General features: G+C 45.5%; 1 protein-coding gene across 2 annotated transcripts; it reads left to right on the top strand.

Moving 5' to 3' along the window:
* The first annotated feature begins 116,897 nt into the window (after positions 1-116,897).
* On the top strand, positions 116,898-243,407 carry ZNRF2 (zinc and ring finger 2). Of its 2 annotated transcripts, none has more exons than XM_044293181.1 (5): positions 116,898-117,742; positions 196,019-196,114; positions 227,069-227,174; positions 228,335-228,415; positions 239,648-243,407. In XM_044293181.1, exons 1-4 carry the CDS (start codon positions 117,316-117,318, stop codon positions 228,390-228,392), a joined length of 687 nt encoding a protein of 228 aa, XP_044149116.1. In that variant the 5' UTR covers positions 116,898-117,315; the 3' UTR covers positions 228,393-228,415; positions 239,648-243,407. The 2 variants fall into 2 exon arrangements, with proteins under 2 accessions (XP_044149116.1, XP_044149115.1); XM_044293180.1 differs by having other exon boundaries at positions 116,899-117,742; positions 239,645-243,407.
* Positions 243,408-288,358: the final 44,951 nt, after the last annotated feature.

Here is a 288,358-nt window from a genome sequence, read left to right as displayed (position 1 = left end):
TATACAGTATATACACCAGTCCATTCTCTAGCAGTATACAGTATATACACCGGTCCATTCTCTAGCAGTATACAGTATATACACCGGTCCATTCTCTAGCAGTATATACACCAGTCCATTCTCCAGCAGTATACAGTATATACACCAGTCCATTCTCCAGCAGTATACAGTATATACACCAGTCCATTCTCTAGCTGTATACAATATATACACACCAATCCATTCTCCAGCAGTATACAGTATATACACTGGTCCATTTTCTAGCAGTATACAGTATAGACACCAGTCCATTTTATAGCAGTATATTGTATATACCAAGTCCATTCTTTAGCAGTATACAGTATATACACTAGTCCATTCTCTAGCAGTATATTCTATATACTAAGTACATTCTCTACCAGTATACAGTATATGCACCAGTCCATTCTCTAGCAGTATACAGTATATGCACTAGTCCATTCTCTAGCAGTATACAGTATATGCACCAGTCCATTCTCTAGAAGTATACAGTATATACACCAGTCCATTCTCTAGCAGTATAAAGTATATACACCGGTCCATTCTCTAGTGGTATACAATATATACACCAGTCCATTTTCTAGCAGTATACAGTATATGCACCAGTCCATTCTCTAGCAGTATACAGTATATGCACCAGTCCATTCTCTAGCAGTATACAGTATATGCACCAGTCCATTCTCTAGAAGTATACAGTATATACACCAGTCCATTCTCTAGCAGTATAAAGTATATACACCGGTCCATTCTCTAGTGGTATACAATATATACACCAGTCCATTCTCTAGCAGTATACAGTATATGCACCAGTCCATTCTCTAGCAGTATACAGTATATGCACCAGTCCATTCTCTAGCAGTATACAGTATATGCACCAGTCCATTCTCTAGAAGTATACAGTATATACACCAGTCCATTCTCTAGCAGTATAAAGTATATACACCGGTCCATTCTCTAGTGGTATACAATATATACACCAGTCCATTTTCTAACAGTATATTGTATATATACATGTCTATTCTCTAGTGGTAGACACTATGGTATATAAACTGTAGATTGCTAGAGAATGGTCTGGTGTATTATACTGGCGCTGGCACACAGAGGCGCTGCTCTGATCATCTGTAAGCCCTTTCATAATGATATGAACCCAGCCTTATATCCACAGAGTATGGATTAGTTCTCAGAGTCAGTATCACACCTGAGAGAGTTAGATATACATCTCAGCAGACAGTATCACACGTGAGAGGCTTAGATACACAGCCCTGCCAACAGTATCACTCATGGGAGGCTTAGGGCTCTTTCACACGGGCGTCCCGGATTTGCTCCAGATGCGTCGCATGTGCATTGCGGGAAACCCGCGCGAGTAGGCATGCAATTGCAGTCAGTTTTGACTGCGATTGCGTTCCGTTGTTCATTTTTTTCCACGCGAGTGCTATGCGTTTTGCACACACGTGAGAAAAAACTGAATGTGGTACCCAGACCCGAACCCGTACTTCTTTACTGAAGTTTGGGTTTGGGTTAGGTGTTCTATTCATTTTATTATTTTCCCTTATAACGTGGTTATAAGGGAAAATAATAGCATTCTCAATACAGAATGCTTACTAAAATGTCAATTGAGGGGTTACATTTTTTTTTTTTATTAACTCACCTTATCCACTTGTTCGCGCTGCCGGCATCGTCTTCTTTCTTCTTCTCTCAGGACCTGCAAAAGGACCCTTGATGATGTAATCACGCTCACCACATGGTCCTTCTATCTTCCTTCAGCAGGACCTGCGCTGACATCACCGCACTCACTACGTGCATGAAAATCGCAGCATGTTCTATATTCTGCGTTTTTCACGCAACGATTATGTCATCAAAGGCCCTTTTGCAGGTCCTGAAAGAAGAAGAAAGAAGATGATGCCTGCTGGGCGAACAACAGGATGAGGTGAGTTAATTATAATTTTTTTTAACCCCTCAATCTACATTTTACTATGCATTCTGTATTCAGAATGCTATTATTTTCCTTTATAACCATGTTATAAGGGAAAATAATACAGTAAATTGACTTTTATCAATTTACTTACCTCATCTCCTAGCAACCATGCGTGAAAATCGCACCGCATCCGCACTTGCTTGCGGATGCTTGCGATTTTCATGCAGCCCCATTCACTTCTATGGGGCCTGTGTTGCGTGAAAAACGCATAATATAGAACATGCTGCAATTTTCACGCAACGCACAAGTGATGCGTGAAAATCACTGCTCATTTGAACAGCCCTATTGAAGTGAATGGGTCGGGATTCAGTGCGGGTGCAATGCGTTCAACTCATGCATTGCACCTGCGCGGAATACTCGCCCGTGTGAAAGGGGCCTTAGATACACAGTTCAGAGAACAGTATCATGCATGAGAGGATTAGATGCACAGCTCAGCAGACAGCTTCATGCATGAGGGGCTTAGATACAACACACAGTTGGCTCAGCAGACAATATGACATCTTAGGCTTAGATACAGCAGAAATTATGTACCATTCTATAACGATATATGCACTTCTCACAAGGGCAGGAGGTCAGTGGGCACTGGCAGGTAGGTGGCAGCAGCGGGCAGAGTCAGGGGGGCGCTGCTGCTCCGTGGCACTCCTGCTTCCTTCTTGGCTGGCAGTGACCGCAGTCAGCAGTGGTCAGAGCAAGACGGGTGGTCAGAGCGGGGCAGGCGGGCAGCCAGTTAGACTGAGTCACATGCTCAGGGTCCAGGGTGCTCCGTCTCTCCTTGACTTTGTGTGGCAGAGAAGGGGAGGAGAATAGCTCTCCTCCTCTCCCTTAGGGCTCATGCACTTGAACGTATTTTGTTTCCGCGTTCCGTGTTCTTTTCAGGCACGTATGTGGAACCATTCACATCAATGGGTCCACAAAAAAAACATAAATGACTCTGTGTGCATTCCATTTCTGTATGTCTGCATGACCATTCCACAAAAAAGATAGAACATGTCCTATTCTTGTCCATTTTGCGGACAAGGATAGCCATTGTCACAATGGATCCACACAAAACAACAGATGCAATATGGATGTCATACGGACATCATATTTTTTTTAGCAGTTCCGTGTTTTGCGGACCGCAAAATACATACGGTCGTGTACATGAGCCCTTATGTGTAGACTGCCTTTGAGCTTCGCAGCTGATATCACGCTGTCTCTGCAGCCTGCAGCCCTGTGCATCAAACCCCTTAGCAAATCCCCTCCCCTGCGACCTGGTTACCTGGGGGGGGGGGGGGGGATGTGAAGAAAAAATGTAAAAAAAAAACTGCCTCTCAGGTACTTCCCCCTGATGGGCAGCGCCCTAGGCATGTGCCCACAAATGCCTGATTAGAAATACGGCCCTGGGTGGTGCCATCTTGGTCTGAATTTTCCATTTAAATGACATACTGCCACTTTGACGTATTTAGGGGTAGACATAACTAGGGATCCCACTAAGCTTTATTGCCACAACCTAAATCTATGTGTTGCATGTTTGGAACGTACTTTGCAGAACTGGAAATGTTTTTCCCTCTTCTTTGTGGAGTTTCCCCGATTGCTTTATCTCCTTTAGTCACTTTCAGTTTTAATTCACCCCAAAGACCACAAATATTTTTACAAACTGTATATGTCCTATGTTTGGGAAGGGGAGGTGGACCATGTATTCTATACTATATTTTAGAAAGACCAAAATTAATTGGGGTTTCCCTAATGTGCAGATCTATAATTTAGTGTCCCTGACAAGGTTACCACTGATTTGTCCGGTCTACTTCCTTTTATACCAATACTATATAGATCAACATTTTCTTCCAAAGACATCCCTAATGAATGTCCTTCGGGATTTAAATTAAATCACCTTTTGATTACCTCATGGACAACATGGCAGAGAACCTATGTCCTTAGGTGCTTTACTGGAGAGAAGTACACTGCACCGATGCTACAATTTAGACGGCTAGCAGGTAAACACTGAAGTGGCCCCTTCCAGCTGATCGTTGTGGATGCTGGGAGTTGGACCCTCATCGATATGATATTGATAGTCTAATGAAACTGGACAACCCCTTCAATTACCGGGAGAGTGGAAAAGCTGGCTTCATGGAATCCTGGCTGTGGGTGGGTAGACCATCCTGTGGCATGAAGGATGAGGCGACAGGACCAGTTTTTGGGCCAGTTCACATGACTGATTTTGTTTCTTTAAAAAATCAGCGCAGAATACACATTTTTTTTCAGCAAGAAAAAAGTGTTCACTTCAATACAAAGCTGAATTTTCAGCTTGAGGTTTTTGAAGCAGATTTGAAGCAGATCTGCGCAAAATCACATGGAAAATGCACAAAAAAACGCATGGACTTTCAAGGAGCTGTTTTTTTCTACTTCCTATTTATTTTAATGGGAGATTCAGCTCTGATTCTACCCCAAGATAGAGCAAGACGTGTAGAAGCAAGTGCTACTTCCCATTGAAATGAATAGGAGGCTGTTTTCAGGCATTTTTGGAGCAGATTTTGAGGCAGAAACGCTCCAAAATCAGTGCCAAAAACTCTGTGTGAACTGACCCTTTATTTTTGTTTTAATGTTTATTTTATTTTAAAACAAAAAGATACATTCATAATACACATATGAGTAAACAGTGTTATGTTATACATGGTTTTCTTCTCCAAGTCTTCTGGTAGCTTGGCTATGATGAATAGGTCCGGGTGCAAAAGTGTGCTGGTATCTCCTCCATTATTTGGGGGCTCTGGCATGGCTCCTTCTGGCAGAGATTTTGACCACTAGAGGGTTTTATTTCAGTTTACTGTATTATATTCCTGCTCCACTTCTATCAGTTTTTAGAGGTGATCTTATTCATAGGTGCTATTTGACTTCTTTGAATAGATCTAATATGCCTATACATTTTCTGTGAACTCTAACAGAAATTGGATTTTTTATTTTTGTTTGTACTGTACTTTGTTATATGTATTGTTGAAAAATAAATTCTCAAAATATTTAATAAACACAAGAGAAGCTGAGCTAAAACATATTATTCTAGGAGACCTGCATGATGTTTGCCAGTATCACCACTTGGGGGAGCATGAGCGTGCAATCTCTTTATGTTTCCTTACCAACAGATTTTCTTTCCTTAATAAATGTTAATACCTCTTTGCATATAAATACAAAAAGTGATAGAGCTGCATGCTGTGTGCGCAATCAGAATACATTGATTTGTAAAATCATAGCCTGAGAACCCAACCTGATATACAGTAAGCTGAATATCATGGTCAGTTCATGCACAAATCACAAAACAAGATCGCCACATATTTTTATTTATTAAGCCATCAAATGCTTTGATATACAGTATATACAGTACAGACCAAAAGTTTGGTCACACCTTTTCATTCAAAGAGTTTTCTTTATTTTCATGACTATGAAAATTGTAGATTCACACTGAAGGCATCAAAACTATGAATTAACACATGTGGAATTATATACATAACAAAAAAGTGTGAAACAACTGAAAATATGTCATATTCTAGGTTCTTCAAAGTAGCCACCTTTTGCTTTGATTACTGCTTTGCACACTCTTGGCATTCTCTTGTTGGGCTTCAAGAGGTAGTCACCTGAAATGGTTTTCACTTCACAGGTGTGCCCTGTCAGGTTTAATAGGTGGGATTTCTTGCCTTATAAATGGGGTTGGGACCATCAGTTTCCTTGTGGAGAAGTCAGGTGGATACACAGCTGATAGTCCTACTGAATAGACTGTTAGAATATGTATTATGGCAAGAAAAAAGCAGCTAAGTAAAGAAAAACGAGTGGCCATCATTACTTTAAGAAATGAAGGTCAGTCAGTCAGAAAAATTGGAAAAACTTTAAAGGTGTCCCCAAGTGCAGTCACAAAAACCATCAAGCGCTACAAAGAAACTGGCTCACATGCGGACCGCCCCAGAAAAGGAAGACCAAGAGTCACCTCTGCTGCGGAGGATAAGTTCATCCGAGTCACCAGCCTCAGAAATCGCAGGTTAACAGCAGCTCAGATTAGAGACCAGGTCAATGCCATACAGAGTTCAATGCCATACAGAGTTCTAGCAGCAGACACATCTCTAGAACAACTGTTAAGAGGAGACTGTGTCAATCAGGCCTTCATGGTAGAATATCTGCTAGGAAACCACTGCTAAGGACAGGCAACAAGCAGAAGAGACTTGTTTGGGCTAAAGAACACAAGGAATGGACATTAGACCAGTGGAGATCTTTGGTTCCAACCACCGTGTCTTTGTGCGACGCAGAAAAGGTGAACGGATGGACTCTACATGCCTGGTTCCCATCGTGAAGCATGGAGGAGGAGATGTGATGGTGTGGGGGTGCTTTGCTGGTGACACTGTTGGGTATTTATTCAAAATTGAAGGCATACTGAACCAGCATGGCTACAACAGCATCTTGCAGCGGCATGCTATTCCATCCGGTTTGCGTTTAGTTGGACAATGACCCCAAACACACCTCCAGGCTGTGTAAGGGCCATTTGACCATTAAGGAGAGTGATGGGGTGCTGCGCCAGATAACCTGGCCTCCACAATCACCGGACCTGAACCCAATCGAGATGGTTTGGGGTGAGCTGGACCGCAGAGTGAAGGCAAAAGGGCCAACAAGTGATAAGCATCTCTGGGAACTCCTATATAATTCCACATGTGTTAATTCATAGTTTTGATGCCTTCAGTGTGACTCTACAATTTTCATAGTCATGAAAATAAAGAAAACTCTTTGAATGAGGTGTGTCCAAACTTTTGGTCTGTACTATATATATATATATATATATATATATATGTATATATAATTATTTATAGTGTGTATATATAACTATCTATATACTGTATAAAATATATATATATATATATATATATATATATGATTAGCTTCAAGAGGGTCACCTGAAATGGTCTTCCAACAGTCTTGAAGGAGTTCCCAGAGATGCTTAGCACTTGTTGGCCCTTTTGCCTTCATTTTGCGGTCCAGCTCACCCCAAACCATCTCGATTGGGTTCAGGTCCGGTGACTGTGGAGGCCAGGTCATCTGGCGCAGCACACCATCACTCTCCTTCATGGTCAAATAGCCCTTACACAGCCTGGAGGTGTGTTTGGGGTCATTGTCCTGTTGAAAAATAAATGATGGTCCAACTAAACGCAAACCGGATGGAATAGCATGCCGCTGCAAGATGCTGTGGTAGCCATGCTGGTTCAGTATGCCTTCAATTTTGAATAAATACCCAACAGTGTCACCAGCAAAACACCCCCACACCATCACACCTCCTCCTCCATGCTTCACGGTGAGAACCAGGCATGTAGAGTCCATCCGTTCACCTTTCAAAGTTTTCCCAATTTTTCGGACTGACTGACCTTCCTTTCTTAAAGTAATGATGGCCTCTCGTTTTTCTTTACTTAGCTGCTTTTTTCTTGCCATAATACAAACTCTAACAGTCTATTCAGTAGGACTATCAGCTGTGTATCCACCTGACTTCTCCACAACGCAACTGATGGTCCCAACCCCATTTATAAGGCAAGAAATCCCACTTATTAAACCTGACAGGGCATACCTGTGAAGTGAAAACCATTTCAGGTGACTACCTCTTCAAGCTCATCAAGAGAGTGCCAAGAGTGTGCAAAGCAGTAATCAAAGCAAACGGTGGCTACTTTAAAGAACCTATAATATGACATATTTTCAGTTGTTTCACACTTTTTTGTTCTGTATATAATTCCACATGTGTTAGTTCATAGTTTTGATGCCTTCAATGGGAATCTACAATTTTCATAGTCATGAAAATAAAGAAAACGCTTTGAATGAGAAGGTGTGTCTAAACTTTTGGTCTGTACTGTATATATTGTAAGGCATCGCTCTCTCACAGGGGTCACAATCACAGACTTCTCCTCTGACAACGGGGTTCAAGTCCAAATGGTGCTTTATTTTGGCACTTCAGCACCAACATAAACATAAACCAAAATAAACACCTGCCCATCTAGGCACTAGCTAATACAGAAGTCATCTCTACCTCACCTATAGAGCGCAGTTGACACACGAAATTAGATCCGGCTTTCCTCAGCCAAGCGGTCCAGGAGCCTCCAGACTGTGACCACACCAGTACCTTTGGGGGATTATAGTCCAGAAGTCCTCCCGACTCTGACCATGCGACCCTCTTTCTGCAGGTGTTGCTGGGCCCCCCAAAACTCAGGCTTTACACAGCCTAATGGCCCCTCAGCCCTCCTGGCTCAGACCACACAGAGCCTCTGCATGCCTCTTTTCCAAAATCTTTTCTCTCTCAGTCATAAGCCTCATTCACACGTCAGTGTTTCACGGACAACACACGTCCCCATTTATTTTAATATGTGTATTCAGACATCATTGTTTTAGCACTGTCCATGGATCAGTGTTTTTAGCAGGGATGCATGCTCTATTTTGTCCATGTTCACATCCATTATAGTCTATGGGTTAATGAAAACCACGGATGCCATTCGTGTTGCACGGATCATTAATAAGAGATGCTTCGAAAATTATTTTTCAGCTGTTCAGTGTCAGTGAAACACGGATCCTTCACGGACAGCTTCACAGATGCATCACTGACCACCTACTCACGGATTTGAGCATGGACACGGACGTGTGAATGAGGCTATACACAGAGGGTTGTTTTATCCCTCCGTGATTACAACAGCAGGCCTCACCTGAGATCTCCTCAGCTAAAGGCAATACATGTAGTGCAAGGGTGTGGACTGGCAGATCCCACTACACCATCCCAAATATATATCCCACAGTTCACTTTTCCTCTATCAATACTTATGATTTGCCTTCCTGTAAACCACTCTGAACAAATGTTTTTTTATGAATGTGTCATATTTTATCATCCTCCATTTTCTTCATCACAATATCATGGAGGAGGAAAGTTTTGAGTAGAGAAAATGTTGGACATGGTATACAGTATACAGAAAATACCAGGAGTGAAAAGATTCAGTATTACTGCCTGTGAATGGATAGATAGCTAGATTTTACACAAGGAAGACACACTTGTTGGCCAAGGAAATATACCTAGAGCAGAGAATGTCAGGTGAAATGTTGATAAATCAATGGGAGGACATTTTATGGTTAGTTAAAAGTAATTTAACTAGGGACAAATTGCAAGAGGTAAATAACACAGGGGGGCACTGTAAGATAGATTAGTACTTGAGATGGACAGCAGTGTTCGTATACAAGTTCTAGACCCTCGGTTTTTCCATTCATTCCTATGAGATTGACATCAAGGTTCCTATAGGAATGAATAGAGAAACTGACTTCCTGTCCACACATAAGACATTGTACAAGTTGGAGAGGCACGGTCTCTGTCACATGACACATGAGGACCAGAAGGGACAGATATACTCACAACTACAGCAAAAAGATTACCTTGACTTCACTACATTTTACATCCGGTACCTTTCTAATAGACAGAGAATACATATTTTTTGTTGGAGGGCTTCTTTAACTGCAGATGGTTCTCCAGGTTTGGGTATTAAACCCAGATACCATAATGTAATTTACATTTTTTCCTGTTATTTAAGAGAGTTTTCCTAACAAAATAAAATCACTCCCTATGCTTTTCACTGTTCGTCCAATATGGCTGCCGTGGTATGTTAGAGCTTGTTGACATTATCATGTGGCTCTGTATGTACAGACTCATGTGGACAGCATACCATATGTCATACAATATGCCTGGGGTCTTTGAATTGCAGCGAACCAAAGCGGAATTGTAAATAGATTTCTCAAAGCTTATGCACGTCAGTGCGGAGTCCGTAGACCTCCTTGAAGATTGCATTATATATTCCTTCATACACACAGGTAATGTAATCTACTCAAAACCATCAATTCCAATAATATTGTCAAAGAAAATAAATACTTTACTACTAGTGCTTTAGAAACCTCTGCCATTAACAGTAACAGGAATGGTTTGTGTTTCATATGCCTCTGTAAAGCCATCGATCAATCTAAATACATCATTACGGTCTTCTGTTCCTTATTATTTTTAGACGTTCTCACATGTTCGCTCTCGACATACCAGCTAACGTTCTTGTCTCATGAACTGCCAACAAAAACAGACAATACAGCTCTTTGTTTACATGGAGGAGGAAGGTGACAAAGAAGATAGTCATGTCTGTGTGGTGTATGGATGCAGATGATATTATCCAGGCGTCCATCCTCATGCTGCTTGTGTGACTAGGTACTAACAACAACTTCATCATGAATGTCCTAACATTAAAAACCTCTTTATGCTGGGTGGAAAGATTTTTTTAACCTTCTCAAAATTCATGCCCGGAAAATAATGCTTTCCGACTAATTAGAAGAGTATTACCAGAAATGTTATATACAAGGCCCTTGTCTGAGTTCCAGGTTTTTGGGGAAAAATTCAGGTAGACAGTTTTAATAATAAAAAAAAATCTTAAAGGGGATGTTTTGGCCCCGAAACACCCCCTAAACTAGAGTAAGCAATGTATAATGTAACGCTGAGTCCAGTTGTGTCATTTTTATCTTCATACTCACTTACAATCCGACGCTGTGCTCTCACAAACCAGTAAAAACAGGTGTCCTCTTTGAGTCCTCTCCATTATGTGCATGAGCACAGGAGTCCTCTATGTATTTTACTGCTGCTTTGTGGGAGCACAGTGTGAAGTGAGTTGTCACAACCAGACATCTGAGAAGCTCTGACAGATGCCTTTCAGAACCTCCTCCTTGAGCTTTCTTTGTTTTGGTTTTCAGTTCCTCAGTAAGTGTTGTACATTCATTTGTGATCTTATGTTTGCTGGATCCCAGGTGACCCTGACTCCCTCCCTGTCTAGTGTAGGGAGCCGGTGGTCGTGTCCCCTCACTATTATAGGGTGTTCAGGTGTTATACAGTCGAGGTACGAGGATATGCGATCATCTACCATTGGGATGTTCGCATAGGCTGAGCAGTAAGGGAGAGAGCCAGGTCTTATGCAGGGGTCTCCCTTTTTGTTCCTTAGTTTTGGATCCAGTGAGTCATATATTCATTTTGTATTGTCTTGTTTCCTGTACACCTTCCGTGACATGAGTATGAAGATAAAGCTTAGATTACTAGACTCTGCATCACTTACACTATACATCGCTTACTCTAGTTTGTTGGGTTTGTTTCGAAGCTGACAAATTCTCTTTAAATTCACTTTCCAGATCCCCCTTTGATCCAAGGTCACCTTTTCTTGACATCCCATCTACTGATTTCACCACTGCAGCCATAGCATTACTTCATGGCTGTAGCCCAGAAGAGAAGAGAGAGTGGAGGCATTAGCTTGCAGAGGGCTTCAGAAGGTGAGTTTCAGTTGTTTTATTATTTCAACTGTTTCCCTGGATTTTGCTCCCAAAAACTGGAACTGTGACAACTACTTAAAATCCATAAAACATGGCAAAATTGTTATATTAACCACTTCAGCCCCGCTAGGTGAAACCCCCTTCATGACCAGAGCACTTTTTACACTTCGGCACTACACTACTTTCACCGTTTATCGCTAGGTCATGCAACTTACCACCCAAATGAATTTTACCTCCTTTTCTTCTCACTAATAGAGCTTTCATTTGGTGGTATTTCATTGCTGCTGGCATTTTTACTTTTTTTGTTATTAATCAAAATGTAACGATTTTTTTGCAAAAAAATGACATTTTTCACTTTCAGCTGTAAAATTTTGCAAAAAAAAACGACATCCATATATAAATTTTTCACCAAATTTATTGTTCTACATGTCTTTGATAAAAAAAAAATGTTTGGGCAAAAAAAAAATGGTTTGGGTAAAAGTTATAGCATTTACAAACTATGGTACAAAAATGTGAATTTCCGCTTTTTGAAGCAGCTCTGACTTTCTGAGCACCTGCCATGTTTCCTGAGGTTCTACAATGCCCAAACAGTAGAAAAACCCCACAAATGACCCCATTTCGGAAAGTAGACACCCTAAGGTATTCGCTGATGGGCATAGTGAGTTCATAGAACTTTTTATTTTTTGTCACAAGTTAGCGGAAAATGATGATGATTTTTTATTTTTATTTTTTTCTTACAAAGTCTCATATTCCACTAACTTGCGACAAAAAATAAAAAATTCTAGGAACTCACCATGCCCCTCACAGAATACCTTGGGGTGTCTTCTTTCCAAAATGGGGTCACTTGTGGGGTAGTTATACTGGGGTAGTTATACTGTTATACTGCGACAAAAAATAAAAAATTCTAGGAACTCGCCATGCCCCTCACGGAATACCTTGGGGTGTCTTCTTTCCAAAATGGGGTCACTTGTGGGGTAGTTATACTGCCCTGGCAATTTAGGGGCCCAAATGTGTGAGAAGAACTTTGCAATCAAAATGTGTAAAAAATGCCCTGCAAAATCCGAAAGGTGCACTTTGGAATATGTGCCCCTTTGCCCACCTTGGCATCAAAAAAGTGTCACACATCTGGTATCGCCGTACTCAGGAGAAGTTGGGGAATGTGATTTGGGGTGTCATTTTACATATACCCATGCTGGGTGAGAGAAATATCTTGGCAAAAGACAACTTTTCCCATTTTTTTTATACAAAGTTGGCATTTGACCAAGATATTTTTCTCACCCAGCATGGGTATATGTAAAATGACACCCCAAAACACATCCGCATGGTTATGAAAACAGCGTCTAATATACCTGTTAGGGGTTAAAAAATTCGGATCTCCAGCCTGCCAGCGAGCGATCGCCGCTGGCAGGCTGGAGATCCACTCACTTACCTTCCGTTCCTGTGAGCGCGCGCGCCTGTGCGCGCGCGTTCACAGGAAATCTCGCGTCTCGCGAGAAGACGCGTATATGCGTCCAGGAGGAATAAAGCAACCACCTCCCGGACGCATATACGCGTACAGCGGTCGGGAGGTGGTTAATTTACTTCTTTACTAGGTTACCAGTACGTGAAGTTAACGTTTAATGTGTGCATCTGCTGTACTAACATGCTCCCATTTTAATACTTCCTGTGCTGTCTCCTTAAAGAGTACTTATCACCATGTAATGCAGTGCAATCGCAGGCAGCATCTTTTAGAGCAGGAGGAGCTGAGCAGATTAATATATAGTTTTGTCGGAAAAGATTCAGTAAAACTTTTAATGTATATGTTTATATGTTTACTTTTTCTGAACTTCCCAGTGTGTAGTGTAAGGGATTGCTCTCTCTCAGGGGGTCGTCGTCACAAAGTTCCTCTCAGGCAACGGATTCCATGTCCAAACATTGCTTTTTTTTCTTCACATCATATATCCGAGTTTTGACATCACTAGGCACTTTGAAGTCGCAGCTTCAACTCACACTGTGTTACAGCAACACAACACAATAAACACTCGCCCAGCTAGGCACTCACTAAACAGAGGTTTCCCTAACTCACCTCTAAGACGCAATTCACATTGTACGGTATTCACTTTTGTCCGACAGCCTCCCTGCTGTCAACCAATGCAAACCACCAGTCCTCGTGGTGGAAGCAGTGAAATACCTTGGGAAGCTTGGGTCCAGCAGTCCTCCTGACTCTGACCTTGCGACCTTTCTTCCTTAGGCATCACGGGCGTCCCCCCCCCCCCTCCCCCCCAAACTCAGGCTTCCTCTGCCTTGCTGGAGCTACACAGAGACTCTGCAGGTCTCTGTTCCAAAAATCCCCTCTCTCTCACTCTGAGGTTCGTTTTATCCCCATGTGATGATCACACCTGGTCTTACCTCAGACCTGGTGATTGTGGGGAAAGCCCTGAAAATCCTGACATACATCTCCTCTCATAGCTGTGAGGCCTGTCACTGCTTCACAGTAGCTATTAGTGACTGACTGCTATTTCTGTATACACAGAAAATGTTATCAATCACTGATAAAGATGGCCCCCATGTACGACTGAAGTCAGAAAAAGCAAAGATATAAATGTATAAATTACTGATCTTTTCCCATAACACTATATATATGATTCTGCTCAGCTCCTCCTGCTCTTTAAGATGCTGCCTGCAGATGGCACTACATTTTGTGGTGACAGGTCCTCCTTAAAGGCTTAAGCCTTTCGCTAACAGCGCCATGTACGGCACTGGAGCGATGGGTAAACATGGCGCCCACTCGCACGTGCACCAGGCGCTGTGGCTGGCAGGTCTCCACTGTTTCAAACAGCAGAGACCCGTGTCTAATGACTGTGACTGGCAGTAATGTTGTAACGGTCACGTCCACATACACACACAGGGGGGAGGATAGTGACCACTGTGCTCCACCCTCACCCCTGGCCCTGCCTACTTTCCACACGAGTCCTGATGACAGGGGACAACTGGACGTCAGTCCCTAACTTAGGATACGTGCGGGAAGGACAAACAAGAGAAATAACGGATAGTGAACGGACTGGGACAAAACCAAGAGAGCAACGCAGTACAGAGGTATAAGCAAAGAATGGTCAGGAGAAGCCGGGGTCAAATACCAAGAGAGAAGAGAAGCACAACAGGAGTCCGCAAAGAATAGTCAGGTGGAAGCCGAGGTCAAAATACCAGGAGAGATGCGCAGTACAGGAGGAGCAGGCAAAGGATCGTCAGGGAACAGGATCAAGTAAGTATGCAGGTAACCAACAAATCGCCAGGAACCTAAATAAACAGGCAACCTGTGGCCAGCAGTCTGCCTGTTAAATACTAGTTAGCTAGGGTCATGTGACGTGGCCAGCATCACATGACCCGCCGCAGGAAGTACAGCTGAGCACCGAGTGCCCAGCTCGGTGCTCAGACCTCGTCTGGTTGCTGGGGGAACTGGGGACGCCGGCCGCGCGGAGGAGACATGCGCGGCCGGTCCATCCCGCCCCCTATCACCAAGGAGACGAGGACGCTGTGCGCGTCCTCGCTCCTGAACAGAAACGGGACGCCGGAGGAGAGCGAGCACACCGGCGTCTCGTGACAAATGTGAAGTGTGATTACGACATCTAAAAGCTCAAAAAAAACAGAAGCTCGCAGTAATTGGTTTCAATACGCTGGGTCTCTCTGAAGAGACCCAGTGTATTGAAGCTGCAAGTCTTATTTTGGCCAGCAGGTGACAGGCCAACATAAGAAATGAGTAGTTCTGCTCTCATCATGGATCTGTAAGAAACATGATGATTTAAAAAAAAAATGCATTTTGTAGCCTCAAACATGAGCTACAATACCATTAAAAAAGTAAAAAGAAACAGTCAAAAATATATTAAAAAAATAATAATTGAAATCACCCTCCTTTCCGTAGAATGAAAAAATAAATACATGAATAACAAAAAATATAAACATCATGAGCATCACCACTTCCAGAAATGCCCATACTAATATTTTTCCAATACGGTGAATGGCGTAACAGAAAAAAGGGTCAAAATGGACGATTTGCCAATTTTTCATCACTTGTCTTACCCAAAAAAATGTTTTAATTAAATGTGATAAGTCACACACACACACTCCAAAATGGTATCAATAAAAACTATAGATTGTCCCACAAAAAATGAGCAGCCACACAGCTCAGTAGATATAAGTATAAAAAAGTTATGGGGGTCAGAATATGGTGATGTAAAAAACCTATACATATATGGTATCGTAATCATACTGACCCAGAGAATGAAGGCCACTGGTCAGTTTTGCTGCAGAGGGAACGCCATAGGAACAAAACCCGTAAAATGGTGGAGGAATTGAGTTTTTTTTTCCAATTCCCTTTACATTGTATGCAGTATTAAATGGTGGCATTAGAAAGTACAACTTGTCAGGCAAAAAAAAGGCCCTCATATGGACATGTGAATGGAAAAATAAAGTTATGGCTCAAGGAAGACAGGGAAGAAAAATGAAAACGCAAAAAGGAAAAACCACCGGTATCCTAAGGCTTAAAGAGGCTCTGTCATCAGGATCTACCCTATTAAACCATACATACTGCCTGGTAGGGATCATCATGCTGAATAAAACTATACCTTTCTTTTATCTGTATGTTCAACAGCTATAGAGAAATCAGTGATTTTATTCATATACAAATTAGCAATTGGAGCACCAAGAGGCAAGGCTGAAACATCTGAGCACTGCTTTCAAGGGCTTAGCTATAGGGGAAGCAGGGGAAGTGGCTGCTTTGGGGCTCTGACCCAGAAGGGGCCCATTCAGGAGGAGGAGGACTAAAAGATTTTGTCAGGGCCCCCTCAACAGTATTACACAATGAAATTATATACAGTGACATTATAGACAGTGTAGAAAACGGATGGAACAGCTGCAGGGTCTGGTCTGAGAGCAATCTTTACTAGCCACAGGAATGGGGGCAGCATGAAAGGAAGGGGTTGCGAAAAAATTGCTGGGGGAGGGGGGCCCCATTCAAAAATTTGCTGTGGGGCCCAGTAATTTCTAGCTACGCCACTGACTGCTATGTAGCACCCCCTGTGCTCTGCACACTACCCCCTTCCCTCAGGGCAGAGCTGTGTCCTGGCTTATACATATCTACTGTATATATGTGTATTGTACACTCTCTGTACTATAACTTCACCACACTGAGATCTGCTCGAAAAGCTAATCTACATATTACTGCTTTATTCACAGGCTCAATATATGATTATGAAGACACCAGTAATATGTGAGCTTGTAAGCATAGAAAAATCATGCATCTCTATGTGGTAATGCTATAGGTTGGTGGTATAGTGATCTACCCTGTATGTAGGCATCCCTGTTTTACCTACCAGGGGAGACATATGTTTTCTTTCTATTATTTTTTCTTTAAAGCTATATTAAAAGGCAATACTATAATAAATAATATACAGTATAATCATATAATAATAATAATAATGATAAGGCTTTTCTATATTGAGAATAGTGTTCTTTCTTCTTTTTTTTTTTTTTTTGCTAAAACCTATTACCTGTTTATTCACAGACACAATATATGATTATAAAGAAACCAATAATATTTATTAGCTTTCTAAAAAACATTTTTCTCAATATGATAAGGACATAGACTTTTCTTATGGGATAAATGTGGAAGAAAAAAAACTTCAAAGTCTCTCCTAAGATTCAAACCAGGGTTCTCTACATGCAAAACCAATAGCAGGGACACTGACAGGCCGAATAAGCATAATTAGCTGTATATATTTATGCACAGGTCTTCTATTGTGTAATAAAAACATATACGGTAAGTCTAACCCCTGTCCACCTTATGAATACTGTAAAATGATGTTTTATAGCCTGATAGAAATGCTCGTCTTTCTGCCCAAGGGGCGGCGTTTCAGCTTTACTTCTGCCCAGGCAGCCTCCCCCCAACCGCCGTTCTGAAGCGCCGCCCAGCTCATCAATATTCACTTCGCTGGGCGGCTTCTGCGCTGCTGAGAAAAGAACGCAGAGGCTGAAGCGGCCTCAAAGCAGAGGGGACGCAGGCGCGATGTGATCCTGGCCAGTGAGGGTGGCAGGCGCATGCATCGGATCTCGGAACGTCGGTGACAGCAGAAGCCGCCCAGCGAAGTGAATATTGATGAGCTGGGCGGCGCTTCAGAACGGCGGTTGGGGGGAGGCTGCCTGGGCAGAAGTAAAGCTGAAACACCGCCCCCTGGGGCAGAAAGACGAGCAATTCTATCAGGTTATAAAACATCATTTTACAGTATTCATAAGGTGGACAGGGGTTAGACTTATAGACTTTAACCTCCAAGCTATAGCATTACCACATAGAAATGTATGGTTTTTCCATACTTATAAACTGTAGTGAGGCTATAGTGTATATAATATTTACATGCTAGCACACAACTCTAGGACACAGCTCTGCCCAGGGGTGCACCAAGCCTTTCTGCTGCCTGAGGCGAAAACTGAAACAGCGCCCCACCCCCTCAATGCCAATTTCTTAGGGTACTTTCACACTAGCGTTTTCTTTTCCGGCACTGAGTTCCGTCAAAAGGGCTCAATGCCGGAAAAGAACTGATCAGGCATATCCCCATGCATTCTGAATGGAGAGTAATCCGTTCAGGATGTCTTCTGTTCAGTCATTTTGACTGATCACGCAAAAGAGAAAACCGTAGCATGCTATGGTTTTATTTCCGGCGAAAAAAACTGAAGACTTGCCTTAATGCGCATACGCAGACCGAAAAAAAGGTGAAAAAAATAAATGCTGGATCCGTTTTTCCGGATGACACCAGAAAGACGGATCCGGCATTTCAATGCATTTTTTTGACTGATCAGGCATTTTTAAGACTGATCAGGATCCTGATCAGTCTTACTAATGCCATCAGTTGGCATCCGGCAACGGAACTGCTTGCCAGATCACTCTGCCGCAAGTGTGAAAGTAGCATTAGCCTAACCCCTTCCCTTCAGTCCATAGCCCTTCGGCTTCCCCCCCTTTTGTCCCTACCTGGTGCAGTCGAGCCTCACCTGGCCTCATTGGTGGTGCAACCCTGCTCTTCCCACAGCATGTCTATCGCTTTCAATCAAGTTGAGGAGGGGGGGTGCAGAGCACATGTAGGTGTTACAAAGAGGTGCTCAGACGATTCAGCCCCACCTCTTGGTGCTCGAATTGCTTATTTGCATATGAATAAAAACGCAGATGTCTATGTACCTTTTTATCATACAGACAAAAGAAAGGAATAGTTTTAATCAGCATGATGAGCCCTACCAGGCAGTATGTCTGGTTTAATAGGGTTGATCCTGGTGACAGAGCCTCTTTAAAAGGGTTTTGCCATCTCAGACAATGGGGGCATATCGCTAGAACAGAGCGGGGAAATTAACGGAGGGCGCATTGCGCATGCGCAGTCGCCCTCCATCCAGTTCTATGGGGTCACCGAAAACAGCTGATCGCTGGCTCGGCTCATTCCGTCTGCCCCCAGGGGTCCTCCCCCACAGCTCTCCCTGGTCCGTTCTCCTTGTAGGTGCGGGTCCCACCTTTATCAGACAATGGGGCATATCCTAGCGATATATCACCATTGTTTGTGATGGGAATACCCCTTTAACCTTTGCCATACACATTCAAAAGTGTTCGGCCAAACATGTATGTATCTTCAGTGGTGAGAGATGAGAAAGCAGCTGCCAGACACTTCTAGCTGCAGCTTATCTCCGGGGAGAACAAAAGGATTAAGCAAAAATATTCACTTCGCCCGATCCTTCTCTACGGGGGGAGAGTCGTGAGCTCGCCACACACATTAGACTGTCAGCTGAACACAGCGTTATTGGTAGGTTTGGTGTCAACACACTGTGTTTGTCCCTTTATCACAGGGATATAATTTTCTATATAATATTCTCTGTCAAAAAATAAAATTTACATTAGAGGGGTTGTCTGGTTTTGTCCCAAAAAAGCCTTTGGGATCAACCTGGAATAAAGAACTGATAATTACTAGAGACAAGCGAATTTCCGCTTATGAAATTCGTTCACACTTCCTTTGTTGGTAAAAGGTGAATTGCGTTATGGATTCCGTTACCACGGACCATAACGCAATTCTATGACGGAATGCATAACGGAATGCCTTTAAAGGCATTCTGTTCTTCATTCCGTCATAATGGAAGTCTATGGGCTGCAAAACGGATCCGTGCCGTTTCTGTTATGCAGGGGACTGTTTTGTGGGGCAATCTGTATTTTTTATTGAAACGCCGGATCCGGAAAAACACAAGTGTACTGAAAGCATTTGAAGACGGATCCGTCTTCAAAATGCGTTCAGTGTTACTATGGCAGCCAGGACGCTATTAAAGTCCTGGTTGCCATAGTAGGAGCGGGGGAGCGGTATACTTACAGTCCGTGCGGTTCCTGGAGCGCTCCAGAATGACGTCAGAGCGCCCTATGCGCATGGATGACGTACCATGCGATCACGTCATCCATGCGCCTGGGGCGCCCTGACGTCACTCTGGAGCGCCCCGGGAGCCGCACGGACGGTAAGTATGCTGCTCCCCCGCTCCCCACTACACTTTACCATGGCTGCCAGGACTTTAGCGTCCCGGCAGCCATGGTAACCATTCAGAAAAAGCTAAACGTCAGATCCGGCAATGCACCGAAACGACGTTTAGCTTAAGGCCGGATCCGGATCACTGCCTTTCAATGGGCATTAATTCCGGATCCGGCCTTGCAGCAAGTCTTCAGGATTTTTGGCCGGAGCAAAAAGCGCAGCATGCTGCGGTATTTTCTCCTGCCAAAAAACGTTCCGGTCCAGAACTGAAGACATCCTGATGCATCCTGAACGGATTTCACTCCATTCAGAATGCATTAGGATAAAACTGATCAGGATTCTTCCGGCATAGAGCCCCGACAACAGAACTCTATGCCGGAAGAAAAGAACGCAGTTGTGAAAGAGCCCTAAGGGTACAATGCTGTGATGGCATCATGATGCCTGCAGTGGACCACTGAGAGCAGAAGATATTGGTGGGAATATCACTGCATCATGACTCCTGTTCCCTCTGTCCAGCTTTGACCAGTCTTAGGTCTCTGCTTGGGAACAGGGTTATGCAAGCTTTTTTATTACATTTAAGTTACGAGGAGCAAAAAAGGTGGCATATATTCTGTGGGCTTAAATGAGGTATTATTGCTGTTTGGGGCACTATTAGTTTTCAGGCCTAAATGGGGCACTATTACTGTGTTGGACCTATAATGTTGGACTATTGAGTCATGGCATGGCATAGCATTGCTACCATAACTTGTACTGGAAAACAGAAAAAAAACATCTTTGTTAGGTGAAATTGAAAACAAGAAACAATTCCGCCATGGTATTTTGGGTTTTGTTTTTACAGTGTTGACATGATGACCTTAGTCTGAGGGCCAGTGTAATGACCAAATGTATATAGCTTTATTTTTACTGCTTTTTTTAAATTAGAATCCTTTAAAAAATATATTATTTCCATACATTTCCATATTATGACACCCTTAACTTTTTTTTAAATTTCATTTACAGAGTTGCATGAGGGCTTGTTTTTTTTTAAGGATGAGCTGTAGTTTTTAGTGGCACTATACCATTGGGTTAAATAGGAATTATTGATAATTTTTTATTACATTTTTGGGCAGTGAAGTGGATGAAAAATAGTAAATCGGCTTTTTTTTATTTTTTTTCCATTACAGCGTTCACTGTGCATAATAAATATTTTTATATTTTATTAGCTCTATTTTAATACCAATAAATTAATTTTATTTTTTTTACATGTAAAAAATATTTGTAATACATTTTTTTACTGTAAATTTTTTGTCCCCATCATTTTGACAGGCTTTATGTTAAGCCATGCTGCAGGCAGGGCTTAATAGGAATCCTACTATGGCAGGCCTGGGAGCCTTGCAATTTTGCCGCATCAGAGGACAGAATAAGCCCCTCCATCTATCTAACCCCTCATATGCCACAGTCGCTATTGCCAGTGGGTGTCAGCTGGATTACACAGCTGGCACCTGCCACGCATGGAGAGGGCTCAGCTTGTGGGCCTGCTCAATACATTTGTTACATGCAGCTAACGTACTGTTACATGATAGTGTTACCGGGTGAAGAAAAAAAACATTTGGAATTGATCCAGAAAGTATATGTAAAAAAACAAAACAAAACAAAAACAAACAAACAAACAAACAAAAAAATATATATATACCATATTTTTCACCCTATAAGATGCACTTTCCCCCCCCAAAAAAAGTGGGAGGAAAATGGCAGTGCGTTTTATGGGGCGAATGCTGACGTTTACACTGATACACCGCTGACCGCATGCTACACAGCCTGACCGGCGTGTGTATCAGCGAGGAGGGGCGGGGGGCGGCATCTAGTTTTGTAATGGCAGCGGGGCCCGGTGCAGTCACTGTATTCTATTGTATCGGGCCCCACTCACTGCACTAATCGTATCTACGGTAACTGCAGGCAATGTTTAACTATTGAATATGTTCGATCCAGCAGCCTGTACTTATGACCGCAGGAGGCAGGAGGCTGGGCTGGCGGGCACTGGCAGCATAACTTCCTACATTACATGCCTGCTCCGCCCACTTTATGAATGAAGCAGGCAGCGCGGGCACGTGATGTAGTGAGTTACGCTGCCAGTGTCTGCCCACCTGCCCAGCCTCCTGCCTGCCATGGTCGTAAGTACAGGCTGCTGGATCAAACATATTCTATAGTTAAACATTGCCCTCAGTTACCATAGATACGATTAGTACAGTGAGCGGGCCCAGTGCAATGGCATGCAATGACTGCACTGGGCCCCCGCTGCCAGCCCCCACCAGCCCTGTATTGGGGGTTATTCACAGTGGCTGACACTGTTATGGGGTGGATCTGTAGATGACAAAAAGCATAAGATGCTATTTATCTGTCAACCACAGATCCCCCCATAGCAGTGTCATGCCATCCACAACATCCATGTGCAAGATCTATATTTCTTGTAGCAGAAGCTATAGATATCACTGGCTTTCTCACTCTACATAGTGACTCTTGTGTATTACAACTGTCTCAGAAAAAAGGTGTCCATGTTGTTTCATTCATGTCAAATAGTAGCATCACTTTCTCTTTAAGAATAAAATGCTCCTACAAAATATTTTTATTAGGTAAAGAGAGTATATCAGTGTCTTCTACATTAGAAACAATCCTAAGAGTTATTGATCCAATGATCATTATATGTATTTATAGTAACATTACAAATGACTGAAATAGAGAAGCTCTGTGGTTTTGTAAAAGACTTCAGGGAAAATTCCAATCAGATGACAGAATAATACAATCGACCATATTAGCTAAGCTTATTCTTTTTCTCAGCTTTTATCACTTACATTAAAACTAGAGATGAGCGAATCGAAGTTGACGAAGTGGAATTCGGTCCGAATTTCCTGACGCTTCGTGGTAACGAATCCCATTTTTCATAAAATGGCTGCTGCACATAGGACATGGAGCAAACAACTCTGGGAACGAGGGATCACTGTCACGCCCTGCCCTGTGGGTGTTCTGAGATGATCTGTCAGAGTTGCTGCACGTGACTCGATCTGACAGTTTGTTTTGTTTTGGGTTTGAACAGAATCCCACCTCCTATCAGTTGTAATTCGTTTGGTCATTGGGGAGGCTATTTATTTATTTATTCCTCCCTCTCCCTATAGCCTTTGCGGGTTATAGTTCTTCCTTGTTTGTGTGCTGGAAGTTTTGGTGGATTGTCTGCTCCAACTCATCTAAAGATAAGTCCTTTTCCCTTCTGTGTCTGTTTTAACTAGAGTGGCGCTAGCTCCTTCGGTGGTTGAAGGAGCTGGTAGTCTCTTTCCCTTTTCCCTACTGCTGAGGGTTTGGTCCAGTGTGTTTCAGCTTAGGTATGTGGGCATGTGCATATCTACTTGAAAGGAAAAAAATCCAGCACCTCGATTTTTTGTGCTTAACGATGTTTTATTCCACAAAACCAAATATACAGCGGTGAAAAATCCTCAAGGTGCAAGCCCCAATATGGTCTACGTGTTTCGAACCAGATGGTTCTTAATCATGACCTACCATCGAGATATGCACATGGGCATAGTAGCGTAAGGAAAGTCTTTTAGGGATTGCTAGGAGGTGACCTCTTTGTTCCATAGCTTTTGGGGCCTAGTCAGTCGTTTTGTTCGCTTTGCCGTTTCATGTTTCCTTCCCTTATCTTACCTACCGTGACATTTTTTTTGCAAAATGTAGACTATTGATGCTTTGGTTGAAGTGATAACTTTGTCCAGTTCAGGGAGTCCTGTAAATTGTATTTTCGTCTGCGTCCGGTTTCATCTGGAGACGAAAACCAGAGAGTTGGGATTATTATTTCTCTGTTAAAAGGTGACGCTCAGTCCTGAGCTTTTTCTCTGCCGACTGGTTCTGTCACGGCGCTGTGACGGTGGACGAGCACTCAGACACACAGATAAACCAACAACCAGGCTCTAGGCGAGAAACAGGGGAAGGGTCACCTCCTAGCTAATCCCTGACTTCTCTCCCTGCACTGCTCAGCCCACATTCAGACCTTGGTGGTATGAATGGTGTGTCCCCGTGCCTGGGCTAAAACACGCTAGATTCCCTGAGATGGTGAAAGGGGGAAATAGGAGCAGCCTGCTCGCACAGAATCTGGATGGGAGAGATTACATAAACACAACCTAGACAGCAAAAAACAAAAACTGAAACCACACTTATCTTTTCTGAGCTGGAACAGACAACCCTCCTTCCTTGCTTCCAAGGCCAGACTGATTTCTATAACCCGCCCATAGAACTGGAATTGAGAGCTATTTAAACTAATGACCCCACCCAGTGCACCTGATGGGAGGCGGAACCAGCACGACTCCAAAACAAAACACTAAACACGTGCTGCTATTCTGGCCGACCTCCGCACATAGTCAGAGCAGGGCATGACAGTACTGTGACGAACTGCGACCGCCGCGGCCACAATACGTCACGAAACCGTCACAGCGCCCCTAGTGGTCAATCCGCAAACAGGCCCCCCCAGCCACTTCCAGCACACCGACAGTCTAACTTGAGTCCGTACAGTCGATAGGCTGAAAGCGCAGGGAGTGGACCTCCGATTGACCGCAAGTAAGCGTGCGACGAACTGCGACCGGAACTACACACAGGGTAGTTTAACTGCCACCACCTTGCAATTTATGGGAGCAAGGACCCCACTATCTAGATAACACAACCGAGTAGCTTTCCCTTCGGAGAGGCTAGGGTAAGTTTTTGCAGTGTTTGAAAACAGGCATATGGCTAGAGAAATGACTTGGAGGTCATTTATTATATATCTATATACAATACAAATTATCACGATGCACAGTAATTATTAACACAATAATCAAGGAGAGTATAGTCCAATAAACAAAAAGAGAGAAAAGAAAGAAAATACTTAGTTTCCGCAGAAAAGATGTCCGTTGGGGAAATAGTCCGTTGCAGGGGTCAAGTCCAAGAAGCCTTTGTCCAGTGTAATATGCCTACAGCCCACAGGTTCTCTGGCTGAGGCCCTCTTTAGGTGTTGTTAAAAGTGGAGAACTCCTTTAGCAGATTCTAGATGTGTTATAAAGGGTCTCAGAATCAAGGCGGGGAATTGAGAGTCCGCCTGCTGGGGCCGGCTGTATTCCTGAGGTGAATGTCAGTTCTGAAATATGGCATGTGCCATATCGTGGGATGTCTCCGCTGTACACAAGTAACAAGCACATATTCACATTCCCTACAAAATATGGAGTTCAGGGATACCAAATATTACTATTATAACTGGTTCTATGATGGGGTAACACCATAACTTTACCTGGGCACATCTTAGAGTTATGTTTGTCCTATGTAAACGTCCAGTGAATTCTGAGTGACACGATGATGTAATTTTTACGTCCGTAAGATGCATGGTCTCTCTTGAAAAGGTAAAAATCATATCTCAGATTCATGTTGCAGTCTGGGAAACCTTGGTGCCGGCTTGTCTGCAGCAAGCCAGCTTACAGACCCTGATAGCAGCGACACCAATCGGCTCCCCCCAGGTGCCGTCTTCACACCTAGCTGTGATATCTCTTCAGGAAGAGAAGTTCTTTTGTCAACCATAGGAAGCCAGCTGTAATTGCGTTATCTGCTAGGCATCTATTGACTGACTTGAACAAAAGAACTATGTTGTTCTCTGGGTACAACAGAAGAAGACGCTCTGAATAATCAAATTGTAGGTTCTGGGGCCTAGGGAAATAATTACTGTTTAATAAGGCAGAGTAATATTGATAATATTGGGAGGACAGTTCAATATTCTCGCGGCTCATCCGTGACACCTCCCCCCCGCGTCTGTGGCTAGACATCCGTCCGCAAGACGGGTGGCGTCGCCGCTAACCTGCGCTGATCGGTCTGGATCGCCGTTGCACCGGGATAAGCCATCCGCATTTTGATGTCTGCTGCCTGCCCTGTGCTGGATGGTAAAATCGTACTGCTGCAGCGACAAGCTCCAACGTAGGAGTTTCCCGTTGGACCCCGCAGTACGGTTCAGCCAACTGAGAGGATTATGGTCCGTAATGATTGTGAAGGAGCGGCCGTACAGATAGGATTGAAGCTTCTGCAGGGCCCACACAATCGCCAGACACTCCTTTTCTGTAGTTGAGTAGGAGACTTCTCGGGGAAGAAGTTTCCGGCTCAGGTACAGAAGAGGATGCTCGTCCCCTTTTCCATCCACCTGGCTTAAGACAGCGCCGAGACCATAATCTGATGCGTCGGTTTGCACTACGAACCGACGGCTGAAATCTGGGGCTTGAAGCACAGGGGCTCTAGCTAACGCCTGCTTCAAGGCCCGGAAGGCGTTCTCACACTCAGGGGTCCACGTAACCACTTTCGGGTGCTTCTTACCAGTGGCATCCGTCAGGGGCTTCGCGATGGCACTATAGGCCGGTACAAACTTCCTATAGTAGCCCGCGGTCCCCAGGAATGCCTGAACCTGTCGCTTGGTGATAGGCCGAGGCCACGCTAAGATGGCGTGTTCCCTCCCACTCGGTGCCCTAAATACTGGACTTCCGTCATGCCGATCTGACACTTACTTGGCCTAACTGTCAAATTGGCTGCAGCCAGCCGTTGCAGTACCTGGGACAGATGTTTGAGGTGTTCTTCCCAGGTGGGGCTAAACACCGCAATATCGTCCAAATATGCTGCAGCGAACGGCTGCATTTCCTCCAGCAGGTCGTTCATAGCCCGCTGGAACGTGGCAGGCGCATTTTTCATTCCAAAGGGCATCGTCGTAAATTCGAAGAGCCCGAAGGGAGTGATAAAGGCCGACTTCTGCCGCGCGTCCAGGGCAAGAGGGATCTGCCAGTACCCCCGGCTCAGATCCATGATTGATAGATAGCTGGCAGCCGCCAGCTTATCTAGCATCTCATCCATGCGAGGCATGGGGTAGGCGTCCGTAGTGGTTACAGCGTTCAACTTCCGGTAGTCCACGCAGAACCGCGTTGTCTTGTCTTTCTTGGGTACCAAGACGACGGGTGCCGCCCATGGACTACAGGACCGCTGAACGACCCCCAGTTCCAGCATTTCCCCCACCTCACGCTGCATGTCCGCCTGCACCTCCGGAGAGACGCGATAGGCGGATTGCTTGATGGGGGGATGTGCTCCGGTATCTAACCGGTGAGCGACCAGATTGGTCCGTCCCGGGATACCTGAGAAGGTCCGGTGGTACCGACCTAACACCTCCTGTAACTGCTCTCTCTGGGACGGGGAGAGCTGCGGGTTGACATTTATGTCTCCGTCCGTCTCCCGGGTGTCAGCCAGCAGATCTACCAGAGGGTCTGTCTCGCCCTGTTCTAACCGGCTGCACACTGGGAGTACATACTGGGTTCTATCGTGGTGAGCCTTCAGCATGTTAATGTGAAAGGCCTTCTGTTTTCTACCCCCCATGTTCACCAAGTATGTCAGGGGGTTTAAACGCTTCTCTATGGTGTATGGCCCCTCCCATGCCGCCTGTAACTTATTGTGCCGTATGGGAAGAAGGGCATAGACCTTGTCTCCTGTTTCAAATGCCCGGTCTCCTGCGGTGCGGTCGTACCATAGTTTCTGTTTGGCCTGGGCCTGGGCCAGATTCTCCGTTACCATGGCAGAGAGTGACTCCATTTTGTCTCTGAACTTCAGGACGTAATCCACTACAGAGACATCCGTGGGATCACCTTTGCCTTCCCACGTCTCTCGCATCAGCTGTAGTGGCCCTCGGACGTTCCTGCCATACAGGAGTTCAAACGGGGAGAACCCGGTGGACTCTTGCGGTACTTCCCTGTAGGCAAACAGCAGATGAGGCAGGTACCGTTCCCAGTCCCCACCCTGCGACTCAATGAATGTGGCCAGCATCTGCTTTAATGACGCGTTAAAGCGCTCGCAGAGGCCGTTGGTTTGCGGGTGGTATGGACTGGAGACGAGGTGCGTCATCTGGATCCTTGCCGCCAGGGCGTTCATCAGTTCAGACATAAACTGGGGTCCCTGATCTGTGAGCATCTCCGCAGGGAACCCTACACGGGAAAATATGGAAATTAGCGCGTCTGCTACCTTGTCTGCCCTCAGGGAGGAGAGGGCGACCGCATCTGGGTAGCGAGTCGCGTAATCCACCAGCGTCAAGATGTACCTCTTGCCGCTGTGGCTGGGAATGGGCAGAGGTCCAATTATGTCGACTGCCACTCGGTGAAATGGCTCACTTATGATTGGCAGTGGACACAGGGGAGCCTTGCGCGGATTCCCAGCTCGTTTAACCTTCTGACAAACCGTACAGGAGCGACAATAATTGATGACATCTATCCTCATTCTAGGCCAGTAGAAATGCCCCTGAATACGGTCAAGTGTCCTGCGAATTCCTAGGTGCCCTGCCAAGGGGATGTCATGGGCGGATTTCAGCACATGCCCCCGGAAGGCACTAGGTACCACAAGCGACTTGGTACTCACGGTCATTTCGCCTTCGGTGGGTTGTATCGCCTCACTATACAACTTCCCACCTTCCCAGTACACTTTGAACCCGGCCCCATCCGCGAGGGGCTCAGCAGCCTGTCTTCTGAGACCCTCGAGGCTAGGATCGGTTTGAAGTGCGTGCTCGAAGGCCGCCTGATCCGTTTCAGCCAGCTGGCCCGTGGCGTACGAGGCCTGTGGCTGACAGTCACCCTCCCTGGGGTCAGAGGAGTGGGAGGAGACCGGAGCCTCTTCCCCCTGTTCTGAGTTCAAGTTTTGGGTGGCCCGACTCCGAGTCACAGCTAAGACCGGTATGACTTCGGAGCAAGGCAGATTAGCATTTTCAATATCACCTGTAGAAATCACATTAGCAGGTACGTCATGCATATCATCAACATTAATATTGGATACATTCAACCCCCCTCCCCCAGACTTTTGCCCCCGGGTGCCAAGCACCTGGGTGGGGGCAGAGGGCGGACCCCCTTCCTGGGATCCCGAGGGGTTCGTGGCGGGTTCATAATAGGATACCAGCTTGCCTAGATCGGACCCCCAACAAAACAGGAACTGGTAGCTGGTCTAGGATACCAACTACCTTTTCTTGAACACCCACCCCCCAGTCGATGGAAACTCGGGCTTGGGGAATGTGAGAAAGAGTGCCCCCCACCCCAGTGAGGGTGAGGTACTTGTCTGGGATGATGTCCTTTGTGGGCACAAGGTGCGGACGCACCAGGGTGACATCGGCTCCCGTGTCCCGGAAACCGGTGACTAGCTGGTCATTCACTGTAACAAGCTGGTGATTGCTGGTGATGGGGTGAATCTCCTCCCCACCGGCGAACAAAACAGTTGAAGATGGTTCACGCTGGGATGCGCTGGCTGGCTGTGTCTGTCGTGGGCGAGGTACAGGTGGTTCAGATGCTGGCTGTGGCTGTCGTGGGCGAGGTACAGGTGGTTCAGATGCTGGCTGTGGCTGTCTCCGCTCAGGACAGTTGAATTTCATATGTCCAGGCTTGCGGCAGTAGTGACAGGTGATTCCATTAGGTGCCCCAGGTCTGGAAGCAGTAGCTGCACTTGGTGGTCTCTGTAGTGGACGGCCCACAGAGGCAGGGGGGTCTGCCCTGACATTGGGCAGACCTCCTCTCCAGTGAGATGGTGCAGATTTACGCAGCTCGGGCACTCTGGTTGTTACAAAAGTCTCAGCTAAGTCTGCAGCAGCGGTTGCTGACGCAGGCTTCCGTTCTAGCACGAATTGTCTCACATCCGCAGGGCAAATACAAAGAAGCTGGTCTAGCACCATCAAGTCCTCTAGGATGTCATAAGACCCTTTTGTTAGGCCTAAAGTCCACTGCCGGAATGTAGTGCGTAAGCTGCTGACCACATCCGGATAAGAGTCCGTACGATCCTTTTGTAAGGACCTAAACCTTTTCCGATAGACTTCAGGGGTCAGCTGGTATTTAGCAATGATAGCGTCTTTTATGGCGGAATAATCTTCATCCTGCTCCATGGATAACTCCGCAAACGCGTCCAGCGCTTTGTAGCGCAACAGGGGGGTCAGGTGTCTGGCCCACTGCTCTTGGGGCAGACGATACTGACGGCAGGCTTTCTCAAAGGATCGCAAAAACAAGTCTATGTCAGTGTCCTTTTCAATGGGAGCAAATTTAAATTTTGCACTCACGTGTGATGCTGCTCCTTCTGCAGGAAAGTTGGGTGATGAGCTTCGGCTGGGTTGATGTATTCTGGCCATGCTCAGTTCATGCCGACGTTGGCTTTCTACAGCAGCGGCCTCCCTCTCAGCTCGGCGTTCTTCGCGCTCCGCCATGTACTGCAGGTACTTTACCGGGTCAGTGTCCATTAGTTTTTGGAGGGCCTGCTGCATCATAGGGTCTGTACAAATAGATAGTCTGGTACTGGCCGGTTCCGGGCGAGTACTTAAAGAAAAATTAGGATCCGTGCTGAAATACTGCGCTGGGGGGCCAACAGGGCCCGCAGGATGTTCCCCCTCCGAGTAGTCAGGATTCTCAGTCTCCGGTTCCTCAGGACTTGAGTCAGATGGGCCGGTGTCTCCCGCAGTAGACACATCCAACAGCCGCAGTTGTTGGTTATCCCATTGGAACAAGTCTTTTATCAGGTCGGTCTTCGTCTTGCGACCGACTTCAATGCCCCGTTCTTGGCACAGATTTTCCAGATCTGCCAAAGCCATTTTCTTGTATTCCCCGGACATTTTCACGCCAAATAAAAGATAGATAAAGAAAACAAGATTTCGGGGAGGGTACTGGACTACACAGTCTCTCTGTACACACAGATAAATGTATTGCACTCAGCCACACCACCACCAAATTGGTTTGGTTCTGACAGAGGTAAATTAGTTAATCTCTGTTCAGATGTTCTAAACACATGCAAAAAGGAATCCCAGTAGCTGCCTACCAATATGTGACGAACTGCGACCGCCGCGGCCACAATACGTCACGAAACCGTCACAGCGCCCCTAGTGGTCAATCCGCAAACAGGCCCCCCCAGCCACTTCCAGCACACCGACAGTCTAACTTGAGTCCGTACAGTCGATAGGCTGAAAGCGCAGGGAGTGGACCTCCGATTGACCGCAAGTAAGCGTGCGACGAACTGCGACCGGAACTACACACAGGGTAGTTTAACTGCCACCACCTTGCAATTTATGGGAGCAAGGACCCCACTATCTAGATAACACAACCGAGTAGCTTTCCCTTCGGAGAGGCTAGGGTAAGTTTTTGCAGTGTTTGAAAACAGGCATATGGCTAGAGAAATGACTTGGAGGTCATTTATTATATATCTATATACAATACAAATTATCACGATGCACAGTAATTATTAACACAATAATCAAGGAGAGTATAGTCCAATAAACAAAAAGAGAGAAAAGAAAGAAAATACTTAGTTTCCGCAGAAAAGATGTCCGTTGGGGAAATAGTCCGTTGCAGGGGTCAAGTCCAAGAAGCCTTTGTCCAGTGTAATATGCCTACAGCCCACAGGTTCTCTGGCTGAGGCCCTCTTTAGGTGTTGTTAAAAGTGGAGAACTCCTTTAGCAGATTCTAGATGTGTTATAAAGGGTCTCAGAATCAAGGCGGGGAATTGAGAGTCCGCCTGCTGGGGCCGGCTGTATTCCTGAGGTGAATGTCAGTTCTGAAATATGGCATGTGCCATATCGTGGGATGTCTCCGCTGTACACAAGTAACAAGCACATATTCACATTCCCTACAAAATATGGAGTTCAGGGATACCAAATATTACTATTATAACTGGTTCTATGATGGGGTAACACCATAACTTTACCTGGGCACATCTTAGAGTTATGTTTGTCCTATGTAAACGTCCAGTGAATTCTGAGTGACACGATGATGTAATTTTTACGTCCGTAAGATGCATGGTCTCTCTTGAAAAGGTAAAAATCATATCTCAGATTCATGTTGCAGTCTGGGAAACCTTGGTGCCGGCTTGTCTGCAGCAAGCCAGCTTACAGACCCTGATAGCAGCGACACCAATCGGCTCCCCCCAGGTGCCGTCTTCACACCTAGCTGTGATATCTCTTCAGGAAGAGAAGTTCTTTTGTCAACCATAGGAAGCCAGCTGTAATTGCGTTATCTGCTAGGCATCTATTGACTGACTTGAACAAAAGAACTATGTTGTTCTCTGGGTACAACAGAAGAAGACGCTCTGAATAATCAAATTGTAGGTTCTGGGGCCTAGGGAAATAATTACTGTTTAATAAGGCAGAGTAATATTGATAATATTGGGAGGACAGTTCAATATTCTCGCGGCTCATCCGTGACAAGTACCCCCCCCCCCCTTCTACGGGTGACCTCCGGACACCCTGGACTAACCTTATCCGGATGGGATCTATGAAACGCCCTCACCAGACGGCTGGCACTGACATCCAGCGGCGGAACCCACATTCTCTCCTCAGGGCCGTATCCCCTCCAGTGTACCAGATACTGAAGGGAACCCCGAAGAACTCTAGAGTCGAGAACCCTGGAGATCTCGAACTCCAAATTTCCATCTACCAGAACAGGAGGAGGAGGAGGCAATGGCGATGGTTTCACATATTTTTTCAGTAAAGACCTGTGGAACACATCATGGATCCTCCAAGTTTGCGGAAGATCCAGCCAAAACGCTACAGGATTGATCACCGCAGATATTTTGTAGGGACCGATAAATCTTGGACCCAGTTTCCAAGATGGCACTCTCAACTTAATATTTTTAGTGGACAACCATACCAGATCACCCACACACAGGTCCAGACCAGTCACACATCTCTTGTCAGCCATTCGCTTATACCTCTCACCCATCTTCTCCAAATTCCCTTGGATCCTCCGCCAGATGGAAGACAAGGCAGAAGAAAATCTCTCCTCCTCTGGCATCCCCCAGGAACCAGTCCCAGAAAAGGTACCAAACTGAGGATGAAAGCCGTACGCACCAAAAAACGGCGACTTACCCGTGGACTCCTGCCTACGGTTATTCAAAGCGAATTCTGCTAGAGACAAGAATGAGGACCAGTCCTCCTGATTCTCAGCCACAAAGCACCTCAAGTAGGTCTCCAGGTTTTGATTAGTACGCTCTGTCTGTCCATTCGACTGTGGATGAAAAGCCAAAGAGAACGAAAGTTGAATGCCCAGCCGAGAACAGAACGCCCTCCAAAACCTGGAGACAAACTGCGTGCCTCTATCAGAAACCACATCCGAAGGAATACCATGCAATTTCACAATGTTATCCGCAAAAATCTGCGCAAGAGTCTTGGCGTTAGGCAGACTAGTTAAAGATATAAAGTGAGCCATTTTACTGAAACGGTCAACTACCACCAAAATTACTGTTCTCCCGGAGGAACTCGGCAGATCCGTAATAAAGTTCATAGACAAGTGCGTCCAGGGACGAGACGAAATAGGCAATGGAAGAAGTGAACCAGCCGGTCGAGTATGACCAACCTTTGACCAAGCACAGGTTTCACAAGCTGCCACGTAATCCTCAATGCTCTTACGTATCCCTGGCCACCAGAACCTCCGGGACACCAGATCACAGGTGGACTTACCACCAGGATGTCCAGTAAGGACAGTATTGTGATGTTCCTTGAATACCTTGTATCGCAGGCCCTCAGGAACAAACAACTTCCCTGGGGGACAAGAACCAGGAGCCCCCCCCCCCCTGGGCTCCCAACACCTCCATCTCCAATTTGGGGTACAGAACGGAGACCACCACCCCATCAGCCAAAATCGGAGCAGGATCTTCTGAATCACCTCCTCCAGGAAAGCTGCGAGACAAGGCTTCTGCCTTGACGCTCTTAACCCCTGGGCGAAACGGAACCACAAAATTGAACCTGGTAAAAAACAGTGACCATCTGGCCTGTCTAGGGTTCAGACGCTTGGCAGATTGTAAGTAAGCCAAATTCTTATGGTCTGTATATACCGTAACGGGGTGAGACGCCCCCTCCAACCAGTGACGCCATTCCTCAAAGGCCAACTTGATAGCCAGCAACTCTCTATCTCCAACATCATAATTTCTCTCGGCGACCGAGAGCTACTTGGAGAAAAAAGCACACGGGACCCATTTGCCAAAAGATGAACCCTGCGACAGCACCGCTCCAAACCCCACTTCAGTTGCATCAACCTCCACAATGAATGGCTGAGACACATCGGGCTGCACCAGAATGGGAGCAGACGCAAAAGGCTCCTTAATAGCCGAAAAGGCCTGCAATGCCTCATCCGACCAGACAGAGACGTCAGCGCCCTTCTTAGTCATATCAGTGAGAGGTCTTACAATGGTGGAATAGTTTGAAATACATTTCCTATAATAATAAGTAAACCCCAAGAACCGCATCAAAGCTTTCTGATTCTCTGGTCGGTCCCATTCCAGAACCGCCCGGACCTTTTCGGGGTCCATACGAAAACCAGAGTCAGAAAGCAGATATCCCAAGAACGGAAGCTCCTGCACTGAAAACAAACATTTCTCCAATTTAGCATATAATTTATTCTCCCGAAGGATCGTCAAAACCTGTCTCACATGATCCTGATGGGTCTTCAGATCAGGAGAGTAAATTAAAATGTCATCCAAATAAACCACCACGAACCTCCCCACCAAACTATGAAAAATGTAATTGACGAATCGCTGAAATACTGCTGGCGCGTTCGTCAACCCAAAAGGCATAACCAGATTCTCAAAATGACCCTTGTGCGTATTGAAGGCCGTTTTCCACTCATCCCCCTCCTTGATTCTGATCAGGTTGTAGGCCCCTCTCAAATCCAACTTGGAGAACACCTTGGCTCCAACAATCTGATCAAAAAGGTCAGAAATCAAAGGCAGGGGACATGGATCCCGGACCGTAATACGGTTCAATTCCTGGAAATCCAAACACGGTCTCAGCGATCCATCCTTTTTTTTTACAAAGAACAAGCCTAATGCCACTGGAGACTTAGATGGCCTAATATGACCTTTTGCCAAACTCTCGGCGATATACTTTCGCATGACCTCTCTTTCAGGTTAAGAAAGGTTGTAAAGCTGAGATTTTGGCAATTTAGCCCCTGGGATGAGATTAACTGGACAATCATAGTCTCGATGAGGCGGCAATTCCTGAGCCCCACCCTCCAAAAAGACATCCGCAAAATCTGAGAGATACTAGGTAAAGCCGTAGTGGACACACCAGAGATAGATGTGCCAAGACAATTATCCGAACAAAACTCACTCCAACCAATGATTTGTCTCGTTTGCCAATCTATAATTGGGTTATGTTTAGTCAACCATGGCAGCCCCAAAACTATAGAGCTGGCAAATCCTTCATGACAAAACAAGAAATAATCTCAACATGTGAATCACCCACCCCTAAGTGAATACCATAAACAATGTGAGTAAGACTCCATTGAGAAAGAGGGGAAGAATCAATTGCAAAAACTCGAATCTCATTCTCCAAAGTGCAAGTACTTAGTCCCAGATTTTGAAGAAAAAGAAAGTCAATTAGGTTTACCCCAGCACCACAATCAAGGAATACTTCAACAAAAAATTCTTGACTCTAGCGCCACCACAGCTGGAAGGAGAAAACGGGAACTGCAGGGAGCTTGCATACCTGCATGCTCCACCACACCATTCACGCTACCAAGTGTCAGGGAAGTTTTTTTTTTTTTTTTTTCTCTTCCACCTGCGGTTTAACAAAAGGACAAGCAAAAATAAAATGACCACTCTTCCCACAGTACTAACACTGTGCAATTTCCTATAGTCTCTACTATTAGAATGGCAAGAAACCTGACCCAGCTGCATGGGTTCCTCCGCTACCCCAGAGTTACCTGTAACATCACCCGGGGAGGCAGTAGAGCCAAAACCACTAACAGAAGGGATCCCTTGCGCGGAGGGAGCCCTACACCTTTCTCTGATACGTATATCTAACCGTACTGCTAAAGACATGGCATTCTCCAAAGAGTCTGGGTATTCATGAAAAGCAAGGGCATCCTTCAATCTCTCAGATAACTCCTGACAAAACTGACTACGTAACGCGGGATCATTCCACTCTGATTCAGTAGCCCATCTTCTAAACTCAACACAGTAAGCCTCTGCAGTATGTTCACCCTGAAATAAATTACGTAATCTCGACTCCGCCATCGAGACTCGATCTGGGTAATCGTAGATTACTCCCAGAGCCTTAAAAAATTCCTCCACCGACCCGAGGGCCCGAGAACCGGGCGGCAGAGAAAAGGCCCAGGATTGCGCGTCCCCTTTAAGCAGAGAAATGATTATACCTATCCTCTGACTCTCATCACCTGACGACGATGGACGCAGCCGAAAATACAATTTGCAAGACTCTCTAAAATGGATAAAGTCATCCGTACCCCCTGCAAATCGATCAGGAAGAGCCACTTTAGGCTCCACACAAATTTGACCTGCACCTAATGCCAGGGCATTCTGACACCGTGTGACCCAACCACATAGCTCCGCAACCTCTAGGGATAGTCCCTGCATGCGGTCAACTAATGCATCAACTGAGGCCATCACAAAACCGCTGAGCAATGACAGTCAAAGTTTGGCGGGTTATAATGTCACGGCGGACGAGCACTCAGACACACAGATAAGCCAACAACCAGGCTCTAGGCGAGAAACAGGGGAAGGGTCACCTCCTAGCTAATCCCTGACTTCTCTCCCTGCACTGCTCAGCCCACATTCAGACCTTGGTGGTAGGAATGATGTGTCCCCGCGCCTGGGCTAAAACACCCTAGATTTCCTGAGATGGTGAAAAGGGGAAATAGGAGCAGCCTGCTCGCACAGAACCTGGATGGGAGAGATGACACAAACACAACCTAGACAGCAAACAACAAAAACTGAAACCACACTTATCTTTTCTGAGCTGGAACAGACAACCCTCCTTCCTTGCTTCCAAGGCCAGACTGATTTCTATAACCCGCCCAGAGCACTGGAATTGAGAGCTATTTAAACTAATGACCCCACCCAGTGCACCTGTTCGGAGGCGGAACCAGCACGACTCCAAAACAAAACACTAAACACCTGCTGCTATTCTGGCCGACCTCCGCACATAGTCAGAGCAGGGCATGACAGGTTCTCAGTCCCTCCGGTCAGTGGATGAACTTTTCGGACCCTGGGTCTGATTTATGATGACCCTGAACGGGTCTCCATGGCTGAATCTAATTTGCGCAGCTTGTGCCAGGGAGAACGTACTGCTGAGTCGTATTGTGCTGAATTTAGAAGATGGGCGACTGAATCGGAGTGGAATGATCCTGCACTCCGTTGTCAGTTTTGTCAGGGGATACCTGGTGTATTGGAGGGGATACGGTCCCGAGGAAAGAATGTGGATTTTCGGCTACCGATGTTAACGCTAGCCGCCTTGTTAATGCCTTTCACAGGGCACACCCAGATAAAGTTGGGCCTGGGTGTCCGGAGGTCACCCGTAGAGGGGGTGTACTGTCACGCCCTGCCCTGTGGGTGTTCTGAGACGATCTGTCATAGTTGCTGCACGTAACTCGATCTGACAGTTAGTTTTTATTTGGGTTTGAACAGAATCCCACCTCCTATCAGGTGTGGTCATTGGGGAGGCTATTTATTCCTCCCTCTCCCTATAGCCTTTGCGGGTTATAGTTCTTCCTTGTTTGTGTGCTGGAAGTTTTGGTGGATTGTCTGCTCCAACTCATCTAAAGATAAGTCCTTTTCCCTTTTCCCTTCTGCGTCTGTTTTTACTAGGCCCCTAGAGTGATGCTAGCTCCCTCAGTGGTTGAAGGAGCTGGTAGTCTCTTTCCCTTTTCCCTACTGCTGAGGGTTTGGTCCAGTGTGTTTCAGCTTAGGTATGTGGGCATGTGCATATCTACCATCAAGATATGCACATGGGCATAGCAGCGTAGGGAAAATCTTTTAGGGATTGCTAAGAGGTGACCCCTTTGTTCCCTAGCTTTTGGGGCCTAGTCAGGTGTTTTGTTTGCTTTGCCGTTTCCTTCCCTTATCTTACCTACCGTGACAATCACTCACAATGCCATACATGCAGCTAATAAGCAGCCAGCCCTGTGATGTCACAGCCCAATATATAACCTCAGCCATCTTGGATTCAGACATTTTCCAGTGTGCTTAGCACAGGGAGAGATGTCAGCAGGCGCTAGGGAAAGTGCTAGGAAAGACTTGTAAACTTTTATTTTGCTGAATAGAAACATAGTAACATAATATATAAGGCCGAAAAAAGACATTTGTCCATCCAGTTCGGCCTGTTATCCTGCAAGTTGATCCAGACTTTCTTTCCTCCAGACGCAGAGGGTGTCCCCTCGGCACAGTCACAGTCCTGGGGATAAATAGATGATGGGAGAGATCTCTGTACTGTCCCCTGATATATTTATACATAGTAATTAGATCTCCCCTCTTTTTTCTAAAGTGAATAATCCTAATGTTGATAATCTTTCAAGGTATTGTAGTTGCCCCATTCCAGTTATTACTTTAGTTGCCCTCCTCTGAACCCTCTCCAGCTCTGCTATGTCTGCCTTGTTCACAGGAGCCCAGAACTATACACAGTACTCCATGTGTGGTCTGACTAGTGATTTGTAAAGTGGTAGGATTATGTTCTCATCAAGGGTATCTTTGCCCCTTTTGATGAAACCCATTATCTTATTAGCCTTGGCAGCAGCTGCCTGACACTGGTTTTACTGCTTAGTTTGCTGTTTATTAAAATCCCTAAGCCCTTTTCCATGTCAGTGTTAACGAGTGTTTTACCATTTACTATGTACGGGTGATTTGCATTATTCTTTCCCATGTGCATAACCTTACATTTGTCAGTGTTAAACCTCATCTGCCACTTATCTGCCCAAGCCTCTAATCTATCCAGATCCATCTGTAGCAGTTTACTGTCCTCTTCAATGTTAATTACTTTACACAGTTTAGTGTCATCTGCAAATATTGATATTTTACTGTGCAAGCCTTCTACAAGATCATTAATAAATATATTGAAGAGAATAGGGCCCAATACTGACCACTGAGGTACTCCGCTGGTGACAGTGACCCAATCTGAGTGTGTACCAATAATAACCACCCTCTGTTTTCTATCATTGAGCCAGTTACTTATCCACATACAGACGTTTTCTCCCAGTCTGAGCATTCTCATTTTATATACTAACCTTTTATGTGGTACAGTGTCAAATGCTTTGGAGAAGTCCAGATATACGACATCCATTGATTCACTACTGTCAAGTCTAGAACTTACCTCCTCATAGAAACTGATTAAATTAGTTTGACATGACTGATCCCTAATGAAGCCATGCTGATATGATGTTATTTGCTTGTTTTTAATTGAGATCCTCCAAGATAGCATCTCTTAGAAAACATTCAAACAGTTTACCCACAACAGATGTTAAACTTACCGGCCTATAATTTCCGGGGTCTGTTTTTGCACCCTTTTTGAATATTGGCACCACATTTGCTATGCACCAATCCTGTGGAACACTCCCTGTCATTATAGAGTCTGTAAATATCAGAAATAAGGGTCTGGCTATGACATTACTTAATTGTCTTAGGATACAGGGGTGTATGCCATCTGGCCCTGGTGATTTCTCTATTTTAATCTGTTTAAGTCGCTGTTGCCATCTATAGTAGGAAGAAGCATTCCGCAACCCTAAAAAAAAATTGTAACTGAAAGCATACAGCATAGAACACACAGGGCACAGGGGCTAAATATCAATAATTACAAGAATGGGGAAAAGCTCAAACCTTCATTTAGTCCGTAGGGGGTGACCGTATTAAAGGGCTTCTGTCACCCCACTAAACTCCTTTTTTTGGGGGGTACTTATAATCCCTATCCTGCGATATAGCTATACATTATGTTATTAATCATTTTCGTTGATTGTTGATTCGGCGCAGGCGCTCTGAGATAAGGAGGCTCGCCTCCTCAGCATTCCCTCAGTGCGCCTGCACCGATGACGTCACCGAAAGAGAAGACGTCATCGGCGCAGGCGCACTGAGGGAGTGCTGAGGAAACGAGCCTCCTTATCTCAGAGCGCCTGCGCCGAATCAACACAGGCGCGCGATTTTTAAAATGCTGACAGGGCCAGCCGGAGGAAGAGATCGCGGCTGGCCCTGTCAATCAACAGGAGGAGGGGGCGGTTTTTTGCGGCTGCTACCAGCAAGTTGACGCCCTGCTTGCTGGTAGACAGGTAATTAGCATATTATAAAAGTATGTTTTTTGACATATCTACAGAACGAAAATGAATAATAACATAATGTATAGCTATATCGCAGGATAGGGATTATAAGTACCCAAAAAAATAATAATATGAATTTAGTGGGGTGACAGAAGCCCTTTAAGTTCAAAAATCCATTTCACCTCTCGTTGTGCTAGTAGGCGCTTCCAGTTGCCACCCCTACTGCCAATAAATACTATATCCATGCCTCTTACCTTTAGAAGAGAGCCGTCGCATGTGTGATGAATCTTGAAATGGCGAGGGATGTTGTTAAGTTGAGTGATATCCTTTTCTTCCTTGGCCGCATTGATACCTAGGACATGTTCCCTGGTACAACGTTTCAACTCCCGTGATGACATACCCACATAGAGAAGTTTGCATGGGCAACTAGCCACATAAATCACTCCCACCGTATTGCAGGAAATAGTGTGTGTAATTTGGTACGTTTTACGACCCGTTCCATCTGTAAAGAATGTAGTTTTTAAGATGTTAGAACAGGCAACACAAAAACCCAATTTTGGACCTTTAGAGCGGAACAGTTTGTTGGGGTTTGTACCTTCATGATGGCTGTGCACCAATATGTCTCGTAGATTCTTCTCTCGTCTATAAGTCATGGAGAGGTTGGGAGGTAGGTATTCCCTGAGGGTGTGATCCATAAGCAAGATGTTCAAATATCTCTTTAAAATCAACAACACCTCAGTATGACCAGAATTATAGGAGGTGATGAATCTCACCACATTTCTTTGTGGATACCTCGATGTAGGCCGGTTATGTAACAAAGCATCCCTCTTAGAGTATTTAGAATGCAAATAACCTCTTCTCAGGTGTACCTTCTCAATTTGGCTGACTGGCTCAGTCAAGAAGATCATTCTTTCCCACAGCCCCAGGAACAAATTTGCATAGGCGGGCGCACAAGCCGCTCCCATAGCAGTCCCTTGGAGCTGTAGGTAGTAGGATCCCTTGAATGTAAAGAAATTGTGCCATAAGGCGAAGTCCAAAATTTCCAATATGAAATCCCCATACTCACCATCCACATTGGACATTGACAATTAATAGGTAACCACTTGCATTCCATCCTCATGACGGATTGATGTATAAAGTGATTCCACATCGCAACTTACAATCATCATATCCTCCTCCAGTTGTAAACCATTCACTTTGCGTAAAATGTCACCAGTATCCTTAAGATAGGTGGGGAGATTTTCAACCAATGGTTAAATGTCAATTTTTTATAATATTTAGAGTCACGCAGTTGTCAAAACGCTTCTCTTTCGCAAAGATTTAATAGCCAGATAACAACATGAACTCCTTTTGCTCTGTTGTTTAACCGCAATCCGTTGTTGCTTATTCAGATTGTCCTTTGATACGTTGGTCGAGATCCCCTTCAGGTCTTCTGTTACTAGCTGGACAAAAATGTCAATATTAGGGTAAAGTGATGTGGGCGGAAACTTCTTAGATTTTGGTAATAATGACTTAGGTAACCTACTCACCGAGGCAGGGTAGTCTTGTTCGTCCAATAGATCACATAGAGTTTGTATAGCTCTTTGTTTCTCCTCAGTGAAAATTTCCGCACCATCACCCTCCTTGTGATAAAGTTTTTTAAAAATCAAATTCCGTGCAAATAAATTAAGGTCCTTTACCGCTGTAAAGAGATCAAATTTAGTTACAGGGATAAAATTCTAACCCAAACTTAACACCTCCAGCTGTGCCTCTGTCAATACTTCATCCGATAAATTGATTACTTGTAATTTCGGATGGCCAGATTCTCCTGTGCGATGTCTTTTATTAGAAAAACTCTTTTTGGCCTCCTCCTTCCGTTTCCCCCCATATCTTGTCGAGTATGATTTAAATTTACCATCCTGACTGGCCCCTTCTACATCTGTGGAAATATGGGATGAGACTGACACACTCCTACTTCGTTGTTCACATCTATTCTGTTTCCATTTGTAAACACGGTTCTGCTCAAAATCCTGCCGATCCCTCAAAAATGTATTTGCTTTGCATTCTTTAATTTGTTTTTCCCATATCTTGCGTGCTTTCTCAATCTCCATCTTAAAAAGCAGCAGCTACTGCCCAGCCAAGATCTGGAGGAGAAATCCGCCGCTTCCTCCGGTAGGCGGTCAAGTAGTGATGAGGAGAGTGGCGTGGGAGCTGCTGTTGCAAGCGGTCAGGCCCTGGCTCGAAGACAGTTAAGGAGAACAGTGACGTGCAGACAGTACTCGATGATGATGTAGCCGATCGCAATTGGGAGCCGGGTGACGAAGGGGCTTCATCATCATCGGGATAAGAGGGTGGTAGCTTGCGTGTGAGGCAGCAGCGGATCCAGCAAGTCGGTAGCGTGGCCGGGAGTCAGCAGAGTAGCAGCAGTGGGAGGTCGGGAGCCAAACATGCCCAGGGTAGACCACCCGCTTCACAGGAGCCTATTTTCCCGGAAAGTAGTGATGCAGGGGTTCATGAAGGCAGCGGTGGTAGCAGTCAGTTAGTCCGGAGTGCTGGGGGTAAAATCACCTGCTCGGCGGTGTGGCAGTTTTTTGTTAAGCCGCCAGAGGAGGTGAACATGGCCATTTGCCAAATCTGTGGGCAGAAGGTGAAGCATGGCCAGGAAGCTAATGTTGGCACCACGGCCCTCGTCAACATATGCAGCATCACTATGAAGTGGCCTGGGAGAACCGTGGCTCCAATGTGGTGGTCCAGCCTGTTGCAGCAACTGCTGCATCACCCAATGGCACGCATCCGATTTCAGGCAGTCAAGGCTCCACCACATCAGCCGAAGGGAGCTGTCTGTCCTTCCCATCATCTACTGGTCCTGATGCTCCTGCCTAACGCCCTCCTACTCCTCGTCAGTCATTCTGTCAGCAATCGATCACCGAAGTGATTTCCAAGAGACAACAGTATGTGTGCACTCATCCAATGGCGCAGAAGCTTAACGTGCTGCAGTCCCTCCCTTTCCAAGTGGTGGACTCTGCACCTTTCAGAGACCTGATGGCTTCAAGCCGAGGTGGAGAGTCCCAAGCCGTCATTTCTTTGCCAAAAAAGCAATACCAGCCCTGCACAAATATGTTGAACAGAAGGTGGGCTAGTCCTTGAGCCTGTCAGTGTCTGCCAAAGTGCATGGCAGCGCAGACGTGTGGAGCTGTAGCTATGATGAAGGACAATATATGTCATTTACAGCCCACTGGGTCCTGCCCAGCCAAACCAGCAACTTAACCAGGTGTTATATCCAACTTAACCAGGTGACACCGATTCCGCCTCCACGTTCTCACACCGTTGGTCCTGCGACAATGTTCGCCTCTGCCTCCTCATCCTCCACCGTGTCCTCAGCCTCCACTGCAGGGACAATTCACAATGCCCCACCAGCATACCACATGTGCAGGGCACGGCGGTGTCACGCTGTTCTTTACCTAGTTTGCCTGGGCGAACGGAGTCACACAGGGAAAGAACTGCTCTGCGTCCTTCATCAAAAAATCGAATCCTGGCTTTCTCCACGACAACTCAAAATAGGAACCCTGTTGACAGACAACGGAAGATCATGGTGTCGGCGCTGCGTCAAGGAGGGATGAGCCATGCGCCCTGCATGGCGCACGTGTTCAATCTGGTTGTCAAGCATTTCCTGAAGTCTTCCACCCATCTGCAAGACATCCTGAAAATGGCCAGGAAACTTTGCATGCACTTCTGCCACTCATACACCGCAAAGCACACCCTCCTTGAGCTGCAGCGGCAGAATGGCATCCCCCAACATCGGCTGATATGCAAAGTTTCCACGCATTGTAATTCCACCCTCCATATGTTGGACCGACTGTACGAACAGAGAAAGGCCATAAACGATTTCTTGATGATACAGGCGGACAGAGGTACTCCCCTGTGTAACTTCGATATTAGCCAAATGATTGGCAGCTATTGCGTGACACCTGCCGTTTGCTCGTGTCCTTTGAGGAGGCCACTTTATTTGTCAGTCGCCAGGACTATGGGATGAACAACATCATTCCACTGATTTATGTCCCGGAAAAGATGCTGGTAAATCTGGTTGGTCAGGGGACTGGAGACGTGGAGCCTACATCTTACAGCCGTATGATCCCTGTAGGGGCTAAACTGGAGGTGGCGGAGGAGAAGGAGAAGCGAAATCTGTGTTTTTTCTAAGCAGGTTGACAGGAGAGGAGGAGCAAGAGAGAAATGAGGAAGAGGAGGCAGAGGACCCAGACACACCGTGGCAGTATGCAGTGGAGTTTGAGGCAGAGAGTCCCTTCGAGTTACTTGCGCAAATGGCCCGATGCATGCTCAGTTGCTTGTGTAGTGACAGCCAAATTGTCACCATTTGGCAGAGGGATCACTTCTGGCTCTCCAACATGTTAGACCCTCCCTACCGGTCCAAAATGGGGGCCTTTTTTACACCCGCTGAGGGAGGACAAACTGAACTACTATTGAGACATCCTATGTAGTCAGTTGGCCGCTGACTGTCTGCGCCATGGTCCATCCTCTCGCAGGTCTGACCGGGGGAACCCTCTGCGCTCATGTTCCACTGCCATGGCTGCTGTGGCGGGGTGGGGGGTGGGGGTAGGATCAGTACCAGCTCTATCAGCAGCAACTTGAGTGTAGAGTCGCTAATAAGCAGCTTTCTTCACCAGCCTACTGAAGAAACTACTCACTAGCAGCAGCAGCTAGACCTGGAGCAGAACCTGAACCAGCAGGTGGTGGCATACTTGGACAGCACCCTGCCATCCGACATTGAAGATCCGCTGGACTACTGGGCAGTCAAACTGGATTTTTGGCCGCAACTGGCCAAGTTTGCCCTGGAAAAGCTGTTCTGCCCGGCCAGTAGTGTGGCGTCAGAGCTGGTGTTTAGTGTGGCGGAGGCCATAGTTACCCCAAGGAGAACTCACCTGTTCACCCAAAATGTGGAGAGACTGACCTTTGTCAAGATGAATCAGGCGTGGATCAGCCAGGATTTTTACCCACCAATGCCTGATGCATCAGATTAGAATATCCATGCTGCCTTACTCCAATTTTGATAAAAGAGACCGGTTTCTTCTGGCTACCTGCCTCAGCTAATATTCTGATGCTGCCACCTGCCTGATGCCACACATCTGATGCCAAATGCTCCTTCTTACACCCATCATCGTCACCGGGTACTGCCATTGCCACCCACCTCCCCACTCTGTCACCGGGTCACTCTGTGGTCTCCAGATACTGCTGCTACCTCACCACTCAGGTCTCCTCATGCTAATGCTACCACCGCCACACTCTGTCATTGTGCCACTCTGTGGCCTCCTCATGCTGCTGCTGCGGCCACCTTCACATTATGTCACTGTCACGGAAGGTGTACAGGAAACAAGACAAATGCAAAATGAATATATGACTCACTGGATCCAAAACTAAGGAACAAAAGGGAGACTCCTGCATAAGACCTGGCACTCTCCCTAACTGCTCAGCCTATGCGAACACCCCAATGGTGGATGATCGCATATCCTCGTACCTCGACTATATAACACCTGAACACCCTACAATAGTGAGGGGACACGACCACCGGCTCCCTACTCTAGACGCGGAGGGAGTCAGGGTCACCTGGGATCCAGCAAACAGAAAATCACAAATGAATGTACAACACTTATCTTGTAGAAGACTGGGAAATATGATCAGCATGCACACACACTCCAGGAAGTTGTATAAACCGCACACTAATGCATTATGGGGAGGAATTTAAAGGGATGCAATCAGTCTAACTACAAGACATCTGAGAGAGGCTAACAAGATGAGGAACTGAAAACCAAAACAAAGAAAGCTCAAGGAGGAGGTTCTGAAAGGCATCTGTCAGAGCTTCTCAGATGTCTGGTTGTGACAGTCACCTTGCCAGTCTGTGGCCTCCTAATGTTGCTGCTGCTGCCACCTCCACACTATGTCACCTTGCCAGTCTGTGGCCTCCTCATGCTGCTGCTAACTCAACACTATGTCACTGGGCCACTCTGTGGCCTCCTTATTCTGCTGCTGCTGCCACCTCCACACTATGTCAACTTGCCACTCTGTGATCTTCTTATGCTGCTGCTAAATCAGCACTATGTCACTGGGCCACTCTGTGGCCTCCTCATGCTGCTACTGCTGCCACCTCCACACTATGTCACTTTGCCACTCTGTGGTCTCCTCATGCTGCTGCTAAATCAAGGCTATGTCACTGGGTGACTCTGTGGCCTCCTCATGCTGCTGCTAACTCAACACTATGTCACTGGGCCACTCTGTGGCCTCCTCATGCTGCTGCTAACTCAACACTATGTCACTGGGACACTCTGTGGCCTCCTCATGCTGCTGCTAACTTAGCATTATGTCACTGGCCCACTCTGTGGCCTCCTCATGCTGCTGCAGCCACCTTAACACTATGTCACCTTGCCACTCTGTGGTCTCCTCATGTCACGGACGGTGTACAGGAAACAAGGCAAAGCAACATGTATAAATGACTCGCTGGATCCAAAAGCTAAGGAACCAAGGGAGACCCCTGCAGAAGACCTGGCACTTTCCCTGGCTGCTCAGCCTATGCAAAGATCCTAATGGTGGAGGTTTGCATATCCACAAACCTTGACTATAAAGCCCTGAGCACCCTACAATAGTGAGGGGACACGACCACCGGCTCCCTACACAAGATACGGAGGGAGTCAGGGTCATCTGGGATCCAGCAAACAGAAAATAACAGATAAAGGTAACACTTAGCTTTGTAGCAGACAGGAGAACAAGGTCAGCATGCACACACACTCCAGGAAGAAGTATAAGCCACCCAGAAAAGCATTCTGAGGAGGAATTTAAAGGGAAGCAATTAGTCCAACACATGACAGCTGAGAGAGGCTAACGAGAGGAGGAACTGAATACCACAACACAGAAACTCAAGGAGGAGGTACTGAAAAGCCTCTGTCAGAGCTTCTCAGCTGTCTGGTTGTGACACCTCATGCTGCTGCTAACTCAACACTATGTCACTGGGCCACTCTGTGGCCTCCTCATGCTGCTGCTGCTGCCACCTCTACACTATGTCACCTTGCCACTCTCTGGTCTCCTCATGCTGCTGCTAACTCAACACTGTCACTGGGCCACTCTGTGGCTTCCTCATGCTGCTGCAACCTCAACACTATGTCACTGGGCCACTCTGTGGCCTCCTCATGCTGCTGCTGCCATCTCCCCACTATGTCACTGGGCCACTCTGTGGTCTCCTCAATCTGCTGGTACCTCAACACTATGTCATTGGGTCACTCTGTGGACTTCTCAAGCTGTTCTCCCACCCTCCCCACTCCATGACTGGGCCACTATTTTGCCTTTTTGGCTTGGTTGACATCATCATTTATTTGACCCTTCTGATCTGTCAGAAAGAAGGAAAAATCTGACACACAACGGATCCTGTCTGTGTAGCAGCTGTAAGGCCTGTATGGTCCCATCAGAATTGGCTTATGCCTTGGTAGCCAAATGCAAATATTCCATTTACATGTCATCTCTGTTTTGGATCCACTCCAGTTTTTTTTGGCCTTAGCAAAACTGATAGGTTACTAACCAAATGCTGACCAAGTGAAGGCGGATGCTCAACAGACAGGACGGCGGTGTAAAAGAAGTGCACTCTTTCACGCTACAGTAGGATCTTGGGCCTCTGCACGGTTCTTTATACCTGGCGCTAACATCGACCTGTAAGGCTGAGTTCACACTTTAGTTATTTGGTCAGTTTTGGCCCCGTAACTGCCCAATTAAGTGAAGTGTGCAGTGATTCTAAGAGCAACACCTGTCATGTACGTGTGATACTGACTCACAGTATTGTTTCACTACCACAGCAGACTCCCTATGTGTGTTACTGCAAGGCTTGTTGTTCTACACCACTATACAGGCTCTCTGCAGCCAGGAAATAGCAATTTTTTTATGCAATTCGCTGCAAATAAATTTGGATCAAATCAAATCTTTTTGGAAAATTCTGCGAACCGGCCGAATCGAATTTTTGAGAAATTCACTCATCTCTAATTAAGACCCATCAAAACCACAACACATTTTCCATGTTTTCTCAGTACAAAGACTGTGCCAATGTAAAAATCATGTGCAGCATCCTGAAATGGTGTGGAATAATGCTCTCAGATATTAGGCGCTGCTTACTCGTGATGGGAAATGGGCAAGTGGAGGGTTAAAATTAAAATTTGACAACACCTACCATCTTAATTTCCATTTTTTGGGTTGCCATGCTACCTAGTGGCAGCTTCCTAAGGAGTCAACTAATCTTCTTTCAGGTGACCTCTATAGTATTTTGACCCGCTGACATTACTTCCCATATCTACCTATGCCTATAAGCACAGTTTGGCCCAAAAAAGATCTGTTGTGACTTTCTTTCTTTTTTGTTATTTAGGCAAATAAATGTACAAAACAGTGGTATAATGGATACATGAAGTAAATTACAGTATTGTATACATGTTCAGGGTGCTAACAGAGCCTAGCTCCTCAAACTGAGCAAACGGAACCCCCCCCCCTCCCCATAACCTTGTATGTCTCTCCGTACAACAGATTGTCATAGCAAGTGAACCTCAATCTACTAGTAGTCTCCCCAGGGTCCCTGCAATTTTTCTCTTTAAATACCATTCCGAAGATAGAAAAGGTTTCATTAGGTCTCTCAGTTCTGCGTCTGAATGTACTACTTGTATAAATCCTTCCCACCTCCTGAAAAACAAATTAATGCGTTTGCCCCTATGGGTATCCGCTTCTACTTTTTCCATGTCAAAGCATTTTTTTATGTGTTGAAATACCTCAGTTGCTGAGGGCACATGTGGTTGGAGCCAGTTATTAAATAGGCTTTGCTTGGCCGCCAGGATGAATATGTGCACAATTGGATGCATGTGTCTATGTTCCGGGGGAAGGGGGCATAAAATAGAATAAGTTCAGGAGTTAGAGGAATGGACATTTTTAAGTACCTTTTAGTTTGGCTTCTGATTAGTTTCCAGAATTTCGTTGTTTCCGGGCAGGACCATACGCCATGAACCATGTCAGATCTATCAAGATGGCATTTCGAGCAGCCGGTCATTCTGTTTTGATTTTGGGCCTGAGTGGAGAATTGGAAACCGTATATTGCCTTATGAATCATTCGGACTTGCGTTTGTCTCCAAACCTCATCCTCTCCCAACCCTGCAATATTGTTTGTTGCACCTCGATACTAGGAAAGTCCCTTTTCCAATGGGAGAAAAGAGTTTCCGCAAAAGGTTTTTGTTTAGCTTCTCTGATCTCCTGATAGAGCTCAGATAATTATTTTTTTGGTGTTACCTTGACCTAGCAAGTGGTCAAATCTGTTTAAAGATAATGTCGCTTTTGGGTCCAGGATTGTATTATACAGGAAACTTCTGAGCTGAAAGTAGGCGAGTATGTGATGTGAGTGCGTTAAGTGATATTTTTCCTGTAGTTCAGTATAGGAGTAGTAACGGTGCTCTTGAGTGTTCCATAGATCTAGAACATTTGTAATGCCAGCCGTCTTCCATGAGTTGAAGTGTTTGAGTTCTACCCCTGCTGGAAATTCCGGATGTCCCCATAAGGGCATGTGTTTGGATAATATAAAGGGAAGGTTGAATATTTTACGGGATTCTTTCAGTAGGCTCGATTTCATCAAGGGGGGTTGGGCTGAATATTTGGTATATAGGAGGGCTTTTAGACTCCAAGGGTACACTAATTGTGATTCCAGGGCTCCGTAAGTGTAAAAATTGGTGTTAAATAACCAATCAATACAGTGTCTCATAAGACTTGCTAGATTGTATAAGCGGAGATTCGGTATTGATAGACCTCTTTTAAGTTTGGGGAGTTGGAGTTAGTGCTATTCTGGATCTTCTCTCTGCCCATAGAAACTATTTGAATGCCATTTTTAGTGTCTTGACATCTGAGTGTTTGAGGAGGAGTGGAATCGTTTGCATGGGGTACAGAAGTTTCGGGATGGCGATTATTTTTAAAAGTTGGCCTCTTCCCCCTAAGGAAAGGGGAAGGTTCATTCAGTTCTCAATATCTGAGAGGATTTTTTTAATAAGATGCGGATAATTTAGTTGATACAGCGATTCTGGTCGTCTTCCAATGTGTATGCCCAAATATTTTATGGAGTTAGGGGCTATTTAGATAGGCACATTGAGTCGGTGAGGATTATGCATGAGTGAATTATTTCTTAGGAATAGGATTTCTGACTTAGTAGCATTTACTTTGTAGCCCGACACTGTGCCAAAGTCCTCTAACAGTTGGAAAACATTAGTCAAGTCTCTCTCTGGGTTTTCTAGGAAGATTAACAGGTCATCCGTGAAGAGTGCGTGTTTAAGGGAGATTTTGCCTCTTTTAATACCTTCAACGTGACCACTGATGGTTAGTTTACGCGATAATGGTTTTCTATCGCCAGGTTAAACAATAGTGGGGAAAGCGGGCACCCCTATCTGGTCCCTTTATAAAGACTGAATGGTGATGAGAGATATCCTGGAGTATAGATCTTAGCCTGTGGGTTTGTATATAAGGTTGTGATATATTTGCGAAAAGGGCTGACGAAGCTCATGTGATCTAATACGGCTCCCAGCCACCCCCAGCTCACATTATCAAACGCTTTTTCAGCATCTATAGTTATCATGGCTGGGGATCGGTGAGCCATGGGATGTAATTTCACCTCATCTAAAATTGTCAATACCCTTCGCAAATTGGTCACCGCAGCTCTCCCCTGCACAAACCCCACTTGAGCCGAAGATATCAATGAAGGTAGAATAAGCGCTAATCTGTCAGCTAGGATTTCCGAGGCAATCTTTAAGTCCACATTAATTAGTGATATCGGGCGGTATGACGTTGCTCATGTGAGGTCTCTACTTGGTTTCGGTAAAACTTTTATGTGAGCTGTATTCGTTTGTGATGGGATATCTGAGCACCTCATGTAGCCAGTAAATATTTGAGAGCGCGTTGGAGCAATGTCCTGAGACAAAATTTGGAAAAATTCCCCTGTGAACCCGTCTGGGCCAGGAGCCTTCCCAAGCGATAGGTTTTTAATGGTGTGAGTGACCTCTTCTGTTGTTATTGGTGCATAAAGTGTTTCTCTGTCTAGGTCCGTTAGGGTGGGCAGAGGGACTTCTTTTAACCATTCTTCCATTTTAATATCCTGGCGTCTAGGATCTTTATATAATGCCGAGTAAAAGTCTCTCAGAATGGTATTAACACCTTGAGGGTTGGAACAAAGTTTCCCTGTATCATCCCTGAGGGTACGCATATTGGTCACAGGTCTACGACCCTTCGCCAAGGTAGCTAGAAGCTTGCCAGCTTTGTTGCCATATCTAAATAGATGTGCCTCCCATTTGTATTGGGCTATAGTTTCCCATTTTCTGAGTGTAGTTTCATAGTCTAACTTGGCTGTCTGTCATTTCTTCAGTAGGGCCGGGGATGAGGTGACCTTAAACGCTGTATATGATGTTCTCAGGTTATCACTCAGTTGGCTAAGTTCTTTTTTTATAGTAGCTTTCTTATTATACATATATGCCATGATTCGACCTCTGAGGACTGCTTTCCCTGCATTACAGAGAAATTGGGGGCTAATAAACTCTTCATTTTCTAATTTATATTCAAGCCACCATCCCCTGAGGAGGTCTCTAAAATTTTTATCTTGTATTAAGGATGAGGGGAATCTAATGTGACTACCACTGAGGAAGGGCAGGTACCCCGAAAACGCGTATGGTCGGAGTGGCCCAGCAAGCACTTTATTAATATGGACTCAACCACATGTGGTTCACTATAAGCCAAATTGAATCTTTCCATCTGCAATTGAATCTTTCCATCTGCAATCCAGGAGCAAACAGAGGTCCTGTATACAGACTTTAATTGGAACGCAGAGCCCAACATCTAACTCCCCCCAGCGTACCTTACGCTGATCACCTGGACACATCCAAAGTCACGTCAGATACCACCAGGTCACGTGGGACGCCCCGCTACGACTGCGAGACCACACAGGACGCTGTAGTGAATCTGGGCGGAGGGGAAGGAAGATACCCGGCAAGTGTCTACAAGTCCAGTGGTAATGTATGACACCTATAGCATTGCTACTATTGATATCATATGATTGGAGGCATTTATGCTAGGCATATAGGATATGGACATATCTTCTTAACAACAGATCCACTCCTACATGGGACATCTGAACAGGTGACACGTAATGTCTCTAGTGGACATTATTTTCTCAACTGCAGATCTACCCCTACAAGGGACATTCGTTATCAGCGTCCCTCTAACAGGTGGCACGAATTGCTGTATTTTTAGTGGACATTAGTCTGCTCCATTGGGACATTTCAGCCATTCATTGTGGTTACTATAGAGGTGCAATACAAGTCAGTTAACATCTTCCTAAGCACTCCTATATGGATTCTGAATGAAGTTTTAACATCTGTGCAATTTTGCTATTTAGCTTCTCATATGTACATTTTATCTTGATTTTTATTTTGATATATGTTTTTAGTGGTGTTCATTAAACATTGAATAATAGACAGATACTGTTGTCCGCGGCTCCCAGATATTTGAGTGCCTATCTATAATTCTTTCTTCCCTATTTTTGCTCCTTGGATTTGGGTGATGCTAGAGGAGTGCACCGAGTCCATAGGGGTCTCCCAGGTGAGGCGCCGTCTATTTGAGGTTTATTGTATACTTATCATATACGGAGCTCTGACATAGGAGTTTGAGCCCGAATCAGCAATAGGGAGCGAGGAAGAATCCCTGTCAGAGGGATGAGGCGATCTGGAGGATCTTGGGCGTAGATCGGGTCTTCTGCGTTGCGGTAGTGCGTGGCGTGATTGATCCAGTACCTCCATGAAAGTGAGTGCTGGTAGCCGCGTGGGTCTTTGGTAGGAGATCTTTAGGTCTCTAGATGCTGTCTCCGGGTCTGTGTATGTTGTGGTGGATCCGTTGGGGTTAAAGACCTTCAGGACAGCCGGGAACAGCAGTGAAAAGCGCACACTTTGTTTAACTAGTGCTGAGCATATGGGAGTAAAAGCGCGTCTGCGCCTAGATACTTCGGCAGAGAAATCTCCAAAGATCAAGATGCGCTGGTTCCTCACCGTGACCTGACCACCATTTTGTTTATAGGCCCCTAAAATAGCAGCCTTGTCGGAGTCGTCCAGATATTTCATGACCTATGACCTGTCGCGGCCTGGTATTTCTGGGCGATGGTAGTGCGGCAGTGGTCATTTGTCTGGATTCAAGTGCAGGGGGCATGCCCGCGCCAACCCTATGGGCTCTTTCAACCTTGCAGTGAGATGGTATGCCAAGGGCCTCAGGTAGCTCTATCTCAGAGATTTCAGGCTGGAATGGTCTCTGGCTGGAATGGATTCGGTAAGTGTCATGGAACCATGAACCAGACGTACAACAAGAGATAAGTGGAAATAAGAAGGCTTTATTGAAAATCAAGCTGTGAGGCAAAAGTCCAAACGGATGGCTAAACCGAAGCAGGGTCTTGCGAAGCCAGAGGTCAGGAACCAGAAGGGTAGTCAGACGAAGCCTGGATCGGGAACCAGCAGGGTAGTCAGATGAAGCCTGGATCAGGAACCAGCAGGGTAGTCAGACGAAGCCAGGATCAGGAACCAGAAGCAGCAGCAGTCTTAGAAGCATGTGAACACAGGAGGACCAAGCAAGGAACTGAAGCCACAGATCTCCTATATATATGAGCTAGGCATCCAGCTCCTCCCAGTGGGAAGGAGAAGCCGCAGGGTGGGAGGCTACAAGAAACCCAGAAACCAAGATGGCCGCCAGCACATGTCAAACGAAGGAGAACAGCAAGAAGGTAAGACCATGACAGTACCTCCCCCTCAAGGGCCCCTCCTCCGCGGAGTAAAGAACGGTTTCTGAGGGAAGCGTGCGTGGAAGGCTCGGAGCAAGGCAGGAGCATGGACATCTGCGGAGGGAACCCAGGAACGCTCCTCTGGACCATAACCACGCCAATGAACCAAAAACTGCACCCGACCGCGGACCAGGCGTGAGTCCAGGATATTGCTCACCTCATACTCCTCACGATTGCCCACTTGGACCGGACGAGGCCGAGGAACCGAGGAAGTGAAACGATTACACACCAGTGGCTTCAACAGGGAGACATGAAACACGTTGGAGATCCGCATGCCAGGAGGAAGCGCAAGGGCATAGGCTACCGGGTTTACCCTGCGAAGCACTCGGAAGGGACCAACAAAGCGAGGTGCCAGCTTGGGAGTGGGCACTCGAAGGTTGAGGTTGCGGGTGGACAACCATACGCGGTCACCGACCTGGTAGGAAGGAGCGGGCGCTCGTCTGCGATCAGCCTGGAGTCTCTGGCGCTGCGCAGAGACCTCAAGGGACCTCTGGATCTGTACCCAAGAAGCACGTAGGACGGAAAGGTGATCCTCCACAGCCGGAATATCCTGGGGAGAGAATACCTCCGGTAACACGGCAGGTTGGAACCCATAATTGGCCATGAAGGGAGACGTCCCAGAGGAAGAGTTCACCGCCGTGTTCCTGGCAAACTCAGCCCAAGGCAGGAGGTCAACCCAATTGTCTTGGTGATCGGAGACATAGCAACGAAGGAATTGCTCCAAGGCCTGATTGGATCGTTCTGCGGCCCCATTGGACTGAGGGTGGTAGGCTGAGGAGAAAGAGAGATGAATCCCCAACTGGGAGCAAAAGGCGCGCCAGAACCTGGACACAAACTGACTCCCCCGATCCGACACAATCTCCTTGGGCAAACCGTGCAACCGGAAGACCTCCCTGGCAAAAATCGTGGCCAACTCTTGTGCAGAGGGTAACTTCTTGAGAGGAACACAGTGGCACATTTTGGAAAACCGATCCACAATCATGAGAATGACCGTATGGCCTCGGGATGCAGGGAGGTCCACAATGAAATCCATCCCCAGGTGTGACCATGGACGCTCCCTGGTGGCTATGGGTTGCAAAAGGCCCAACGGAAGGTGCCGAGGGGACTTACTCTGGGCACAAACGGAGCATGCCGCTACATATGCGGCGATGTCGGAATGTAGAGAAGGCCACCAGAACAGACGTGAAACAGCCAAGGACAGCTGATTCTTTCCAGGATGCCCCGCGGCCTTGGAGTTATGGTAGGTTCGCAACAACCGAGTGCGCAACTCCTCAGGCACAAAACATCTGCCGTTGGGTCTCCCAGAGGGAGCACCAGATTGAGCCGCCAAAATCTGCTCACCCAGGGGAGAGGTCAGGCTGGTGCGAATGGCGGCCAGGATCTGATTCGGAGGTATGACCGAAGTCGGAATCGACTCCTCCCCGGACAGCTCGGAGTACTGCCGTGATAAGGCATCCGCTCTGATGTTCTTGGAACCGGGTAGGTAGGAGACCACGTAATTAAAACGTGACAAGAACAGAGCCCATCTGGCCTGACGTGGTGTCAATCTCTTGGCCTCAGAGAGGTAGGTCAGATTCTTGTGGTCCGTCAGGATGAGAACCGGAACCACCGAGCCCTCGAGCAAGTGCCTCCATTCTTTAAGGGCCTGCACGATGGCCAATAACTCCCTGTCACCAATCTGATAGTTGCACTCCGCGGAAGACAGTTTCCGGGAGTAAAACCCACAAGGAAGCAGAGGACCCTCTGGTGTTCTACGCTGAGACAGAAGGGCGCCTACTCCCGTCTCAGACGCGTCCACCTCGAGGACAAAAGGCAACCCAGGGTTGGGATGCGACAGAATCGGAGCCGACACAAAGGCGGACTTTAGAGCCTCAAAAGCTCGGATGGCCTCGAGCGGCCAGACCTGGGGATTACTGCCCTTCCTGGTCAGATCCGTGAGAGGCTTGGCTAGCATGGAAAAGTCCCTGATGAACTTCCGATAATAATTGGCGAAGCCCAAAAAGCGCTGCAGGGCACGAAGACCACTGGGCTGGGGCCACTGTAAGACAGCCGAAACCTTCTCAGGATCCATGGAGAACCCCTCAGCGGAAATGATGTAACCTAAGAAGGTTACCTGGGATCGGTGAAATTCGCATTTCTCAAGCTTACCGAACAGCTTGTTCTCTCGTAACCGTTGCAACACTCGTCTGACATCCAGAATGTGGGCCTCCATGGATTCAGAATATACCAAGATGTCATCCAAATAGACCACCACACACTGCTGCAACAGGTCACGGAAAACATCGTTGATGAATTCCTGGAAGACTGCGGGCGCATTGCACAACCCAAAGGGCATAACCAAGGATTCATAATGACCGGTCCTGGTGTTAAACACGGTCTTCCACTCATCGCCCGCCTTGATCCTTACCAGGTTATATGCCGCCCTCAGGTCGAGTTTGGTAAAGACCGTGGCCCCTTTGAGGCGATCGAACAGTTCGGAAATCAAGGGTATCGGGTAAGCGTTCTTGATCGTGATGCGATTGAGACCCCTGTAATCGATGCAAGGCCTCAACTCACCGCCCTTCTTTTTCACAAAGAAAAATCCAGCCCCTGCCGGGGACGAGGATTTGCGAATGTGTCCGCGTGAAAGCGCCTCCCTCACGTACTCCTCCATGGCCTCATACTCCGCTACCGACAGTGGATAGACTTTGCCACGAGGAGGAACGGCACCAGGTTGTAACTCTATGGCACAATCGTATGGGCGGTGCGGAGGTAGGGCAACCGCACGCACCTTATCGAATACATCCCGGTACTCCTCGTATTCAGGAGGCAACAGAGAGTCCGAGGAAGTACACAGCAACTTGACAGGCCCATGGATGCAACAAGCCCCACACTGCGGTGACCAAGAGAGGATCTCGGCCGATCTCCAATCGAAAGTCGGATTATGCTTCTGGAGCCAGGGGTACCCCAAGACCACCGAGTAGTGTGGAGACTAAATAACCTGGAGACAGACCGACTCTCTGTGAACGGCACCAATGGTCATCCCCACTGGAAGGGTCTCCTGAGTCACGTGTGGCGGCAGAAGGGGTCTGCCGTCTATCGCCTCAAGAGCCAGTGGGGAACCTCGAGGCTGCAGAGGAATGGAATTGGCGGCAGCGAACACACTATCAATGAACAAACCACCAGCACCAGAGTCCACCAACGCCTGGGTCGTCACCGAGCCCCCGACCCAGGAGAGGACAACAGTAATCAGTGGTTTGTCAACACGGGAAACCGGGGACGAGGAGACTCCACCCAAGATCTGCCCCCGACAGGATCTCAGGTGCGAGCGTTTCCCGGACGGTTCGGGCATGCCAACCGAAAATGCCCACCGAGACCACAGTACATGCATCGGCCCTCGCGTCTCCGGAGTACCCTCTCCCCCTCGGACAGGCGAGCAAACCCCAGCTGCATGGGTTCACCCCCAGACAAGTCATCCCCAGGAGGCGTGGGAGGAGAGGGAGGCACGGGTGGGACAGCAAACGTAGGCGCCAATCTGTTAGAAGACCTCCGCAGGCTCTCCTTAAAGGAAGGTCTCTCCCTGAGTCTGGTGTCAATGAAAATCAGGAAAGAAATAAGGGACTCGAGCTCCACTGGTAGGTCCTTAGCTGCAACCTCATCCTTCAAGGCATCCGAGAGACCATGAGAGAAAGCAGCGACCAGAGCCTCATTATTCCAGCCCACCTCTGCTGCCAGGGTACGAAACTCAATGGCGTATTCAGCTACGGATCGTGAACCCTGTCTGATGGACATAAGGAGCTTCGCAGCAGAGGCAGCACGAGCCGGCACATCGAATACCTTCCGAAGAGAAGCAACAAAACCGGAAAACTCGGCAACCACCGGATTGTTGTTCTCCCATAAAGGGCTGGCCCAGGCCAAGGCCTTGTCCGAGAGCAGCGAGATCAAGAAGCCCATCTTTGATCTCTCAGTAGGAAAGGCATGTGGCAGCAACTCGAAATAAATGCCCACCTGGTTAAGGAAACCTCGGCACTGAGTTGGCTCTCCCCCAAAGCGCTGTGGAAGGGGGGCAGAACCGGTCATACCCCGAAACACCGCAGGCGCAGCAACAGGTGTCGGGGTAGACTCTGGCGCAACAACCGGAGCGGCAGTAGGAGCGGGCCCAGGAGCGACAACCGACCCATCGGCAACGGAAGCTAAATGAGCCGTGCGTTCAAGCAGGGTTTGCAACGCCACAGCGAACCGACCCAACAGGTGATCCTGCTGATCAAGTCTGGCAACCAGCGTAGGTAGCGAGGATGGCCCTGTACCGTCAGAATTCATGGCTTGGTCCTAATGTCATGGAACCATGAACCAGACGTACAACAAGAGATAAGTGGAAATAAGAAGGCTTTATTGAAAATCAAGCTGTGAGGCAAAAGTCCAAACGGATGGCTAAACCGAAGCAGGGTCTTGCGAAGCCAGAGGTCAGGAACCAGAAGGGTAGTCAGACGAAGCCTGGATCGGGAACCAGCAGGGTAGTCAGATGAAGCCTGATCAGGAACCAGCAGGGTAGTCAGACGAAGCCAGGATCAGGAACCAGAAGCAGCAGCAGTCTTAGAAGCATGTGAACACAGGAGGACCAAGCAAGGAACTGAAGCCACAGATCTCCTATATATATGAGCTAGGCATCCAGCTCCTCCCAGTGGGAAGGAGAAGCCACAGGGTGGGAGGCTACAAGAAACCCAGAAACCAAGATGGCCGCCAGCACATGTCAAACGAAGGAGAACAGCAAGAAGGTAAGACCATGACAGTAAGTCCAACAATTCGCAAGTTGCTGTGTCTCGAGCAATTCTCGAGATTGTCAAGTTTGTCCCATAGCTTGTTATTTTCAGCTAGAACTTTATGTAGCTGATACTGAAGTGTGTCAGTGTGCGCTTCTACGCCTTGCATTTTCGTCTCTAGCTCTTCAGGTTTAGAGGACTGGAGAGTAACTTCAGCCTGCAGGGCTGCAAAAGATTGAGCAATGGTAAATGACAAGGCCTCCTGAAGATCTGGAAGGAGACGTGCGGCCACTTCGACCGCTAGATGCTTGTAGTCCAGGTCCCCCTTGTCGAGCTCTGGGTCTATGCTGTGAACGCTCGGTTCCCCACATGGTGGGGTGATAGGATCTTGTATCTCCACCTGCACTGCCGCCATTTTGCCGTCCGCTGGTGCCGTAGTAGGTTTGGCAGGAGTTTTCTTGGATCTGTTTCCTATGGGTACGAGAAAGCGGTCCATATACTGGTGGTCACTCACACTGAGTGGTTGTCCTGGCCATCAGTGGCGAGCAGACAGCCAGTCTGACAGGGATTCTGTGTCCGCAATGCCTCAGGGAGCAGAGCTCCTAACGCATGCTGCCTCTCTCATTGGCGCCGGAACCGGAAGTCCCTCCTGTTGTGACTTTCTGATCCAGTTCTACATTTTGGACCACTTTCTATGGGAAGATGGTATTGTACAAGAAATTGATTATTAAACACAGTGGGTTAGATTTATCAAAATTTATGTAAAGGAAAACTGACTTAGTTGCTCATATCAACCAATCAGATTCCACCTTTCATCTCAAGTGGAATTCTTTACACCAGGTTTGATAAATCTCCCCCAGTATATATATAGCAGAAATGGCAGGATTATATATCCATTCTGATTAAGTCTCCTTATCCCCCCTATCGCTTAATCTAAAAATCAATATCTCTATTTTATGCTCAAACCTGGTTCATGAATGTTATATGCTTGTTGAAGAGGTGTTTGTAATAATTGCAGTTCAAAGCGCTTGTCTACTTATCACCTGTCCCCCGCCATTTCCAGAACTGCACTTCCAGTTTGTATTCACAGGGTGTAGCTGTGGCCGTATACCCCACATCATTGTTGCCACCAGTTACTGGTCTTAGCAGTATATGGCACAAGACCACCAAGACCAGTGTATGGCTACATCACTGCTGCAGCCATGCAAACCCAGAGCACTTGTGAGGACTAGCGACGAGCGGCAAGGGCAATATTCGAATTCGCAATATTTTGCTAATATTTCGTAGAATATTTGTCATATATTCGCAAATTCGAGAATTCGCTATTATTTTCTAGATTGCGAAAATCAGCAATCTAGAATGTAAATTCGCGTAAAGCGCGCGCAATACAGGCGTGGGTCACTTTTGCTACATTTTCCAAGCTGCTAGAAGTTTCCTGAGACTGGAGAGAATGGTGGGCACGGCAGAACATAAAAATGGCATTATATGCAATATATTTGCGATTGCGCTAATCGGCAATTAATGATGATATTTTGGCACAATACATGAAACTTCACATTTTAGCAGGTCTGACTACATATTACTGATTGGTGCACTAATTATTGTTGTGACATCACAGCACTATGTCTATAGCATGTATGTATGGACAGCAGAACCTATCACACTACCTAACACCCTGCACTGCAACAGCTACACTATATCAGGATATAACCTACACTGACTATCTCCCACTAACTATATGTAATATATATATATATATATATATATATATATATATATGCTAACTAACTATCTAATGTAATTAATGAGTAAAGCGCAGAGTATAACACTGCTGTCTCTCTCAGAACTCTATAAAACTACAGAAAATGGCTGCTGGGGAGGTTCTTATATACATTAGGCAAATGAGTATTTTGACCACATCATCCTCTTTATGCATGTTGTCTTACTCCAAGCTGTATAGGCTCGAAAGCCTACTACCAATTAAGCATATTAGGTGATGTGCATCTCTGTAATGAGAAGGGGTGTGGTCTAATGACATCAACACCCTATATCAGGTGTGCATAATTATTAGGCAACTTCCTTTCCTTTGGCAAAAAGGGTCAAAAGAAGGACTTGACAGGCTCAGAAAAGTCAAAAATAGTGAGATATCTTGCAGAGGGATGCAGCACTCTTAAAATTGCAAAGCTTCTGAAGCGTGATCATCGAACAATCAAGCGTTTCATTCAAAATAGTCAACAGGGTCGCAAGAAGCGTGTGGAAAAACCAAGGCGCAAAATAACTGCCCATGAACTGAGAAAAGTCAAGCGTGCAGCTGCCAAGATGCCACTTGCCACCAGTTTGGCCATATTTCAGAGCTGCAACATCACTGGAGTGCCCAAAAGCACAAGGTGTGCAATACTCAGAGACATGGCCAAGGTAAGAAAGGCTGAAAGACGACCACCACTGAACAAGACACACAAGCTGAAGCGTCAAGACTGGGCCAAGAAATATCTCAAGACTGATTTTTCTAAGGTTTTATGGACTGATGAAATGAGAGTGAGTCTTGATGGGCCAGATGGATGGGCCCGTGGCTGGATTGGTAAAGGGCAGAGAGCTCCAGTCCGACTCAGACGCCAGCAAGGTGGAGGTGGAGTACTGGTTTGGGCTGGTATCATCAAAGATGAGCTTGTGGGGCCTTTTCGGGTTGAGGATGGAGTCAAGCTCAACTCCCAGTCCTACTGCCAGTTTCTGGAAGACACCTTCTTCAAGCAGTGGTACAGGAAGAAGTCTGCATCCTTCAAGAAAAACATGATTTTCATGCAGGACAATGCTCCATCACACGCGTCCAAGTACTCCACAGCGTGGCTGGCAAGAAAGGGTATAAAAGAAGAAAAACTAATGACATGGCCTCCTTGTTCACCTGATCTGAACCCCATTGAGAACCTGTGGTCCATCATCAAATGTGAGATTTACAAGGAGGGAAAACAGTACACCTCTCTGAACAGTGTCTGGGAGGCTGTGGTTGCTGCTGCACGCAATGTTGATGGTGAACAGATCAAAACACTGACAGAATCCATGGGTGGCAGGCTTTTGAGTGTCCTTGCAAAGAAAGGTGGCTATATTGGTCACTGATTTGTTTTTGTTTTGTTTTTGAATGTCAGAAATGTATATTTGTGAATGTTGAGATGTTATATTGGTTTCACTGGTAAAAATAAATAATTGAAATGGGTATATATTTGTTTTTTGTTAAGTTGCCTAATAATTATGCACAGTAATAGTCACCTGCACACACAGATATCCCCCTAAAATAGCTAAAACTAAAAAACAAACTAAAAACTACTTCCAAAAATATTCAGCTTTGATATTAATGAGTTTTTTGGGTTCATTGAGAACATGGTTGTTGTTCAATAATAAAATTAATCCTCAAAAATAAAACTTGCCTAATAATTCTGCACTCCCTGTAGTAAGGGGTAGGCAGCTTTTCTATTGGTTGCTAGGAATGTCGCTAAGCTCAGACAAAGACATTGCAGGCTTCTCATTGGCCCACAAGCAAGAAGCAGGGAGGGATCATGGGTTCAGATGAAAAAAATTCTAGAATATTAAAAAATACGAATAGATATCACTATATTCTAAATATTCGCGAATTCTCGAAGTGCCGATATTCGCAATTAATATATTCTATTCGAATATTCGCACCCAACACTAGTGAGGACCGGAGCACCATCAAAACGGCAAGTGTTGAGCATAAAATCTTTTGCTACATACAAATACAGGGGCTTTGGGGAGCATTTGAAAAAAGTCGGACAACCCTTGTAATGCGAAAAATACATGATGCATATTGTTATGTCAGTGAACTGCTGTATGGACGGAAATACATAATCACATCCCAGGTGAACGTCTTCTCTCTAGGATTAGATTATACAATGACATAATGTCTATAGATAGATACAAAATGTTGCCTAGCAAACAAGCTGATTTATTGAGTAAAAGGAGTAGCAGATGCCTCTGCCTGAAGTGTTTTTAGACTTCTCCATTATATATACTTGAGGTGTATTTGCATCATGAAGTGCTCTTTATTTCTCTAAGTGTAACACCCCAGAGGGGCATTACCACTTTTGCACCCTTCTACTGTCTCCTATGGTTAACCTAATGTCATTCTATGTATTTATTTCCAGGTCCTGTACAATGTGCATTCATAATCTTGTTATGTAACTGTTTTCATGTAATGTGCCTGGTTCACCAGCAGATGGTGGCAAGCATGACAGAGCTACAGGTACCTAGAGTGGAACCTTCCTTTCCATTCTAAGGGTACTTTCTCATTCAAGAATTTATTGAGTTTTTCAAATAAGCATATGAAAATGCGAGGTAACATTTTGTGATGACATGCAATGCCAGATACATTAAAGAGTAATCTCCAGACAAAGGAGGTTAGAAGGTACAGCTTTCCACACGTAAAGGCAGCAAAAACATATGGCAACATATGAGTAAGAGGAATACAGTGTTTACATAAAGCAAAAAAGGCTATAAGAATCTAAGCCTAGCAAAACATGTACATAGGAAAAATAGAAATAGAGAGACAGACAAAGGGGGGGGGGGGACATAACAGCAGATCACGGACAAAGAGGAGGGGTACAGGGGAAGGGGAGGATAGGGGAGTACAGGACTATAGACGGGCATTACGAAACTCATCTGATCCACGGAAAGTTTCCCAAGGGCCCCAGGTTTGGACAAATCGAGAGGTGTCCTGAGGAGAAACGCAGATGAGATCCTCCATCCGCTGATGTAGGGCAATTTCTTCAAACCATTCCTCCGGGGAGGGAGGCGTAGGTGATTTCCAGTGGCGAGGGACGACCGTTTTTGCGGCCTGTAACATATACTTAAGGAGCGAAACCTTGAAAGCAGGGATAGTTAGATCAAAAATAAACAGCAAGAGTGCTTCAGGAGCGTTGGGAATGGGTATTCCCGTCACTGCCCGCACAATGCGATGCACAAAATTCCAGTAAGGCCGCAGGACGGTGCAATGCCACCAAACGTGTAACAGGGTGCCTTCGTCAGTACCGCACCTCCAGCAACGGTCCGAAACCGATGGAAACCATCTGTGGAGCACAGACGGCACTCTATACCACCTAGAGAGGACTTTATAGTTCGTCTCCTGCGCCTTAGTGGAAATTACCGCTTTATGGGAAAGAAGAAAAGCCCGTTTCCATTGAGATGGGGTGAGGTCACTCCCCAGGTCACGATTCCAGGCATGGCAGAAGGAGGGAAGCTGGTCAGAGGTCTGGAGAGCAAGCAAGTTGTATATTGTGGAAATATCTCTGAAAACAGCTGAGGGGGCAAGACACATTTGTTCAAACACCGTAAGGCTCCTGCGTAAGGTGTGAGTGGCACGTATAGAGGAGTAAAAATGTTGGAGTTGGTCTAAGGGTACTTTCACACTTGCATCAAAGTTTTCCGGTAATGAGTTCTGTCCTAGGGGATCAATACCGGAAAAAAAAGATCAGTTTTATCCTAATGCATTCTGAATTAAAAGCAATCCGTTCAGGAAGCATCAGGATGTCTTCAGTTCAGTCCTTTCACGGTATTTGGATGGGAAAAAAAACGCAGCATGCTGCATTTTTCTCTCCGGCCAAAAATCCTGAAAATTTGCCGGAATGGCAGATCCGGCATTGCCTGCCGGAATCCAGCAACGCAAGTGTGAAAGTACCCTAAACCCCCCTCTGTGGTGTGGTGAGCGTTTCCCCACTTGCTGCAGAAAGGGTAGAGTTCTAGTGAGATTCAGTCTAGCTTACCCCCTGCTCGGAAAAGGTCTAGTTTACCGCCTGATAGGGAAAGGCAGCAGGTGCACGTCCCTGTTGGACGAGCCCTGTATAGGCCAGCTGGAGCACCTTCAGCTCAGCTGGACCTGGAGGCCAAAGCCAAGAGCCTCAGAAACCAGGAGTAAAGTTTCCCTGGACAAAGTTAGAGACCGATCAGATTACAAAGTGAAGTACAGCATAAAGAGAAAGCTGAGTTCTATAGCCAGCCTGTTAGCACAGCAGAACCAGAGAGCAACTGACGTAGCAGAGAGGAGTTTGCCTGCCATAGTTAATGCCAACGCCTGCTGGAACCAAGACATAGCCTGTAAAGCATTTTGGAGAAACATTTATTGAAAATAAAGCTGTTATCAACTTCATCACAAGGTCTGGACTCAATTTATTTCCCCATCCCCTTCATCAACAAACCCCCTTTTAATTGCTGCTGAGCCAATGCCTAGGGTGCCGTGACACGTGCACCAACATTAAGGGACATTTGGGCCACACTAAACCACTCTGGCATTCCTACACCTGGGTACCATCCACAGTAGCACTAAAAGGGGCCCTGTGCCCTTGTTGCTTCACTGCAACTGGCGTTTCGAAAACAAATACTTTTTTCCTCCTAAAGAGCACTGGGGGGAGGCGCCCACCACATAGGGATGTGTTCTCTCAGACTGTGGACCATTTGTACACCACTAACCTTTTTAGATACACCAGGAACATTGAGTTTGAGGCTACTTTTAATTAAAGGAGATGTCCCACGAAAAATATTGTACAGTTTTCAAACCAGCATCTGGATCTGAATTCATTTGTAATTGCATGTAATAAAATTTGCATAGCCACTGAGTTATTCAATAACATGTACTTGTATAGCGCCACCTGCTGTTTATTCTTTAACTTAGTCTTTGTCCGGCTCACTGAGATGGCCGTACATGCTCAGTTTCATCCTTCAACTGGCTCCTTCAGCCCACCAATGACATGCTGTTTGGGGGACACGTCCCCATTGTGGTCAGTCATTGGCTACAGTGGTGCATGCAACACCAATTAATTGCTGAAGCTTACATTTGGGTACTGAAGCACAGCTAAGAGAGCAGTGGACTGAAGGAACCAGAACCAAGAATCAGGTAAAGAATGCTTAACTCCACAAGTCTTGCAGGGAGAGAGGGAGAATTCAAAAACTTAGTGTCACGGCGGACAGGAACTCAGATACACAGACAACCAAATACACAAGTGTCTAGGCTAGATGCTGGGGACAGGTCACCTCCTAGCACATCCCTAACTTCTCTCCCTATGCTGCTAAGCCCACAATCAGACCTTGATGGTAGGTATGAAGTGTCCTCGTGCCTGGACGGCAAACACCCTAGAATCCCTGAGATGGTGAAAGGGGAGAAGGGGCAGAAGACACACAAATAGCCTAGACCGCAAACAACACAAACAGAAACGAAACTTATCTGAGCTGGAACAAACAATCCTTCCTTCCTGAATCCAAGGCCAGAATGAATTCTATAACCCGCACGGCCCTCTGGGATTGAAGGCAATTTAAGCCAATGACCCCACCCAGAGCACCTGAAGGAAGACGGATCCAGCATGATTCCAAAACAAACAAAAGGTTAGACACGTGCTGCCAATCTGACAGACCTCCGCACACCGTCCGAGCAGGGCATGACAGTACCCCCCCTTCTACGGGTGACCTCCGGGCACCCCGGACCAACCTTATCCGGATGGGCCCTGTGAAAAGCCCTAACCAGTCGGCTGGCGTTGACCTCCAGTGTCGGAACCCACATCCTCTCCTCGGGGCCATATCCCCTCCAGTGTACCGGGTACTGAAGGGAACCCCGAAGAACTCTAGAATCAAGAATCCTGGGGATCTCGAACTCCAAATTCCCATCGACCAGAACAGGAGGAGGGGGCAATGGTGATGGTTCCACTGGTCTCACATATTTTTTCAATAAAGATCTATGGAACACATCATGGATCCTCCAAGTCTGCGGAAGATCCAGTCGAAACGCTACTGGATTGATCAGCGCAGATATTTTGTACGGGCCGATAAATCTTGGACCCAGTTTCCAAGATGGCACTCTCAATTTAATGTTTTTAGTGGAAAACCACACCAGATCACCCACACACAGGTCCGGACCAGTCACACGTCTCCTGTCAGCCATTCGCTTATATCTCTCACCCATCGTCTCCAAATTCACTTGCATCCTCCGCCAGATAGAGGATAAGATAGAAGAAAACCTTTCCTCCTCTGGCATCCCAGAGGAACTAGTCCCAGAAAAGGTACCAAACTGAGGATGAAAACCATATGCGCCAAAAAATGGCGACTTACCCGTGGATTCCTGTCTACGGTTATTCAAAACAAACTCCGCTAAGGGCAGGAATGAGGACCAGTCCTCCTGATTCTCCGCCACAAAGCACCTCAAGTAGGTCTTCAGGTTCTGATTAGTACACTCCGTCTGTCCATTCGACTGCGGATGGAAAGCCGAAGAGAACGAAAGTTGAATGCGAAGCCGAGAGCAGAACGCCCTCCAGAACCTGGAGATTAACTGCGTGCCCCTATCAGAAACCACATCCGAAGGAATACCATGCAATCTCACGATATTGTCAACAAAATTTGCGCAAGAGTCTTGGCATTAGGAAGACTAGTTAACGATATAAAATGAGTCATCTTGCTAAAACGATCAACTACCAGCAAAATTACTGTTTTCCCTGAGGAACTCGGAAGATCCGTAATAAAGTCCATGGACAAGTGCATCCAAGGACGAGACAGAATAGATAAAGGAATGAGTGAACCAGCCAGTCGAGTATGAGCAACCTTAGATCGTGCACAGGTCTCACACGCTGCCACGTAATCCTCAATGCTCCTAAGTAACCCGGGCCACCAGAACCTCCGAGACACAAGGTCACAGGTGGACTTACCACCAGGATGTCCGGCAAGGACGGTATGTTCCTTGAAAACCTTGTATCGCAGTTCTTCGGGAACAAACAACCTCCCTGGGGGACAGGAACCAGGAGCCCCCTCCTGGGCTCCCAACACCTCCATCTCCAATTCAGGATACAGAGCGGAAACCACAACCCCGTCAGCCAAAATCGGAGCAGGATCCTCTGAATCACCTCCCCCAGGAAAACTGCGAGACAACGCATCTGCCTTGATGTTTTTGACCCCCGGACGAAAAGTAACAACAAAATTCAACCTGGTAAAAAACAGTGACCATCTGGCCTGTCTATGGTTCAGACGCTTGGCAGATTGCAGGTAAGCCAAATTCTTATGATCCGTATAAACAGTAATGGGGTGAGAAGCCCCCTCCAACCAGTGACGCCATTCCTCAAAGGCCAACTTTATAGCCAGCAACTCTCTATCTCCAACATCATAATTTCTCTCGGAGATAGGTGCCTTACTACACCAGGAGGTCTGCTATGCTATTATCAGAGCTTTGCCCACTATTATCAGTTGGGCATCTATCTATTGAAACCTGCAAGAATTTACCAACTATCCTGAGTCCCCTGATAAACCAGCCCTAACTACGTCTGGGGAAACGCGTCGGGACATATTGCCAAAGAAGGGACGAACATCATTGATCCGTTTAGGCAGGGTATCAATAGGCGACAGTGAGGGTTTAGCCACCGAGAGGTGGGGTCGCCCCTTTCGGGGCGGGTGCTCCGCCTGTAGGCAGGGGTACATTGAGGGTTGTATTAGGGATATTGTTCCCTTCCCCTTATCCACCACCACCCTTCCTATCGTTTGGCCAGGTCCACAGTCATCTAACTGTAAGTTGCCGCAAATTTTTCTATACATCGGACTACATTATCCTGATACGTCCAAGTAAGGCCTTGTCTAATTATTTGACGTAGCCTAATATATATACTAAGAAGGGGTATTATTTTAACTAACAACAGTAAAAGTTATGTTTTATATGAAAAGTCATTTTTCTCTGTGATGTCTATATTGAAACTTTTCGTAACCCTATAAATTCCACTGTGATTTGTTCACAGTAGTAACATAGTTTATGTAATCTCCTAAAGTTTTTCTTATCAGAACGAAAATATATCTGACCCAACAGCATGGGTTCCTCCCCTACCCCAGAGTTATAAGTAATATCACCCTGGGCAGCAGGTGAGACGAAACCACACGCAGAAGGAATCCCTTGCGCGGAGGGACCCTTACACCTCTCTCTGATACGTCTATCCAACCGTATAGCCAAAGACATGGCATTCTCTAGAGTATCCGGGTACTCATGAAAAGCCTGGGCATCTTTCAACCTCTCAGATTACCCCTGACAAAACTGACTACGTAACGCAGGGTCGTTCCAACCTGACTCAGTACCCCATCTCCTAAACTCTACGCAGTAAACCTCTGCAGTATGTTCACCCTGTAATAAGTTACGCAACTTAGATTCTGCCATCGAGACCCAATCTGGGTCATCGTAAATCAATCCCAGGGCTTTGAAAAATTCCTCCACCGACCGGAGGGCCAGAGAACCAGGCGGCAGAGAAAAAGCCCAGGATTGCGCGTCCCCTTTTAGCAGAGACATGATTATACCAACCCTCTGACTTTCATCACCTGACGAAAATGGACGCAGTCGAAAATACAGTTTGCATGACTCTTTAAAGCGGATAAAATCATCTGCACCCCCTGTAAATTTCTCGGGAAGAGCGACTTTAGGCTCCCCACCAATTTGACCTGTACCTGACGCCAGAACACTCTGACACTGTGTGACCGAACTACGCAGATCCGCAACCTCTAGGGATAATCCCTGCATGCGGTCAACCAGTGCATTAATTGACGCCATCACAAAACCGCTGAGTAATGGCAGTCACAGTATGGCGGGTTATAATGTCACGGCGGACAGGAACTCTGATACACAGACAACCAAATACACAAGTGTCTAGGCTAGATGCTGGGGACAGGTCACCTTCTAGCACATCCCTAACTTCTCTCCCTATGCTGCTAAGCCCACAATCAGACCTTGATGATAGGTATGAAGTGTCCTCGTGCCTGGACTGCAAATACTCTAGAATTCCTGAGATGGTGAAAGGGGAGAAGGGGCAGAAGACACACAAATAGCCTAGACCGCAAACAACACAAACAGAAACAAAACTTATCTGAGCTGGAACAGACAATCCTTCCTTCCTAAATCCAAGGCCAGAATGAATTCTATAACCCTCACGGCCCTCTGGGATTGAAGGCAATTTAAGCCAATGACCCCACCCAGAGCACCTGAAGGAAGGTGGATCCAGCATGATTCCAAAACAAACAAAAGGTTTGACACGTGCTGCCAATCTGCACACCGTCCGAGCAGGGCATGACACTTAGAACAAGCTGGTTAGGGTTCTAGAATGATAAGGAACCAACTATTAAATCTAAGTTATATCTTCTTAATAGTGACCAAAGAAATAAAAATATGTTTCAAGTGGAAATTCTGTGTTAAGGTAGGTAGTTTAAATATAAGTTTAAAATATATTAAACTAATTAAGTGTTCTTGCATGGCAAGACCACTTACTGTTATCTCACATATATATTCTTATTATTATAGCCAAATTTACCACCCTAACTCCTCCCACAGTTTTTGCACTACATAGACATTAATACGCCGAAACGTGCGGATTGTTCCCGATTGGTGTGTTATTACTTTGTAGAACGTTTCGCCGAATGGTTCACGAAATATCAGCGTTTTTATAGCGAAATTTGTCCAATAGGAATGAATGGCGGAATGTTCAAAACTAGAGTGGGAGCTGACAAAAGCTAGAGTGTCAGCTGAAAAATCAGGACATGATTTCTAAACTGCCAACACTCCCTCATTTTCAATCCCACCTACACAAATCTTGCATCAAAACGTTCAGCTATCCCAGTTACTCCAGCCACTCCAACCATGCAACAGTTACTCAAGCCACTCCACCCAGTTACTCCGCCCACTCCAATTGTAGACTACTGGTGGAAGCAAGGACATTTCACACAATTTCCCCAGAAATTGTAGCTTTTCTAGTTTAGCTTTTTTTTCCAAATGGATCGAAAGCTGTTTTTGGCATTAAAAAAACTGAACAAAGCTGAGAAATGCTCCTATGATCAAGCCATGAAAATTACAAAAATACATGCATTACAACAATCTTAGTTAAATCAAATATAGTGTATTAAAGTGGTTACTCGGGTTCAGAGCTGAACCGGGTCATATCCCCATGTTCCCCCTCTGGCCCCCCGGATATGAGCATCAGAGCATTTGCCCTTCGCTGAATTCTGGAGCTCCGGTGATGTACCGGGCTCTCCATAGGGACTGCTAGGTGGAGGTTTCCGCCTAGCAGTGTTTCCGGTGATGTCACCGGCACTAATGGGTGGGTTTAGCGCTGCCTAGCCTTTAAAACGGCTCGGGAAGCACTAAAGCCCGCCCATCAGAACCAGTGATGTCAAGCAGTGTGCCAATGTAAACAAAAAAGCTCTTGCCCTGTAGAAAACAAGGAGAGAGTCGGAGCATCAAATGCTCTGATGCTTATATCAGGTGGGCCGGAGGGGTGAAGATAGGAATATGTCCGGGTTCAGCTCTGAACCCCAACAACTCCTTTAATACGTGTATTAATATGCATGAGACTTTCCCTGCACTTGAGATGTGCTGCAATACTGCTGGTGTCCAACACAATCAAAACAAAGCTCCTTACTCGTAGCCAATGGAAGGCTGCAAGTGAGAAGCTTTGTTACTAGTAATAAGGCTGCAGCCAGTAGTAAATTTGTCAGTTTAGGTGATCTGCTGAACCAGAGGACATCCACACCAATCTGAGACTGTTGTGGAGGTGGACGAATCAGTGGCAGGGCTACACTACTTGATGTTAGGCTGGGTGCCTGTATCAGGTTAAGACACTAGGTGGCAGTAGCTTGGGTTTAATAAGCCCCTGGGTGGGATGAATGCACTGCAGACAGTTATAGCCAAGTGATATAGTATAAAGACAGATAAAAATATTGTACTGTGCCACACCATCATTTGCATCTAACGGTGCTGGCGTCACGAACAAACAGGGACCCTGCCACCAAAGCACCCTAAGCACCTATACCACCAACGGCATCTGAACTACCATCTGGCTGGTGATCCCTGTACTAGAGAGTGCCCCAGAAGATTTAGTGCTGTCTTCCCCATCACTGCACGCCGACCCTGGGAGGCTCTGAACTGTGATTACAAACTACTACTACCCCCATCGGCCCACTGCGCCTAACGTGTTGCCCCTGCTGTCCGGTTCCCTGCAGTTCTGCTTCAGGCAGAGTGGCAGATTAGCCATCCTATATCTGTGTAACTTGTGTTCTTGTCCAATGGGGTGCCAAGTCCATGGACCTTTCAGGTCCCTATTTAAATCCCCTGCTGTAGTACTTACTTGTCAGTGATAGTTTTAGACTCCCTAGCTGTGCTCCTGGTTCTGGTTCTGTGTGCATTGGATTGCTATTATTGGTATTGACCTCAGCTTGCCTTTGACCACTTTCTGTCTCGTGTTTTGGTTCTGTGTTTCCCAATTGGTTCTGACTTTTGCTTGGCTTTGTGACTACCCTCTGCGATTTTGTACTAATTTGTTTTGCTTCTGACCCATTCCCGTACAACACCATCTCTGTGTTGTTCTGTCTCTGTGTGTGTCTGTCTTCCACTGTTGTAGAGTAGGGAATGTTGACCAATTGTGGACTTGCCGCCAGGGCTTGCACTGCAAGTAATGAGGAAAAATGGGTGGGACTCCAGTCAGGGTTCTGTAATGGCGCTTGCTGACCGCAAATGTTCCCCTATTCACCACCGCGGTCCTGGGCTCCATGTTTGGGTGAGCAATGTCTCTCCTGGCTGCCTCCGTCATTGTCTGTAACCAGCTTTATTACAGGACAGGTAGCTGCGGTAATATATTGCTGGTGTCTTCTCATTCACTGCCACTGTCCTGGGTTCTGTTCTTGCAGGCATCATCCTTCCTGGAATCCGCTACATGGTTTCCTTGCCTGTTCCCTGTATGACCTCGTTAAGGGTCATCATTCATCACTTCCTGTTCTTTAACGATTTTGCAAATGTGACCTGTGTGACTAATCCCAGCCATCATGCACCTATATACATGTAAGTGGTCCAGCCCCCTTCCCAGGTGCCTGAGCATCAAAGGTCCTTGTGTGCTGCAAAGGTAGAACTTGTCTGTGCTTAAGTTTCTGTGTTACCAACCCGTGCTTGTCTTCTCATTCTTGCCTGGTACGTCTCGCTTCTCCTGTTGCTGACCCAGATTGCCTGACCTGTATCTGTGCCACCTGCCCTGACCCATTGCTTGTATGACTACGCCTTTGCCTCATCCTTGGTCCAGCACTGTCGCTCATGGTTACGACTCAGCCTGTTAACTACATCCATACTTCTGGTACCTTGCTCTGGTACCTCCTGGTACGCCTGGACCAGTTGCTTCGGAATCGTGTGACAATCCTCCTCAAGAGGTAGCGACCTGCTGTTCCTCTGAGGAAAGGCTATCCCCACCATCTGGGGTACTGTGAAGAATGAGGTTCATGACAGGTTCACTGTCCGTGTCTTCCTGCCTACTCTGGTTACACATACATTTTCCAGTATATAATTTATGCCAGTGTAGCTTGCAGAATATACAAAAAAGGATCCATGCACAAAGTGCTACTGTTGGACCCCATAACCAGCTCCAGTAATACAATTTAAATTGTGCAGATCTTTATTTTCTTGTGTGTCATTGCAGACATTAGTCATGTGTAACACAGCAGGTGTGGACTTACTGTGTTGCTGAACAGATTTCATGGCTACTCCTAAGGGTGTTATCTAAGTCCTCCCCCTGGTCTTCACCCTTTTACCTCCATACAGAAGTTAGGCCTCTGGTGCAGGAGAACCACTAGGCGACTACCTCTTGGAGTAGTCTCCGTTCAGTGACAGCTGACCCAGGTGGGTTATGAGACAATGATACGTGGGACCATAAGGGGCAGGCATAGTCGTAGTCAAGGGACAAGCCAAGGTCAGAGCAGGTAGAGTTCGATAAACAGTCAGAGATCAGGGCAGACAGAACAGGTGCAAACCAGTAAACGAGCAGAAGTCAGGCTTCCTCACTGCGCCTGCGCGACTACATCACAGTGAGGAAGCCGGCACCAGGAGCGCGGCCTTCACTCACTGTGCCTGCGCCGAATACAGAAGTGAACGGCGCAGGCGCAGGATTTCCTCAACGATGCATGGAACATGGACATCAATCAAGAGGAGCAGGGCGGGCAGAACGGAGGACCTGGACGGGATAAAGGGTGTGTAGACCGAGCCTCTAGGTACTGAATCTATGCCCACATAGCACCTAGAGGCTCATTAGCATATTTTAAATGTGTGTATTGTAGCAAAACGGCTGCAGGGACAAATGTAAAAAACACACTGTTATGTAGTGCTGACATTAGCACAACAACAGCTACATAACAGTAATTCTGATGGTAGAAACACTTTAAGTATATTGCTATTGTAGATAAGGAAGGGGGCTCTGTTTGCATCATTGTGAATGGCAATGCTAACCCTGTTAAAAGGTGTTGCCTGGTACAGTAATGGATCTCTGTCAGTGGTTTTAGCCACGCTAAACTGTAAGCAGCTCTAGGTAGGGCATGGAGAGAACAGTATATACTGTACCCTGTGTGGAGCTTTTCTCATCAGAACTAGTATGAATATGAAGTTTTATTCTGCCATAGTTTGCTCCTGCAAGTGTCAAGGACAATGCTTTGCCCTGTGTGACAGCTGTATCATCCAACCAGGAGACCATTACAGCTGTCTTTTAGAGCAGAGGGAATCAGCTTAATGCGGATAGAAAAGTATGCTTCACAATTAAGAACCCCCTATACACACACACGTATGGATGTACGGTATGCTTGTACTGCTCTCCCCAGTCCCTAACTCAGGCATCCTCAAACTGCGGCCCTCCAGCTGTTGCAAAACTACAACTCCCAGCATTCCCGAACAGCCTACAGGTATCAGCCTACAGAGGGGCATTATGGGAGTTGTAGTTTTACAACAGCTGGAGGGCCACAGTTTGAGGATGCCTGCCCTAACTAGTCATGTCAGTAGTTTAGCATTGTCAAAAGTGCTGACAGACTCCCTATAATACTGATAGCCTATGATAGGGATAGGTCATCAGATTGGTAGGGGTTTCATTCTTGGCATCCACTGCCAATTAAGTGCCTGAAGGGGCTGCAGTGCTTGGGCAATGGCCTCTTAATTGCTAGGCACAGTGTCCAGTATCTTGCATTCTGTACTGGATGTTCATGTTCTCCCTATACACAAATACGAAGAGACCTGTCACTTCTCCCTGCTCCCATTTTTTTATTTATTATATTTTGTCTAAAGGTCTAAGAGTTTAACCCCTTCCCGCCCAGCGCCGTGATAGTACGACGCAGCGGGACGTGACTTGCCGCCCAGCGCAGTACTATCACGGTGCGCTGATCGGGCGGGTGCAGGAGCTGCGCCCGCCCAATCAGCTGCAGGGGACCGGCTGTTCCCATTAGCCGGACCCCTGGTGCATGCGCCAGCATCGGTGAAAACCCTTGCCGGTGCATTAACCTTTGCACTGCCGCGATCAGCACTGACTGCGGCACGTGCGGGATCCGGACGGGTGCGGGGTGGCCATCGGGTCCCCCGCGCTGCTGTGACAGGGACCCGATGGCAGGGAAGGCAGCCCGATGCCTTTCTTAGGCATCGTGGCTGCCTTCTGGGAGATCTGGGAGATCCAGCCCCCTGGATCTCACAGGAAGCAGGCTGTAGATGTATTACAGTGAGTAATACACTTACAGCCAATGCATTACAATACAGAAGTATTTTATCAGACCCCCAAAAGTTTCAAGTAAAAAACAAGCGTCCTTTTCCAAAAATAAAGTAAAATAAAAAATTGTTAAAAATAGGGAAAAAAAATTAAGTAGACATATTAGGTATCGCCGTGTCCGTATCGACTGGCTATATAAAAATATAACATGACCTAACCCCTCAGGTGAACACCGTAAAAATAAAATAAAATAAAATGTGCAAAAATAACTTATATCACTAAAAGTGCAACACCAAGCGATCAAAAAGGCATATGCCCCCCAAAATAGTACCAATCTAACCATCACCTCATCCCGCATAAAATGAGCCCCTACCTAAGACAATCTCCCAAAAAATAAAAAAAATATAGCTCTCAGACTATGAAGACACTAAAACATGATTTTAGTTTTTCAAAAATGATTTCATTATGTTAAATGTAAAAAAATAAATAAAAAGTATACATATTAGGTATCTCCGCGTCCGTAACAACCTGCTCTATAAAAATACCACATGACCTAAACGGTGTACCAAAACGGTGTACAAAAAGCAATTTTTTTGTCACCTTACTTCACAAAAAATGTAATAGCAAGCGATCAAAAAGTCATATGCACCCCAAAATAGTGCCAATAAAACCGCCATCTCATCTCGCAAAAAATGAGACCTAACTTAGACAATCGCCCACAAACATAAAGCAAACTATGGCTGTTTAAAAAATTATATAATTGTGCAAAACTTAAATAAATAAATAAAGTATACATATTAGGTATTGCCACATCCGTAACGACCTGCTCTATAAAAATATTACATGACCTAACCCCTCAGGTGAACAACATAAAATATTTTTTTTTTAAACGGTGTCCCCAAAATTTTTTGGGGGGTAACTTACATCACAATAAGTGTAATACCAAGCAATCAAAAAGTCAAACACACCCCAAAATCGTACCAATCAAACCGTCATCCCATCTCACAAAAAATGAGACATAAGACAATCGCCCAAAAAATTAAAAAAACTATGGCTCTCAGAATATGGAGACACTAAAACATGATTTTTTTTGTTCTAAAAATGCTGTTATTGTGCAAAACTTAACTATATTAAAAAAGTATACATATTAGGTATCGCCGCATCCGAAAAAACTGCTGTATAAAAATATCACATGACCTAACCCCTCAGGTGAACACCGTAAAAAATTAAAAATAAAAAGTGTGTCAAGAAAGCCATTTTTTGTCACTTTACATCACAAAAAGTGCAATACTAAGCAATCAAAAAGTTATATGCACACACTGTCAGATGAATATTGTAAATAACAAAAAAGTAAAAAAGGTGCCAAAACTGCTATTTTTTGTTACCTTGCCTCACGAAAAGTGTAATATAGAACAACCAAAAATCATATCTACCCTAAAATAGTACCAACAAAACTGCCACCTTATCCCGTAGTTTCCAAAATGGGGTCATTTTATTGGAGTTTCCACTCTAGAGGTGCATCAGGGGGTCTTCAAATGTGACATGGCAACTTAAAATTATCCCAGTGAAATCTGCCCTCCAAAAACCATATGGCGTTACTTTCCTTCTGCACCCTGCCATGTGCCCGTACAGCAGTTTACAGAAACACTCCATATGTGGTCGTAAACTACAGAATCAAGGCACTCATTGAGTTTTGTTTGGTTGTTAACCCTTGCTTTGTTACTGGAAAAAATGGATTGAAATCTGCCAAAAATGTGAAATTCTGAAATTCCATCTACATGTTCCTTTAATTCTTGTGGAACACCTAAAGGGTTAACAAAATTTGCAAAATCAGTTTTGAATACCATGAGGGGTGTAGTTTCTAAATGGGGTCATTTTTGTGTGGTTTCTTTTATGTAAGCCTCACAAAGTGAATTCAGACCTAAACTGGTCCTTAAAAAGTGGGTTTAGGAAATTTTCAGAAAAATTTTAAGATTTACTCCTAAACTTTTAAGCCTTCTAACGTCCCCAAAAAATAAAATGTAAATTTTAAAATGATCCAAACATAAAGTAGACATGTGGGAAATGTACAGTAATAACCATTTCTGGAGGTATCGCTATTTATTATAAAAGTAGAGAAATTTTTAATTTTTTTGGTAAATTGGGTAAATTTTCAATTTTTTTTGTAAATTTGGTATTTTTATAAATAAAAATGAAATATTTTGACCGAATTTTACCACCGTCATGAAGTACAATATGTTACGAGAAAACAGTCTCAGAATGGCATGGATAAGACATGTTAGATTTGCCAAAAATGGCCTGGGCAGGAAGGTGAAAGCTGGCCTGGGATTGAAAGGGTTAAGATTAAAATGTATGCCTTTATAATGTAGACGCTTGTTTGTATTTCATGCTACCCCTTGATAAGGCAGCATGAATCTACTGACAGGTTCCCTTTAACTGTTTATATTCATTTCCGTTTGTAAGTTCAGCTTTATGTCTTTCAGTTCTTGATATCTTTGATCTGAATTTGTGAAAGAGGAATGAGTTCACAATCCAGCCAGCTACTTCATTTAAAGATGCTAAATTTTACACACTAGACAGCTACAAGACAATAGCAGCTTCTTGATATTTGTATTTAGTACAGTAGTTTTGTTGTGCATTTTGGTTCTTCAAGCTTTTTTGATAAATTGATTGAAAGCCATGTAAGTAAATCACAGTATGTGGCCTCACTGTAAATGTGTGAAGGTTTTTCCTTTTAGAGATGACTATGGGAACCAATGATGGCAAGCTGTCCTGATGCAGCAAAACAGGCCCAAACTATGATACCACCACCACCATGTTTCACAGACTGGAAAGGTTTTTATGCTGGAATACATTGATTTCCTTTCTCCAAACATAATGCTTCTCATTAAACCAGAAAGTTCGATTTGGTCTCATCCGTCCACAAAATATTGTTCCAATAGCCCTCTGGCTTGCTCATATTCTTTTTGGAAAGTAGTGGCTCTCTCCTTTCAATCCTGCTATACTGTTGTTCAGTGTCCTCCTTATGGTGGGCAATAACATTAGCTAATATGAGAAAGCCCTTTAGTTGCTTGAGGTTCCCTTGGGTTTCTTTGTAACCTGATGGACTATTACACGCCTTGCACTTGGTGTGATCTTTGTTGGTCAACCACTCATGAGGAGGGTTATAATGGTCTTGAATTTCTTCCTTCGGTACACAGTCTGTCTGACTGTGGATTGGTAGTGCCCAAACTCTTTAGAGATGTTTTTTTTATCCTGATAAGGATCAACAACTTTTCTTCTGAGGTCCTCAGAAATCTCATTTGTTCATGCCATAATACACTTTCACAAACGTGCTGTGAAGATCAAACTTTGATAGATGCCTGTTATTTAAAAAACAGGTTGGTCACTCAGACCTGATTGTCATCCCATTGATTGAAAACACCTGACTGTAATTTCACCTTCAATTTACGGGATGTAGTAGAGTTAACACTCATGATTTATGAGACGTGTTATCTAAACTAAATGAGTTAAGCAAAAACCTTCAATTGCTTTTCAATGGCTTTTGTCTCAAGATAACGCGATAAGTTAAGCAATTTGAGTTAAGAGCTTGAGTACTAACCCTGCTACATCTGTATCAGCTAATCCTAAAGGTTTGACATGTGATATTGGAACAAGTCTATTAGACCCCTTTGAATCCAGAAGGGAAAAAAAGCAGGCTGTTTTAAGAGCTCCATTTATACAAGCAGGCAAATAACACGCGTTGTGAGCATTTGTGTGTCTCATTTTTAAAGGGAACCTGTCACCATAAAAACGGATACTAAACTGTTAATAGTACCTTATAGTGCTGCAGAGTAGTTTCCTAATGCACTCTTTGATTGTTTAGCCACATCTAGCCTCCTGGAGAAATCAATGTTTTTTTCAGCCGCTGCCCCCTGCTTCAAGTCAGGTTTGAAGTCAAGGGGGCAGCGGCCTAGGCGTCTCGAATCCTGCTCTACCCGCCGCCTTTATTGACACGCCGGATCTCAGTGCCGGGACCGCGCTCCCAGCCCGCATGCGCAGTAAAGGGCTGCTGTAGCGCGATCCCGGCTCATACACTCAGCCGGCTTCAGTTTCGCTACTGCGCATGCGCCCGGCAGCCTTACATACTAGCGCAGTTACAAAAGATGCCGGGTGCATGCGCAGTAGCGAAACTGAAGCCGGCTGAGTGTACGAGCTACATGCGGGCTGGGAGCGCGGTCCCGGCACTGAGATCCGGCGTGTCAATAAAGGCGGCGGGGAGAGCAGGATTCGAGACGCCTAGGCCGCTGCCCCCTTGACTTCAAACCTGACTTGAAGCAGGGGGCAGCGGCTGAATAAAAAACATTGATTTCTCCAGGAGGCTAGATGCAGCTAAACTATAAAAAAGTGCATTAGGAAACTACTCTGCAGCACTATAAGGTACTATTAACAGTTTAGTAACAGTTTTTTTGGTGACAGGTTCCCTTTAAGTGTGTGTTTGTATTAAGTGTGTGACTTTAGTCTAAGTGACTTCAGATTCAGGGACTTTAGTGGGGGACTGCAGTAAATCAGTTTCTTATCACTGCATTATATTGTATTTGTCTCTTCTCTTGCGTAATCCCCACTTAGTATGTGTTCCATTATTGACAGTGCAGTCCAGTGCACATCTTGTCTAATGTATGCAGTCCTGGAACAGCCGTTTGAGGGTGCATATCTTTGTTCAAAATATGAGCAAATTGCCTGTTTGGAATCGCACATCGAATATCTAAACGGGTGAGTTTCAACACTGAGAGGCATTGACAATTTGGAAAAGAGTTTGCTGCTCACTGAGCAAGCACTCCTTGGGGTAGATGTGGGGGAGGGTGGTAGCGAGGAGGCTGAGGAAAACGAGGTAGCTAGCTGGATAACAGTTAGAAAGAAGGGTAGTGGGAAGAGTGCCAGGGAGGCTATACCTGATCTAACACACCCCAACAAGTTTGCTTGGTTGGCAGATGAGGGGATGTCAGTTCAGAGAGAGCACTGCTGCAGCCAGACACTTCCTCTGCCCGTCAGGGGAATGTCAGCTCCAGTAAGCAGGGGACCAGGAGAGCAGGGCAGGCCAGACAGGTGCTGATAGTAGGAGACTCAATTATTAGGGGTACAGATAGGGCGATCTGTCACAAAGACTGGGATCGTCGAACGGTGTGTTGTCTTCCTGGCGTTCGAGTTCGACACATCACAGATCGGGTTGACAGATTACTGGGAGGGGCTGGAGAAGATCCAGCGGTCATGGTCCATATCGGAACCAATGACAAAGTTAGAAGTAGGTGGAGCGTCCTTAAAAATTATTTTAGGGATTTAGGTCAAAAGCTTAGGGCAAGGACCTCAAAGGTAGTATTTTCCGAAATACTGCCTGTACCATGAGCCACACAAGAAAGGCAGCGGGAGATTAGGGAGGTTAACAAGTTGCTCAAGAACTGGTGTAGGAAGGAGTGGTTTGGGTTCCTGGAGAACTGGGCCGACTTCTCTTTCGGCTACAGGCTGTATCGTAGGGATGGGGTGCACTTCAATGGGGAAGGGGCAGCTGTGTTGGGGGAGAAGATAGGTAGAAGGTTGGTGGAGTGTTTAAACTAGGGACTAGGGAGGAGGGTAATTACGTTATAGGAGGGAAAGATAATGCAGATAGAGACCAGGGGCAAGGCAGTGGCACTGGAGAAGGAATGGAAGTAGGGACTAGAACAGTTCAGAAGGAAAGGTGTAGGGTAAAAAATATACATAAACCTCTTAAATGTATGTATACTAATGCCAGAAGCCTGACTAATAAAACTGGGGAACTGGAACTAGTGATGTGTGAGGAGAACTATGACATAGTGGGAATAACTGAGACATGGCTGGATGATAGCTATGACTGGGCAGTTAATATAAAAGGTTAGAGTCTGTTTAGAAAGGATCGCCAAAACCGGAGAGGGGGAGGGGTCTGCCTTTATGTGAAGTCCTGTCTAAAGCCCACAGTCCGGGAAGATATAAGTGAGAGACATGAACATGTGGAGTCACTGTGGGTAGAAATACATGGAGCTAAAAACAACAATAAAGCACTAATAGGAGTTTACTATAAACCACCTAATATACCAGAGTCCACAGAAAATCTACTACTAAATGAGACAGACGAGGTGGCAAATCATAATGAGGTGGTTATTATGGGGAACTTCAACTACCCAGATATAGACTGAGACTGAAACCTGAAACCTGTACATCTCATAAAGGAAACAGATTCTTGGCAATAACCAAAGACAATTACCTTACCCAACTGGTTCAGGACCCTACTAGAGGGATGGACATACTAGACTTAGGCTACTTTCACACTCATGGACTGATCTGTTCAGATAATACAACCGTCTGCATCTGTTCAGAACGGATCCATTTGTATTATCTTTAACACAGCCAAGACGGATCCGTCTTGAACACCATTGAAAGTCAATGGAGAATGGATAAGTTTTCTATTGTGCCAGATTATGTCAGTGAAAATGGATCAGTCCCCATTGACTTACATTGTGTGCCAGGACGGATTCGTTTGGCTCAGTTTCATCAGACGGACACCAAAACGCTGCAAGCAGCATTTTTGTGTCCGTCTCCAAAGCGGAATGGAGACGGAACTCATGTAAACTGATGCATTCTGAGCGGATCCTTTTCCATTCAAAATGCATTAGAATGCAAACAAACGGAACTCACAAACAGAAAGCCAAAACGCGAGTGTGAAAGTAGACTTAGTATTAACCAATAGACCTGACAGAACAACAGATGTGCAGGTTGGGGAACACCTGGGAAATAGTGATTATAAAGTAATAACCTTCCAATTATCATTCAAAATAGTGTTTCTTCAGGGAGGAACAAAAATACCAAACTACAAAAAAGCTAAATTTAGCCAACTAAGAGAGGCCTCAAAAGTCCTCAAAAATAAAAATACAGCCACAAAATGGGATATTTTTAAAAGCATCCTAAAATCTAATTGTGAGAGGTACATACCTTATGGGAATAAAATGTTAAGGAACAAGAAGAAACCAATGTGGATAAATAGAACTGTAAAGAAAGCAATAAATGACAAAAAGAAAGCATTTAAATCACTAAAACAGGAGGGTAGTGAGGAAGCACTGAAAAACTATAAGGCAAAAAATAGAATATGTAAAAAACAAATCAAAGCAGCCAAACTAGAGACCGAGAGATTAATTGCCAAAGAGAGCAAAACTAACTCTAAAATGTTCTTCAATTATATAACTGGTAAAAAGTATAAATCTGAAGGTGTATGCCCTTTACAGAGTGATGAGGGGGGAGTTGCAGAGAGCGATGAGGAGGAAGCAAAGCTATTAAATATTTTTTCTCCACTGTATTCACTGGAGAAAATAAACTGTCAGTTGAAATGCAGAATGTAAAAGTAAATTCCCCATTAAAAGCGCCCTGTCTGACCCAGGAAGAAGTACAGCGGCGTCTTAGATAGATTAAAATAGACAAATCGCCAGGACCAGATGGCATAGACCCCCTTATCCTAAGAGAATTAAGTAATGTCATAGCCAGACCCTTATTTCTGATATTTAAGGACTCTATACTGACAGGGAGTGTTCCACAGGATTGGCGCATAGCAAATGTGGTGCCAATATTCAAAAAGGGTCCAAAAACAGAGCCCGGAAACTATAGGCCGGTAAGGTTAACATCCGTCGTGGGTAAACTGTTTGAAGGTTTTCTAAGAGATGCTATCTTAGAACACCTCAATGAAAATAATCAAATAACCCCATATCAACATGGCTTCATGAGGGATCAATCATGTCAAACTAATTTAGAACATGATTTTTGAGCGGAGACTAAAGTCCAGCATGCAGGACTTTCGTCTCCGCTCAAAAATCATATTCTGAGCGGACACCGAACGGACCCCATTATAGTCTATGGGGTCTTTAGGCTCCATTACGCTCAGTTAGGTCTCAGTTATCTGCAGAATCCGTCCTTTCCATTCTCCTGCTCCTCAACGGAGCCGGAGAACGGAAAAGAGAAACGGTGATGTGAAAGGAGCCTTACAGAGAAGATACTAGTTAGCAGGACTAAAGAATTTGATATTTTCTTCTGGATATTTTATGTGGATTTGCCACTGATGGAGTTGCCAGTAGAAAATACCGGTACATACACTATATAATAGCTACTTAGCACACAGTAATCTACATGTTTAGATTTTGCTGCTCATTTCTGACATATTGTTTGTTCTCTAAACAGCTCTTCATATCTGAGTTATTACCAGTATTACTGGCTGTAAGGCTCCCGTTTATTTTTGCTCATATATCTTACTTACAGCAGCATAATTGAATATCCCTGTGCTTGCCTGGAAACCTGCCCAGTTCACAAGTACCACCAGGATATAATTCTAGATAAATAACATTAATTAATGTTCTGAAAAAGCACATGTTTATTTCCTCCCTGTCAAATAAGATATGGTCAGATATGTGATAAAATACAGTGTAATCCTTAACTCCTCATACTAAGTCAGCAAATCTTGGCAAATATAAGCATTCTTTAGTAGAAATTTGGATGATTATCAGCGGCTTTCAGGGATGTTGATATTCATTTCCAAGAATAATAGAAATCTTTACTCCTGTTATTCTCATCTGAACTGGAGTTTAATGAGGATTTATTCTCTGTTTTGACTAAATGTTCCTTACAATGTCTAAGACACTGATTTCTCTCTTAACGGGCATCTGTCAGCAGATTTGTAGCTATAAAACTGGCTGACCTTTTGTATGTGCTCTTGGAAACTGAAGGCATCTGTGTTGATCCCATGTTCATATGTGCCCATATTGGAAAGAAAAATTAAGTTCTAATATATGCAAATGAGCCTCTAGGAGCAACGGGGACGTTGCTGTTACTCCTAGAGCAGGGACGTTGCTAAGTTAAAACATTCAGGGCCTGGGCCCCTGATGTTTTGTCCTAGGCCCCGAATGTCCTGCCTGCCTGCTAGATACAATAAGGGCAATACAATTGAATCTAATGCACTGGAAGAGCTGAAGCACCTGTGATGACATCACAGGTCATGTGACCAGTAAAAAAGGCAGTGGTTGAGAAGGACCTGCGATAATGTCACCATCATGTGACCAGTGCAGGAGACTGTGGTGATGTCAGGCAGAGGAATGCTGGGAGTTGTAGTTATTTAACTGGGACTGTATGTTAGGACTGAAGGGAGGGATGTTATTTACATGGGACTGTATGGTGGAGGGGTCATTTCTCTAAACCCCGAAACGCGTTTGGTATTACCCCTTATCTTAAAATAAAGAAAAAACGCACATCGACCGGCCGAGGAGGCGTGGAATCTATTACTGAAAATATCGAACCGCTCAGACAACTTTCACTACACGGAGGAAACCCTGACTCATTGCGGGGTCACGTGTACTTCAAAGGTTGGCGCGGAATTTGAACACAAGTATTAGCCCTTGAGACCGGAACTCCGATTTTCATAGGAGGCTTACCATGTCAAGGGCAACGAAGTCCACTGAAGTCCTCCCGGTAAGATTGTGACAGTTTGTTCAAATAAGCGATCGCATCCTGTGGATTATAGAGCGGGACGCCGCTGTTTGTGTCAAGTGAGCGGGACGCCGCTCTGCATGTTATCAGCGCTTGCCTGCTCTTGAGACTAACCACTATCTGGTATACTGCTTTGGCCCTTGGAAGATTTTTTGGGTTACCATTGTATTGCGAACATTTTATACCATCAGAGGTCTGGTTGACTGTTATTTTTCCAGAGATTGAGATGTCCTGATGAATTGGTGTATTGGATATTTTTTAACAGTATTGTGAACACATATATATATATTTATCTTTTATTATTGCTGTCAATCAATTTTAGCATTAAGTATTTTTCTTATTGACCTATCTATACCATTAATTGTATCATTTATAATCCGAATTTTATCCAACATATACTATAGGGAGTGCCCCACTATTATTTATTTACTTATTGTTTCACTTGTCAGACTGGGTGTTGTCTGTCAGTGGGAGCACCTCTAAGTGATTCCCCATCACCCGTGTGTGACATATTCCCGATTTTATATATCCCTATTTACACTGAGACAAATGAGCTGCCCATTGTGCAGAATGGTCTCCAGGCCTGTGTTCCATGACACACGGACCAAAGTTGTGCCCTAAGTTTCTCTGCATCTACCCTCGGTCTGAGTGGAAAAACAGAGGTTTGAATAGTTCTGTTTTCTTCTATAGGGTCTAGAGATGAGTGAATCGAATCCAATGAAGTGGAATTTGATCCGAATTTCAAGATAAATTCCATTCGCCGCGAAGCCAAATTTCCTCTTGCTTCGTAGCGAATCGATTTAACTTGATGTAGAGGGAAGTGTATTAAATATTCATAAATAGGTGTGAGTCGTCTATTGATAACTCTGCCTATTTATACTATAAATACAACTACTTGTTGCTACCTTTTTCCTGTGCGATGGATTATTACGGCGGCGACCAAAAGGACTATGAACTGTGTTTTAAACAACAAAGGAATTTACACACACACGTTATAGCACAGCACCCTCCCAAACCTAACTATAAGCTGTCCTTACAGGGCAGAAAAGATTAAATCCAATCAGGGACAATTACAGGGACCGGGTAATGCAGGGCAGGGGTAATATTACAGGGGAGTATTGCAGGGGTCAATGAATATTGCAATGTAATATTGCAGGTTTTAATGCAGGGGTACAGGGGTTAATGATACACCAGCCAACGTTCATATTCTCTGTTTTAGGAGGGGCTGCTCATCTCATTTCAGGTCCACTCTTCCATTTGTGTCCTTCCTCTGTTTGTGGTAATGAGCCCCCCAGTCCCAAATGCTGCACTATTTATCTATCATAAGTAGGGGGAAGGTGTTTGGCCATGGGACAGAGGTGTGGATAACCCATGCTATAAAAAACAGGTTTAGCATGTCACCAATAGCTTGTTTGGGGTCTGACTGATCAGCTTATATAAGCCTTAACAATGCAAGCCATGGCCTACAGGCTATCAACACCGGTGTTTATGGAAACATGGGCCTGTATCAACCAGTGGGATGAAGAGTTGATAAGAGCAGGCATGGGATTCAGCTATTTCCCTCCGGTTCTCCAGATCCGGTTGTTACAATTACAGCCGGATCGGACAACCGTGTTGCTGGCTTAATCCCGATCCGGAGCCTGGCAGCGGCGGCAGCAGGTCAGGGGGAGATGGGCGATACAGATTAATGTTGCAGCAGAGCAAGGGAGAGGTGTCTCCCTTTCCTGCTCCTCCGATAGGCTGCAAGCATTAGGCTTGCAGCCTATCAGAGGCTGGCGCAGGCGGAGTGATAACATCATCGCATCCGCTTGAGCTGAGATTTGTACTGCGCGGGACACAGGCCGGAAGAGGCCTGCATCGCTGCCAGGATGGAGGTAAGTATTAGTGTTTTTATTTCTTTTATATGACGCCGCTATGGGGGCATCAACTGGGGGAATTAATGCCACATGATGGGGAAGACTATGGGGGCTTTACTGGCACATGATGGGGGGACAATATGGGGGCATCTCTTGCACATGATGGGGGACACTATGGGGGGCATTACTGGCACATGAGGGGAATTAACTGGGGGAATTACTGGCACATGATGGGGGACACTATGGGGGCATGATGGGGGACACTATGAGGGCATTACTGGCACATGATAGGGGACAATATAGGGGAATTTTTGGCACATGATGGGGGACACTATGGGGGGCATTACTGGCACATGATGAAAGGGGCTGCAACTGGGGAATTACTGGCACATGATGGGTGACAGTTTTTGGGGGCATTACTGGCACATGATGAGGGGGGCATCAACTGGGGTAATTACTGGCACATGATGAGGGACACTATGGGGGCACTATTGGCACATGATGGGGACAATATGGGGGGCATTACTGGCACATGATGAGGGATACTATAGGAGCATTACTGGCACATGATGAGGACACTATGGGGGCATTACTGGCACATGATGAGGCATACTATAGGAGCATTACTGGCACATGATGGGGACACTATGGGGGCATTGCTGGCACATGATGGGGGCATTACCGCCACATGATGGGGGATACTATGGGGGAATTAGTGACACATGATGGGTTATACTATGGGGGCATTACTGGCACATGATCGGGGATACTATGGGACAATTACTGGCACATGATGGGGGAACTCTATGGGGAATTACTGGTACATGATGGGGGACACTATGGGGGCATTACTGGCACATCATGGGAGACACTATGGGGGCATCTACTGGCACATCATGGGGGACACTATGGGGCATCTACTAGGGGCATTACTGGCACATCATGGAAGACACTATAGGGGCATTACTGGCACATAATGGGGGGACACTATGGGGGCATCTACTGGGGGAATTACTGGCACATCATTGGGGTCACTATGGGGGCATTTACTGGCACATCATGGGGGACACTATGGGGGCATCTACTGGCACATCAGAGGGGACACTGTGGGGGCATCTACTGGGGGCATTACTGGCACATCATGGGGGACACTGTGGGGGCATATACTGGGGGCACTACTGGCACATCATGGGGGACCTTATGAGGGCATCGACTGGCACATCAAGGGGGACACCATAGGGGCATTACTGGCACATCATGGGGGACACTATGGGGGAATCTACTGGCACATCATAATGGAAACTATGGGGGCATCTACTGGGTGCATTACTGTCACATCATGGGGGATTATGAGGGCATTTTTACTGGCACATCTATGGAGGCATCTTATACTGGCACAATATGGGGGCACTCCGGTGTTGGAGGGGGTAAGAACACTATGGAGGCATATTATATAGGCACATTATGGGGGCACTATGAAGGGGCATTCATACTGGTGCATTATGGGGGACACTATGGGGGAATCTTATTCTGGCACATTATAGGGGCACTATGGAGTTAGGGAGGAGAACACTATGGGGGGCATATTATATGGGCACATTATGGGGGCACTATGGCAAAGGGGAAGGAGCGCTATGGGGGCATTTTATACTGGCACATTATGGGGGACACATTGGGGAAGGGGAGAGTACCACTTGGAACCGAACCCGAGAAAGGTTTTTTACAGTACAAATTAATTTATGGAGCCAATACATTCTAATACTGTACAGAGCTCCTGCTCCGTACAGTGTTAGAACAAAGTTTTATGCGAATCGACTTCGGATGTTTCATCCGTAGTCGATTCGCTCATCCCTAGACATAATGTTTACACTATTAGTGTCAGGGGCACTATTTGCTGGGTGCAGTTATTTTAGGGCAGTGTGTGCCAATAATTATTGAAGGGGCACTATCTTTGTGCTACTAGTGTTATCATGGGGATTATCTTTTTCTGTAGTATAGTATTGGAGGAACAGCGGGCACAGTATTGGGGGCACTATCTGTGTGGTACTAGTATTATCAGGTGGATTATCTGTTTCTGTATTATAGTATTGGGGAGCACAGCGGGCACAGTATTGGAGGTGGCAGGATGAGTTGTTCAGAAGGTAGGAGAAGGATGGAAAAGTAGGAGCCTAAGATGTCTTTTTGTCAAACTACAGAGACAAGAGATGGGTGAAAAATCATCATGGGAGTCTGGTCTGAAAGGAGAAGATGAGGAAACATAACATCTACATCAGAGGCGACGTCACTGGATGTAAAAGGTATGTGGCGCTGTATTCTGGATAGCACTGAATATATTGTGTATGCAAATATGTATTTAGTGCTAGGCACTGTCACGGACGTACCAAGACATATGGCTGTCCCGGCGACAGTGAGTGGCAGGAGATCTGTAAGACTGGCAATACGTGGTTTGAGCTGACAGGTTTTCTGATGATATCATTGCGACCTTCCACATCGGGATAAGGCCACAGGCTGTAAGAGGTTGTATGATACTGTTATTTCTTCAGTATAGTATTTGGGGATATTGGGGAGCACAGTGGGCACAGTATTGGTGGTAGTAGCAGGATAACAATGTTGGGGCACCAGTAGGGGGAAAGATTTCTGTGTGGTAAATCCTGCAGAGACGAGATGCAGCTAAAAGATGTAATCATGGCAATCTGCTTCCAATAGAGAAGAGGAGGAAAGAGAACATCTACATAAGAGGAGACTTTACTGGATAAAAGAGGTATTGCCATGCTCGTGTGTGGGAGGAAAACACCACACCGAGCATAGGAGGGAAAGGGAATACCGGAATAAGGCAAGGAAACTATGGAAGGAAGATGGACACCTCCTAGAGAAAACTCTAACTCCAGTCCTGACAGACTACCAGTATCAACTGGCCCCAAAAGATTGGCAAGTTCATACACCGTCTCACCCTATAGGACCCTGGAACTAATGTCAGGACTGAATCTACCTGTTCCTACAAAGGGAAGGACAAATGGGAGTCTTCCTCAGGCCTAATGACAAACAAAAGGCAACACACACATACACTCACCTAAAGAATTATTAGGAACACCTGTTCTATTTCTCATTAATGCGATTATCTAGTCAGCAGAATTCGAACATGTATCCATCATGCCTTGTTACCACTGTGCAGGCTGGTGGTGGTGGTGTAATGGTGTGGGGAATGTTTTCTGGGCACACTTTAGGCCCCTTAGTGCCAATTGGCCATCGTTTAAATGCCACGGGCTACCTGAGCATTGTTTCTGACCATGTCCATCCCTTCATGACCACCATGTACCCATCCTCTGATGGCTACTTCCAGCTGGATAATGCACCATGTCACAAAGCTCGAATCATTTCAAATTGGTTTCTTGAACATGATAATGATTTCACTGTACTAAAATGGCCCCCACAGTCACCAGATCTTAACCCAATAGAGCATCTTTGGGATGTGGTGGAATGGAAGCTTCGTGCCCTGGATGTGCATCCCTCAAATCTCCATCAACTGCAAGATGCTATCCTATCAATATGGGCCAACATTTCTAAAGAATGCTATCAGCACCTTGTTGAATCAATGCCACGTAGAATTAAGGCAGTTCTGAAGGCAAAAGTGGGTCCAACACCGTATTAGTATGGTGTTCCTAATAATTCTTTAGGTGAGTGTATATATATAAAAAATACAAAAAGAGAAAATAAACACTTATCTTCAATGAAGCTTTGGTAGCATCAGTAACTCAGCCAAGAACCAAACACAAGCTAACCACAAGTCCAACAGAAGCTATAAACCGCATAGAATAGTGGGAGAAACAACAATAAATAGAGAAAGTTAAATGACCAATAGCCACACCTGGGGAAAGAAGGTGTGGCAAGCATCAGAAACAACACAGACATCATTTGATCCAAAAGGAAAACATGTCAGACCAAACCACATGTTGCCAGTTTCACAGATCTTCTGCCACCTGTCGCAGGAATGTCCGTATGTCTCGGTATGTCCGTGATAGTACCCCCCCTTCTACGGGTGACCTCCCGCCACCCAGGAACAATCTTATCCGGATGAGACCTGTGAAAGGCTTTCATCAAACGACTGGCATTCACGTTAGATGGCAGTACCCACATCCTCTCCTCTGGTCCATAACTCCTCCAGTAAACAAGATACTGAAGAGATCTACGGAGAACTCGAGAGTCAATAATTTTGGCGATCTGGAATTCCAAACTGCCATCCACCATGACAGGAGCGGGTGGCAAGGGGGACGACTCCAAAGGTTCAACATATCTCTTCAACAAAGACTTGTGAAACACATTATGAATTTTCAGAGCCTGAGAAAGTTCAAGATGAAAAGCTACAGGATTGAAGGGTTTCTACCACCACTTTTAGACCTAATTAGCTGTCAGACACTAGCGATCTGCTAGTGTCTGCTGTACCTAACCATGCTATTGTAATCCCTTTCTCTGCAGCGGTTACCCTAAAAATGACTTTTATTGCTATGCAAATGAGCCTCTAGGTGCTATGGGGGCGTCTTTTCAGCACCTAGAGGCTTGTCTGTTCCTGGGAGCACTCTAACATCATCGGCGCAGGCGCAGTGGAGATGCCGGTGCAGTGAGCGGTCCGACAGTCTCTGCACCTCCGTCGACTACAGATGCACACGGCGCAGGCGCGAGAATTCAGCTGTGATGGAGGCTGTCAATCTAGAGATGGGCGGGCTGGAGGGACGAGCTGGGCGGCAGACATGGTGAGTAGACGGAGGCTTATTTGCATAGCAATAAAAGTTCGTTTTTTAGGGTAACCGCTGCGGAGAAAGGGATTACAATAGCATGGTTAGGTACAGCAGACACTAGCAGATCGCTAGTGTCTGACAGCTAATTAGGTCAAAATGTGGTGGTACAAACCCTTTAATAATGGCAGTGATCTTATATGGACCAATAAACCATGGACCCAACTTCCAAGAAGGAACCTTGAACTTAATATTTCTTGTGGACAGCCACACAAAATCACCCACACTTAGGTCCGGACAATTTATACGTTTCCTGTCAGCCACACATTTTTACTTGTTGCCCATATTCATCAAGTTATTTAAAATTTTCCGCCAAATAGAAGACAATGATGATGAAAAACTTTCCTCCTCAGGGATACCGGAAGTATCCAAACAAGAGAATGTGCCAAATTGCGGGTGAAACCCATATGCCCCAAAAAATGGCAACCTACCAGTGGACTCCTGTCTACGATTGTTTATGGCAAACTCTGCCAAAGACAAAACGAGGACCATTCCTTCTGGTTCTACGAGACTAAACATCTTAAATAAGTCTCCAGACTCTGATTAGTGCGCTCCGTCTCTCCATTCGTCTGAGGATGAAAAGCAGAAGAAAAATACAGTTGTACCCCCACCCGAGTACAGAACGCCTTCCAGAATCTGGACACAATCTGTACCCCCACGATCCGAGACCACGTCAGAGGGAATGCCATGAAGTTTCACAATGTTGTCAACAAACACCTGCGCAAGTGTTTTAGCATTAGGTGGGCCAGGCAATGCTATAAAGTGCACCATTTTACTAAAACGATCAACTACCAACAGAATAACTGTCTTTCCAGACGAATTAGGCAGATCAGTAATAAAATCCTTAAACAAGTGAGTACATGATCTGGACGGTATGGACAACGGAATTAGAGATTTAGAAGATCGAGTATGTGTCACCTTAGCACGTCCACAGATACTACAGGCCGATACATAGTCCTCGACACACTTACAAAACCCCGGCCACCAGAATCTATGAGAGATGAGGTCGGCAGTGGATCTACTCCCAAGGTGTCCTGTAAGAACCGTACAGTGATGTTCCTCAAACACCAAATGATGCAATTCTGATGGAACAAACAATTTCCCAGAGGGCAAGACTCGAGTGCGTCTCCCTGAGCATCTAACACCTTCACCTCTAGGTCAGGGTATAGAGTGAATATCACTACCCCCTCCGACAGTATCGGACTTGGATTTTCAGTATCACCACCTCCAGAAAAACTACGTGACAAGGCATCTGCCTTGACGTTCTTAACCCCAGGACGATAAGTCACAATGAAATTTAATCTAGTGAAAAACAAAGACCGTCTGGCCTGCCTCGAGTTCAGTCGTTTAGCCGACTCCAGGCAAGCCAGATTTTTGTGATCTGTTAACACCGTGATCGGATGACTCAACCTTTCAAACCAATGACGCCTCTCTTAAAAAGCCAACTTAATGTCCAGCAACTCTCTGTTACCTACATCGTAATTTCTCTTTGCTTCAGAAAGTTTTTTTTAGAAAAAAATGCACAATGATGTCTTTTACCAGGTGACGGGCCCTGCGATAAAACTGCTCCTACACCCACCTCGGACGGGTCAACTTCCACAATGAAAGGTTGTGATAGATTCGGCTGCACCAATATAGGGGCAGAAGACAAGCACTTATTAACTGCAAAAAAGGCTTGCAACACCAAATCAGACCACACTGAGACATCCGCCCCTTTCTTAGTCATGTCAGTAAAGGGTTTCACCACTGTCGAATAGTTCTGAATACATTTTCGGTAATAGTTAATGAACCCCAAAAACAGCATAAGAGCCTTCAGGTTTTTGGGTCGATCCCAGTCCAATACAGCACGGACTTTCTCTGGATCCATTTGAAAACCTGAAGATGACAGCGGGTAGCCCAAGAATTGCACCTCGTGTACAGCAAAAACACACTTTTTGTGTACAATTTATTATCTCTTAGGATCTGTAACACCTGTCTAACGTGATCCTGATGAGTCTCTACATCTGGAGAATAAATTAGTATGTCATCTAAATACACAACAACAAACCTCCACACCAGGTGATTAAAAATGTCATTCACAAAATGCTGGAAAACCGCAGGAGCATTGGTCAACCCAAAAGGCATGACCAGGTTCTCAAAGTGACCCTCTGGGGTATTAAAAGCCATCTTCCATTCAACCCCTTCCTTGATCCTGACCAGTTTATATGCCCCCTTAAGTCCAAGTTGGAGAACACCTTGGCATCAACAATTTGGTTAAACAAATCAGTAATCCGATTGAGCTCACAGAAATCCAGACATGGCCTAAGAGTTCCGTCCTTTTTTTTAACAAAGAAAAACGCTGCTGCCACTGGAGATTTAGAAGGTCTTATGTGTCCTTTAGCCAAACTCTCGGTAATATGCTCTCTCAATATACTCTTTCATGGCCGTTCTTTCTGGTGCAGAAAGGTTATACAACCTAGATTTGGGCAACTTAACCCCGGGAATAAGGTTGATAGGACAATAATATTCCCGATGCGGAGGTAAATCCTGGCATCCACATTCAGAAAATACATCGGCAAAATCAGATATAAAAGAGGGTAATGTTTTAATGGTTAAAGCAGAAAAAGATGTACTCAGACAATTGTCAAAGCAATAATCACCCCAATCCAGAATTTGTCTAGCTTGCCAATCGATGGTTGGATTGTGCCTGCTTAACAACAGTAAACCCAGAACCAACAGAGCAGGGAGACCCTCCAACACAAAACACGAGATGAATTCCTGATGAAAGTCACCCACTCTTAGGCCTCTTTCACACTTGCGTTGTCCGGATCCGGTGTGTACTCCACTTGCCGGAATTACACGCCGGATCCGGAAAAATGCAAGTGTACTGAAAGCATTTGAAGACGGATCCGTCTTCAAAATGCTTTCAGTGTTACTATGGCACCCAGGATGCTATTAAAGTCCTGGTTGCCATAGTAGGAGCGGGGAGCGGGGGAGCGGTATACTTACAGTCCGCGCGGCTCCCGTGGCGCTCCAGAGTGACGTCAGAGCGCCCCATGCGCATGGATGACGTGCCATGCGATCACGTCATCCATGTGCATGGGGCGCCCTGATGACACTCTGGAGCGCCCCGGAAGCCGCACGGACGGTAAGTATGCTGCTCCCCCGCTCCCCGCTACACTTTACCATGGCTGCCAGGACTTTAGCGTCCCGGCAGCCATGGTAACCATTCAGAAAAAGCTAAACGTCGGATCCGGCAATGCGCCGAAACGACTGTATTTTCTCCGGCCAAAAAACGTTCCATTCCGGAACTGAAGACATCCTGATGCATCCTGAACAGATTTCACTCCATTCAGAATGCATTAGGATAAAACTGATCAGGATTCTTCCGGCATAGAGCCCCAACGACGGAACTCTTTGCCGGAAGAAAAGAACGCAGGTGTGAAAGAGCTCTTAATCAGATGTCACGCACCATCTGAGATAAACACTTCTGAGTTAGAGGTGCAGAATGAATAGCAAAAATGGAAATGTTTTTCTCTAAAGCACTTGGAGACAACCCGTGCATATGGACGAACTGAGCATCAATCAGGTTCACCCCTGCCCCACTGTTGATAAACACCTTAATCCCCACAGTCTTGGACTCTAGCGCCACCTCAGCAGTTAGGAGAAACGGGTACTGCCTCCAAGAGTCAGATGGGAATTAAAAATCCCCTTATTTTTTTCTTTTTGAGGCTGAATGCATGGACCTACATCGATAAAATGTCCTTTCTGTCTGCAGAAAAAACACACTCCCTTCCTACAGAATGCTCAAAAGTGGATCCGGGAGTAGCTCCCCCTAACTGCATGGGTTCGTCCCCAGACATAAACCCAGGAGCATCCACACCCAAAATGTCAGAGGAAGACGATACGTTATGTGATAGTACGTCCTGAGAGTGGGGGTACCTAGATCTCTCAGGCGTGTATCAATGCGTACTGCAATAGACATAGCGGCTTCCAGAGACTCAGGATTTTCATGAAAGGCCGAAGCATCCTTCAGCCACTCTGATAATCTCTGACAAAACTGACTACGGAGAGCCGGATCGTTCTACTCAGTATCAGTAGCCCATGTCCTAAACTCAGAGCAATAGATCTCAGCAGAACTTTCTCCCTGACGAAGGCCATGTAGCTTGGTTTCACAGGGAGGTCTGATCTGGGTCATCATAGATGAGACCTAGAGCTTTGAAAAATTCATCCACCGACCGATCCGGTCGGCAGAGAAAAAGCCCATAACTGAGCATCCCCCTTAAGCAACGAAATAACCACACCAACTCTCTGATTCTCATCCCCAGATGAGTGTGGACGTAGCCTAAAATACAATTTGCATGCCTCCCTAAACAAAATTAAATTATCACTTCCTCCAGAGAATCTGTCCGGGAGGGCAACTTAGGCTCGAGACAGGCCTGGTAACTACCACCACTACTAGGACCAGCAGCCTGTGGTCTCTGGATCTGCGAGACAGTCGTACGAAGGTCAGCTACCTCCAAAGACAGCTCTGCAGCTGACTGGCCAGTGCAGCAATAGGATCCATGGCTATACTGAAACAAGCAAAAATGACGGTTTATGACGGTTTAGGAGGTTTATAATGTCACGCTTGTGTGTGGGAGTAAAACACCACACTGAGCATAGGAGGGAAAGGGGATACCGGAATAAGGCCTGGAAACTAGGGAAGGAAGATGGACATGCAGTGAGCTGGACCGGGGTATGCACTCTGACGCCAAATTATGCAATGGCTGGGTCAGGTGTAGGTGATAGTCTATAGTTTTGTTTGTGACGCCAATTGCAGCGTGCGCAGGGTACTGTCACAGGGCCCTTTAAGATGTTATAACGAACGCCCCAGGTTAGGAATACCAGAGTGGTGTAATGTCTCTGTATTGTAGTGGTAATGGTGTAAATGATGTCTCCAACCTGGGTACGGCTGGACTCCTGGATCCTGGCTCACTTGCAATAAATTGAGTGTAGTGATAGTAGGAGTAATAGAGGAATTTTCTGCAGAAATTGAGATCCAGGCCTTTGGTGAAGTTCAAACTTGTCTTTACTGATTGTAACTGTCATCCAAGCAAGGTACAGCTTTAGGTATTGGCAATGGTTGGCAGGAATTTATCTTCTGCTCTCTTGTGTACCTGGAGCTTGCAGGAAAGGACGTCTGCTTGTTAGCTCTATACTGTGGCAGGAATTTGGCTTCTGCACTTTCTATCTTCTGCTGTATGGGGACTGACTAGCTGAGGAGGAATATGGCTTCTCCTGGGTTTTTGGACTTTACTCACAGTTATCTTCACAGGGTATGATTTCTTACTGTAACTGGAGTTGTCTGCTTGCTTCATCCAGCCGAGGCTGCAGGGCTCAGGCTGGGGATGGGGATTAATGTCTCAGCTGAGACAAGATCCTGGCTTGGTTCCCTATGCAGGGGGACTCCTGAAGACTAACATACAGCCTTCCCCAACAGGGGTGACTGGCACACTGCCTCTAACTTCCTTCACCACCCATGAGGCAGGATGTGGGCACAGCCCAATCTGCTCACAGAGGGGGGAGCCAAGCTGGAATGAACTATTCCAGCTCAGATGTACTAAGCTGAACTTAAGTCCTTGCTAACACATTGCTGCCACCTGCTGGTGAACATGGAAATTGCAACAATATACATTTAACATGGTTTATAATGCACAGCTGTGAGGATATAATGTAAAATTACATCAGATGACAAAGTTAATGCTCTAAGGAGATTGTAGCGGGGTAAAAGAGTTTAGTAACACAACTCTGGGGTGTTACAGACACCTCCTAGAGAAAACCCTAACTCCAGTCCTGACAGACTACCACTATCAACAGGCCCCAAAGGTAGGCAAGTTCATACACTGGTACCTAGAATCCTATCTCACCCTATAGGACCCTGGAACTAATGTCAGGACTGAATCTACCTGTTCCTCCAAAGGGAAGAAAGAACAGGAGTCTCCATCAGGCCTAATGACAAACAAAAGGCAACACAAACACATATATATGTATATATATATACAAAATACAAAAGGGAAAGGAAACACTTATCTTCAATGAAGTTTTGGTAGCACCACGAACTCAGCCGAGAACCAAACACAAGCTAACCACAAGTCCAACAAAAGCTATAAACCGCATAGCATAGTGGGAGAAACAACAATAAATAGAGAAGGTTAAATGACTACAATAGCCACACCTGGGGAAAGAAGGTGTGGTAAGCACCAGAAACAACACAGACGTCATTTGATCCAAAAGGAAAACATGTCAAATCAAACCACGTGTTGCCAGTCTCACAGGTGGCTGACCCTGCTCTGTGCACTATGGAAGCAGAGAGCCTCTGTGCACTTGGCTGCACTGTTTGCCTTTAGGCTAGTTTCATATGGCCGTATTACAAGCCACATTTTATTAACCTTATTTTGATGTAAATTTGATTCAGTAGAACCAGAAGTCTGGGTGCTGTGGCCATAATATGGATACTAAAATGTGGACATGTTTTGGACATGTGAAACCAGCATTATGCTTCATTATATATATAACTGCTCTCTTACCACTATGACTGAAATAAAGAAATGCTATAACAAACCAATGATGACTGAAGTAATTGACAGCTTACATACTTTACTTGCACCTTAAAGGGGTTGTGCACCTTTGAGGGAGTTCTGGAAAAACCCTGCTCTTCGTCAGACCTTTGAAGGGAAGCATACTTACCTGCTTCCTGGCTCCCCACTCCTTCCCTCCCAGGCCTTGGCCGTTCCTCTGCGCTCCCAAGATGTAAATTTGCCATGACCAAAACCTTTAAAAGCCAAGATTATTGTTCATTGAAACAAGAATTACGGATTTGAAACCAACGCAAAAGTTGAAAAATAAGGAATAAGGAAAGGAAAGGTTCTCAGCGTGAGTTTCTTTAAAACTTAATGTAAGCTTGGATAATTGTGTAAGATTAACGAGAAACAATCACATACAGGTGTGATCTAAATATAGGTATATGTACCAGATGGAAGCAGTTTGTGGTACAGGATACCGGTGGCATAAAACCTGATGTGTCAATAGCTGCTTGTCATTTACTGAAATCAACAATCTGATTTAATATCCTAAACTGCTGCAAACCATTATGTCTACTGTATTTTTCATGGTATACACACATTTTATTGAGTAAGTGGAGTGTGAGGCAGTTTTTAAAGGGCATTTCCATTTAATCATAATTACAAATACATGCAATCAATATAGAGCACATGAAAATGCATTTCTTTTTCTTTGGCAAAACAAACTACAGTATTATGTCTTGAGCATATTGCTCTTTCTAACTAACCTTTGTGCCGCCATCTGTGCCTGAGATATGCCTAATATAATTATTTTTCAGTATAATAAATGACCCCCCTATATGTTGCCATGGAACCCTGGCCTAAAAAGATGCTTGAACATAAGCAGGACATTTTCCCAGGGGTGGAAGGGTGGGGACTTAAAGCGGCCCTGGAAAAAAAAATGTAAAAGTGGCTCCAAGTTGTAAGCGGGTCCAAATTGACAGAAGGTCATCAATACTATAGCATACAATACTGTTCCAGCAGAACCATATACCACAGTGCAGCACAATATATTGCCCCAAAAGCTGTCCTTCTGGTGGCCGTAGCTGCCATCTCGGTCCTTGTTCTCCAGTTGTCTCTGGCGTGTGATATGGAGCAGAGGACAGGAGGTGAGATGTGGGACACAGCAGTTGAATTCAGGAAGGCATGTGTGGGCGATGGCTGGGCACATGAATATCTGATTATTACAGCATTAATAACTGCTGAGAGCTCATTATGTACCCAGCCGGCGGCAGAGAGAAGGGCTTGGGTGGCACCCTGGGCATGGAAAATTTCCCTGTGAGGTTAATGGCCAGGCCGCCCCTGCATGCTATTGTCTGTTCAGGAAGGTGAAATAAGGCTATGCGCACACTGCCATGAGTGTGTTTGGCAAATGCATTGGGAAATGTTCCTGGCACAGACTGTATGCCAAACATGTCCATAGATCCCCTACAGGTCCAACAGAACCGAAAAGAGTGTCCTTTTGGTATGTGCCGGTCTGGTGTATTCTGGGATACCTTTTTAATACTTTTTTAATGGAAGCATAAAAAGTTGACAATTAAAATCAATACAATTATCAAAATTCTCCACCCTACCTATCCTACCACTAGGACAGCTGGAGATAATAAATAAATAAATAAATAAAAAGAACATCAACCGATAACCCTTCAAATTTCACTTCTGCCACGGTTTGCCCCTGGGCCCCACTGTATGTAGCTGTAACCCTGCACCTTATTGGCAATCGCCTAAGCTTTTTCTGCCTACAAATTACTTATCTGTGTTTTTAAATGGAGTCTGTCACCAAAAAATCACTAATCCAGGCACAATGCTCGTCTGAATGTAAGGATACCTTTCGCTTAGAGATCTGTTGATTCCTTCTGGAGACGTACTTTTAATCCATATGTAAATGAGCTGTTTGGTACAGGCACAAGCCACTCCGTGCACCCTTGCTGCTTCCTCTGCCAGCCCCTTCCTCTCTTTGACTGAAGGGACTAGGTGAGATGATTTTGCAAGAACCTTACCCTGTCAGTCAAGAAGGAGAGGAAGGGGCACGGAGTGTCTTAATTTTTTCTGGAAAAAAATTAACATCCATATAGGGCCGAATGCACACATTACTGTAGTGCAGCGGCAGCATGAAGCGCACGGCGTCATAGCAACCAATGACGCCGCGCGCTCCTGCTCTCAGCAGGATGCCAGGCCGGGATACCACGGACTGCTCACGGCTATGGAACACTGTGTGCATTCGGCCTAAGTCTGTGAAGAGAGGGAAGGAGGTAAACTTTTTTTAACTTAATAAAATAAATAAAAATTAAAGATTCAAATAAGGCTAAGGCTACTGCGTTTAGGTGCGGATGCGTCTGGTATCTGCACAGACAGATCCACACCTATAATGCAAACGCTTAGATCCGTTCAAAACGGATCCGTTTGCATTACCATGAACAAACAAAAAAAAAATGTGTTCATGATAATGCAAACAGATCCGTTTTGACTTTACATTGAAAGTCAATGGGGGACGGATCTGTTTGAAAATTGAGCCATATTGTATCAACTTCAAACGGATCCGTCCCCATTGACTTACATTGTAAGTCTGGACGGATCTGTTTGCCTCCGCACGGCCAGGCGGACACCCGAACGCTGCAAGCAGCGTTCAGGTGTCAGCCTGCTGAGCGGAGCGGAGGACAGACGGAGCCAGACTGATCCACTCAGAATGCATTAGGGCTGGACGGATCCGTTTGGGGATGCTTGTGAGAGCCTTCAAACGGAACTCACAAGCGGAACTCCGAACGCAAATGTGAAAGTAGCCTAACCCCCTTCCCAATTTTACATATAAAAATAAACAATAAAAAAATAAACATAATAGCTATCAACATACAGTCCTGATCAAAAGTTTAAGACAATTAATTTAATGCTCAAAAAATGCTTTGTCTCACTCCTATTTCTTCTTGTTGCATGTTGAAGCTCTACAACCTTGTTAAGATCCAACAATGTAAAATATGATTTTTTGCCATTTTTCAAGTGGTCTTAAACTTTTGATCAGGACTGTATAAAAATATTTCTCCTGCATAGTGAATGCCATAACGGAAAAAATGGTCGATTTGCCATTTTTGTCACCCTGTCCCCACAAAAAAAGTGATAAAAAAATCATATATACCCCAAAATGGTATGAATAAAAACTACAGTTTGTCCTGCAAAAAACAAGCCCTCACACAGCTCTGTGGATGGAAACATAAGAACATATTATAGGTGTTATGGTGGGTACGGTATCCCATAGGCTGCAGCTGTTTGCCGGGGAAACCCATTACATCATTGCTGATGTCATGTGCATTGCCTATGACAGAGGGATGCACTAGAGGGCATGTGGGGAACTTAATATATTATTATGGTTATCAGCGACCTGTACATAAGGACACACAGGGAACACACAATATGCTGAGACCTGATACGGTAAATAAATACAGCAGAACAAAATAACTAAATGAAAAAATGCACACATCTCCAAAATTATACATGCTTAGGTATCAGGTGCTTAGGCAATAATGAAATCCAAATTGTCATCTGGCACTGGTAGATTTAAAAAATCCATCAAAAAGCATATGTACAAAGCAGCAGCCCAGATATCATCCCTACTCACAGCATAAGTATTGATAATATGCTACATCCGAAACGCGTAAGTATCTTTTTGGGCTGCAGCCACTTTTTAGCGGATTCACAATACAGAATTCATTTTTACTCTACGAATTCCGGAAGACAATTTGGATTTGTACTTCATATTTCGACTGAGCAGATTCAGCCATCCTGCATTCTTCTCCAGAGCAGCTGTGGCGAGCATCATACACTCATTATTTGTGTTGCTGGGCTCAGGTAATAATGCATGAATATCATAAAGTACGTTACCTCAAACATAGTAAAATGATGCATGTCTATTGTACTGGTCCTGGTTGCTTTTATGCGCTCAATAACATTTTTCTGTTCCTGAAAGATAGTAAGTGTAAACTGTAAAGGGAGGAGGATTTTTTTTGTTCCTGTTTCAGCCCATCTTTTCTATTTTTACCTTACAAACTAAAAAGGTATTAGCTCCCATTTAAGTCAATAGAAACATACTCCCCCCCCCCCCAAACCTCCGCCCCGCCCCCATTATAGTGAATGGGGCCGGAGCGGACTTATGGCGGCACGGTGCGCTAGCGGCAGCACGGATGTCAGGGAAGGCTGCCGCTAGTGTGAAAGTTGCCTTACTTTGACACGACCGATCCCTCATAAAGCTGTGTTGACACAAAGTTATTCACTTATTATCATTGAGGTACTCCAGGATAGTATCGCTTAGAAAACCTTCAAGTGATTTACGGTACACACAATAGAGGTTAATCCACAGGCTTATAGTTTCTGGGCTCACTTTTTTTTTTTTTTTTTTTTTTTTTACCCCTTTTTTAAATATTGACTATTAATATGCTCATGTTCAATACATTTTTTATTCTTTTTGTACAGTTGCTGAGCCATACTCTCCCTCATTTTGGGCTTGCACTGCAGCAGCGTCTTTGAGATTTCCTTGTTTTCTTTAATTGTTTTGAATCATTCCTTTTTGATGTGCTGCTCATTTTGGGAGATAGAAATCTGTTGTTTTTGAAAAAATTGCAGCAAGAAAACAGAAATACCAGTATCTATAGCAGTAGAAACCAAGTGGTTACATAGAAACATAGAATGTGTTGGCAGATAAGAACCATTTGGCCCATCTAGTCTGCCCAATATACTGAATACTATGAATAGCCCCTGGCCCTACCTTATATGAAGGATAGCCTTATGCCTATCCCATGCATGCTTAAACTCCTTCACTGTATTTGCAGCTACCACTTCTGCAGGAAGGCTATTCCATGCATCCACTGCTCTCTCAGTAAAGTAATACTTCCTGATATTACTTTTAAACCTTTGCCCCTCTAATTTAAAACTATGTCCTCTTGTAGCAGTTTATCTTCTTTACCTTGTTGATTCCCTTTATGTATTTAAAAGTTTCTATCATATCCCCTCTGTCTTGTCTTTCTTCCAAGCTATACATATTAAGGTCCGTCAATCTTTCCTGGTAAGTTTTATCCTGCAATCCATGTACTAGTTTAGTAGCTCTTCTCTGAACTCTCTCCTTAAGTATCAATATCCTTCTGGAGATATGGTCTCCAGTACTGAGCACAATACTCCAAATGAGGTCTCACTAGTGCTCTGTAGAGCGGCATGAGCACCTCCCTCTTTCTACTGGTAATGCCTCTCCCTATACACCCAAGCATTCTGCTAGCATTTCCTGCTGCTCTATGACATTGTCTGCCTACCTTTAAAGGGTTTCTACCACTTCGCTGCACATATTTAGCTGTCAGACACTAGCGATCCGCTAGTGTCTGCTCTGCCCAACCATCCTAATATAATTGCTTTTATTAATATGCTAATGAGCCTCTAGGTGCTATGGGGGCGTCATTAGCACCTAGAGGCTCCGTCTACCTTCAGAAACTGCCGCCGCCGAGCGCGTCCCTCCAGCCCGCCCATCTCCTCCTGAATGCGATCCTCCCTGTCAGCGTATGTATTCTGCGCATGCGCAGTGAATGTCTGACCGCTTCCTTGCTCAGACATCTCCACTGCGCCTGCGCGATGACGCCATAGTGCTCCGAGGAACAGGCGCAGTGGAGATGTCTGAGCAGGGAAGCCGTCAGACATTCACTGCGCATGCGCCGAATACAGGCGCTCACAAGGAGGATCGCATTCAGGAGGAGATGGGCGGGCTGGAGGGACGCGCTGGGCGGCGGCAGTTTCTGAAGGTAGACGGAGCCTCTAGGTGCTAATGACGCCCCCATAGCACCTAGAGGCTAATTAGCATATTAATAAAAGTTCTTTTTTTAGCAAAACGGCTGCCCCAAAAGCAATTATATTAGGATGGTTGGGCAGAGCAGACACTAGCGGATCGCTAGTGTCTGACAGCTAAATATGTGCAGCGAAGTGGTAGAAACCCTTTAAGTCTTCTGAAATAATGATCCCTAAATCCCTTTCCTCAGATACTGAGGTTAGGACTGTATCACTGATTTTATATTCTGCTCTTGGGTTTTTACGCCCCAGGTGCATTATCTTGCACTTATCAACATTACATTTTAGTTGCCAGATTTTTGACCATTCCTCTAGTTTTCCTAAATCCTTTTCCATTTGGTGTATCCCTCCAGGAACATCAACCCTGTTACAAATCTTTGTGTCATCAGCAAAAAGACACACCTTACCATTGAGGCCTTCTGCAATTTCGCTGATAAAGATATTAAACAATATGGATCCCAGAACAGATCCCTGAGGTACCCCACTGGTAACAAGACCATGGTCTGAATATACTCCATTGACTACAACCCTCTGTTGTCTGTCCCTCAGCCACTGCCTAATCCATTCAACAATATGGGAGTCCAAGCCCAAAGACTGCACTTTATTGATAAGCCTTCTATGTGGGACAGTATCAAAAGCCTTACTAAAGTCTAGATAAGCAATGTCTACTGGACCTCCTCCACCTGTTATTTTAGTCACCTAATCAAAAAAATCAATAAGATTAGTTTGACATGATCTCCCTGTAGTAAACCCATGCTGTTTTTCATCTTTCAATCCATGGGATTTTAGATGTTCCACAATCCTCTCCTTAAGTATGGTTTCCATTAATTTCCCCACTATTGGCTCCAACTTCCGATTTACTAATGTACAGTATTTAAATTTCAAGTTAAAATCCTTTTTAATGACATTGCAAACTTATGGCAGAAGGCTGGGCGCATAGCGTGACTGAGATCAGCTCTAATGTTGTGAAGAAATGGCAGTGTTGGTTAGACTGATTTTATGAAACTGAGATTTCTTTACTATGTTCTGGCCTTTGCCTGTGTGCCATATTCTATAAAATGGCCAGTCTTACTTCAAAATGCAAAATAGAAGAATGAAAGGGGTTGTTTGAGGTTGTGATATTGATGGGCTATATTCAGGATAGGTCATCAATATCTGATCGTGGGGGTCTGACTCCTGACACCCCTTCTGATCAGCTGTTTGAAGAGGCCATTGAGTTCCGTGGCCTCATCTTAGGCCAGTGACGTCACATTCATCGGTCATGTGGCCTAGGCACAGCTCAGCCCTATTTAAGTGACTAGGGGCGAGCTGCAATACCAAGAACAGCAGCTATCAATGGATGGCGCTGTTCTTAGTAAGCTGAAAGGAGGCCACGATCCTCACCAGAGCGCTGCAGCCTCCTCAAACAGCTAATTGGCAGGGGTGCTGGGTGTCAGACCCTCACCGATCCTGAGGATTGGTCATTAATATATGCCCTGATTCCCAAACTCTTGAACATCCACCGTCACAAGAAGATGCGGTGGGGAACGGCAATTAGTGTTTAACGAGGTGGATGAGACACAGTTGCCAATAAGTCAACGGCAATTAGTGTCTCAAGAGATTGATGAGGAGGATGAGACACAGTTGTCAATAACTGAAGTTGTTGTTAGGTCAACAAGTCAGAAGGATGAGCAGGTTGAGGAAGTGGAAGAGGAGGTGGTGGATGATGAAATCACTGACCCAACCTGGAAAGGTGGCAAGCCGAGCGAGGACAGCAGTACAAATGGGGAGGGATCTGCAGCACCGCAACAGGGTGGAAGAGGCAGTGGGGTGGCAAAAGGGAGAAGGCGGGCCACACCAAACAGGCCCACAACTGTTCCCCGGAGCACACCCTTGCGGAAATCTCCCTTGCTAAGGGGTAGGTGTTCCGCAGTCTGGCGCTTTTTTGAGTAAAGTGTGGACGACAAAAGAATTGTAATTTGCAACCTGTACCATACAAAAATTAGCAGGGGCGTGAACACTAGCAACCTCACCACCACCAGCATGATCCGCCACATGGCATCAAAGCACTGTAATAGGTGGGCCAAACGCCTGGGTCCACAATCTGTGTCTGCGGGTCACACCACTGTCTCCTCTTCCCCTGTGTTACGTGCTGGCCAATCCCCTGTCGAAGGCGCAGGCCAGGATGCCTCCCGCCCTGCACCTGGACCCTCATAAGCACCATCAGCGACCACATCCACTTCCGTGTCCCAGCGCAGCGAACAAATGTCCTTACCCCAGGCATTTGAACTCAAGCGCAAATACCAAGCCACCTACAGGCCATAGCACTAAATGCACAACTTTCCAAATGACTGGCCCTGGAAATGTTGCCATTTAGGCTTGTGGTTACTGAGGCCTACCGCAGCCTGATGTCGGCGGCCGTCCCTTGTTACGCAGTCCCCAGCCACCACTATTATTCACGGTGTGCTGTGCCCGCCTTACACCAGCATGTGTCCCGTAACATCACCCGTGCCCTGACCAACGCAGTTACTTGGAAGGTCCACTTAACCACTGACACATGACGGCACACTGGGTGAACGTTGTGGAGGCCGGGAGCAAGTCACACCCTGGGATGGCACAGGTGCTACCGACGCCAAGGATTACGGGCCCAAATTCCATCAGGGTTTCCGCCACCACCTACGTTAGAGGCTCCAACCCCCACTTCTCCTCCTCCGCCTCCTCCTCCACTTCCACCTCAGAATTATCCTCTTGCAGCACCAGTCAGCCATGATTCGGTAGCTGGAAGCAGTGTAGCACTGCAGTGGGGAAGCATCAACAGGCCGTGCTTAAGCTGATCTGCTTAGGTGACAAACAGCACACCACCGCAGAGCTGTGTCAGGGAATAAGAGACCAGACTGAGCTGTGGCTCTTGCCACTAAACCTAGAACCAGGCATGGTTGTGTCTGATAATGGCCGTGACTTGGTGGCGGCTTTGGAGCTCGGCAAGCTCACACACATCCCATGCCTAGCCCACGTCTTTAACTTAGTGGTTCAGCGGTTTCTCAAAACCTACCCCAATTTGCCTGAGCTACTGGTGAAGGTGCGCTGTGTTTGTGCCCATTTCCGCAAGTCATCGACTGCTTCCGCTGGTATGTCAACGGTGCAGCAGCGTTTACAATTGCCAGCTCACCGACTGTTGTGCGACATGGGCACGCGTTGGAACTCCACGTTCCACATGTTGGCCAGGCTTTGTGAGCAGTAGTGGAATACCAGCTGCAACATGTGGAAAAAAAGTAAGGTGGGCAAAATTTCAATTTCATCATATTTGAAATTTTATTTTTTTATGGCGTTCACCGTGCAGGGAAAGTAACATGACCGTTTTATAGATCAGGTCTTTACGGGCGCGGTGATATCAAACATGTGTAGTGCATTTATTATTATTATTTTTTAATCAGTGATAAATGTGTTTTTTTATTTTTACTTTTTTCACTTTGTTAAAAATATTGTTTGTATGTGGTTCAATCTTCCTTTTCTCGTCCTCCTCCTCCTCTTTCATCATATCAACATGCTTATTAGTCTGCCCCCACTCCTAATGTTGTAGATGGTCAGCTCACCTGTAGGCCCTCGCATATAATGTTGTAGAGGGTCAGCTCACCAGCAGGCCCTCACCTACAATCTTTTAGAGGGCCAGCTCACCTGTAGGCCCTCGCATGTAATGTTTTAGAGGGTCAGCTCACCAGCAGACCCTCACCTACAATCTTTTAGAGGGCCAGCTCACCAGGAGGACCTCACCTACAATCTTTTAGAGGGCCAGCTCACCTGCAGGCCCTTGCATGTAATGTTTTAGAGAGGGTCAGATCATCAGCAGGCCCTCACCTAAAATCTTTTAGAGGTTCAGCTCACCTGCAGGCCCTCGCATATAATGTTTTAGAGGGTCAGCTCACCAGCAGGCCCTCCCCTACAATCTTTTAGAGAGTCAGCTCACCTGCAGACCCTCGCATATAATGTTTGAGAGGGTCAGCTCAACAGCAGGCCCCCACCTACAATCTTTTAGAGGGTCAGCTTACCAGTAGGCCCTCGCATATAATGTTTTTGAAGGTCAGCTCACCAGCAGACCCTTGCCTATAATTTTTTCAATGGTTAGCTAAGCAGCAGGCACTCGCCCACAATTTTTTCAATGGTTAGCTCAGCAGCAGGCACTCGCTCATATACGATACCAGGATTTCAATGTTTTTCGATACTGGGCTGCGCTTCTGCGCAGTCTAGTATCTCTGAACATGAGCGCGCTGGTTCCCTCAGCAGCACAGGGGAGAAGGAAGCAGTCTCTCCCTCCCCCCTGTGCTGCCGCTGCCACCAATGAGGAGTGAGTGGTGGAGGAGGGGCGGGCGCACTGTGCCACCAATTATAGGACTTTTCCTGGGTCGAGACTTTAATTAGCAGGCTACATAGAGCAGCACCCAGAGATGTCCCAGCACTTACTATTATTCCTAGGCGCCGCTTCATTTGCCCGCTGTGCCCCATTGCTCCGATAGTAATTAGCATATGGAGCAGGAAACAGTAATGGGGCACAGTGGGCTAACGGAGCGGCGCCCAGATATAATAGTAAGTGCTGGGACATCTCTGGGCGCCGCTCTGTGTAGTCTGCTACTTAAAGTCTGGACCCATATAAGGTGGTCTTTAACACATAATTACAGGAGGCAGGTGCCGGCAGTAGAATTGCATAGCCGGTACCCTGCCTCTGACAGGGAGCTGCGATCAGCTGTGATCTGCTGCCAGTACCCGCCTCCTGTATTAAGGGTTAATTATCATTGGTGTCACAGTGCACCCTCCCCCCCCCCCCATTAAAATCATTGGTGGCACAATGTGCCAGCCCCTCTCAACCCCCCAGTACTATAATAATTGGTGGCATTGGCCACAGGGTCCCCGTCTCTTCATTGGTGGCAGTGGCAGCTTCTGATCAGAGCCCCAGCAGTGTAACGGTACTTTCACACTTGTGGCAGGACGGATCCGACAGGCTGTTCACCCTGTCGGATCCGTCCTTCTGCTATTCCGCCGTGCTGCCGGACCACCGCTGCGTCCCGGTTGACTATGATTGGAACGGGGCGGCGCTCCGGCGCAGTACGGCAGTTCGCGGTCAGAGGCCGCCGGACTAAAAAGTCGGACATGCAGCACTTTTAGTCCGGCAGCCTTTCGCCATGTACTGCCGTACTGCGCCAGAGCGCCGCCCCCGTCCCAATTCAAAGGGGACGGAGCGGCGGCACGGCGAAACAGCGGAAGGACGGATCTGACAGGGTGAACAGCCTGTCGGATCAGTCCTGCCGCAAGTGTGAAAGTAGTCTAATCCTGTCTCGCAAATGCTTTCAGTCACATCAAAATCGGCGGATCCGGCGGGCAGTTCCGCCGACAGAACTGCCCGCCGGATCACACTGCCGCAAGTGTGAAAGTAGCCTTAGATTGCATTTTTTTTTTGCCATATACTTTTAATGGACAGTGAGCCAACAGTAAAAATGTCTGTTCACACTACTGTAATTGCTTTTCTTATTACCGTTATATAGCAAATACACTATTTGGGGCAGAAACCTGAATGGCCATAATGCCATGGAAAAGATCACCCTGTTGTGGTGCGGAACTGTATGAATGTCTGGATGCTATACACTGCTCAAAACAATAAAACACCACAATGTAACTCCAAGTCAATCACACTTCTGTGAAATCAGCCTGCCCAGTTATAAGGCAACACTGATTGTGAATCTATTCTCCTGCTGTTGTGCAAATTGAACAGACAACAGGTAGAAATGAAAGACAACCCCTATAAAGGAGTGGGTCTGCCGGTGGTGACCACAGACATTTTGTCATTGCTCTCACCCCTAGAGGTAGCATGAGGCGATGTCTACAACCCACAGGTAGTGCAGCTCATCCAGGATGGCACATAGTCCGAGCTGTGGCACCAAGGTTAGCTGTGTATAATCACAAACATATAATAGTGCATAGTCACGGTCCCTGTGATTGCTCCTAGTGCGGAGCTCACGCACTATTTTGGAATATTTCATATACCACAGCGATATTGAGAGAGCCAGCAAGATGTGCTATTATTGTTATTGTTGCTTTGTAGCAACTTATAGTTAGCATCTTATAGTTGCGGTTTTAGGGTACTTTCACACAGTGGCGTAACTAGAAATGACTGGGCCCCACAGCAAATTTTTGAATGGGGCTCCCCTCCCCCAGTAATTTTTTCACAACCCCTTCCTTTCATGCCGCCCCCATTCCTGTGTCTAGTAAAGATTGCTCTCTCTCAGTCCAGGCCTGGCAGCTGCTCCATCCATTTCCTACACTGTCACTGTATATCATTTCATTGTGTAATACTGTTTAGGGGGCCCTGACGAAATATTTTAGTCCTCCTCCTCCTCCTGGATGGGCCCCCTTCTGGGTCAGGGCCCCAAAGCAGCCGCTTCCCCTGCTTCCCCTATAGTTACGCCCCTGCTTTCACACTAGTGTTAGAAGAATCCGGCAGGCAGAGGCCTGTCGGATCCGGAAATCCGTATGCAAATGGATATCATTTGTTTGCGGATCCGTCTGACAAATGCATTACAATACCGGATCCGTCTCTCCGGTGTCATTTCTTGAACACTTGGTACCGGATACGGCATTAATACATTTCAATGGAAATGAATGCTGGATTCGGCAATGCGGCAACTGTTCCGGAATTTTCTCCGGCAAAATACTGTGAAAGGGACTGAACTGAAGACATCCTGATGCATACTGAACAGATTGCTTTCCATTCAGAATGCATTGACATAAAACTGATGCGTTTTTATTTCCGGTCTTGAGCCCATATGACGGAACTCAATACCGGAAATCTTTAACGCTAGTGTAAAAGTAGCCTAACATCGCAGTTCCATAAATAACGTACTTGCTGAACATTCAAACTGGGTGCAAGCCAGACCTCCATGGGATATTAATTTTGATTTACATTTTATGTTTTATTGTTCTCAACCCATTCCACTATGTATTGAATGAAGATTTGCAACTGGAATATTTCATTCATTGAGATCTAGGATGTGGTATTTTTAGTGTTTCCTTTATTTTTCCGAGCGGTGTATATTGAGAAATTACAGTTTTTTCCAGCGGGTTGTTCATGCGGCTGTGACTAAAGCTCGAGTGCTTCTGTGCATGCCATGTAATATTAATACAGAGAGCTGTCAAGAAGAGCACACATGACATTTTCCAGGCACGATCTGGCGTCGCACGTCTTTGTTGGAGTGTAGATTTCAGTGCTGTCAGCGTTGCTTATTTCCTTGTGCCTTTACACTAAGGCAATTAGTGACAGATCTGAGGAATTCATATTGAGGTTCAGAATCCAGCCACAAGAGAACGGAATAATCCCTCACCCCCATTAGAGATCTCGGAGTATCTCCTGTAATTGGCTTAGAGGCTCCGGCTGAAAGGCTAGTAACAAAAAAAGCACCATTCATAACACTCAGAGGAAAAAAAGCACGTTCTTCATATAGGCTGTTCATAGTGTTAATAAACTATAATATAGTTTGCAGAAATGCAATTGATGTATGAAGAGAGAGAGAGAACATTTTCACGGGGACAGATGAGATTTTACCACGTAAAAATAGCTGGGGAGGAGTGTGAGCCATGGAAACAAAGGAACGGAAGGGTTTTCCAGGAGGAGAGGACAGCGCACGGTGGAACTAATGGTTAGCTATAGATAATCACAGAGAAAAAACAGGCTCAGGCCCCCTGCACATGAACGTGTGCACCCCGTGGTCGTGCTGCGGGCCGCAATGCACGAACACAGTCCGTGGGGCAGGCGCAGCGGATCGCGGACCCATTCACTTTAATGGGTCTGCGATCCGGCCGTTCCGCAAAAAGATAGTGCTTCCGTTCCGCATCTCCGGATTTGCGGACCCATTCAAGTGAATGGGTCAGCATCCGGGTTGCGGAATGCCCGCGGAACAGCACCCGTGTATTGCGGATCCGCAAATACGGTCCGCAATACGGCAACGGGAAGCACACGTTCTTGTGCAGGGGGCCTCAGGGTCCATTCACATGTCCGCAACTGTTTTGTGGTCCGCAAATTGCGGATCTGCAAAACACGGACACCGGTCATGTGCGTTTTCGCATTTTGCAGACTGCACATGGCCAGCACTATAATGGTAATGCCTTTTCTTGTCTGTGGCTGCGGACAAGAATAGGACATCTTCTATTTTTTTGCAGGGTCGCGGAACGGAAGTGCTGATTCGGACAGCACATGGTGGTGCTGTCCACATCTTTTGTGGCCCCATTGAAAATGAATGGGTTCCGCACCCGTTCCACAAAATTGCGGAACGGATGCAGACCCATTTTGCGGACACGTGAAAGAACACTAAGGCCCCTTTCACACGGGCGAGAATTCCACGCGGGTGAGGTGAACGCAATGCACCCGCACTGAATCCGGACCTATTCACTTCAATGGGGCTGTGCAGATGAGCTGTGATTTTCACGCATCACTTGTGCGTTGCGTGAAAATCGCAGCATGTTCTATATTCTGAGTTTTTCACGCAACGCAGGCCCCATAGATATGGATAGGGGTGCGTGAAAATCACATAGCATCCGCAAACAAGTGCAGATGCGGTGTGATTTTCACGCATAGTTGCTGGGAGATGATGTTAGTAAATTGATAAAAGTCAATTTACTGTATTATTTTCCCTTATAACATGGTTATAAAGGAAAATAATAGCATTCTTACTCAAATGTTGCTTGAGGGGTTAAAAAAAAAATATATATATTAACTCACCTCATCCTCTTGTTCGCGCTGCCGGCATCCTCTTCTTCTTCGTTTCAGGACCTGCAAAAGGACCTTTGATGATCGCGCTCACCACATGTGATCGTGGTGATGTCAGCGCAGGTCCTGCTGAATGAAGATAGAAGATTTCTATCTTCATTCATCAGGACCGGCGCTGACATCACTGCGCTCACCTCGTGGTGAGCGCGATTACGTCATCAAAGGTCCTTTTGCAGGTCCTAAAAGAAGGAGAAAGAAGACGATGCCGGCAGCGCGAACAAGAGTAAGAGCTGATTAATATATTTTTTTTTTCTCACGCGCGTGCAAAACGCATAGCACTCGCGTGGAAATAACTGACTGGAATTGCGTGCCCACTCGCGCAGTTTTCCCGCAATGCACGCGCGACGCATCCAGAGCAAATCCGGGACGCCCGAGTGAAAGAGGCCTAAGTCGGCACTTTTCCTATAATCTTACACAAAGTGACCTGAATTAAAGCAATAACCCCTGTGTATAAACGGTTAAAAGGTAAGTCACCATGAAAGAGGTTGTCCGAAGGTCACATTCATTACCCCCAACATTGAAAATCTGTTGTACTATCTTTAATTATACACAGAAATAAAACCTAGAAATGTCTAATAAATCACTGTACAGGCGAGAGATGTCACCAGTCTGACTGCTTCATACAGGAGACTGCGCTGATGTCTCATAGGCGTGACCACCACTTTCCAGCAGTGGAGCGGTCACGGCGTGGCATGCTATCCGAGCAGAAAAAGGTCACCGATGACTAAAACTATTCTGCTCGGATATTTTGTACAAAGTGGCTCTGTCTGGAATGTCCTTTTAAAGGGATTATTGTCATGGTTGATGATAATTAGACATCATATAGCACATGACAATCTGTTTCTAATTAAAGCTAGAACCAGCCCTGCACCTCACATGGATTTAGAGATCTCCACATTCATTGCTCCAATTGCTCTGCTAGACTGACTTCTGCCTGGGGGCACAGGGGACATGTCCATTCTCAAGGGTGTCTTTTATACTAGGACGACTCAGTGAGTGTGTCCTTTCTGCTGCCAATCCTTCACCGTAGGGCCTCTTTCACACGGGCATCGCGTGTGAGGGGCGGATACGTTGTGTGAAAATGCACGGTTTTTCTGCGCTACTCCAAAGCGTTTTAATGTGTTTTGCACGCGCGTGAAAAAAATCGTCATGTTTGCTACCAAGACCCGAACCCGGACTTCTTCACAGAAGTTCGGCTTTGGGATCGATGTTATGTAGATTTTATTATTTTTCCTTATAACATGGTTATAAGGGAAAATGATAGCATTCTTAATACAGAATGCTAAATAAATTAGGGATGGAGGGGTTAAAAAATTAGATAAAAATTAAACTCACCTCATCCACTTGTTCGCACTGCCCAGCTCTTCTTCTTTCTTCTTCTTTGATTACCTGGAAGGAAAAGGACCTTTGGTGACATCACTGCGCTCATCACATGGTCCATCTCCATGATGATGGACCATGTGATGGACCAAAGGTCCTTTACCTCCCAGGTCATCAGAGAAGTAGAAAGAAGACGAGCTGGGCAGCGCGAACAAGTGGATGAGGTGAGTTTAATAATTTTTTAACCCCTCCATCCCTATTTTACTAAGCATTCTGTTTTAAGAATGCTATTATTTTCTCTTATAACCATGTTATAAGGGAAAATAATAATGACCGGGTCCCCATCCTGATCGTCTCCTAGCAACCGTGCGTGAAAACCGCACAATATAGCCCTGTGATGGCTAACCTCCGGCACTCCAGCTGTGGTAAAACTACGACTCTCATGGTGTACACTTGCTTGGCTGTTCTCAGAACTCCACAGAAATGAATGGAGCCTGCTGGGAGTCGTAGTTTCACGACAGCTGGAGTACCGGAGGTTAGCCATCACTGATTATAGAACATGCTGAGATTTTTCCTGAACGCAGAAATGATGTGTGAAAAATGAATAGCTCAGGATTGAGTCTGGATGCTATGCGTTTGCTTCGCGCATCGCACCGACGGAAAATTTGATCACGTGAAAGAGGCCTAACAGTAGATAGGAATGGTGGTGGTTTAATGAACGGAACTAAGCATGTGCGACTACCTCAGTAGGTGGATGTGCACATTACTACAAAGGGTAAACACCAGGGGGCGCCATCAAAATGATGTAAAGAGAATGGGCCAGATTTAGGCCGAATGCCCACGGACGTTTTTCACGGCCGTGAGCGGTCCGTGGAACCGCGGCCTGGATTCCTGCTGTATTACTGTACTGTGGCTGCAGCATGGAGCGCACGGCGTCATAGCAACCAATGACGCCGTGCGCTCCTGCTCTCAGCAGGAATCCAGGCCGCGGTTCCACGGACCGCTCACGGCCGTGAAAAACGGCCGTGTGCATTCGGTCTTATAATGACTCTGATAGCTCACTTTACTTTAACATATGGCTAAAGTCAGTTTTAGCCAAGTCAGATTTATGATCGGCCCTTTAAGACTGTAATAAATGTGGTTTGACGGTAGCAGTTTATCCGTCAGTAAGCAGCTTTACAAAAGTCGCACGTTTTTATGAAAAAGTCGCACGTTTTTATGAAAAAGTCGCATGTTCTATTAAAAAGTCTCATAAGATAAGCATGGTCCTCACTGCAACTTTTTTGCGACTTTTTAAATAGTCCCAATAGTAAATCTGTGTAGAGATTCATTTACATAAGAAAACACGCCCACTTTCAGAAAACTGGCGAGCATAGTGCAGAGCAGAAAATTTGTGCACAGTTTTAGCGTTTGGGACTTTTTCACTCCATTATTCTGACCTGAGCTAATGATAAATCTGGCCCAATATCTCATAATTGGTTCATGTTGTAACAGAAGGTAAATGTTGATTTACATCGGTAGCACAACCCCTTCTCGACATTTGATGTAATAGTACGTCATGGTGGCAAGTGACTTGCCGCATTTTGACGTACTATTGCGCCATGGTGATCGGGCTGGCACCGGAGCGGTGTATCCGCCGACATCGCTGTAAATGCAGATGCCGGCAGATTAAGCCCTTTTATGTCACGGTCAGCGCTGACCGCGGCATAGAAGGGGTTTGCGGCGGGTGAGGGAGCTCATCGGGTCCCCGCGCGGCTGTGGCGGGGACCCGATGGGTGACAAGGCAGCCCGATGCCATGCACAGGCTGCCCTAGACTGGGTCTCCTTGGCAACCTGTTAGTGTCCTTACTCAGTGTAATACACTAACAGGCAATGCATTACAATGGAGATGTATTGTAATGCATTGCAGAGGGGATCAGACCCTCAAAAGTTGAAGTCCCAGAGTGGGACAGAAATAAAGTTTAAAAAAAAGCAAAAAAAAAGGGTTTTTAATTAAAAAAAGAAAGTTTCAAGTAAAACAAGAAAAAAAAAATGCCCCTTTCCCCTGTTTTTATAATAAAAAAAAGGATAAAATACACGTTAGGTATCACCTCATCCAGTAACGACTGGCTCTATAAATATATCACACTATCCACCCCGTCCGATAAACACCATAAAAATTAAAACTGTGTAAAAAAAAGCCTATTTTTGTCACCTTACATCACAAAAAGTGTATAAAGGGGTTATCCGCCACATGAAATGCCCGGGCTCCTCTCACACAATGTACTTACCTCTCTCCCCAGGTACCCGCATGGCTTCTGAAGCCTGCACGGCCACCGCTGCATCTCCCTGTCGCATGGATGAAAACATCCGGCGTCGGGGGACGGACGAAGGAACAAGCCTCCCTAGTGTCACCCGTGATGCCAGGGAGGCTCGCCACCACATGCTACTGACTGCCCTCCCCCTGGTGCCAGATGTTTTCATCCACGCGAAGGGGAGATGCAGCAGCGGCGGTGCAGGCTTCAGAAGCAACACGGGTCCCGGGAAGAGAGGTAAGTACATTGTGCGTGAGGGGCCCGGGCATATGGGGTGGGATAACCCCTTTAAGCTTGTTGCAGGGCAAGTTTTAAGGGTTTTCCAAAAGGTTTTTAATAACTGCCATAAGACACAGTACACACTGCGACTTTCTAGTCACACGCTCTTTTAATAATACCAGTGGCCTATGCAATTCATAGTCTGCATAAGGCTCCGATCCGACGTCCGTAGTGCATTGCGGATCCCCAATACACCCGGCCCGCGCCCCCACAGAAATGCCTATTCTTGTCCGCAATTGTAGACAAGAATAGGACATGCTCTATTTTCTAGCAGACCGGAAAATCAGGGCCGCGCTCCGGAAATGCGTAGAGCACATAGAGAATGAATGGGTTCGCACCCGTATCGGATAATTGCGGAACAGATGCAGACCCATTCTACGGACGTCTGAATGGAGCCTAAGATAGGTGACTGCCTACGCCTGGCGCTGTGATTTGTGGTAATGATAAGAGCCACACATATTTCCACCATTTTATGACACCACATTTCGACACAATGCCGGAGGACAGGTACTGGGGGCCATGACGGTGAGGGAGTGCACACGGACGTACAGAGGCAGTGACTACAGACATGAATGGAGAGACGGAGGCTGAAGGAGACACAGAGGAGACAGTAAACAGAAAGGTGAAGTGTGAGGCGCCAAAACAAGGCGGCGCCATCGGAGGGCGGAGCCTGCAGTGACAGGAGGGAGGGAGGCCCCGCCGCTGACGGGAGAGGCGGCTGCACTTCCTCACAACAGAAGGCGGCGTGAGGGGACACATGCCCCGCATCCCTCTGGCCGTACACTCAGTACTCGGCGGGCTGCAGCAGTGGGCGTGACGCCGCCATGTCCACCTTCCTGTCACGCCGGGCTGCTGCTGCTGCTGGAAAGTTTATGACTTGTCCGCCGCTCCGCCGCACTGTGTGTGCCGTGTGACAGGAGAGCGCTCTATGGATGTAGTGTACAGCGGCAGTGACGGGCACCATGCAGCCGGGCACTCGCACCGTCAGGGGCTGCTGTAGGTAACACAGGAGGGCGCTGGACACACGGAGGATACATGGCACTACCATGGAGCGGAGCGGTCTGTAGCCACTGACCGGAGGAGAGCGCACGCTTCACGGACTAGAGACTCGCTGTGTGCCGGCGATGGGCGGACGGCAGAGCAGCCCGTCCTCAGACGGTCGGACACGGGCGTACTCCGGTTCGGACATCCCTTCCAGCACTGGCCGGGGGCCGATAAGGGGCCCAGCGGGGGTGGCCGCCTCCACGTCTTCGCCCCTGGCCAGGTACCCGTACATGCACGGGGGGCACGCGGCGGCAGCGGCCGGGACTGGAGCCGGGGGCTCGGAGCACACGCCGCCAGCTTTGGGCTCACGGAGCAGATCTGTGGGAGGAATTCGCAGCCAGGCCCAGCTCAGTCAGGCCGGGCTCAGTATCCCGGGAGCAGCGAGGGACTCCGGCAGCAGCACCCCGGAGGAGGGAGGCAGAGAGCGGGCACCGGGGGCAGGCGGCGGCGGCTCCAGGCTGCTGATCGGATCGCTGCCCTCTCACCTCTCCCCGCACCTCTTTGGAGGTGAGTAGTGTGACATCACGTGACACAAGCCCCCCTGTCACCCCCATGTACTGAGAGCACCCCTCGCACGTTTGCAGGCTGTGTACTGGTCTCCTGCCATAGGACCTGTCACCCAGCTTCTCCAGACTCCTGGGTGACTGGTCGGCCGCAGAGAAGAAATGCTTCACAGATAAAGGGCTTCCTTCCACCTGATCTACAGCTCTGGGGGGATGGTTTATGTACAGTGCAGCACCTAATGTCTGTGGCAGACCCCTGACCGAGGGGAGGGATCCAACACCATGGCCTGGTCCTCTGCCGGTAGTGGTTCTCTGTTCCTTCCACCTGTTGGGGTCCATTCACACGACTGTATTTTTGGTCCTCATCCAATCTGCGTTTTTTGCAGATCAGATGCGGGCTCGCTCATTTTATTGCACGCGCTGTCTGCATCGCCCCAAAAATAGAACTTGTCCTATTCTTGTCCGTTTTGTGAACAAGAATAGAATAGGCATTAGTGCGGGACCTACAGGAAGGGAAGATATGGGTTGCACACAGCGGGATCTGCTATTTGCATTCAGCAAAACGGATACGGTCGTGTGAATGCCCCATGGGGAGTCGGCACTTGTGACCATGGCTGGTGTGATCCTGGTTCCTAGATACTTGAAGGTTCCTCCAGTAGTAGGAGGTGTCTGTAGGGAATGGCCGCTTTCATAGAAACGAGTTTGGCGCGTTGAACTCGCAGCATGTTGTTGCGGCAGCACCCGTCCTGACCTCCCAGCACTGGCCGGGTCGCATAGCATTTTATTGATTTAGAGTTCTGCAATGTATTGGATAACACTGTTTAGACCACACAATCCGCTGCCCAGAAGCCATGATCGGTGGTGCCTACAAGATCGCCCAGTGAACAAGCGTTTCTCTCGTTCATTGGGTGAATGGCAGCACATGGTCAGTTTGTCAGGAACAACCACCGTTCGCAGGAGTGGTTGTTCCTAGTGTTGAGCGAACTTGTGTTTTAAGTTCTGCGTCCAAAGTTCGGGTTATCGAAGAATCCAGTTATGGATTCCAAATTCCGTTATGGTCCGTGGTAGCGGAATCCATAATGGGATTCTTTCGATAACCTGAACCCGAACTTTGGACACAGAACTTATCGAAGAATCCCATTATGGATTCCGCTACCACGGACCATAACGGAATTTGGAATCCATAACTGGATTCTTCGATAACCTGAACTTTGGACGCAGAACTTAAAACACAAGTTCGCTCAACACTAGTTGTTCCTGATGACGTGGACGATTATTGGTGCGTCTAAATCCACCTTAAGGGTTACATAGCATCATAAATCAGTATAATGCTATGCGACCCCGGCAGTGCTGGGAGGTCAGGACGGGAGCTGCCGCAGATACATGCTGCGAGTTCAGTGTTATCTCCAGTGCGGCTGTGTCCCCAAGATGAAAGTGGGGTGACTGAATAGTGAACCGATGCGATATTACATAGTTTATGTAGTCCAGCAATGTTTATAGTATGCCATAGTGAAAATCTTCATGAAGTAATGTTTTGATCGCTGGGACTCTATGCAATCTTGAGAACGGAGGTCCTGGAGTGCCCCAAGAAAACGGAGCAGTATGTGCACATGTGTGACCACTACATAAGCTACTATGGGACTTTAGAAGACGGTGCAAGTGCTGTACTCGGCGGTACTATAGAAGTACATAGAGTAATGGGCACACGTGCACACACCGCTTCATTCTCATAGGGCATTCCGGGACCTCTGTTCTCGTGCTCACTCTGTTTCCGAAAAGCTGGATCCCCAGCGATCAGACCCAATCATTTGGATAGATTAAGTGATGTTAAAGGGTAAGTAACCATTTGTTGGAAAAGTGAATTGGTGGAAGCACTGCTCAGCACGCGCCGCCCCTTCTGCTTTCATCGGTTTTTCGTGGTTTTGATATCTGGATCTCAAATACTTCCTATGGATCCGTACTTTACATGCAAGAAAGCCAAGCAGTGCCAATGGGGCCGAGCGCATGAAATCCTTGCCCTCCATGCTCTTAATATCGGTATGCTTCACATGTTTGACTCCTTTGACGAAAAAAGTATTGTGTTGGTATATCCCGTTAAGTCACATTAAAGGTGTTTTTCAGGAAATAAGTGTCTTATGAGTGTGGGTGTGAAAAGTGGGCCACACGTGACAGTATATAATGTGGCTGTGCCTGGTACTGCATACCGCCCCCATTCTAGTGTTCCAGGCACCGCCATATGTACGGCTGCACCGCTATGTCTGTTATGTTCTGCTGATTGCTGGGAATCTCAGAAGAAATTGTTGGAGATCCCGTGACGTGATTCAGCATTTTCTACTTCTTGATGACCTCATTATATGTAATACGGTATTATTTCTCCGATACGGTGTGTTTCTTGAAGTGCAGTGTTTGATACTACTGTATAGAAAGTGTAATTCTTCATGTGATGAGATAAATGTTGCTCGCGGTGGATTACCAATTGATACGGTTTGCCATGAGATCAGTGAGAAGCAGAACGATTACATTGAAATTAAATAGTTGGTGTGGCGCTGTTGGAAGTATTATCCGGGTGACGTCTCCACCAGGTATGTGCAGTGCTTCTGCTCAGGTTGTTCTCAGCATACTGGAGCACAGACGGCCGGTGTAATACGCTGTTAAAGGGAACCTGTCACCGGGATTTTGTGTATAGAGCTGAGGACATGGGTTGCTAGATGGCCGCTAGCACATCCGCAATACCCAGTCCCTATAGCTCTGTGTGTATATATATATATATATATATCAGGCTACTAATGTTTCCAGAGCTCAGCACCGCCCTGCATCCTCCTTGCTCCCCAACGTCACAAAGCTAGAGCGCCGTAATCTCGCAATGTGTGAGCTAGTGGCGGCATAGTGTTCCTTCCCTGTGCTAACTCACACATTTCGAGATTACCGCGCTCTAGGTTTGTGACATCGGGGAGCAAGGAGGAGATTCGGAGGATGCGGCGCAGTGCTGGGCTCCTTCAGTGGTGGCTGGGCTCAGAGTCAGAGAACGCTGGACTCATCTCTCAAGCATGGAGGAGACAGTACTCCTCTAAGGTTAATTTACATATCATATAATAAAAGCACACAGAGCTATGGGGACTGGATATTGTGGATGTGCTAGCGGCAATCTAGCAGCCCATGTCCTCAGCTCTATACACACACAATCCAGGTGACAGGTTCCCTTTAAGCCTCCCGATGCCCTGCAGTCTGTCTGAAAGAAATGAGGCATCAGTAAGTGGCTTAGCACCACCAGTAAACAAGGCCCGGCTTCTACTTCCTTCCTTTACTCGCTTTCTTGTTGTACTTGATAATCTGAATGGTAATCGTTCAGGAGATCAGCAATTAGGAGACCGTTCAGTGGGTGACAGTCCAGCAAAGCATAGTGCATCGACGCTGGCCGATTCTTCTGTCGGGAAGGACAGCCGGCTGCGCGTTCATTGAAGGAGAATGCGCATTTACACTATATAAGGCTGAGGGAACGCTATAGCGTTAGGTAGTTTTATGCAAAAGAGGAAGTAGGAAAAAAAAAAATTGCTTTGTAATCAATATAATTTTTTTGGTGCTGCAAACATAAAAAAAAAGCGATTCTGGACATAATTTTTTTTTTACTTTATACTGTACATATTTCACATTGAATCACCTGTTAAGTGAGTTGTTCAGGTTAGTTCAGTCATGTGGATGCCTAATAAGTTTATTTTTTTTACTTTTAAGGTGATGTATGCATAATGAAAGGTATTTTATGAAAAATAATCACTTATTATTTTTTGCAAGCATTTTTTTATTAAAATATTTTAAATTACCTTTTCTTATCCCATTAAGGAATGAGTGCTTTACAAAATGATTTTGTACTGTAGCATACTCCTATACTGTAACGTATCATGGATGCTCGGTGTCTCTATGGCACAGGCTGCGGTTAGGGCAACACTAATATGCCCTAACAGCCGAATTACTGAACTTACAGTTCTGGGGTCTTCTAGGTCTCCAGGGCTGACTGCAGAGGGCTTACCCAGCCTCTGATCATGGTGTGGTCACAGATTTGCAATCAAGGAGTTAACATTTGGGATTGGAACTACCTCCAATCCTGCCTGTTGAGTGAAAGGCTGCTCTAAAAACCAGAGCTGTTAGCGTTCATTCGTAGAGCAGGAGCGCCCACAGAAGTCCTCAGCTCCCTCTAAAACATTGCTGCACATCCCGTGCCCAGTATGGCTGGTACATTGCATGATCTTCAGGCAGTGCAAGCGCTGGTGGAAGAACATGTCCTGTTTGCACCGGCCGGATTGTGGGAGGAACAATTGCGACTTCAAAAACTTTTCACACGTCACAGTGAGGTTTTGATTGGTGGTAGGCCGGGTGCTGAGACTCCTACTGATTGCTGATATAAAGGGGAACAAAAGCTCTGCTACCATATGTGCTGTGGCCCTTCAGCTTTGGTTCCAAGCACTGCACGCTTAGCTCTCCAAGACGAGCCGATCTAAGGTGAGGGGTGCAGCGCTCAGCTGAAGGCTTCTACCCCTTAGTTTTCTCTCATTGACTCCCACCTATCAGAGCTTCTGATACGTCACTGTAACATTTAACACATTTAGTAAAATGATAGGTTAGGACTACACGGTGACACTGGTCGCGGCCAGGATCGCGGTGTACCGGTGATCTCATAGAAATCAATGGGATTGCTGCAACAGTCACAAGAAATCCAGGCATGTTGGATTTTTTTTTGCGACTGTCACAGCATTCCTATTCATTTCTATGGTATCACCGCTACTAGTGATCCTGTCCGCGTCGGCTGTCGCCGTGTAGTCCTTTTCCATCTATCTGACCTTTCCTCTTCAGAGTTTACCTGCGTGTCTTCTCCAAGGAATTGGCCGAGCAGCTGTGAATACAAAGGAGATGGCGTTCAGGTACACTTCATAGAGAAAGCACCCCTTCATACAGCTGATTGGTGGGGGTGCCGGAAGTCGTCCCCTCTGCTAATCTGATATTGATGACCTGTCTTGAGGATAGGCCATCAATATAATGCCACTGCAAACCCCTTTAACTTTTGACCTTTTAAAAATGTTAATTAATTGTCCAAATTTTCCAATTTTCTTGTGCAGATTTAGCAGATCTCATGTGGAATGCAATTGATGCGTTTCCTTCTGTTATCTGCTCAAAATATCCCAGTTCCAGCCTTTAGTTTTAGGTCACGAGCAGGTCATCCTCTGCATACCAGACTACGTGTTTGAGCTTCTTTTAGGAGAAATTACGTTATATTGGTAGACAGGCTGAGAGAAAAAACATTTAGCATCTCAGAACACAGTGACATAAATGTGCGGGTGCAGAGACTGTCGTGGAGAAGGTGGCATTTGTTATATACGGTATTTTGCGCCTGTATTTATGCAAAGTGTACAGTACCTGTCAAAAGATATAATGCAAAAAAAAAAAGTGCAGCAGTCTACCTGGATGACCTGAAGGGGTACGGCCACACGTCTGCACAAAATTGTCTCATCTTGTGGGAGTGCTGCGAGTCTGCCATAGATTCCCCCTCTGCACTGCCAAGAAACCTGCAGTCACAAGTGACATACTGCAGATTTAAAGTCTCAGATTATCTGCAGACTTTGTGGAAAATCTCATCACTTTGCTATTGCTTTAAACAATGCATTTTCCCCACACATATCTGTCTCAGGTTTCACGACCTGCAAGGCTGTGACGGCTAACCTCCGGCTGTGGTAAAACTACAACTCCCAAGGTGCACACTTGCTTGGCTGTTCTCAGGATTACATGGTGAGTTTTACAGCGGAGTTCCACTAAAAATCTCAATGGGAGGCAGAGCTGAGGATCGCTACGCGGCCGTAATAGAGATCCTCAGCGCTGTCTCCCTTGAAATTAATGGAGGCAGAAAAGACATGGCCGCTGGTGGCTTTTGACTGTCCACACCAAAATTCTGTTGACCTACCGGCTGTGTGAATGGGCCTAGGTAGACATGATACGGCCTAGAGCTGTTTGGTTTTTGGCAGTGAAGCACGAAACTCGGCCCCATGGACTGAGTGTGTGCGGCCACCATGAAGGTGAGTTCAGATGTGCGGATTCCACTCCTTCAGTACATAAGGTGAAATCCACGATGTGTACTGTCTGCACCGTCCTCTTGTCACACACATTATGCACCATGATCTGTGGTGGACCTGGGTCCAAGCGTGAGTGATTGCTTCGTTGTCAGGCTGGGTTCTCCTGTAGCAGCCATGGAGGATCATTAAGTGGCCGAAAACTGTGGCAACCTGCTCTTTTACCACAGATCTGCATAGTTTTTAAACAGATTGCTGATGGCGATGTGGTTAGTGGCTAGAAGTGATTTTTTTCTGCAGTCTCGCTGTGCAAAATCATATATTCTTTCATTTTCTCTCGGGGTCGTTGTACGCCATGTCTGACCAGCCTGAAGGTACACATTTATTGCTTGATCGCCCAGTGCTTCCATGTTTCGATATTAATGTTATGTTTTATATAACATGGTTTTGGGCAAAGTTGTAAATGTAATCCCGACTACCTGGCTGACCTTATCACTATTGTAAATGAAGGGCAGGGTTATGGCAGACTATTATCGGCAGGGAAGCGTTCCCTCCCAGCAATCGGCTGCTGGCTTTTAGATGAGACCGCTGCTATTACATGCAGCGATCTCCTTCGCAGCATGGAGAGGAGCAATCACTATGCCATTGCTCGTCCCCATGCTGTCTAGTGGTTTTCCGGTGGCAGATTGTGATAAGACATAACGATCTGCCGCTGCAAACTATCATTTTTTTTAACAAAAGATTTGGATTGCCTGATTGAGCGTTTGCTCATTATCGGGCACTTGTCGGCAGTATTACACTGCCATGTGAACGCTAACGAGCGTTCATACGGATACTCATTAGCTGAAAAATTTACTGTAAATATTCGGTTTATTCTATAGGTAACTAGGTGGTTCATGTCTCAGTCATGAAGCCATAGGTGCTGTATAAGGCCCCTTTCACACGGGCTAGAACCTTCTCTCTTCATTCAGCAGGACCTGCGCTGACGTCATTGAAGGTCCTTTTCCAGCCAGGTCCTGCAAGAAGAAGAAAGAAGACGAGCCCGGCTGTGCGATCAAGTGGATGAAGTGAGTTACATAATTTTTTTTATTTTTAACCCCACAATGGACCTTTTACTTAGCATTCTGAATTAAAGAATGCTATTATTTTCCATTATAACCATGTTATAATGGAAAATAATAAAATATACAGAACACCGATCCCAAACCCGAACTTCAGTGAAGAAGTCCGGGTTCAGGTCTGGGTACCACAGTCAGTTTTTTTTAATCACGCGCGTGCAAAACGCATTGCACCCGCGCGATAAAAACTGAACATGATTGAACGCAAACGCAGTCAAAACTGACTGCAACTGCGTACCTACTCGCACGATTTTCCCTGATCGCAGATGCAACGTATCCTGAGACGCTTGTCTGCAAGGGGCCGAATGCCGGCTGTTTTCTTACTGTGTATTTAGGAACCTAAGAAAATGAAAGCCCCAACAGTTTTGAAGTATTAAGCAATAGATCAGAATTTTTATTCTGCTTTGTCCTCCTTTTTCTTTGGCACGAGTCCTATTTCCTTAATGGTTTTTCATGTATTTCGACATGAGGCTTGCAATGTCTTCTGATCTCTTTTTGTAGCACTCCGACTTCAGTCCGGCTGTTTCCTTTTAATCTTGCAGGCTTGTTCTTGGTTCACAGACTGTTCAGTCATTCCATCATCTGTGTCACATCCATTGTAATTGGAATACCGAATCAACATCTCATTTTCAGGAAAAGCTATTAGGAAAGACGCTCTCTTGCCACTGTTCTTTCTCGATAAATTATGGTTGGCCATTATAAATGCACCTTCTGGACAGGAGGCGACAACAGAAGATGACTGGGAGGAAGTGGTATTTCAGTTTGTGCGTTGGACGGATTCATGTGTGGTTCTTCTGCCTTACGGGTTTTCTTGCTCTCAGGCTTGATTGCCTGGGGATGAGAGATGAGGGTTCATGGGTTAGAGCTGGTAAATCATATTACATTAACCTTGGATGCTTTCCTGTTCATATTGCTTATGTGTCATTAAACAGCTGTAGAAAATGATTGGACTGAATGTTTATTTCACATGGTTGCACGTTTGTTTTTCCTGTTGTCTTGACAGGGTTTTGCACAGTTTATTTTCAGTCTTTATTGTTTTCATGGCCTTGATTTCACACCTTGGTATAAGTGTTTAGAGGTTGTCTCGCTTCAGCAGATTCATTTTCCGCAGTGGTGGTCATGCTTGCACACTATAGGAAAAAGTGCCGGCCAGGACCATGAGAGCGCACATAGGCACGCATGCGCAGCATCCTGGCCACTGCTGCTGCATGGATACAAGGTGCACGGGAGGTGCTGCGCATACATGCCTATGTGCGAACCCATGGTCCTGGCCACCAGAGAGGCCGGCACTTTTTCTATAGTGTGCAAGCACAACCCCTGCTGCTGGATTGCAGGGCGGTCGTAAACCATTTAAAGAACCAGTGCGTAATGTGATGGAAAAATGAATCTAGCCAGAAAAGGAGGCAATATGGATAATAACAATACATTAGTAAGTTCCTTGTGTTAACTTTCTCTACATGATAAATGCCATTTGTTGAAGTGAGACAACTTGGTTAAGGATCAACTTGTGAGTAAAATGTTACCCTGTTCCTAGCCATGTGTCCTGCCTCCAAGTTTTATATGTGAAATTACCATTGATGCACAGAACTCCCATTTAAATGGAGCGATGGTCACTCATGACAACTTTCTTTATAGGACTGCTGGAAATGGGCTGTGCCATGTGCATGTTTGACTGTCCATCCACTGCAATGAGTACCCCCATGGGGGTCCCAGCGTTCACACACATCACCTATAAAGCCACATCATGAGAGGTTTCCATAAGGCTACTTTCACACTAGCGTTCGATCGGATCCGTTCTGAACGGATCCGATCGTAATAATGCAGACGGAGGCTCCGTTCAGAACGGATCCGTCTGCATTATATTAGCAAAAAAAAGCTAAGTGTGAAAATAGCCTCGGACGGATCCGTCCAGACTTTCAATGTAAAGTCAATGGGGGACGGATCCGCCTGAAGATTGAGCCATATTGTGGCATCTTCAAACTGATCCGTCCCCATTGACTTACATTGTAAGTCTGGACGGATCCGCACGGCCAGGCGGACACCCGAACGCTGCAAGCAGCGTTCAGCTGTCCGCCTGTCCGTGCGGAGGCGAGCGGAGCGGAGGCTGAACGCCGCCAGACTGATGCAGTCTTAGCGGATCCGCTCCATTCAGACTGCATCAGGGCTGGACGGCTGCGTTCGGGTCCGCTCGTGAGCCCCTTCAAACGGAGCTCACGAGCGGACACCCGAACGCTAGTGTGAAAGCAGCCTAACTTGTAGTATGTGGACTCCTGATTATCACCGCTGTATAAGCTTGCTGGACATGCCATTATATAAGATCATGGGTGTTAATAGGAAGTTGTGCCCCTTTTGTGGCCTTTGCTTTTCTGGGGAAGACTGTCTCAACAGTCTGTTGGAATTGGTGGTCCTTCTGCTAAAAGAGTCATTGTGATGTCTGGCACTGATGGCTCCTCATTTGCGTTTCACATCATCTCAGATGTGTTTTCCAGGGTGTAGATCAGGGCTTTGTGCAGGCAACTCAATTCCTGCACATTATCTTGTATGGGGGGCTGCTAATACCGGAGAGGACCTTTCCCCCACATTGTCTAAAATGTTCCCTTATGCCGTACTATTAACGTTATTCTTCACTGGAAATAAGTGGCCTAACCCAAATTCTGATTAACAACCCTATACTATATAGAAACATAGAATGTGTTGGCAGATAAGAACCATTTGGCCCATCTAGTCTGCCCAATATATCTGAATCCTATGGATAGCCCCTGGCCCTATCTTATATGAAGGATGGCCTTATGCCTATCCCATGCATGCTTAAACTCCTTCACTGTATTTGCCGCTACCACTTCTGCAGGAAGGCTATTCCATGCATCCACTACTCTCTCAGTAAAGTAAATCCTCCTACACCAAATTTTCCAGTAGGCACTATGCTTTCTGGTAGGTAGCATCTTACACGATCTGCCCATCCCAGACCTCATCAGACCACACATTTCCACTGCTCTGTAGTCTAATGGCAGTGTGCTTTACAGCACTCCAGCTGAAGCTAGACATTGTGCATCCTTGTGTGCAGATGTTTGATCTTTTAGACCCATTTCATGACGCTCCTGACACAGTTCTTGTGCTGATATCACTTCCAAAGACAGTCTGGGACTCTAGTAAGCAACTGAAGAAAACTGGATTTTTTATTTTTCTTCTTTATTGTTCATGCTTCAGTGCTCGGTGGCTTCCTAAAGTTTGCATGGTTCTGCTTGGTGGCGGAGCTGTTGGCACTCATACACTTCCACTTTTCTGCTTACACTTTACGAGGGCAGATCAGTTCTGACTTGTGGTAAAGCTAGCATCCTGTGGCCAATATCGAAATGTTGTTTTTTTCCAGGACCCAGTGGGTGCTGCCTTAATTACACATGAACTCATCCGAAGAAGAAAGTTTGTAGTATAGAATACTTAGTGGCCTGAATTTCTGTGGCTTGGCAGTTTGGGAACCCACTAACTCCTTAATCTTCCTCATCTGCACGGTAGAGCAATAGTCCTGGCCCTATCCACAGCGGCAGTAATGTCTCATCCATCGCACAGACCAGAAAAAGATTTTTAACAGTAGAAATACATTTTTGAAGTTATTACCCGAAGTCTCGCGAGACTTTGAAGTATTAACTTCGGCTCATCTGAGCCAATACATTCTAATACTGTACGAAGCGATTCAAATGTAGTTTTATGCAAATCGTCTTCAAAGGTTTCATTCATCGGGCAATTGTGATTTTAAAATTATATATTTTTTTTAAAGGGATTCTGTCACCTCCCCTAACCCAAAAAACGATTTTAAAGCAGCCATGAAGCACAGCTTACCTTGATTAGGCTGTGCTCTTCTATCTTGTAATCCGTCCAGCAGTTTCTGCAAAAAACGACCTTTATTGATATGCAAATGAGTCCTGAAGGTGCCCAGAGGGGCGTTTTTGTTCCTCTTAGAGAGCCCAGTACCGCCCCTCTTACAGTGCCCAGCCCGCCTTCCTTGTACTGTCTAACCGCCGCCCCCAGCCTGCCACAGCGTCTCATCCCTCTCCTCCCCCTCCCTCACGCCGAACGAACTCTCGCACAGGCGCAGTACCCACTGAGGGCTGCGCCTGTGCGATCAGCAGGAGACTGAGGGCAGGAGCTTCATCCTCGTCACTGGGCATGCGCCGAGCCCAGTGACGTCCGATGCTCGCTCTTCCCTCGGCGCATGCCCAGTGACGAGAATGAAGCTCGTCATTTGCATATCAATAAAAGTAGTTTTTTTGCAGAAACTGCTGGACGGATTACAAGATAAAAGAGCACAGCCTAATCAAGGTAAGCTGTGCTTCATGGCTGCTTTAAAATCGTTTTTTGGGTTAGGGGAGGTGACAGAATCCCTTTAAAGCAGGCATCCTCAAACTGCGGCCCTCCAGATGTTGTAAAACTACAACTCCCACAATGCCCTGCTGTAGGCTGATACCTCTAGGCTGTTCGGGCATGCTGGGAGTTGTAGTTTTGCAACAGCTGGAGGGCCGCAGTTTGAGGATGCCTGCTTTAAAGCCTACTTAAAAATGCTAATGATGCCAGTGGCAGATCGTGCTGTGTAATAGCAATCTGCTGCCGACGCACCGCTTTCCTGCATATGGACTAGCAATGGCATATGGATCGCTCCTCCCCATGCGATGGAGGACATCGCTGCATGCAATTGCAGCAGAGTCCTCCCTTAGCTATCTGGCGATTGCTGGGAGGGAAGACAATAGTCTGCGGCATAAGGATGTCTAATATACCCTTTAAATAATGTAAGTGGATCTGTCCCTCAACAGGAGTCTATATGAGCATGGGCAGGAGAGCCGGCAACGTATTCCTGTTTTATAAAAGGTAATTTTTTGGGGGGGGCAATAAACCATCACTTATGTTTCACTCGATCCCTCTCCTCTCATACGCTCTACAATCTCTGCACAGTGAAAAATGAACGTAATATCAAGCGCCACTTGAATTGGTAGAAGGACCTCTACATCAGAGATTTTGGACAGCTGAAAAGTCAAAAAAAAAAATTATATATATATTTTTTTAAACGTTTTCAGTTGACCGTTGGCACCTTTTCATGACGCCATGTCCATAATGCTGAACAATGGTAGATTCCTGTCTAAACGTTCTTATTGGTTTCCTTTGAGTTGAAGACTAGGCCAAATCTGTAATTTGTTAGTCCGATTCTGCGGGTGATTGCTGCTTGCTTACTGGAAATCACCTGCTCGCCAGCGGAGGAGAATGATGCTATTGCATGCAGCGATCTCCTCCTCAGTATAGGGAGGAGCGATCGTTATATCATCGCTCTTCCCTATACTGAATCATTTTTTGACGGTAGCAGATTGTGTTTAGACACCACCACCTGCCGCTTGCAAACAATAATTTTTAACCTGTCAAAAGATTTGGATTGAACGATTGCTCGATCATCGGGTAATCAGCGGCAGTATTACACTGCCAGATGATCGTTAATGAGCATTCCTACGCTAGCAATCATCTTGCAGAAAATCTGCCCACCTATTACAGGCTTACCCCATGGCATTGTTGTCAGAAATGGCTTTCACAGACAATGCATGAACGTCAAATCATTCATAATATGACCATCTGAAATCCCTAATGCATGGCTAGCTTTCCAGCAAAGGTGTAGTGAGAAAGAGGCCGTGCAGGTGCACAATATGCAGATGTTATGTCCTCCTTCGATTCAAAATAGCCATGCAATGCATTCAGAAAGTCTTTAGACCCTTTCATATTTTTGTTGCAGCATTGTGTTAAATAAAAAAAAAAAAAGTTTTCACCCCATCAATATGCTCTCAGTACCCCATGATCAGAAAGTGAAAACTGAATTTTAGAAATGTTTGCAAATTTATTAAACTAAAAACTAAAATGTCTCATTGACTTAAGTAGTTAGAACCTTTGCTATGATACTTGAAATTTAGGTCTGGGGGGGCCTCCTGTCTCTCTTAATGATCTTTTGAGATCTGTCTATTCACCATGATTGGAGTTGACCTGTGGTAAATTAATTAATTGGGAAAGACACACCCCTGTCTGTAGAAGACCTCACAGCTGCCCGGATTATATGGAGGCACAGATGTGGAGAAGGGTATAACAATGTTCTGTTGCACTGAAAGTGCCCAAGAGCATAGTGGCCTCCATAATTATTAAATGGAAGAAGTTTAGAACACCCAGGACTTCTTCTAGAGCTGGCCTCCCCACCAAATGAAGTAATTGGTAGGAGGATATGACCGTGGTAAGAAAGGTGATCAAGAAACCAACGGTCACTCTGACTGAGCTCCGAATATCCTGTGTGCAGATGGGAGAAGCTTCCAGAAGGTCAACCATAAGGTTCAGCCTGCAACAAGACAGTGATCCTAAGGCTACTTTCACACTCGCGTTTTGGGTGGATCCGTTACAATAATACAACCGCATGCATCCGTCATGAATGGACCCGTTGTATTATCTGTAACATATCCAAGACTTATCTGTCATGAACTCTATTGAAAGTCAATGGGAGATGGATCTGTTTTCTATTGGGCCGTTTGGCTCAGTTTAGTCAAGCAGACAGCAAAACGTGGCAGGCAGTGTTTTGGTGTCCGCCTCCAGCGCGGAATGGTGACTGATCGGAGGGAAACTGACGCATTCTGAGCGGATCCATTTCCATTCAGAATGCATTAGGACAAAACTGATCCGTTTTGGACCGCTTCTGAGAGCCCTGAACGGATCTCACAAATGGAAACCAAAACGCCAGTGTGAAAGTAGCCTAGGTACACAGCGATGACAGCACAGGAGTGGCTTAGGGACAACAACTTTGTGAATGTACTTGAGTGGCTCAGCCAGAGCCCTGACTTGGACCCAATTGAACTTCTCTGGAGAGACCTAAAAGTATTTGTCAAACAATGGTCCCCATCCATCCTAACAGAGCCTGAGAGGATCTGCACAGAAGAATAGCAGACCATCCCTAAATCTGGTGTAAACCTTGTGGTATCATACTCAAGAAGACTGGAGGATATAATCACTGCCAAAGGCGCTAAGTAATGAGTAAAGGGTCTGAATTCTTATGTCAATGCTAGATTTTAGCTTTTCCTTTTCAATTAATTAATAAAGATTCATAACATTTGTGTTTTCACATTATGGGATATTGAGTGCAGATTCATGAGGAAATACTTTTATTTTTTTATTTTAGCACAAGGCCCCAACATAACAAAATGTGAAAAAAAGTGAAAGGGTCTGAAGACTTTCCAAATGCATTGTATATAATTCCTCTCCGAGTAGCGTGCCTCAGAGAGTTTATACAGATGTGCTACTATCCAGCTCCCTATGGACAAGAATATAAACTGCCTCCTATAGGTCCGAATATAACTGGTATTAGGCCTCATGCACACGACCGTTGTGTGCATCCGTGGCCGTTGTGCCGTTTTCAGTTTTTTTTTTTCACGGACCCATTGACTTTCAATGGGTCAGTGGAAAAATCGGAAAATGCACCGTTTGGCAGCCGCATCCGTGATCCGTGTTTCCTGGCCGTGAAAAAAATAGGACCTGTCCTATTTTTTTCACGGCCAACAGTTCACGGACCCATTCAAGTCAATGGGTCCGTGAAAAAACACGGATGCACACAAGATTGTCATCCGTGTCCGTTTTTCCTATCATTTCAATGGCAAACTTGACTTTGATTTTTTTTTTTTCATTTTTCTTGTCCGTGGATAATCCAAAAATCAAGGAAGACCTACGGACGAAAAAACGGTCACGGATCACGGTCCTACGGACCACGTTTTTGCGGACCTTAAAAAAACGCTCGTGTGCATGAGGCCTTATACTGCTACGATAGTACTGACTTGCTGTACAAAAATATAACTACTGGACAAGAGTAAATAATATTGCCTCCTCTGGTCAAGAATATTGCTATACTACCGCCCCTCCCAGTATAATTTACATACATATATCCTAGGTCTTCTTCACCCTGTGTAATCTATATCATACACATCCAGGCCTCCCCAGTATAGTGTACGTACTGTTAAAATGTCAGGTTTCTGTGCTGTAAAAAAAATGAGACAAAGATAAATCATCTCAGAACTTTTTCCACCTTTAATTTAACCTATAAACTGTACAACTCAAGTGAAAAACAAACTGAAATCTTTTAGGTGCAGAGAAGAAAAAAATAAAATAAAACTGGTTGCATAAGTGTGCACACCCTCTTATAACTGGGGCTGTAGCTGTGTTCAGAATTAAGCAATCACATTCACAATCATGTTAAATAGGAGTCAGCATACACCTGCCGTCATTTAAAGTGCCTCTGATTAACCCCAAATAAAGTTCAGCTGCTCTAGTTGGTCTTTCCTGAAATTTTCTTAGTCGCATCCCACAGCAAAAGCCATGGTCCACAGAGAGCTTCCAAAGCATCAGAGGGATCTCATTGTTAAAAGTTACCAGTCAGGAGAAGGGTACGAAAGAATTTCCAAGGCATTGGATATACCATGGAACACAGTGAAGACAGTCATCATCAAGTGGAGAAAATATGGCACAACAGTGACATTACCAGGAAATGGACGTCCCTCCAAAATGTATCAAAAGACGAGAAGTAAACTGGTCTGGGAGGCTACCAAGAGGCCTGCAGCAACATTAAAGGAGCTGCAGGAATATCTCCAGTATTCTTCATATGTCTGGGCTATGGGGCAGAGTGGCAAGACAAGCCTTTTCTTACAAAGAAAAACATCCAAGCCAGGCTACATTTTACAAAAACACATCTGAAGTCTCCCAAAAGCATGTGGGAAAAGGTGTTATGGTCTGATGAAACCAAGGTTAAACCTTTTGGCCATAATTCCAAAAGATATGTTTGGCGCAAAAACAACACTGCACATCACCAAAAGAACACCATACCCACAGTGAAGCATGGTGGTGGCAGCATCATGCTTTGGGGCTGTTTTTCTTCAGGTGGAACTGGGGCCTTAGTTAAGCTAGAGGGAATTATGAACAGTTCCAAATACCAGTCAGTATTGGCACAAAACCTTCAGGCTTCTGCTAGAAAGCTGAACATGAAGAGAAACTTCATCTTTCAGCATGACAACGACCCAAAGCATACATCCAAATCAACATAGGAATGGCTTCACCAGAAGAAGATTCAAGTTTTGGAATGGCCCAGCCAGAGCCCAGGCCTGAATCCGATTGAAAATCTGTGGGGTGATCTGAAGAGGGCTGTGCACAGGGGATGCCCTCGCAATCTGACAGATTTGGAGTGTTTTTGCAAAGAAGAGTGGGCAAATCTTGCCAAGTCAAAATGTGCCATGCTGATAGACTCATACCCAAAAAGACTGAGTGCTGTAATAAAATCAAAAGGTTTAAGGGTGTCTACCTAAAAGATTTCAGTTTGTTTTTCAATTGAGTTGTACAGTTTATAGGTCACATTAAAGGTGGAAAAAGTTCTGAAATGATTTATCTTTTGTCTTTTTTTTTTTTTTTTTTACATCGCAGAAACCTGACATTTTAACAGGGGTGTGCAGACTTGTTATATCTACTATATATATCCAGAGCGCTCCTACTGCATACGCCTAGTGAAATCCACGACTCTTATCTACTAGCCCATATGTCAGTAGTACGGAGAGATTTAATCGCTCTTTTATAAAAGCTCCAGTCTAGAAGCTGCAGGTTACGGCGCATAGTATTGTGCCCTGCTAGTTGAATAGACCTTTAGGCCTCGTGCACACGACCGTTGTTTTGGTACGCATCTGAGCTGCAGTTTTTGCGGCTCGGATGCCGACCCATTCACTTCAAAGGGGCTGCAAAAAAAAAATGCGGACAGCACTCCATGTGCTGTCCGCATCCATTGCTCTGTTCCGTGGTCCGCAAAAAAACTATAATCTGTCCTATTCTTGTCTGCGTTTAGCGGACAAGAATAGGCAGTTATATTAATGGCTGTCCGTGCCATTCCTTAAATTGCGGAACGCACACGGACGCCATCCGTGTTTTGCGGATCCGCGGTTTGCGGGCCGCAAAACACACAACGGTCGTGTACATATGAGGCCTTACACTGTCAGTTGGATCAACACGTGGGGTCGATCATGCCGAATAAAACGATACCTGGATGGTGAAAGTCCGTACAATTACAGCACGTGCGCAGTAAGCCTCTGCCCAGCTGAAGCAGATGTGCGGCACATGCACAAATATTGTTCACTACTTCAGGGCCAGGTGAGCGGACACGGATGCCTGGTCGGGTCCGTCAAGGTGCAGGGGGTGCGGAAAATTGAGGTGCTAGGGTCATTCCCCCGGGTGCACTGAAATTTTTTATTTACATATAGAAGAAAACTCTGCTTTCCCTGGATCGGCGAGAGGGATTTTCGCCATCCAGGTATTTTAATCCGCATGATTAACCCTTCCAGGCAGAATGCTTGTTTTTATGTGGTTGATCCTGCTGACAGGTCCTCTTTTATAAGGGGTTGTCTGAAAATGAGTTTGCAAAAATGTTCTAAAAAATAAATAAAAAAAAAAGCTTACTCTTGGATGATCCCTTTAATTTGCATTTCATTCTTTATAGAGCAGCAACTGGTTAATGTGTGTTTGGGCCTTATCAGCGGTAATGTTATTGCCCTTGTTCTTTAGACCAGTTACAACCCTTGGATCCCGGTAGCAGCTGTGTCCTAAAGTCTCAGAGGAATTTCCCTGTAAGAGAACTTTGAGCTTTACCTTCTCTGAGCCCTGTGCCTGCCAGTCTTAACCCTTCTGTGACCATACCAGTTTAACTAGCCAGTAATAGTGATATTATCAAGTGGTACAAATTACTGGGCATACACCAGCGTATGTGCTCGGCGCTCTGTAACGCCCAGCCTAAGCCCGGGTTGGGTGGTAATTTATGTATTCGGAATATCCGTTCTAATCGATCATTGTTTGTTTTCCAGATCGTGGACCCATTCAAGTGGATGGGTCCACGATCTGCATGCGGCTGGCCCGCGATCGGTGACCGTGCAATATGCGGTGCACAGCATCGGCTGCACACAATCGAGTGAGCAAGCCCTTATAATCTGACCACTTCTTTTTAGAAAAATATTTTTTTGCTGTCAGAATGTATTAGTACTTGTCTTTCTCATCCCTTTAAGTCACACGCAAAGTAACACCATATTACTCAGTTATTTATGTGTCTACGGATTGGGTTGTCTGCTGATATGAGTGTCCCATGACTGTTATCACATGCTAATGTCTGTTCCAGGAAGAGAGTCGTAAAAGCTAGTGCACACGAACGTGTGGCGGCCAGGCCCGTACCGTGGCCCGCAAACAGCGGGTCCGCAATATACGGACTTTAACTGCGTGCGCACCGTATCACAGATGCGGACTCATTCACTTGAATGGGTCTGCATTCCAGAAGATACGGAGCGAAAGGACTACGGAGCGCTACCTTGGCTTTTTGGTCCGTGCCTCCGCACCACAAAAAAAAATAATAGACTATCCTCTATTTTATTGCGGTGCGGATGGATCGCTGACCCATTCAAGTTGATAGGTCTGTATCCATCAGCGCAGGCCACACAGACTGTGCCCGTGCATTGGGGACTGCAATTTGTGATCCCCGGGTGGCACAGATTCATGTCCATGAGCCCTAATGGTGCTATATCGGACTCTGATTACAATTTACTGTGAGTTGTGGAGCTTCATTTAGTCCAGAAAACTTGCTTGATCCTCTGCTCCATTAGGACAGGAATAAGATCCCCTCTGAATTGGTGTGGATAGGGGATAACTTCACCCCTAATGTACTATTTTGGTGTTAAAGCCGGAGGGATTTTTAAAATGTTTGCATTGTCTGACTGAGACCGCCATAACTTTTTTTTGCCCACTGACATAACCATATGAGGACTTATTGTTCAGCTTTTACTCTGTTATCTTTATTTTATGTACACTCATTGAAAAAAAAGATAACGTCAGACTGCTGCAAGACTGGGCATGCGGTTATGTCTCAGGCAGATAGGTAAATGATTACGGGTTCGGTCTGATTGGACACTGGGTCTTGTCACAAGAAGGCATAAAAGTGCTTCTACTGCTGCCCTAGAAAAAGTTTCTCAGAGGCCACTTTTCAGTAGTGTACCTCTTGGTGAGAAATTGTGGACCAGCTTGGCCTCCACCTACAAGTGTGCAGGATCTAAGGAACATCTGGTGGCAAATGTGCTGCAGGATACCATACTGAACCTGTATGCCTTCTTGTCCAGACATATCTCATCTTGTATCACGGCTAGAGGCGTCCCAGCAGGGTACTAGAGCCCATATCAATTGTATAATTTTTTATTTTTATTTTTATTTTTTTTGGTCCCACTAGGGGACATCGCATTATTTGATAGGCTATAATGCATTAGTACAGCAATCACTGGAACACTGATGTGTTGTGTCATGGCAGAACTGGATGCTTTGCTACGCTCTGTCTGCCATGCCCACGCGTTGCACTTATGGAGGCTGATGAGGGCAGAGCTTGTCCTTTCCCTCGGCCTAGATGCCGCTGTTGGTACTGATCACAGCAGATAGGGAGTTAAACATCCAGGGAGCTCAGCTGTCGGTCAGTGCCAGGCTCTCGCAGTGTTTGTGTGACATTAGCCCTGCCTGCACGGGCATGTCCGATAGCGATTTCACTTTTCTGCTGAACTCAGCAGTTGTTTTAATGTAATTATATTTTTCCCATTAATAAAAGCCTTTGTAACTGGAAGAAATCAATTTTTATTTTCTCTCAAAATCTTCTTTTTTTTTAGGTAACATATTTTTTTTTTTTTTTTTTTTTTTAGTCCCAGTAAGGAACATGGGCAAATCTCTGTGCATATAGTGCCCCGTACTACTTCTGTATTGCAGTATATTATGTATGTCGGTGTAAGGGCTCACGCACACAACCATTGTTTTGGTCCACATCCAGTACGCATCAGATGCAGACCCATTCATTTCAATGAGGCCTCAAACGATGCAGACAGCACCCCGTGTTCTGTCCACATCCGTTGCTCGTTACACAGCCTCACAAAAAAAAGTTGAACATGTTCTATTCTTGTCCATTTTTGTGGATAAAGAATAGGCAGTTCTAACAGAGGGCAGGGCGTGCCGATGCGCAAAATGTGGATGCACACGGACGGTATCTGTGTTTTGTGGATTGCAAAAACAGCCATGGCCGTGTGCATGAGCCCTTACACAGTCAGCGTATGGGGCCTGCCAGAGGCTTCATCACATGGCAAACCTGGAGGGAATTATTAGACCCCCGGCTGACATAGCCGCTCATCAGTGGGATACTGGTGAGGGGACAGGGAGAGCCCCCTTTCCGTGTCTAACCTTTAGATGGATGCTGCTGTGGGGTTAAATAGCCGGGATCAGAGCTGGCTCCAGCCCTGGCCGTCGCAGCAGGATATCAGCCATAGGTTACAGCTGGTGGTGCCTCCTTAGCGCTGAGCCCCTTGACGACAGCACCTTACACTACACGGAAGATGTCACCGAGGGGCTAAGCTATTCCTGAGCAAATGACAAAAGGGTAGTAAAATATTCATTTAATCTAAAAAAAACAGAGGACTAGTGCATTATATTTTGGAATTATATGAGAAAAAATTAATTGCAGCCATTGATATTATGTTTTAGACAATAGGTGCATGTGGCATGAGAGCTCCTGGCCCATAGGACCCAATGAACGCTATGCTGCCCCCGTACACTGTTCTAAGCAGAGGCATCCACTATGTGCCTTCCCTGTGATTTCCATTATAAAATGGTGTAATGTGAACAGTGTCTTAAATCTTTGGTGCCATTTTAAATGGGATGATTATCGTTGTCAGTCTGTGTCATTTACAGGAGAGGTGTGACTGGAGGGCACAGGGCTGCGGCTACGTGGTTGGTGGCAGACCACACGCACACGTGGTCTGTGTCTGTGATTTCGATAGCTGTAATCCGTGACTAAGTAAATAATCCGGCCTGCTACTTAAACAGTGTAACAATTAGATTGTTAATACGGCAGGAGTTATTTTAAGGCTGCGGCTGGATGCTTGTCTGCTGGAGAAACTGGATTTTCCATGTTTCTATATCTGTGGCAGGTCTAATTTATGTGCAGCGGTCAGTTTTGTGAGCGGATATTCAGAGGATGGATGAGATGGCTGTAAAAAACATTGAGATTTGCATAGCAAGCTTGCAGACCTCAGCAGAACTCCACCGCCACCACCCTGCAATCCATCAGTGGTGGTCGTGCTTGTACAATATAGGTAAAAGCACTAGCCTATGTGCGCTCCTATTTTTCCTATAGTGTGCAAGCACGACCACCACTGATGGATTGCAAGGTGGTCTGTAACCATGGAAACGAGCAGTGTATAATGTGATGGAAAAATGAATGCAGCCAGCGAAGGAAGCAATATGGGCAATTACAATACATTAGTAAGTGGCTTGTATTAACTTTCTCTATATGATAAATGCCACTTACTGAAGTGAGACAACCTCTTTAAGGTGAATACTACAGTACACACATGTAAGGTACACCTATGGCACTGTTATGACATATGTTATGACTCTATTTTGTGCGTTTTTCACGCAACGCAAGCCCCATAGAAGTAAATGGGGCTGCTTGAAAATAGCAAGCATCCGCAACCAAGTGCAGTGCGATTTTTTCACGCATGGTTGCTAGGAGACGATCGGGATGGGGACCCGATCTTTATTATTTTCCCTTATAACGTGGTTATAAGGGAAAATAATAGCATTCTTAATACAGAATGCATAGTAAAATGTCCATTGAGGGGTTAAAAATAACTTGCCCCATCCACTTGATCGCGTAGTGGATCTCCTTTTCTTTCTACTCTCTTCAGGACCTGGCTAAAGCACCTTTGATGACGTCACTGCGCTCATCACATGGTCCATCACCATGGAGATGGATCATGTGACGGACCATGTGATGAGCGCAGTGATGTCACCACAGGTCCCTTTCCTCAAAGTAGAAGAAAGAAGAGAAGCCGAGCTGCGCGAACAAGTGGATTAAGGGGAGTTAAATTATGAAAAAAAAATTTTTATCCCCTCCATCCCTATTTTACTATGCATTCTGTATTAAGAATGCTATTATTTTCCCTTATAACCATGTTATAAGGGAAAATAATAAAATCTACACAACATCTAACCCAAACCTGAACTTCTGTAAAGAAGTCCGGGTTCGTGTCTGGGTACCAAACATGCCGATTTTTCTCCCGCGCGTGCAAAACGCATTAAAATGTTTTGCACTCGCGCGAAAAAATTGTGCATTTTCCCACGGCGCACCCGCATCTTATCCGGCCCAAATACGTGATGCCCGTGTGAAAGAGGCCTAAGGCCACCTGCACACGGGTGTACGCACATAAAATCCACACTAATTTCCACACTGTGGATTTTGGTAGAGACTAGATGCGATTTTGCTGCGGATTTAGAAATCCACACGGCAGGTCAGTTTTTCCGCACAGAAACAATCCGCAAATTGTACATGAGATTTCTGTAATCGCCTGCACTTTGCTGGGACTTTACTGCACTGCGTTATTTCCGCCTGGGAATCCGAGTGTATTCCGCCACGTGTACAGGTGGCCTAAGGCTCCTTTCAGACATGGCAGAACTATTGCAGGTTTTCGGTACAGATTATGCAGCACTTAGCAGTGCTAAATATATGCAGGAGGCCATTATTTCAGAGAACAGTTGAGGATTTCCCCCCTCTCCAGGGCGTGACCTCAGCGGCACTATTTGTATGTAAAATACTGGTTTGCAGCAGAAATAATCTGCTTCTGAACTCGCCCTATGGGGATCTTGCCTGGTACCATTTGTCGGTAGTTTAGCCGATAATAAAGTATGTTATCATATCGGAAATATCTGTAAACATGTTAACCCTTCTACCGCTCTAAATGGAAAAATCTTTTATGCAGCACAAGGTGATAATCGGGCCCTCAAAGTACCATAAAGTTCTTATTTCATTATTGTCAGATCCATTTTGACTCTCGCCTTAGTTTTCCTGCCGCTCAGATTCTCCCCCATACATACAGTGACCCTCATTTATCAGCAAAAAACAGTGTGTAATCTCGCCCAACCAATCAGTGCGACGCTTTCATTTCTAGGGGGCTGTTCCCTTGACCGTATTTTCGGTCTGCGTCTAATCCCCATTTTTTGCAGATTGGGTGCAGACTCATTCAATTCAATCGGGCTGCAAAAATGCGGGCAACACATCATTCTGTCCACATCATTATCTCCCTACAAAACATATAGAAAACTTTGCAGACGAGAATAGACATTGTTACAACGGGCCTGCGAAAAGTGCAGGATGCACACGATCCGCATCTATACTTTCTGTATCCGTGATTTGCGGATCGCACAACTGACACGGTGATGTGAATAGCCCCCAAACTGACATTTTTTTTTTTAATTGCAAATTTGGATATGAGAACACAAAACTGAAAGCGTATACTCTGAAAAAAAAAGAAGACTGACCATGATGGATGCATTGGCTTGTTCTAGAATTCCTGTGGGACTGACGCAGATTGAAAAATTGACATGAAGTGTGAACCCAGTCCATTTACTGTACAGTGAAAGCTGTTTTCCATCATTTCTGTTTACCAGACCTGACTTTGCATGGATGGTTGTCTAAGGCCTCTTTCACATCTGCGTTTTTTATTCAGGATTTGAGATGCGGCCGAGGATCACAAAACCTGAATATAATGCTTCTGTTTCATGGAGTACATCTGGATGCACCTGTTCTATCCGGATCCGGTTGTATTAAAGAGAAACGGAACAAACCGCTTTAAAGCTTTAAAATCATTGTAAGTCAACGGGTGCCGGATTTAAAAAAAAAATTGTTACTGAAAAAAAAAAAGGATCTGACACCCTTGACTTACATTGATTTTCATGCTGGGTCCGGTTTGTTCAGTTTCGCACACCGGACACAAAACCGCAGCTTTCAGCCTAATCTGGTTTTGTTCATGTTTTTTTTTTATTTATTTTTTTCCGGAAGCGTTTTGCCCCGGTTTTGAGATCCTTTGCCAGATGTCAAAACCGGAATGCAAAACGCATATGTGAAAGTAGCTTTAGGCCTCCTGCACATGAACGTGTGCGCCCCTTGGCCGCGCTGCGGCCTCTCAAATTGCGGGCTGCAATGCACAAACACCGACCGTGGGGCAGCCGCAGCAGATCGCGGACCCATTCACTTTAATGGGTCCACGATCCACACGTTCCCCAAAAAGAAACGGAAGCCCATGTATTGTGAATCCGCATATGCGGTCTGCAATACGGCAACGGGACACCTACAGTCGTGTGCAATAGACCTTACTGAGGCTATCAATATTGAAATCCTGGAATCCCCCATTAATCCCTTTAACAGTATCTGACACATTGCACCCCCACTGATCAGCCGTTCCTGAGTAGCTCTGGACCTACACAGATCATATACTGTGCAGTGGTCAGGGCTGATTACTGCAGCGCTGCTCCCAAGGAAGTGAGGATAGGCCATCAATATTAAAATCCTGGAATACCTTGTTAAAGCCCATGTTACAAGTGTTTTCTGTGGTGTTTTTTTGCTGTTTTTTCTTTATTGCACTTTTTTTTTGCTCAACCGACGAGATCCAGCGCCTATTTTGACCCTCACTGGTAGCTCCATACTCTCTTTGGTCAGCTGTCTTTGATATTAGTTTATCGCATTGAGCAGTTCCTGCCATATATTCTGGAACGGTGATAGTCTCTTATACTTCTTCATGGGTGATTGCATTTAGGAATATACCTCATTGCACCCCAGCCTAATAGTACTACAGAGCCCATCCTCCTTCTGGCATTTACCATCGATAGTTCCTTCCATGTATGAGGATTGTCTTATATAATTAATAGGTGCAGTAGTTATTAGATACATCCACTATAATGGCTTATTATTATTATTGGTATCATTAAAATGCAATAGAGGTGGAATCATGTTTACATTATGATTGTTTAATAAAGATTATATATTTTTAAATTCATGGGATTTGTTGTACTCATTCAGTGAAGCGATTATTGATATTTTCTGAGTATCCCGGTAACAGTTTAGTTACTTTATTTGACCGATTAGGCATTGTTTTAATATGGTGTAATGTGTAGATATTACCTACCCTGTATTAATGACTTTACTTTGATTTCAACATAGTGTATGTCTGTGGACCTGGAGAACATTTGATCACGGCATCTTAAATGTCTGTGATCAACGTCATCACCGATTGCAGACAATAGCTTTGAGCCTCTTCTGTTTGAAACAGCAGAAACCCGGCAGCTGTGGTACCCACAATCGGGCACCATATTTAAACAGACAACTTCCTCCTTACATGTACGGAGTCGGTCGTCTAAACTAAGCCTCATACACACAACTGTCTGTTCGGTCCAATGCAGACCAATTTGTTTCAATGGGGCTGCAAAAGATGCAGACAGCACCCCGTGTGCTGTCCCCATCCAAATGTCTGTTCCCTGGCCCCTCAAAAAAGATAGAACATGTCCTATACTTGTCTATTTTGCCTGCAACAGTTGTGTGCATGAGCCCTAAGGATTAAATGGATTTTCTGGTTACACAAAAAGAAACAAATAGCCGCAAGACGTCACTGTATTATATATGTCAGATGATGAAGTTCTGGGTGCATTTTGACTCCTCCGGAGCGATTGTGATCTGTGACCAGCGCCCTGGGTTCACATCCCGGCACAAGACTCGCGGGGACTGTCTGTAGCATCAGGTCTCTGCCTCTCCTTCCCCTCCCAGCTCGGACATCACACATCCAAGCCTGCCTGAAGCCCGCCAGACAAACCCCGCCCCTCAGTGCTGACATCACACAGGACAGTGTCCAGGAGAAGGAGCAGAACCCCGCCCTGAGAGACAAGGTCACTGATGCCTCGTCACACCTCTGATGTAGACGTGATGTCATCGAGATAGAAAACCAACACAGCGGAAAGTGTCACGAGACCGCAATGTAGTGCAGGAAAACGGGGCATTACAGATATACAGTCTCTATTAGTAAGTGATAACGCGCTGTTTCCTGCCAGTTGATGCTAAAAATGGCAAAACTGGAATTCCCCTTTAGTATTCAGTATATTGGGCAGACTAGATGGGCCAAAGGGTTCTTATCTGCCGACACATTCTGTTATTCCAAACGTAAAAAGTCATCAATAATGGTGGTGGTCTGACCCCTGACAATGAAGGGGTCACAGCGCTAACGTTTCCCGGCACCCGGCTGTGCAGGAACTGCAGATGGTCCCGTTCATACTGTAGTTCGCTGCCGAGCTGGTGGTTGTGGTGCTGCTGTGCTTCTCAGACTGAATAGCGTTATTTTATAATTGTATTGTTGAGATATTGATGTCATTTACTGTAAATAAACCCTCATCGCAGTGAAAACTCAGTTTTTGCAGCTAATGTTTTGCTGTTAGTGAGTTTTTTCTCTTCGTAATAAAAGTCTTCCCAGTGCAGAACTCTCCGAGGCTTTTATCAGCCCACAGAGAAATCCCAGCTGGTGTCTTGTTTGTTTTCAGAGAGCCAAATGTGGGTTTCAGTCGGTTTGCCAGCGCACAGCTCTAAAATGGTTCTGGTACCACATATTCAGCTAGGAAGATTTATCTTGCAATATATAGCAGTCCATAATTGTTGTGCAGTAGGCGCTTTGATTTTGCACTTAATCCTGTCAAAAATGTAGACTATTGGGTTCATTTATCAAACTGGTGTAAAGTAGAACTGGCTTAGTCGCCATAGCAACCAATCAGATTCCTCCTTTCATTTCCCAAAGAAGCTATCAAAAATGAAAGGTGGAATCTGGTTGCTATGGGCAACTAAGCTAGTTCTACTTTAAACCAGTTTGATAAATGATGTCCTTATAGACACAACCGTATTTTCAGTCCGCATCCAGTCTGCATTTTCTGCGGATCGAATGTGGACCCATTCATTTTTTATGGGGTCGCAAAAAAAAAGAGACCGTACACGGATGCCATCTGTGTGCTGTCCGCAGCCCTGCGGCCAAGCTGGAAATTATAGAACATGCCCTATTCTTGTCTGTTTTGCGGACACAAATGGGCATTTCTACAATGGGCCCCGGTAATGTGTGCGCACGGACCACATCTGTATTTTGCAGACCACAAAACGGATGCGGTCATGTGCAGGAAGCCTTAGGCCACACAGTCAGTGTTTGATCAGAGATTTTCCAAACCAGGAGGGGAGCCTGCAAGGAGATAAGGTATAATGGACAGATTTCCTCCAGTTTTTTGACAGATACCTGGTTTTGCTCACAACCAAGGACCAAACACTGACTGTGTGAAAGGAGCCTAAGGCCTTATTCACACATTAGTGATTCCTGGATGTATGCTGTCCGTGTTTTCTATGGACAGCGCATTTACCCATTCAATTTAATGTGGGTATTCACACATCCATGTTTTAGCGCGATACTTGGGTCTATGGTTTTAGCACTGAAGCATGCCCTAATTTTGTCCATGTTTACGGATTTATCACGCTCATTATAGTCTATGGGTCTGTGAAAAACATAGCCCTAATATGGACCCCATCCACTTTGCACTCCCCAATGCATGGCAACATCCGTGCAGCGGCCGCAGACAGATCCAGACCCATTCAACTTGAATGGGTCCGTGATATGTCTGCACCGCAAAAATGTAGTGCATGCACCATTTTTTTTGTGGTGCGGAGGCACGGACAGAAAACCCACAGAAGCACTCTGTAGTGCTTCTTCCGTGGGCTTCGGTTCCGCATGTCCCGGATTGCAAACCCATTGAAGTGAAGTGAATGGGTCCGCAATCCGTGATGCGGGTGCACACGGCCGGTGCCCATGTATTGCGGATCCGCTGTATGCGGGCCGCAATACGGCATGAGCCCTAAGGGTATGTTCACAAATTGGGGGCCTGTAGTGGAAAATGTGCTGCAGATCTGCAAATCCACAGCAAATTGTGCAGCTTTTGCCGTGGATTTCGTTGTGGAAATGCAGCCAATTTCACCTTCTACGATGCAAAGGGCAGTATCCGTGGCAGATCTTCCCAACATAGATTGCTATTCAGCAGACTAGCGTGCCTTCACACGTGGTGGCTGAAAATCCGTTCTGTTCACCTGAACGAGGCTTGCAGAAATCCAGGTGCTTGCCAAATGAATGGAACTGATTTTCAGTCGCTGCATTTTCTGCCACGTGTGAAGGCACCCTTATAGTCCACACTGCTTTTGGAGTTATCCGCAGGGTGTTGATGAGATGTCCTCCACTTGGCTGCTATGGTAAAACTCTGCAGGTTTGCCTCATAAAAAATCGTTGGTGGCAAAACTGCAGCGGACATGCCACATGGGAACAAACCCTTTATCCATGCATGCCTGAAAATTTAGTGGAAAAGTCTGCTACAGTTTTTGCCTTAGGCTACTTTCACATTAGTGTTTTTCTTTTCCGGCATAGAGTTCCGTCACAGGGGCTCTATACCGGAAAAGAACTGATCAGGCATATCCCCATGCATTCTAAATGGAGAGTATTCCGTTCAGGATGTCTTCTGTTCAGTCATTGACTGATCACACAAAAGAGAAAACCGTAGCATGCTACGGTTTTATCTCCAGCGAAAAAACTGAAGACTTCCATTTTTTTCTATAGGAATGTATTAGTGCCGGATCCGGCATTCAAAATACCGGAATGCCGGATCCGTCCTTCCGGTCTGCGCATGCGCAGACCTTTAAAAATGAGAAAAATAAATAAATACCGGATCCGTTTTGCCTGATGACACCGAAAAAACGCATCCGGTATTGCAATGCATTTTTCTGACTGATCAGGATCCTGATCAGTCTGAAAAATGCCTGATCAGTCAGAAAAGATGACATGCATTTGCATACAGTTTGCCTGCCGGAATCAAACAGCGCAAGTGTGAAAGTACCCTTAGTTTTGTAGTAAAAAACAGCAGTTGCAAAGGGTGAAATGTGCAGAGGAGAACTGCAGCATAAATGGATAGGCTGCAAATTTGCATTCCGCAGGTCAGTTTACGCAGTGGTTTATGTATGCAGTGTGGAGAATTTCTGAAAATCTCCTCCGCTTTGCTGGTACTGTACAACACTGCAGATTTGGCACATGGAAATCTGCAGCAGCAAATCCACAACCTTTCATTGAAGCATGTCAATTATGTATCCGGTTTTAGCTGTGGTTTTCACCAATTTCACTGGAAGTGTGAGACCTGCGGCAAGACTGCATCATATCCGCCCTAAAAACAGACACTGCGAATATTGGTGCGGATATGCTGCAGAAACGCACATAAATCTGCACCGAAATTGGCTGCACACAATGCGGATTCCGTGCTTTTTTCTGCGCACGTTTTTGTACGGAAAAGACGCAGCATAATTCAGTACCAGCAAAGTATAAGACTACCGAATAACCTTTTTTCTTTCTTTTTAATGGAGTGGGAGGTCAAAGCAGTTCTGCTTTCTGTAATCTCTTGTGTTTTAACTGGAAATTTCTGCGCAATTGTCTGTGTTTACTGTCTAACTTTAAAACCTAAAATAATTAATACTTAGAAAAAAAAATATTGTGCTTACGGAAAAAAGGCCTCCATATATTTTAAGAGCAGGGCGTCATGGTGACTTTTGTTTGTGCCACTGTTGCAGTAAATTTGCAACCTCCGCGTTTCTCTGTGGGGGGAAAAGTTGCACAACAATCACAATAAATTCAGCCATTGAGATTTCGGGACGCTTCCAATAACCAGCGCACTTCCAGTGACTAACACACGAAAACGCCCAGATATGTGCCCACATGGGGTGCCTCATGTAGCCATCTTGATGCCCCACTATTTGGTGTGCAGAACAGATATGCTGTATGTTTGGCAATCTGCAGCATTTTATAGTACTGGTAAATTGGGTAAGATTGTGAGAAAATGCATCTACGTGGTGTAAAAAATAAATAAAAAAAAATAATAATAAAAAAAATTGGATGGCGTAAATTGATCTGCAGAGCAAAATTTTAATCTGCAGCCTGTCAATGTGTCCTGCGGATTTCACCTTTTGTAGTGCAGAAATCACCGCTGGCTGCACCCTGAAAGGGTCTATGTGATGACAGACAGGGACTATTAACTACAGTACTGCATGAATAGGACTGCTGACCCCAAGTTCATATCAGCTCCCATTTCCCTGCTGCACGCCCATAAACTGGCTGTGTAATGCATAGAGAAGACTTTTAAGCATGCACGTAATGGGGAGTACTCCAGGCAGGGACGGACTGACCATAGACCCTACAGGGAAAATTCCCAGTGGACCATTGTCATGGGGCCGCCCCACCCTACTCACGGGGACATTACAATCTGACAGTCCTGGGAACATCAGGTACTTACGTATCTGGCCGGAGGCTGCAGGTTTTCTCAGATGGCTTCCTGCCTCACCAAAAAAGGCTCTGCTTCTAGTAAGGTATTTGGTTCCGCTTGGTTGTTATTTTGTGCTACACTGCGGTATTTGGTCCCGCCGGGGAGGTACAGTGGTCCCTCAAGTTACAATCTTAATTGGTTCCAGGACGACCATTGTATGTTGAAACCATTGTAACTTAAGTAATTGCTTCAAAAGCACCAAAATTGCATCCAAGATAAGAGAAAATGAAGATTTTAAGAAAAATAAGCAGATAACTAAGATAAAACATGTCCTTACATATAACAGTCAGAAATAGCTGATAACCAGCAACTAATACAACTATTTTACCAGAGAAGTGGCCTGGATTGGTTGGGTCCGAGTCTGAGACATTGTATGTGGAGTCTGGTTTCAACTTACGATGGGTCAGAAAGGACCATTGTATGTCTAAAATATTGTATTCTAAGGCCATTGTATCCTGAGGGATCACTGTATTTTGTTGTACTCTGTGGTATTTGGTTCCGCTGGGGAGGTATTTTGTGCTGCTCTGTGGTATTTCGTTCCGCTGGGAAGGTATTTTGTGCTGCTCTGTGGTATTTCGTTCCGCTGGGAAGGTATTTTGTGCTGCACTGTGGTATTTCGTTCCGCTGGGGAGGTATTTTGTGCTGCACTGTGGTATTTGGTTCCGCTGGGGAGGTATTTTGTGCTGCACTGTGGTATTTGGTTCCGCTGGGGAGGTATTTTGTGCTGCTCTGTGGTATTTCGTTCCGCTGGGAAGGTATTTTGTGCTGCACTGTGGTATTTCGTTCCGCTGGGGAGGTATTTTGTGCTGCACTGTGGTATTTGGTTCCGCTGGGGAGGAATTTTGTGCTGCACTGTGGTATTGGGTTCCGCTGGGGAGGAATTTTGTGCTGCACTGTGGTATTCGGTTCCGCTGCGGAGGTATTTTGTGCTGCACTGTGGTATTTGGTTCCGCTGCGGAGGTATTTTGTGCTGCACTGTGGTATTTGGTTCCGCTGGGGAGGTATTTTGTGCTGCACTGTGGTATTTGGTTCCGCTGGGGAGGAATTTTGTGCTGCACTGTGGTATTGGGTTCCGCTGGGGAGGAATTTTGTGCTGCACTGTGGTATTTGGTTCCGCTGCGGAGGTATTTTGTGCTGCACTGTGGTATTTGGTTCCGCTGGGGAGGTATTTTGTGCTGCACTGTGGTATTTGGCTCTGCTGGGGAGGTATTTTGTGCTGCACTGTGGTATTTCGTTCCGCTGGGGAGGTATTTTGTGCTACACTGTGGTATTTGGCTCTGCTAGGGAGGTATTTTATGCCGCTCTGTGGTATTTGGGGCCGCTAGGGAGGCATTTTGTGCTGCACTGTGGTATTTGGCTCTGCTGGGGAGGTATTTTGTGCTGCACTGTGGTATTTCGTTCCGCTGGGGAGGTATTTTGTGCTACACTGTGGTATTTGGCTCTGCTAGGGAGGTATTTTATGCCGCTCTGTGGTATTTGGGGCCGCTAGGGAGGCATTTTGTGCTGCACTGTGGTATTTGGTTCTGCTGGGGAGGTATTTTTTGCTGCTCTGTGGTATTTGGTTCTGCTGGGGAGGCATTTTGTGCTGCTCTGTGGTATTTGGGGATGCTGGGGAGGCATTTGGGGATGCTGGGTTGGTATTGTGTGCTGCACTGTGGTATTTGGTTCCGCTGGGGAGGCATTTTGTGCTGCTCTGTAGTATTTGGTTCCGCTGGGGAGGTATTTTATGCTGCTCTGTGGTATTTGGTTCTGCTGGGGAGGCATTTTGTGCTGCTCTGTGGTATTTGGGGATGCTGGGGAGGCATTTGGGGATGCTGGGTTGGTATTGTGTGCTGCACTGTGGTATTCGGTTCCGCTGCGGAGGTATTTTGTGCTGCACTGTGGTATTTGGTTCCGCTGCGGAGGTATTTTGTGCTGCACTGTGGTATTTGGTTCCGCTGGGGAGGTATTTTGTGCTGCACTGTGGTATTTGGTTCCGCTGGGGAGGTATTTTATGCTGCTCTGTGGTATTTGGTTCTGCTGGGGAGGCATTTTGTGCTGCTCTGTGGTATTTGGGGATGCTGGGGAGGCATTTGGGGATGCTGGGTTGGTATTGTGTGCTGCACTGTGGTATTTGGTTCCGCTGGGGAGGCATTTTGTGCTGCTCTGTAGTATTTGGTTCCGCTGGGGTGGTATTTTATGCTGCTCTGTGGTATTTGGGGATGCTGGGGTGGTATTGTCTGCTGCACTGTGGTATTGCTGACCCTGCCTACGTGTGTTGGCCTCACCTATGACATGGGGCGACTTTAAGCTCCCAGTCCGCCCCTGACTTCCGGAAGCGTTGTGTCTAGGCTTTACATGACCCGTTTGCAGGCACAGAGCAGGAGAACCGGATTTAGTATAGAGATAAGAAATACTGATATAAAGCCAGCGACGTGTGTATTACCGCAGTTCATAGGGTTGGTCCAAGGTGACAGAATGCCTTTAGGAAACAAGCCGTCCTTCCACTTATATGTAGTCTGTGCAGCTGTTGCTTGACGGTTTCTTATTTGTAATCTTTTTTGTGGCTGTAACCACGGAGCGAGTTGTGGGTGGTCCAAGATTAAGTTTAAAAGCCGCAATCTATATTTCTCAGAGATATCCTTGACTAAACATGATAAAGATATAAAAAGATACCAGCAGCTGTGCAGCGCTCCGCATACGTAATAGTCCCTTTTTTCACACTGACCGCATATTCTGGTGACTTTTTTGTATTTTGTCTGCTGAATATCTTCAGCAAGTGACAGCTGAAAGGCAGCGTACGCCTGGCCTTGTTCTAGCACATGTCCTGACAGATGAAAGGCTGCGCTGAATACTACTGCTAGGTCCCTCTGGCCAATATGTTCCTGCGCTGACCTACCAGTTGCCAAGAAGAAATCGGTGATATCGAGGTTAAGACGACGTGTGCTCCTGGTACGAAGGAACACCGAGACGGCACCAGGGATAGCATTGCTGCTTGTATTCCGGTACAGTTTTATGGGGGTAACCTCGAGGCACTCCTCTTGGAGGAAATCCACTTTTGAACCGATACCAGTGAATCTTACCAGACCCCATTGGCTTGGTTAGGTTTTCTGTCGCGGTTTTGACAAATGGACTGTATTAATTCTTGTGCGAGCAACCTTTATAACTGGCTGCTGTAGGTTTTCTAGTGTGAAGATACACATCGGGGACAGCAGAAAAAATGGCAAGTGGAAATTCAGCCTAAGGGCAGCCATACACATTCAGTAGCGGTCGGCCGGTCGCCTTCTCTCCTGGTAACCTCCCAGCTCCACGTACACGTTTGGTTTGTCTATTTAATGGGGATGGAGGAGAAAGTTGTGGACAGACGACTATGGTGACTGCTTACCTCCCGGGAGGACAAAAGGATCAGGTGAAAGTATTCACTTCCCCAATTCTTCTCACCCCTGACAAGTTAACTAGAGGTTACGTTACTCAGTGTACATGGCTGTGTGTGGACTTGTGTGTAGTAAGGGCTCATGTACATTGCTGTTCCGTGCGGATTCCGCAGACTGGTCCTTACCAATTAACTTGATTGGGTCCGTGATCCGTCTGCACCACAAAAAAGTAGTGCATGAGCCCCTTCTGGATTGTGGACACAGAATAGGTGCGCGATGCGATGCAAAAATGGCCAGTGCCGGTATATTGTGGACCTGCTGTTTGCGGGCCACAATATGAGGCTGGCTGCCACACGGTCGTGTGCTTGAGCCCTAAGGCTTTTTTCACATTTGCATTTGCCAATCTGGCAGGCTGTTCCAGCCGAGAGCAGCCTGCTGGATCCGGCATTGCCGGACGCTACTGGAATGCATTCCGGCCCCATTAACTATCTGGCAAATATGCCCAGATTACAGCGTTTTTTTTTTTTTTATCCAGCCCATTCCCGGCATTCTATGCCGGAACAGGCTGCCGACAGTGTGACACAAGCCTAATTGGTGCCTCTGGGGGTATATCTTTGAAAAGATAACCCTTAGGCCTCATGCACACGAACGTATTTTTTAACGTCCCGCAAAACGTGGTTCCGTTGTACCGTGATCCGTGCCCGTTTTTTCGTCCGTGGGTCTGCCGTGATTTTTGGAGGATCCACGGACATGAAAGATGAAAAAAAAATCTAAGTCAAGTTTGCCATTGAAATGATAGGAAAAAACGGACACGGATCACGGACACGGATCACGGACACGGATGACAATCTTGTGTGCATCCGTGATTTTCACGGACCCATTGACTTGAATGGGCCCGTGAACCGTTGGCCGTGAAAAAAATAGGACAGGTTATATTTTTTTCACGGCCTCGAAACACGGGTCACGGGCGCGGTGTAAAAACGGTGCACAAGCCGAGTTTTCTACGGCCCCATTGAAAGTCAATGGAGCCGCAGAAAAAAACGGAAAACGGCACAACGGCCACGGGTGCACACAACGGTCGTGTGCATGAGGCCTTAAAAAAAGAGAAGCCACTTAAAGAGGACCTTTCACTACTCTACAAACTAAAAACTAACTATACCTGTGGGCAGAGCGGCGCCCAGGGGTCCCCCTGCACTTGTAAGTCTGGGCGCCGCTCCGGTCGCCCGGTATAGGCTCCGGTGTCTGCGCTCCCTCTGACTGATTTCTTGTAGGAGGCGTGTCCCTTGCTGCACTGCTGGCCAATCGCAGCGCACAGCTCATAGCCTGGCTCCTGGTCCTCTTTAAGCAAAACCCATTGAATAAACAGCATAAAAGAATACATATTAGAAAGTAGACAAGACAGCATGACAACGCAAACTATTAATGTATGACTTGTATTTTATATAACAAGTGCACCCTCTGGTAGGTGCGTATCTAATTATGAAGAGATAGTCAAAGTAACGTAAGACCAAAGCGGAAAGCAGTGCTTCCTAATGATGCGTCTGCTATTAAACCGCAGACTCTCAGTGCAGTTGTCATCATCAATTGACAGTGATGAGGAGAACATTCTGCTTTGCTAATCCAATTGCTCAAATAACAGAGGCTGAGAAACCATTCAGTCAGATTTCAGATCTAGGCCCATTTTGCTGTTCTCCACGATTAGAAATTTGCCTTTGCTCAGGGTTCAAAGTTTGCACTTGATATTCCTGATTAGCAGGTTGAAAACTGGCCGTGCTGGGGTTGATGCTTCCATCCATCTGATGATGCACAGTGTGTTTGGTGACAGGCCTGGCCTGAACAATTGTCTTGGGAATTGATGCACAGTGTGTTTGGTGACGGGCCCAGCCTGAATAATTGTCTTGGGAATTGATGCCCAGTGTGTTTGGTGACGGGCCCGCCTGAACAATTGTCTTGGGAATTGATGCACAGTGTGTTTGGTGACGGGCCCAGCCTGAATAATTGTCTTGGGAATTGATGCCCAGTGTGTTTGGTGACGGGCCCGCCTGAACAATTGTCTTGGGAATTGATGCCCAGTGTGTTTGGTGACGGGCCCAGCCTGAATAATTGTCTTGGGAATTAATGCCCAGTGTGTTTGGTGACGGGCCCAGCCTGAATAATTGTCTTGGGAATTGATGCCCAGTGTGTTTGGTGACGGGCCCGCCTGAACAATTGTCTTGGGAATTGATGCCCAGTGTGTTTGGTGACGGGCCCAGCCTGAATAATTGTCTTGGGAATTGATGCCCAGTGTGTTTGGTGACGGGCCCAGCCTGAATAATTGTCTTGGGAATTGATGCCCAGTGTGTTTGGTGACGGGCCCGCCTGAACAATTGTCTTGGGAATTGATGCCCAGTGTGTTTGGTGACGGGCCCAGCCTGAATAATTGTCTTGGGAATTGATGCCCAGTGTGTTTGGTGACGGGCCCGGCCTGAACAATTGTCTTGGGAATTGATGCCCAGTGTGTTTGGTGATGGGCCCGGCCTGAACAATTGTCTTGGGAATTGATGCCCAGTGTGTTTGGTGACGGGCCCGCTTGAACAGTTGTCTTGGGAATTGATGCCCAGTGTTTGTTAACCAGCCCAGCCTGAATAATTGTCTTGGGAATTGATGCCCAGTGTGTTTGGTGATGGGCCCGGCCTGAACAATTGTCTTGGGAATTGATGCCCAGTGTGTTTAGTGACGGGCCCGGCCTGAACAATTGTCTTGGGAATTGATGCCCAGTGTGTTTGGTGACGGGCCCGCCTGAACAATTGTCTTGGGAATTGATGCCCAGTGTGTTTGGTGACGGGCCCAGCCTGAATAATTGTCTTGGGAATTGATGCCCAGTGTGTTTGGTGACGGGCCCGGCCTGAACAATTGTCTTGGGAATTGATGCCCAGTGTGTTTGGTGATGGGCCCAGCCTGAACAATTGTCTTGGGAATTGATGCCCAGTGTGTTTAGTGACGGGCCCGGCCTGAACAATTGTCTTGGGAATTGATGCCCAGTGTGTTTGGTGACGGGCCCGCTTGAACAGTTGTCTTGGGAATTGATGCCCAGTGTTTTTTAACCAGCCCAGCCTGAATAATTGTCTTGGGAATTGATGCCCAGTGTGTTTGGTGATGGGCCCGGCCTGAACAATTGTCTTGGGAATTGATGCCCAGTGTGTTTAGTGACGGGCCCAGCCTGAATAATTGTCTTGGGAATTGATGCCCAGTGTGTTTGGTGACGGGCCCGCCTGAACAATTGTCTTGGGAATTGATGCCCAGTGTGTTTGGTGACGGGCCCAGCCTGAATAATTGTCTTGGGAATTGATGCCCAGTGTGTTTGGTGACGGGCCCGGCCTGAACAATTGTCTTGGAAATTGATGCCCAGTGTGTTTGGTGATGGGCCCGGCCTGAACAATTGTCTTGGGAATTGATGCCCAGTGTGTTTAGTGACGGGCCCGGCCTGAACAATTGTCTTGGGAATTGATGCCCAGTGTGTTTGGTGACGGGCCCGCTTGAACAGTTGTCTTGGGAATTGATGCCCAGTGTTTGTTAACCAGCCCAGCCTGAATAATTGTCTTGGGAATTGATGCCCAGTGTGTTTTGGAGGCGCTGTTTTGTGCACGTGGATATTTCTTCAACCACATTTAAACGGTATTCCCAGCCCTTCTTGACTGTTTCCATTAATGGGGTTGTTCAGGCTTTTTCTATTGATGGCCCATCCTCAGGATAGGTCATCAATATCAGATCGTGGGGGTCCGATGCTGCTGTTCCATAGACATACAGCAGAGGACGAGAAGGGAGATGGCACGTGCCTGGAGTGGGACCACGGCCCATCTGATATTGATAACCTATCCTGAGGATAGGTCAATAGAAAAAGCCAGAGCAACCTCTATAGAAGTAGATAGAGAAAGCAACACATAGCCACCTCTACACATCAGCAGATGAGTCAGGGATCTCTGTTCTGTACATAGATGTTGCACTTACATCTCTCAGACATTTATAACAAACCCTGTGGATATGCCATAAATTTCCAAGTTGGAAATGTGTGAAACGTTATACTTTAAGGCTAGGGTTACATGGTATCGTGACAGGTGTCGACCCCAATTATTGCAGGGCAGCCATAGAAATGAATGGAGTTGTGCTGCAACCTTAAATATTTCTATGGCTGTCCTGCTACACTGAGATACTTAGGAGTGACCAAGATCGCCATATAACCCTACACTTGGTAGAAAGAAACCTGGTTATAAAGAGATATTCTGTTTAGTTCTGTAGCATACGCCCAATTTCACACAATTAGTATGCAGGTACAAGTCCAAGTCATCAGCAGGGATGCAAATCTTTCCATTATGCCGTATCTCTGTGCAGGATACACTCCCAGTTTTGGCTTAGGGCTGTATTACACTAAATCAGGCATGCTCAACCTGCGGCCCTCCAGCTGTTGCAAAACTACAACTCCCAGCATTTTCAGACAGCCTACAGCTATCAACCTACAGCAGGGCATTGTGGGAGTTGTAGTTTTACAACAGCTGGAGGGCCGCAGGTTGAGCATGCCTGCACTAAATGATTTTGCAGGCGATTGTCGGGAATGAACTGTTATTTCCCGGCAATCACTTGCTGGTTAGTGGAGGAGACCGCTGTTATTACATGCAGCGATCTCCTGCACAGTATGGGGAGGAGCGATCACGAATACCATCGCTCGTCCACATATTCACTCGTTGTTTGCCGGCAGCAGATTGTGATTAGACGGCACCATCTGCCACTGGCAAACAATGATTTTTTTTAAGCATGCTTAAAACTCTTGATTGCCCAATGAACAAACGAGCGTCAGTTTGCCTCCTTTCTGTCTTCATTCCGCTCTGGAGGCGGACAGCTTGCAGCATTTTGGTGTCCGCCTGACGATGCGGAGGCAAACAGATCCGTCCTGACACACAATGTAAGTCAATGGGGACGGATCCGTTTTCACTGACGCAATAGAAAAATGATCCGCCCCCCCTATTGACTTTCAATGGTGTTCAAGACTGATCAGTTTTGGCAATGTTACAGATAATACAAACGGATCCGTTCTGAACGGATGCATGAGGTTGTATTATCGGTGCAGATCTGTCTGTGCAGGTCCATGACGAATCCACACCAAACGCGAGTGTGAAAGTAGTCTTACTCGTCCAGGCCTGAACACCTTCTTGCAAGCTTTAAATATGGCTGATGTGTAAAGATCCTATCACCAGTCACAATCAAATCCCAGTGTGATCTACCAGCAGTTTGTAATTGAGTTGAAATTTAGTCATTATACCGCGCCAAAGAGCCGGTATTGTACAGTAAGTGCGCCATCCTTTACCCACTCATCAGCGGGGGTCTCTTGACAGGTGGACTGTTGTGCGGATGGATGATTCCTGTTTTCTCTCCTGTCATCTGCTGGCGACCCCATTCATTCTTCTGACATGATTCCTCCTCCTTGCACAAATTGATCTGATGTAGCTGCTGCCAGTATTTGGGAGCTCCTCGCTCGCGTCTGGTGAAAGACCATTATAGGATTTTGGATCATTTTATCATTTGCAGCCTGATTGTTTAGTGATCCCTCCCCTCCCATGGTCACTGGCAATGTCTTTGCTTGCCCCCCACATCACAGGAAGGATTAGACTCTTCAGCATGACTTTAGGTCTGATAATCTGGTTTAACAAGTGTCATCAGAGATGAGGACTTCTGCAGGGCATCACGTAACAGGCAAGCACGCCATGCTCATCTTCGCAGCACAATTGTGCGCCAGACTGGTATTTTATGTAGGGGCATATTTTAGGAGAGATACCACAACTACCATGCAATGCAAAGTCTTTCATATAAAATAACCGATTTGAGTTCAGCTCTGATCCTTCCATGGTCCTTGAAGAATGAAAAGTGCAACCTGATTGGTTTATATCAAAGGATGCCCAACCTGCGGCCCTCCAGCTGTTGCAAATCTAGAATTCCCAGCATGCCTGCACAGCCTACAGCTATTAGAGCATGCTGGGAATTGTAGTTTTGCAACAGCTGGAGAGCCGCAGGTTGAGCATCCCTGGTTTATATGAACAACTATTTCACCAGTTGGCAATAAATTCACCCCCGTGTGTATTCCGTTTATGTAATAGACGCTCTAATTATTGCCACTGTCTGGCCCTATCTATCAAAGCAGCCAGGGAGGGGCTGGTCACAGAAAGGAGTGGACCTTGGGTGCAACAAGAGCAAGGATGACGCCCTCATTGCACTAAATGCCTAACTTGCATATGAAGAAAAAGTATCATAACTCGGGAACAGCGTCTCAGATCAACAAAAGAGGCAGCGTTTTAATCCGGTAAACCACAGCTATGACTATGCAAACGGCTGGATACGGAGGTCGCTGGTGACAGATTTCCTTTAAATTATAATATTAGGTTTGCATTTTTCAGCTGTGTTGTACAGACAAGTATGGGAAAAAGCTGTACTAGTTAGGGCTCTTTCACACTTGCGTTCTTTTGTTCCGGCATAGAGTTCTGTCGTCGGGGCTCTATGCCGGAAGAATCCTGATTAGGTTTATCCCCATGCATTCTAAATGGAGAGAAATCCGTTCAGGATGCATCAGGATGTCTTCAGTTCAGGACCGGAACGTTTTTTGGCCGGAGTAAATACCGCAGCATGCTGCGCTTTTTGCTCCGGCCAAAAATCCTAAACACTTGCCGCAAGGCCGGATCCGAAATTAATGCCTATTGAAAGGCATTAATCCGGATCCGTCCTTAAGCTAAACGTCGTTTCGGCGCATTGCCGGATCCGCCGTTTAGCTTTTTCTGAATGGTTACCATGGCTGCCAGGACGCTAAAGTCCTGGCAGCCATGGTAAAGTGTAGTGGGGAGCGGGGGAGCAGTATACTTACCGTCCGTGCGGCTCCCGGGGCGCTCCAGAGTGACGTCAGGGTGCCCCACGCGCATGGATGACGTGATCGCATGGACACGTCATCCATGCGCATGGGGCGCTCTGACGTCATTCTGGAGCGCCCCGGGAGCCGCACGGACGGTAAGTATACTGCTCCCCCGCTCCACACTACTACTATGGCAACCAGGACTTTAATATTGTCCTGGCTGCCATAGTAACACTGAATGAATGCATTTTGAAGATGGATCTTCAAATGCTTTCAGTTCACTTGCGTTTTTCCGGATCCGGCGTGTAATTCCGGCAAATGGAGTACACAATGGATCTGGACAACGCAAGTGTGAAAGAGGCCTGATGAGTTTGTTCAGTTCCTATTTAATACAACTGGATCCGGATGAAACAGATTCATCTAGATGTTTTAAATGAAACTGAAGCATTTTACTCAGGTTTTGAGATGCTGATATGGAAGTGGCCTAGAGGTAAGGCAGTGTGTATCTTAGGCAGCCTGTATTAAATGTTGCCAGATTTACCAGTGTCTGATGCTGGATGGCAGATCTGTTGCATTTTTGACTGGTCTACGTTTATACCACCTACACATTGGCTTAGTTTTGCACCATAACGTGCCAGAACATTTTTGGTGCATATATGCCACACCTCCTAATGGGACAAGGTGTGCAAAATTTTTGCTGTATTTTAGTGGCCTGCAGTCCACGTGATGAAAGGTGACCAGGGCCTCCTCTCTGTACTAAGTGTTCAGTGTAACGTGGCGGTCACTTGTCTATTGGGGGCAGTGCATCCCTTTTTCCCCTCAATAATTGACCAAAAAAAGCTGTAATAGCAGTAGTGACTTTTTAAAATTTTGCAAAAATGGCGCAAACTCATTCCAGTAGGGTGATGACATAAAAACTGGACGTGTTATGTAAGATGTGTAACGTTTGATACTTTGGTGCAAATTTTTTCTCTATTGCTCAGGAATTTGTAATTGGAATTTCCCAATGAATTGTCACCACCAGATATCTGAGAAGCTCTGACAGATGTTCTTCAGAACCTCCTGCTTGAGGTTCCTTTTTGTTTTGCTTTCGTTTTCTCATCTCGTTAGCCTCTCTCAGCTGTCATGTAGTTGCACTGATTGCATCCATTTAAATCCCTTCCCATACTGCATCACTTTGCGGTTTATACAACTTCCTGGAGTGTGCTGATGCTAGAAGCTGTTACTATTGCATCCACAAGATAAGTCTGTTTTCTTTATTTCTGTTTGCCTGTGGGCTTGATCCTAGGTGACCCTGACTCCCTCCGTATTAAGTGTAGGGAGCCAGTGGTCGTGTCCCCTCACTATTATAGGGTGTTCAGGTGCATATAGTCGAGGAACGAGGATATGCAATTTTCTACTATTGAGATTTTTGCATAGGCAGAGCAGTAAGGGAGAGTGCTAGGGCTCTTACAGGGCTTACCCTCCTGTTCCTTAGTTTTGGATCAAGTCAGTCGGATCTTCATTTGTGTCTTCTAGTTTTCTGTACACCTTCTGTGACATGAATGAATAGTAATTTACTCATCATGAGCGGAATCCGTGCGGTCAGGTTTTCTTGAGTCTGCATTGGAGTAATTTGTGTGCCATTTGATCAGTTTGGTGCATCTTTAAACTTGATACTTTTGTCTCCCGATGCTACCAAAACTTTTCTGCACAAAACTTCCAGGTCAAGTGCTGAACGGATGTGGACATGAAGACATAAGTGCCCAATGACCTCCATTCAGTTGGTTGTGGAGTGAGATGTTTTAGGTTAATGGGTTAACTTACTAATGGGCTTAGATGGATAATACCGGATTGTCTGGGGGCAGGGAGAAGCCTAAACGTAATATTAGGAGAGATTTATGATACCTAAAGGGATGGAAATGTGGAGGAATTACCAATTCCAACCAGGAAGATTCCATCAACATTACTAAGGGCCTTAGAAAATTGAAAACAAGAACTTTATTTGGTATAAGTTTCCCCCTCCACCAGTTTTAATGTATAACGTATATGATTATGCATGAAGGTCGATTTTGGTCATGATGAAGCTGGTTGCATCTGAACCTCCATCCAGGTCTCCTTCACTACGTGCTGACACTGGGCAGTCTCCAGTCAGAACACGGAGAAGGAGTTTTTGTTCTGTTCTTCTGGATTTTGGATTATGTGTACCTCTTAGCAGATGGGATGGAGAGGGGGTATTCTTAGAGATCACCATATTTTTTCTGATTGCCCAGATTGTAAAAATTAATAATTGTTAACAAACGTTATTCTGCAGACTACACTTTTACAGTTTGTTAAAATACATAGTGCGACATTTCTCCCACTCTTAGTACACCGCCCTAATATCGCATAAGGGATAATCCACAAATGCAAACTTGTCCTCGCACCAAGAACACAAGGGCTGGGTTCAAAGACTGCGTACTGTGCATGCGCTGGGGTGGCGTGTCCATCAAGCCCAAAGAGTCGTGTTTAGGGATAAGACTTCTCTGGGGAGCGGCATCAACCCCATGCTGTGTTTGAAGCTTGATTATTGCAGATGAGGATATGTTTATAAAGGTATTGTTGGTGATTTGGGGGCCTACTATGTGGTGACAGGCTCCTTTTAACTTTAGGCCCTGTTGACATCACATCAATGATCTGCTCTTGGCACTGGCAAGGTTCTCCCTAGGAGTTCCTGTGCCTGACTGAGCCCAAAAGAGTGTCCTTTTGGCCTCCATCATTGCTGGTATATATCAGTATAGCCTTTTTCTGGTAGAGAATAATGTAGTAAACTATGTTATACAGTTTTTTTTTCTTAACCAGTCAAACCCTATAGGCAATATTTCCCTCCTCCCATTGCAACTTATCCCCTATCCACAGGATTGGGATATATCTAATTGGCGGGGGTCCAACTGCTGGGGTCCCCAGCATCCCAATGGCAGCTGTGCTTCCCCTCTGTTTGAATGAAACAGCAGATCACATGTCCACCATTCCATCCAGCTGTACGAGAACCCCGGAGATAACCAAGTACAAGCGCTTGGCTATTTCCGGCAGCCCCATAGAGTTGAGTAGAGTAGGAGTACGTATGCCTCTGTGATCAGTGGGGGCACCAGAGTGGATAGGGGATAAGTTGCTGTAATTGGATGGGGGAAATGACTTCTAGGTGGTGTCTCCATCTCTAGTGCTCCCACCTATTAGGAGAAACAGCTCAGTGTTTCAGTGCACCCATAAAGGATAGGTGCACTCCTGCTTGGCCACCTTTGCACTTCATCTACTCCTTACTCAAGTTCCACACAGGAATAAGTATATGTGGGTCCCAGAGGTGTCCACAAATTGCACCATTAGTACTTACCTGTCCCTTTTCCTGCGCTATGTGCCACTATTCTTTCTGACATGGAAGCATCGACCAGACACAAAGACGCATGTACGTGGCAGAAGTCACAGCCCAATGTCTGATGGTAAACACCCCTTGAGCAGTAGCGCAGCTTCATGCTGTGTATTATGTCGGGGCATTTGTAGAGCAGTTGGGTGAAGCGAACATCAGTATGTAACCAGGGACTGGGTTCGCTCCAGCTAATTTGCTGAAGTATGTGTGATGTAATATATCCATAGAGCTCTGCTGAGAAAATGCCCGGCCATGTTGTGAAGATAAACAGACATTTCATTCGGGCTGTAAAGCGCCCTGGAGGCCGCACAGCATACTTTGGCAGGAGCTCGGAACGCTATCAGTGTGATGGTTAAAGAAGCAATCTGCTCTATTTCATGCTAATTTTATTCTGGCTCACAGTAAGAGCGTGTGCGCGGTGTCGCTGCTCGGAAATGTGATCTTCCCTCTACATTTCTTCGGAAGACAAGACTGCTGTTTGCCAGTTAAATCCTTCACATGGGGTCTAATGGGTGAAAAATGAGTGACTGCTGACATATGGTGGCTCAGTGGTTAGTACTGGTGCCTTGCAGATCTAATGTCTATCTTCAAGAGTTGTTAGTCTGGTTCCTAGCGCCTGCAGAAAATCCCTGGCTGAGGCAGGTGGTTGGTGCGTTGGCTGCACGGCTATTTTATGCATGTTAAGAGGCACCCGTGGAGAGGTGACACCCGTAACTTCACACCACAACTCCATGGAAAATTAGTTGACATATAAAGATTAAAGGGGTTCTCCTTAAATCTGGCCTTTCTTCAGCAGAGTTGGTGGCATGACAGACGGGTAGGTACTAAATTAAACAAACAATCTTTCTTTCTTCTACAGGGCAGAAGAAAGGCCAGATTTTAGAAAAAGCCTGGAGAACTGCAAAAAAAAATTAAAGGGCGTTTCCAGGGCTTTAGTACTGATGACCTATCTATGCATGTGTGTAAGGGCCCTAAAATGGGTGTTTTACCAGTGAGTGGACATGCTGATTGGCTGGATCTTCCTACGGATCAGCAGGGGCTGTGGCATTGTACCACGTCTTGAATATAGTTTCCCAGGAAAGACCATTGTATGTTGAAAATATACTGTAGTAACTCAAGGGACCACTGTTCTGCTGATTTTTGTAGTTAATATGTAGATAAACTATTGAATATGCTTATTTTTCAAATTGATTATTTCCTTTTTAACTGTAATTCGTTATTCTGACTGTTGACATTTTGTTATATGGCCACACATGCCAATCTGCCCGAAATGGGCTGGTTTTTGCAGTACAACTTAAAAAATGTGCAGGTGCACGCTGCCATGGCTACAAACACGAAAGAAAAAAATACAATGCAACAGCAAATAACGTACAGTAATGCCATGGTGATAGAAAATATTCTGCTGCTAATGCTACGCTTATTTTGTAAATTTTGAGATTCTTAGCGAATTCATTTTATACAAAATAATTTGGGTCCGTCTGCCAAACGTCAAGGCGATCTCTATATTACGGGAACCTAACACTAAATACTACCTGTTATGTGCCGTAACTGCCACCATAAAGTTCAGGGAGTGCAGGTTTCACTACATGCTGGGTCCACTCTGCCTATTACCATTTTTTGTGCCATAATGGTCGCCATTAAATCCAGGGAATGCAGGTACCAACATGCATGCTGAGCCCACTCTATACCTCTCCTGGTGCCAGACTGCTTCCAATGCAGGGAGAGCAGGCTACAGATTTATACTTACTCTGATTAAAATCAGCCTATGGGGCAGACAGGCTGGTCAGTAGTGTACAACCAATGGAGTCAGTCACACCTCCAACTCAGTACAACTGCCATTACAGCACCAAAAATGGTAAAAGGCAGAATGGACCCAGCATGCATGTGGAACCTGCATTCCCTGTATTTTATGGTGGCCAGTATGGCACTATGATAGGTAGTATTTAGTGTTAGGTTCCCGTCTTAAGGTCCATTCCGCAAATGGGTCCGCATCCGTTCCGCAATATTTGGAACGGGTGCACACTATGTGCTCTCTGCATCTGCATTTCCGGAGCGCGGACCCGAACTTCGCAATTGCTGACAAGAATATGCAGTTCTATGGGGGTGCCGGCCGGGTGTTTTGCAGATGTGCAATACACTACGAATGTGTGAATGGACCCTTATAGAGATCGCCTTGACGTTTGGCAGACGGGCCCAAATAATTTTGTACAAAATGTATTTGCCAAGAATCTCACATTTACAAAATAAGCTTATTTTCTATAACTATGGCATTACTGTACGTTATTTGTGTTTGCAGAGTACTGTTGCATTGTGTTTTAATCTTTTTCTTCTGGTTTTTGCAGTGGCATTGATGCCAGTGCAGCAGAAGGTCCTCCAATGCTTGGGTTAGACCCATAGCATATATTGACATGCTGTTCATTGAAAACCCGCAGCTCCGGTCAGTTTCCACTGCAAGTTTTCTCTGCAGATTTCAGAAATATCATCCACTTCGTGCTGTTAAGGGCTCATGCACACAAACGTATTTTCTTTCCGTGTCCATTCCGTTTTTTTTTTTTGTTTTTTTTTTGGTGGACCATATGGGGAACCATTCACTTCAATGGGTCCACGAAAAAAACAAACAAAAAAAAACTGAAGTTACTCTGTGTGCATTCCATTTCCGTATGTCCGTTCCGCAAAAAAATAGAACATGTCTTATTATTGTCCACATTACGGACAAGGATAGGTCTGTTCTATGAAGGGCCAGCTGTTCCGGTCCGCAAAATACGGAATGCACCCGGATGTCATCTGTTTTTTTTGCGGACTGCAAAATACATACGGTCGTGTGCATGAGCCTTAATTCTGTGGATTTTCTCCACTGCGGAGAATCGGCACCATTTACACTATGGATAGCGGTGCCTTAGAGCATCGCCATGCCGGTAGAACAGGAGTCCTGTGACTGCCAGAAAAGCACATGGTGCCTTTCCTTAGCGACCGCCGTGCCTCAGTAAAGTGACGGGAAATACATTATCATGGCTTTATTAAAGCGTCTGGAAAGTGTCTTGTCTTTATTTGTATGAAGAGAAAGAAACGCTTATTGTTCCTCTTCAGTACGGGAGACGTAAGTGAATGGCTGTTACCTATGCTGACTGTGTTATGACATTGCTTTAATAATAAAGGAGCTTTCATTATATCGGTGACTACCTGGAAAGGCTCCTGCGCGGTGTCTTGTCTGGTGAGCTCCCACGTCATTGTGCCGCTCACTGGTCACGGCTGGACAGTGATCCCGGACGCTAATTGGAACAGCCACAGCGTGTGTTATATAAATCCGTATACGTTCGGGGTTTAACATGACATTTTTATGCAGCATAATCTTTTTGCGTCATTCATGGTCTCCATCACTTTAAAGACTAGTGCAGGGACCGTCAACCTCCGGCACAGCTGTGGTGACACTACGACAATGTCAGGTCTCCCATAGAAGTGAATAGAGCATGATAGGAGTTGTAGTTTCCCAACAGCTGGAGTGCCGGAGGTTACTGATCCCTGCTGTAGTGTGTCGGTCAACGAACACGCAGAAAACCTTTCATTTTAGGAGCACTCTTTAGAATGTCTCCACTTTGCTGGTTGAGCTAGTTCCCTAATATTCTGAAGAGCACCTTCGATTTCCTAATTACAAATTGCTCTTGTGGTCTATACTGGTTTATAATGGAGCAGGACAGTGATGTTGTCTTTCAGCAAGCTGCTGACTGCTGTTGTGTCCAGTTTGAAGAGTGAAAGTAAATGTCCGCCTCTTCTAGTCTAAAGGGGTTTGCATTTTTCTAATACAGAGCATCAAATCTTCTGCAAGTATTAAAGGGGTTGTCCATCCTTAGATCAGGCATCCCATGGGGTCCTAACCTGTGCCCCTGAACCTGACACACCCTACTCATCCGTCTGCGGTCCCACCACTGCTCCATTCCTAGCTGCTTCCGGTCCCCACGGGATCTGGAAGCAGCTTCGTACAGTGACTGGTGCGGCCAGTCGTATGCCTCAGTAGTCACATCGGCATGAATGCTTGCTCACAGCAGTGATGTACTGTACAAGCCACTGTGGCTGCTGAGGCCAGTGATTGTCCACAGTGGTCACGGGTCCAAGCCAATTCCTGAGCAGGACTACGGACATGTGAGTGGGGCTTATTATGTTCACGGGCACAGGTTAGGACCCAGGGGGCTGTCAACTCAATTCCGGAGAAACCTTTTAAGTAAATTCTAGCCGCCCGTGGCAACCATTAGAGCAGGGATGGCCAACCTGAGGCTCTCCAGCTGCTGCAAAACTACAACTCCCAGCATGCCCAGACTGCCTACAGCTTTCAGCCTAGAGCAGGGCATGGTGGGAGTTGTAGTTTTAAAACAGCTGAAGAGCAGCAGGTTGGCCATGCCTGCATTAGAGGGAGCTCACCTGAATACAGTATACGGTTTTACATTATTGTGAAAGGGCTGCGAGAATAATTTTTTTAAGTGAGGCTGTTAAAATAAGAAGAAATAGTTACTTTCCCAAGCCCTCTCCTATCCAGCACTGCCTCTGCGTTCACTCTGTGCAGCCATGACATTGTTTTGGCTGCAGCATTGATATGCCCATTTTGTGTCACACCGCTGTGGCCAGTGATTGCAGTATAAGGGGCATCATCACTGCCGCCAAAACATGACTCTAGGGTGGATTGGAAGGGGAGTTTAAGAGGTTTTTATTAACTAGCCTTCCTGCAGTTTGTCCTTTAAAATGTTAACTCTAAAAACCCCTTTAATAATGGCATCATATGCAACATCGCACTAAGCTCCCTCTTGCGATTGCTGTACTTTACTGTATATATCTCTATGCAGACGGTGAGGGACTTTGTACTGGTACAAGAGCGCTTTCTACTTTAGGTTTCTGCAGATGGGACGTTGATCCAGGGATTTATTCTGATGGCTATAATTGGAGTCAGGAAGGAATTTTGCTCCCTTAGGGTACTTTCACAGTAGCGTTTTTCTTTTCCGGCATAGAGTTCCACCACAGGGGAGAGTAATCCGTTCAGAATGCATTCAGATTTTATCTCCGGCAAAAAAAAACTGAAGACTTGCCTGAATGGCATTTTTTCCCCATAGGAATGTATTAGTGCCAGATCCGCCATTCAATCGGATCCGTCCGCAGACCGAAAAAAAAAAGGTGGAAAAAAATGCCGGATCCGTTTTGCCGGATGACACCGGAAAGACGGATTCGGCATTTCAATTCATTTTTTTTTTTTTTAACTGATCAGGCCTTTTTTAAGACTGATAAGGATCCTGATCAGTCTTACTAATGCCATCAGTTGGCATACGTTTTGCCAGATCTGGCAGGCAGTTCCGGCGACGGAACTGCTTGCCGGATCACTCTGCTGCAAGTGTGAAAGTAGCCTTAGGTGTCATGCACACGACCGTTTCCATTTTGTAGCCCGCAAAATATGGACACCGGCCATGTGCATGCCAAATTTTTCTATGGGAACTGGCTATTTTTTTTTTTTGCAACACGGACAGGAATAGGACATGTTCTGTAATTTGCAGAACGGCCGCACAGATGCGGACAGCACATGGATGACAAATGTATGCTGCGGACCCGTAAAAATTGAATAGGTCTGCGTTAAATCCTCAAAAAAATTCTCATTGGACATGGACCAAAACTATGGTCGTTTTCATGAGGCCTTAATATGGGGCATTTGGCAACTGCATCACGGGGGTTTCTGCCTTCCTCTGTATCAACACAGTAGGATTATAGGTTGGAGTCTATGGACATTCACTTAAAGGCCTCATGGACATGACTATATCATGGCTTTATACAATCTTTAAGATCGACAGAGCTTTAGTAGGACACCTAATATATTTTCTGGGTCGAACGGTGCTTTTCTACAAAGATTTACTGTGCCTTTTTCATCCCCAGTATTTTATGACCGCTTGTGCTCAGTGTAATCACACGGTCTGTCCTGTAGTGTACGATGCGATCGTCGCCATGCCTTGTCCTGATCGTATCACTAGGAGAAATAATTCTATTTCTTTGTTCTCAGTTTTGTCATTTTGTTTCCACGTTACCTTGAATGATATTTGAGGCATTATTATGCTGAAGATCAGTTTTTACTGATTTCACACTTGTGGCCCTCCAGCTGTTGCAAAACCACAACTCCCAGCATTCCCTAATAGCTGTTGGATGTCTAGGCTTGATGAGAGAGAGCTGTAGTTAGCAACAGCTGGAGGGCCATGCACGTGTACACGTCTTTCCATTGCTTGCTTCGGTATGCACCAGGTACTTCAGAAATTGCTGATCGTCCGGTCTGGGGCTCCAGAAAAAAAATTAGAACATGTCCTATTCTTGTCCGCAATTGCGGACTAGAATAGGCATTTCTATGGGGGTGCAGGCCGGGTGTATTGTGGATCTGCAATACACTACGGACGTGTGAATGGACCCTAAGGCTATGTCCACACATAACTAAAATGCTGCTGATTTGTCCTTAGTAGGCCTGCACAATATAGCGCCAAAGCAATCGCAATTAATCGCCATATCGCAATCGCCAATTGGCCAACCCAAAAATGCTGCAATTATATTACCATATAGTTCGCTTTATAAGACAAACTCCCCCCCCACCCCCCACCCCAAAAAAAGTGGGGGGGAAATGGCAGTGCGCCTTATAAAGCGATGGGTGACTTTTTAACGTGGTTGACACGGATGTATCGCCGGCCGCTATGCTGCACAGCGCGGCAGGCGATACATCAGTTACTGTGCGGGGAGGGAGGAGGGGCTGGAGGCAAGTCGTTATTTTAATGAACAAATGTTCTTTTATTTATTCTATTTTATTTATCTGTTCTGTGCAGTGCGATTAAGAAAATGGCAAGTTTTGTATTTTGTACTTTTGCAGTAATGCAAATATGTTATTTAATTTAGTAAAAGATGTTTTATTTTGAAAAACACTGTGCATTTCAGTTCTTAAGTTAAGCATAACTACATTTCTGTAATTTTCAGTAATTTGTGTGTGCTTTTGCCTTGAAAATCCAAGCAAATGGACCTCTAGCATGATTCCCTTAAAATATCGCATCACATACCGTTATCGCAATTTTTAGGGCCCTAATCGCAATCGCACAAAATTCCCATATCGTGCAACCCTAGTCCTTAGTATTGTACAGTACCATCACGGTGGCGGACAGGTCAAGAAATCTAATCCACATGCTGTGTACAAAAACAGCAACGTATATTGACCTGCAGTGCAGATTTGACATCTACAGCGTGTCAATTGATGCTGTGGATCTCTCCTGCAGATTGAAAAAAAAGTTTTTTGCAATAGAGATTGTGAAATCCACATCCATTTCTGCAGCAAAAACGCTTCTAATAAATGTGGGTTATGTTGCAGTTCTGTCATAGTTTTTGCTGTCGACCTGCGTCGAAAACCGCAGCGCAGGGTTGTTTTCGCAGCGGTTGTTTTCCTTGTTTTGTCCTTGTTTTCAGGGATATGTCGATGTACTGCAGGTGTATAGCTTGTTCACAATGGGATTTAGGTGTCACATAGGTGCATTTGTAGTTTTTGGTGTGCTTTTCTCAGGTCAATGGCGTTTGCTGTGCTTTAAAAGGAAAAGGACCACATCCTAAAAACATGACAGATTGCAGTGAGTTGTGGATTTCCAATCCACACCGCGGGTCAGTTTACGCTGCTGTTTCTGGAGGCAACATGTGGATAAGATTTCTTGAAATTTCTTCCCCTTTGCCGCACACAAATCCATAAAGGCAGCGTATGTCACATGTGGCCATTTGCCGCTAATACCTGCATCCTGACTATTTTTTCTGCCGGCAGCATTATTAGGCCTCATGCACACGACAGTTTTTTTTCACGGCCCGCAAAAACGGGGTCCGTGGGTCCGTGATCCGTGACCGTTTTTTCGTCCGTGGGTCTTCCTTGATTTTTGGAGGATCCACGGACATGAAAAAAAAGTCATTTTGGTGTCCGCCTGGCCGTGCGGAGCCAAACGGATCCGTCCTGAATTACAATGCAAGTCAATGGGGACGGATCCGTTTGATGTTGACACAATATGGTGCCATTTCAAACGGATCCGTCCCCATTGACTTTCAATGTAAAGTCTGGAGTTCTGTTATACCATCGGATTGGAGTTTTCTCCAATCCGATGGTATATTTTAACTTGTAGCGTCCCCATCACCATGGGAACGCCTCTATGTTAGAATATACTGTCGGATATGAGCTACATCGTGAAACTCATTTCCGACAGTATATTCTAACACAGAGGCGTTCCCATGGTGATGGAGACGCTTCAGGTTAGAATATACAAAAAAACTGTGTACATGACTGCCCCCTGCTGCCTGGCAGGTGCTGCCAGGCAGCAGGGGGCAGACCCCCCCCTGTTTTTAACTCATTGGTGGCCAGTGGGCCCCCCCTCCCCTGTTGTTAACTCGTTGGTGGCCAGTGTGCGCACCCCCCTCCCTCCCTCCCTCTATTGTTTTAATACATTGGGGCCAGTGTGCGCGCGCCCCCCAACCCCCCCTCCCTCCCTCTCTTGTTTTAATACATTGGGGCCAGTGTGCGCGCGCCCCCCCAACCCCCCTCCCTCCCTCTATTGTTTTAATACATTGGGGCCAGTGTGCGCGCGCCCCCCCAACCCCCCCTCCCTCCCTCTATTGTTTTAATACATTGGGGCCAGTGTGCGCACCCCCCCACCCCCCTCCCTCCCCCCATTGTAATCATCATCGGTGGCAGCGGAGTAGAAGATTTTCATACTTACCTGGCTGCTGGCTGCTGCGATGTCTGCGTCCGGCCGGGAGCTCCTCCTACTGGTAAGTGACAGCAATGCGCCGCACAGACCTGTCACTTACCAGTAGGAGGAGCTCCCGGCCGGACGCAGACATCGCAGCAGCCAGCAGCCAGGTAAGTATGAAAATCTTCTACTCCGCTGCCACCGATGATGATTACAATAGAGGGAGGGAGGGGGGGGGGGGGGGGTTGGGGGGGGTGCGCACACTGGCCCCAATGTATTAAAACAATAGAGGGAGGGAGGGGGGGTTGGGGGGGCGCGCGCACACTGGCCCCAATGTATTAAAACAATAGAGGGAGGGAGGGGGGGTTGGGGGGGCGCGCGCACACTGGCCCCAATGTATTAAAACAATAGAGGGAGGGAGGGGGGGTTGGGGGGCGCGCGCACACTGGCCCCAATGTATTAAAACAATAGAGGGAGGGAGGGAGGGGGGGTGCGCGCACTGTGCCACCAACAGTTAACAACAGGGGAGGGGGGGGCCGCACAATGATATTCAAACTGGGGAGGGGGGGGGTCTGCCCCCTGCTGCCTGGCAGCCCTGATCTCTTACAGGGGGATATGATGGGGTTAATTGTACTATCATATCCCCCTGTAAGAGATCGGGTGCTGCCAGGCAGCAGGGGGCAGTCTTGTACACAGTTTGTAGTGTATTCTAACTAGAAGCGTCCCATCACCATGGGAACGCCTCTGTGTTAGAATATACTGTCGGATCTGAGTTTTCACGAAGTGAAAACTCAGCTCTGAAAAAGCTTTTATGCAGACGGATCTTCGGATCCGTCTGTATGAAACTAACCTACGGCCACGGATCACGGACACGGATGCCAATCTTGTGTGCATCCGTGTTCTTTCACGGACCCATTGACTTGAATGGGTCCGTGAACCGTTGGCCGTGAAAAAAATAGGACAGGTCATATTTTTTTCACGGCCAGGAAACACGGCTCACGGATGCGGCTGCCAAACGGTGCATTTTCCGATTTTTCCACGGACCCATTGAAAGTCAATGGGTCCGTGAAAAAAAACGGAAAACGGCACAACGGCCACGGATGCACACAACGGTCGTGTGCATGAGGCCTTACAGGCTGAGGTAACAAGCCTGTGTACTATCCAGAATGCCTTCTCCTGGAGAAAATCCAGCTCGGGGCAGAGATCCTTTTACAATGATGGGACTTCCAGTTTTCTTCTTTACAAGCTCCACTTGTCACAGGGGATTAGAATTGCAGTTTTATTGTCACTCTCTTGTGGAGAGACATCAGAATGCATTTTTATAATGTACCGGTATCCTGTTAAAGGAGCATTTACGTTAGAACCAGTAATCCCCTATCCATTGAATAGAGGATAGCTGTTAGATCAGAGGGTTGATAAGACCCCCATGATAATAAAAAAAAGGGGGTCCTATAGCCCTGTAGGAATGCAGCATCAGATTGAACATTCATCTCTATGGGATTGCTGGATATAGCCAAGTGCTGTACACTCTTCCTCTGCCAGTCCCATAGACTTTGAATGGAGCAGCAGTGAGCATGCTTGACCATCGCTCCATTTTTAACGGTGGACATGAGTCCCTTGTTCTCATGCTCAGAACCCTACCAGTCTAACAGTTATCTCCTATATCTGGTGAATGGCAGGTGACTTGTTCTAAACTGAATACCCCTTTTAAGGAATCAATAATTTTAAGCACACGTTTTTCTGAACGAAACATGATTTGTATCTTCAGAAACTTCTTTGCCTCTCGTTACGTCAAGACCGTAGACAGACCATAGCCTTCAGATGACTCATCCCTTCCAGCATTATTCTACCTGGCGTTCAGCGCAGGCTGGAAGACGCTGGCCGACCCATCACAGACAAGTTGCTGAAAGTTGCTTGGTAACATGCATTTAAATGAGGATATTACCGGATTAGTTTGGGATCTTGGTATTATCGATATTAACTCTTCCAGAACCATGAATGCCAGGAGTCTGCATAATTCCAGCTCTGCAGAAAAGCTTTCAGTTGGCATGAGTTCGTTATTCACATCACACTTGCCTTTTCTGCTTGCGTTTATTTTTTTTATTTTTTTTTTACGGATCTAGTTCTTGGGTATCTCGTAATATGCTGCAAAAATCTATAAAACAAAAATGACCATCATCCAGTGAGCTTCATGTGCACTAATTCAGAAGAATAACCAAAGACTGGGTCACCATGTGGCTGGCACATCTCTGTCCTCCCACGGTAGCCAATGGCAGCAAGAATGTAAGGTAATATCTGCGCCCGTAGGTGGGCTTGTGTCCATCCTGTGAAATCCGAGCCTAATTGCCGACCTCAGACTTCATCTGCTGTTCCTTTGCTTGGATGGCTTCTTCAAGAAACATAATTTATAAGATATAAGGCTGGGGCTGCCTGGCGAATGTGTTGTCCGACATGAAGATCTCAACATCATATCTAATGATTGTCAGTGGAGTTGCAACACAACGCGACTGTGACGTGACAGGGGCAAAGAATCCAACATTGTCGGATTTGTGGTTGCAAGTCATGTGTGATCATCATAGACCGCGAAGCAAGTCCATGTGACTTTTCTGCAGCTTGGCTTTTTGCATCCAAATCTCAGCTCTAATAGTTACAGCAGGTTAGAGATAAGTGGCGCCAATGTCTTCTGAGAGTTACGTTTTGTGCAGCACGTCGCCCTGTAGCCCGGGCCTGATGCTGGAGCTACATGATGACTTGAGCCATGACAGACACAGCCAAAGATCCCAGCATGATGACTTCACTGTACTGTCTATCATAACATAATGAATGTCAATGCCATCAGTCACAAGAAATCCAAACCTACTGCAGTTCTTGCTAATGTTGGGTTGTGGCAACTGACTACAAATTGCACATTTTTAACAGCATTTTTCAAATCCTATAGAGAAGCCTTTGGGAAAAACACCTGAAAAACTGCCATACCAAGAGCAGCACGCTAAAAACACCAAAAAAAGAAAGAAAAAACCCCCACAACATATGAAGCGCCCCATGCTGCTAAAAATGTTGAAATGGGACCCCATGCGCACTACGGTGTACGTTTTGCAGTCTGTGGAACTGCAAAACATGGACAAAGGCCATGTGCACGCTGGATCTCAATGCAGACCCATTGACTTCAACGGGTCCGTGATCCACATGTGTCAGCCAATGATGGAACATGTCTTATCTTTTGCTGCGCAGAAGCAAAATGGACACAAAAGCATGGGGCATTTAAGGGGGTTGTAGCCATTAGCAGCCATTGACGGGAACGAGCCTCCCTAGCGTCGCGGGTGATGGTAGGGAGGCTCATTCCTGTCGCAGCCATGCAATTGGCTGCCATAAATCTCCCTCCACTCCCCCCACCCCCTTGCCAGATGTTTTGATCTGCACGACAGGGAGATGCAGCGGCGGGCATCAGGAGCGCTACGCTGGTGCCGGGGAGTGAGGTAAGTACAATCTGTGTCAGGGGCCTGGGCATTTGAGGGGGCATTTTTTGAGTTGGATATCCCATTTAAGGAAACTTCTTTCAATGTATATGCTTTGGCTGGACTAATTTCCCAGTAGCTGTTATCATCCGTGTTTTCTGTCATAAAGAGTTCCTCTTTTGTACTTTTTGGGATTTCACAAATGAGAACTTTTATCTGGTAAACTCTTTTACTTCCCATTTTAGTTATTTTTTTAATTTTTTTTTTTTTTTTATATATTATTTGTGGTGCCTTCATGATCTGCCGTAGGTAGAGCCACTGATTTACATGTCAAGCAAATCATTAACTTGTGCTCCATAAAAAGCCAGTGTATAATTTAGAGAACTGCTCTCTAATGATCTCGACCTTGGGTTCATTGTGGCCCTAGTACTGGGACTGCATTTTGTCTTGATAAGATTTTATAAATGATCGAAATGTTGTCACATGCCTCTTTCTCGTTCTATGTGGAATAGAATATTGAATGACTTTTGCTTTGTTTTCATGGATGTTTAGTTCTTCTGAATTACAAGTTGTCACCTCCAGGCTCCTTCAAGGGTTTTTTTTTTTTTTCTACAATCTTGTCTGTAACTTATCATGTGAGCAGAGGAACAGTCGGTAGCCTGATTCTCATCTCCAGTCTGTTTTCAGTATTACACAGTAGTTACTAAAGCAGCCGCACACCCGAGGGAGCGGTCAGCTGTCTTCCATATATACACAGATGGGGCGCCTGTCACTAAATCATACTATGCACGTTATGGGTTGCATGATCTTTGTGAAAGGCTCCTTTTAACTTAATGGGTCATTACTATTACAACAATATTATTTATTTACATATCAACACCATGACGGCCACAAGGAGACCACTGACCTCTGTAGGGGCAGGAACAGAGAAAGGTTAAAACACCCCCTTCCTCCACCATACACCAGTGTTTTCCTGTCCCTACAGAGGCCAGGGCAGAGAAAGGTCTCCCTGTTCGTCAGGGAGATTAAGGAAGAAGATTTTCTTATTTTTGGAACGTGGAACTCCTGGTGGGGAAGTGTTCCTGGCACTTATCTGCTCGCCGGCAGTCCAGTACCAATGCTGAGCAGGGGAGAGACGGGAGGGCTCGCTCTGGTTGATCCGGAGCTGCGTCCTCCTCCTTGCCCCTGGTGGGTTGAAGCTGGAGTGAGCGCCCGGCGTGCGATGCGCTTGGAGTACATCACTTCCGACGTGGCCAGAAAGTGACGCGAGAGGCGGGCGGTGCGCGGCAGTGGCGTCCAGGTTTGAAAATGCCGGTAAGCATAGCGGTGTATCCTCGTGTCGGATCTGATATGTGGTCTGGAACAAGATGTTGGATCCTGAGCCGCACTCCGCCAGAGAGCTTGATGCTCCAACTATGCCTCCTGTAATTTCCCTGCGGAGATTGCTTATTATCCTGCGGGTTTTGTTTAATCACCATCCGGTTATTACGGGGCCACCCTTGTCTTTTCCCCCCTCCCCTGATCAAAATCTCAGTGTTGTGTTGCACTGGGGTGTGTGTGTGTGTGTGTGTGTGTATATATATTATCCCATCCTCCTAATTTTGGTCTGTTACCGCCTCATAGGTAATTAAAAAGGCACAGAAGAAACAAAAAAAAAAACGCAAAGTGTATCTCCTGTTTGAAAAAATTACCGGTCGGTTACCCTAAAAAGATCTGCAGGGATTGTATCTCTAACATTGTCTGGGAGGAACGGGTCTCTCTAAGGCACAGGTGTCAAACACAAGGCCCGCGGGCCGAATCCGGCCCGCCAGACCTCGTCATGTGGCCCGCGTAGCCGCCGCCGGCCGCCAGGCTTCACCTTTTATTCTCGCTTTTATTTTGACACAAGAAAGCCACCTCTTCAGCGCATGCGCGGCAGCCTACAAGCCAGAGAACGTCTGCCCTCTAGCGGCGCCGGCCGTTCTACACAGGAAACCTCCACTTTCAGGGGTGTGGAATTCCTATCGCCCGACGCTCGGGACATGCAGTTCCGGGCGCCGGGCAAGTAGTTTGAACAGTTGTTTAGCCCTGTGCGGGCAAGTAGCAGGGACATGTCGGTTGGGCAGTAATAGGAGCGGTCATATGCTAGCCACGAGCTGACCGCTCCTACATCTATGTCAGCCTGCCCCTGCATCGTGCATATGAGTACCGTACATATCACTTCCTGCAGGCGGCCCCCGCTCCTCCCGGCTCCTGTATCGAAGTCTCCTGTCCACCTGCCAGCACAGGAGCGCACAGTAAGTCAGCACACCGTCTCCAGAGACTGAGTAATTGCAGGCCAAGATGGGAGAAGAGGAGTGAGAGACCCCACGGCCCCCTGCAGATGAGCCTTCCTCCCGGAGCCTGTCCACATCGCAGCTCCCGGCCTGACCTGCAAGCGCTGACTGGGGTCACATAGCATTATACTGATTTATGATGCTATGTAACCCTTACAGTTCTGGAATGTGTTGGATAACACTGACAGCATTATGTCAGTGTTATCCAACACATTCAAGAACTGTAAGGGTTACATAGCATCATAAATCAGTATAATGCTATGTGACCCCAGTCAGCGCTTGCAGGTCAGGCCGGGAGCTGCGATGTGGACAGGCTCCGGGAGGAACGCTCATCTGCAGGGGTGTCAGAAATAAAGGTTGTGCTGTCTGTCTTCTGAGGCTCTCGCCCTGCCTGCAATCTGCACTGCACGTGGCACTTGATAAACTATAATGTCTCCCTGTTGCCCCCATACAGTATAACGTCTCCTTGTGGATGCCCCCATACAGTATAACGTCTCCTTGTGGCTGCCCCCATACAGTATAACGTCACCTTGGGGCTGCCCTAGTGCCCCATACAGTATAACGTTACCAAGCGGCTGCCCCCGCACAGTATAACGTCACCCTGTGGCCCCTGCCCCCATCCCTGGGCTCAGGAGTCATAATGGGCTACAAGATATAATTCTCTTCTTTTCAGTCCCCCCAAAGAATTTTTTTTAATCAAATCTGGGGTCAAGGAAAGCCCAGAGCGGCATTTGTCAAAGTATCAAGGACCTCATAGGGCTAGGTGTCGTAATTTATGTCCCAGTCTCAGAACAGGTCCAGGGATTTTACTCCAGTCTCTTTCTGGTAAAAAAAGAAGGAAGGATCATTCCATATGATCATAAACCTGAGATTCCTCAACAAGTACATTGCCTACAGGAAATGCATGATGGGATCCCTGATTCCCCTAATAAAGAAAAGAACGCTTGAATGTGTACCGTGGACTTAAAAGACGCGTACTATCACATCCCGATCCACCACAACTCTCAAAAATGTCTGAGATTCGCTATAAAAGACCAGCATGGCAACACTTGCCATTTTCAATTTACGGCTCTTCTGTTTGGAATTTCCTCGGCTCCCAGAATATTCACAAAATTGGTGATGGAGATGGTCGCATTCTTGAGACAGAGCTTAATCTGATCCTCTATCTAGACAATTTCCTACTAGTGGGAAATACGGTAGATCAATTACTAACAGATCTAGACACATTTTTATCCACTTTATAGGAGCTGGGCTGGATTGTCAATCCTCAGAAATCCTGTTCTAGGCCACCTTCCTGCCCACAGACAAGATTCAGGCTTTGGGGGGAAAAATCGTGACCTTCCAGAGGAAGAGAATCTGCTCTGTGAGCAAAGCTATGAGTTTGCTGGGAACATTTGACAGCCTGTATTCTATCAATAATGTGGAGCCAGCTTCATTCCCGTCCCATGCAGTCCTGTATCATGGACATCTGGGATAAACAATAGAAGTTACTCGATCGCAAGGTTCACATTCCAGGCTATGTAAAGACCTCCTTAAACTGGTGGAAGGTGAGCAGCAATCTCTCACAGGGAGTGGCCTGGAGGAAGTCTCCGTATGTCCAGATCAAGACCGATGCCAGCCAGTTGGGCTGGGGTGTAAAAATTGGGGACTCCTATTACCAAGGTTCCTGGACCTTTTGGGAAAGCAGCCATTACTCAAACTTCAGGGAGCTGAGTGCAGTGTGGGAAGCTTTAAAGGTGGCGGAAGAGACCCTTCATAATCACCACTGTCGGACAATACATTGATGGTGACTTACCTCTTACATCAAGTAGGCACAAAATCAAAGAAGCTCCTAGACCTTTCAAACAGGATATTTCACTGGGCGGAAAGGAATGTGAGGTCTATCTCGGCGACTTACCTCAAAGGGACTCTCAATCAGAAAGCGGACTACCTGAGCCATCACACATTGGACCAAACAAAATGGTCCCTAAATCCAGAATTATTCAAGATGATAGTAGACAGATGGGGGACACCAGACAGACTTATTTGTGTCAAAAGACAACAAAAAATAAAAATGAATAGATTCTGTTCCCTGGATCCCAGGGGCAATCCTTGGGTGTTAGACGCATTTGCCACTACATGGGACTGGAACCTGTGTTATGCATTCCCTCCAATACCAATTATTCAGAGAGTAATTCAGAAAATCCTACAAGAGAATTTGACTATCATCTTGGTGGTCCCCTTCTTGCCAAAAAGAAGTTGGTTCTCCTCCCTCAAAAAACTCTCCTTTTCTGAGTGGGAGAGACCATGGCTGGGAGATTGAAAGACCTTTTACATCAAGGGCCGATCCTATATCCCCATCCAGAATTCCTAAAGCTAACAGCCTGGATCCTGAGGTCGAAATACTGAGGCGTCAAGGACTTTCAGATAGGTCATTGTTACTCTCAGGGCCAGTAGGAAAATGGTAACATCGGCGATATACCTGAAAATCTGGAAGAGGTTCTGCTCTTGGTCAGGAGAATCTTCTAACCTAGTTAGACCAAAGATTCAACAAATCCTAGATTTTCTCCAGCAGGGCCTAGTGTTAGGTCTTAAGCCATCTACTCTAAAAGTACAGGTATCGGCACTCGGCTGTTTCTTTGATGCAGACAAAACTGAATCCCACACTAAAATCACAAGTTTCTTCCTGGAACCTTAATACCACTTTAAATGGCCTAACCATGAGTCAAGTCGAACCTCTGGAAGACTGTCCGCTCAAATTTTTATCTTTTAAGACAGCCTTTCCGATTGCAATAACATCTGCTAGGAGGCTGGGTGAGATACAGGCGATCTCAATTAGGCAGCCCTATCTTAGAATCCTGAAAGATAGGATAGTACTCAGACTAGACCCAGAGTTCCTACCCAAGGTGGTATCTGACTTCCACAGAGATCAAGAGATCATTCTGCAATAATCCCAAAAATAGCGTGGAGAGTTCTTTTCACTCCTTAGACGTTAGACGTATGGTTTTAAAATACTTGGAGGACACAAAAAATTTCAGGAAGTCCGATAGTCTTCTGGTTCCGTTCTCATTAAAAAACAAAGGCAAGAAGTTATCTAGGTCTTCCATTGCTAGGTGGTTTAAGTGCACAATTTCCCATTGCTATACCGCTCAGGGAGTTTCTTGTCCAGCTAACTTAAAAGCGCTTTCAACTAGAGCTATGTCCTCTTCTCAGGCGGGAAGAGCAGGTAACTTTTATAAAGCATTGCCGCCTAGATTTTTCTAATACTGCTGATGTGTCTTTTAGATGTAAAGTCCTTCAGGCAGTTGCTCCCCCCTTGATATTATAATTTTGGATATCTCCTTGTGGCTGTCATTGTGATGATATGAAAAATCAGAACTAGACTTGCCAGTATTTCGGTTTCCATGAGATCACCATGACGGCCCGTTGTTCCCTCCCCAATTTTTTTCCTTTTGTTGAGTAAAGGTATGAGTCAATACCTGCTAATCAGATAATAAGAATACTATAGATTGTCTCCACTTTCACTCTGATAATTTTGGAAAGCACTGGTGTATGGTAGAGGAAGGGGGTGTTTTTAACTTTTCTCTGTTCCTGCCCCTACAGAGGTCAGGGGTCAATCTCCTTGTGGCCATCATGGTGATCTCGTGGAAGCCGAATTACCGGTAAGTCTAATTCAGGTTTTTATGCACTTGTATAGCGCTACTATATTCTGCAGCACTTTACAGATGTTAACATCACTCACTGTCCTCAGTGGGGCTAGCAATCTAAGTTCTCTATCAGTAAGTCTTTGGAGTGTGGGAGGAAATCCACGCAAACATGGGGAGAACATACAAACTCAATGCAGATGTTGTCTTTGGTCAGATTTGAACCTAGGACCCCAGCGCATGCAATACTTACTATTCCAATACAGAGTTTGCATTGGGGCCTTTATTTCATTTGATGTCGTCCTGCAGTAAGCATGTTATTTCAGGCTCTATAGCATATAGAATTACTGTACATTCTCCTCTCTCCCATCTGATCTGACATTGGGCATGCAGAGAAGTTGCTGCTGGACGTCCAGTGAGGGTATGCCAGTTATTAGGGTGCTTGCAGGCTATCGGAGCAGCTATTTTGCCCAGCTATCAGGTCTCTTTGCATGTTTTTTTATTTGTAGATGCATGATAATAAAAAAGGTGTAATACCCTTTCTGTGAGGAAATTACAAATTATTACATTGTCAATGGGGACAGAACGGAACGGAGTGCACCAGACATGCCGGGCAGAAAAACACCTCAAGCACTGTTTTCTGTCCGGCATGGGATGCGGAGCAAGACGGATACGGAATGAAACACAATGAAAGTCCCTTGCAGATGAGCGAGTGTCTTTATGCGGACTCGCAGCGAGGCACCCTGCCTGCCTGAACTTACATAGCATTATATTGATTTGTGATGCTATGTAACCTTTACAGTTCTGGAATGTATTGGATAACACTGATAGTGTTATGTCGTTGTTATCCAATACATTCCAGAACTGTAAGGGTTACGTAGCATCATAAATCAATATAATGCTATGTGACCCTGGCGGTGCTGGGATTTCGGGCCAGGTGCCTCGCTGCGAGTCCACATGGCGACACTTGCTTGTCTGCAAGGAGCCTAAGGCTACTTTCACACTTGCGTTGTTCTTTTCCGGCATAGAGTTCCGTCACAGGGGCTCTATACCGTAAAATAACTGATCAGTTTTATCCCCATGCATTCTGAATGGAGAGTAATCTGTTCAGTTTGCATCAGGATGTCTTCAGTTCAGTCGTTTTGACTGATCAGGCAAAAGAGAAAACAGCAGCATGCTACGGTTTTCTCTCCGGCGAAAAAAACTGAAGACTTGCCTGAACGCAGGATCCGGCATTTTTTCCCCATAGGAATGTATTAGCGCCGGATCCAGCATTCAGAATACCGGAATGCCGGATCCATCGTTCCGGCATGCACAGATCGGTAAAAATGTACAAGACGGATCCGTCGGTCCGCATGACAAGAGGAGAGACGGATCCGTCCTTGCAATGCATTTGTGAGACGGATCCGTCTCACAAATGCTTTCAGTCAGCAGCAGATCGGCGGATCCGGCGGGCAGTTCCGACGACGGAACTGCCCGCCGGATCGCACTGCCGCAAGTGTGAAAGTACCCTTAGTCAATGGTGTTGGATCCATTTTCTTGGACACAAAAGAAAACGGTGCCCATTGACTTGCAATGGATTGAGTTCTGGATCCGTCATGGCTATGTTAGAGATAATACAACCAGATCCGTTCATAACGGATGCAGCCGGTTCTATTATCCTAACGGAAGCGTTTTTTTGCTGATCCATGACTAATCCAGCAAAAACGCTGATGTGAAAGTAGCCTAAGTTTTGTGTTCTATCCCTTTTGTTAGGTCTAATACTTCTGCTGGGAAGGGATCATACATTTTCTTGCATCATGAAGGTCAGGTTTATAAGGTTATGCAGGCATTAATGTAATCCTTTGTATATCCATGGTAAAGCCAGCTACTGTATGTATGTGCTCGCTACATATATCACATGTGAAAAGGAAGCAACTTTGCAAATCCTCTTTGATATATCTTATTTTGTGTCTGCAGTTACTAAACATGTTCATGTTTCCATGGTAACAGACAACAAACAAACCCTGTGTAGTCTGACCCTGTTGTCATCCATCATTATCCTAATTCTCACTAAGACTACTTTCACACTCGCGTTTTAGGCGGATTCGTCATGGATCTGCAAAAATGGATCCGTTACAATAATACAACCGCATGCATCCGTCATGAATGGATCCGTTTGTATTATCTGTAACATAGCCAAGACGGATCCTTCATGAACACCATTGAAAGTCAATGGAGGACGGATGTGTTTTCTATTGTGCCAGATTGTGTCAGAATTTTGGTGTCCGTCTCCAAAGCGGAATGGAGACTGATCGGAGGCAAACTGATGCATTCTGAGCGGATCCTTTTCCATTCAGAATGCATTAGGACAAAACTGATCCATTTTGGACCCTTTGTGAGAGCCCTGAACGGATCTCACCAACGGAAAGCCAAAACGTGAGTGTGAAAGTAGCCTTACAAACATTTGATGGATAAGTAAGGGTATTTTCACACTTGTGGCCGAGTGATCCGGCAAGTAGTTTCATCGCCAAAACTGCCTGCCAGATCCAGCAAAACGTATGCCAACTGATGGCATTAGTAAGACGCCCCCTTTGCTGTGACTGACAGCACTTATGCAAAGAGTTCCGCAAAGTCAGCCAACTGCCGGCTGTCAGTCACAGCGAAGAGGCAGATGAGGGGGCGTGGTTATCTTGACTTGAAGCAAGGAGGCCGCTGCCCCCTTGACTGCAAGCATGTCTAGAGAAGCATGCCAGCAGGGGGTAAAGGAACGTTTTCAGAGCTTTTGCCGCATCTGCCTCCAGAAACAAAACAATCGTCAGAAACACGCTGCTGGCTACTGTCAGGTACTGCTGGCGGCTTCGGATGTTTTTTGGATGTGACAGGTTCCCTTTAAATAGCAGTCCTGGAGCATTGTTTCTTATAAATGTGTTATTCTTCTCCTCCATTATACCTCCTAGTAACGTATCAATAAATTGACAAATGAGTTTTACCATTCCCCTTGTAAAATGTGTACCTACAAAGCCTGCCTCGGCGGGCACTGATTGGGCGGTGTGAGTGTGCAGGGACCCTCAAAGTACAGAGCTTCAGCACAACACATTATACAAGTGTGCCTCTAACTGCTAGTAGAGAGGAATGGAGCGCTATTCTTCTACACAACGTGCACATTCTTCCCGGGTTCACATATTTCGTGCCGTTGCTGACAGTGGAACAGATAATGAATGTAAGGCTTCATGGCAGTTATCACATTATTAGTCCGCTCCTTGTCATCATTCCTGACATGACTGCTTTAGTAAATATAAAGGGGTTTGACGCCCCACTCCCCACGATCCCCTTTAGATAGGTGATGAAGAATTTTTCTTGGGGTAACAAACTGGTTCTCCGCTCTAATGCCTTTTATCTATCATCGGCTCGTTATCCCATTATTTAGACATACTCTGAATTTGCTATTCATTTACAAGGATGGAGTGCTTTATTCTGAATCAAATCGGATCAGGGTTTGCTCTAAAGCTTCCCAGTCCCATTATGCCGTCTGAAAAGTTGCTTAAAAGTTGGCAGGAGCGAACCCGTCCATTAGTCTCAGAACTCCATGTCCCTGTCTGGCTTTCAGTGCGGAGCTGCTGCCAGTAACTTCACAGAACAGTCCTGAGGGAGGGGCAGGAATTCCCCTTTCATAGAATTTAGGTTAGCAGACTCTGGAGGTTACCCCCCGCCCGGAGTCTCCACTTCTGTCAGCCTGGATCCCAGGGGTTACATTTCCTATTAATCGGATTTCCTCCTGCTGTTTGCTATATTCTGTAGAGCTTTCGCTTCACCGTTTTAAACATAGCGTTGACGTTTCTGTCATACCGACCCCCAGTGTATGATACCTCCAGAGGCTCGGGCAACACGGCATCACCCACAAATTGTGCCATCACTGCTACTTCAGTGTTTCCCTAGAAGTAAATGGCACTTGCTACCTTGGATGTTGGATTTATTTTTTTAAGTAGCTGATATGGCTGCTTGCATTGAAGTTGTGGCATAAACTGCAGTGATGTCATGATCTCGCCATCATTCACTGGTGACGTTGTGCCACTATGGAGACCTAGCCTTGGGAAATACCGGTGAAAATGAGAATTTTCTATGTGAAGTCTGGCCAGAACGCCATAGGAATCAATAGTGTACACATGCATCAATGGCCTTGGCAGATCACCCATAGATGTTCTGGATTACATACTTTTGACATACTGCTACTACTTGGCTATCTCATTTCGTCACATCGCCCATATCATTGTATGGCCAGGGCCCTACACAACACCTTAAAAACTGAGGAACCCATGCAGGCATGAAAGGTGGCCTTCATAGACACTATAGCTGGTACCAAATGTGGCAGATGGTGAATAAAATGGTCGCCAGTGGAGCCAAAAACTATTATTTTTGGCTCCTAAATTATTAGACTTGGGAACCAAATTTTACCTTTATATCCTGGAGCCCTTCTTAAAACACAACATCGTGACTTCCACCACTAGAGGGAAGTATGGAGGTTTACTGCATACTGTTATTACTGAGGTCAGGGTATGGCAGTATGCAGTAAGCTCATGTGCTCCCTCTACTGGCAGGTACAGGTAACCAGGACGTAGAGAATGTAAACACAGTGGTCTGTCCGCAGTCTACAGGAAAAGTTGTGGTTGGGCAGTCTACAGTCCACTCTAAGGCCCATTTCACACTGGTGTTGCAGGAAAAGGTGCGTGCTGTCCGCATCCATTATTGCGTGCTGCGGCTCCGCTGAAAAGATACAACATTTTCTATTCTTGTCCGCAATCTCGGACAAGAATAGGCATTTGCTATTATGGTTGCGGCCATATGCGGTCCGCAAATTGCGGAACGCACATGGCCGGCGGTATCCGTGTTTTGCAGATCCGCAAAGCACTACGGCTATCTAAATGGGCCCTAAATCTGAATTATTGATGAAGTTTGTGATCATCCATTATTTTTACGATGTTGAGTATTTTCCTGGCAGATGTCTTATCTTCCCACTTCTATTAAATAACCCCATGACAATTTTGGTTTTCTGTGTTCTGTCCAGGGAATTAATACGCACTAAGATTGGATGTTATTTTTATAGGCTTAGCATCTAAAATCTCTGGTTTAGATGACATTTTACTCTGTTACCGTAGAAACCACATGGAATATTTTAGTAATGGAGGTACGACTGTTGACACGGTTACTATGGAGACCAAGCTATTAGACTGCCAAGGAAGTGCATTCTACCATAAGCATCAATATGAGGACTGTAGATTGATTTATGTAGCGCTTACATGGTCTACAGCGCTGTACATACATATCAGTCCCTCTCCCCTATTGGGGGTCACAGTCTAAATTCTGAATTACCTGTTGGCAGGTTTTTGGGGTGTGGGAAGAAAACCAAACAAACGTGCAGGAGAACATACACCAAATGTAGTGCCCTTAGTTGGACTGAACCCAGTACCCTAGTGATGGTGCTGCTCATCTGAGCTTTACTTATTATTACCCATGTCCATGAAAGAGATGCCTTCTAGTCTTCTCCATTTTTATCTGATTGGGCCTTCATCTCTGACAGGTGTGGTAGGGGGCTTCTCCAAGCTGCCCTCTGGTTACAGGTACTATAAAACAGTCTTAGGCCTCAGGCACACGATCATATTTTCAGTTTACATCCGATCTGCATTTTTTGGGCCCCCACACAGTGATACCCTATTAAGTGCCCCCAAACCCAGTGATGGTTCCTCACACTGGAAAAAACACGGGTGGACAGCACTCCTAAGAAAAAATGCTGCGGGTGCTCGTCTCCAAGGGAGGTGGTAAAAGGCCCCCCAATATTAATAACTTGTAGATGTCCAAAAAATAAAAAAATGTAGACAGCATGTCCAAAAAGGTGAGTTTTAATTCCAGATGCAAAGTTTCGGCTTAGTGATAGCCTTTGTCACCTTTTTTCACCTTTTTGGACGTGCTGTCTCCATTTTTTTATTTTTTGGACAGGTTCCTCACACTGATGACCTCTCACAGTGATGTCACCTCAAGTGTCCCCACCTTAAAGAGTGCAGATTGATGCCCCCTTAAGCACCCCCAACTGAGTGATGCTCTGCATTGCCTACAATGTATGTACTCGCCTACCTCACATTCCCCAGTTGTCAGCTCTCAGCTTTTCCATTGTCTAGTGCTCTGAGGCGTCACCCCTTATACTGTGCCCGCTGTGCTCCCCAACACTATTCTGCAGAAACAGATAGTTCCACTCAAAATATTTGTACTGCTCAGATAGTGCCCCCTTCAATAAAATTATTGACACACAGTACCCTCAAAAATAATTGTGCTGTAACATAGTGTCCCCCAAAAATAATTGTGCTAAGCTGATAATATGCCAGGGTACCACAATAATAGTGCTCCCAAAATGCCCTTGGCAGTAATAGTGCCCCTAGTAGTAGTTGAGACCACCATAACGCTACCATAAGTGATAATTGCCACCGGTAGTGACTCCAGTAACACTAATGCCCCCTTTAGAGCCCAGTAGTATTAACACCACCTATAGTGCTTCAGTAGTAATAAAGCCCCCACAGTGTGCCCCAGTAGTAAAAATGCCCCTTTTATAGTGCCCCCCCAGTAGTACTAATGCCCACTAAATCCCCGCAGTAGTAATTACACCCACCATAGTGACCCCCAGTAGCAATAAAGCAACCATGGTGTGTCCCAGAAATAATAATGCCTGCATGTAGTGCCCCTAGTAGTAATAAAGCTCCATTATGTGTGCCAGTAAAATGCCTTATAGCACCCCCAAAAGCACTAATGCCCCCTTATAAAAATGTGCCAGTATAAAAAAAGCCCCCTTGTAGTGTCCCTAATAGCACTAATGTCTCCATAGTACTCCTCCAGTTATAATAATGACCCTCCCCAAAAATAAAGTGGCCTAACAGCATGCTGCCAAAGAGCAATACCCAAGACAAATACTTACCTCCATGCCGCTGTAGGACACAGCCCTCTTCCACCTTACATTCTCAGCTGCTTCCAGTGTGCTGATCATGTCATTGCGCCGGCCTCTGATAGCCTTCAGGCCTAGTTCCTACAGCCTAAGGGTCCATTCACACGTCCGTTTTTTCTTTCCTGATCTGTTCCGTTTTTTGCGGAACAGATCTGGACCCATTCATTTTCAATGGGTCCTGAAAAAAATCGGACAGCACAATGTGTGCTGTCCGTTGTTCCATTCCGCATGTCTGAAAAAATATAAAACATGTCCTATTCTTTTCCGCAAAAATCGGATCCTGGTACAATACAAAGTCAATGGATCCGCAAAAAACGGAAGACATTCGTATGTCATTACGTATGTCATCCGTTTTATGCAGATTTCGTTCCTGGAAATTAAATCCTGCAAACAGAAACTTTTTTTTTTTTCGAAGAAATCCAAACAACTTTATTTGCTTATTGAAATTTATACATGTTTCCGTTTTTTGGGGATCCGCAAAAAACGGATGACATACGGAAACATTTTCTGGAACAACGGATCCGCAAAAAACGGACTGAAATTCGGGATATAGAAAAATACTGACGTGTGAATGTAGCCTAAACCTAACAACGGGAAGCGAGACATCAGCTCCCGCACCCCACCGCAGCATTCAACTTTATCAGTGTTCTCAGGATGGCGATACAGTTGGGTTTCGAGACACCCTAGTGACCCACAATATAACATGGGACATGTACACGTTACTGTAGGTTGAGAACCACTATTCTAGACAATGCAACTACTTATTTTCCCTTTTATCTGAGAAAATTGGAGAAAAGATGAACATGGATTAGGCTACATGCACACGACTGTGCCTTTTTTGCGGTCCGCAAACCGCGGATCTGCAAAAACCGGAAGCCGCCCGTGTGCAATTTGCGGAACAGGCGGCCATTGCTATAACTGCCTATTCTTGTCCGTTTTGCAGACAAGAATAGGACATATTTTTTTGCGGAGTGCTGTCCACATCTTTTGGCGGCCCCAGTGAAGTGAATGGGTCCGCATCAGAGCCGCCAAAACGGCGGCTCAGATGCGGACCCAAACAACGGCCGTGTGCATGAGGCCTTAGTCTGTGAGCAGACACTTGCATGGCGCTCTGACTGTGTGGTTTTGAGTTTTTTTGTTATTTTTATTATTTTCATTTCCTAGTTTTAAAATGGGGACCTGTCACCACTCCTGACATGTCTGTTTGAGGTAAATAATTGTATTTATTAGAAGATAGCTTTTGTCATAACGCTGTGTTGTGCTGTTAGGCCTCATGCACACGACTGTTGTGTGCACCCGCGTCCGTTCCGTCATTTTTCACAGTTTAGCAGAGGTCCCATTTATTTCTATGGTGCTGTGAAAAAAAAAAAACACTGATAGTCCTCCGTTTTTTCTCCGCTTCCGTGATTCCAGTCCGTCCAAAAATATAACCTGTCCTATTCTTGTCAGTGGAAAATGGAGGACGGACCCATTCAAGTCAATGGGTCCGTCAAAAACAATGGATGCACAACTGGTATGTAAGACCTTGGTGCAATAAAATTGCACTTTTCGTTAACCTTCCTTTTTTTCCCCCCTGTCATACAAAAAAAGGAAGACACAAGGAAACACAACTGAAGCAAAAGGACCACTGAAGCCAAATCACTGACAGTGAAAAAACACTGTCGTGTGCATGAGGCCTAACTCTTCTATTCCTCCTGAATAGTTGTGAATAAATTGAAATTGACAACTGGATATAAAAATTCTCCTGGTGAGAGGGCTGTGACGTTAGTGTTGCACTGGCAGCTCTTAATTGACAGGTTTAGCGTGTGAGGACCCCCCCCCCCCCCCCCCCCCCCCCAATCTGATATCTGCAAGTTGTCCATTTATTCAGCGGGAGGAGGAATAACAGAGGAATGGGGCTCCAGAATTCTTTTAAGAAGAATTCAACTATTTACTACTATAAACATGTCGGAAGAGATTACAGGCCCGTCTTAAAACCTGGGTCAGCACTGATAGGTTTTCTTCCTCCCTCCACGTCTTGGGCCTCTTGCACACGACCTTATGTATTTTGCGGTCCGCAAAAAACAAATTCGCCCAAAAATACGGATGACGTCTGTGTGCATTCCGTACTTTGCGGAACGGAACAGCTGGCCCCTAAATAGAACAGGACTATCCTTATTTTTTTGCGGAACAGAAATACGGACATATGGAAACGGAAGGCACATAGAGTAACTTTTCTTGCGGACCCGTTGAAATGAATAGTTTCGCATACGGTCTAAAAATAAAAACTGAATGGAAAGAAAATACGTTTGTGTGCAAGAGGCCTTACAATGAGGTTCTTCTGTCTGACTCCTTCCAGTCAGAACTAGCAAGACAGATCTGGATTCACCTTGTGGAAAAACCAGTTACCTCCGAGACGAGCGTGACTTTCATCAAAGTACAGTAGCCAAACACAGCAGACTGTGAAGTCAAGTGTTCACCAGAGATAAGATGCCAGCTCCTTACTCAGAGACATCGCATATGATTGGACAAGGGATTATGAAGTTCTCTTCAACCTTGGAATATTTCATCATTGAAATGAAAATATGCGCGACAGACAAAAGTTGTACTCCTGTGCAGAGTCAGGGGCAGCCATGCTGCTTCCCTATGAAATGGTTATGTTAGTGGGGGGCCCCCAACTCAAGACAAGGATCAAATGAAATTAATATTTTTGCCTGATCCTTTTGTTCTCCCTAAAGTGTCTGGCAGTGGCTTTCTCTGCTCTGCCCATAGAAAATACAGCCAGGTGGGAGCCGGGAGAGAGAGATTTCAGCCAAACGCACGACGTCAGCCCTAATCTTCACACTCATCACCTCTGCTGCCCTTGGCTATTTGTAACAAAACAGCAGTTTTTATTGCTCCATCTTATCTTAATTATACATCTCCCCATGCAAATGTCTTGTTGTTACCTCCTCTAAAGCCTGTATTACACACGCCGATTGAGCAAGCGTTGTTGGGAGGGACGCGTTCTTTCCTGGCACTCGCCTGCTCGCTAGTGGAAGAGACCGCTGCTATTACATGCAGTGATCTCCTCCGCAGCATTGGGAGAAGAAATCGCTATGCCATCGCTCATCCCCACGCTGTATGGTGGTTTGCCGGCGGCAGATTTCTATTAGGCAGCCCGATCTGCCGCCGACAAGCGCAGATTTTTAATCATGCTTAAAAGCCTGAATTGCCTGTTCATCGGCAGCAGTATTACACTGCCAGATGATCGCTAACGAGCGCTCATTAGCAATTATCGTCTGGAAAATCGGCCAGTGTAATATAGCCCTCAATATGGAGCCTGTTTCATTCATTAGTAATCCGACCTGTGCGCTGAAAGCTTGCAATATGATTCTTGCCGGTTAGCCAATAAAGGTATCACTCCCATAATACTCGTCTATTCATTAACACAAAAGTAGTCAACAGTCTCATGTCGGAGTTGCAGCAAACATGTGAGTTGTGCTGCTAACCCATTCCTTTCTATGGAATCACCGCTACACTGCGATCCATGGCCGCGACAAACCAGTGTCGCCATCTAGCTGTAAACTTAGTCACTGAGCAGATAATAAATGATTAATTTCAACTAGGGAAAGTAAGAAAGGAGTCGGGCACCATTCATTATAATAACAGCGCCAGCCACTTCGCTGCGTCCTATAGCTGCCTGTCATGGCACGATCACATTAAACCCAAGTACGCTTTCTTTATTTCTTCCAGTATGTTTAAATTTGACTGCGATTTCCGATTTGTGTTCCGTTTTTATCGCTCGGGTGCAATGCGTTTTGCATGCGCGTGATAAAAAACTGAATGTGGTACCCAGACCCAAACCCGGACTTCTTCACTGAAGTTTGGGTTTGGTTAAGGTGTTCTATTCATTTTACGTGGTGAGCACGATTACGTCATCAAAGGTCCTTTTGCAGGTCCTGAAAGAAGAAGCAAGAAGACGATGTGGGCTGCGCGAACAAGTGGATGAGGTGAGTTAATTTTTTTTTATTTTTTAACCCCTCAATCCACATTTTAGTTAGCATTCTGTATAAAAGAATGCTATTATTTTCCCTTATAACCATGTTATAAGGGAAAATAATACAGTGAATTTACTTTAATGGGGACCCGGCGTAGGGATCGACCGATATTGATTTTTTTTTTTAGGGCCGATACCGATAATTTGTGAACTTTCAGGCCGATAGCCGATAATTTATACCGATGGTATGGGAATTTTCTGGGAGCGAGCTGCAGAATGACATAGCCGGCTCTCGACCTCTGAGCGGTAGCTGCGATCCGCGCCACCTGAGGGGTTAACTACGCGGATCGCAGCTACAGCTCATAGAGGTCGAGAGCCGGCTATGTCATTCTGCAGCCAGCTCCCGCCTCCTGTTCAATTTGAATAAATGAGAGATTTATCTTCATTGGTGGTGCAGTGGCTATAACCCCTCCCCTTCTCTTGTCCTCCTTCCTCTCATTGGTGGCAGCAGCAGCACAGGGGGAGGAGACACTGCTTCCTTCTCCCCTGTGCTGCTGAGGGAACACGGAGAGCGCTGACAGCAGCGCGATCTGTGTTCTCCATAAGCTATCGGAATATCGGCAAAATAGATACCGATAGCGGTCAAAATCCTGAATATCGGCCGATAATATCGGTAAAAACGATAATCGGTCGATGCCTAGACCCGGGTCCCCATCCCTATCGTCTCCGCATCTGCACTTGCTTGCGGATGCTTGCGATTTTCATGCAGCCCCAATTACTTCTATGGGGCCTGCGTTGCGTGAAAAACGCAGAATATATAGAACATACTGCGATTTTTATGCAACGCACAAGTGATGCGTGAAAAATCACTGCTCATCTGCGCAGCCCCAGAGAAATGAATGGGTCCGGATTCAGTGCGGGTGCAATGCGTTCACCTCACGTATTGCACCCGTGTGGAAAATTCGCCCGTGTGAAAGGGGCCTTAGGAAAAGCGTGAAGGTTTTACAATGTGGCTAAATGTAGTGAAGTATACTTATGTCCTATCTTGACTACATGATATAGAGATGTTAAAGTTGTGAACGATGACATTCTAGGTACCCAACCCCCGACCAGTCATGAGAACAAAGGTTGTCATTTATTAATCTGAAATATGACTAAATTAGGTGTATTTCAGGCGCGGATGGTGGCCCAACGGTTAGTTTCACCGCTATCTGAAACTTCTTCCCACTCGTACAAGGTCTAAAAAAAAAAAGTAGCGGGGAAGGGGGCAGCAGGCCTGTCTCATTTACCATTTTCTCAGCCTGTTTTAGGCATAGAAAATGGTCTAAATGTAAGACAGAAAGGAAGGTGTCTTACGTTTAGACTGTCGCTGGATGCGCTGAAGTTGGAGAGAGGCCGGCGCCTTTTCATAACTTTGGCGGATCCATCTCCAGCTATGGGACTTTATTAAGACCGGCGTCTAAACCGCTGATCTTAATAAGTGTCACCAACGCGTTTTGTGCGTTGCTGAGTTGTTGTTGGGAGGTTTTAACAGTGGTGTCTCAGATGATCGCGGCATTTGGGAGATCACGGATTTCTGTTCCCCTTTTGCAGTAGAATCCGTTCCTATTTCTTAGGGTATGTCACACATTGCATTTACAGTCTCAGAACTGTCATCTGGAGAAAACCTGCAGAGTAAACGGACTTGCTCTTCCGGTTTTCAGTCTAGCGCGTATGAATTTACGCTGGAGGTCTCACCCGCAGTGTAGAAGCTGAAAACTGCTAAAGAATTGCCACGATTCCTCCAGCAGTTCCGCTACCAAAACCAGCCCATTTCAGGCATTTTTTTTTGTGGTAACAGAATTTGGCCATATCCACAGCAGACTTGCCACTTGTGGAAGACCGACTTTGTCTGTTTTCATACTATTCAAATGGGCTATTTTTAATGGATGCTTTTCTGAAAGGAATCAGTGAAAAGGAGATGTTAAAAATGAACCGTTTTTGCCTTTTTTTAAAGCCTTTTTTCTTTACTGTCATTTTAATGTACCCTGGGCCCCATTCACATAACAGAAGTCATCTAAACTCGACTATTTTAGGTGTGTGACTGCCTTGCCGTTCCGCCCAGACAGATCATGTTAGGGGGAAAGAGGAATTAAACACATTCCCCCCTGGCCGAACTGAACATGGAGGCGTTGGGAGTGATGGCGCACAGCTATTGAAGATGTATGGACAATTCGTTAACTTTCATACTTTTGATGCAAATGACCGAGAGCATCGTACCTGATCTGGAACAGTTTAGGCCTCTTGCGCAAGAACGTATTTTGATTCCGTTTCTGTTGCGTTTTTTTTCTTGTCTGCGGACCGTATAAGGAACTATTCATTTCAATGGGTCCGTTAAAAAAAAACCCCGCAAGGTACTCTATGTGCATTCCATTTCCGTATATCCATTCCTCTAAAGGATAGTACAGTTCTGTTAGGGGCCAGCTGTTCCGTTCCACAAAATACAGAATGCACACTGATGTCATCCGTATTTTTTGCGGATCCGTTTTTTGCGGACAGCAAAATACATATGGTCATGTGCAAGAGGCCTTACTCTGCAGCTTCCCCTTCTTAATATGTCTTTTATCATCAAAATCTCTTGTCTAAATACTGAAATGTGCAGGAGTGTCCTGGACACATAAATGTACTAACCATCAATTTACTGCTTAGTCATAAAACAGTAAGGACAGTGTATGTCCAGTAACGTAATCTATGTAGGTTGTCTCGTCTCGTTCTAGTAATAATGGGTAACTAAAGATGAATGTCACACACTATGGCTTCATGCACACGAACGTAAGACACGGATGGCGTCCGTGCGTTCCACAATTTGTGAAACGGCACGGACAGCCTTTAATATAACTGCCTATTCTTGTCCGCAAGGCGCGAACAAGAATAGGACAGGTTATATTTTTTTTGTGGGGCAACGGAACGGAGCAACGGATGCAGACAGCACACGGAGTGCTTTCCGCATCTTTTGCGGCCCCATTGAAGTGAATGGGTCCGCAACCGAGCCGCCAAAACTGCGGCTCGATACAGACCAAAACAACGGCCGTGTGCGTGAGGCCTAAATTTCATGATTTTCTTAGATGCTTCCTACATCCTACCACAATTGCTCTAAACTGTCCTACATTATTATACATCTCATCAATATAACGCAGGGTGTACAGCCTGCAGTCTGGGGGCCACATGTGGCCCTCAATACCATTCTGTGCGGGCCCCCAGCTATCTGGTAACAGACATGTATGTCTGCTCACATGTATCGTTCATGTATTCCCCCATTACATGGGATTCCTGGAAGTGTAGCCAGACATTTATGTTCCATATTCCATAAATACAGTATTTCAGTTGGCCCTTGGAATTGGTTCAGTCTGACATTGTGGTCCCCAACTAGAAAAGGTTGTGCACCCCTGATAAATTGTATCGAAGTTCCCATTTTTGTGGCCTGATGTCTTATAAAAATTACTAGAAATATCTGTAAAAAATTATTTTTTTTAAATCTGTATAAAAAGTAAAATCAGTTTCCAAATAATAAGTAATGACAGTGAAATTCAAAATGTCTGTCTCCGGCTGTTACTAAAGCCCATCTTCCCCATCTTCACTGTATCAGTAACAGACACCATCTTGCTATTCGTAGGCATAGCAGCGGGAAGACCGCAAAGCCGTTTTTCAGGATATTAAATCCATCAGAAGGCTAAGGGACGGGAGTTTATGCCTTTCTTTCATTAATTTCTTCTCGTATCTTAGTTCTAAATCTCTCCGTTCCTTATAGCCAGTCTGTTGTTTCAGCAGCTTCCTTTATTCTTGTATACATCATGGCAATGCAAGAAATGTTAATAATCTAAACCAAAAGTCTAATGTTAAAGGGAATGTGTCACCAGAAAATGATCTATTGTTTTAATCACATTTTTCTGTAAAAAAACACTAAAATTGTGCAATTATGTCTGCTGGCCCCTTGGCTAATATGTTGAGACTTCCTGTTCCGTACAGATCACTTTTCAGCAGTTATCTCATTATCACAGGCAGAATTACAATGGCAGGTATCGCCTCTGCATAGATAACACAAGATTCACCATTCACAATAGGTGATATCACAGCTTATCTACTCCCTCTTGACCTCTGCACAGGGCTCCTCTCCTATAGAAGTCAGTGAGGTCTGCTCCAGTCTATTGTGTGTATGGCCCATGTGACTGCCCTCAAAGAATGGGAAGTCCTAACATATTTTACGCCTAGTGACGACGAAAAAACGGTATGATTTTAGAATTTTAAAAAATAGATGGGGACAATTGAAGAGTTCAAAAACATCATCAAAGAACTTGATTTTAACTATAGGTCATGTACTTATGACGCATTCCCTTTAAGCCCCTGATGTGGTGCTCTATTACTGCGCTGTGAGCAATGTCCTAATATAACTGAAAAATGGAAGTGAAAATCACAAATGGGGAATTAAAATCCCCTGGGTGCTACCTGCATACTTCTAGAAACTCTTGAGTACTTCCCTGACTGGTAACAGAGATACAGTACATGCTTAGGGGCCTGTGCACGGTAAGGGTCAGTTCATGTGGCTTGATTTCGGCTTTTAATGAGCACCAATCAACGATATAACAAGTGGATCGGTGCCCATTTAAAGGGCCTTTAACCTGGGCTGGGATAAACTGGGGGAAGAAGGATCGTTAGTACGATTTGTTTGTCCCCCATACAGTTTGCATATTGATAACACAGTAGGATGTTCTGCCGACAGTGATTATTTTTATGTTCACATAAAAGATGTCTTCCACCACCAAAAAACAGTTTTAAAGGGCGTTAAGGGACTCCAAAAAGCTGTATAGGCCCCCCCCCCCCTACTGGTGCCAATATACGCCACCAATCCATCCGAACTCTCCATTTTTCTCACTTTTGTAAGGAAAAAGGAAGCAATTATACTGTGTATCCACTGTGGAGGGAGGCTTTAATGGCATTCTCATAAATGGCGTTGATACAGATGCCGCCTTCTGATTCTATGTTTCGGTTTAGTTTTACAAGTAGATGAAGTCTGACAAAGCCGTTCCCTGTGACCGTATAATTAGCAGCAGTTATATGTACTGACATTCTGCTGCATCACTTTACAGCTCCATAGTGTATGAATGTCAGCATATTTACATCTACTTTTTCTTTTTTCTTACAGGATTTAAGTGCCCAGTCTGCTCAAAATTCATTCCCACAGATGAAATGGATTTGCACCTTGTAATGTGCTTAACAAAGCCAAGAATAACGTATAATGGTAAGTGCTACTGGAGCGTTATTCAGGTGAAACCTAAAAATTCAAAATAATGTGTCCCCAAACAGCGGGTACTGTATTGCCTTTCGGGGCACGGCTTAAAGGGGTTCTCCGGGAATTAAGAAAATTAAAATACAAAAATATTACTTCATTATAAGGCTCCATTCACACTTCCGCAATTTCGTTCTGCATTTTGCGGAACGGAATTGCGGACCCATTCATTCCTATGGGGCAGCACGATGTGCTGCCCGGACACGGAATTGCGGGTCTGCACTTCCGTTCCGCAAAAAATAGAACATGTCCTATTCTTGTCCGCAATTGCGGACAAGAACAGTTATATTCTATTGGTGCCGACAATGTGCGGTCCGCAAAATGCGGAATGCACATTGCCGCTTTCCGTGTTTTGCGGATCCGCAAAACACCTTGCGGACGTGTGAATGGAGCCTAAATATATTACCAAATACCTTTCGTTAGTTATAATGGCTCGTTTGGTCCGGGGAGCAATCATTAGGAGAAATAAAATGGCCGCCATCCTAACTAGTCCACACAAAACCTGTCCTAATTACACAGGAAGACAAGTTAAAGAGCTACGCCATCTTCCTCTCTTACTTGTCAGGGATTATGATCCTGAATACAGTTTAATATGGTCTTCAGATAAATCTATGTAAGGATGGAGAGTCCATTAGCATACATGAAGTACAGAAAGGATAGTAGGGGTGTAGATAATGAGCAGCAGCATTTGTATGCAGTCTCCATTACCACAGTCTGTCCTGTCAGTCCTCTATGTACTTCATGTCTCCTTATGGACGCTATTCCTACTGAGACTTAGCTGAAGATCCTATCATCTGTATTCAGGATCATAATCCCTGACAAGTAGAGCAGAGGGGAGGATGAGGCAGCTCTTGACTTCAGTGTTGTGAAGTAACTTGTCCTCCTGTGTGATTAGGACAGGTTTTGTGTGTACTAATAGGACAGCGGCCATTTTATTTCTCCTAATGATTGCTCCCCAGACAAAATTAACTATTATAGCTAATTAAATATATTTTGGAATATATTTATACTAAAGTAATATTTAATTATTTTCCGTTTCTTAATTCCCGGAGAACCCCTTTAAATATGCACCCTAAGGGCCCTTTCAGATGAGCGGGTGTCACGCTCCGGACTCGCAGCTCAGCACTCGGGAGCAATTTCCAGCACTGACGGGGTCGTCTAGCATTATATTGATTTCTGATGCTCTGTAACCCTTACAGTTTTGGAATGTATTGGATAACACTGACAGCATTATGTCAGTGTCATCTAATACATTCCAGAACTCTAAGGGTTACATAGCAGCATAAATCAATATAATGCTATGCGACCCCGGCAGTGCTGGAAGTTCAGGCCGGGTGCATTACAGTGAGACACTCGCTCGTCTGAAAGGGGCCTAAATGTTGGTTCTGCGTCACTGATTGTCTGGGAGGGACCACATCCATTATATCAGTTTGAAAGGTGGGGGTAGTTCACCAGATTGCTTTTGTTAAAGGAGTTCTGCCATGATTGATGTAAAAAAAAAAATATAGTAAGTAGATGACAATATATTTCTAACAAAGCTAGTACCAGCCTTGTGCCTCAGATCTCCCCATTCATTACTCCAATTACAGCTAGATTATCTTCAGCCTGGCAGCTCAGCAGGCGTGACCTTTCTGCTGCAGCTCTCTCCCTGTAAGGCCCTATGCACACGGCCGTTGTTCACAGCCGTGTGCGGGCCGTGGAACCGCGGCCTGGATCCCTCCTGAGAGCAGGAGCGCACGGCGTCACTGGTTGCTATGACGCCGTGCGCTCCCTGCTGCCGGCACAGTACAGTAATACACTGGTACGATCTATACCAGTGTATTACTGTACTGTGCCGGCAGCAGGGGGCGCACGGCGTCATAGCAACCAGTGACGCCGTGCGCTCCTGCTCTCAGGAGGGATCCAGGCCGCGGTTCCACGGCCCGCACACGGCTGTGAACAACGGCCGTGTGCATGGGGCCTTACTGTTACAGCTTCCAACAGAACATATGGCTGGTGGCAGTTAAAGATTTAAACTGAGCGCGTTCGGTGTTCAGTGAGATGGACAAAAAATATGGAGAACAAGCAGCAGGTGGCGCTATACAGATACATGTTATTGAAAAGCTCCCTGGCTCTACTAAATTCTTAATTAAACACAATTACTAAATTATTCAGATCCAGGTGCTGGTTTGAAAAATGTAGAATATGTTTTCTCAACACAGAACCCTTTTAATATTTTTTTTTTTTTTAACTGTGTTCCCATCAGAGATGCCAAATTCCTATGGATATGCCCCAATTGCTTGAAAAATTATAGGCTCACTACTTGGACCTGTATCTAGAATGGAAGTCCTCTGACCCCCCCATCCTGCCTACAGATCAGTCTAGATGAAGAATGAATGGAGGGTTGGTAGCGTGCTTGTCTGCTTCTGTGACACCCAGAGAAGTGAAAAGAGAGGGCATCTGCATGCAGCCGCTGCCTCACAAGAGCGGGCCAGGGGCTGTGGATATGCCATAAATGTCAGTGACTAGAATACCTCTTTAATGTGATAAGTTGAAGGGGGAGCACTACTTGTAACAGATTGTCAGAACCCAGACTTTTTCACTAAAGTTCGGGTTCGGTGTTCGAGTGATTTTATAATTTTCCGTTATAACAGAATGCTAAATAAAATGGCATTGAGGGTAGAGTTGTTGCGATACCAAATTTTTGATTCGGTTTCGATACCATGAAAAAGTATTCGATACCATTCGATACCACGCAAAAAAAATAAACAAAAAAAGCCACGTGCATTCCTCATTTTTAAAAATGGCGAATGACGCAGTTTTTATTTTATTTTTTCTGTTCCGGCATTCACCACCTAGATTTTTTTTTTATATTTTAATAGTTTGGACTTTTCTGACGTGGCGACGTAATATGTTTATTATTTATATATTTTATATGTGAAATTGGGAAAAGGGGGTGATTTATACTTCATATTTTAGTGGTTTTTTTTTTTTTTACACTTTTTATTTAATAACTATTTCCCCCCCTTAGGGGCTAGAACCTGGGATCTTTCATCCCTTTTCCTATTCAGCCTGATAGATCTCTATCAGGGTAAATAGGACTTCACACTGTCCCTGCTGCTCTGTGCTTTGTGCACACAGCATCAGGGATGTTACCATGGCAACCAGGGCTTCTGTAGCGTCCTGGCTGCCATGGTAACCGATCGGAGCCCCAGCATTACACTGCTGGGGCTCCGATCAGAAGCTGCCACTGCACCACCAATGAGGGGAGGGGAGAGGTCCCTGATTTTAATACTGGGGGGTTGAGATGGGCCGGCGCACTGTGCCACCAATGATTTTAATGGGTTGGGGGGCACACTGCACCACCAATGATAATTACCCCTTTATACAGGAGGCGGGTACTGGCAGATCAGCGGCAGTTAACTGCCGCTGATCGCAGCTCCCTGTCAGGGGCAGGGTGCCGGCAATGCGATTCTGCTGCCAGCACCCGCCTCCTGTATGTGTTAAAGACTGACTACTATATGGGACTCCAGACTTTCACTATCAGGCCACACAGAGCGGCGCCCAGCGATGTCTCAGCACTCACCATTAGTCCTGGGTGCCGCTCCGTTCGCCTGCAGTGCTCCATTACTGTCTCCTCTCCTGCTCCACATGCTGCTGATTACTATCGGAGCGATGGGAGGAGACATCAGCTTCACTAGTGGGCGTTCCTTCTCCCTGGCTGTAGCGCTGTCCAATCGCAGCGCAGGGAAAAGGAACGCCCACTAGTGAAGCTGATGTCTCCTCCCATCGCTCCGATAGTAATCAGCAGCATGTGGAGCAGGAGAGGAGACAGTAATGGGGCACTGCGGGCGAACGGAGCGGCGCCCAGGACTAAAGGTGAGTGCAGAGACATCGCTGGGCGCCGCTCTGTGTGGAAATAAACCTATCATTGGTGGCGCAGTGCGCCCTCCCCTCCTCCGCCCCTCTATTCTCATTGCCGCCTTTCCTCCGTGGTGCCGCCCCTCCTCCGCCCCTCTCTTCTCATTGCCGCCCCTCCTCCGCCCCTCTCTTCTCATTGCCGCCCCTCCTCCGTGGTGCCGCCCCTCCTCCGCCCCTCTCTTCTCATTGCCGCCCCTCCTCCGCCCCTCTCTTCTCATTGGTGGCAGCGGCAGCAGCACAGGGGGGAGGGAGGACAGCTTCCTTCTCCCCGTGCTGCTGAGAACATGAGCGCGCCGATAGCAGCGCGCTCATGTTCAGAGATACTAGGCTGCGCAGAAGCGCAGCCCAGTATCGAAAAAACGGAAATCCCGGTATCGTATCGATACCGGGACAAAAGTATCGATTGGGTATCGAAATTTCGATACCCGCAACAACCCTAATTGAGGGGTTAAAAATAATAATAATAAAAAAAAACTCATCTCATCCACTTGATCGCGCAGCTGGTATCCTCTTCTTTCTTCAGGACCTGCAAAAGGACCTGCGATGATGTCACTGTGGTGAGCGCGGTGACGTCACTGCAGGTCCTGCTGAATGAAGATGGAAGGACCTGCTGTGATGTCATCGCAGGTCCTTTTGCAGGTCCTGAGGAATGAAGAATGAAAAGGATACCGGCAATCAAGTGGATGAGGCAAGTTAAATTTTTTTTTATTATTATTATTTTTAACCCCTCAATGGCTATTTTTATTTGGCATTCTCTCTTAAAAATGCTTTTATTTTCCATTATAACCATGTTATAACTGAAAATAAAGTGAAGTTCGGGTCCCCATTGACTTTAATGGGGTCTGGGTTCGGGGTCAAGTTCTGGTCCCGAACCCGAACTTCCACTGGTTCTCTCATCCCTGTCAGGCAGTTTTTTGCATTGGACACTAGGTCTAATAATGTCAAGCCTTCCTGTTCTGTACAGGTAACTTTTCAGTAGCCATCACATTATCATCACATGTCAGAATTTCGTATAGATAACACAGGATCCACCATTCTTAATAGGTAATATCACAGCTTATCAACTCTCTCCTGATCTTTATATAGGTCACATAGCTTGCCTAGAAAAATGTACTGTATAAGTCAGTGGGGTCTCCTTTAGTCTGTTGTGTATATGGCCCATGTTGCCAGTGTAAAAATTGCTTGATCTTAGGATCTTTTTCTTTTTTTTTTAACCCTTTGGATACTGGAGGTTTTTTTTTGTTTTTGTTTTAATTTTTTCCCCCCTATCTTCCTTGAGCCATAAGGGCTTATTTTTTGCGGGACAAGTTGTACGTTCTAATGCCGCCATTTAATATGGCATACAATGTAGTGGGAGGGGGAAAAATTCCAAATGGGGGTGGAATTGGAAAAACAAAAGCAATTCCTCCACAGTTTTAGGAGTTTTGTCCCGTGGGCGTTAACTTTACGGCAAAACTGACCCGTGCCATTCATTCTGTGTTTGTACGATTACAACAATACCACGTATGTATCGGTTTTACCTGCCCTATAAGACGCACCTAGGACCCTAACAAGTCATGTGAATGACCCCCAATCAGACCTCAGACCCCAATTAGACCTCATATCATGTTTAATAAAATAAATAAACCACTTACTTTCTTCTGCTCCTGGACGCCACCGCTCCTCTCCTCCAGCGCGCTCTGTCTTCCGGCTGTGCTGTGAAGGCTGCGCACAGCATGAGATCACAGAGCGCAGTCATGCTGTGCGCAGCCTTCACAGCCGACAGCCGAGGACCAGGAAGCAACGAGTACAGAGCCTTCACCGCTTCCTGGTCCTTCGGTATTGATGAGCTCATTAGTATTCTCCCCATACGATGCAGGGGGCGATGCGTCTTATGGGGCGAAAAATATGATATATGTCAAAATAATTTAAAACTTAAGAAAAAAGTCATGGTCATTAGCCCCGGGTCTCTGCTGTTTGAAACAGCGGAGATCCGCCAGCCATGGTTCCCACTGCACGCGTGAGCGGGGGCCATGTTTACCCATTGCTCCAGCGCAGTACATGTATGGCGCTGGTAGCGACAGCATTAAATATGGATAGGGATATGGAAAAAAAAAATTACCAAAAATTATAAAACTACTAGGTTTAACACCTTTCTGATGCAGTGATTTTTGTTTTTTGCATTTTTGTTTTTTACTCCCTGCCTTTCCGGAGCCATAACTTATATTTTTTTTCTGTTCACATAGCCGTATGAGCGACAAGTTGTACTTTTAATGCCACCATTTAATATGGCATACAATTTAGTAGAAGCAAGAAATATATATTTTTTAATGGGGTGGAATAAAAAAAAAAAAATGATTTCACCACTGTTTTTAAGGCCTCATGCACACGACAGTTTTTTTTCACGGCCCGCAAAAACGGGGTCCGTGGGTCCGTGATCCGTGACCGGTTTTTTGTCCGTGGGTCTTCCTTGATTTTTGGAGGATCCACGGACATGAAAAAAAAGTCGTTTTGGCGTCCGCCTGGCCGTGCGGAGCCAAACGGATCCGTCCTGAATTACAATGCAAGTCAATAAGGACGGATCCGTTTGAAGTTGACACAATATGGTGCCATTTCAAACGGATCCGTCCCCATTGACTTTCAATGTAAAGTCTGGAGTTCTTTTATACCATCGGATTGGAGTTTTCTCCAATCCGATGGTATATTTTAACTTGAAGCGTCCCCATCACCATGGGAACGCCTCTATGTTAGAATATACTGTCGGATATGAGCTACATCGTGAAAATCAGATCCGACAGTATATTCTAACACAGAGGCGTTCCCATGGTGATGGGGACGCTTCAGGTTAGAATATACTGAAAAACTGTGTACATGACTGCCCCCTGCTGCCTGGCAGGTGCTGCCAGGCAGCAGGGGGCAGACCCCCCCCCCTGTTTTTAACTCATTAGTGGCCAGTGCGGCCGCCCCCTCCCTCCCCTGTGCGGCCGCCGCCCCCCCTCCCTCCCCTGTAGTAAACTCGTTGGTGTCCAGTGGGCCCCCCCTCCCTCCCCTGTAGTTAACTCGTTGGTGGCCAGTGGGCCCCCCTCCGTCCGCTATAGATAACTCATTGGTGTCCAGTGGGCCCCCCCTCCGTCCGCTATAGATAACTCATTGGTGTCCAGTGGGCCCCCCCTCCGGCCGCTATAGATAACTCATTGGTGTCCAGTGGGCCCCCCCTTCGTCCGCTATAGATAACTCATTGGTGTCCAGTGGGCCCCCCCTCCCTCCGTTGTAGATAACTCGTTGGTGGCCAGTGGGCCCTCTCCCCTCCCTCCCCCTCCTAATTAAAATCGCCCCCCTATCATTGGTGGCAGTGGTGAGTACCGATCGGAGTCCCAGTGTAATCGCTGGGGCTCCGATCGGTAACCATGGCAACCGGGACGCTACTGCAGTCCCGGTTGCCATGGTAGCTTAGCAATTTGTAGAAGCTTCATACTTACCTGAAGAGCTGCGATGTCTGTGACCGGCCGGGAGCTCCTCCTACTGGTAAGTGAAAGGTCTGTGCGGCGCATTGCTTATAGCACAGACCTGTCACTTACCAGTAGGAGGAGCTCCCGGCCGGTCACAGACATCGCAGCTCTTCAGGTAAGTATAAAGCTTCTACAAATTGCTAAGCTACCATGGCAACCGGGACTGCAGTAGCGTCCCGGTTGCCATGGTTACCGATCGGAGCCCCAGCGATTACACTGGGACTCCGATCGGTACTCACCACTGCCACCCATGATAGGGGGGCGATGTTAATTAGGAGGGGGTGGGAGGGGAGAGGGCCCACTGGCCACCAATGAGTTATCTATAGCGGACGGAGGGGGGGCCCACTGGACACCAATGAGTTATCTATAGCGGACGGAGGGGGGGACCCACTGGACACCAATTAGTTAACTACAGGGGAGGGAGGGGGGGCTGGCTACCAAGAAGTTAACTACAGGGGAGGGAGGCGGCCGCACTGGCCACAAATGAGTTAAAAACAGGGGGGGGGGGGGTCTGCCCCCTGCTGCCTGGCAGCACCTGCCAGGCAGCAGGGGGCAGTCATGTACACAGTTTTTCAGTATATTCTAACCTGAAGCGTCCCCATCACCATGGGAACGCCTCTGTGTTAGAATATACTGTCGGATCTGAGTTTTCGCGAAGTGAAAACTCACCTCTGAAAAAGCTTTTATGCAGACGGATCTTCGGATCCGTCTGTATGAAAGCAACCTACGGCCACGGATCACGGACACGGATGCCAATCTTGTGTGCATCCGTGTTCTTTCACGGACCCATTGACTTGAATGGGTCCGTGAACCGTTGTCCGTCAAAAAAATAGGACAGGTCATATTTTTTTGACGGACAGGATACACGGATCACGGCCTCGGCTGCAAAACGGTGCATTTTCCGATTTTTCCACGGACCCATTGAAAGTCAATGGGTCCGCGAAAAAAAACGGAAAACGGCACAACGGCCACGGATGCACACAACGGTCGTGTGCATGAGGCCTAAGGGTTTTGTTTTTACAGTGACTTGTGCTCTTCATTCTCCAGGTCAGTACGATTACAGCGATGCCACATATGTATAGCTTTTCTTGTGTTTTAATACTGGAAAAAAAACAACCTTTTAGACGCTATTGCAACAAAATATTGTCACAGGTAGCGTTTTTACGCCACCCTCACCACTTTTCTCAAAGGGGGGCACGACAAGGGCAGGGAGGGGGCATGGCCGGTGTTAGCCGCAAATGTATCTTCATTTTGGCTAGCTTTCTGGCACAAATGAATACAGAAATCTATGGCCGCTCTGTGATGCGGTAGATTTCTGTTTAGGCACACATTGCCGGGGATGCATCTCATCATAACGTGCATCCTCCGGCACCGTAGGGGATATTTTGCCTGGTGCAGAAAGAGCGGGTCTTGATAAACTTCCCCCTGACTCCAGATATATCTGTGCAGGAATGAGGACTACTGCTGGAGATGAGTAACACTTGTAGAGCAATGTGGGTATTTATATCTGTGCAGATAGCGATGCTTCGGATTCTCTACACAGTCCAATGTTTAATGGCGCAGAATAACCCTATGATTTTATAGATGCTCCACAAGGAACAATGTGCACAATCCTAATGGGTAAATGAGCCAGATCTTTACTACTATACCAGCTGTAGAAACATGTGCTGCATCATAAGGAGGGCACGCTATCACTGACCGGAATCATTGTACCATTTCCTCCAGCTCCTCAGTCTGTAGATCAGCGGTGGTACGCTGGATCCACATATGAGGCTATTCCAGATGCTCAGCTTACATTGATATAATAGCACTTGTCTCCAAATTCTTACCCCCCCCCCCCCACCCTAACACTTAAAACCATGAGGGCAAGAACGATTTACATTGCTGTCTCCATATGTGGGGCATAACACGAATTCTTGTAACCACATATTGGTATCGGGAGACCAGTGAGCCCCCTCCTCAGTAAGAATTAACTGTGAATAGTGGGTTCACACATAGGCAGTATTAGTAAATGTACGCCTAATAGCTAGACTAGATTGATCCCAGTGGCCGATGCTGGATGGTAAATCTGGCATCTCTTTATACTGCCTAGTCCAACTTTATACCTGCTATTTGTTTTGCCACATTTTGGCGCACGCTGTCTCATTGTAACCTATTCCACAAAGCCAAACCCCCTTTTACCAAATCACGCCTCATTGTCTACAAGGCGTAAAAAGTATCTAAAACGGTTATTAAATGTGGTGCAAGGTATGTACTCAAGTTTTTTGGGGGGCATTTTCGGTAATAAATCTGCCCCATAACCTTTTTGCACCACAGATTTTACAACTTAGGCTGGGGACCTGAATGTACTAAGGTAGACCCTGAGGGGCAATATGTCTTTGTCAAGGCAAAAATCCAATGTTTGCCATATGGTCTCCTTTGTATGTATAATCCCCCGACTGCCTTCTTAGATATTAATAAGGGTATTTTATTTGCTTCTTCACACCAGGATGTGGCAGCTCTATATATGGGGGATATGAACCGTCTCATGGATCCCCTTCTGGATAAATATGGGGTTCAACCCCATCTCTGGTACTGGGGAACCATCCCGATAAGCAGGTGTTATGACTGAGGTGGGGTGGATAGATCTTTGGAGAATGAAGACAGGTTTTTAGGCATAGACACATTAGTAAATCTGGGCCAAAGTGTTTTTATGGCGGTGTTTGCATTGCTTTTTAGTGGTTTTAGAATTTTTTTTTTTTTTTTTACAACACGTAGCAAGGCTTAGCTGTTTTTCCCGGCATTTTTCCTTACGCATCTCTATAGTAGTTAGGAAAATGCTAGAATAAACAGCTGTTTAACATTTTAGAATAAAAAAAAAAAATGGAAAAATGATTAAATAAAAGCACTATAAAAACTGTGCAATGGAAGCCAGTATTTACTTGACCAAAGGATCAGTGATTGTGCAGAAGATCTGATATAGGACAAAGTAGGATTCCAAGTGTTTGCAAAACTGATCAAGGGGCAAATGAAGGGTTTTAAAAGTGGATTTCCATATTTATTGATGGCTATAGTAAAACCAACCAAAACTTTCTACAGTTATCCTAGATTTGTTTTTCATCTGGTAATATGGTGTTTTCTCCCTATGGCAGGCCGATAGAAGATGCAGTTGGTGCCACTATGTCCAGTTAGGTGTGCTTGGCAAACTTATTTGGTGACTTAAAAAGGACCTGTCTCTAGGGTTGAGCGAACTTCTGTTTCAAGTTCGGCGTACAAGGTTCAGGTATTCCTCTACCACGGACCAGCATAAGTTATGGTCCGTGGTAGAGAAATCCATAACAGAATTTTTTAATAACCCAAACCTTGTACGCTGAACAGTAGTTCGCTCAACACTACCCGTCTCCCCTCCTGTCATGTCCGTTTTAGTATATATTTGCATACCCCTTAAAATAGCAATTCTGCTCAACGTTGTGCAGTTCCTCTTTTACTCCCTCTGGAAATGTATGAGTACATTTACAGCTGGGTTTTTACCATACTCCTTCTGTAATGGATGCGTGGTACATCTGACGCTGTATGCTAGTGACCCAGTGATTCTTAGATGGACAGTGATAAGCCTCCCACAAATTCCCACACAAATGATATAGATCTCCAACCCATGCAGTGCAGATTTTAAAGGGGTTTTGCTGAACCGAAGTAATGAAGAGCTCTCCTCTCCAGTATCAGATCTGCAGTTTGTACAACCTGCAGCACTACAGTAACCAGGCACGGCCTGTACACGGAGCCCTTGACCATGAGCAGCGCCGCAGTAACGGACATGGGCACTGCATAGTGTTTGGAGCTGTGTAATGCCAATGCCTTCTTCAGGCGGGCGCCGTTCCTGAAAACAGCTGATTGTTGGGGGAGCTGGAATCGGACCAGCCAATCTGATATTGATGGCCTCTCCTAAGGACAGGAATTGACCCCTTAGAAAGCCACAGGATGTGATGATGTACATGGAGCCATAAACCACAGACGATATGTAGTTTTCCTATATTTTCCATATACTTGAGATAAAAGTTGGTAGGAATGGCAGATTTCAGCCGACTATATAAAAAAAAATTAAAAAATAATAAAAATACCAGGAACAATTGTTCAGGATAGCTGATACTATGGTCTACCAAATGTTTTCCACCATCGACGACCAAAACCGCATATTTATGGCATGATCGCTGATCATTTGCCATTGTGCTCAAGGTTCAGGGAGTCTTGTTTTTTAAAAACGGACTCAGCCAGTTTAGTCTGGCATATTGCTGGTGGGATTGTTCGCACAAACTATCCCACCGGCGACTGGCCGCATTGTGGCCGATCATTGTCTCAAATGTATGGCCAACTTTAGGCTAAAAACAGAATTGTAAAAATCTAGAAAATACTGTGAAAACATCAGTGATATAATAACCTCATGGCACTAGACAACTCTCTTCCAGTTTGTTCCATTTCTCTATTTGCAGACAATCGCTGTTGGTTTTGATGACCTTTTAAAATGTCCGTTTACCCCGATACTTGATATGTAAGCCGTATAGCTTCCCTCGCTTCCCACTGAAGTCAGCTAACATTTTTCAGAATCTGTTGGTCTTGAATAATCCAAATGCCTAAATGCCAACGTAAATTACTATCTGCTGGACTTAGACGAGAAGGCCGCATAGTGTGAAATGAAAGAGAATTTAAAGCTTCAGTTTGCTATAGAATTCTTATTGTACAGGATTTAAATTTTTTTTGCTTCTGGTCAAACCACCGTTTGCTGCTTTTGTAGGATTTAGGATAAAATGAATCTAAAAATTCCAAATTACTTTGTGCATTTTTGATATACTGGTTGTGTAGGGCTGACATTTTACCTTGATGCACACAGCATTCACAATTGATCACCTCATTCATTGGAGTGTGGGAGGAAGCTGGGGTGACCTTACACACTTGGAGAAATGTACCAGCACCATGAAGACGCTGCCCTAGTCCGACTTGACTCCAGGACGCCAGTAATCCTCCCTGATTTACACTTGAGGATAAAATAGTCATATCTTAATTTTATCGATTTGCTTGCTGACTGTCACGCTCTTAAAGTGGTTTTCTTAAATATTGATGAGCTATCCTCGGGATCAAGCTGTCCTGTAACAGCCTGTGACCACGGACGGATGTGCAAAAAAAAATAAAAAATCTGCAGTTTTTGAGCCAATGCCACAAGTAATTTAAAAGGAATGAGAAATATACCAGAAGGACGTGTACCGTCCATCCTGATGGATCCACTCTTGGCATAAAAAGCTGGCACAAAACCTTTTTTTTTTTTACATTTGTGAAACCACCGTCTACACTGTAGTTTTTAACCAATTTACAGATCGTTTGACATGCGATTGCTGAGGGATCTGATGGACAATCCTCATGACAGATAGGGAGGACACCTCCCGACCTGCCGAGGGCCATGTCCTAGGCAGCAAATCGCTATGAGCGCATTTATTCGCTACCACATTGGTAATCTATATGAATCATAAAGATTAACAGCAATGAATAGTTTTAGCATTGATCTTTTCTGGCGGTCAAACTGGCCAATTATTATAGCTGTCGCATTGTTTTACCGTCCTGAGAAATGGAAACTATTCAGCGGTTTCATCACTTGTGTAGGGTCATTCTAGAGCATTATGATTATCCACGTACCAGCAGGGCCGGTTTTAGACAATATGTGGCCCTGGGCAAAAACAAACGTGGGGCCCCCAAATCTTGTAATAATGTACCAACAACACAGTCACATTACGTTGATTCCCTCTCTGCCATCCTCTTATATGCCGTGGTCAGTGTTGATTGTGGCATATAAGGGGTTAACCCGCTGGCATTGGCAGATACAGCTGGGCCCCTGTATTGATCAGGCATTCACAGCTCCTGTGCCCGCCCAATCATTATGACGTACTACTGCGTCAATTTGTGATGTACTAGTATGTCGCATGTCGCCAAGGGGTTAAAAAATCAAACCACTCCATAGGTTTTCCTCTTTTCAGGCAGAATCCAGAGACTAAACAACACTGCACAAGCAATCAGAAGAGCCATGAGGAACATAAGGCCATGTTCACATCACTGTGTATTAGTCCCTTCTTTTTATGCATCAAAAGAACAGAAAAATAAAGGAAAACCAGATCCTGTATTTTAAGGTCAATAGCAACAGTGGCATCTTAAGTTGTTAGAAAGTAGGATGGGCTTCTTTTGCCTCCTTCTTGATCCCCAATGATGTGGGTTGTCATGGAAACCAGGGGCCTAACATGGGCCCCTAGGTTTGCCATTTTATTACATTTTTCACGGTCCCATTGACTTGAATGGGTCCGCAAACCGTTTTATGTGAAAAAAAATAGGACAGGTTATATCTTTTTGATGGACTGGAACCACGGGTGCGGATGACAAACGTTGCATTAGCCGAGTTTTCAACTGACCCATTGAAAGTCGGAACGGAATGAAACAACGGTCGTGTGCATGAGGCCTAAATGACCTTGTGAATGTTGTAAAGATGTACCAAAAGAATCATTGACCAGATATTGCAGAATTGATTCCCCCCCACACACACAAAATTGAAATATTTTTGAATAAATTATATGTACCGAAAATACCAAATTTGCCATTAAAAAATACAAATGGTCCCATAAAAAAAAACCCCTCATTAGGCTACATCCAAAGAGGGCAAAAAAAATAAAAATTCACTTTCAGCTGTAAAATTTTGCAAAAAAAACGACATCCATATATAAATTTTTCGCCAAATTTATTGTTCTACATGTCTTTCATAAAAAAAAAATGTTTGGGCAAAAAAAAAATGGTTTGGGTAAAAGTTATAGCATTTACAAACTATGGTACAAAAATGTGAATTTCCGCTTTTTGAAACAGCTCTGACTTTCTGAGCACCTGTCATGATTCCTGAGGTTCTACAATGCCCAAACAGTAGAAAACCCCCACAAATGACCCCATTTCGGAAAGTAGACACCCTAAGGTATTCGCTGATGGGCATAGTGAGTTCATAGAACTTTTTATTTTTTGTCACAAGTTAGCGGAAAATGATGATTTTATTTTTTTAATTTTTTCTTACAAAGTCTCATATTCCACTAACTTGCGACAAAAAATAAAAAATTCTAGGAACTCGCCATGCCCCTCACGGAATACCTTGGGGTGTCTTCTTTCCAAAATGGGGTCACTTGTGGCGTAGTTATACTGCCCTGGCAATTTAGGGGCCCAAATGTGTGAGAAGTACTTTGCAATCAAAATTTGTAAAAAATGACCGGTGAAATCCGAAAGGTGCACTTTGGAATATGTGCCCCTTTGCCCACCTTGGCAGCAAAAAAGTGTGACACATCTGGTATCGCCGTACTCAGGAGAAGTTGGGCAATGTGTTTTGGGGTGTCATTTTACATATACCCATGCTGGGTGAGAAAAATATCTTGGTCAAATGCCAACTTTGTATAAAAAAATGGGAAAAGTTGTCTTTTGCCAAGATATTTCTCTCATCCAGCATGGGTATATGTAAAATGACACCCCAAAACACATTCCCCAACTTCTCCTGAGTACGGCGATACCAGATGTGTCGCACTTTTTTGCTGCCAAGGTGGGTAAAGGGGCACATATTCCAAAGTGCACCTTTCAGATTTTGCAGGCCATTTTTTACACATTTTGATTGCAAGGTACTTCTCACACATTTGGGCCCCTAAATTGCCAGGGCAGTATAACTACGCCACAAGTGACCCCATTTTGGAAAGAAGACACCCCAAGGTATTCCGTGAGGGGCACTGCGAGTTCCTAGAATTTTTTATTTTTTGTCACAATTTAGCGGAAAATGATGATTTTTTTTTTTTTCTCTTTTTTCCTTACAAAGTCTCATATTCCACTAACTTGCAACAAAAAATAAAAAATTCTAGGAACTCGCCATGCCCCTCACGGAATACCTTGGGGTGTCTTCTTTCCAAAATGGGGTCACTTGTGGCGTAGTTATACTGCCCTGGCAATTTAGGGGCCCATATGTGTGAGAAGTACTTTGCAATCAAAATCTGTAAAAAATGACCGGTGAAATCCGAAAGGTGCACTTTGGAATATGTGCCCCTTTGCCCACCTTGGCATAACAAAAAGTGTCACACATCTGGTATCGCCGTACTCAGGAGAAGTTGGGGAATGTGTTTTGGGGTGTCATTTTACATATACCCATGCTGGGTGAGAGAAATATCTTGGCAAAAGACAACTTTTCCCATTTTTTTATACAAAGTTGGCATTTGACCAAGATATTTTTCTCACCCAGCATGGGTATATGTAAAATGACACCCCGAAACACATTCCCCAACTTCTCCTGAGTACGGCGATACCAGATGTGTGACACTTTTTTGCAGCCTAGATGCGCAAAGGGGCCCAAATTCCTTTTAGGAGGGCATTTTTAGACATTTGGATCCCAGACTTCTTCTCACGCTTTAGGGCCCCTAAAAAGCCAGGGCAGTATAAATACCCCACATGTGACCCCACTTTGGAAAGAAGACACCCCAAGGTATCCAATGAGGGGCCTGGCAAGTTCATAGATTTTTTATTTTTTTTGCATAAGTTAGCGGAAATTGATTTTTTTTTTTTTTCTCACAAAGTCTCACTTTCCGCTAACTTAGGACAAAAATTTAAATCTTTCATGGACTCAATATGCCCCTCAGCAAATACCTTGGGGTGTCTTCTTTCCAAAATGGGGTCAGTTGTGGGGTGTTTGTACTGCCCTGGCATTTGAGGGTCTCCGCAATCATTACATGTATGGCCAGCATTAGGAGTTTCTGCTATTCTCCTTATATTGAGCATACAGGTAATGAGATTTTTTTTTTCCGTTCAGCCTCTGGGCTGAAAGAAAAAAATGAACGGCACAGATTTCTTCATTCGCATCGATCAATGTGGATGAAAAAATCTCTGCCAAAAAAAAAAAATGGAGGGGAAAGGCGTCTGCCAGGACATAGGAGCTCCGCCCTACATCCATACCCACTTAGCTCGTATGCCCTGGCAAACCAGATTTCTCCATTCACATCAATCGATGTGGATGAATAAATCATTGCCGGGATTTTTTTATATATATATATATATATATATATATATACAAAGTGCTTGCCAAAGCATAGGAACGCCGCCTCCTCCTCAGCTCGTATGCCTCGGCAAACGTATCTGTCACTGCAGAGGAGAAAATCCCGTCTTGCAGCGCCGCATACACCGACTTGCGTGTAATCTGACAGCAGCGCAATGCTTCTGTCAGAATGCACATCGGTGCTGCAGCTGGTCGATCGGTTGGTCCACCTGGAAGGTAAAAAAAAAAAAAAAAAGAAAAAACCAGGCCACAACGCAATAATTTTATTAACTTTGGAACAGAACATGTAACTTTAACTTTTGGAACTAAACATTAACCTGTTTGCTTACCTGTTTTTTTTTTTCTGTTTTTTTTTTACCTTTATAGAACAAACCTCTCCTTCCCCATGGGACAATGTGCAAAGCGCAAATCGCCCAAAGATGTGGCGAAGTGCGTTATGCACTTTGTCCCATGTGAAAGGAGACGTTTGCAGCAGCAGTGAGTGAATGGGCCCTAATAGCCCTGTGTGCCTATCCTGGTGAGATGATCCCTATGCTAATAGTGTACCTGTGAGTGGTACTTCCGGAAACACTCTCCAAAGCATAGGGCAGGGTGGTCCGGACAGTCAGGACAGAAATAGCGGGTGTCACGCCTTATTCCACTCCTGCTACAGACACGACATCTTTTTCGGGGTGACGGTTGGGTTGAGGTACCAGGAACGACATTGGGGAAATGTCGCTCGTGTAGACGGCTAACTACACTGGTGGTTGGGGCCACGGAACCTCCTGGATACAGGAGGTTCTCGATGATCTCTTCCTGAAATTTGAGGAAGGATCCAGTTCTCCCAGCCTTACTGTAGAGAACAAAACTATTGTACAGAGCCAATTGAATTAAATATACAGACACCTTCTTATACCAGCGTCTGGTGCGTCGGGAAACTAAATACGGAGACAACATCTGGTCATTGAAGTCGACCCCTCCCATGTGGAGGTTATAGTCGTGGACTGAGAGGGGCTTTTCAATGACACGGGTTGCTCGCTCAATTTGTATTGTCGTGTCTGCGTGAATGGAGGAGAGCATGTAAACGTCACGCTTGTCTCTCCATTTCACCGCGAGCAGTTCTTCGTTACACAGTGCGGCCCTCTGCCCCCTTGCAAGACGGGTGGTAACGAGCCGTTGGGGGAAGCCCGCGCGACTAGTTTGCGCGGTACCACAGGCGCCAATCCGTTCTAGAAACAAATGCCTAAAGAGGGCCACACTTGTGTAAAAATTGTCCACATAAAGATGGTACCCCTTGCCGAATAAGGGTGACACCAAGTCCCAAACTGTCTTCCCACTGCTCCCCAGGTAGTCAGGGCAACCGACCGGCTCCAGGGTCTGATCTTTTCCCTCATAGACCCGAAATTTGTGGGTATAGCCTGTGGCCCTTTCACAGAGCTTATACAATTTGACCCCATACCGGGCGCGCTTGCTTGGGATGTATTGTTTGAAGCCAAGGCGCCCGGTAAAATGTATCAGGGACTCGTCTATGCAGATGTTTTGCTCTGGGGTATAAATATCTGCAAATTTCTGGTTGAAATGGTCTATGAGGGGCCGAATTTTGTGGAGCCGGTCAAAAGCAGGGTGGCCCCTGGGACGGGAGGCGGTGTTGTCACTAAAGTGCAGGAACCGCAGGATGGCCTCAAAACGTGCCCTGGACATGGCAGCAGAGAACATGGGCATGTGATGAATCGGGTTCGTGGACCAATATGACCGCAATTCATGCTTTTTTGTCAGGCCCATGTTGAGGAGGAGGCCCAGAAAAGTTTTAAGTTCGGAAACTTGGACTGGTTTCCACCGGAAAGGCTGGGCATAAAAGCTTCCCGGGTTAGCGGTGATAAATTGTGTGGCATACCTGTTTGTTTCGGCCACAACTATGTCTAAAAGCTCCGCAGTCAAGAACAGCTCAAAAAATCCCAGGGCCGAACCGATCTGAGCCGTCTCAACCCGAACTCCAGACTGGGCAGTGAAAGGGAAAACTACAGGTGCGGCTGAAGTTGGGGACTGCCAATCAGGGTTTGCCAGCACCTCTGGGATTCTAGGGGCTCTACGGGCACGTCTTTGCGGTGGCTGCGACGGGGTCACTACTGCACGTGCCACCGTACCAGCTTCAACTGCCCTTCTGGTGCTCGCTACTTCACCAGGTTGTACGGCAGTGCTGGTACTAGGTCCAGGGAGGGCTGGGCTGCTGGTGTATGCCTCACCACGTAATCCGACAGCACCAGCCCCACTCTGCTGCTCTTGAAGCGGATCCTGCGCAACCTGCGGTCTAGCGACACGGGGCCGGGTACGCCTGGTGGTATCAGGGACCTCAGCCTCCTCGTCCGAACTTTGGGTCAGAGAGCCACTGCTTTCTACAGGTTCGTATTCTGACCCGCTGGATTCATCAGATGAGGGTTCCCACTCCTCATCCGACTGGGTCAGAAGCCTGTAGGCCTCTTCAGAGGAATACCCCCTGTTAGACATGTGGGCAACTAAATTTAGGGGTATTCCCTGAGACTACCCAAGAAAAAAAAAGCAAGCCTGTCTTACAAAGGGGAGGCTAGCGAAGTACCGGAGGCCGCTGCGGTTGATAAAAAATATCAAAACTGATTTTTTTATCGCCGCAGTGCGTGTAAAGTGAATGTGCAGTGATCAAAAAAAAATTATTTTTTTGTCACTGCGGTGGGGCGGGTGTGGGTGAACGCACGTGTGGGCGACCGATCAGGCCTGATCGGGCAAACACTGCGTTTTGGGTGGAGGGCGAACTAAAGTGACACTAGTACTATTATAGATCTGACCGTGATCAGTTTTGATCACTTCCAGATACTATAAAAGTACAAATGCTGATTAGCGATACGCTAATCAGCGAATAACGGACTGCGGTGCGGTGGGCTGGGCGCTAACTGATCGCTAACTACCTAACCAAGGGACCTAAACTATACCTAAAACCTAACGGTCAATAACAGTGAAAAAAAAAAGTGACAGTTTGCACTGATCACTTTTTTCTTTTCACTTGTGATTGACAGGGGTGATCAAAGGGGTGATCAAAGGGTTAATTGGGGTTCAGGGGGGTGATCAGGGGCTATAGTGTAGTGTTTGGTGTACTCACTGTGAAGCCTGCTCCTCTGCTGGATCCAACCGACGAAAAGAACCAGCAGAGGAGCAGGCAGCCATATAACAGATCATATTTACAAATATGATCTGCTATATGGCTCTGTGATTGGCTTTTTTAAAAATCAGCAACCTGCCAGCCACGATCATTGGCTGGCAGGTTGCTGACGAAATGGTCCTGAACAAAATGCCGGCGCGAACTGCGCACGCGCGGGCGCATACTCGCGTCATCTCGCGTCTCGCGAGATGACGCGTATATGCGTGACTGTGCGCAGCGCTGCCACCTCCGGAACGCACATGTGCGTTAGGCGGTCCGGAGGTGGTTAAAGGTAATCTGTCACCAGGATAATCGCTATTGAAGTAAAGCCATGGCCTAATAGCACTTAGTACCTTATTTTAAGATGTGCCTTTGTTTCAGCAATAGATGTTTTTATCCTCTGTAAATCCAGTTTATTTGGTATGAATATGAGACAGTAAGGTGCCCAGAGTGGCGTCACTCTTGCAGGAAGGAGCCCAGACATGCCCCCTGCCACAATGTGTCCACCGTCAAAAGACTTAAAACCCCACCCCAAGGCCACGCTAAGCCACACCTTTGATCTGGTTAGGCCATGCCCACGCCTGAGCCAACGGGGATTGAAAAAAAAATGAAGGTAAAAATCAACTTCTGTCAGCTGCAGGGGTGGGAGGGAGGGTGACTTTCTCCCTGCAGCTCACACTCAGACAGCACAGTGCTGCTGTCTTAGAGTGAGCTGTTCAAAAGGACACGCCCCTGATCCAGTAAAGGCCACTGTTAAGGGGGCGGGACCCTGTGGAGGTCGCTGTCAAGGGGGTGGTATTCTGTGAAAGTAACTGTTAAGGGGGTGGGCTGCTGTGGAGGTCCAATTTTAAGAACAGGGCACTGTGGTGGTGGTGGGGGGGGGGGGGGCTGTGGAGGTCACTGTTTTGGGGGCGGGTTGCTGTAGATGTCACTGTTATAGTGGATAGTGTTGATATCTTTTAACGACACACACAAACATTAAATGAAATAGATTAAATATACCCGAGCAAAGCCGGGTCCTTCAGCTAGTAAAAGTATTTATATGATTCCCATTCCCTTCTCTCTGCAGTAATCCATTGACAGGACTCATGAGCCACACACATAATGGAGAGGACCTCCTACACATGAGCTCATGAGTCCTTGCAATATATTACATAGGGCAGAGAATTGAAATGTTCATTAGCGATCTCAGGATATGGTTGGGCGATTATGGCAAAAAAAATCTCAAGAATTTCAACTTAATGGACAATTATTAATTATAATCTTGATGATAATTTTTCTTCTGGCAATAATTTGTTTTATTTTTCCGAGGGGGTTGCACATTTACATTATAGGGAGACCTGGAGGAGGGTATGTAATGTATATAGAGGGAGGACTGGAGAAAGGAAGAAAAAAATCTACATCCTGATTTGTAAAAAATGAACATTGTCGGGCTGAAGGAGAGTGAATTAATGAAATTAATTAGCCTAATCATGCAGCCCTAGTGTCAGCAATGCTACTCATGTACACAGTCCAGTCACATTATTGTGACCACTTCCCATTTTCGCTGTCGCCAGCACCTAGCTCATGAAGGAAGTCACCTGTGGGGAGCTGGCTTGGTGGGTATATAAGGTGTACGATAGGCTGTCTGCACACATATTCCTTGTTGCTGTGACGGGTAAAGGGGGAGATTTATGAGAGTTGCAACAAGGGACGATTATTGGCTTTCGGTCCAAGGGTGGCAGTATTTCTGAAACGGCGCAGTTTGTGAACGGTACATGTGCTGCTCTGGTGTATTGTGAGTGGACAAATGGCACCATTGTGAAAAAGCAACGTGGAAACTGCTGGAGCTCCATGCGAGGGGTTGGACTGACATGCTACAGTGGAGCAGCTCATCGCCAAAATGAACCAGGGGGCTACCAGCCGCGTGTCTAAAACAACGGTTCACTGAACTCGACTGCGTACGGGGCTCCGAAGCAGACGGATGGTCACTGCACCTCTACTAGTTGTATCGGCAGAAATTATATTGTTTGGTCAGTATCAGAGCTGGGCAAAACATGTTTGGCCAGGGATGATTTTCTACTTTATCCATAGATAGAATAAAGCAGCCAGTATCTTCTGCGGCACAGTCAGTGGACGCGGGTAACGTACCAGGTCACGGCCGTTTTGCGTGCTCTGCACCTTGTCAAGTGCTTGATGAAGCGCAGACTGTTTGAGATGGGCCATCGGCTGGTATGTTACCCACATCCATTGACTGCTTGTTTTATGTAAGAAAATAGTGCCGCAGGAGCTACTGGTGAGTGCCGCCACATTGCTCTATTTATGGATGTATTTGCTTTTGATGGCTGACCACCGCCGTGCCTGATGGGTCAGATGGGCCGCTCCAGTGGATTGTTATACACGTGGCAGAACCAACGGCTGACTTCTGTTGTAAGATGATTTTCTAGTTCTGGGTTATCCAGCTGGATCGGCTACCTGCGCCAAATAAGTGGAAGTATGTAGGTTATCAGTGACAGGATCTGAGTGAATTTGTCCTGCCAGGGGCTGTCCTACGTCCTTATGCTGGGCTAGTGAATGGGAGTTATGGAAACTGTACGGTGGCTCAGTGGTTGGCACTGGTGCCTTGCAGCGCTGGGGGTCCTAGTTCCTATATTTAGACCCAAAGGCTGAACTGCTTCCCCTTACGTGTAATCAGAAAAAACATTTCTAAGGCTACTTTCACACTAGCGTTCGATCGGATCCGTTCTGAACGGATCCGATCATATTAATGCAGACGGAGGCTCCGTTCAGTACGGATCCGTCTGCATTAATAACTTAGAAAAATTTCTAAGTGTGAAAGTAGCCTGAGCGGATCCGTTCAGACTTTCAATGTAAAGTCAATGGGGGACGGATCCGCTTGAAGATTGAGCCATATAGTGACATCTTCAAGCGGATCCGTTCCCATTGACTTACATTGTAAGTCTGAACGGATCCGCTCGCCTCCGCACGGCCAAGCGGACAGCTGAACGCTGCAAGCAGCGTTCAGCTGTCCGCCTGTCCGTGCGGAGGCGAGCGGAGCGGAGGCTGAACGCCGCCAGACTGATGCAGTCTGAGCGGATCCGCTCCATTCAGACTGCATCAGGGCTGGACGGAGGCGTTCGGGTTCCCTCGTGAGCTCCTTCAAACGGAGCTCACGAACGGACCTATGAACACTAGTGTGAAAGTAGCCTAACGCTACAGACCCGGGCATTTCACAACTTATCAAATTATGTTTGTCATGTTCAAAAAATGTTGTGTGTCTAGTGACATCTAGTGGAAACTGGGATCACTTCATGTGCGCGTCCCCGCTCTACAGTTTACATCCAGAACTGCTGTATTATAGGAACCTAGGGGAAGTTCACACCTTGGGGATATGGATGGCAATTTTAAAAGATTCCCACTAAATAAATATATATATAATATGTTCCGCGCTCACTCAAAAATGCAACCATCGATTTCAACTAAACTTGGTATACACATCCCTTTCTACCTGGAAATAAATCTTGTGTGGGGGTCTCAGCTCTCTAGGATGTACCGATCCTAAGATATTCCCAAAAAATGACCTGCGTTAGCCAATACAAACCTGCAAGTCTTTCTCTTCATATCCCAACTGCTCTACACACGGTCACATGTCCCTTATCAGCCAATAGAAGCATCTCAGGCCCTTAGGGTCCATTCACAGGTCGGCAAGTGTTTTGCGGTCCGCAAATTGCGAATACGCAAAACACAGACACTGGCCATGTGCATTCCGCATTTTGCATACCGGCACTTTAAATGGAAATGCCTTATCTTGTCCGTGTCTGCGGACAAGAATAGTCACATGCAGGGCCGGACTGGCCTACCGGGATAACAGGAAATTTCCCAATAGGCCACTGGCCCTGGGGCCGCTTTAAGATGTGCCTGCACTTTTCGGCCACATAATATTATTTCTAGCCTCGTCCTATGGCTGCGCAGTCTCTAACGTAGAACAGGGTTATTGTTCAGCCAGGTGGATTGTGAGGCGGAATCGAAAGTCGTGAGGATCGTTTCCGCCAGAAGACATCACAGGTGCACCTTACCAATGTGAAGCCACTGCTTTTGGTTTTCACTTCCTGGATCGGTCGTGTCATCAAGCCGGCGAGAGGTGTGTGACGGGTGACAGTGCAGTGGTATGTGAATAGTTAATAGCTGCTCCGTTATGGGAGATGGGAGGTGTTGTGTGCCGAGAGCTGGGCACCTCCTGGTAGAGATGGCAGTGTGCAGGAGGCAGCCTCACACGCTGGGCACATTGCCAAAACATGGATAAGGCTGCTTTCACACTAGCGTTCGGCTGTCCGCTCGTGAGCTCCGTTTGAAGGGGCTCACGAGCGGACCCGAACGCTTCCGTCCAGCCCTGATGCAGTCTGAATGGATACGGATCCGCTCAGACTGCATCAGTCTGGCGGCGTTCAGCCTCCGCTCCGCTCGCCTCCGCACGGACAGGCGGACAGCTGAACGCTGCTTGCAGCGTTCGGGTGTCCGCCTGGCCGTGCGGAGGCGTGCGGATCCGTCCAGACTTACAATGTAAGTCAATGGGGACGGATCCGTTTGAAGATGCCACAATATGGCTCAATCTTCAAGCGGATCCGTCCCCCATTGACTTTACATTGAAAGTCTGAACGGATCCGCGCAGGCTACTTGCGCACTTGCGAATTTTTTTTAAGTTATTAATGCAGACGGATCCGTACTGAACGGAGCCTCCGTCTGCATTAATATGATCGGATCCGTTCAGAACGGATCCGATCAAGCGCAAGTGTGAAAGTAGCCTAAGGCGGTCATAGTAATACTGCTGCCCTTCTATGTAACAGGCCTCCCAGGTGGCCCTATTTTGGACAGACAGTCCCTATTTTTGACCCAAGTCCCTCTTTCCTCCTGAAATGTCCCTCTTAGGGATAGATTTGTATTATTACATTTACAATACTGATGCAGAAAGTGTTTGTCTGGTTCTTTCTGTTTATTACACCTTACACCTTGCATATTTCATTATTTGATGCAATTTGGATTTTAGAAATTTCTCTATGCTGATAAATCTTGCGCTATTGTGTAAAAAAAAAAATATCAAAGTGTATTAATACGCAGGAAAAATGGACGTTCACGCAATGAACAGTCCAGACAGTTGGGAGATGTGTGTAATGCACTGAGCATCAGGTCGGCTTACATTCCCATCTGTTCTTCTCTTTTTTTCTTTTCTGTTTTTTTCATATTTATTTTGTGGATTAGTAGCTGTGCTTTAGGATTGCTGTTGGAACTGAGGCTAAAACTGCTCATATACCTTATATTCCCCCAGCGATCTAATGTATATGTGATGGCCGATTATTTGGGAGTATCCTGCTGTCCGCATCCGATCCAAGTTCTGTGGCCCCGCTAAAAAGATAAAACATGTCTTATTCTTGTCCGTTTTGTGCACAAGGATATAACATTTCTATTGAAGTGAGAAAGAAAATGGCACCATGCGAACGGCCGTGATCCGTGTTTTGTGGACAGCAAAACATATAGGGTTGTGTGCATATGTCACTGCCTGACTGTGGGTTTAACTGACCCGAACTCACATAATCAGAGATCCCTATGATGCTCTAAGTTTGGGCCGGTTGCACCCGCTGATGGGCTGTAACACTTGCGAATAATACTGATGTGTGAATCTCACCTTATAAACTGCATGCTTGTCTTTACTGCTCTGACATGTGTAATGGGAGGTCAGAATTTGGGAGTTACTTTCTCTTCTTGAGGAGAGAGCACCTTAAAGGGGTTGTCCTGGTTCAGCTCTATCCTCATCTAACCCCCCCCCCCCCCCCCTCTTCTTCCTATATAAATTGATATTCAGATGCTCTCCTTTGCCCTGCGCGATTCAGCTTTTTCTGGACATCTGGTGACATACCAAGCTAGTGACCTAACATAAACTAGGCGGAGGCTTCTACCTAGCAGTGAGCCCAGTGACGTCACCGTCACTAATAGGCGGGCTTTAGTGCTGTACCAGCTTGTACAATGGCTAGGGTAGCACTAAAGCCTGTCCATCAGTGTCGGTGACGTCCTTGGGACCACTGCTGGGCGGGAGCCTCCGCCTAGCAGTGTGCCAATGTAAACAAAAAAGCTCTGATTCTCATGTCAGGGGGGCCGGAGGGGTGAAGATAGGGATATGTCCGGGTTTAGCGCTGAACCCAGACAACCCCATTAATCTGCGTGAGGAGACTTAGGCTGAGTTCACACGGGCGTGACGGATTTGTTCAGGATGGGTCTCGGGTGTACTGCGGCAAACCCGCGCAAGTAGGTACCTAATTGCACTCAGTTTTGACTGCGATTGCGTTCCGTTGTTAAGTTTTTATCGCGCGGGTGCAATGCGTTTTGCACACGCGTGATAAATAACTGACTGTGGTATCAAGACCCGAACTTCTTCACTGAAGTTCAGGTTTGGGTTCGGTGTTGTGTAGATGTTAATATTTTCCCTTATAACATGGTTATAAGGGAAAATAATAGCATTCTTTAATACAGAATTCTTAGTAGGTGGTCAATTGAGGGTTAAAAAACAATTAACTCACCTTCTCTTGATCGCGTAGCTGCTGGTCTCTTCTTACTTCTTTAATCATGAGCTGCCGGCTAAAGGACCTGTGGTGACGTCAGATGACATGGTCCAATCACATGGTTCATCACCACTGTACCTGTACGCCCTGTGTAGTTCCGATCACCACCGTGCGGCGATCGTAACAAGGTGCCTGCTGAAATCATTCAGCATGCACCTTGGTACAATGCCCAGGGGGGTCCTGTGACTGAGTTGATCTCTCTGGTCAAGTCCTCAAGCCATATAACGCCCTGCGCAAAACCCTGGCATGGTACAAAAAAGTTGCGGTCTACTTGGTACAGGTTGCCTTGTACAACGGTTTTGTGCTGTCCCAGAGCGCTGGCAACACAGGGACATTCCTTCAGTTCTATGAGGCAGTCCTCAAGGACCTGATCTTTTCTGACCGGAAAAGAGCAGGCCGGAGTACCTCGGGAATCAAGAAAGTAGAAAACTGTGCTGCTTAGTACCGGTTACAAAAGGCACAGGGAAGGATCTGCAAGTTGTATACCCGAGGATCCCTCCAATCTCTAACACTCCTGTGGGTAATTAAAGGTCGCAACAATAGTGAAGCCCAGACTGCCACAGTCACGTTAAAAGATTTATTGTACTTACAACAGTATCTCTGATAAAACGCATAAAACAATGGTATGCACACTTTGGTATCGCCCGACCCGGGTTTTGCTGTCACGCTTCGCTTCGATACCGAAGTGTGCATACCATTGTTTTATCAGAGATACTGTTGTAAGTACAATAAATCTTTTAACGTGACGGTGGCAGTCTGGGCTTCACTATTGTTGCGACCTTTAATTACCCACTGGAGTGTTAGAATTGCCATCCGCGTTTCAAGGTTTACACACCTCTTCATCAGTGGCTGTTGTCACTGATGAAGAGGTGTGTAAACCTCGAAACGCGGATGGCAACTCTGATATTTTGACTACAGCATTTACAGACTTCAATCCGAAGGAAACAGCACGCTGCAATCTGTAAAGAGGTGACGTATAGAAATCATGTGGGATGCCACGTGAAGACGCCACCAGGTACGTGATTACCATTTGAAAAATTCGGGATCACCATCCGAAAGCTTTGAAAGTTTCGACTGAAGCCTATATCCATGTCAAACTAATGGAAAAAGAAAATATCGCTAATTAAGCGTGCGGTCCAATCTGTTGAGCAAAAACCACTAAGTGGTGAAGACATAACAAAGAGACTGCTTACATACCTTTTTCCATATGTTCATCAATCTGCTAACAAAGAAAATATAAGTGGTTTTACATGCTAAACATTGGGAACACTATCTGAAAAGATCGCTAAAAATCATCTAAGGTCTGCTGCTTCTCCAGTATTCTTGGTGGCCTTTTTCAAATAATCGATACTCTTGAGACTTTTCAAATAATCGATGTCCTCAAGATCGATCTTTTTGAACATTTCAATTGACTAATTTACATCAGCCCTAAGAGTCGATTATTACATCGATTTATACCATCAAAGTCGAATATAATATCGATTGAAAATTTATCGAATTTTGTTTTACATATGTTTTAATGTTATTTTTAAATGCTATTTTAAATGTATAATGGTATGTTTATATAAAATTTTTCGATGCAACTACTTATGATCTGAGTGCCCGTTTTTTTTTTCATTTTTTGCTTGTTTTTGGGGTAAAAATTTACGTGAGCACCTAATTCCATTCGGATTGGAGGTGAGCCACCTTGTTTCTAATTTTTAATAACAAACTGTTTTTGAGCCTTTAGGTGTTCCTCAACAGTTTATGGCAAATGGAGATGAAATTTCAGAATTTCTATTTCTGGTAACCTTGCCTCACAAAAATGTAATATAGAGCAACCAAAAATCATATGTACCCTAAAAATAGTCTAAACAAAACTGCCATCTTATCCCGTAGTTTCCAAAATGGGGTCACTTTTATGGAGTTTCTACTCTTGGGGTGTATCAGGGGGGCTTCAAATGGGACATGGTGTAAATAAACCAGTCCAGCAAAATCTGCCTTCCAGAAACAACACGGCACTCCTTTCCCTCTATGCCCTACTGTGTGCCCGTACAGTAGTTCACGACCACATATGGGGTGTTTCTGCAAACAACAGAATCAGGGCAATAAATATTGAGTTTTGTTTGGCTGTTAACCCTTGCTTTGTTCAGAAAAAAATGGATTAAAATGGAAAATTTGCCCAAAAATTTAAATTCAGAAATTTTATCACCATTTGCCATTAACTCTTGTGGAACACCTAAAGGGTTAACAATGTTTGTAAAAATCAGTTTTGAATACCTTAAGGGGTCATTTTTGGGTGGTTTCTCTTATGGAAGCCTCACAAAGTGACTTCAGACCTGGACTGGTCCTTAAAAGGTGGGTTTTTCAAAATTTCTGAAAAAATTTCAAGATTTGCTTCTGAACTTCTAAGCCTTGTAACATCCCCAAAAAAGAAAATTGCATTCCCAAAATGATCCAAACATAAAGTAGACATATGGGGAATGTAAAGTAATAACTATTTTTGGAGGTATTACTATGTATTATAGAAGTAGAGAAATTGAAACTTGGAAATTTGCTATTTGGTTAATTTTTTAATTTTTTTATAAATAAAAATATTTTATTTTACTCCATTTTACCAGTGTCATGAAGTACAATATGTGACGAAAAAACAATCTCAGAATGGCCTGGATAAGTAAAAGTGTTTTAAAGTTATTCACACATAAAGTGACACTGGTCAGATTAGCAAAAAATGGCCTGGTCCTTAAGGTGAAATATTGCTGTGGAGGTCAGGGTACTCTGAGGTCACTGTTAAGGAAGCGGGGTACTGTGGAGGTCACTGTTAAGGGGGTGGACCCCTGAGTAGGTAATGGTCAAGGGAGTGGGGTGCTGTGAAACATTGTTAAAGGGGAAGGCTGCTGTGAAGGTCAAAGTTAAGGGGATGGGTATCAGTGGGGAGGTCAGTGTTAATGGGTTCGGGGATTGTGGAGTTCACCGTTAAAGGGGCGGGGTGCTGTAGAGGTCACTGTTATGGGGGATACTGTCAATATCTTTTAACGACACACAGATTAAATATACCTGTGCGAAGCCGGGTCCTTCTGCTAGTTTACTATAAAACTGCATTTTTTTATTAAAGGGAACCTGTCATAAACTTTATGCTGACCTCACTGAGGGCCACATAAAATAGTGACAGAAATGCTGATGTCAGCGATGTGTCACTCATGATCTAAAAGTAAGTGGTTGCTGAGAACCAGCATCATAACCATTGCAGCCCAGGCCTTGAAAAGAGTCAAATCTACTTGAGAAAAGTCATGGTTATTCATAACCTCCTGCTCTACCGCCCTCCTGCTGATGATTGGCAGTTCTCTCCTAGACAGAAAGGGATACAACTAGGTAGAAGACTGTCAGTCATCAGCAGGTGGGCAGGAGAGCAGGAATTCATGAATAACCAGGACTCTTCTCAGGTGGCCGTGACTCTTTTCCAGGCCCAGTCTGCAATGGTTGTGATGTTGGTTCTCGGCAACCACTTACTTTTAACTTACAAATGACAGACCATTGAAATCAACTTGCCTGTCTCTACTTTATGCTGCTGTTAGTATGGGCAGCATAAAGTTGATGACAGGTTCCCTTTAAAGGGCTTCTGTCACCCCAATTTTCGCTATTAAACAGGCTGACATTATAGATGTGAAAATGTCACCTGAATTTAACTCTGCATTTCTTTTATTTAAGTATACCCCCGTTTTCATGTAATTTTAACTTTTATTATATGCAAATTAGCCTCTTGGTGCAGGGGAGGGCATTGCACCTGCTCCTAAAAGCTCAGTTCGCCCACCTTATTTCCACGCCCTTCTGTCTTGATTGACAGGGCCAGGCCAGCATTGGTTCTCCTGCTGGCCCCGTCTGCCGTGTAAATCTCGCGCCTGCGCTGTCCCATTCAGTGTTCAGCGCAGGCGCAGTGAGAAATTCTCAACACACATGGGGTTATTTATTAAGACTGACGTTTTAGACACCAGTCTGACTAACCCTGCGCTGGTGCTTGATGCGCCTAAGTTATGTAGAGACGCAGTCCCCTACATAACTTTGACGGTGACTTAAATCTACGCTCCCTAGCTGGCATAGATTTAAGTCCTTTTCTTAACCAAAAACAGGTGTTGAAAATGAGACAGGCCCCCTTTTTCCGCCCCCTCGGAAAAATGGTGTGAGCAGGGAAAAATCCTTTGCAGCCGAATCTGCAACAAAAGTGCTAAAAAAAAGTCCAGTATTTTTCATCATAAATGACCCCCATAGTACATTTAAAGGGTTCTCAGTCAATTTTGTTTTAGTGATTGCACCTCCCCATAATGTGGAGGAGATCGCTGCACGTAAATGCAGCGGTCTCTTTCACTGACGAGCAGGCAGTTCCCAGGAAAGAACAGTTCCTTCCCGACAATCGCCTGCTGAATTGTCCTGTCTAAAGGGATCTTTAGTATACTGCGCTAATCTAATCACTCACTTTCAGGCCAAATTGCCATATAGTCACTAGACTGAAATGTATGGATCTGCTGCAGACAGCTATACACTATGAATTGGCTGGAAATTAAAGCAGTGAAAGATCAGCCTCCCCACGTTTTGCTGATTAGGCGTGTCCTCGGGGGTCACAAGGCTAATCAGACAGCTCATATATAATTGTATATCCTCTCTGCACTCATTCAGAGGGGTATTAGTGCATTCCAAAAAGGGTCCAATAATATTCAATATTTTCTTTTTCAGAGGATGTTCTTGGCAAAGATGCTGGGGAATGTACAATATGTCTGGAGGACCTACAGCAAGGGGACACAATAGCAAGATTACCTTGTTTATGTATATACCACAAGGGGTAAGTATTCTTTGTGTTTGTTCTGTTTTTTTATTGTGCTTTTTTCTTCCTTACTTTGTCATTTGGTTTAAAGGGGTCGTCTGTTTTTCAGAAATAATAGGCGTTTCCTCTATTAACCAGTCTGCAGAGTGGCTACAACATGTGGCTCTCACTTTGGATGAGCTTGTGGTTAGACCCCCTTGCACATCATACTAGCTCAAAATCAAATACAATGCAACAACACTCTGCTTACGTAAAATACTTGCTCACAAAACATATAAACTAATGCTGTACTTACTATATAAATTAATGTGATCTTAGTAAATACATTTTGATTAAAATTTATTTTTGCCCATCCACCACAACAAGGTGACCCCTATTTAATAGGAACCTATGCAAAATGCTAACTTTTCTGGTACCCACCCGCCTGCAATGAATTCAAGGCAGGCAGATTTCACATGCAGTATATACTGGACCACTCTGCATGCTACCTTTCCTGGTGCTAGCAGGCCTCTAATGAATATATTTTGAGGTGTGGTTGTCCTTTAAGTCGTGCACGCCTTACTAACCCATATTTTCCACAGGTTGACTTGAATTAGTGTAGTATAAAGCTGGAAACTTCTCTCCCTGTATGCATTGTAGATAGCAGGCCACCGAAGAATACAGGCAGAGCAGGTTCCAGCCTTATGGGTTGGTAAGGAGTGCATGACCTAACTGGAGACCTGCTAGCAACAGGAAAGGTTGCATATGGAGCGGGTATATACTGTATGTGGAATCTGCGTGCCCTGAAAAAAATGTATTTGCCAAGAACCTTCCATTCATTTACACAGGGCGTATAGCATTAGTGTATGTTTTGTGATCATGTATTTTGCATTTGCGGAGCATTGTTGAATTGTACAGTATTTGATTTTGTGTTTTCAGCCATAGCGGCACGCACCTGCATCTTATGATGTGCTGACCAACTTTTGTTTTTGTCTTTGCAAAGTCATACTAGCTACAGGATATGGCACTGTGTCATGAGACAACCCCTGTAAGTTAGAAACCTTTTTATTTAAATGGTAAATAAGAGAACATGGTAAGCATGAATGGCTCCAATCTCATTGGTGGCGATACTGTAGTAAAACAGTTTGTGTTGTCTTGGGTCTGATTGTTGATTTTTATTATTTTTTTTCTTTTGACAGATGCATAGATGAATGGTTTGAGGTAAATAGGTCTTGTCCTGAGCACCCGTCAGACTAGACAGCGGTTATCCTGTACATTAGGTAAATATTTCACACTTGACTTCCGGCGAGAGGGTATGTCCAGTCCACTGCTAGGCCTATTTATGTAGTGCTATTTTAGCCAGTGTAGAAAGTAGGCAGAGTGACATTAATATTATAAATCGGAGACTACTATGGGATGATATGCATATATCTTCCTATGTATCAGACTGGTCAAATCTTAGCCATTTTAGGAGACAACACCTTATAGGACCAGGTCTGAACAACAAAAAAAGTCCAGAAAGTATGCAACTTAAAGGCTATGAACACCTTCAGGGGTAATTTTTTTTTTTTTTTTCAGTTGGTCTTTATTAAGAATTTTCAGAAGATTTAGGGTACTTTCACACTAGTGTTATTATTTTCCGGCATTGAGTTCCATCCTAGGGGCTCAATACCGGAAAAGAACTGATCAGTTTTATCCCCATGCATTCTGAATAGAGAGCAATCCGTTCAGGATGCCTCAGGATGTCTTCAGTTCAGTCTTTTTGCCTTTTCAGGAAGGAGATAATACCGCAGCATGCTGCGAATTTATCTCCGTCCAAAATTCTGAAACACTTGCCAGAATGCCGGATCCGGCATTTTTTTCCCCATTGAAATGCATTAATGCAGAGGGTTCCGGAAAAACGGTCTGGCATTGCGGTCTGCGCATGCTCAGACCGCAAAAAAAAAAAAAAATGACAGATCCGTTTTTCCGGATGACACTGGAGAGATGGATCCGGCATTTCAATGCATTTGTCAGACGGATCAGGACCCTAATCCGTCTGACAAATGCCATCAGTTTGCATACGTTTTGACGGATCCTGCCTGCTGGAATCCTCTGCCGAAAGTGTGAAAGTACCCTTAGCTCTACAGGGTTAAGTTTCAGTCTATCTTGCTTTCAGTTTCACACTGAACCATTGAGTTGCTGCTCCGAGGTTTGGATGCATAGCTTTTGGTTGTCAATAAGTTTTTATTAAAGTTTCAATAAGAAAACATGCTTGCTGCAGTTACAGCAGTAATAGCAAGGCAAATACAAAAGTAATAACAGTCAGGTACAGAGGCGAACATGGATGTACAGCAATCATCACTGGCCTAGTACAGCAGTATATGGGCAAAAATGATCCAGAGACAAAATAGCGTCAAAGTAGTGAACATTTAAAGTAGACAAGTAGGCAAAGGAGCCATAGCGGCTAGACAGCCACGTGACCCATGGTTATGTGTCCGTATTCCTGAGGTAGAGGTAACCGCGAAGGTCAATTCACAGTGCATGTGCTCATTGACAGATTGCACAACTGCAGCTATTGACGGGGAATGTGCCAGTTTCCATTGGTGAGCAATGATGTTGCGAGCAGCGCTAATAACATGTGCAGTAATCCCTCGTGATGCGAAAGGAATATCTGCCAATCCAATTCCTAGAATTGTTAATTCAGGAGAGAGGCTCGCATTGTCTAATGTGACTTCTTTGAAAAGCTCTTTAATATCAGACCAAAATGAGGTAACTGAGGGACAAGCCCACCACATATGAAGGGGAGTTCCCACTGCACTGCAGCCTCTCCAGCAAAGTGAGGAATATCCGAGAACTAAGTGGGCCAATCTGTTGGGTGTCAGGTACCAGCACAGTTGGATTCGTCGAGCCTGCTCAACATGATTGATGCACTTGGAACATTTAAAGGACCAGTATAGAGCCATGTTCCATTGCCGAATAATAAATGTTTTCCCCAGTTCTTGTTCCCAACGGAGCATAAATGGTTGTTTGTCCGTCAGAACTGAGGGAAGGATAGTAGCATAGATAGTGGACAATTTAGGTCTGAGGGATTGACAACCACGTAAGACGGGTTAAAAGGAGTCAGTATTAGAACTTCTCCGAGGTGACATAGTGTTTAGGGAGTGCCGTATTTGAAGGAATTGGTAAAACAGAGTATTCCGGAGTGAGTACCTATCATGCAATGTTGCTTTAGACTGCCATAATGCTAGGGACATATCAGGAATATGATATTCCAATGCAGTAATAGGGGCTTTGTGAGGTGGCACATGAAAAAGTTTAATTGAGTCTAAAAGATGTACCCACACAAACATAGTAGCTCTCATGCTGTAAAGCGGGGGGAGTAATGAAAACTTTTCAAACTGCAAGCTACAAGCAAGGCTGTCAGGGAGCGACCTCTCACATAAGTTTCTTCTATATGAAGCCACTTTTGGGAAAAAGACGGGGACCACTATTCAAATGCCTGTTCTGCTAGATTCGCCAAGTAATACTTCTATAAGTCTGGGACTCCCAATCCTCTACATCTAATAGGGGGGGTTAAACCCACCTTTAGATATCCTAGGTCGCTTATTGTCCCATTTAAAGTTCATGAGGTCAAGCTGGAGTTGTGCAATCTGTTTCTTAGATACAGTGATGATAAAAAGTTTACCACTTGAAAAATGGCAAAAAATCATATTTAGCATGGCTGGATCTTAACAAGGTTCCAAGTAGAGCTTCAACATGCAACAAGAACAAATGGGAGTGAGACAAAACATTTTTTGAGCATTCAATTCAATTTAATGAAAACAACGAATAAACTGAAACAGGCTGTTTTTCAGCTGATCAAAAGTTTAGGACCACACCTCCAAAAAATAAAAATTTATAAATAAACCCCCCAAAACAGAAATCCAACTTCCAAACATGAACTCCGTAATGAGTAGCTCCGCCGTTATTGTTTATCACTTCAGAAATTCATTTCGGCATGCTTGATGCAAGCGTTTCCATGAGGTGAGTGGGAAAAAGTGGTGAAGACGGCCGCACGAAGGCCATCTACTGTCTGGAACTGTTGTCCATTTTTGTAAACTTCCCTTGCCATCCATCCCCAAAGGTTCTCAATTGAATTTAGATCAGGGGAACACGCAGGATGGGCCAAAAAAGATGTTATTCTCTTGGAAGAAGTCCCTTGTCCTGCGGGCATTGTGTACTGTAGCATTGTCCTGTTGAAAAACCCAGTTGTTACCACACAGACGAGGGCCCTCAGTCATGAGGAATGCTCTCTGCAACATCTGGACATAGCCAGCGGCCGTTTGACGCCCCTGCACTTCCTGAAGCTCCTTTGTTCCACTGACGGAAAAGGCACCCCAGACCATTATGGTGCCCCCTCCACTGTGGCAAGTAGAAAACATCTCAGGTGGGATCTGCTTGTCATGCCAGTAACGTTGGAATCCATCAGGACCCATCAAGGTTACATTTTTTCTCATCAGAGAATAAAACTTTCTTCCACCTTTGAATGTCCCATGTTTGGTGCTCTCCTGCAAAGTCCAAACGAGCAGTTCTGTGGCGTTCAAGGAGACGAGGTCTTTGAAGACGGTTTTTGTTTTTGAAGCCCTTCAGTCTCAGATGCCGTCTGATGGTTATGGGGCTGCAGTGCTGATGAAATTTTTTGGGGTCTTCCACTTGCCTTTTTTGTTCCATAATCCTCAAGATCATTTAAGAAATTCCAAATGACTGTCTTACTGCGTCCCACCTCAGCAGCAATGGCGCGCTGTGAGAGACCCTGCTTATGCACTTCAACAACCCGACCACGTTCAAAAAGGGAGAGTTTTTTTGCCTTGCCATCACAACGTGTGACTACCTGACAGATAATGACAATGAATCCACATCTTTGCACAGATTTGGCCTTTTAAAGGCATGTGGTCCTAAAATTTGGATCAGCTGAAAAACAGCCTGTTTCAGTTTAATCGTTATTTTCAATTAATTGAATGCTCAAATTTTTTTTTGTCTCACTCTCATTTCTTCTTGTTGCATGTTGAAGCTCTACTTGGAACCTTGTTAAGATCCAGCCATGCTAAATATGATTTTTTGCCATTTTTCAAGTGGTCTTAAATGTTTGATCAGGACTGTATTCGTAATGGCAAACATCTGAAATAATACAGTATTTTAGGAAGAGTTAACATCTTAGCAGCATTAATACAAGCGATCTATGATAAATTAATCTGAGACATTTTAGCATAATCTCTTTTAAGCTCAACCCTTAGATTACTCAAGTTTATAGATAGGGTCTTCGGTACAAAATGAGCAAGTTCCACTCCTAAGTAAGTGATGGAACTGTCAACCTACTGAAAAGGATATTTCGCTTGGAGACTAGCTTTGGTGTCATCTGGTATATGGAAGGCCAAAACCTTGGACTTCCTTTCATTTAACTTTTATAAAAGGAGCATCAAATAAAGGATGTCCAGCACAGCAGCTAAGGATTGTTCTGGACCTGTTAAGGTCAGAATTGCATCATCTGCATAAAGACCAATCACGTGTGAGTACCCACCAGCCGAAATCCCCGTAATCTGTGGGCAGGATCAGATGTAGGACGCCAAGGGTTCCATAACCAAAGCGAAAATTAAGGTGACAGTGGGCACCCCTGACTAGTGCCATTTGAATTTTGAAATGAGTCAGAGAGGAAACCAGAGACTATTACTCTAGTGGAGGGTTTGGTATATAGACCCATTATAGCCGTATATATGGGACCTTCAAATCCAAATTTTCTCAAAGCCTGTTCCAGGAACCCCCAATGCGCTCTATCGAATGCTTTTTCGGCATCAAGTGAGAGAAACATTGTGGGGTCCCTGGATTCCCCCGCCATTTGTATCAAGTTGAGCATGCGCCTGGTTCCATCTCTGCACTGCCTCCTGGGCATGAAACCTACCTGATTCGGGTCAACCAGAAAAGGGAGGTAATTGCAAAAATTGTGGACTCTCGCATTAACAAAGAGTTTTAAATCCACATTCAATAAAGATATGGGTCAAAAATTGGATGGCTTATCAGGGGCCTTGCCCGTCTTCAGGATTGTAACTACCTTGGCTGTTAACATGTCAGGGAGTAAGGAGTAACATGTCAGGAGAAAGAAAGCTATTAAATAAAGAAGTCAAGTAAGGGATCAGTTGCTGTTAAAAAGTCTTATAATAATTAGAAATAAAGCCATCCGGTCCCGGAGCTTTACCTAAGGGGGTGTTCCTAATAGCCAGGAGAACCTCATCATCAGCTGTGGGCTGGTTCAGTGCTATTAGTTGCTCGCTGGTTAAGGAGGGAAGGTTCAGTGAGTTTAAAAAGGATGTTATGCCTTCTTCAGTTGGTTAAGGAAAAGAAGTATCCTCGCTAAGATTATATAAGCGCCTATAGTATGAGGCAAACTCGTTAGTTATTTCCTGTGGGTGTGTGAATGTAAAACCATCATGCCGTAATGTGCCTATTCTAGACTCTGCAGCTCTGCGTTTAAGCCCATTAGCGAGAAGCACGCTTGCGCTATCTCCCATATGATAAAAGGAAGTTCGCAATCGACGTAAAACCCTTACATGTTTATAAAGGAGCAGAGATTTTAAACACGACTGAGCGTGCTGGCGGGCCTGTAAGTTAGTGGGAGATGGGGCCTGTTTATAAAGTTTATTTGCTGCATCCAGAGTGGACAGCGCTTCTGTCAGTTGTTGATCTCTGCTCCTCTTAAGGCGAGCAGCCGACTGTAATAGGATCCCTCTCATGTACGCCTTGTGGGTAAGCCACAAAGTTGAAGGAGAGATTTCCGGGCTTTCATTTCGGGAAAAGAAGTCTTGTAACTTCCTCAACTCTCTGTTCACTCTTAAGTAAATAAGGGTTCAGTCTCCACTGAGAAGGAGATTGACAGGGGAGGCCTGTATCTAATACTAGGGAGCATGGTCAGACCAGGTGGCGCATCCAATATCCGACTGAACTGCCTTATGTAAAATATCTCTTGATATTAAGAAAATGGGCCGACGAGACATACGTGTAGTCTTGTTTCCCTCCATGATGAAACCTCCAGATATCATGAAATGGCGTAGTGCTAAGGAGGGAGTGCATATCTTCCCGCCTTACACCTGGGGTTGTGCAACAGTCAATATCCGCATTAATCGGAATATTAAAGTCGCCTCCCAATATCACTGCTCCCTTGGCCACTCCTGAAATTTTCTTGAAAAACGTATTAATAAAAGACCTCTGTCGGACATTGGGTGCGTATAGAGATGCTATAGTATACATAGCTCCTTCTATAGAGCAAAATAAAATAACATATCGGCCAATATTATCTGTAATACATTGGTGGAGAGTAAATGCTACCAAGGATTTAACCCCAATAAGTGTGCCCACTTTACGTTTTTTAACTGACTGAGCAAAAAACATGAAGGGGAGAAGACTGTGTGCACACCTATGCTGGTCCTTCTCCAGTAAATGGCTTTCCTGTATTAGGGCCGCATCACATCTAGATTTTGCAAGATCAGACCAAAGTTGAGAGGGCCGGAATGGGGAATTCAGGCCTCTCACATTATTAGAGAGAGATTTTAACCCCATAATGCTATAATAAGAAATGCAGTGCACAGTGCGGATAGACCTTCAGAATATAAGCTCGCAATACATAAGCACAGTGATAATAGGTATCTTTAGAAAAATACATCTCATGGCTCAAACAGAACAAAACCCCCCAAAAAAGTTGAGCATTTTTGGCAAAGAGGTGAAACACAATGAACCTATAGAAACGGAGATTGGTAAAACCCACCCAAAACTACAGTGAAGTACTGTAAGTTAGAAGGATGTCTGCTGGGATGGTGAAGCAGACTAAGGCTACTTTCACACTAGCGTTCGGGTGTCCGCTTGTGAGCTCCGTTTGAAGGGGCTCACAAGCGGACCCGAACGCTTCCGTCCAGCACTAATGCATTCTGAGTGGACGCGGATCCGCTCAGAATGCATCAGTCTGGCAGCGGTCAGCCTCCGCTCCGCTTAGCAGGCGGACACCCGAACGCTGCTTGCAGTGCGGAGGCGTGCGGATCCGTCCAGACTTACAATGTAAGTCAATGGGGACGGATCCGTTTGAAGATGACACACTATGGCTCAATCTTCAAACGGATCCGTCCCCCATTGACTTTACATTGAAAGTCTGGACGGATCCGTCTGAGGATATTTTCACACTTAGAAATATTTTAACAATATAATGCAGACGGATCCGTACTGAACAGAGCCACCGTCTGCATTATATGAGCGGATCCGTCTGAGACGGATCTGCTCTGAACGCAAGTGTGAAAGTAGCCTAAAAGGGGGGGAAGTCACTCACGCATACCGACTTCCCAATATCCAAATAACTAAGCAAGGACAGTGCAGGTAAATAGCTCACACAGTCTCCCGCTCAGAGGAAATCTTACCCGGTTTGTTCCAGATTTCTTTCCCCTGCTGCGGAGAATCCGGGAGTAATCCCCATTTGTGTAGATTAAGCGCTGCTTCTTGAGGAGAGTTGCAGACATGTTGTTTGCCATCATGCGATATCAATAATTTAATGGGGTTCTGCACTTTCATTTAACTGATTATCTATCCTAATAAACACCAATCGTAGATAACTCACAAAGTGAGTATGCATACTAGGCCTGTATACCAAGTATCAACAGTGAGAAGGCTGCGGCGCTGCTGCCTTCTTAAACAGCTGATCGGCGGGGGTCCCGGGTGTCGGACCCCCGCCGATCAGAAGCTGATGATCTATCCAGAGGAAAGATCATCAGTTAAATGAAAGCGCAGATCCCCTTCAACAGGGAAACCCCAGCAATAGCGAATTTGCTGGTCCCGAAGGATTTTTGTTATCTGGGGATACTCTCTCCTCTTGGCCATCGTGGCTGCAGACAGGTCAGGGAAAACTGAGATTCCTTTGAAGGATGGAGAAGGAGTAGGATTTTTGCCTCAGGGCCCTCAAAAACTGATCCTTAATATGATAAAAGTGGATACGCGCTATTATGTCACGCGGCCGTTGTGGGTCCAATCCTTTAGGTTTGGGTACACGATGTATACAGTCCACAATAAGATCCACTTTAGACACTGTGGGTAATGCTTCTTTAATCAGACCTTTTAAAGAGGGATTCTAGGCCTTCACAGCCAGACGCCTCCGACCCCCAAAGCCTCACATTATTTAGTCTATGACGGTCCTCTAGATCCTGTAGCTTGGTCTTCAACGCTGCCACATCCTCCTCAAGCGCCTCGTGGGCATCTATTAACATGTTGTGAGAGGTGGCAAACTCACATTTTACCTTCCACGTGCTCCGTACGGTCACCCAAGTTGTGGAGTTCGCGCTTCAGCTCTTTCAGAGGAGCGAAGCGATGCCAGCATATCCCGCATGGATCCCTCAGTCAGCGGCGAGGAAGGGGAACTAGCTTGCGGGTGCTCTGCTGGGTCCAGTGAAGTCTCCGACGAGGCGGCCGGAGAGGCAGCTGCTTGAGTTAATGGAGACAGCTCGCTCACGTGTGCCGGGCTGAGCGGCGCTGACTTTGGAAAAAATTCTGTGAGTTTCTTAGGTGCCTGCCACTTTCTGAGCTTACCCATCTCGGGTGCAGTGTAAGGTGTCTCGGGGACGAGTTTACTGTCTTGTAGCCAGCAGTAGGAGCTGCTTTGTGGATACTGGCTGCGGAGCTGATGCGAGCAGACCACGCCCCCTTCAATTTACTTGAAAAATTATGTTCAAAGGCCATATTAAAACAAATTGTGAATGGGGGATCTATGGATGGCACTATTATGGAGGGGTTCAGTGGATGGCACTTATGGAGGGTTCTGTGGATGGCACTTATGGAGGGGATCTGTGGATGGCGCGGTTATGGAGGGGATCTGTGGATGGCATGGTTATGGAGGGGATCTGTGGATGGCACGGTTATGGAGAGGATCTGTGGATGGCACGGTTATGGAGGGGATCTGTGGATGGCACTATATAGCATCTTATGCTATGTGTCATCCACAGATCTCCCCCATAGCAGTGTCATACACAGAGCCCCCTCCCATAACAGCCCTGGCCCCGCCGCTCACAGCGGTATTCCTTAACTGGCAGTAACTTTTACTTTAAATCACTGCATCTTCTTTTACCTTACAATGAAGCTCCAGTAACAGGCAGAGCAGGCGGCGGCGTAACATCACTTACTCACGTGACGCGCATGCTCCGCCTACTTTATGAATAAAGCAGGCGGAGCCTGCGTGTCACGTGAGTAAGTGACGTTACGCCGCCGCCTGCTCTGCCTGTTACTGGAGCTTCATTGTAAGGTAAAAGAAGATGCAGTGATTTAATGTTCAAGGACCCGCAGGCATAGTGCCTGACCGCCCGCATATCAACGAATCGTTGACAACGAATCCCGTTATTGATTATAATCGATAACGTCGATTTATCGTTGCAGCCCTATTCAGAAGTAAGGGCCATACATCCAACCTGCAGGGCAGTAACCAGATGGTTCAGTATGAAACTGTAAGCAATGTTTTTTAACCCAAAACTAGTAAAATGTAGTTCTAAAAAAAAAAAAAGTTATATAGCAGGGACTCCCATACTTGCGTCCGTCAGACGCTGTGTTCTTTCTCTCCCCAGCAGAAGCAGTCTGAGACCGCATCTGCAGAGAAAAATGGAACTTGATGCTGTCAGTGAGCACATCCAGCTCCATTTATTCTCCACCCATTTCTCCATCCTCTAGGGAGGCAGAAAAATCACGGTAAGATATGAAAAAAAATAACATTTTTAATTTACTTTCACACTTGCGGCAGAGGATTCCGGCAGTCCGGACGCATACGGATGCATTTGTGAGACAGATGCGGATCCGTCTCACAAATGCATTGCAATACCGGATCCGTCTCTCCGGTGCCATCTGGAAAAATGGATCCGGTATAATTTTTATTTTTTTTGCATTTTTAAAGGTCTGCGCATGCACAGACCGGAAAGCCGGATCGGTTTTGCCGGAACACTTAATGCTGGATCCGGCACTAATACACTTCAATGGAAGTTAATTCCGGATCCGGCATTCCGGCAAGTGATCAGTATTTTTGGCCGGAGAGAAAACTGCAGCATGCTGCTTTATTTTCTCCGTCCAAAAAACGTAAGAGGGACTGAACTGATGCATCCTGATCGGATTGCTCTCCATTCAGAATGCATTAGGATGAAACTGATCAGTTTTTTGTACCTTTCTTTTTCAATGCATATGTGAGTTATAAAAACTGTATATGCAAGTCTCTGTCTAGTGATTTAAATTATTTCTTTTTTAAATAAGAAACTAGGATTTTGAAGATAATGTGGTTATGTAAAGAAGGGGCTTTGATGACCGCATAATATTTCGTATCATGAGAATCAGAATAAGCTAAAGAAAAACTTTGCCAACCTCCACCTCCTGGTCATTTGTGGCAGTGCAGCCATTTCCATCTCTTCTTGTTACCTATTTTAATAAAAAGTATAAGTCTATGCTATTTTCCCCTATCCATGACCAGACATATATTTTTTTATTGTTTTACATGCGTGTTTGAAAGCAATAATCTTTTTGGAAAAGTAACCAAGAAAGGCAAAAAGTGTTTGGTTTGTTCACATATTTTAATATAACAAAGTACAAGTAAAATACCGTACTTTACAAAATAATAATTAAATAAATACATTTGTATCAATTTAACATTTAATTTTTGTTTTTAATTGTTGAATTTCTCTTTAACTGGTGATGAAATATTAGACCCAGTTGCAGAGAAACACAGCCATCAGAGTCTGACTGGGTGTGCTAAGACCCAACAGTATTTGCAGTACTTGGCACCCATAAATCACATGACGACGGGGACCGTAGGAGGAACGTCACGACCACTGATGCTCATTTAGCGCTGTGCATACAGTGATCAGGAAGGCGGTGGTATCTTCTCTGTAGGGAGTCCAGCTGTCTCTGACAACCAGATTCCCGCTCCTGCACAATCTCCATGCAGCTGCAGACTCAACGAGGACTTCCAGGAAAGTCCTTGCAGAGCTACATGTTGACCCGCTTTAATGCTTTAAAGAGATATTCCAGAATTTCTGTTTACTATACCTGCTCCCCGATGATCGGTATGGCTCATTTGGTCCACCGCTGTGTTTGCTGTGCTCCAGCCACTTATTGTAAACTTCCATCATAGACAGGGATCACGTGTGCTGTGGGTTATGTCACTGGGTCGCAGTGCACTTGGGGGACATCTCACCACTGTGGCCATTCATTGGCTGCAGCCACACATGTGATCCCCGTCTGTGCTGAAAGTTTACAAGACGGGACCGTAGCGCAGCAAGCACAGCCGTGGACCAAAAGAGCTAGAATAGAGCACTGGGGAACAGGAAAGTATTCTCACTTCCGCAGGGGGTTTTGATGCAAAAGTTGTTATAAAGCTGCAGAACCCCTTTAAGTCATCCGGCAGTTTGCAAAAGTTAAAGTAAGTAGAATTTTTTTCTTAGTGAACATAAATTTACAGTGATAAACTGACCAAATATATTGTCTTTTTTTTCCAGTAGCTTTATTTCTCTGCTTGTAAGAAGAGAATTACCTAAGGAGCAGGCTTCCATCTGCTGTGACTATCCTGAGAAGGGGCATTAGAGGCCTCCTTGCCTTAGACCTCCATGTTGCTGGGAATCTAGATTCAGTGACAATGAAAGAGACGATGGATTTCCTCAGAAATCAGTGTGCCAAAACGTTGACTATGTAAGGATGCACACAGGGATCTTCAAAATGCTGCACACACTGTTTGTGAAGAAGAAAACACACTTGTGCCCCACCATTCCTGTTCATGAACAACACATGATGTAGGCCAAAGTTAACTTTTGTCCCTGCGAGAATTCTTTTTTATTTTATTTTTTTATTTTAATGACCTACGCATCTGGGAGCCAGTAAGATTATTATTATTATTTTTTTCCCCCTTAAAAGATCTTCAACTCCAGGATTTTGGACAGTGATTGGAGGAAAACATCTCTAAAATAAGTTTTCTTTAATTGTTGAAACATATATATATTTTCTTTTTAGAGGCCAAAATCCAGTGTATGGTTTTACGGTACTGACCCCTTTTTGTACTTTGACAAAACAAAATGTGAAATTGTACAAGTGGTTTTTTTTTGTTTGTTTTTTTCACTCTAATAGTATAGGACTTCCCATAGCCACCATTTTTGTCTGTCTGTTTGGTGTCTACATACACGGACTGTCGCTAGATGCCTCCAGAAATTGGTTACTATACTAAAGCATATCTTCTTATCAATTAACCCTTTCATCTCAGAGCCAACACCTGCATCCGAGTGGTGATGTTTTTGAAATTTTTTATTTTTTTTTGTCCTGTAAAACATTTTGAAATCGGTCAGGGAACATAAGCCATCAAAGTGCCATTAGAAATATACCTGTGGGTATGTTTACATCAGTTAGTAAGATGCATTAGTAATTTGGATCTTCAACACAACAATCCATTGCAATATCGATTGGAAATAGCTATAGACAGATCTGTGTACAAGACAGGGGCAGAGCACAACCAGTGGTACAAAATTGTATGATCTAATAATCAGAAAGGAGTGTGGTGCAAACTTTATTGGCTGACTTTAGAAATTCACTGAGTAGGGACAAGCAGTCTGGTCAGCTGTGTGCAGCAGGGCATTCCTACCCAGGGCAGCAAATAGCCTCAAAATTGTTGATGTGGCCATTGGTTGCCATGGATGGGCGTGACCTACTGCATGCAACCTGCCAGATCATAGCCTGACCGTTTGGCATTATAAACCTACCACCAATTAATTGTTAAAGAGTTTGTCCTACTAGGACAACTTGTGTCCCTATGCCCTATTAGGGTAAGTAAGGATATTATAGAGGGGTGTCCACTGTTCTGGACCCCCTTCTATTTACCATATAAGGACCCTGAAGAATGCAAATTATATTTCTTGCTTGCTTGTGCAAGAGCTCAGTTTAATTATATGGAAAAATACATGTTCCAGCACAGCGTGGAGTAAAGTTAAAAGCTGGCTTAACACGTTTGATCAGGAAGCCTTATACCCCTCTAATGGTGTGTTTTAGCTGCATGCCTTAAAGCTTACCTGAGATTTCAAAAATAGTTTGCATAATGGCTATGCTTTTTGTGCAATCATAACTGTGAAGGAACTGGTGTTTTTGGGCTTCTCTAAAGTCTCTTTCAGTCATAGTATTCCCTATTTCAGGTGCACAGCTAGATGCATTTCACTCAGAAGCAGTGGATGTCTCCCTTCTGTGGAATCTGCCAGTACTGTATGCAGTGACCTCACTTCCCTTACTTTCCACTATGTTTGTTTTCTTCCAGGAAGCTCAGAAAGCTTATGGGGGGAGGGGGGAGATCACACTTACAGACACACAGGAGCTTCTCTGCTCTTCAGAAGCAGCATAAAGGAAGGATCAGGATCTCAGATAGCTTTGGCACGCCCCCATTACCGGTAAACCATCTTCTGAGTCTCTGTTACCAGAGAAGGATCTGACATTTTCCTGTCTGACAACAGGAAAATGGACATCAACTTAGGTGGACATTAGACCCCTAGTGGCCATGACTTTTTTCAGGTGGATGCAGGCAGCATTTTTAAATGAAGTGATTTAGTTACAACATTGTCTATTAAATGAAATTGTGTGAAAGTACAGTGACTCTTTAATGATAGCAGGCTAGGAATATTTCAAGTTGCCAAAATACATAAGGCCGTTATGCACAGTTTCATGTTGGATGTTTTGGATACAAAAATATGTTTTTGTTTTTTACTTTGCTTCTTTATCCTGGTATATGGGTAACTTCAACCTTCGATGTTAGAACATAAGAAGCAATTTTAGGGTGCAACTAGAATGATATTTCAAAGATGCATACAAGGTACAGTAGCCAAAGTATAGATATTTTTTTTATATACGTGATATCATTTATAAACAAATCCAACTTTTTTTTTTTTACTGAAACCAGGCCTGCAATGAAATAGTACATTGTACTTGGATGTACAGTTCTTATAAATATAATGTTCAGAGGCCATGATAGAATACAATGTCAGATACAGTGTGGGGTATGTATCAGTACTGCTGGCTTACATGTGCTCAGTTAGTTTAATCCTGTCACACGAGTGCAAGACATGAAACCTCTGTCAGCAAGGTTATGGGACCTGCGTATTGTGTATAGTAGTCAATGTCCATCACTCAGGTTTAAGGTTACATACTGCCAGTCAGTCACCACTTATATATGAAGCATACATCTGGATTATAAATTGTTCCAGGGAAAAAGCCATATTTTCCGAGACTTTAGTACTGATGACCTATCCTCTGGATCTGATAGGTAGGGGTCTGACACCCAGGACCCCTTCGGGTCCCCACTGGCTCATCCTTCTTACAGCTTACCAAGCACATTGCGTACATTGTATAGCGGCTGTCCTTGGTATCTCACTCAGCCCCATTCACTTCTAAGGGGCTGAGCTGTGGCTAGACTACGTGACAGATGACCCTGTTGTCACTGGCCTAGGGCAAGCTGGAGAAGGCTGCCACTCTCACAGGTGTGCCGGTGCCTTCTTAAATAGCTGAACAGTGGGGTTCCTGGGTATCAGACCTACCTGAGAATAGGTCATCAGTATTAATACCTCAGAAAACTCCTTAACGAAAACCACCTCCAGAAATGTGCGCTTTCACAATAGGTACAATTTTGAGAGTAGTCAGCACATGGAAAAGTGTTTGTAGTCAACATTTTCTCAAAATTTAGATAATTACGAACTAGACTATCTTGTGGTTTCCATATGGTGCATATGTAGGATGTCCCTGGGGGAACCCATTTAGGGTATTGCTCCACTCCAAATGCATCATGAATTACCGTAAGCCTCATACTGCATTTAACTTTGAAGGGGTACAGTCTGATAGCAAAACTTTTTAAAGCAAAAAGCATCACTTCTAATAATCTTGAACATACTACTGCTTGTATGCTAATATACGGCCTAAGAGCTGCTTAGCAAATGTTTGCGCTTTCTTTGTATTACTTACGAATTGCAGGTAAGCCGTTAAACTCAGGGATGAAAGGGTTAATGCTGTTGTGTCCTGTGTGTTACAAGTTTTAAATAATAAACTCAACAGACCATAATTTGCAGCTATGCAATTTTTTTAGAATACAAATTCTGTTTTTTTTAAGTGGTAAATTAATTTTAATTTACGGGTAATTATTATTGGCCATTATGGTACATGAAATATGCTGTAATTAATGTGTTGTAACCTTGTTATTATTGTATGAGATTCTTTTGAAAGTAAAGGAAATCCTGTGCTGGATCTTGTTAAGCTGTCTCAATCAAAGAGAACATCACTGTCGATTATTATAATTATTATTTTTTGAAGTTCAGCTGCTTGATTATTGTAATGCTTTATAATTCAGAAATTGAAGCACCTTGTACAATAGCTTGGTCAGACTGGCATTAAAATGTTGCAGTAATTTTTATTGTGTACACTTACCAATTGGAATTAGAGAGGTGTTAGATCATGCAAGTTTTTTATTTTTTTTTAAAGAATAATTAGAAAAGATAATTTTCCTACCATAGTTACTACTCAGGACATGCATAGTCACATTCTGTTCATTTGTGATCCCTAATGTACATACACTACTCACAAAAAGTTAGGGATATTTGGCTTTTGGATGAAATTTATGGAAAACATAAAAAGGTCACACTACAGTGATATTATATCATGAAAGTCAATGTCTTAATAACTTGTCCTGTGGCCATTGAGCATCAAATACAGCTTTACAACGATATCTCATGCTGTTCACAAGGCTATTGTCTGCTAAGGCATGGCATCCCACTCTCATTGAGGTTCTGGGGTACAGAGTTATGAGCCTCTACATGGCAACTCAGCTGATTCTATAGGTTTTCAATGGGATTCAGGTCTGGAGAAAATGCAGGCCACTTCATTTGAGGTACCCCAGACTCCAGCAGCCATTCCCTAATGATGTGACCTCGATGAGCTGTCACGGCTGAGGATGGGGGAAATCCTCAGCCGTGTGCTGTTAGAGGATGTCCGGTCGCTGCTTGGCCAGGACCACAGCATTAGGGAGCAGGTCACCTCCTATTGCGTCCCTAACGCTGACCCTGTCTCCTGTCAGTATGAGCCGACCTTGATGGTAGGAGGGCTCATACGCCGGAACCTAAAGTCCCTACAAGCCCTCAAGTCGGCCCTGACCTAGGTGACAGAGTAGGACCACCCACTCCTCCAAGACAGGGAGGATCAGGAGTCCCAAAGGCCAAGCTGTAGAGAAAAAGGGGAACACAAATGCAAACCAATGTATATGGCAGGTGCTGCACTAGTTCCAGCCACCTGCCACAGCCCTGCTGACTGGATCAGTGTGCAGGAAATCTGAAGTCCACAAATAGCAAACCGAAGTCAGCACAAACTCATCCACACACCGGAACCCAGATACATGGCAGCACAGAAATATACAAGAAAGCATAAACCGAACATCACACAGACAAAGACAAACTGAACATAAACTTATGACCACAGTGGTGGCTCTCACAGGCAGAACAAATACACAGGAGGCTGCTCCAGCTAGCAGGGCTGAAGCAACCTACTGAACCCTGCAAGAGACTCAAGCTATATAGGCCAAAAGGCCACACCCACCGGTCAACCACACCCAGTGACATCACACACACTGGGAAGGAAGTTAACCCTTCCAGCACACAGAAGGGAAAACACACATATAAGGGGAAGTGCACACAAAACATAATACACCGTGCACACAACACACACACCTAACAAAAAGGGAGTCAGGTGAGACCGCATGCCAGGGCAGCAAGCTGCCTAGCGACGCTCAGGCTGCTCTGCTGCCAAATACCACGCTAGTTGCCTGCGGCAACCACAAGTGAGGCCACACACCAACGGCCCTCACCCATGGTTGAATACCCATACAAAACCGCAGGCAACCGCTTGCGGTCAAGGAGTCACGGTCATGGGCATGGCCGTGACATGAGCTGGCACATTATCTTCCATGAAGATGAAATTAGGCCTGTGTTGTTCATGCACAGGCACAATGACTTTATTAATGATGTTATGCAAGTAGTTTGGGCTTGTCACTGTACTATTCACAAAGTGTAGGGCAGTTCTGTATTGACTAGACACACCTGCCCACACTAACACTACCATCAATGGCAAACAGTGGCTGATGCATAGCGTTCTCCTTGACATCTCCAACATTGTTGGCAGCCATCATTTCTGCTGAGCGTGAATCGACTTTCATCAGTGAATAGCACTTAGGCCCACTGGTCCCTCGTCCAGCGTAAATACGCCTTGGCCTATGTAAGACGATGACTTCTGTGGTCAGGTATCTTTGCAAGGTCGTCTAGCATGCAGACCACGCTGATGTAAATGGTTTCGAATAGTCTGACGTGACACCTGGGTGCCTCTCACCTCCCTTAAATGTGCTTGGAGTTGTGTGGCATTCATCATCCGGTTCCGCAGAAATTTTTCACAAAGAAGCAGTCATCAGTGTGGGATGTGGTTAAAGGACGTCCACTTTTATGCCTTTCTGCGACTCTTCCGGTCTCTTTGCATCTCTGTTGCAACCTGCTGACGACACTCTAAGACAAGTGGCCACTTCTGTCTGAGAACATCCTGCTTGAAGCCTTGCAAGTTCGAGGTACTGTTGATCATTTGTTAGGGGTCGTCTTGGTCTCATGATATGAACAGCATGATGATGAGGACTGTTTAAATACCAATTCAAATTGAACCAGAAAACTTATTAGGAGATTCATGGATCAAACACCTGTTTTTTGAATTTTGCCGTTAAGCTCCTAGTTAGAGACCAGCAAGTAATGCAAAAAGTACTGAAATAGTTGGACATGTGCATTCAAAAGTTTAGAGATGGTCACATTAAGTTCACCTGTAAAAGGTTAGTGTTTTTTAGGTTCATCCTGGAATAAATTTCACCCACAAGACAAATATCCCAAATTTTTTGTGAGTAGTGTATGTACCCTTCCTTGCCTTTCCTCTTGGCTCAACATATCCTGAGATGACCAGAAAAAAAAAAGCCAGATTTTTTTTTCATACTGTTACAAGATGTATCTTCTGTGTGTGTCTACATACGGCCACCCGGTGGTGGTGAAAATTACCGACTGTCAAAGGTTTTGCTAGTATATTGCAATATTGAATTTGTTTCTTGAGGAATTGGAGTCCCTAACCAAATTCAAGAAGTAGTAAGGGTGGACACATCTGGTGGAGTATTCTACTCTACTAAACCACAGTAACAGTATTCCCTGGTATTTGTATATGGTTTGAAGAAACTAAAAATTTTCTGAAGTTCATGAGTACCCAATGTTACAAGTAAAGATTGACAATGATTCCTAAGATAGTTGTGGATGTGTGCTAGGCCTCATGAACATGGCACCAGAGCTGTATGACCAGCAAATATGAGTATACAACGATGATAAACAATTAGATGCCAATTTAATACAAATAGGTAACAAGGTTATTAAATTACACAATGAATATAATTAAAAACAATCAAAATATGATAGGAGAAACTACTATGCATTAAAGAGCGACATATTGCTAGGATCAATACATAACAAGATACAAATGCTAATATAGCACGTAATCCATAGGTGAGCAAAGAGTACCGTATTTTTCGCCCCATAAGACGTACTTTTTCTTCCCCCAAAATGGGGGAGAAATGCCCCTGCGTCTTATGGGGCGAATGCTTGCAGTTTTACATCGCAAGCTGCGATGTAGAGCGAGCAGGGACTGGGAGGAGGATCTGGGGGCTGGCAATAGCGGCGGGGCGGTGCAGTCAGTGTAGTATAGCACCGCCCCGCTGCTCCAGTATACTAAAATAAGATGTCATTTTTAAGTAATACTTATTAAACTTGCCCCCTTAGTCCTATTACTACCTTACATCCTAATCGCGGCAGTAGAATTCAGGCCGGGCGGGCGGCTGCGTAACTCTTGTCACGTGCCTGCGCCGCCTACTTTATGAATGAAGCAGGCAGCGCAGGCAAGTGACGTCAGTAAGAGACACGCCGGCCGCCCGTCCTGCCTGAATTCTACACTGACGATTAGGATGTAAGGTAGTAATAGGACTGAGGGGGCATGTTTAATAAGTATTAATTGAATATGACATCTTATTTTAGTATACTGGGGGCGGGGGCGATCTGTGGATGGCACAGTTATGGGCTGGGGGGGGTCTGTGGATGGCACTGTTATGGGCTTGGGGGTCTGTGGATGGCACATATATAACAGTGCCACCCACAGATCCCCCCCCAGCCCATATCAGTGCCATCCACAGATTCCCCCCCCCCCTGTAACAATGCCAGCCACAGATCCCCCTGTAATAGTGCAAGCCACAGATGCCCCCCATAACAGTGTCCGTCATCCACAGATCCCCCCATAACAGTGTCCGTCATTCACAGACCCCCCCCCATAAGTGTGTCATCCACAGATCCCCCCATAACAGTGTCAGTCATCCACAGATCCCCCCATAACAGTGTCAGTCATCCACAGATCCCCCCCATAACAGTGTCAGTCATCCACAGATCCCCCCCATAACAGTGTCCGTCATCCACAGATCCCCCCATAACAGTGTCCGTCATCCACAGATCCCCCCATAACAGTGTCCGTCATCCACAGATCCCCCCATAACAGTGTCAGTCATCCACAGATCCCCCACATAAGTGTCAGTCATCCACAGATCCCCAGTAATAGTGCCATCCAGAGACCACAATTCGTTCCAAACCCACCAAACACACAGCACACCTTTTGGTTAAAAATATTTTTTTTCTTATTTTCCTCCCCAAAAACCTAGGTGCGTCTTATAGGGCGAAAAATACGGTATATAGTGTATACAGCCAGTAGTGGCAGTCCTCGGCCCGACGCAAAAGCATCGATGTGGATTTGTGTATTATGTTTGAAAAAGTTGAAAACACTTTTTACAACACGTTAACATTTACTTTGCTATACTTTGATTCTGTTTTACATGTTACATTTTGAATGAAAGGACAATTACATTATGCATTGTAATGAGGCTCTTCAAAATATCCAACCAATAGGCAGCTTCACTAATTTACAGCAATTTACTGGTTTCTTCTCTGAGCTTACAAATATGGACTTTAAAAAGGTCTAAGAAAGTTTATGTGTGAAACCTTGAGTGCAGAGGGTTTCTAAAGGTGAAATCCAGACCCATATCCGTTTAGTTAGTGTGATCAGTGTACTAGCAATATGGGCCGTTGAGCTATTGGTAAACCATTTAAAGCTGGATTCACACTGTCGGGGACAAACGTTCGATGATCTGCACATGTAAAGGTGCTTGCTGAAACAATCTTTTATGTGGCAGATCGTGCTGTCTAAGCAGCACTCTGCTGCCCAGAAACAATGAATCTGTATGAGGATGAGCGATAGCCGTAGTCATTGCTCATCCCCATACAGCGTAGGGGAATGCTACCTGTAAATCTTCTCTTACTTTCAGACCCCCCAATAATGCAGACTTTTCTCTTGTAAAAGTAGCGTATCTCTCTTATTTAGTAACACATGCTGGATGTGATGTCTTTGTGCATTATGCTGCTGCTACTTTTACTCTTCTTCCCCCTGAGGAATCTGCCTGGGTTCTCGCTTGTCTTTGTACACTCGCGGCCATTGTGATTTTCCCTCTCCTCCAATGCTTCATCTGCTTTCCTTGTTAAATACACTCTGATGACTTTCTTCTCTCTCCGCACTGTGATCTTCTATATACAACTTTTTCCACCTCCCTGCTTTTATCCCTAAAAGAAAGGAGGGGGGAGACGAGTGAGCAGGAACATCCAGGAGACCTGTGCTCTTGGATCTGTGTCAGAAGTAGCAGAACAGCCAGCTATGTGAAGGAGTTACACAGACTCTACCGCAAAATTGTATCAAATTTTTAAAGAACACTTCTTTTGCATTTTATGAGACAAATGGACAATTACCGTAAGAAAAAAAAAAACACAGTGAAGGTGTCATATCCTTCAAAGCAAATTTTATATTCTCTTAGCAAGCTGTATCTTCGAGCAGATTCTCAATGAGTCTCCAGGAGAAAGTGCAGATGGACTGGAGCTAGGAAAAAAGCACACTATGGTATTTGGACTGTGAGAATAATGAAAATACATTCACTTCTCCAACTTTACTGCCACTTGGGTATGAACTAGTTTACCTTTTAAGTTATCCTAACCAGTGATGGCCAGTTCGCATTGTTCGCCCGCGAACACATGCGGGCTGCTATCTTTTCTCACAAGTCCGGTGAGGCACAGGTAAGCCCTCACCTGTGCCTGTGCCGCGAGCCGGTCTGAAACAAATGCGGTCACCCGGAGCAGGCAGTTCCGAGACCAGCCGCTGGGGGCCTTTATCGGGCTGTTCTCGGAACTGCCTGCTCCCGCTGACCGCATTTGTTTCAGACCGGCTCGCGGCACAGGCACAAGTAAGGGCTTGCGACTTCTATCCAGACTAACCCAATAGCCCCCATAAATTATACCAAAATATTCACATGTAATATGTAGTAAATCTTTATTAATACAAAAGTTGATAGACAAGGTGAAAACAAACAAAGAGGAGGAGGAGGTAACTAGATCTCCTCACTCCTGATAACCCCGCATAGAGGGAATTGCACAGGTACTCAGCTTGATATAATGATGGTATGGATGTCCCTGGGTAAAACATGTACATATAGCCCCCAGAATGCACAATGAAGATAAGTGAAACTAACACTGTGCAAAAAGGATGAAAATTGATAATACAACTAATGTATACACACGATGAATGGGGACCAATAACAGGCCGGAGCCGTGTCCAGTCAAGGATGACACATAGGTGTGTCAATGGGTCCGCATATCAAAGTGTGTATGCAAGGGCTACAAGTGGCCACAGATGCTAGCTGCAATAAACACTGATACAATATACATAAACACAGTGCCCACCAGGGAACTTTGAGTGAGGATTCTGGAACACACAAGTAAGATCAGAAGGGCAGAAACAATGAGGTTGAAGGAGTTGAACAAGTCGCAACCCATTGTTCTGCACTTCAAAGAAAAACATTATTGTGACCCAAGTGGTTTGCGAGCAAGGGGTATCTATAAGGTATCCCTGGGCTGCCGAGGTGGTGATTATAAAAAGGCTTTATTCCAGAGGGAAACCAAGTGGAACGTTCTGCTTAAAACTGAGATCCCTCAGGGATTGAATGAAACAGTCAGTTTCAGGCCCTTTCTTTGAATTGCGCTTTTCTATTTTCGAGCTCTGCGGAGATCGTATATGGGTATTTTTATATACCGGTAATTTTATCTTATATGTGTGTTATGTGTTTTGTATTTTCAGCACCTTTGATGTAAGGCATTTTTCCAGCAAGATGTAATATGTCCCTTGAAGCTGTGATTGGATGGGAAAACTTCTCCTCTGCACTTGGCACCTTATTCTTATGGACTGGTCTTTTGACCTTTTAATGTTCTTTTGTTGCACTGCACTTTACAATTATGTTTTAATTTGCTACTTATATAGTAATACTATCATGAAATGTGCATATATGTATATTGATTTTGGCACTTGTCACTTTTTTCAGGTTTTGCAATTGGGGTTTAGCACTTATATTTGATTGCTTTTCATAGTTATGAATTGTTTATCAGTGTATTAGGTTAACCTGGTTATATGATGTTTTTCCACATCACTGCTACTTTTCTTACAGCATCTGGGGTGTACGCGTTCTAGGCATGCGCTGATGCGGGTGCGTTGTCATGGTGTTCCGTTTGGCTCTCCTCCTCCGGCAGCCTAGGTGGGCAGTGTCTTTTTTCTCGCGTCGCCCATTACGGGATGACGAGGGTGAAGGGGTGGCGCGCTATGATGACACGATCCCTATTCAACATGCTGGATATAAGTCATATATTGACTTCAGGTGCATTGATTTACATCTTGCGGGACATGCGTTACTGATTCATCTCAGGTGCGTATGTAGCATAAATACCCGCTCTTAATTCACTCACATTAGCCTCCTGACTAAGCCAGTAGGGTGGCGAAACGGGCATTGGGGCACAGGCATAATTTTTGCCTCGGGTACTCTGCTCATCATGGGTAATTGATCAATGTTCCTAACGGTATTATTGTGTTATTAACATGCAATGTTTGTGTGGTTCGTGGGTCCACCATTGTGCTATGACATATGACTTGATGATTGGACACTCTTCTGACAGGTCACTGGTTTTCCCAAACCACCTGCATGCAGTTCCATCTTTACTGTATGTTCATTAATATATCTACTGTGGGCACTGTGTTTATGTATATTGTATCAGTGTTTATTGCAGCTAGCATCTGTGGCCACTTGTAGCCCTTGCATACACACTTTGATATGCGGACCCATTGACACACCTATGTGTCATCCTTGACTGGACACGGCTCCGGCCTGTTATTGGTCCCCATTCATCGTGTGTATACATTAGTTGTATTATCAATTTTCATCCTTTTTGCACAGTGTTAGTTTCACTTATCTTCATTGTGCATTCTGGGGGCTATATGTACATGTTTTACCCAGGGACATTCATACCATCATTATATCGAGCTGAGCACCTGTGCGATTCCCTCTATAAGGGGTTATCGGGAGTGAGGAGATCTAGTTACCTCCTCCTCTTCGTTTGTTTTCACCTTGTCGATTAACTTTTGTATTAATAAAGATTTACTACATATTACATGTGAATACTTTGGTATCATTTATAGGGGCTATTGGGTTGGTCTGGATAGGAGTCGCAAATTGTATGTCTAGGCCCCTTTGCTATCGTAAACTGTTATATCTGAAGTATATGTTGGCTCTACAGGTGAGGGCGTACCTGTGCCTCACTGGACTTGTGAGAAAAGATGGCAGCCCGCATGTGTTCGCGGGCGAACAATGCAAACTGGCCATCACTGATCCTAACCAGTGGTTAATTTAATATATATATTTTTTTTTTATAATTAAAATAAACAAATATTACCACTTTACCTCCATCCCTAACGTTATATACTCTGTTACTATTATTATATTATCGAGCAGATGATCCATTCCAGCCGTATTAATTCTTAATGAGATAGCATTCATCCACTACAATAGAATTGAAGATCTAATTCTGTAGTCGTAAATTACCTCTTCCCTGCAATTGACTGCATTTGAATGTCCAATCCAGTGACTTACATTTATGATTACTGACTTGAAACACCAACGATCTTTGAATCCAAATACCTAGTGTATCAGTGGCGGTCACTGGGAACAACACCCCATCCCCCATCAATGACATCTCAGTGACATGCCTGAAGATGCTTTAAGCCTCGGCTACACTTAAAGTGGCTCTGTCACCTGGATCAACCCTATTAAAGCATATGTACTGCCTGGTAGGGCTTACCATGCTGATTAAAACTATACCTTTTTTTGTCTGTATGCTAAACAACTGCAGAGATTTGTGTATTCATATGCAAATAAGCAATTTTGAGTACCAGGAGGTAGGGCTGAATCCTTGGAGCACTGCTTTGTAACACCCCCTGTGCTCTGCATACTCCCCCCTCCACTTGATTGACAGGGCTAGGCATGTTGAGGGCAGAGCAGTGTCATAGTACATAACATAGTACATAAGGCCGAAAAAATACATTTGTCCATCCAGTTCGGCCTGTTATCCTGCACGTTGATCCAGAGGAAGGCAAAAAAAAAAACCCTGTGAGGTAGAAGCCAATTTTCTCCACTTTAGGGGAATAAAAAATTCCTTCCCGACTCCAATCAGGCAATCAGAATAACTCCCTGGATCAACGACCCCTCTCTAGTAGCTATAGCCTGTAATATTATTAAGCTCCAGAAATACGTCCAGGCCCATCTTGAATTCCTTTATTGTACTCACCATCACCACCTCCTCAACCAGAGAGTTCCAGAGTCTCACTGCTCTTACCGTAAAGAATCCTTTTCTATGTTTGTGTACAAACCTTCTTTCCTCCAGACGCAGAAGGTGTCCCCTCGTCACAGTCACAGTCCTGGGGATAAATAGCTGATGGGATAGCTCTCTGTACTGACTCCTGATATATTTATACATATTAATTAGATCTCCTAGCATCTACTTATCATATACTCTATGTACTATAGTTTTACTGAGATCTGCAGGTCTCTACATAACTGCGGCGCATCCACTGCTGGTCTAAATGTAAGACAGCTTCTGGATTTGAAAATATATGCCAAATTATTAGCTCTTAGACTTTCTCCCTTCATCCCCACATGTGTACATAAGGATCAGGTTGGATTTGTACCTGGTAGGGAAGCTCGGGACAATACCCTGAAATCAGTAGGATTCATTACTAGATCTAGACTCTCTGGGGCTCCTCTGTGTCTTCTTTCAGTGGACGCAGAGAAAGCCTTTGATAGGGTCAATTGGCACTTTCTTCTCTGCACTCTGGAACATATTGGTCTACGCCCCAAAATGATTCATCGGATCATGGCGCTTTATTCTACACCCTCAGCCCAAGTACGTGTTAACGGTACACTGTCTGCTCCGTTCTACATACATAATGGGACACGTCAAGGCTGTCCCCTTTCCCCGTTCTTATACATTCTCACATCGGAATCCCTTTCCAACGCCCTTCGGGAAAACTCGTCAATTAAAGGCATCAAAGTAGGGAATACCGAACACAAACTCTCCCTTTTTGCCGATGACCTTTTGATATATTTGTCAGAGACGAAATTAGGGCTCCCCTCTGTGCTCAGAGAATTTGACAGATTTAGCCGTCTAAGCAATTTTAAAGTAAACATTCAGAAGTCGGAAATTTTGAACATCTCCCTTCCCCAGAGCGAAGTTACCCACATCAAACATGCGTTCTCGTTTAAATTGGCCTCTACCTCCATCAAACATCTGGGAATACGTCGCCCTACTAATCCCTCCCACCTATTTGCTTTAAATTATAAACCGATGCTCCGCTCCATTGAAACTACTCTCCAAACATGGTCCCACCTCCAAATCTCGTGGTTTGGCAAAATTAACTCCCTTAAAATGGACATCTTGCCAAAACTTTTATATGTATTCCAGACAGTCCCATGTCACATTCCCCATGCATTCTTCACACAGCTTCGGAAGCTGGTTTTACGCTTCGTATGGAGCGGCTCTAAAGCAAAGCGATAATAAGCTGCGCCACCTTGTCCCGACCAAAGCGTCTAGGGAGGGCTGGCTTACCCAACTTCCTCTCTTACTATCGAGCTGTAGTGTGCGAGCTGTGTTCTCGACCTCTTTCACAACCGGGATTCGAAACTGTGGGTGGATATTGAACACACCCTAGAACCCCACTTAGTGACTGGCATATTTTGCTCTCCCCCCTCTTGCCGGCCTCAAATCCCCTCACTCATTAAGTCCCCGCTTCTACGAATTTTAGCTTCCGCGTGGAGTAAATTTGCCACCAAAATTGCACTCATCACTTCGCCGTGCCCGCTTATGATACCCTCCAGTCTCCTGAACTTCCCTATGTCTCTTAAAAACCTCCCTGCATTTACAGTATCTTGTCCTCACCCGATAACAATACGAGACCTTATTTCTGACTCGGGCCTCCGTCCTCTCAACTCCCTTTCTCATGTGTTCCCCCACTCCCCGGGATGCTGGATGCATTATTTTCAGCTCCGTAGTTTCCTGAGGTCCCTAGCTCCTGGACAGTCATTATCCGGCCCTCTGACTGCTTTTGAAAAGTTGTGTGTGGCTTCTGTGTGCCCTGGTCACACTATCTCCTTGGTTTATGGTCTTCTGGGCGCTGGGGAGATTGGGGATGCCTCCAAACGAGAGCAATTGAATGCTGTGGGGTTTACCTCTGAATGGGAAGGTGAATTGGCAGTTACCATTCCTGCTTACCAAAGGGAAAGGTCTCTTCTGTTTACTCATAAATCAACTGTTTCTTGTCGTCTACAGGAATTGAACTATATAATTCTTACACGATGGTACAGAACTCCGGTAAAGTTACATCGATTTTATCCTTCTGTCCCTGACACGTGTTTGCGATGCCGCTCCGGGTCTGGGACAATGCTACATATCTGGTGGGAATGCTCGGGAGTCCATCCTTTATGGCTAGCGATATTCGCTCTCTATAATGTTCTTTACCGGTCGACTGTATCACCCTCTCCTCTACTTGGGCTCTTATCTATATATCCAGGCCGTATCCGGCAGGTCTAAAGAGGTGCCCTTCGGACCTTTATCCAATCCATGAGACAAATAATTCCTCGTAACTGGAAGTCCGCTGATAGTTTGAGGAGAATCACTTGGTCGACGGCACTAGACACCTTGGTACGCATGGAAGAATTAGGTGCGGAGTCCCATAACCAGCTGTCCATCCACGCTCAGATTTGGGAGCCATGGCTGCAATTCAGAGTCTCTCCTCAGTTCCTAACCTGGTTGGCAGATGATGATTCTCTCCGCCTGGCGGATTAGGCTTTGGTACGCCTCTTACATTCTGTACTCCCCCTCACCCTTGCCCTCTGGCTTATATCTTCTGTTTCTCCTTCCTTCCTGTCTCTCTCACTCGTCTGTCTTGTCTTGACAACCCCACAAGTTATGTTATTATTTGCTATGCCTGTACTTTGAATTTGTAGACAATTTTCTACCCCTAAAACAGGAGTAGAAAGTGATGAATGAGATGAGTCTACCGGTCCTTTCCCTCCACCCCACATCCCCTTATTTAGACCTGGTCTGAGTAGGAAAAAGTCGCAGATTACAGTGTAAACAACCTTTGCTAAAGTTTTCCGGTGTTCAGTTCCGTTATATGGGCTCAATACGGGAAAACACAACGGTCAGGAGTAATTCTTGACCATTCCTCTTTACAGAACTGTTTCAGTTCAGCAATATTCTTGGGATTTCTGGTGTAAATCACTTTTTAAAGGTCATGCCACAGCATCTCCATCGGGTTGAGGTCAGGACTCTGGGACAATGCCGAGGGGGGTCCTGTGACCCCCCCCCCTTCCCCTATATCGGCGATCACAGCAAACCACAGGCTGCGTTTCCGGGTTATTCGGGTCTCTGGTGACCCGATAACCCAGAATAGGATGGTGATCGGTGGTGTGATAATACACCACCAATCACCATCCTGAGAGGTGATGGCGACATCGCTCTGCCTCCTCCTCCTTTCTGTGTCGGGATCCAGGAGAGAGAGCAGCCTACGTCGTCCAGCTCCGGAGCCCAGCACCCCCACTGAGTCTCCATAGTGCCATCTGGCACTAAAAAGGTACATAGGGACAGGTTAGAGAGAGCTTAGATAGGTAGGGATAGTCAGGGAAAGTTTAGGGGGGAAAAAATGTTTTTTTCATTTTGCATCACCCTCATCGGGTGTCTGGGGTCCATAGCCCCCCCCCCCCCCCCCCCCCTGAGCTTGATCCCCGCCCCCCCCCACAAATTTTTTTGGAGCGCAAGCATTTTTTTATTTATTTTAAATTTTTTGTGCATGCGCGGACTGTGGCCGGCACTCTTACTGTCCACCCATTGTTAGTGCATCGCCCACCCCACCACTGATCAGCAAGTTTGAATTATAAAAAAAAAATTCAAATTTTTGGGGCTTTTTTTTTTATTTAGTTTTTTTTTTTCTTCTGTTAGGTTTGGGGATAAGTACGCGAACACCCATGCCCCCACACACATGCACACTAAATAAAGTTTTCCACACACACACACTCCTCTATGGATGTTCTCGGCCGAGGAGGCATACACCCTGCTTGACTCCGAGAGCCCCAGTGAGGACGAGGATGACCCCACTTTCCTCTTGTCATCCGCATCCTCTTCATCATCTAGCGATGATGATGAGCCGCCAGGCGGAGCAAGGGGACTGCCATGCCAGGGACCCTGTGGCCCACACTAGTACGAGCAGCTCTGGGGCTCGTACTAGTTTTCCTGCCCACCAGATAAGTCCACCTGAGCCCCTTGCCGGTGAACTTGCATGGTGTACCCCAGAGGATTTTTGAGCCTGTGATTCCTGATTTTATTGGCCAACCAGGAGTCCAGATTCCCACAGTGGCCTTCACTGAATCTGACTATTATAGTCTTTTTTTCAGTGACCACTTTGTGAATATGATGGTCGAGCAAACAAACTTGTTCGCCCAACAGTTCATTGCTCAACACCCGGGCTCCTTTTTGACTAGGTCCGGTGGCTGGACTCCGGTCAGTGCACATGGGCCTAGTCAAAAAACCCAGTGTCAGGTTGTATTGGAGTGGGGACTTCCTCTACCAGACCCCACTTTACAGTACGTTCATGACACGCTCCAGTTTTGAGGCCATTCAGAAATGCCTGCATTATGTAGATAATGCAGCATGTCACCCACAAGGTGATCCTGCCTATGACCGCCTGTACAAAATCGCTTTAGGGCCAAATTTTTGGAGGCCTATGTACCTGGAAGGGAAGTCACGGTTGATGAGTCTCTCATTGCTTTCCAGGGGAGACTCATTTTCCGCCAGTATGTTCCCACTAAGCGGGCGAGGTATGGCGTGAAGCTGTACAAACTGTGAGAGTACAAGTTTCGTGTGTACGAGGGTCGAGATTCCTGTATTGAACACCCAGAATGTCCCCCCACTCTGGGTGTTAGCGGGAAACTTGTGTGGGACCTTATGCACCCACTGCTAGATAAGGGTTACCATCTGTACGTGGATAACTTTTATACTAGTATCCCCTTGTTCCAGTCCCTTGCCGCCAGATCCATGTCCGCTTGTGGGACAGTGCGGAAAAATAAACACGGCCTCCCTACCCACCCCCTCCAGGTACCTATCCCCAGGGGTGAGACATGTGCCCTTACTAGTGGAAACTTGTTGCTGGTCAGATATAAGGACAAGAGGGATGTCCTTGTACTGTCCACAATTCACAGTAATGGCATCACCCATGTCCCTGTGCGAGGTACCGCGACAACGGTCCTCAAGCCCGATTGTATCGTCGACTACAATCGGTATATGGGAGGAGTTGATCTCTCTGATCAAGTCCTCAAGCCATATAACGCCATGGGCAAAACCCGGGCATGGTACAAAAAAGTTGCGGTCTACTTGGTACAGGTTGCCTTGTACAACTCTTTTGTGCTGTCCCGGAGCACTGGCAACACAGGGAAATTCATCCAGTTCTATGAGGCAGTCCTCAAGGCCCTGATCTTTTCTGACCGGGAAAGAGCAGGCCTGAGTACCTCGGGAACTGGAGGCGCCCAGATCATCCCCGGCCAACACTTTCCAGGTGTGGTCCCCCATATTGGAAAGAAGGGACAGTCCCCCCAAAAATGCAGAATGTGTCACAGGAGGGGGATACGGAAGGACACCACCACTCATTGTGACACGTGCCCTGATTATCCGGGCCTCTGCACTAGGGCTGCAACGATTAATCGATGATAATCGATAACTGGATTCGTTGTCGACGAATCCAGTTATCGAATAATCGCCGATTCGTTGCTATGCGGGCGGGCACTGCATCTTTATTTTACCTTTTACAATGACGCTCCAGGACCAGTAACAGGCAGAGCGGACGGCGGCGTAACGTCACTTACTCACGTGACGCACCTGCTCCGCCTCCTTCATTCATAAACTGGGTGGAGCAGTTGCGTCACGTGAGTAAGTGACGTTACGCCGCCGTCCGCTCTGCCTGTTACTGGAGGGTCATTGTAAAAGGTAAAACAAAGATGCAGTGAATGTGATTACTCCGACTAAGCAGCGGGGCCGGGGCTGTTATGGGGAGGGGGATCGGTCTATGGCACTGCTATGCCCATAACAGTGCCACCCACAGATCCCCCTCTCCATAACAGCGCCACCCACAGATCCCCCTCTCCATAACAGCGCCACCCACAGATCCCCCTCTCCATAACAGCGCCACCCACAGATCCCCCTCTCCATAACAGCGCCACCCACAGATCCCCCTCTCCATCCACAGATCCCCCTATCCATAACAACGCCATCCACGGATCCCCCTCTCCTTAACAGCGCCACCCACAGATCCCCCCCATAACAGCGCCACCCACAGATCCCCCCCATAACAGCGCCATCCACAGATCCCCCTCTCCATAACAGCGCCATCCACAGATCCCCCTCTCCATAACAGCGCCATCCACCGATCCCCCTCTCCATAACAGCGCCACCCACAGATCCCCCTCTCCATAACAGCGCCACCCACAGATCCCCCTCTCCATAACAGCGTCACCCACAGATCCCCCTCTCCATAACAGCGCCATCCACAGATCCCCCCTCTCCATAACAGCGCCACCCACAGATCCCCCCCCCATAACAGCGCCATCCACAGATCCCCCCTCTCCATAACAGCGCCACCCACAGATCCCCCCCATAACAGCGCCATCCACAGATCCCCCCATAACAGCGCCAACCACAGATCCCCCAATCCATAACAGCGCCATCCACAGATCCCCCCATAACAGCGCCATCCACAGATCCCCCTCTCCATAACAGCGCCATCCACAGATCCCCCTCTCCATAACAGCGCCATCCACAGATCCCCCCCATAACAGCGCCATCCACAGATCCCCCCCCCATAACAGCGCCATCCACAGATCCCCCCCATAACAGCGCCATCCACAGATCCCCCTCTCCATAACAGCGCCATCCACAGATCCCCCTCTCCATAACAGCGCCATCCACCGATCCCCCTCTCCATAACAGCGCCACCCACAGATCCCCCTCTCCTTAACAGCGCCACCCACAGATCCCCCCCATAACAGCGCCATCCACAGATCCCCCTCTCCATAACAGCGCCATCCACAGATCCCCCTCTCCATAACAGCGCCATCCACCGATCCCCCTCTCCATAACAGCGCCACCCACAGATCCCCCTCTCCATAACAGCGCCACCCACAGATCCCCCTCTCCATCCACAGATCCCCCTATCCATAACAGCGCCATCCACGGATCCCCCTCTCCTTAACAGCGCCACCCACAGATCCCCCCCCCATAACAGCGCCATCCACAGATCCCCCCTCTCCATAACAGCGCCACCCACAGATCCCCCCCATAACAGCGCCATCCACAGATCCCCCCATAACAGCGCCAACCACAGATCCCCCAATCCATAACAGCGCCATCCACAGATCCCCCCATAACAGCGCCATCCACAGATCCCCCTCTCCATAACAGCGCCATCCACAGATCCCCCTCTCCATAACAGCCCCATCCACAGATCCCCCTCTCCATAACAGCGCCATCCACAGATCCCCCTCTCCATAACAGCGCCACCCACAGATCCCCCTCTCCATAGCAGCGCCACCCACAGATCCCCCTCTCCATAGCAGCGCCACCCACAGATCCCCCTCTCCATAACAGCGCCACCCACAGATCCCCCTCTCCATAACAGCGCCACCCACAGATCCCCCTCTCCATAACAGCGCCACCCACAGATCCCCCTCTCCATAACAGCGCCACCCACAGATCCCCCCATAACAGCGCCACCCACAGATCCCCCCAATAACAGCGGCATCCACAGATCCCCCCCCCCCATAACAGCGCCATCCACAGATCCCCCCCCATAACAGCGCCATCCACAGATCCCCCTCTCCATAACAGCGTCATCCACAGATCCCCCTCTTCATAACAGCGCCATCCACAGATCCCCCTCTCCATAACAGCGCCATCCACAGATCCCCCTCTCCATAACAGCGCCATCCACAGATCCCCCTCTCCATAACAGTGCCATCCACAGATCCCCTTCTCCATAACAGTGCCATCCACAGATCCCCCCATAACAGCGCCATCCACAGATCCCCCCATAACAGCACCATCCACAGATCCCCCCCATAACAGCGCCGTCCACAGATCCCCCCCCATAACAGCGTCGTCCACAGATCCCCCATAATAGTGTCGTCCACAGATCCCCCATAATAGTGTCGTCCACAATTTGTTTTAATATGGCCTTTGAACATAATTTTTCAAGTAAAATCATATAAACCTCTTTGTTTTGTAATTTTGTTGTTTTTCCCGATTAATCGTAGAAATTAATCGGCAACTAATCGATTATTCAAATAATCGTTAGCTGCAGCCCTACTCTGCACTGAGGGTTGCTTCAGGGAGTACCACGATTCCGTGGAGTACTAAATTTATAATCCCCTTCCACAATTTTATTTACATTTAGCCACTGACATTAAAAATAAAAATAAAAATATGGTTCTCAGACTTGAGACACCCCCAAAACATTTTTTTTCAAAAATGGTATTTTGTAAAACTAAAATAAATAAAAAAGTTGACATATTAGGTATCACCACGTCCGTAAGAATCTGCTCTATAAAAATACCCCATGACTTATCCCCTCTGATGAATATTGAACATTAAAACATAGGAAAAGAAAAGTGCTGAGTACAGAAAGGATAGAAACATAAAAACTAGCCAAAAAGGCCTTCAAAAATAGAGTTCAACTTTTTCAGGTGAAGAAAAAGTAGGAGAGTAGAAGTGGGGGGTAAGAGTAGACCTCTTCCCTCAAGACCTTCACCCCAAAACCTGAGCATAGAAAGATCCAGGAACCCTGCAGTCTCTCTTAAGCACATCCCACTCCTGGGCAAGTTTTCCCGGTCAGCAAAGTACCTCCTCTGGTCAGCTGCAGTTCTTCAGTGATGAGGCCCCATTGCATAAGTTTACGTATCGCTTCCTGCGGGCTGTGGAGGACTTGCAAAGCTCCAGCATGGGAAACCAGTAGCTTTATGGGGAAACCTACCTGTATTTCACTTGATGCTCCCTTAAGACTTTGGTGACCGGCCCAAACTTCCGTCTTTTGGACAGTGTGGCAGCAGAGAGATCAGCGTAGACGGAGATGCCCTGGAATATGGCTGCTGGATGTGGATCGCGGCTAAGGGCCTGGAGGAAAGAATCCTTCACTGTATAGAAATGAATCCGGGCGATGACATCCCGGGGTACAGCTGCATCTAACCCCTTTGGTTTCTGCACCCTGTGTATGCGGTCAATGATTACATCTCTTTCAGAGCAGGGGGGTAATGCTGCTTGAAGGAGTTGTTTGAGAAGAGGTTCCAGTCCAGCATTTTCCACCGATTCTGGGATGCCTCTGATCCTCACATTATTCCGTCTATGACCTCCAGATCCTGCCGTTTTGCATTGATTTTATTAATGTCCTCCTCCACAGCTTCATGAGCTTCTATAAGGAAGTTATGAGCCGCGGCAAATTCAGCCATCTTGTTTAGCATGTGCGCCGTGCTTTCCTTAATATCTCTGTCCTTAAGATCTCTCAGCAGGCCCATCGTGTCCTATCGCATAGAGGAGCGCAGGTTGTCGAGCAGGGCTCTCATAACCTCTTAGTTCAGGTGAGTAGGGAGCGAGCTAGCATGTCTGTCGCTGATAGCCCCCTCTGCGTTACACGGTGAGGCCGTGGGCGCGACCTCGCTGGAGCCTGGTGCGGAGGAGTAGCGCTTCTGAGGCCTGTGTCTGCCGGACTCTGCTTACCGAAAAATTTGGTTAGTTTGACTGGGGCCGGGCGTCTGCGTACCTTTCCCATGCTTGTAAGTGCGAGTGGGAGCGATAGGTAACTGATATCGGGTCCCCTGGATGCCGCTACGAGCCCCTTTGTGCAGGGTGAGGTCCGGAGCTGAAGAGCTAAGCGACCGGCGCCATTAGCGTGCAGGCCACACCCCTCCTTAAGGTGAAATATGGCCGTGTCTGTAAGGGGTTAAGTCTCATTTACCCGCCGATTAGTTGGTGAAGAGAAGGCCGCACTCCGTGCAAGGGCTGCCTTCCTCCCTTCATTGCTTACCTGCTGCCGTCGACATTGCAGAGATGAGCAGGTGTAATTAGAAGAAGCAGTCTCATTCACTACTATGGGGCAGCTCCTTCCTCTTCAAGTGTATAGGAATGAGTAGGACGGCTTGTAATTACTCTTGCTCATTGCTGCGCTGTCGACGGCAGCAGGTAAGCAATGAAGGGAAGGCTGCGCTTGCACAGAGTGCTGCCTTTCCACAGCTGGCTGATCTGATATTGGAGAACTATCCTGAGGATAGGTCAGTAATATTAAAATCCCTGAAAACCCCTTTAAATGAGGCGCAAATTGAAGACTGTCGTTGCCAATACTTTTTTTTTTTTTTTTTTACTACAAAAAAAGGTAAGTTTGATAAATGTGACCCATAGGCCTCATGCACACAACCGTTGTTGTGGTACACATCCGAGCCACATTTTTTGCGGCTCTGGTGCAGACCCATTCACTTTAATGAGGCCGCAAAAGATGCGGACAGCACTCCGTTTTCTGTCCGCATCCGTTGTTCCGTTCCGTGGCCCCACCAAAAAAATATAGCATGTCCTATTCTTGTCTGTTTTGCGGACAAGAATAGGCATTTCTACAATGGCCGCCCGTTTCGTTCCGCAAATTGCAGAATGGCACACAAGGCGGTTTGCGGACTGCAAAAAACGGAACGGTCGTGTGCATGAAGCCATAGTCCGTGTTATGGTCTAATGCTGCATTTACAATTCTGCTGGTCTCAGAGCTGGAATTTCACAGTATTGCTTTATGTTGGAAGGCACTTAATCTGATGTATGAGTGGTAAAGAAAAGAGCGCTTCATGGGCAGTATCGTCCAGACAGAAAATAGGCCTCTTTTACACGAGCGTGACTGATTGGTTCAGGGTGCGTTTAGTGTGCGTTCAGTGAAACTCACACCATTTTGCAAGCAAGTTTAGTCAGTTTTGTCTGCGATTGCATTCAGTTGTTCAGTTTTTTCCACGCGGGTGCAATGGGTTTTGATACGTTTTTCACGCGCGTGATAAAAAACCTGAAGGTTTAAAAAAATCTCTTAGCAACCATCAGTGAAAAATGTATTGCATACGCACTTGCAGATGAAATGCGTTTTTCACTGAAACCCTATTCACTTCAATGGGGCCAGGGCTGCGCGAAAAACGCACAATATAGAACATGCTGCATTTTTCTGAAAAGCCACTGATGCAAAAACTGAAGCCACTGATGGCTCATGGCCGACCTAGCTGTGTACAATGTAGAAAAATACAGGAAGAGCAGGATCTTGTCTAATGGCACTGCTCCAAAGGAATATCAAGGCATCTACTCAGTTGCAAGAAGCTGTTGTGTTCCTTGCACTACTTATCGCTTTATTAAAAATTTGGGATTAATACTATATTATTTTCAAATGTTTTATTCCATAATAAAGGAGTACATACAGTACGGTATGATAAGTAGTACTTTACATCATTTCTTTAAGTGACATGTCATCAATAAAAGTCCCAAGACAGACTATCAGGATGAAATATGCCAAGTTTTTTCCTTAAGAGGGGAGGGGCGCAGGGGGGGGGGGGAAGGGGTGGTTAGTAACACAGCTTAACTTAGAAACCATAACTTAACACCCCACAAACCGCAGGGTGGGCAGAATACAACAAAAGTCCAAAGTGGTCACCTCTCTTCCAAAGTTGGTAAATTTAAAAATCTGAGCAGGCACGTGGGAACCCCCAGTGACCCATCAGACCTCCATACAATATTAAAATGTATGGACTCCGGTGAGCCGAAGACTGCTTCGGTTCCGAGGTACCAGTCGAAACCGTAGCAGAGTTCAGTTTCAAGTTTTAAAGTGGTTTTCCACTTTAGGGCATTCACCTGTCCTCGTGTGCAGATAGCCTCAGGCTCCCAATATGGCTGTGTGCAGGATCTATATACCGTATTTTTTGCCCCATAAGATGCATTCCCCCCCCACTCCCAAAAAGTGTGTGGGGGGGTGCCCCTGCGTCTTATGGGGTGAATACTAATGAGCGCTTCCATTATGGAAGCGCTCATTAGTACCAGAGGACCAGGAAGCGGTGAAGGCTCTGTACTCATCGCTTCCTGGTCCTCGGCTGTGGGCTGTGAAGGCTGCGTCTGCGTGAGGGCGCTCTGTGACCTCACGCTGTGCGCAGCAGGAGGAAGAGGATCGCGATGTAGGTGAGGAGTAGCAGCTCCAAGAGCAGGAGAGGTAAGTGTTTTTTATTTTATAAAACATGAGGCTGCTTGGGGCATAATGACTGATGAGAGGCATAATGGGGCTGAGAGGCATAATGGGGGCGGAGAGACATAAGGGCTGATTATGGGGTCTGATAAGAGGAATAAAGGCTGATATGGGGCTGATGAGAGGCATGTGGGGTGATATGGGGCTGATGAGAGGCATGGGGCTCTTATCAGAGGTCTGATTTGAGGTCTTATTGGGGTCTTATTAACATTGGGGGTCTGATTGGGGCTGTCAGCTGAGGTCGGATTAACATTGGTGGTCTGACCTGAGGTGTAATAAAAAATATTTTTTTCTTATTGTCCTCCTCTAAAACCTAGGTGCGTCTTATAGGTGTGAGAGATGGATTTTATGTCTCTACATTCTGTAGTACACATTTTTGTCCACTGGATGGCAGCAAACTAGATGTATGAGCCATGTGTGCATTCTTTGTTTTAAGGTCAATAGGGAAGGGGGGAGTTAGGTTGCAGTTTTCAAATCTACCTATGAAATCAGGGTTGAAGTTGCTGAAACCACTCCTATCAGGTTAAGGAGCCAATAGTCTCTTCTTAAGGAACACCCCTTTTGTGATGTCATATCTGCTATATATGTGAATGTATTTTCAAATAAACAGGGTCTTGCTCAGGGGGATGAGGAAGTGCTTTCCCATGAAACCACCTAGTGTGTCTGGTCTCATTATGAAAGCTGTATGGCATGCACATACCTATACTTCTAATTGATTTGGTACCACACAATCAAGATCAGAAATCGCATGAATTGCGACAACAATTTGGCGTCCCTTGGTGGGCAGGTATAGAACAAGTTGGTCCCTTGAGTAATTTCCAAATCAAACGCCACGAGAGGACTTGCGCAAAACCATCAGACGAGGTCACAAGCTAGCAAGGTAAGAAGTATTATTCTTATAAAACCTTCTCTGAGCCTTTTGCCCAAGTGGGTTCTCAAGAGTTGAATTGGTGTTATCGCGATAGAAGGGTTCAAATTATAGCTGATCTGTCCTTTAGAATGAAAGAACCTATCTGAGTATTTCTTCTTTGTGTGGCTTTTCATGTTGTAGGACATGCTGGAACTAAGCGGAAGTTGTTAGACAGCTGATAGTTGCATATCCTGTGACGTAGAATTGGATAGGAAAAAGGAAGGATTGTATTCCCAAATCAGGAGAATCTAGATGATATAGTATGGAGTTCCCCCTATTCGGAAGAATCTAGATTATATAGTTTTGAGTTCTCCTAATTGGATGACTTTTAGTTAGAATTTTTTTTTTTTTTATGAATTCCCAATTAGGAAGAATCTAGGTTAAATATTTTATGATTTCCCGTTTAGGAAGAATCTAGGTTAAAAATGTTTGTGGTTTCCCCGACCCGGAAGAATCTAGAATCTTAAAAAAATATTAACATATCACATGGGTAACTTTAATGTTACAGGATATAGTGAGGAGATGTTAACAGCAGCTCAGTTGATGCAAGAAAGTCATATTGTGTAGCAGAGATATCCGGTATTATCCGGAAATACGTAGTATTGTGCAAGAATTCCCCCTAGAGGCTGCATATCGAAACTAAAGTTTTTTTTATTAAGTTAAAATCGTTCATGTGTGCAATTGATATGCCAGAAACCGGTAGACTAAGGGTCCATTCACACGTCCGTTGTTTCTTTCCTGATCTGTTCCGTTTTTTGCTGAACAGATCTGGACCAGATCTGGACCCATTCATTTTCAATGGGTCCTGAAAACAAATCTGACATTGTGCTGTCTGTTTTTTTTCAGGACCCATTGAAAATGAATGGGTCCAGATCTGGTCCAGATCTGTTCAGCAAAAAACGGAACAGATCAGGAAAGAAACAACAGACGTGTGAATGGACCCTAAATGAAGGATTGTGGAAAGTGTATTGAAGGAAAAGAGAAGTTGGTTGAAGGATAATAATAATAGGCTGGTGCAAGCGGAGTTATGGTGGAAATTGTCTATGGAAGTGACTGAGAAATTGAAGTAAGTTGGAGAAATGATCAGCATTTCTGTTAGCAAGATAGAGGATTTTGAATCCCATAGAGAACATAGAACAGAAACCATGTGGCATTCCACCCCCCTTTCTCAAAATCTGCTGGTAATCTGTATCTTTTAGTTCCACAGTAACTTTTATGTTTTCCCTCTGGAATGTGGTCTTAACAGTAACACCTCCCATCTGTATTTTGCTCTTTCCTTCACATCCCCCTCCTGTGCTCTTACTGAACCCTTGGTAACGCATCTGCAGACTGAAGATACTAACGTGTGTTATCAATAGACCTTCCAGACAGGGCTCCATTCATTAACCTTTCCCAATTGTATGTTTCACTAGTTAAGAAAGACATCTACCACCCCCCGTTGCAACATCCACATCTGCCCTACCTTAACTAAGTCTACCCCATTGTATACCTAGGCACTTAATCCCTGAAATTGCTCCTCCCAGAGGTCCAAATAATGGACCTGATGAACCAATATATCGTCCTTGGTCCACTAGTGAGATGCCATGATGAGTAGAATTCCAAATCCAGAGGATTTACTTATGTTGCTTTGTAGAAAATTAGGTAAAATATGGAGAGTTTTCTCATGTTATTGGTGAGATTTGGAAAATTTAGTCCAATGTAGAGCTGGGGATTTAATGCATACTGAAGATCAGTGGGTGGAGGAGGAAGCATTTAGAGGATTAGCCTGTCACATTGTCTGAATATGCATCAGGACAGGACAGAGTGTGGAGAAAGTTTTCATCAAACTCCAGGAAAGTTGGGTGGATATGGGAGTTTGAGCTTACCTTAGAAATGTATGAGAAAATCTTAAGTGCTACCTTTGTGGATGGTCTTAAGGATCATCTGAAAAGGTCTAGTATTAGTTCATTTTGTCCCTCCATGTTGTTAAAATTAAATCGAACGAAGGCCTAAGGCGGGTGTGGCTGCCTATCCGTCCTCCCCACTAGAGGGGGGAAGGAAGGGAATATATATATATATATTTATGTACTTGTCCACTTCCTCACTCGTGGGAGGAGCTACAAATGTTCAGCCCTTCAAGTGCCATGCCCATAGGAAATTAACAATCCACAATCAAATTCTGGATCCCTATTATCTATACAATCCTTAGGATCTGCTTTCATTGCCTCATAGCAAATATGTTCCATGATCTCTCAGTGGCTAAGGGTAGTATCACATGTGTAGGAGTAGATAGTAATGCAATTCCTACTCCTCTCACCAATTAATCACCGTCTTAAGGGTGTACAAAATTAGATCTGACTACTCTGCTGCGTCTTGGGGGCAGGGGGGGGGGGGGAGTAGTAGTAGTGCTTTCTCACCTCTAAAAATTCCAATTCACATGACTATCTCCAATTAATAACCACACTTTTGAGTTTCTGGTAGATAATTTCAGGTTCTTGGAAGATGGATAATCTTCGGACAGGATATGCTGTTCGTACTTAATCAGATGTTGTCAAGAAAGAACCACTCTCTCCAGCAATGTGAGTGCAGGAAACAGGAGGTGAAGACACTTGCTGAGGTTTGTAAGATGGCTGAGGGTAAGACTGCTAACATCAATATTAATCCAGGTATGCCTTCGGTATCACTCATTATTATGGTCTAATCTGGTGAAGCAGAGATTTTGTTTGATCCATGGGTAAGCTTATCAATATTAAATGCTGGACTTCCGTTTTCGGCGCACACATGGAAAGCCGGGAGTGAGGAGCGCTCCGTGCCACACTACCTAAACAACTAGGAGCCACCACGCTACAAGTAGCGGTACACCCCGCAAACATTCCCACAGGGTCCCCAGGGACTTTATGGAGAGAGTTCTCCTAAGAGATGGCTCCCCAATACCTTTATCACCGTTCCGACAGCGGCAGCGAGGCAAGATGGCGGCTGATGGCGACGGACAAGTCTAATAGACTAACGAGGTCAGCTTCCCAACCTCCACAGCGCAACATAGAGCCTGATAAGGCTGCAGTAGGAGATAGGGAGACACTTTCAAGCCCGGGGCAGGACTTACCTTCCTCCTGTAAAGAGATGGCGATTGCGGCGGCACAATTACTAGCGCCAGACATAAAGGCCACGTTAGAAGCCACAGTCTCCACATCGCTGCTGCAATTACAACGAGAGGTGTCACAACACACCACTCAGATTGCGGATCTAGAGCAAAGAATCCTCGTAGAGGAAGAGCTAGAAAAGGCTCAAATACAAAACGCGAAGAAACGCTCTGCAGCAATCAGACCTTAAAGGAGAAGATAATTATTTAGAAAACCGCTCCAGAAGAAGTAATTTGCGGATAGTGGGGCTACCGGAATCAATCCCGCCGATCCAACTGCCACAGATATGTGACATAGAAATACCGTATTTTTCGCCCTATAAGACGCATCGGCCCATGAGACACACCTAGGTTTTTGAGGAGGAAAATAAGAAAAAAAATTTTTAACCAAAAGGTGTGCTTTTGGTGGGTTTTGAACTTATGGTGGTCTGTGCATGAAACTTCTATGGGGGATCTGTGGGTGGCACTGTTATGGGGGGATCTGTGGGTGGCACTGTTATGGGGGGGATCTGTGGGTGGCACTGTTATGGGGTGATCTGTGGATGGCACTGTTATGGGGGGGTGATCTGTGGATGGCACTGTTATGGGGGGGTGATCTGTGGATGGCACTGTTATGGGGGTGAACTGTGGATGGCACTGTTATGGGGGGGTGATCTGTGGATGGCACTGTTATGGGGGGGTGATCTGTGGATGGCACTGTTATGGGGGGGTGATCTGTGGATGGCACTGTTATGGGGGGGGTGATCTGTGGATGGCACTGTTATGGGGGGGTGATCTGTGGATGGCACTGTTATGGGGGGGTGATCTGTGGATGGCACTGTTATGGCGGGGTGATCTGTGGATGGCACTGTTATGGGGGGGGGTGATCTGTGGATGGCACTGTTATGGGGGGGGGGGTGATCTGTGGATGGCACTGTTATGGGGGGTGATCTGTGAATGGCACTGTTATGGGGAGGTGATCTGTGGATGGCACTGTTATGGGGGGGTGGATCTGTGGATGGCACTGCTATATATGTGTCACCCACAGATCCCCCACCCCATAACAGTGGCATCCACATGTCCCCCACCCCATAATAGTGACATCCACAGATGCCCTAATATACCGGAGCTAAACCTGTGGGAGGAGCCGGTGGCATGCAAATGCGGCGGGGCCGGTGCGGTCACTGTACTCGGGCCCGCGCTCACTCACTTCCTTAATGCCTAAATCTTTTATAATAATAACTTTAATTGACGTTCCGATCCCCAGCCCCATCTGTACTACTTACTAAATGTCCTAGAGCAGGGCGGGCGGGCGGCCGTAACTCACTGATGTCACGTGCCTGCGCCGCCTACTTCATTCATAAAGTAAGCGGCGCAGGCGAGTGACATCAGTGAGTTACGACCGGCCTCCCTGCTCTGCCTGCTACAAGACATTTAGTAAGTAGTACAGATGGGGCTGGGGATCGGAACTTCAATTAAAGTTATTATTATAAAAGGTTTAGGCATTAAGGAAGTGAGTGAGCGGCGGGGCCGGAGTACAGTGACCACACCGGCCCCGCTGTATTTGCATGACACCGGCCCCTCTTCCAGCTGATAAATCACAGTCTGCGATGTAAAATGGCAGCATTCGCCCCATAACACGCAGGGGCATTTTTCCCCCACTTTTGGACGGGGGCAAGTGCGTCTTATGGGGCGATAAATACGGTACCTCAAGCCCTGAGTCTCCAAGGTTCGTTTAAAGTTGAAAGAGCTCACAGACTAGGCCCTCAGAGAACCCAAGGTCAAGAGCTGGGTAATCCTAGACCGAGAAATACTATTGTAAAATACTTAAATTACGCAGCGAAAGAAAGCAACATGTTATTGCTGTTTGGTGATTATTCAGCGAAAGTGGTGAGACGCAGAAGAGCTTTCTCTGACGTTTGTTCCACTTTAGTGAAGAAAAAGATCAAGTTTACACTACAGTACCCTGCAACGCTGAGGGTGACCCAAGCAGATGGTTCTGTATCATCCTTCCTTACCTCGAAAGAGGCTCAAGAAGGATTGGAAGAGGAAGACAGCATCCTCACCTCTCAAACAAGTCCATCACGGAGGAACCTTTTCTCTGGTAGAGGAAGAAGAGAAAGTAGGCAGTCAGGTCGCGGATCTCCAAAGTTGACGGCCACACCAGAAAACAGGATGGCTCAACTACTTCAAAGCCAAGACTCAGCGTGGGGATGAAAAACGCGGCATCCACTGAAGGAACATGTGAGATTCATGTTGGTTTTTCCCAGGAATCTCGTTGGGATGTCTATAACCATATAGTTGGAGCAGGGGGAAGAGATGCTTTTCTTGTTGTATGGGGAGCAGTTATATATCTGGAATAAGTCCAATTTGCAAAGTGATATATTTTAGAAGGGCTAGTGGACGGGAAGGTTGAGGGAGACGAGAATATGTCAGTATGAGTTAGCTATCAGCAGCGACTATGCGTTAATATGTGCAAAAAAAAGAAGTCAAAATGTGGGTTGTTAACGTTGCCATTTGGGAAAGGGGTTTTGATGTTTACGGGAAGGGCTAGAGAGGGGGGGGGGGGAGTGATTCTGACATTAAGGAGAGCTATAATTTCTGTGATTCGGGCTTGGATGTGCTCTTTGTGGTACATTTCTAGATCCGGGGCTATATTATCTGGGTGTGCCCCTTGCAGATACCTTTTTGTTCATAACATAATGTGCTTAGTGACCTGGAATGTGAAGAGACTGAGATGCAAATCTAAACGTGCCACTATTCTAAGGCATCTCAAAAAACTGGATGCAGATTAGACCTGCACAATATATAGCCAAAGCAATCGCAATTAATCGCCATATCGCAATCGCCAATTGGCCGACCCAAAAATGCTGCAATTATATTACCATATTTTTCGCTTTATAAGACAAACTTTTTCCCCCCCAAAAGTGGGGGGGGAAATGGCAGTGCGCCTTATAAAGCGATGGTTGACACGAATGTATCGCCGGCCGCTATGCTGCACAGCGCGGCCGGCGATACATCAATTACAGTGCGGGGAGGGAGGAGGGGCTGGAGGCAAGTCGTTATTTTAATGAACAAATGTTCGCTATTAAGAAAATGGCAAGTTTTGTATTTTGTACTTTTGCAGTAATGCAAATGTTGTTTAATTTAGTAAAAGATGTTTTATTTTGAAAAACACTGTGCATTTCAGTTCTTGAGTTAAGCATAACTACATTTCAGCATTATCAGTAATTTGTGTGTGCTTTTGCCTTGAAAATCCAAGCAAATAGACCTCTAGCACAATTCCCTTAAAATATCGCATACCGTTATCGCAATTTTTAGGGCCCTAATCGCAATCGCACAAAATTCCCATATCGTGCAGCCCTAATGCAGATGTAGCCTTGCTGCAGGAGACACACCTATGGGAACAAGACTTTTGGAGACTTCGTAAACTATGGGTGGGTCAGGTGGTAGGTTCCTCCTCATTGGGGGAAAGGCAGGGGTTATCATCTTTTTGCATAAATGTTTACAATATACTGTAACAACTGTCACATCAGTCGAGGAGGGTAGAATACTGAAAGTGGTATTAGAATCACCAGCAGGGCCTGTCACTATTTATAATGTGTATGCTCCGAACTCATCCCAACAAAACTTCTGCAAAGCATTGGAGGTTAATATCCTGCAAGAGGGCAGATGCCAGCTGGTGGTAACAGGTGATTTCAATAGAGTCCAAAACAGAAGACCGACATCAGAGTAATCCACAGAAGGGACCCACATCTAAGGGCGTGCATACTCTCTCTCCATTACTTCAGTCCACAGGATTGGTGGATGTATGGAGACATCATCACCCAATGGACAGAGAGTTTACACATTTTTCCCATTCTCATATGTCCTGGTCGAGATTAGATTATTTTCTAGCCTCTCCAAACATTCTGCTTAAAACTCAAAATGTAAGGATATCCGATATGATCATATCGGATCATGCCCCAGTAGTAATGCGGATATTATATGATGTGCCACATGGGTCAGATTTTATATGGAGACTCCCCCAGCACCTTATATCTGATGAAGATTTTGCTAACAGACTTAAGGGATGGTGGTGGGAATTTTCTCAGGACAACAAAGAAAATACTCCAAACTAAACCCTTTTCTGGGACACGGCAAAAGCTGTTTTAAGGGGCCGTTTCATGGCTTACACTGTAGGATAGAAAAAAGACACAAGAAAGAAATTTGATGAAGCCACTAAGCGGCTCAGGGAAACATACACTACCTTTCTAAACAATCCAACTGAGTCCAATAAAATACTGTGGGTTACCGCTAAACACACTTTTGAATATAACTTAGAACAGGCAACCAAATGGTATGGGGACCGCAAGAGGGCAGACTTATTCCAGCATGGTAACAAGGCAGGAAATCTATTGTCTAATCTTACCAAACCATATATTAAACAATCCCATTATCACCCCCTGAAAGACAAGCGGGGACCCCTTTACACCCACTCGAAGGAAATCGTGGGTCTATTGGGAGAATATTTTCAATCCCTTTACACCCAGGACCCCTTTGTGGTGGAAAGGGCCATGGACCTTTTGAATAAAATAAACTTGCCCAAATTGTCGGAAGAGTTGCAAGACTCTATGAACAGAGAGATTACCGAAGACTAAATAAAACCAATTATAAAATCTCTCTCGAACGGTAAGGCTTCTGGGCCAGATGGCTTCCCGGGCGAATTTAATAAAATATTGTTGGGGGAATTAGCCTTTACTCTCACTCCACTATACAATTCTGTCATGAAAGGCGGTAGTTTGCCACCATCAGGCCAGATGGCCTATATAAAGATGCTTCCCAAACCTGATAAAGACCTGACTCAGCCAGGATCTTACAGGCCCATATCACTTATTAACCAAGACATCAAGCTTCTTTCAAAAAAAACTAGCCAATCGACTTGCCTCTCTTCTGCCGTCTATAATCAGAGATCATCAGGTAGGCTTCAAGAAAGGTAGATCAGCAGTAACCAATATAAGTCCTTATGGTACAGGGTGGGTTAAGAGGGAAACGGCACAGGGGCAGTCCGGCTTTACTGGCTGTAGACGCCGAGAAAGCCTTTGACAACGTAAGTTGGAAATGGCTGGACCTGGTTCTAGACACCATAGGCTTCTCGGGAGAATTCTGCAACTGTTTAAAAGCTCTATATTCAAAACCCCAAGCAAAAATATACATACCGGGTTTCCTGTCCAATACAATAACACTAGACAAAGGAACCAGACAGGGGTGTCATTTATCCCCATTATTATTTAACATAGCTTTAGAACCACTTGTTCTATACCTAATGCAATCTGATCTGTTCACAGGAATTAAAGTAGGGCGTAGAGAGATCAAATTAGCCTGTTTTGCTGATGATATTTTACTTTATATAGATTTTCCGGACTCACTACTTTATATAGATTTTCTGGACTCACATCTCAAACCGGTACTAGATGCCTTACTTTATTATGGCTGTGTAACGGGATATAAAATAAATGTTTAAAAAAACCAGGTCCTTTTTATCACTCATAATAAAAATGACATGGCAATATAGCAATGTAGAAGTCAGTAAAGATTACATGAAATATTTAGGGATAAAGATTGGGCGCGCCTCGGCATGGCTATATTCCCTGAACTATCCTCCCTTGAGCCAAAAGATAGGACATGATTTGATTAAATGGAAAGATTTGCCACTCTCATTAAGTGGAAGAGCTCACCTTGTTAAAATGTCATGTTTCTCTAAACTTCTATATCCCTTGCAGACAATCTCTCCACTACTGAAACACAACGATGTCAGAAAACTCCAATTGGCACTTACTGCCTGTAACGAGCCCCTGCTCGCTCTATTCTGCTCTCACGGCACTCCCTGATGGGACCACAAAATCTGCTGGTTCCGCCGTTGATGATCCGGCCTCAAACGACCACTCGTGTCGTTTTAATTCTCACAGAACTAACACCAGTCAGGCTGTATGTGAGTTCAAACTGACAAAATTCTTTATTGAATGCCCCACATATATTTATATTGACAGTTAAAACACCTCTTTCAATTGGTATATTATAAAAAAAAACTCTGACTGGCTATGCAAATTAGGTCAGCGGGGATTAGTTTAAGAGCTTGGCTGGGAGGCAGATGGGTGTGGCCATTGTCACAGAGAGATTCAAACCATAAAATTACCCCCCCCCCCTTCCCGGGAAACAGTCCAACAGCCACAGTGGGACCCTCACCCGGGTCAACTCGAGGATGTTGGAAAAGTAGTCTTAAGATTCCAGGTCCGTCTGCCGGGATAATCCCCCCGCATTCCCGTTTTGAGGCCCTGGCCGATATTGTATGGTGAAAATGTAGGGTTGCAAAGCTAGGCTCCACCTTAGAAATTGTCCATTCTCTCCCGCCACCCGGTTTAGCCATATCAAGGGATTGTGGTCCGTCATGACTGTAAAAGAGCGTCTATACACGTAGGGCTGCAATTTCTTTAAAGCCCAGACTAAAGCCAAACATTCTTTTTCCACGGCAGCATATCCAACTTCACGGGGTAACAACTTGCAGCTGAGATACGCCACTGGGTGCTCCTTCCCGTCGTCGCCAACTTGACTTAGTACGGCTCCCAGTCCGAACATGGAGGCGTGTGTATGTACGACAAAGCGTTTGTCAGGATCGGGTGCCGCCAGTATGGGAGCTTGTGTTAGGGTGGTTTTCAACTGTTTAAATGCTGTTTCGCACTCCGGGGACCACAGGACCTGTCTAGGGAGATTCTTTTTGGTCAGGTCTGTCAGTGGTTTGGCTATGTCACTATGATGGGGTACAAACTTTCTGTAGTACCCGGCTGTCCATAAAAATGCAAGTACCTAGGCCTTGGTTCTGGGGGCCGGCCAGTTTAGGATGGCCTTGATTCTTGCAGGCTCCGGCCTCTGCTTCCCACATCCCACTCTATGTCCCAGATATTGTACCTCAGACATCCCGATATTACACTTGTCTGGCTTCAGGGTCAGGCCTGCAACTATGATTCTGTCTAGCACTATGCCCAGGTGTGGAGATGCTCCTCCAATGTCTGGCTATAGATTGCGATGTCATCAAGATATGCGCATGCAAAATCTTGCAGACCACCGAGGAGTTAATCTATCATTCGTTGGAAGGTAGCCGGAGCATTTTTCTCCCCGAATTGTAAAGGCCAAACGGGGTGATGAAGGCAGACTTTGGAATGGCGTCCGCCTCCAGGGGAATCTGCCAGTAGCCCTTACACTGGTCAATAGTCGTCAGATAATGTCCCTGAGCTATTTTGTCCAACAATTTGTCCACTCGGGGCATGGGGTAGGCGTCTGTCACAGTACAGTCATTCAGTCGCCTATAGTCCACACAAAATCGGCTCGTGCCATCCGTTTTGGGACTAATACTACAGGGGAAGCCCAGGGGCTTGCTGATGGTTCGATCACCCCTAACTCAAGCTGATTGTCTCAGGGGTTTCTGCCCGAGGGTCTCCACCTTGTGCACTGCCAAGTGAGTGTATCCAGGGAATGTTAAGAACATCTCTTTCCGGTGCTGGAGTAATTCCCTGACCTGTTATTGTTCCTGGGGTCCTAACCTATCTCCTAACTGAGCATCTTCCACCCCCCCAGAACGGTTACTGATTGTGGGAAGCTCCAGCATCGGCAGGTATTCAGAGTCCCCGGTGGCAGGAGCGCATATCGTGATAGGCCTTCTTCATATTGATGTGGAATGCCCTCTTAATTATTGTGTCTGCACAGCTGGCGACCACGTAGGTGGTGTCGCACAGCTGTTTTACCACCTGATAGGGGCCCTGCTAGGAGGCCTGTAATTTATTTTGCTTCAAGGGTTTTAGTACTAGGACCTTCTGTCCGACACAAAAAGTGTGATTCCGAGCAGATCGATCATACCAAACCTTCTGCTGACTCTGGGCTGATTGCATATTGTTATGGACTAGCTCAGTAAGTTCCTGCAGTCGCTCCCTGAGTTCCAAGACTTAACTAAGGATGGGGAGGCCTTCCGGATCCTCTCCCCCTTCCCACTGGGCCCGCACTAAGTCTAAGGGTCCCCTAACCCCATACAACAGCTCAAATGGTGAAAACCCTGTGGACTCTTGAGGTACCTCCCTGTAGGCGAACAGTAGGTGGGGAAGATATTTCTCCCAATCCTTCCTACTCTCCACGAAGGCCCAAAGTAGCTGTTTAATCTCCCGCACAGCCCGTTCGTTTGGGGGTGGTAGGGTGCGCTCTGGAGGGTTTTAATATCACAGAGGCGCCAGAGCTGCTGGATCAGCTCGGCGGTGAACTGATTTCCTTGATCAGACAATATCTCCTGGGGAAATCCTACCCTAGTGAACACCCGCAGTAAGGCATCAGCTACCGGGTCAGCCTGGATATTGGATAGAGGAATGGCTTCCGTGTAGCGTAATCCACCACTGTAAGAATATACTTCTTCTCAATGGCACTGGGGCGGGCCAGTGGGCCAATAATGTCTATTGCTATCCAGCTAAAGGGTTCCCTAATTATTGGCATGGGGTGCAGAGAGGCTTTTGGATGATCCCCTGCCTTTCCTACCCTCTGGCAGGTCTCACAGGTCCGGCAGTATTCTCGTTCCTCTGCATGTAACCTAGGCCAGAAGAAAGCACGAGACAACCGACTCCGGGTCTTATCCCTAAATGTCTGTACTTCTGGGGTACGACTAGCTGTTTGTAGGGGCCCTCGCGCTTCCTGTTGCCCACTCCACGTAGGTTAGGTTGCCTTGTTTCCGGGATTCTCGAAAATTAATCCAGCTGGCTTCAGGGGTAATGGCAAATCAGGCTAGCAGGCTTCTTTTACCCGGTCATAATCCATGGCGTCTTCATCCTCCATGACCCGATACGCATTCGCAGCTTTGCCAGTTAGGTTACTCGCCAGTAAGGCGACCCGATCTTGGGACGGCATTTTATGTATCTGGCACAGTCTCTCAAATTCCTGGAGGAACTCTTCTATTTCCTCCTCTCCTTCCTTAAATAATTTGAATGCACGAAAGGGCAACTTACGGACAGGTGCTGTATCTCTAGTTGTTGTCTCTGATCGCCGTATTTCCGCCATTCTCTACCCATGTTGTCGCTCTAATTCTCTCTTGTCGCTCTAGTTCTCTCTTTTGCCGCTTATCCTGCAGCTGGATGTCTCTGATGGCATTCTGTATGGCGGTCTCAGATGGGTTGGCACCATATAATGCCAACCGCTCTCTAACTCGTTGCTGAAACAATTCTTCCACGGACCAAGGTCCAGCATCACCATCCCTCTAATCCATCTCAGCTAACTCACTGATCAAGGTGGCCTTGTTCTTTGTCCCAGCGATCCCTCCTCGGCTCTCAAGTAAATCTTTCAGCGTGTCTCTCCTGCAGGCTGCGTAGCTGGTCGTTCCTAGTTGTGATTTGGAGTGTCCCAGTAACTGGAGAGCCAATCCCACCGCTGCCACCAATGTAACGAGCCCCTGCTCGCTCTATTCTGCTCTCACGGCACTCCCTTACGTGACCACAATATCTGCTGGTTCCGCCGTTGATGATCCGGCCTCAAATGACCGCTCGTGTTGTTTTAATTCTCACAGAACTAACACCAGTCAGGCTGTATGTGAGTTCAAACTGACAAAATTCTTTATTGAATGCCCCACATATATTTATATTGACAGTTAAAACACCTCTTTCAATTGGTATATTATAAAAAACCCTCTGACTGGCTATGCAAATGAGGTAAGCAGGGATTAGTTCAAGAGCTTGGCTGGGAGGCAGATGGGTGTGACCATTGTCACAGAGAGATTCAAACCATGACACTGCCTTTCTGTGGAAACAAAAAAGACCACGAATAGCTTATGAGAAACTTACAATGTTAAAATGGGAAGGTGGCCTTAAGTTGCCAAGTGTGAGGCATTATAACTTGGCTGCCTTGTTTCGGCATGTTAGAGATTGGGTATGGGGCACCTCCTTTTTCTCAGCTACTCCCCTGGAGCAAGAATTAGCCCATCCTTGGCATCTGATGGCGATATTGCACACAAAATTACGGGACATTCCATCTCGAATCAAACAAATTATAGTCCTGAGAGATACAATTATGTCATGGAAAGCCATTAGGAAGATTTACAGGCTCTCATTCTATGTGTCGCCTCAGATGCCATTGTGGTCTTTGCCATCTTTTCCCCGGGGAAGGGAAAACAAGATGTTCCAGGTTTGGAGAGATAAGGGTATACATAAATTACACCATATCTTAGACTCTAGCGGCCAGGCCCTGGGAAGAATTCAAAGTCAAACACCAATTGCGAGCTCCGCATTTCCTCTCTTACCAACAGATAAAATCTTACTCTCTGTCAGAAATATAGCGCAGAATACACAGTACACAAATGTTGGGCCTGGTTCACAGAGCCTTCCATACCTGGGAAGGGGAGCTGGAAGATCATGACATATTAAAATAAAATGAGGGATGGGCTTGAATATATCAGGAAAGCAATCCTAAATGAACAATTGAGGGAAACACAATTGCGAATAATGCATAGGGCTACTTATGCGTTCGATTTGTCTTACAGAGATGCCCCAGCAAATTACCTGAGACACTGTCCTAAATGTGCATTGCCGAAGGTGGGAATGTTACATAGTTTATTGTCTTGCCGAAGCTGCAACCACTATGGTCCTGAACTGTTAATTATATTCGGAGAGTGTGGGGAATGGAGGTGAAATTTAACCCTTAACAATGGATTTTCCAGTACATCCCGAGGGATTAATCAGATGAGCAAGGCCCAGGGGTAGCAGAGGGATGCATACACATTTTACTTATGTCGGTCAAAAAGACCATCTTGAGACGATGGTTACAACTGGAGGTGCCAGAATGGGAAGAGGTCTTGGGTATGATGAAGCAAGTGCTTTATATGGAAAGGTTGGAAATAGACACAAAGAAATGACAGTAGGCAGGTTCATGAAAAAATTTAAGAAATTTAATAAAGACGCACTGTCACAGAGATACAGTACAGAAATGAATGTCCCCCTTTAGACAAATGAAATGGTACCTTGTTTCCAATTAAAAGGTAACCTGGGAAGGTTCGCAACTTGAAATAACAAATTGGTATAGTAATAGGGATACATTTTGAAACCCTATTAGCCCGTCTCCGCAGTGCGATCCTTGTGAAAGGAAAAATAAATAATGAATAAAGAGGTTGTCAGAAACAACTTTTGGATAAGGTTTTTGGGGCAATAGGTGGGGGGGTATAAAAAAAAGTCATCAAGATGTTTTGTTGGGCTTGAAGGTATTTGAACTGACATCTTTTCTGTGGTGAAATGTCACCCATGTTGTGAAATGTCAATGTTTTTTTTCTTTTGTAAAATCTGTCTTGATTAATAAACAGAATACAAAAAAAATGCTGAGTGTATGAAATATGTTTGATACCCTGATGCCGCCTGAGAAGGTAAAGGCTAAACTATTACCTGAAATCTAAGTTAAGTGGAAGTCGGTGTGATATGGGATGGCTTAGGGCCAGTGGACTTCCAAAAAGTTTGTCTTTTTCAGATACAGACTACAGCGGCTGAAAGGAAACATCAAAGGATAAAGGTAGAAGTGATGATTGAGAATGGACTCTGGAGGGTTGGTAAGAAACTTTTCCTTCAGAGGGCACTCTACCTAAAGAGGATGGATTTAGAACATGGGCAAATCAAGATAGCGAAGGTGTGATTGGGTTCTGTGGTGGATGGCTCCTGGGTTCAACAATGCTGCCACTAGGTTAGTTAAAGGTGAATGCTGTAATAATGATGGGAGAACTATGGGAGTTCCAGGAAGGCATATGCCAAGGCCCTCTTACCCATTTCAGAGACTGCGGATTGACTACATTCAAAACAAAGGTGGGACAGTGTGAATATGTCTGTGTCTGTATTGATCTCTTTCCAGGATATTTGGAGATTTGGCCTGTAGCAAAGGCTACAGCTAAAAGATATTGACTGAGGTGAGGCCTACCCCTAGGCCTTTCTCCATCCGATACACATCTAACCGGAAGATAGGCCTAAGTCCTTATGAAGTACTCTTTGGGTCTGCCCCTAGATTAGGTCTCGATTTCCCAACAGCTCCAGATGCAGCATAGTAGTTTTCCAAATTATGTTGTCTGTTGCACAAATTGATTGTCTAATGTGTATTTCCAAGCTTTAGTTGTTTTCTAGAATCCAGACTTTATAGAAGCAATTCATTCTTCACAATCAGGAGATTGGATAGTGGTGAAATGAGAGACGTGCGGAAAGTCCTAAAGCTACCGTTTGAGGATCTACATCAAGTCCTGATAACCACCACCACTGCTGTTGAATTGGAAGGGGAGCCTGATTGGGTCTAAGTGTCATATTGGAGCTGTATCTCTTTGCCCCCTGGAGCCCCTCCAACTGTGCACCATCGGTCTGTGTGTGAGCAATGTCGACTGGATTCATCAGATATATACTATACTAGTGGTCTTTATTGAATTAACCACCTATGGAGGTCAGCACTGCATATGTTTTATATCTCTATCATATATTGCATAGTGTATCATATTCTCTCACAGACCAGTGCCGCTTTGGGGCGCTCCAGTTTCTTTTTCATTCTCGCTTTGTCTATTTTGATATACTTGATTTGATATTTTATCAGTGTTTGATACCAATTGTCCCCTGATGAACCTTAATTATCATAAGGGGAAACGCATTGGGACTTTGAACCAAGTATTGTGTAGCAAATTATTGGGATTTTCAAACATGTATCGTGTATTTGATTTAAGTTAGGGCTATTTTAAGGACAGGTTAGCCAAGGTACGTGGACAGAGTACCCCTACCATCTAGGTGTATCTCTGGGCTGAGCAGATCTTTGTAGGGTTAAATAGGGACAGACATTAGGTATATAGACGTGTTGTCCTAAATGTGTTTCCCTATTTAGTGGCTGACTGTCCAGGTCATCATAGTTCCTTCTGTTGTTGCATTACATACTGTATACATTAGTCCTATTTGGGACTTGTTTTATTGTTAAAGAACCTTGGATTAAAAGTTAAGTTTTAGGTGGTTGCTTTCAGTGATAGTTTTTGTCATAGCAACTATCCTTGAGATATATTTTTTTTTTCAGTGATTAGGTGTCATATTGCATTCAAGTGCAAGGACTATAAGAGCCATAATGTTTTGTTCCATGTCGTATTGTTTGTTTCATATTGTACAAGGGGGGAAATCACAGTCAAATCAAATTCCAATGGTGTTAAATTATGAAGATAAGTCAGGAACAACTGTAAGACAGATAGGACACTTGGTTTTGGTCTGATAAGAACATCTGTGTGACTGGAACTGACCCAGTCTATGGTAATTGTGTTTAGATATGACCATACCAACTGTGGATATTGGAGATTAACAGAATGGAGTACTAGTCTGAAGTGTTGGGAATATAAACCAGTAGAAACTACCTCTAGAGTCTGTAAAGGTGAAGGTGTGTCGCAAAGAATGATTGTCCTGAAGGGAACACCTCTAAAAAGTTGTAAACATAATGAGTGTTATCCTTTGTTCCTGTCCATTAGAAATCCTATCCAACAGGATTCGGGGATATATGTTTTAGGAGCATGTGTAAGTGACGAAGATCCCCTAGGCAAATTTAGAATGTTGGTAAGGGAAAAACTTTAAAGTTTAGTTGCTTCAGTGGCTCCTACATCCTTACCTATAGTTGGCATTAAATATTTGGCCAATTTAAAAATATGACAAACTGGCCTTAGAGACAGGATTTTATACAGGAAAGCCCTTTGGTGTTTTCCCTCCAGGATATTGTTCTTACATAATTCAGCTGAATGAGATGAGTAGTGACTCTAATTTTTACTCTGACAGTTGGTTTATCAACGCAGATATCTGGTGATTGTGTGGAGATTTGAAACTCCGACCTAGGATGCAGGTAGAATGAAGTGGTCAATGTACCCTGATCAAGTACCGATGCCATTTGTTCTATTCCCACCTCCTGAGTGGAATCAAATCAGTAGGCAAAAACAATGTCCGGTCACGACTAAGGCTACTTTCACACTAGCGCTTGATCGGATCCGTTCTGAACGGATCCGATCATATTAATGCAGATGGAGGCTCCGTTCAGTACGGATCCGTCTGCATTAATAACTTAGAAAAATTTCTAAGTGCGCAAGATGCCTGAGCGGATCCGTTCAGACTTTCAATGTAAAGTCAATGGGGGACGGATCCGCTTGAAGATTGAGCCATATGGTGACATCTTCAAGCGGATCCGTTCCCATTGACTTACATTGTAAGTCTGAACGGATCCGCTCGCCTCCGCACGGCCAGGCGGACAGCTGAACGCTGCAAGCAGCGTTCAGCTGTCCGCCTGTCCGTGCGGAGGCGAGCGGAGCGGAGGCTGAACGCCGCCAGACTGATGCAGTCTGAGCGGATCCGCTCCATTCAGACTGCATCAGGGCTGGACGGAGGCGTTCGGGTCCGCTCGTGAGCTCCTTCAAACGGAGCTCACGAACGGACCGATGAACGCTAGTGTGAAAGTAGCCTAAGGAGGTCACTCCCTACATCCTTTGACTCATGTGTATACGTGGATGTCATAGGTCTATAGAAGAGTTTCTGACAAATTTAAAGCTAAAAGTCAGAATGTTGCAGGATTTGAGTCATTAATTCCCACGATTAATAGTAAAAAAATAAAAATAAATTTGTAGATTAGATTAACATCTCTATTGTCATATTTCAATCAAAGATTTGTAAATTACATCTGTGATGCTGCGAAGGGAATGGTGGAACAACTGAGCTCTTTTTTCGGTGATGACTCTACAGAACCGACTGGTCCTTGACAGCAGAAAAAGGAGGGGTCTAAAGGAACTTCTGCACCTACATTCCGGACAACACTGCCCCTGATGGAAGGATCACCAAGGATCTGAAGAAACTTATGGACTTTATCAAATTAACTGATGGGAAACCTTCTGAAATTAATCACATTATGGCCAGAATAATGTTTTGGGAACTGGTTCAGCGACTACAATGTTTTTAGCATTTGGTTTTAACAGGTTATTTTATAGTTCTCAGTTTTAGAACAATTGTTTTTAACCCCTTCACGACTGCAATCTGTATATATACGTGATAGCTGCACGGGGTATGTGCAGCTACCACGTATATATACGTTCTGGCAGCTCTTTAATCCAAGCGCTGCAAAGCGCTTGGATTAAAGCTTCTGCCCCTGCCCTGTATGCTGTCACGGACAGCATACAGTGCAGTAATGCCGGCAAGGGACCAATCAGAGTGGCCCCTTGCCGGCAATCGATCCGATTGGTTAGTCTGTGCAGACTAACTAATCGGATCGCGGTGTGAAAAAAAATGCCGGTTTCAGGCTCTGATCTGCGGTCTGCAGATCAGAGCCTGAAATCGGTAATGTGTCCTGAAGCCCCCGTGCCCCCTTGAAGCCCCCGATCTGTGCCCCGTTCTTGTCCTGCCCCCCCGATGCGGTCCGCCCCCTCCTGCCCCGACCTGCGCCCCCTTCTTGTCCATCATCTTCTCCTGCTACTTCCTCCCGATGCGGTCCGCCCCTTCCTGCAGCCCCTTCCTGTAAGTAGTGAAATGCTGCCCCCCTCTCCCCAGTTACCAGCGATGCCCCGTCCCCTGCCCCCGATGCGGTCCCCCTTCTGTGTGTGATGGCGGCGGCTCCATTCCTGAGCCGCCGCCATCAGCAGCGTGTGTCAGCTCTATGCTGACACTGCTGTAACCCCATAGATGCCGCAGTAGCGGCATCCATAGGGTTAATAGAGGGAGAGGGCTCCCTCTCTCTCAACCATCAGGACTGCTGCGATCGCAGCGCCCGATGGTTGCCATGGCAACAGGACGCTTTGCAAAGGCGTCCGGTTGCCATGGTATAGGCGTCCAGTGCTGCCACCTACAGGCATCTGATTGTATTATACTTTGCAATGCAAGAGCATTGCAAAGTATAGTACAACCATCAGCCCCACTGGATCTTCAAGATCCAAGAGGGAACTGATAAAAAAAAAAAAAAAGTGAAAATAATAAAAGTAAAAATAAATAAATAAAAATGTAAAAAATAAATTTCCTTTTCCTATAAAAAAACAAAAAAAACACATTAGGTGTCACCGCGTCCGTAACGACCATCTCTATAAATATATCACATCATCAACACCGTCCAATAAACACCATAAAAAATAAAAACGGTGTAAAAAAATAAGCTATTTTTGTCACCTTACATCACAAAAAGTGCAACACCAAGCGATCAAAAAAGGCGTATATACCCCAAAATAGTACCAATCAAACCGTTACCTAATCCCGCAAAAAATTAGCCCATATTTAAGACAATCGCCCCAAAAATAAAAAGCTATGGCTCTCAGACTATGGAGACACTAAAATATCTTTTTTTTTTGTTTCAGAAATGCTATTATTGTGTAAAACTTAAATAAATAAGAAAAGGTATACATATTGGGTATTGCCACGTCCGTAACGATCTGCTCTATAAAACTGTCACATGATCTAACCCCTCAGATGAACGCTGTAAAAAAAAAAAAAAAAAAAACAGTTCCAAAACAGCCAATTTTTGGCCAGCTTGTCCCATAAAGTGTAATAATGAATGATCAAAAAATCCTATGTACCCAAAAATGGTACCAATAAAAACCTCAACTCTTTCTGCAAAAAATGAGCCCCGGCACAAGACTATCGGTAGAAAAATAAAAAACATATGGCGTTCGGAAAACCAATCCAGCAAAATCTGCCTTCCAAAAACCGTATGGCATTCCTTTCCTTCTACGCCCTGCCGTGTGCCCGTACAGCAGTTTACGACCACATGTGGGGTGTTTCTGTAAACCGCAGAATCAGAGTAATAAATATTGAGTTTTGTTTGGCTGTTAACCCTTAATGTGTTAAAGAAAAAAAAATAATAAAATAGAAAATCTGCTAAAAAAGTGAAATCTAGAAATTTCATCTCCATTTTCCTTTAATTCTTGTGGAACACCTAAAGGGTTAATAACGTTTGTAAAATTGGTTTTAAGTAACTTGAGGGGTGTAGTTTCCATAATTGGGTCATTTATGGGGGTTTCCACTATGTAAGCCCCACAAAGTGACTTCAGACCTGAACTAGTCCTTAAAAAGTGGGTTTTGGAAATTTTCTTAAAAATTTTAAGAATTGCTTCTAAACTTCTAAGCCTTGTAATGTCCTAAAAAAATAAAATAACATTTCCAAAATGATGCCAACATAAAGTAGACATGTGGGGAATGTTATGTAATAAATATTTTATGAGGTATCACTTTCTGTTTTCGAAAGAAGATAAATTGAAGTTTAGAAAATTGCAAATTTTTACAATTTTTTGGTAAATATGGGATTTTTTCATAAATAAAGGTGATATATATTGACTCAAATTTATGACTGTCATGAAGTACAATGTGTCACGAGAAAACAATCTCAGAATGGCGTTGATAAGTAAAAGTGTTCCAAAACTATTACCACATAAAGTGACACATGTCAGATTTGTAAATTTTGACCTGGACATTGGGGCATCAATGACCCTTGGTCATGAAAGGGTTAAGAATGTATAATACATCCATGCCCACACTATGTATATGTGCTGTGCCCCTGTCAAACACAAAAATTATTCCATCCTGAGTAAATAAAAACCTTGTTAATGGTTGTGGGGTAAATAGGACAAGAGATGGATTTTATTTCTCTACATTCTGTAGTACGTATTTTTGTCCACTGGATGGCAGCAAATTAGATGTATGAGCCATGTGTGTATTCTTTGTTTTAAGGTCAATAGGGAAGGGGGGAGTTAGGTTGCAGTTTTCAAATCTACCTATGAAAATCAGAGTTGAAGTTGCTGAAACCACTCCCATCAGGTTAAGGAGCCAATAGTCTCTTCTTAAGGAACACCCCTTTTGTGATGTCATGTCTGCTATATATATGTATGAATGTATTTTCAAATAAACAGGGTCTTGCTGAGGGGGATGAGGAAGTGCTTTCCCATTAAACCACCTAGTGTGTCTGGTCTCATTATGAAAGCTGCATGGCATGCACATACCTATACTTCTAATTGATTTGGCACCACATAAACAAGATGAGAATCGCATGAATTGCGACGACATAGGGCAAGAAATACGGTAATTAGAGTCAATAACAGGATCAGATCTGGTCTTGTCAGACCAGGAAAGCCTTTTCCAAAGTTTGATTTGAGAAAGGTGTTCCTAACCCTATAGGACAGGATCCAATTCCACCCTTAAACTAAATACTGTATGAGGTTCATGCAAAAAAGCTGTATTAGGGTCCCTACACACATACATTTTTTTCAGGCATTATTTGACCATTAAATGCTAGAATAACTGTATGCATTTTTTAGCTGCGGTTTCTGTGGTATTTTCTTGGGTGTCCCCCCCCCCAGCCCCAAACAATGGGGGAGGGGGGGGGGGGGGGTCATTTACTAAACTGACTTTTTACCCACCAGTCTTTAATTACCTCCTGCGCTGCCAGAGAATGTGCCTAAATAATGATAAGGCGCACTTCTACAGCAGCAGTACGCCTGGAGAGACCACCCCACTCCCTAAATAGAGTGTTTTTTTTGCCAACAGTTACAGGCCTAAATGTTAGTTAATCTGATGGGATCCAGGTCCCAGTCCCTGCCACTCTCAAGTGGAAAACAAGGCACAAAAAAATCTGTGCGACTATTGTTGGACTGGCATAAAAAGAATAAAGTCACAAAAAGGGGTTATGGAATTTTTTTTCCCGACAAATGAACCCCAGTGTATTTGTCCAGTAGGGTTTTCTTTATGGCTTCTTTTTTCCTTTAGGTAATGTGAAAATGTCTAAACACCCCCCCCCCCCCCCCCCAAAAAAAAACCCCACCAAAAGCTACTCTCACGGTGGGCAGTGGGGGACACTCCCCACCGTACGATAATGGGTAAGTGGTGAAGCAGCTAGACCAGGATGCCGGGATAAGGGAGCAGATCACCTCCTAAAGCGTCCCTAATCCTCGCCGTATGAGCGGACCTAGATGGTAGGATGGCTCATACCCAGGATACCTAGGACCCTGAGTCGCCCTGATAATCCCTCACATAGGAGCAGGGGAGAGACAAGCTGTTCTTCCAAGACATGGATGAACTGGAGTCTCCCACAGGCCTAGCAACAAAGGAAAAGGACACCAAGTAGAATGACAGGTAAGTAACCAGTGGCCAGAGACAACTGAGCCAAGAACAACAGTAAACCTGGTCACTTACCTGCCGCAGCTGCTGGAAGGCACCAAAGAAGAACACACCGTAGAAAACTGGAACCCATACAAATGCACTGCCATCTAACACCATAAGGATGCAGTATATACAGACACACAGGAACCAACACTCCAGCAACTGCACATCCTAGACTTCT

The sequence above is a fragment of the Bufo gargarizans genome, chromosome 5 (assembly GCF_014858855.1).
Source record: "Bufo gargarizans isolate SCDJY-AF-19 chromosome 5, ASM1485885v1, whole genome shotgun sequence".
Taxonomy (NCBI): domain Eukaryota; kingdom Metazoa; phylum Chordata; class Amphibia; order Anura; family Bufonidae; genus Bufo; species Bufo gargarizans.
This window is presented reverse-complemented; position numbering and strand designations above follow the sequence as displayed.

What these genes read in the sequence shown, in the direction of transcription:
- ZNRF2 (XM_044293181.1), top strand. Translation starts at nt 117,316, where the DNA reads ATGGGCGGACGGCAGAGCAGCCCGTCCTCAGACGGTCGGACACGGGCG. An exon ending in GCCAAGAATAACGTATAATG is followed by an intron (nt 196,115 to 227,068) that starts GTAAGTGCTACT and finishes TTTCTTTTTCAG; the next exon opens with AGGATGTTCTTGGCAAAGAT. An exon ending in TTATGTATATACCACAAGGG is followed by an intron (nt 227,175 to 228,334) that starts GTAAGTATTCTT and finishes TTCTTTTGACAG; the next exon opens with ATGCATAGATGAATGGTTTG.